At 42.2% G+C, this 243,793-nt stretch overlaps 11 protein-coding genes and 1 non-coding gene across 20 annotated transcripts; 2 read left to right on the forward strand and 10 right to left on the reverse strand.

Moving 5' to 3' along the window:
* Positions 1–5,754: 5,754 nt before the first annotated feature.
* Positions 5,755–151,901, reverse strand: snx29 (sorting nexin 29). Its single transcript, XM_069156022.1, has 21 exons — positions 151,512–151,901; positions 149,647–149,711; positions 148,014–148,066; positions 147,430–147,554; positions 144,790–144,970; positions 144,524–144,594; positions 142,595–142,852; positions 140,004–140,406; positions 138,333–138,445; positions 137,907–138,003; positions 137,672–137,754; positions 131,591–131,654; positions 130,821–130,949; positions 118,004–118,089; positions 80,363–80,469; positions 61,599–61,715; positions 59,892–59,947; positions 59,398–59,479; positions 37,400–37,540; positions 21,643–21,782; positions 5,755–10,788 (listed from the first exon to the last, which is right to left on the reverse strand). Exons 1-21 carry the CDS (start codon positions 151,516–151,518, stop codon positions 10,662–10,664), a joined length of 2,505 nt encoding a protein of 834 aa, XP_069012123.1. The 5' UTR covers positions 151,519–151,901; the 3' UTR covers positions 5,755–10,661.
* A 267-nt stretch (positions 151,902–152,168) lies between these two features.
* Positions 152,169–154,454, reverse strand: LOC138202208 (transmembrane protein 238-like). The gene has a single exon (XM_069156026.1). The coding sequence runs from the start codon at positions 154,165–154,167 to the stop codon at positions 153,691–153,693; it is 477 nt and encodes a 158-aa protein (XP_069012127.1). The 5' UTR covers positions 154,168–154,454; the 3' UTR covers positions 152,169–153,690.
* Positions 154,455–155,942: 1,488 nt separating this feature from the next.
* On the reverse strand, positions 155,943–159,521 carry rsl1d1 (ribosomal L1 domain containing 1). The gene is made up of 9 exons (XM_069156025.1): positions 159,432–159,521; positions 159,022–159,161; positions 158,741–158,879; positions 158,397–158,545; positions 157,507–157,608; positions 156,962–157,055; positions 156,632–156,754; positions 156,359–156,538; positions 155,943–156,233 (listed from the first exon to the last, which is right to left on the reverse strand). The coding sequence occupies exons 1-9, from the start codon at positions 159,504–159,506 to the stop codon at positions 156,081–156,083; spliced, it is 1,155 nt and encodes a 384-aa protein (XP_069012126.1). The 5' UTR covers positions 159,507–159,521; the 3' UTR covers positions 155,943–156,080.
* Positions 157,204–157,331, reverse strand: LOC138202367 (small nucleolar RNA SNORA55). Its single transcript, XR_011178640.1, has one exon. It is a non-coding gene; the product is annotated as a small nucleolar RNA SNORA55 (small nucleolar RNA).
* A 505-nt stretch (positions 159,522–160,026) lies between the features above and the next one.
* gspt1 (G1 to S phase transition 1) lies at positions 160,027–172,909 on the reverse strand. The gene is made up of 14 exons (XM_069156024.1): positions 172,500–172,909; positions 172,180–172,224; positions 170,021–170,290; positions 169,895–169,928; positions 169,552–169,629; positions 169,244–169,424; positions 168,283–168,437; positions 167,621–167,761; positions 165,696–165,789; positions 163,230–163,310; positions 162,802–162,975; positions 161,797–161,886; positions 161,525–161,693; positions 160,027–160,765 (listed from the first exon to the last, which is right to left on the reverse strand). The coding sequence occupies exons 1-14, from the start codon at positions 172,696–172,698 to the stop codon at positions 160,713–160,715; spliced, it is 1,764 nt and encodes a 587-aa protein (XP_069012125.1). The 5' UTR covers positions 172,699–172,909; the 3' UTR covers positions 160,027–160,712.
* Positions 172,910–173,080: 171 nt separating this feature from the next.
* Positions 173,081–176,962, reverse strand: dmc1 (DNA meiotic recombinase 1). Its single transcript, XM_069156027.1, has 13 exons — positions 176,906–176,962; positions 176,544–176,588; positions 176,312–176,458; positions 175,719–175,801; positions 175,344–175,396; positions 175,190–175,231; positions 175,025–175,097; positions 174,706–174,797; positions 174,526–174,599; positions 174,248–174,362; positions 174,003–174,063; positions 173,791–173,907; positions 173,081–173,336 (listed from the first exon to the last, which is right to left on the reverse strand). Exons 1-13 carry the CDS (start codon positions 176,960–176,962, stop codon positions 173,267–173,269), a joined length of 1,029 nt encoding a protein of 342 aa, XP_069012128.1. The 3' UTR covers positions 173,081–173,266.
* A 1,876-nt stretch (positions 176,963–178,838) lies between these two features.
* tomm22 (translocase of outer mitochondrial membrane 22 homolog (yeast)) lies at positions 178,839–180,664 on the reverse strand. Its single transcript, XM_069156030.1, has 4 exons — positions 180,575–180,664; positions 180,224–180,342; positions 179,220–179,337; positions 178,839–179,052 (listed from the first exon to the last, which is right to left on the reverse strand). Exons 1-4 carry the CDS (start codon positions 180,662–180,664, stop codon positions 178,978–178,980), a joined length of 402 nt encoding a protein of 133 aa, XP_069012131.1. The 3' UTR covers positions 178,839–178,977.
* Positions 180,665–180,828: 164 nt separating this feature from the next.
* Positions 180,829–189,345, forward strand: maff (v-maf avian musculoaponeurotic fibrosarcoma oncogene homolog F). Of its 2 annotated transcripts, XM_069156028.1 has the most exons (4): positions 180,829–180,976; positions 182,928–183,009; positions 186,427–186,523; positions 186,696–189,345. In XM_069156028.1, exons 1-4 carry the CDS (start codon positions 180,829–180,831, stop codon positions 187,131–187,133), a joined length of 765 nt encoding a protein of 254 aa, XP_069012129.1. In that variant the 3' UTR covers positions 187,134–189,345. The 2 variants fall into 2 exon arrangements, with proteins under 2 accessions (XP_069012129.1, XP_069012130.1); XM_069156029.1 differs by lacking the exon at positions 182,928–183,009 and having other exon boundaries at positions 180,878–180,976.
* A 2,611-nt stretch (positions 189,346–191,956) lies between these two features.
* On the reverse strand, positions 191,957–204,046 carry tmem184ba (transmembrane protein 184ba). 4 transcript variants are annotated; one of them, XM_069156036.1, is made up of 10 exons: positions 203,704–204,046; positions 203,571–203,621; positions 201,338–201,571; positions 200,393–200,558; positions 196,969–197,059; positions 196,652–196,819; positions 196,226–196,395; positions 195,923–196,117; positions 195,629–195,655; positions 191,957–195,117 (listed from the first exon to the last, which is right to left on the reverse strand). In XM_069156036.1, exons 3-10 carry the CDS (start codon positions 201,569–201,571, stop codon positions 194,897–194,899), a joined length of 1,272 nt encoding a protein of 423 aa, XP_069012137.1. In that variant the 5' UTR covers positions 203,571–203,621; positions 203,704–204,046; the 3' UTR covers positions 191,957–194,896. The 4 variants fall into 4 exon arrangements, with proteins under 4 accessions (XP_069012137.1, XP_069012138.1, XP_069012139.1 ...); XM_069156037.1 differs by lacking the exon at positions 203,571–203,621; XM_069156038.1 differs by lacking the exon at positions 195,629–195,655.
* Positions 204,047–205,209: 1,163 nt separating this feature from the next.
* On the reverse strand, positions 205,210–217,321 carry csnk1e (casein kinase 1, epsilon). 2 transcript variants are annotated; one of them, XM_069156042.1, is made up of 11 exons: positions 215,764–217,321; positions 214,236–214,333; positions 213,971–214,081; positions 212,644–212,792; positions 210,320–210,548; positions 209,898–210,068; positions 209,613–209,761; positions 209,325–209,523; positions 209,051–209,196; positions 207,863–207,928; positions 205,210–206,622 (listed from the first exon to the last, which is right to left on the reverse strand). In XM_069156042.1, the coding sequence occupies exons 2-10, from the start codon at positions 214,309–214,311 to the stop codon at positions 207,896–207,898; spliced, it is 1,263 nt and encodes a 420-aa protein (XP_069012143.1). In that variant the 5' UTR covers positions 214,312–214,333; positions 215,764–217,321; the 3' UTR covers positions 205,210–206,622; positions 207,863–207,895. The 2 variants fall into 2 exon arrangements, with proteins under 2 accessions (XP_069012143.1, XP_069012142.1); XM_069156041.1 differs by having other exon boundaries at positions 205,210–206,625; positions 215,764–217,320.
* Positions 217,322–217,693: 372 nt separating this feature from the next.
* Positions 217,694–239,535, reverse strand: tnrc6ba (trinucleotide repeat containing adaptor 6Ba). Of its 4 annotated transcripts, none has more exons than XM_069156034.1 (22): positions 239,373–239,535; positions 237,099–237,188; positions 235,662–235,683; positions 234,876–235,313; positions 231,298–234,762; positions 230,324–230,488; positions 229,146–229,342; positions 228,735–228,809; positions 228,352–228,507; positions 228,029–228,148; positions 227,711–227,836; positions 226,129–226,290; positions 225,533–225,652; positions 225,169–225,373; positions 224,790–224,957; positions 224,460–224,606; positions 224,085–224,228; positions 223,149–223,241; positions 222,421–222,624; positions 222,153–222,220; positions 221,745–221,884; positions 217,694–220,407 (listed from the first exon to the last, which is right to left on the reverse strand). In XM_069156034.1, the coding sequence occupies exons 2-22, from the start codon at positions 237,153–237,155 to the stop codon at positions 219,705–219,707; spliced, it is 6,975 nt and encodes a 2,324-aa protein (XP_069012135.1). In that variant the 5' UTR covers positions 237,156–237,188; positions 239,373–239,535; the 3' UTR covers positions 217,694–219,704. The 4 variants fall into 4 exon arrangements, with proteins under 4 accessions (XP_069012135.1, XP_069012134.1, XP_069012133.1 ...); XM_069156033.1 differs by having other exon boundaries at positions 225,533–225,643; positions 228,352–228,558; XM_069156032.1 differs by having other exon boundaries at positions 228,352–228,558.
* A 192-nt stretch (positions 239,536–239,727) lies between these two features.
* LOC138202215 (probable endonuclease 4) lies at positions 239,728–243,130 on the forward strand. The gene is made up of 7 exons (XM_069156043.1): positions 239,728–240,063; positions 240,894–241,103; positions 241,232–241,414; positions 242,092–242,223; positions 242,354–242,458; positions 242,576–242,705; positions 242,872–243,130. Exons 1-7 carry the CDS (start codon positions 239,958–239,960, stop codon positions 242,930–242,932), a joined length of 927 nt encoding a protein of 308 aa, XP_069012144.1. The 5' UTR covers positions 239,728–239,957; the 3' UTR covers positions 242,933–243,130.
* Positions 243,131–243,793: the final 663 nt, after the last annotated feature.

The raw sequence follows: 243,793 nt of genomic DNA on the forward strand, positions 1-243,793 counted from the left end.
TGGCTTCAGCCCAGGTAAACCCGGAGAGGATTAAGCAGGTACAGAAAATTCTGAAAGAAGGCTTGGCTCTAATGCCTCTGGAACTTCTACATTACTCGTGAGCAGTGAAGGACTGAGACAGAGTTAATTCATGGAATTAGCTGCTGCTGCAATCGCACACAGCAAGCAAAATCAAATACGCCTTTCTGATTCCATCCAGTTCCAGTTCTGTCCAGTAAAAACAGCCATTAAGTGCATGTTACATATTTATTTAGTCAGAAAGTTGTAGAAGGACATTTGCTGTGGTAAGACAAAGAAGCACAAGATAACACTAAAACTACTAGATTCTGGTTAGTAGACATGCACGGAGCTGCATGCATTAACTCTTAGCCCTCACGGTGGCAGTGAAACCAACTGCTAAAAAAGTCCAGTGTTCACACTTCTTTCAACTCTGTTTTGGCCTCCCAACTCTTGTGAAAAGTATCTGGCTTGTTAGCTACATAGTCTCCGAACTAGAAACCTTCACGCTGAAAATGACAAGTTTTGATGAAGACTTGGATGATCCATTTTAATACCAAGGCCGGGCTCCCCACATCTCACCAGATTATGATCCCCTGGCACTATTTTGCGAGGAAATCCTTGGTTTCGTGCTATCAAAGATGAATGTGATTGCTTTAAAGAACTACAGGGGAAGCCAGACTATTCTCCAACGCTGGTACGAGCTGCTAAATACTCCACTGTGTTTACCACCTAGTTGCTGAATTTGGCTGTCTGCATTTTTTGATGGGACATTGGGTATCTTAGTGGAGTTTGGCTGAAAATAAAACTTCATTACATCTAGAAACAACTGTTTTGTAAAAAAAAAAAAAAAATAAAAAAAAAATCACTAATAACTTAAATATGCTGTATACATCTCTTGGCAGCAAGTGTGTAGTGCTATTTGTTTAAGTACTGGAGCGCACCTTTGCACGGTTTGTGGTTTGTCTTTTAGGAAGGAACTGCAGACATTTTATTTCCTCACGTAGAGAAATTAAGTGTTGAAGCATCTCTGGAGTGCTCCAGCAGCACTACACCTACTGTGGGAGGCCGGGTGATAATTCTGGGTTCGTCACTCTTAGCAACACCTCGATTATTTTTTTCCAATTGTTAATTAAGTATCATTGATTGGTGCAGCTTTGAGTTCAATTTCAAAGATCATCTTTCTGTCACCTTTCTCAAATGAAACGCCTTTGCATGCTGATGGTATAGTGAATTTAGTTATTTCATTTTCTGTTGACACATTTGTGTTGTGCAGTTTAATCTATATCCAAGCTTGACTTAATCTAAATCTGCACGGTAACGCCTCACTTTAGTTATGAAATATAGCACTGAGATGTCCTCCATTGGCGATTTGTTTAATGTGGGCTAACTGCAGTCTATTTAAATTATTTTTTTCTGAGCTGATACAAGTTCCCAGGCTCCTTCTAAAAGCCGCAGCCATCATTGGCAATTCTGTCGCCGGCTCGGTGCAACCACACCTCACCCCCGCTCACCTCGCACCTCCTCCCTTACTGCGGTTTAAGCAGCACTTCGAGGTGTTCTGATCAAGCTCCTGGGCTGATCAAAAGGATGCCATAAGCTATTGTGAAAGCCTGTGATAGCTTTGAGAGGCAGTGAAAGCACACTTCAGGATCTGATTGAATTGTGAAGGGGAGGCAGGCTGCAGGGAGAAGGAAACAAAGTCATACGAGAGGATGAGAACAAAAGAAGAGCCAAGAAAATGTTGGTTTCAGGAGCTTGGTTTCTTCACGGCAAGAGCTGCATCCCAGACTGCAGCTTTGAAGGTGAGTAATGGGAAACTGCAACACCGTCCATACTGCCTGTTTACCCACAACATCATCTGGAAATTAACATGCCGTGTCACATATTTATTTGTGTCTCTTTTCTTATCTGGCCCCAACATGGACAGAATCAGCATATCTGTTATCTAATTAACTCGATGTTAACAGTGCTGTATGCTGCCTTCATTCTGAGGAAGTCGATAAACATTTTAGGGATAAAGCACACAGTTTATTTCCCATGTTCCCAGAACTGATAGCATATTAATTAACATAATCCATTACAGCTTAATTTGTGATTTCTTCCAGATAAGATACAACAGAAATGTATCCTGTGTTCAGAGCCTTCGGTGCCAGGTACAGCCATTTTCCTGATCCAACCCCCTGCTCCCTGGAACTATGGGTCCTGTGAACTTTGCTTGACGTAACAGGCAGGAGTCTGCGCTCGATACGGAATAAATTGAAAAAGATGAAAGGGGAAAAAAAACCCTGAAACAATCAATTTTCCAACACTGCATTTTAAGATTCAGCGACAGACAGCAGCAGGAGGGTTGAGGGGAAAATCCTCCAAGGGGCCAGTTCTCTGTCTCTCCGGCCTCATCGCTGAATAGGTAATAAACAGAGACAGCCAGTGACTGGCTGAGTAAATACAATGTGCAGAGCAGGCTGAGTCTCAGTGGGAACAAGATATGGAGAGTGAGAAAGAGAGAGAGAGAGAGAGAGAGAGAGAGAGAGAGGATGTTTGGAGGAGGGCGTGAGAGAGGCAGAGCGGGAGGGGAAGCGGTGTGAGGAAGATGATGGCACGGTGAAAGTTTACCAGCAGCTGGGACCGTTTGAACTTCCACCAGACTCTATGTAAAAGTGGAGCCACCCTTTACTCCTCCCGAGCTCATCCAAATCCGGTCCCTTCTGACTACAAGTTACCAAGATGACGACGGCCAAAATATCAAAGTCGGGGGTTTCAAAACGGCCACTCACAAACCAAAGGGTGATGTCACAATAGGTTGCCACGTGAAATTTCCTCGGAAACTATAATCTCTTCTGGGCCTTCTTCACTTGGTGACAGACATCTACCGACCATCGTGAGGTCTGCCATGATGTAATTAAGCTCCACCGTCTCCACCTCCTCCGTTCTTCGGTGGAGGGCAGAGAGCTCAACTGATCTTGATCTTCTCAAGTCTATTCATTCAAGTCAGGTTGTCATGGGAACGCTACTCAGCAACGTGCCCAACCTCCTCTCTGTAGAGGGTTTCATTGTTATTCATTAGTTGTCCTGCTATGATGGTGTCGTCCGCAAATTTGCTGTGTTGGAGGGGGCTTCGGAGACCATGGGGTGCTGCTAGGTTCAGGATCAGACTTTAGGTGGTATAACATCCAGCCTGACTTTTTAGGGTCTGCTGCTGAAAAAGTCCTTTAACCATGAGAACAGCGAAGTCTTTAGAATCAGGTCATTCAGTTTTTGGACAGATTTGTAGGGGATTATTATATTGAACACTGCACTGTAGTCAACAGCAAGCATCCATCCACAAAGTATGAGCTCTGCAAGGAACACAGTGAACCTTTGAGTCTGCCAGCTGCCAACAGGAGTCGGTGAATACAACTAAAAATTGCCCATGCTCAGATGCAGGTGTTGTTTTCTGATAAATAATCACAACTGGAAAAATTAAGAAAACAGACTGAAGCAAAGGCTGCTGGGAACTGACAGCAGAAAACAAAGACAAAGTCTTAATGCAACTTATTTAAGTAACAGATGGTGAGGAAACAGGCCAAAGGATTTATTCTAGTTTTGGCATAATACAAAAGACTGTGGTGACAAGTTTATATGCAAAAATGCTAAATAACACCAGTGAATTTCCCTTTAGGCCAGTAACTACAAGTTTTCTATGAGTGCCAAGGATTCAATGCTGTTTATACCAAACATATCACGACAGTTTATCTATCAGACAACAATTTGAAAAGTATCCTAGATGAACATGCAAAATGTCTCAGCAAGCAAAAGTAGCACAAGCTAAAGTTGCTGTAATTAGTTGCTTCAGATGGTTGCAGCTTAGCAAAGCTGACTCCAGTCTCTGAGGAGCATCTGCTGCAGTTGCCCTTCTTACAAGCATTAGTATGAAGCACATGCTAATCTCAGTTTCCATTAGGACGCTGCTCAGTCAAGGGCCCGCTGTCTATAGGGTGCCTGAGACGTCAGCCTGTCCCTTATCATTATAATAAACATGCATTCCGATGCCAAGACAGCATTGTGTGGTGGAGAGATAGGACTCCTGCTTATACGGTGACCTTGTTTAAACCAGAGTCCCCTGTCTTACGGTAAGAGCTTGGTAATAACATACTGTCCTGTAAAAATGATTGGAGAAGGACCTCCATATCTTCAAGGAGAGGCAGGAGAGTAGGACAAAGAAAGAGTGGATGGGGAGGACGAGGTGAAATGCGACACATTTATTCATACGCTGACTGGTAGACACTGTCACAAGGACAGTCTTAGGAAAGATGAGGAGGAAGCTTTTCTTTTTTTAACACCACTTTTGTTGTCAGAAAATTTCCTTTCACACAATAAAGGCATTATAGTTTTGTGTTGGTTTCACTCCTGAGGATTTTTAATATCAAATATGGGCAGTCAAATGTCAAATACTGTTATTCAAAGCAGGTGACAGGCTCAAACGATCTTATTCAAAATCGTCTACATTGCTTTTGTGAATTCAAAACATTTCTACCGTTTCTGTATTACAGTCATATGTCATTTAATTTAAATTGTTTCTTCTGAAGGGCCAAAAATGTACCTGGATGGAGGGCCATGATCCAAAAAAATTAATGTGTATTTTAAATTACATTTAAACATAATACTATAGACAATTAACATTCTAAATAAAAAAAAAAAATTCTGAAATATGATTAAAATAATACTCTTTTAAAAATGTGGGGCAAGTTTAATGTGAGGATGTTCCTGTTGGAACCTCATCTTGCCTATAACTGGTGGAAAGAGATTAGACTCACATGTACCTTACAGCCCATGGGATGCATCATGCTTAGTCGGGGTTGGTGTTGACGGCAGCAGCCGTTCCTTCTGTTTTTAGCCTCCATTGATGTGAGCAGTTCAGGTTTAAATTTACGGCTAAAGAGCTCCAAATCGTTACAAAGTGCAAAAACCAAATCAAGTTCAGTCAGCTTGTGACCCATCAATCTCCTCCAACACAACCAATCTACAAGACTGATCACTATACTCACACATACAGGCTGAGCAACTCATTTTACATGAGTGATTTCTAAGTGAGTACCAGAGCAAAGCCAGGCTGTTCTATTCCATTAAAACAATAGAATCGTTGCAGGGCCTGTCTAGTGTCAGCACTTGATGTACTTGGCCTGCATGCAGCCTGTTGTGTGTATGTGTGTGTGTGTGTGTGTGTGTGTGTGTGTGTGTGTGTGGTGTCTAACATTGCTAAAAGCAGTCATCCACATCTTAAACGGGCTTGTAACCAATTTTCTGGTCATTGGACAACGAGCACTTTGTACACCCTCGCCAGCCTGCTCGCTCTCTTCTGAACCAGAGCCATGTCTCACAAACTGGCTGGGTGGTTTGAATAAAAGCTCACAAACTACCTACTGAAGCAGCGAAATGTTAAATAATCATTTAAGCAGCAAAACAGATGCCCCGAAAATGATAAGTCACATGTCTATTCATTATCCATTCAGGCACACAGTTCATATGCGAAACATGTAAACAGATTCCCGGTGTAGCACACACCTGCCTTTAAATAAGATCATACACACCTACTGTGTGTGTGTGTGTGTGTATATATACACATGCATGAACACGTAAATGTACTGTGACACATTCACACGCGAAGCTCACTGTTGCAGCAGAAATGTGTTACTGCCTTTCTCGTCCATCCATATGTGCAAGCAAAACGGTTACCAATGACAACACCGACACAGAGGCGTTTTGTATAGTGTAAGTACTGTACACATCGTACTTTATTGTTCACCCGCTCTTTGCTGTGACACATAGATAAGGCCCGACTGCTGACTAAGGCAAAGACAGAAAAGTACACAAAGAACAGACAAAGCATACTGCAACAGAACACTGTGGATGAATCTCAATCAGCCAATCTCACCTCCTCTGCTTGTCATTCTCGGGTTACCAGCCTCAACGTACAGTGAGAGTTAATTCATTGAGTGTCTGGAGGATTATGAGGGAAGGAGATGGAGCCATTCGTAAGAATATTGATGTCTGTAATCATATCAGGAAAACTTCTATACTCCCAAAAGAGAGGAGTGCAGCTGCACATCCACCAGGAATCTCTTTGTGAAGCATGTGCCTGTTTTTGTGTTTTTTTGTGTTGTTGTCAATAAATATCTTGTGTTGTGCATTAAGAGTACCTGAGATACTTTTAAAAAATATATTTCAAATCAATGAGGTCCCTGGTGGGCAACAATGGTCGCCAAGTTTCAGGTTCAAAGGTACCCTGTGGAGTTTTCCTGTAAACAAAAACCGTGTTTTTCACCAAAATAAAAGAGGGTCAATAAATGTGTTGAGAGCATTTCACTCGGTGGAATAATTGCATCCTTTATTTTTTCTTTTCAAATCAAAGTCTGTTTGCAAGTCTCTACTATTACAAATGTGAAAAAAAAAATACTGTTTAAAGCCTTTTGTGGCTACAGAGGGAGCTGCGCAAAATCGGACAAACAGCCTCAAGTGATGTCACACGGGTCGGTGTCAGTTACGGCTGAAGACTTAAAAAGAAGTGAGAGCTTAGCGGACCTTTACTAGCGGCTATTAGCAGAGCACACCCGACTCTCCAATCGTCAGTGGTTGAGTTGCATTGTGGGTCATGTAGGCACCGGTCTGCACCGAGTAAAGTAGTGCAATGCTAAACTGGTGTAGTGCTCGCTTAGTGATAGCTTTCTGTACACAGTTACTGCACTGTACATTACCACATATGATATACAATATGGATATTTGTACCGAGATGTGAGGCCCACCAGTGGCTCAACAAATAAACTGACCCCAACCTTTACTTTAAAAGAGCTGTCTGTGAAAAGGCTACTTGCTTATTGTTATAACATAGAGACTATAAGACAATGCTATTTGCAGATTATACCGTAGTATGATCCGGTGATGATTTTTCTAATGAATATAAGGCAGTATTATAGCTAAAATACCACCAATTCCACTGTTTTACTGTGTCACAGCAGAGAATAGTCGCGATAGAAATCTGTGTTTAAGTTAACATTACACGTTCTAGATAGGATGCGACAGCAGTGCTGTTTATCAAACTGATGTACATGTATCAAACGTGGTCTTTAAAAAAAGTTTGTTGTCGTGTATCCTTTTTACCTCCGCCAAAAAGTTATGTTTAAAGTGTGTTTTATTTGTCTGTCTGTTTCTCAGCAGAATTACGGAAAAACCACCGGTCTTGTTTTCATGCAACTCGGTCGTAGGATGTAGCATGAGCCAAGGAAGATCCCATTCAATTTTGAACCCGAATCACAAACCAGATTAACAAATTACTTTTCACTTTGATAAACATTGCGAGATAGGGCATTCAGCTTACTAAATGCAATACATTGTAAAATCCAGTAATCGGCGGTACGTTTCAATAGGGGGAAAAAAAACATAGGCCATCCTAGAAATACGACAACTGCTCATTAAAATCCACATTCACAGGTATTAATAATCCTATGGGATACAAATGTATTACATCATGCAGTCGTCATGGAGCACTTTGGGACAGTCATTTTATAGGGGAGAATCAGAACTGTTATACTTGTAACATTGTCAAATTTAAAATCTGTCCGGAGATAAAAAAATAAAAAAATAAAAAAAAAAGTGGTTGCAGATTTTCAATTCTAAAAAAAAAACTAATATTGGCCTTGGTGGGGATCTGTGCTCCATGAGGCCCCTCTAGTTTTCTTGACGTTTTATTAGTCAGCTCACCACATTTAACTCACAAACAGAATCCTTCTGTAAAAGGTCTCTGGGAAGTATAATGAAAAAAACTTTATTTGACAGCATCCTTGTGAGAGTTTCCTGACAACTTTGTGCAGTGTTTACCAGTTGCTGGGTACTTGTGAGGTTCATTTCTGTGTAAGAATAACAACTTAATTAAAACCCACAAGCCTTGTTTGTTCACCTTCCATCAGTGATGGCTGAACAGTGTTTACTGCTTTGCCAGCCAATCCTTTGATTCAAGTTTTCCAAAGCCTTTCTAACACAATCACTCCTCGTTTGAACGTAGTCTCTGACTACTCCTGGGTAACTCATACATATGCATGAGCTTCTGTTTTACACACATTTGATGCACAGCAGCCCTTTCTCTGCACTCCAAGAAGCTTTTCTTAAAGTGTTTAGTCATTTTTAAAAACATTCATTTGCAACGTAACACTGCATTAATTCAGATTATCTAAATAATCATGAAACATTGCATTTTTCCGTCCAGCCAGGCAGCCCTCCGTCCAACTCACAGCTTACCCATCTATTTGAATGGTACAGTATTTCCCTTCTAATTTATCATGTACATCACAGCAGGTATTTGAAATTGAACTAAAACAATTCGATATGTGGAAAGAAAGAATGTATGCTTATTTATTTATGTCCTTTCTTAATAAGGGACCGTCCAAAATTTATTAGGAGGAGAAAAGAAGGAGGTGTATGAATTTTTTCCTTTGGCCCAAGGGAGAGTAGTCTGCCTGTTTCGGAAGCAAATATCAAGGTATTTTAATATTTTAAAGACCCCAAGTTTTGATTTCATTCTTCACGTTTAAGCTTAATTATTTTTTTTTTTTTTTTTTTTTTTTAAGTCACAAAAGATGAATTTAAAGTGTGCCACAGGTCATGAAGGTGCACTCATCCACATTCAAAGGACAAAAATCATGTCACTGTTTTAGGATTAAATTTTTCCCGTTACAGTCAACCAATATGTCAAACATAAATAATATAAATACATGTATTAACGATTAAATGTTTAATACCCTATTAGTTGGGTTCCTGTCCAATTTAACAAAGAAATAGTTTAATGTGTCATCTGTATAACCTGATTTAAAGCCTCAATTTGTGACTATTTTACATTATACAGCTTCAATTATATGGTAAACTGACTTAATAGGTAGAGTGGCACCTCTTTCGTTCCCCCTCCACACTCTGAACGCCTTTTCTTGCACTATGTAACTTTAGGTGTCACATCTCCAAGTGCACTTTTTGCCAGCAGCAGCTTGTTTATCTCTTTGTCACTGCGAACAGCCAGCTGCAGGTGACACGGTATGATCCCTGTCTTCTTGTAATTGTGTCCAGCCTTTCTAGCCAGCGTTAGGATCTCAGGAGTCAGATACTCTTACAAGGCAGCGTCATACATCAGACCTCCGGCACGCTCCCTGTCTAAAAGCTTCCTCTGGTATCGGGGAAACTGTAGACCAGCACGGCATGAGTGGGTCTTGGCCTTTACCATGGCAATATCAGTACTGGTCTTTTCATGTCCAGAAGTTTTTCACTGTCTTATTTCTTTCTTACTGGAGGTAGAAAAGAACTTTGGTTACGTACATAACCCCAAGCTCTATGATAATATAGGCGTTGCCTTTTTGGCCCTGAGAGCAGTTGCTATTGGGTTTATCTCTTTGCCCATGCAGTTGTGAAGCACAATTTTATGCACCTGAATCCTGTAATTACCACTTGTGGCCACAGAGTTCCCTGTTGCTACTACCCAGCAAAAGTAACGTGTTAAATATTCAGTTGTTATTTATTATTATATTTGATTGGAACATAGAGAATAGCTGGGATATGCCTGATTTTGTGATGTTTGGCATACATTTTGACATTTCTAATTCCATTTCTATTGTGCTAATAAGTGGATACTGTAAAAATTATTATCCATGGCAGTTATCAATCATGAAATTAGTTCTGCCAACTGTACTATATTTTGAGATATTGGAGGGTATTGCAGTTTTGTTTTTTCCTAAGTCATGGGAAAAGGGTCCAAAAAATATTGATAACTCTTAAGGGGGTCTTACTTTTTCAAAAAGTGTAATAAAGATTTCCACCAACTCCCCACCCCAATAATTTTTGTGCAGTCCCCAAGACATCTTGTTTTTAATTGATGCAGTTTAACCCCAATCCTTTAAAAAATAGATTTTGGGGGGGGGGGGGGGGGGATTTAATACGTATTTTTGATAATTACTGCATCCCTGGTGAAATTAAGATACGTTACACTTTCTATAAAAGCCATAATAACGATATAACAGAAGAAGGAAAAAGGAATGCCCATTGCCTGGTGGTCCACAACACTGATTGTGAATCACTGCTATTTAGAATGTAATGGCACCATAACGCTGACACATTAGCTGAAAAACAACATTCATTCCCAAAAGAGAAGACTTTAAATTACCCCCTCTCCACCTCTATGCATACCCTTCCCTCCCGACCCGGAGCAGAAAAAGCAGCTACAAAACACTGTAGGCACTGTAATCATGATACACCTTCACTACAAAACTAAGCCGAGTAAGAAAAAAAAAAATGTCCCCATCATCTCAGAGTGTCTGAGATAACAGAGTAGTCCAGGCTAGTCCATGTGCAGTTTACAGAGAGTCTTTTGGTCTCTCAGTGAGGTAAGAGGTGCTGTATGATTGGGCCCATCGATAGGCTGCCTCGGGGGAGTTATTATCCTTACTCAGCCAGGCAACACTCAGAAACATTTACATATTGTCCGAAAGAGGCCTCCGATGTGAACGCATCCATATCCATTCCTTGACTGAGGCTTTTTACTTGTTAGGCTTTTAAGGTCCATTACATGTCCTCACACACTGTGAGCCTGTGTGAACATTATTGTCCTCAGCCTAAACAAAGATTTGTTTTAGTTCAAAGACTCAAAGGGCTTAAAGGTCACCACTCTGGGGTTCAGGTCTGGTTTCCTGGGTGCGGCTGCGGCCCAGTCTCGGGAAGCGGGATGAAGTCTTGAATCGGGGCGTCTTGGGTCCGCCGTCGTTGGCCTGGGGTGTGTCTCTAGATGAGAGAGAACAGCAGGAAGGAGGAGAAGAAGGGAAACAAAGAAAGCCATGCACTTTAAACGAACATCTGGTGAAGTTTATTACCAAGTTATTATTCAAACACACCACTGATGCTGCATCTGGTGGCCTAAATGCATCATTTCCTTTCTGCCACAGGATGTTTTCCCTCGAATACCAGACATTAGTCAAAACGGCAAATGGAGAAGCTCTCATGAATCAAATAGTTGAACCACACTTATACTATAAAGAGTAGCAAAATGTTTCTAAATGACTGTTTGCTTCCATTTTCAGTAAAGCTGCAAAGGCAGTTTTAACCAAACCCTGAGAGCATACAGGACTGATCTCTACACAAAAGGGAAACACCACACAGAGGATGTGTTAGTCATGAACAGAGCTTTTTACCACACTGTGTAACCACACCAAGGACAGCTGCTGGCCTTGAAATGGCCTGATGTGAGGTTACAACTGTCGGTTGATAAACACACTTTTCAACCAGTTATTTTTTTGCTTTCTGATATGCTAAAATGAGAGACCATTGTTTGAACAGATTAAATGCAGAACATTTCTTCTCCTAGAGCATGAACACTGTTTCAGCCTGACAAGAAATCCACTGCTTGACAAACCCGCAAGATTGCAAAAGCACTGTGAGAGGGAGGGATTTCAATAATAGCCAATTGAATATGAAGACCCCTTTTTTATTTAATATATTCAGACAGAATACATTTCTGAATATCATAATGTAATCATGGCATTGTAATTCCTGACAGTGGGAATAAAATTACAGTCAATTCTGATCTCACGGTGATATTTAGGCTTTCCATTACTCCGCAGGAAATTATTTTGGCCACTTGATGACATCATTGCCCTAGTAACCTTGACGACCATTTTGAAAACATGTGAACCCGCTGATCCCCGAGTCTTATCTGATAATGACGAGTAGGAATGAGAGGCCCTTGTCAAAGGGATTAAATGAGAGGCGGGGAGGCTGAATGTTGGGAGTTAAACGCCGGCGCTTCGTGCTCTCTTCCTGAAGATTTCATCCCCAAGACAGTGACCCCTCACCTGCTGCTCGTCACGAAGCAGGGACTCGGTAATGTCAGCGGTCAGTGCCAGTGCGGAGGTGGGGTTTTCAATAAATATGAAAAACAGTGAATAGTCGGGGCACTTCCTGCTTGATGTCCGAGCGGCTTCTTTAATGACGCACAGCGGCCACCGTGACTAAGATTGGCCGAGACATCTGGGCCGTCCCATATTAGGGAGTTTGATTCCCCTGCTCGGACAATGCTGGCTAAAAATAAATGCACTCATGGTGTGGCGCTTTGGCTGAAGGTGCCGCTGCGAGCCATATGCTCGCATGCAAGGCAGAAAAAAAAAAGCAGAAGACTGAGAGTGCAGGGAAGCATGTGTTAAAATAAGCAGAAACACGGAGGAGACAGTTAGAGCACGAGTTCAGATTCAAACTTAAGAATGAAAAATGTATGGCAGCTAAGTGTCTGTGTCATAACCATCAAGATCAAACAGCTTTTGGGGGTACAGGGACGCTGTGACCAGCCAATCAGAGAACAGCCCCAAATTAGTTAATATGGCCAACATTATTTCCTCTCGGCACAAACTGTACATTAAGCAGCGGTTCAAGTGCCTCTTATTCCCATATCTCCACCGTGCCAGGCAGGTTCAATCACACGCAGTCACACTATTTGAATTCGACCGAGGTGGGCCAAACAATGATGCAATGGGGAGTTGCATCAGAAAAAAAAAATCATCCTAAATTGAGGGTGGCATGCCGAGCTGAAACTGTGAGCCGTCTCATTTATTCGAATCAAACTGGGTAAAGTAGCTAAATGTGGCAAATTAATTATGCTTATAGATTTTTTTTTTCTGTCTCTCAGCATGTTTGTCCCCCATTTGGACATGATATTGATTTGTGCAGGATAATAACTTTCCCCGGCACTGCTGGAATACTAATAATTCACATGCAGAGGAACCTAATTAGAGTCAACAGCTGCACAAGTGCAAGCATGCATCAAAATGATTGTCTGACAGCATTAGGTGGGGTGTAGTAAACGGTCTGAATCATGAACGAGTCTCTCTACATTTTCTCATGCCTTGAGAATAAAAACCAACAGCAATGAGTCCACGTAAATTGTTTTAGGCGACCACCTTTGATGCTTAAATCCTTACTCGTAGGTCAGCCTGTCTTAAACTGTTCTTGACAGTCAGACAAAGGTCGAAAACATTTTTTTTTCACTGATGCAACAGGTCAATAAGGCGAGATACCCGACTGAGTGTGTGTACTTTGTGTTCTAAGTAAACCATAGAAGTGGTGAGGTCGAGCTGAATACTAAGCGCCGGCAAATCTAAGGAGAGGTGTGACCGCGTCGCTCCAGACAAGAGAGGAAAGTTGCAGCATGCGAACTCGAAGAAGTGAGTTTGGAGAGGTTCAAGGAGATCTGTGTATATCAGTGTGTGCACGTAAACGGCTGTCTGGATAGTTTCTCAAATATATAAAACATGGTGTTAAATAAAAAGGTGGACAACCTGGAGTAATTTAAAGATCTAAGCACATGAGGAAGTCTAAAGCTCACGATGAGTGCATTCAGATCGTGTCCAAATCCGTCTTTGCTTGTTTAACGGCAGATAATCTGAGCGCAAAGTAACATGCTGTAACATGCGACCCTCTCAAACACCCGCTGGCACTGCTCCGTCCATTGGACCGGATCTGAGGCACCTTTCCGAGTCAGGTCGGTCAAGGGACTGGTCAGATCCGCAAAGTTCGGGATGAACCGTCTATAATAACCTGCCAGCGCCAAAAACCGCCTCACCTCTTTTTTAGTCTTGGGCCGCCAGCAGGCTGCGATAGCAGCAGTCTTGTCCACCTGAGGACGCACCTGCCCGCCGCCCAAGTGGTACCCCAGATACCGTACCTCCCTCCGTCCGTCCAACCGCACACTTCCCTGGGTTGGCGGTGAGCCTGGCCCGCCTCAGGGACTCCAGCACCATGCCCACATGCTCCGCCCAGGTGGTGCTGTGGATGATTACATCATCCAGGTAGGCGGCCGCATATGCAGCATGCGGACGCAGCACCCGGTCCATGAGGCATTGGAAAGTGGCCGGGGCACCGAACAACCCAAAGGGAAGGGTGGGGAATTGGTATAACCCAAACGGAGTGGAGAAGGCCGTTTTTTCCTTGGACTCCGGCAAGAGAGGAATCTGCCAGTAGCCTTTGGTTAAATCCAGTGTTGTAAAGAAACGCGCAGTGCCCAGCCGGTCCAGGAGTTCGTCGACCTGCATTGGGTACGCATCAAATCGTGACACATCATTCCCCCTGCGATAGTCCACACAGAACCGTGTAGATCCATCCTTCTTGATGACAAGAACAATGGGGCTACACCAGGCACTGTTGGACTCTTCCATTACTCCCATCTCCAGCATAGCAGCCAATTCCCTCTGAACCACTTTTCTTTTGTGTTCCAGTAACCTGTAGCTGCTGGGACCTGTGGAGATACAACCGGAGGGAGAGGCTGAGACCGCGGAGATGGCAGCGGCCGAGCTGGGAGCTGCTGTTGTGACCATCTCCGAGGGGTGGGAGTCGGCCGGACTGGATCCAGCGGGCGCGTGCCGTCTTGCTGACCGCTGGGGTGGACAGCGAGGTGGTCCTCTGGCAAATGATGGCAGTTGCCAGTGACGCGGGACGGTGGCAGCGGACCCACGCTGATGTTTTGACCGGCAGCCCCCCCACAAACTGTTCCATCACCACCTTTTCCAGCAAGGCCTGCTCTCCCGCCGAGCTCCCCGGCTGCAACCACCTGGCCGCAGCGTCCCTTAGCTGCTGGGCGTGGGTGAAGGGCCGGTACTCGGGCTCCAGCCTGGCCTCGCGGAACCGCCGTCGATGCTCCTCCGGCGAAAGGCCCAGCCGGTCCAGGATGGCTTTCCTCACGTCGGCGTTGCTGTTTCTAGCTGCCGGTGGAAGCCCCAGGGCTGCTGTTTGTGCCTCCCCAGTCAGGAGCGGCAAGAGCCAGACCGCCCACTCCGCCGCTGGCAAGCCACACGACTCCGCCACTGCCTCGAACATGCCGAGGAAAGACTGCGCATCATCTGCTGCTGTAGGTGCACCCACGCCAACGTTGAAGAGGCCCGCGGCGGCGGGGCTGCAGCTGACTGCGCTGCGAGCCGCTCTGGCGCCTCAGCCTGCCTCTCTGCCTGGGCCTAAAGCGCCGGCAGGAACCCCCTGTTGGCCTCGGCGTGGTCCTGCTGCATGGCCACCATCTCCCCCAACATCTGCCCCAGGGTGATGACCGCCACGTCCATTTGCTGACCGTCTGTCTTCGTGCCAGGCCCCACATTGGGTGCCAGTGTGACAGACATGTTGCCGTCACCGTGGGTTCTTCCGGTCCAAACGAACAACAATAAGCCTAGTACAGTCGGTAGCCGTGTTTATTCAGCATAAACAATGTTCTCAGTCACGTGTGGTCTCCTGCCGGGCATTCGAGCGTACGCCACACGTCCTGTCCGCAGCACGTCCTGTCCGCAGCCAGCCTGCTGCTCTGTGTCCTCAGGAGTGCGAGCCGTATGGTGACCTGCTAGTGCTTTTATATGGAGAGAGACAAAACGGTAATTGCCTGCAGCTGTGCCAATTAAGCCTCTTCCAGGCACCGTTCCTTGAACCACTCCCCCAATCAGTCCCTCCTGCAGCTGAACCAAACCACACCCCGCCACCACACACGCGTGGTTCAAAGGGGTCGTACTTGGTGCCTTTATTAATCATCGGTGTGTGTTGGATGTATGAATCAGTGTCATCTCCCACTCCCTTTAGGAGTCAGGTGCACTTTTCTGTGGAGGAAACAGATCTGTTCATGTAGACAATTTATTGTGTGTGTGTGTGTGTGTGTCTTTGTACGCTGCTGCATATCCCTGTGTGCGTGTCTGAACCCTTTATAAGTGCATATTACAAGCTTATTAATTGGTAAATCACACAATCACTTGCCACTGCCTTGACATATAAGTAAGTGTATCTGTTACAACTGCGTCAGTCTGAAACTATTGCGTTACACTTGGCCCTGCATTGCGCCCTGCTAGGTGTCTATAGCCATGCCAGTAGCTTTAGGAGATTGTTCTTAAGTACAGCAATGCTTTGAGCTAAAAAGCAAGCATCAGCATGCTAACATGCTCACAAAGTTGACGATGTTAAACACTGTCATTTAGCATGTTAGCAGGAAACATTTGCTTGTGAGCACAACACACAAAGTACAACTGAGGCTGATGGAAATATCTTTAGTTCTGAATGTGTTCGTAACGTACAAGATGCTTGTGTTTTCTGAAAGTTTGTCTCAGTATTTTAACACGTGTTGTAAGATTCAAAGTTCATTCTTGACAACTACCTGCATTAAAACTTGTTAAACTTTACAGCAAATAATGAAACTATAGCTGTACATCAACAAATGTTCAGAAAACTGAACAGCACCCACTGAAGACGAGTGTGTGATATGGCCAAAGGCCTTGGAGAAACTAGTAAGTGGACCTCGAGTTAAAGACCAATATTTCTGATGTCGACTAAACAATTTTTTTTTCAATTTTGCATCACTCAAGTTGATTTAACTGTATTTTAAAATGGAAAAAAGACAACACACCACAGCAGAGTCGATTGAATTCTGTTTTCTGTTCCTGTCTACTTTGTCTACTGTGTGTGGTTATTTGATCCTCTGAAAACACAAGATACCCTCCACTTCTGCCTTAATTTCTCATGCTGTAAAAGATCAAATAGCAACGTCTGGTGTCAGTACTTTTGTCAAAGTAATGATGAGTAAAATCAAAGCAGCAGAAACACAAAAACCAAACCTATGGAGGATTGGCTCATACGTAAAGACTATGACGAAGCAGTAACTTCATTTTGGAAGGAATATTGTCACTTAAAATACAAATAATGTATTTAATGTACTACATCATCATTCTTTAAGGCATTGAGGTCACTGCAGCATCATTATGGAGTTTAGGGATCCATCCGGCCTTTGAGCACCGAGTGCTTAAGCAGGAGATCTGGATTCATAAACTCTGATCTGTATTTCTCTCTCTCCTCTGTCTCCTCCTCTGACCTCAGACCAGCTCTCTCTCCATCCTCTGCTGTTCAGCTCCCTTTATCTTCAGCACTTTCTGTCATTTTCTCTCTAATTCTTTGAATGCACCAGAACATCTGCCATCTTGTGTTTGAGTCTCTGCAGCCTTATCAAGGCTTTGCAGTGATATCACAAATCTGCCAACAATAACATCTGATGACATCATGGACGTCCAGTGGATAATTGGATGCACACAGATAATAGAGGACAAATAACAGCCACCAAGAAATAGAGACACATTCAGTCTCGTTCAGCGGAAAAGGAAATAATCGGAGACAGCAGATGTGTAGATATGAACCTCTGAAATGTTTCTCGTCTGACACTGTGATCAGATAATGAGGACGGTGTGCTTTCATTTAAGGCCAAGCGACCAGCTCCTCCACCTCCCCCGTCACCAGGTTAATGACCACACTGTTCAGGCTTTCATCCCTCAATGCAGATGTTCGAGTGGCACAGGTTTGATCCTGCCACCTGCACAGGAAGTCACAGACCTCACGTTAAACTGTGAGACATGATTGCACCACCGGAGGACCTCTGCTGAGGAGCACCGTGCCTTTAAACAAACACACGGGTCAGGAATATTATATGCTGATCTGCGTTGATCCAGCGTCACTACAATCTACAACAAGTAGACAGGAGTAGACATCAGCTGCCACTGCTGCATTTCATCACAGGCAGACATACTGTAGTCACAGGTTACATGACCTGATGCTCATGATGTTGCTGCGTACTCCTGTTGTTGTTGTTTCTGTTTGCATCATCTCAGCTGTCCCGCTAATCTTTTCCTAGGAGTCCCTTCTGGTCAAAGAGTTTGGACCCTTAATATTGAGTGACTCATGAGCATTTGTTAACGCCAATGTTCAACCTGCTGTGTTCCAAGAAACTTTGTTCATAGAAACTTTCACATAAGCAGCCATTCAAAATCTCAAACATATACTGTAACTGTGTATGAACAGATATAACTACACTCTGGATATCAGCCTATCAAAGGTATATCAGTATCAGCATATATGTTGTACAATATGAAAACAGTTTTTTTTTAAATAGAATATACTTCAGATAAATATACTTTGGTGTAATTTAGAAATGGTTCTATTTTTTTTTTTCATTTGTATTTATGTGTAATCCTGACAGTCAGTGAAGTTTACTGTTTCAGTGAACTGATGTCATTTTGACCATGAAGTTTATCATGAAACTGTAAAATATTCTGCCTCCATTACATATCTTTGTCACAAGTGATAACCACATTTCACCCGATATAGCGTATATTTTTTTTCTTCCTAATATCGATATCGGCATTAGCCCGAGAAATCCTCTATCTGTCCGGCTCTAGTTTAAACTTGATTTACAATCAGAAATCATCACCACGTTTAATGAACAGGTCCCGTCCTTTAGACTTTTGCTTGACTGTAATTAGACATTATAATAAAGGCACTTCATCGTCATCACAGTAACCGACACCATAGATTATTGATATTCACAGTGCTGACGTCTCAAACAGAAATGTTTGTGCATACAGTATTGTTGAAATATTTATTCTACCTAAAGTCCAAGTAAAGTGGAGTGAAACTGGATGTATGTGGTTCGTGAGCCGAATACGAGGCTTTCATAGTATATCTGACTCATTGCCAACTTTAAATACAGTCTAGTAAGTATTAGGTAGACTAAACGCTTCACCTCGTGTTGCTGGAAATTGTTCATGGAAAATGTCACATAAGCAGCCATTCACAATCACAAACACATGCAGTAACTGTGTATGAACAGATATAACTCCAGTCTGAATATTTAGGAGGAACAGCAGAAAGTAGTCATGAAGTCTCACTCAGAATTTGCTGCCTTGACACTGTAATATTTCACGTCGTTCGCTTCAATAGAATGGTTTCTATTTCAGGTCGGCGATATGAGACAGAGAGATGTGATTATTAAGGCTCTCGGGGCAGATTTAATAATGAGCAGTGTGGGTTTGGGAGATTTCTACAGGCCTACGTGGCCACTCTGAATCTAATGGAGCACTGCCTGCGGAGACTTACTCTCAATTTTAACATCTCTACTTATTAGGTGTGTAAGTTTTTTTTTTAATGATGGCACTGATGCTCTTTGCTTGCTCTTTGATGATTTTAATTAAAGCCATGAAAGTATTTTTTTTTTTTTATTATTATGCAAAAAACCCAGTTTTGAGAGCAAATTTGTTTGCAAACCAAATAATTGTATTCTCATTTCATGTATTTTTACCTAGAAACTTGATTTTTGATTGCAGTGAGAAACATGTTTTCAAAATTTCTTTTTTTTTTAGTAAAGACACAAAATTGCCTTCATAATATGTGAGGTCACTTCATCATCTGTGGATTGGTAGTGTTACTCCAGACCAAGAGCAAAAGACTTATTATTCAGTGGTCAGATTCATTGATGTCGTCCTCGACCATCAGCGCTACATGGACCTGCAGGCAAAATCTATTCTGACCGCCAGTCAGAGGTAAATGGAAAGCTCAAGTCAAATGTCAAATTTTCAGACTTTCGCTGGCTAAAACGTTGAATTTCCATGACCTATAATGAAGTGAAAAACAGTCCGCCTTCGTGCTGATCAGTTTTTTTTTTTTGGCTGTGAAGGGCTCCTCCCGTATTTTAGTAGTTTTATCAAGTTTACATCTGACTTTTCTGTCGTCTTATCTGAACGCCGAATCTTTGAAGGCATCGTCTTGTAGCCAAAGCTATTGAAGTGATTATTTTCCTTTGTTAAGCAGCTACAGGAAAAAGCCAAGACGATGACAAAAGGAGGAAGTTCAATAACAATATATATAAAAAGACTTCATGGAAATAATATATTTTTATAAATGGCAACTAAAATTTAAACATGCTACAAACAAAACTCATATTCCCGGACAAAAATGATATTCCCGGACTCCGCCCAAAGATTTATCCAATCTCCTGAATGTCCATGTCTGGAATAGACTTTTTATAATTCCGTGATGTTCCAGAAATTGCAGGATCAGTGTAAGCCCAGACGTGAATACAAATTCAGAGAACCTCTTCCTGCCACTGCTGACAGCTGCACTCTAATGAAACTTATGAGTTATCTTCTCTCATGAGACAATATTGATTATGAGCATCATCGACCAGACCTCATCTGACATTAATAACGTTGAAACTGGAGGAGGAAGGACGGGCCAAAAAAAACCCCATCTCCGTTTAATTGTACCTGTAAAATCCCTTCAACCACATGCAGATGTGCATGTGTGTTACCATGGCTACTATGGTTGACAAATACTGGATAATTATGCAAATCGCTGGTGATTACTCCCTTAACAGCTCCCACAAGCAGCAGATAAGTTTAGTTGTTTCTAAAATAACATATTTACTATCCCTCAGTCAGAGCCGGCCTTAAGCATCTAGAAGCCCGTACCAAGGTTTAGCATGGGACCCAACCCTCCACCCTAAACTCAACATGTAGAAAGTAGCTCACAATAAGTCATTAACGCCAAACCTTGAAAATATCTGATGCTGCAATCAGACAACCAAAACTAAGACATGTTCACATAACCAGCCTGCAATCTGTGTACGCACAATGAAATGCAATATTTTTGGCACCACAGGCTCAGATATCAGCCGAGCCGTGTTTGGTCAGCACCACAGCTTTCAGCAGCCTAAAACAACTGCACCAAATGAGCAAACTAATCACAGTTTGTTTGAGCCAAATGAAACGTGCTAGGTGACATAAAAATAAATGGGCTAAAAGCAACACTGAGACCGAACCTGTTTTCACAGAACTGCTCTTTTTTAAAATAAAAACATGCAGCATTAAACTATCTGAAAAATGCCTTGATCACAAAAGATTCCTTCACACAGCAGCTTTAAACGACACCAAACAGCGAAAAGCCGACATCTACATGGAATATGTTGTTGTTGCATTTTGCCAGATGACTAAGACGTCTCCGGAGAGGAAGTGACATCCCAGTCAGATGCTGTGACAGGTCTCGCATGCTGACCGATCCAAGTGACTGGAAGCTGATGAGAATATTGACAAGAAGTGAGTGGAACGTCTCATTTTTCAGATGGAGCCCGGTTGGTAGGTGGGTAGCAGAGACATACATTTTCACACGTACTAATCTGTGTGTGTGTGTGTGTGTGTGTGTGTGTGTGTGTGTGTGTCAGAGGGTTCGAACATATACGCTGTACTGAACTGTATGTGTGAATGTGAGCGTAAAAGGCAGGGGAAGTTTGTTTACAAGGGATTTGGCATTTCCAATGACATTAATCCTCCCTGTTTGTATCCTGCGACAACTACAACCACAACAGTGGTGACAGCTAATTCTTCCTGAACATGTTGTAGATTAAATTGGTATAATACACACAAAGTAATGCCAAAAGATGACAGGCAGTATTTCTCTTTTTAGATGTTGTGTACACAAACAATTAGATTTCTGCATTTTTAATGAAGTAAATAATGTGGATATCACTGTATTTGAGTTCACTGTGGACAAAAAAACCCCAGCTAAAACCCACATTCAAAGCTGCAAAGATATTTGTATTTCTCTCTTCCACGTTACCTGACTGCCTCTGTTCAGATTCCACCGCTCCACTTCCTGTAACACTGCAGCAAACTTTCACAGACAGACCTCTGCACGCGCACACATGTGCTGGCAATCCTTTTCCTGAATCTGTCTCACCTACGCACACGTCTCCAACAAGCTCAGATGAAAGCGATCATTCTATATAGAACATGCCTGCGTGTGTCCACTCACAGACAGAAAGGCAGCAGAGACAGCAGGGTCTCTTTGGTGGGGCGGGCGGTGAACTCCGGCAGCGTCTGCATCAGTTTGTTCATCACCATGCGAAGGTAGCCCTGCAGCTGCTTCCTTCTCTCCTCCACAAACTTGGCATCCTGCAGACAGAGAGAGCCAAACAGAGCAGAGACAGAAGAAAGAGTTAGTTATAAATAAATGCTCAGGTTAAAGCTGAAAACATAAAATGTTTGAATTTGCTCTAATCAATATTTTGTATATGAAACATAAATTGCTTGACTACGTGAAATTCAAAAGGAGTTGCTTTTAACGATGAACCCACAGAGAATTACAGTTCCCTTCAGCTCCAGACTGCTTTTTTCAGCTTTTTGTTTTGGTTTTCTGGCACACTCGTGGAATAATTTTTTTGGCAGCAGCCCCAGCTGTTTTAGAGAAAAAGCTCAACACACTCACAGCAAACAAGACAAAGTTAGTGAGTATCGGCCAGATTTTTCCCTCAGGAGTTTAGCAGAGTAGAGTGGAAACCGCATGTGTACAACAACATATATACAGTATGTACAGCAATGTTTAAATTTTGGGTAATAGTTTTACCTTTCTTCTTTACCTGTTTAAATCTGGCTACTGTAAACTTAGTATCTGACCAGACTGTGTTTGAAACTCTCGAGGGCTTTTCATGTCATTAGGCTGGGAGAAGCAGCAGCAGTAATGTGTCCGATGTAGCGGACTGTAATGGTGAAGAAGGAGCTGAGCCGTGAGGCAAAGCTCTTCATTTACCAGTCAGTCTACATCCCTGCCCCTCCCCTATGAACTCTGGGTAATGACTGAAAGAATAAGATCGCAAATGGCGGCTGGGTTTTCTTTGCAGGATACAAGAAGTCGTGGCATTTGATCAACTGATGATGTAACTTTGATCACTCAGTCACTCACTCAGTGATACACTGCATTTACAGGACTGGCCCCTCACCTGGGGACTTGCCAAAAGTTGTCTGATCACACTACCCCTTTTGTTTGGGTATAAAAATACAATAAAAATAAAACCCAAGTTGTAGAAAAGATTAATATTCTTTAAATATTGGTTGTGTTCAGGTTCTACACCCCTGATTTTGCTAAGATTGGATTTAATGAAATGTTTAAGACATCTTTACGTTGTAAAATACCAATGCCAGTAGTTAACTGGACTGAGGGCATTCAATGAGGCCAGCAGTCACAATAAAAACAGAAATGATGGCAGAGCACATGATAAAACCAAAGGCAAGCAAATAAAGGTAGTGTTAAAATAATACAACTTTTACCGCTGTGAGTTTGGTTGTGTTCATTTACAGTTCTGCAGAGTTGTTGGTTGTGTCAGCACTGCTTCTCTCGGCCACTGACCAAATGATGTAATCTAAGTTGGAGGCCACATAGATGGGTGACAGATCGAAGTGTGGTCAAAGTGAAGAAACCATGTCTGACAAACAGTTGTATATTGTGACTTAAAAACCTGTGACTCAGGAAAGATAAAATCTCATTGGTGTGCAAGAAACACTTTGAATTGTCACGCTGCCACTGACCAGGCCCTCGAACCCCGGCAAATCTCCTACGACAAGTCACGCACAAAAATTAAAGCTTTTTATTAACGCATTTAATATTTGTGTTTATTTGTCACCTCTGATGCTGAAGATGCACACTCATCTGAGCATTCAGATCTGCTTCCACTGAGCGACTCTGGAGGCAGAGGCGCAGAGCCACATGGCCGGCGCGAGCATGGCTAATCAGCATCCAGCAAGGCTCAGAACAAAGCCTGGGCAATGCTTCGTTTTACTCTCTGGTGCTCAGGACTGGAACAAACAGCCGTTGTGGGGGGCCAACATTTTCTTGTTTTTTCTAAATTACCACTTTTCTTCTGATCTAAAATCCCAAAACTCATGTGAATTTAATTGTTTTGCCTTAAAATGCACATTTGGTTGTTTTGTACAAGAAGAATTGAGTGTTTGTAGTATCAAGGCTGGATATGCAATCAAGGGAAAAATAAAGGGACACTTAAAAACAAATACTGCAGGTGATAACTACTAGTTTCAAAACAAACAATACAAAATGAAAGCCTTGATAATAGATAGCTAATACAGGTTCAAATTCGTTAATAAACAGTTGCAGTGAACCTACTGCTGGTTAATAAATTACTAACATGAGACATTTTACTTTTGTTTTCAAAAAGTGACCTGCTATTTTCCCTTACATGCCTGACGTAGCTTTAGAAATAAAAAAGACTTTACTGACCATAGTTTGAAAATGTATTGCGGCATGGGTGACAAAATGACTTTAAAAGAGATCAAATACAGGAACATGCGTATTTTAAAAAAAAAATCTGATATGAAACGCGATTGACCGACAAAAAACGGATCTTTAATCAAAAGCAGAGACTTTTACTGTTATTTTAAGGGTGCATTATAGATGGAAGCAGAATGCTTGCTACACACACAGGGATGCACAGCAGCAGCACAAACATGTACGAGACAAACCCACCTATGATTAATTCAAAGACTACGTACAACCCCTTTGAACCATGAACTTTGCTTTGCGCTCATATTATCCACAGTTAACCAAGAAAAAGTGAATTTGGACACGTCCTAAATGCGCTTACATCATGAGCTTTAGATCTTGCGCTTAGATCACTAAAATACAAGATTAGCATGGTGATGTACCCCGGTGCTGAGTCAGTAACTGTGTGAGAATCACTGTGTACCCAAACAAAGCTGTGTATAACAAGTGGAAAATGTTATAACAACAATTTCAACAATCCGTTTACAGAGGCACATCCACTGCCTCTGGCTGCACATTTATGATGTAAGTTTTTACATTTTGCCCCTCTGAGCTTACAAAATAGTCAGTAAATGACACGCAGCGCAGTGTCCAGAGAGAACTTTTAAAACGAGCCAGGCGATAAAAGGTTGATTGTGGCCCCGAGCAGTGGATAAGTATGTAAGTTTAGGAGAGTAGGAGTGGATAACTCAACTCTGCTGCATGCAGGTTAAAACAGACGGGACAGGAATGGGTAAATCTGATGTGTCAGATTAGGCTGTGCATGCCAGCATGCGTTCCGTGCTCTGTCAACACAATAAGGGACACCCTGACTGCTTTCACGGATGTCAGAGCTGTAATAATACTAATGGACATCATGACAGATTCATCCTCTGGTTGGAGACAGTAACGAGGGCTGAGGAGTCCAGGTGCTGTCTCTTGTTTGCAGAGAGGAACGCGAGGGCAGAGCAGAAACTACTGTGGCATACTGATGCTGGTACAAGGCGGATCCTGTCCTCTTACATCCGTCTGTTTACATCAAGCTATCTCGACGCCGCTCCCTCCGAGCTCCCTCCCCCCCGTTTCCTTTTCCATCTGACTCTACTCATATGACAAGAAGCCTAAATAAGCCTATTTTTATTCATCATAAAGGCGCATATAAACATGAAGGTGAGCGAGGCTTTGTTAGAGCTTCTCATGGCCTATTTCTGTCTTTTACAGGAGCTTGATAAGACACGCAGGAAGCTATACTGCCCTACGAAAGCCGTAACTATATGTTTAATCAAAACTGAAATACAATCCCGTTTCCAAAAAAAGTCAGAAGACAACATATCAAAGGAAAATTAAATATGCTCATTTAAAATCTGATGGCAGGAGGCAAAAAGTTGGGACAGGGGCAACAAAAGACTGGAAAAATTGTGTAATGTTAAAAAAAACCATCTGGTCGAACATCTTAATAAGGTAACAGGTCAGTAACATGATTGGATATAAAAAAAAAAAAAAAAAAAAAAAAATTAAAAGAGCATCTCAGGCTGCACTGATGTGTGAGTGTTGTTAAAAGAAGTGCAGCACAGTGGTCAACACGCCTCTGTCCCAACAGTTTTGAGATGTGTTGCTACAATCAAATTGAAAATAAGCACATACATTTCTCAGTTTCTACATTCGATATGTTGTCTTTGGCCTATTTTCAATCAAATATGGGTTTACATGATTTGCAAATCTTCACATTTTGTTTTTATTCATATTTCTTTGGAGGCTGTAACATCTGACTCCCAGTGTGTTTATGTTATCTGCTTTATCAGATAAGAAATGATTAAGCTATAGAAATCTGACATCAGCTATAAAAATTTGATGTAGCGACAAAACATATTCCCAAAACAGGCTAAAATGCAGTCGGTGCACTCTGGTTGTGTGGTTAACAGATCCAGGCTTTATATCTCTGGTCAGGCTGCCCTGTTCATTCCTACAGAAACTTCACATTTACTGCACAATATGCTGTAGTGAAAAAAAAAAAACACTGGAGCGAGAGAGTCATATTCAAAGAAAGCTAGTCACCATGATAGCCACAGTTAGCTGAAGCTAAAGCTAAAACTAACTTTCTCCTACCTGTAAATGAAAAAACAAGTTGATAATCTGACATGGAGTCGACCTGACTAAATGAGGCAGTAGCTTAGCTGGATCCAATTACTGTACAATGAAGAAAAAAAACCAGTGAGGATAAGTATCTCAGCTTCTGAACCAAGTGGAATTTATGCAGTATGGTGTGAGAGGTTAAGCTTCCTTTAAATCATGTATTTTATAGGATTAAACCGTAAATTATTTCATTATATTGATTTTAATGTAAATATTCAGAGCAGCAGGACAAATACTTTGGAAAACAGATTAAATTTACATGCTACTTTATGAGCTGTAAATAACAAAAATTATGTTTATTTTCTTCAAACAAATGATACGATAGCTGAAAGAACGCATTGTGAAGATTGTCTAAAGGCAAATAGCACTATCGGCTCATTTCTTTTGGTTATTACGTCATCTTCATGGCAAAACTTTAAACCCTTTTTTTCATCTCTGCTTCTATAGTCACAGCCTTTTAAAGGGAGCTATAGATGATTTAAGGACTTGCTCCAATGTCCATCGTTGCTCCGCTCACCTCAACTTGTCGCATACAGTCTGTTGAGGATTTTGGCTTCAAGATAAGACGCATTTCTGCATGCTCGCTTATCGGCAGCCTGTTTCCTCATGTGGTTATGTGAACCAAATGTACCACAATATGGGATCATGAAATGGTCATGTAACGGCAGCATGAAAAAACTGCTTATGTATATATATATATACATATATACAGTACACACACACACACACACGCACACACACACACATATATACACATACCCAGACACACAACTAAATGTCAGTGCCCAGAGTGAGCCGATAAGAGGGGAGCTGTCAATGGAAGAGAAGCGGAAAGCAGTCACATATGCGCCATGGCCTCCACAACTGCTCAGTGAATTTGCTGCCAGCTTTTCACCATTCAAGTCTTGAGAATGAAAAAAAATAAACTCCAAACAGAACATCTGAAGGACACCCTACAGTAGACCCCCCCCCCCAACATAAAATCAAAGCTTTTGACTAAAACTTCGATCGGGCCTGAAAATCATGAATTTGTGTTTACAGTGGAATATATTCTTCCGGCTGTGGCTTTTTTTTTTTTTTTTTTTTCTTTTTTTTTTCTTATTTCTGGTAGAAAAGAGAAGAAGGATGGCTGAGGACTTCTTGTGATCTCAGGCCAAACCTGCTGTTTGCGTAATAAGCTGCTGTCTTAGCAATTCAGATACTTGTTATATCCAAGCAAAAAATTTAACAAAATGCTCCTCAGAATGTAAATCCGACCCTCGATGCGTGTGCAGTACTTCCTGGAGACAGTTTTCTTAGCACCACATATGCAGCTGAAATAAAAAAGTAAAAATTCAAAAAAGAATCTCCTTGGTCAAAACATTAAACAGGAGCATCAACCTGAGGTCCAATTTAACCTGCAGTCCACTTGAATTAAATGAGAATGGACAGCATCAGTGCACGCTGGCAACAGAACAAGGTCAACACTTTCCACCAAGTCAGCCCACACTGGACAGCAAGCGGGGCTGAAGAGGCTGCTCTCTCAACGCTGTGTTTAAACACCAAGCTGCGGGCCCGGGACATGCATAAAACATCACAGGCAATTCAGGAATGCTCATACAAGACCGCCACAATGTCTCCTTGTTGTAATTAAAAGCATAAAACATGTATATTGCATAATATGTGAGCACAACATACTAAGGCTGGTTAATAATTCACTTCGTAGTTTGTGATTAATTAATCAGGGCAGCCTCGGCACTCCTCTCCCTCTCTTTGTATGTTCAGATGAGGCGACTGCCAAAGGCGAGAGCTGCTTGTGTAAGTGTCAGCTTTTTTCTGGTATGATTACCTTTCAGGACACTTACATAATGTGTAACTACAAATTGCAAAATAAACAACGCCAATGCCACTGATGTAAGATCAACGGAAACAAATGGCTATAATTAATTATTTTAATCATTGTTTTCATCTCGCCTTTACTCCCTCGTGTAAATAATATCCTGTGTGATTTTAAATATTACATAATTGTAAATGAGTACGGCTCATGATTGGCTGACATTTTGTCAGCAGTGACACACAGTATAAACCTAAATGTCAATCTTAATAGGTTCAATCACAAGTCGAGGGTTGAGAGGGAGAGAGACGATCCCAAAACCCAGCGACACCCAGATTAACACCTAGAGTATCGACTGTAAAGCTTTAAGCTTTATGGTGTAAGTTCATTTAGGAGGTGACCAAATCAATTCATTTCACTTCTACTTATAAGTTGTCTGAAGGCACTTAAAATTGTAAACGTCCTCATCACAGAACCTTGAAACAATACAGAGAAGAACCCAACAATTCAACAGTTCCCACGTGAGCGATAGCTGGAAGAAAACCTCAAAAGAGGCTCAGAGGTGGGCGGCCATCTGCCTCGATTGACGGGGTGACGGGAGAAAGAAAAGACAATGAACAATTGGTGGAAGCAGTAACTGCAGACCAGAAACATGCAGCTCCAGTGCCAGAGATACCTGTCCAAAAAAACAAAAAAGAACAAAACTGCACAGAGAGAAACAAACAAACCGACGGGAAGGAGACGCTAGAATCCACTTTTGCAAGTTAACATTGGAAAATATAAACGTAAAGTAAAACGCATGGTTCAAAAGGGTTGTAATTAATTAATCATGGCTGCAGTTGCAGTTTGGCAGATTTCTATTATAAAGGTTGATTTTTCCAAGATAAACACATAACATGAGAATATATGAGAAGATTCAACGATTATTTTTATCAGAATCGTTAACGTCGGAGTTCATTTAAACGGTGCTCGGCGCCGCTTTGGTACCGAATTTTGATCCCCATCCCTCGTCACAACTGCAGAAAAAAGACCAGTCACCTCTTTACTCCAGGAAAACAAAAATCAGAAAGTCTCCATTCATCACCGACTTGAATGAAAAAAAGAGATAAAAGCTGCACCAAGAAAGAAGTGATTTTATCAAAGCTGAGTGACCTGTGTGACCAGGACGAGAGGCAGCGATACAAGTGGGCAAAGGAGAGAAGTTGTTGAGGGAGGAGAACAAAGACGAACGGCAGGCTCCTGTGGACGAAGGACACAAGATCAGAACGGGGGAGCGGTCAGTGGGAAGACCTGACAGCTGGACTCTGGGTTCTGACAACAACGGAGCTTGGATGTCATCACTGTGACCCCCTCGCTGTCTCAACGTTAGCGTCAGGAGGTATTTGACAGGCTCGACTCGGGAACATTTAGCCCGGACGCCTGGCCCGGCCCCGGACAAATCAGCTGGTTAAGAGATGTCACGGGCAGCGGGTGTGCATCTGAGTGTGTAACATCATCAGGATTATGAGGTTACACAGCTGGACAGTCTCGCCTAAAGCGTTTGCCGATGCAGAGAGGGAGAGTCTCATTAGCTCATTAACAGCACTGAAGAGACACAGATGCAGAAGTGAGGCTCGGTCTGGATGCTGTGGAGACCTCATGGGACCTCAGCTACTGCTGCCATGGGTCAACACTGCCAGTGGCTGTTGTAACAAGAGCCAACTTCTTTATTTTCCAACTGAAATAACTCCAAATGGCGATGCCCTCAACAGTATTTACATTGACATGATTGCTAATTTCATGCTTCAAACAAAATGAGTCTGAAACTGAGCCAGTTTATTCGGATTGAGGTCATATTCCAACACATGCGGGTCCATGTTCTCGTCCTGCTTCTGTCCCACATTCAACCTGACAGTAAGTGAGTGTTATGGCTCTCAACGGGCAAGCACACAAACCAAAAACATTTTAATTAAACCGTCCTTGAGCTGGAGTTGTGCAACTTAAAAATGTAATAATCTTCTCCAGGATGTAATATCAGGTTTCACATTATTTAGCCTCACTGTTCAAAGTGAATTCAAGGTAACATCCATCCTGAAATTTGGTGAATCACTGTGACCTCATTGAAGCAGAGATTTGAGGTTACATCATGAACTTGAGCTCAAATTTATCAAATTTATAACACGTACCTACTTTATTTCCTTAAAGTCAAGAAAGAAACACATTTATTACGTGACCTCCTCCTATTTCTTTGAATCTTTCAAGTGATAATGTGAATACATCTGAGAATAATCACCCATCTGCAGCGAGGAACTAGAAGGGTACAGAGAGTGGATCTAAGTTTAAGGAAAAGATTTTGAAACTGGCTAAAATAAAGTGTCAGTGTCAATTCAAGCTTGATATAAATGGTTTAGTTTTCACTTAAGCAAAAGTAAAAATGCAAATACTCTAGCTCACAATCATCTTCAATCGTGTCAAATGTCACTGCAGCTTGACCTGGAAACTGGGGGCAAGTTGAAGGAAAATGGTTGTAAAGGCCACTCAAGTATTTTTCCCTAATTGCATCAAATATATTAAATAGCTGTTAATACGAAGACCGTGTAGCATTGAGATCATCACTATTTCTTTTTACCCCGCTGTACAATCACAGTGAAGGAGGAGTGGGGCAAATTCCACAAAGACCTGCCATCATCTAACATGCTGAAAAACAATGGAGGAGAATTTATCCATGTCATCCAGAGAGCGAGAGCGAAAACAGGTACATTTTGACACTCGGTACTTGTTGATAACACAAACTATCTGGGACATAAGGCACTCACAACGCATAAATTAACTGTTAGTTTTGCAGATATTCGGTATCATAGCAACCAAAGCGTCTCTGCTGAAAAAACGCTGCGACTCTGAAGTGCTCCCAGCTGGGTGTTTTCAGAAGAGCAACTGGCATTTTCAGATGGGAAAAAAACGCCACGATGGACACAGGGCCTAGGTGACTGAAATATGAATGCAAACGTTAGATGATAAAAGTCTTTACACACAACAACACAAACTCTCTAAAACTTTGTATTTACAGACCAGTACAGCCACAGCATGTACAAATGACATACACGTTGAGTGGAAACAAACATCCCTTCATTATGCTATAAAAAAAAAAAAAAAAGTTACTATATGACAGCATAGTTTGATGTAAAAGGTCCCGGACAGGACAAAGTTAGAGCCAAGCCCTTAACATACACCAAAAACAACACACAGGTAGGTAATTGTGTCGTATTAGTTAAAGTCTCGTCAGATGTAACGTGTGACGCACGCGGAGCGCTGCTACACGTGAGCCTAACTGTTTCACTTTCACATGGAGCTCCCGTGTTGTGGTGGTGGTGAGTCCCCACCGGACTGGAGATTAACACCAATCACAGCGCATGAAAACGGCCTGAGAAGTCAGTCAAGTGTCAGCGTAGATAATCTCTCTAACGAGTGTGTGTGTGTGTGTGTTTGTGTGTGTGTGTGTGTGTGTTAACAGGCATAAAACTGAGAGTCCTTGGCATGTAATACAGTTAGTGAGGGGTGTGCGTGTGTGTGTGTGTGCATATTTCCCCTACTACCTGATCTCCACTGACAGCTGATGTGTTTCATCCTCACCAGTGCGAACCACAGCGGAACAGATCTTCACGGTGCAGTTAAAAAGCTTTTGAAGGTCTTTCCCTCTCTCATCGCACCAAGTAACCCATTCCTAACATTAACATTTTTCCATCATTAGCCGCATATAATAGTGAGAGACCGTGTGTGTGTGTGTGTGTGTGTGTGTGTGTGTGTGTGTGTGTGTGTGTGTGTGTGTGTGTGTGTGTGTCAAAGTCAGCTTTGGATTTGCAAAGTGCCTCTTTGTAATGGATGAAAGCAGTGAAAAGACTAAAAGATAGACTGCAGCAAAAACAGAGCCAGAGATGAGAAAACTATTACAAACATGAAGGGCAGAAAATAACAGAGACAGATGGACAGAAAGGAAGAAGGACTCAACACAACAACAGCTTTTATCAACTCAGGTTTTAATCCAAATTGAGCACCTATATGTATATATATATATACACACACACACACACACACGTCCATATATGCCTGATCTTCTGTGTGAATGTACCTTTTGAGGCGTCTGTGCTTTCTGCTGTTTTAAATCTGTTCGCAAATATATTGGTATCGTTTAGATGTTGTTCAATATGAAACTTACATTACAGTACTTGGAAGTTTGTGAGCCCTCCACAGTTTTCTATATTTTCAGAATTTCTGCATAAATATGTGCTAAAACATCATCATATTTTTTACGCAAGCCAATAAAGTGGACAAAGAGAACATCTTTTTACAAATGGTTTAATTTTTTATACTTGGTAAATTATGTATTTATATATCTGTGAGCAGCTGAAGTATGTTAACCTCCAGGATTAACAGTTAATCTGAAGGTGAAACTGAAGTCAGGTGTGTTCAATCAATGGGATGATAATCAGGTGTGAGTAGGCGCCATGTTTTATTTAAAGAACAGGAATCTATCAAAGTCTGAGCTTCACAACACGGGTCATGTGGAAGTAGATCATGGCACGAGGATTTTTGAGGATGTCAGAAAAAGAGCTGTTGATGCTCATCAGGCTGGAAAAAGTTACAAAATCCTCTTTAAAGAGAGTTACAACAACAATACACAGTCAGACAGATTGTGTATGATTCCCTCCCCAAGAGACCAACAAAGATTACTCCAATAGCATGGTGTGGAAAAAGGTCACAAAGTCACCCAGGGTAACTTCTAAGTAACTAAAGGCCTCTCACATTGGAAAATGTTAATGTCCACCATCAAGAGAACAATGAACAACAATGGCAGTGTTGCGAGGAGAAAGACACTCCTCACCAAAAAGAATATTTCTGCCCGTCTGAAGTTTGCTAAATATTACGCAATAAACAAGTCACAGTCCTGACCTCAATCAAATATAAATGTTGTCTAAGGACCTGAAGCGTGCAGTTCATGTGAGGAAACCCACCACCATCTCAAAGTTAAAGCTGTTCTGTATGCAGGAACGGGCAAAAATTTCTGCAGAACTGATCAACCAGCCACAGCCGATTTGTCACAGCTTTTAGTACCTTACATCCTGTGCGCAGTGACGAGGTGGGTCGAAAAACGGTAATGTGATGCAGTAGAAAGGGTGGAAAATCTGTGTATGGGTGGAGGTATCAGGTGGTTGAATGAAACAAACCCAGGACTTTTTTCCGGATCTGCTTATTTCTTTTACTTTTGTAAATCTCTAACCCAGCCCTTTTAGCAACATTTGGAACAATTTCAACTTCCGCTTGAGTAAAATATCAAAATAAACGTCCCCCTGGTTTTTCAACAGCAGCACTGCACTCCACTTCACCTGAGGAAGAAGGTCCACTGCTGCCAACACCACAAAGTACTCAAAAAAATAAAAATACAGCAACAAACAGAGTGGACTGAAATAACAGGGAAACTCAGCACGGCAGGCCTGCTGATTACTAACACAACCACACACACACACATACACAATAAATACACAGCAATATACAAAATACACACTCCATGCTGAAGAAACTCACTTCTGGGGCTTAAAACCACTGTTGTACACACATAGAAACACACACCTTTATAAAGATTTACACATGCACGAACGCGCACACACACGCGCGCGCACACACACACACACACACACACACACACACACACACACACACACACACACACACAAACTACCTCAAACTTTATAAAGCCCTCCACCTGCTCCCTCATTTTGTTTCAGTCTGGACGTTCGGCCTCAAGCGTTTTCTTCCAAAACTTTTGTGGTTGCAGCAGCTAATTTTAGAGAACTGAACACATTATTAAATTGGATTAAATTTGCAGTTTGTTCTTCATAATATAAACAATATGAAAAGTAAAAAAAATCTGCGGCATATATACACATCTTGTTAAATCAATTCAAAACATTTTAATCTTTAGATGGTTTCCGTAGCATTATCTTCATGAGGGGACGAGACCTTCATCAAAAAACTGTGACTGTCCATAGAAAAGTTACAATAGGTAAGAATAATACGAGGCAAAGCACGAGGCAGTTCGACTTATCAAAACAGTGCCAATTAAAAAAAATTTCAATCATGTTTGTAATTTGTTGCAGTATTTCATTTTATACTATGTTTGCAATAATTTTTCAATTATCATGGAAAATGTTTTCATCCCACCTTTTGTGAATGAAAAATAACTTGATAGCATGATGGGATTTTTTTTTTCCTTGTTAGAAGAAGATGGGTTGGGAGGTGTTCACTTCTTGTTTTCTACTATGAGTCTTGTTTTTGTTTTTTTCAATGATGACGGTTGAATAACTTCATGGAAGTAGTAGCGTTAACACACACCACGGTTCAAGTTATCATTTTAACTCAAACCATTATCTTTCCTGCTCATAAATAACTGGTCTGAAACGTGGGTTAAAGATGCAACAAGACACGGAGCGAGACTATAAAAGATAAAGACAGAGGAAGCAGATGCAACAGGAAATCTGGTGTCCACGGTGCAACCTGAGGCAAACATCACCAGTGTGTGTACAGCATATTGGTAAAGTCATAGAAACTGTTAAGAGAAGAGCAAAGACAAACAGTACAGGAACGAGTTCTCAAGAGTCTTATAAAAATGGCACCTCATTCGAAATAAGAATAAACAAATCATGTTGGCAAACAGAAGTAAAGGTGATTTGAGTGCAGAGAGTAAAAAAAAAAAAAAAAGACATGAAAAGAGGGGAACAGCACGAAACAATAAGTCTCGGAAAAAAGCAATGCCGCGTATTGTGGGAGGAAAATAATGATTGCAATTCAAATAAAACCGACAACAGAGAGAGAAAGGCTGGTGTCATATGACTTTCATTATTCATGTACGTTATTCAGAATGATTGTATTACACATCTGACTACACGCGACAATTTACTGTAGCGTGCTACTGGTTGCTTTTGTTGTACTCGTGTTTTGTGTACTCGCCCAGAGATTTGAAGTGGAAATGAGCTGCTAGCTGAATCTGGTTCAACATATCTCCTGAGCCAAAATATCTACAGCTTTAATTCTTTTACCCAGAATTTAATGTGTTTTTGTGTCCTCTTTTTTTACACAATCAATAAACACACTGATGGCTTCTGTCCAGCAGCTTTTGTGAAAAATAAACACTCTTGTGTGGTGCACAAGTACGCCATTTGGAACACAGCAACACCAATTCACACACTAATGGAGCTCAGCTGCCATGCAAGGTGCTCACCATCAGGCATACACTTACACACACATTCACACACCAATGGTACACAATCGGAAGCAACTTTGGGTTCAATGTCTTGCCCATGGATCCTTTGGCATGTGGATAGGAGGAGTGGGGGATCGAACTGCCAACCTTTCGATTAGTGTGCAACTCGTTCTACCATCTGAGCCACGATTGATGCTATCTGGACATGATCCCTGACAAATAAATATGATCAACCGATCACACTCGAGGGGTCAATATGAGGGAGTCAACCACTGATCACAAAGAGGAGAGTTGGTGTTGAGCTGTCGGATGTATTCATTAAGACTTTACAAGAACTGTGTTTTTCTGTCCAGCAACATGTGGAGTTCCTGCTTTAAAATGTGGTTTCAGAGTAACAAAGCCAGGGCTGCTTTTCTCTGCAGTGATGGCCAACTTCCTGAAAACGGTGAAAACCAATGATTCACATAAACCTGCAGTGTAATGGGCTTTCAGAGAGCTTTTCAGAACACGATGACACCAACTGTGTCTGCCTTTGATAGACGCTCGCACTTCCACACGATCCCACATGGTCATGCAGAGAGAGACACACACACACACACACACACACACACACACACACACACACACACACACACACACACACACACACACACACACATTCTCTCTCTCTCTCTCTCTCTCTCTACCTCTCCTCACACTCGTCGTGCCTGCAACACAGCATTCAGTCCGGTTTCTAACCGTGAAAGCGCAGTGTCTTTGAAGGTGGGAAGTCAGACCAGAGCTTTTGGCTGCGGTTGCATCAAATTCAACTAGCCAGAGAATCGGGGTCAGAACCAAATTATTTTCCAAAGGTTGGAGGGACACAGAGGAGAACAGGATGAAAAGGAGGAAGAGAGGAGTGACAGAGAGAGGGTGAGGGCTCACCAGGACAGAGATAGCCTGCTTAAGTGAGAGGTTCGGTGTGTGGATTGGAAAAACATGGCAAAAGAGGAAGAGGGTAAAATGATGTGGTTGTAGTGAACTCCATTTGACCATCGCTTTATGTTTTGCTGCAGAGTTCACCATCTTTAAAAGACTGCTATTAATTTTCACCATCTGATATAAAATGTTATAAAAAGCTATGTGGGGCGAGTATCTTTTTACGGGGTTCAATCGACAATCCCCGGCTGCTAGAGGAAGGCTTTAGTAAATAAACCTTGATTGTTCATTCACAGTTTAGCAATTATAACTTGGCACAGCGAGTCTGTTACGCTGTGGATTTCTCCACATGCCAAACCAGCGCACATGGGGCTGTAGTAAGAGTGATACCCTGCATTCAAAGAGTGTGGAGGGTGGTGCATGTTCGGCTATCTATCTTACAGGTGTACTTACACTAATAACATAATCCACCTCCGAGGTCAAGAATCATGTTATTAATTAACTACATATGTTTGTAGGGGCTGAGGTTATCTTAAAAAGTACCGTTCACAACAGCACTTCCACTGTGTGGTATTTCCACACTCTGTGGAGGATGGCCTTAGATGCTGGTTCAGGTAAATATTAAAAGCTCTGCCTGACTTTTTATTGGATTTTGGGAAATTTTACACTCCAGGAACCTCCAAACCTGTTATCTAAGATGGTATTAAATGCAACAAAAAACGATGGGAGTGTATAGTCCTCATAAAACATAAGAGGTGAAAAATGCTGTGTTTAGACATAAACAATAAAGCATAAGTCTAACCTTTATCTTGCTTACATAATTATGAAAGCCATGCAGCCAAAGGGGTTTTATTTTTCATTATCAGGCTTGTCGAGCATTGAGCAGCTCTACAGTGCAGTAATGTTTCTTTATTTCTATGTTTCATAAATAGTTCATGCGATCAGTGAGGATGCAGTATGCAGCTCTTTTAACCATTCAGTGTATCCTTTTTAAATAATTCAGCTTTACCTGGCAGAGTATTTACTGGATCTCATTTTAATACATTTTTCAAAGGATTCCCCAAAGAACCTTTGACGGTTGTAGTCTTCCTTGCATGTCTGTCATGCTAGAACAGTGAGATCTAATCTCAGAATCACACACGTTTTACCAGAACCTGGAAACAACATGTTCTTCTTCTCCTTTTGGTGTTTAATGGTGGCTGGCAAACAGCTTTCAGGTAAATTACTGCCACCTTCGCCAGGAAATAAGTCAAAATGATAGTTGCATAAACTATTTGATTTTTAATTTAATGACTATTAAAAAGTTTGAAATTCAAGACACATCCCAACTGGGAAGGCTATTCGTCAGGCACACGAAGACATCACGGTTGGTATTAGCTCACCTTGTTTCCTATAGCTTTCTTGGGTGGAAAGTTGAAGGTGTCCACCTGTGGAAAATGGGTTCTCAGGTAGTTGTGGAGCTCCCTGAACTCTGTGTAGCGCCTGTACACGTTCCACTCATTGTCCAGGATGCGGATGTACACCTGAGGAAAGGCAGACACATCATCGTCATTGTCATTGTCCTCGTCATGGTCTTCGTCATTGTGATCATCGTCATCAATGATCAGCAGGAGCAGCGTGTCCTGATTTCACCATGTCTGATAAGTCAGCAAATCAGTAATTAAAAGCAACACTGTAGAGACATCCAGTTCGGCAGCATGTGGGCTTTTCCCCTGAGAAACTCAGTTAAAATATTAAGATACATTGCATGTATATTATATATTCTATAAAAGATTTGATTAAAAAAAAAAAAAAAATGCCAGACACCCCATTACCACACTTGTATAATAGCCTTTCTGTTGCATTTCACATATTGGTCATTAAGCTCTTACAGCACCCAAAAATAAATGTATGAGATGGGTGAAAGAAAGAATTCCTCTCATCCTTGAAAATGTTTTTTTTTCACATGTTTTTTTTACATATTGCAACACATGACAGAAATAGTCTATAGACGCGACTGTGCCGCCACCATTTCCATGGACCATTAGCTGCTTTATTCGGACTCATGAAATATAGAGGGAGCAGACAGGGAGAGAAGATGAGCCTATTACTGGAAAGTGAGGGAGAAAAAGAAGAGGGAGCTGGGCTCCATTTTCACAGCAGAAAACAGGGAATAAATGGAGACAAGAGAGAGCAGAGCAGCTTTTGAGGATTCAATTTTAAAAAGACCAACCACAAAAAAATACAGACTTGAGATTCAAGTACATCAAAAGAAACAAAAGTGATTTAAATATCTCCCAAATGTACCTCAGCATAGCTCCTCCCATACTAGGTAAGTCAAAAGATAAAGTCAACAATGAGCAAGAATGTCAAAACTGTGCCATAATGTTGAAATACATGTTAACCTTCAAAACCCAACGTGGTCCTGAAAGTATTCCATATGGACATTACTGCTTTTATGGCTACAGCCTTTGTTGAACAGAGAGCAGGGTTAAGCCAAAACATTCAACTTTACATTGTTAGGTAACATAACTTTTCATATTTAAACATTGACTGGTGTTTGGATGAAGCATCAATGTACTTTCAAGCAGACTCTTGCTGAGATGCCCTGTTGAACTGCATTTTGGTCAGACTTTTAGGGCTGAGGTGCATCACGTCAACACACCAGAACAGCATGCGCTGAACGAAATGTGAATCTGAAGCCACTGCTGTATTTCAACTGCAGTGCTCTGCCCTTGGTCGAACCGTGTCTGAACTCCCCGCCCACGACACCTTTCCACTGTCAAAAATTGGGGATAGTGCTTCCTTCAATTTTCCAAATTTGACAATTTTCCAGTCACACCCACTTCACATGGTCATCTGCAAATGTTCAGGGGTGAGAAAGTAGGCAGGGTTTGAACTTTTCCTCTGGCGCTCATGTTTTTATCCTTCACACAACTATTTCTGTCACGAGTACAACATTATGAATGCTTCCAGGAGAGACAGTGTGTTGTCATCCTCCTATTTGAACAACTATCCCCTCTCACTCGTCCTGTGGATGGCCCCCTTCTTTACTCCACCTTTGAGTCTGGTCAGTATGTTGTAGAAAAAGGTTCTCTTCATGTATAGCCCTCGCTTAAGATTTGCTAATTAACACAAACCACAAAATATAACTGCGGTTGATGGGAACCTGATTAACTTTGCAGCTATTTGGTCACAAATCAAAGTTTTGGACAAATATAGATTCTGATTCGATGGTGAACTTTCATAAGATGAAAGTTTAGCAGATCACAAAACGTTGAGGTGTTCAAAATTTTAATGGTAACCCACTCAATAGCTGTGAAATAGTCAAAGGAAACATCAACTTTACATTGTTGCTTGAAGAAAAGTCATCAAAGTATTCTGGTTTCATCCACTGGGAACTAAAAAAAAAAATCTGTATAAATGTGTTGTGTCAGTCCATTTAGTTGGTGTTGCAATGTATAAGTGGAAACTTTGACCTGCTGGTGGAGCTGGAAAAAAAAAATTAAAAAAAATCAGGGAATCAAGTCCATAATAGCCATCCTCTTGAGACCATGAGTGTTTTTACAAAATTTCATGACAATCCATTGAACAGTTGTGCAGGTCTGGAACAAGTACCGGTATCTCTAGAAAGACAGTACTAGCTTACACTGTACTATCATCATGGTTAATATGTAATTTTACTGGCATCTGGATTCTTTGGCTTTAACACACTTAGTTTACACGTCTTAAAAATACTTTTGATGTAATTGAATGCCCTTTTCACGAGTGCAGACAACAAACTCAGAGCTACAGGAACTACATTTTGTTCATGTCAACCTCAAACACATTTTGACACATAATAGCAGCAAGCAATGACAGAGTTTCTTTTTTAGTTGACGGTTGCTTTACTCAGTAATCTTTTGTCAGCGTTAATGCTACTGTGCAGTCTAGGGAACATGGCAAACATACAAATTGTGGCATTTTGGACAGCCATTAAGAATATCAGCAGCTGAAGCTTTGTTGGCTCATTGAAATGTCTCATTGCTCATATTTCAGGAGCAGGGACAGACATGTGCAGACACTGTTAATGTCATAAAAACATATCAGAAAATAATAGTTCATAGTGAAGTCAACATGAATCATAGAAAATCATACTCAAATGGACTTTTACTAAATGAGCTGAACCTGAATATCAAGATATTTTTTTCTAGCACTATGACACTCACTGTGTAGTCACAGAAAAGTAGAATGATTTGCAAAAGTCTGACAATCCAGTGGTACATTTCAAAAAGGAACTAATAGCTAATTCAGCATACTTTTAATGCCAAATATGCCAAAATGTATGCACCTGTTTAAAAAAAATTCAAAGGAGATCCACAATGTCAGCCCTGATAAACAGTAACTTATTGTTTGAAGAGCAGCTGCACAAAAGGAAATACCCGAATCTGGTAAATGACAGTAACAGTTGACAAGATGGGACCCGACAAGGCCACTAATGGACTGGAGACTTGTCATCTCAGCACTTTGTCTGACCTACAGAAGCACATCTAAGTTTTTACAAACTTCTTTTTTTGCAGGTTAAGAGAAGCAGTGACTCGGTGCATGACTCGGTGCATTATGGTTTGGTTGTATTGATCAAAAAGAGCGATGGAGCTGACAATACTGAGGCATGATGAATGCCTTAATCGAGGCAAATGAAAGCTTCTTTGACTTCATTCAGGCCTTTTTCTCAGATGGCAGAAGCACATATGTAATTAATAAAACAACTCCATTTCATTTAGGTGAGTTAGTTCCAGAGTCCTTGTACTCCTGGATCACTATCATAACTTATTATGACCCTTTTCCACTGCCGGTACCGGCTCTACTCTACTGGACTCTTGTCGCTTTCAGTACCAGGTACTTCTCTGGATTTAATTTTCCTCTGCAGATAGTGCCCCATCAATGCAGAGGCATTACTATAGCAACAGCACACAAATTCAATGAATCCAAACAGAGAACCTCAGTTGACCACAATGTGGTTGTGGCAGTTGACGTGAATCAAGTGGTATTGGAAAATTTTAAATGGTTTCCATTGCCTTATCATCTTTGTGGTCTCAGAGGGTATTGTTTCCCATTCACACATTCACACATCAATGGCAGCAGAAATGGCAGCACCATGTAAGGTGCTCCCCTGCACATTGGGAGCAACTTGGTTGAGTGCAGGGATGGAAAGCTCATCCCTAAGGGCAAGCATAGTGACTGAAGGTGAGTTAATATTACTGACTGTGTGATGGGCAAATGATTGCAACTGGTGCTGGTTAGGGAACCGGGAGCAAGTGAAGTGGGTCTGACAGGCAGGAGACCAGACTTGGAGCCAGAGAGACACAGGAACTGGAGGCCACTGGTGGGTGGAAGGACTGACACAGGGAACAGGAGGAAAAAGAGGCAGACAGACCAACTATGACTTCGGTTCAGCTCACTTGAAAACTCGATGGATGCGATGCCAAAAATAGTACCAGGTAGGAGATACTACCCACAACTTTTGCCAAACTGAAAAAACAAAAAAGCGAGTAAAGTCAAAGCCACGCCGGCAAGGGGCTTTACTGGGACAATTAAACCAATATTAACAAAATTAGTTTAGGGAGACCAATTTTTATGTGGTAGGCTTGAAAAACATACATTTAAGTGCAAGAGCGGCTACATTATCAAAACGCTTACAAAAACACAGGAAATCAGAGTTTTCTCACTGCATGGCCGCCTCAATCACTCCATGACTGTAAAAAGCAGGATGCCAGAGACAAAGTGAAGGCCGCAATAAGCAGTTACTGAGGTGTTAACTCGAGGGATCCACATCTCATAATGTATTCCATACATTGCTGTTCAACTGGAAAAAACAAGGTCTGTGCTCTTAAATATTCCATATGTTCTGCTGAAATGCACCGCTGAGCGTAAATCCCTGACAAGCATGACAAGTAACTAACAGAGGACATCTTTAGAGACAAATAAAGCATCTATGTTCACCAACAATACCACAAACCTCACAGACAACTGCTTAATGAGTTTATGTGACATTTCCTGGTGTAAAATATATCTTGATTAAAAAAATAAATAAAACATACTCATTGTATTTATAATCCATAATGATCATACTGTACTCTTTACAGACCAGACATAAGTAGGTGCATATGTCTCGATGTACTACATGTTATATAGCCACATGTCGTCAATTAGGCGTGAATGCAGGAGCTGCATTAGCAAAGATAGTGACTGGAGTTTCTCAGACATCAAATGTCTCCTCACATATTGCAGCGTTAGCGTGACAAGCTTAATCCACTTTTACACCGTCTCATTGGCACACTTATTTATGGCAACGCGTTAGCTTATGCACACCAGCTACTGTCTCCCTCCCCGTGACTGATCACAAATAGTCTATCATTATCTCTGACAAAAATCTTGGCGACATCCAAATGGCATTAATAATGTTGGAGCGCTGGTGCTTTGATAACTCCAATCACACCCGTGTTCAAACGGGGAACGGGCTCTTTAATGATGGTTCAGAGGGACCTTGTCGAAAAAGGGTTGATGGGTTTTGGCTGTTGTTAAAAGCTCAACTGTGATGGACACAGTCCTACTGTCAGTATTTAAATAGCTTATGGGGATATCTGAGAAAGCGTAATAGTATGTTTGATGAAAATATGACCTCAGCGAGTCAAGGTAAAGAGGAAAATCCACCTTTTGTTGCTGAAGTATTTTTAATGCTATAATTCCTTTCTTTCCAATACTGACTAGTTCCATGTAATTTACTCAGTTACCTCAGTTAAAAACTCCCTGCATTCAGCCTCTGGCCATGTTGTAGCAAAGTCTCCCACTCGGAGATTTGAATTTTTGCACATTTTCCAGTTGCGCATGAACACACCATTAGGATATGACAAATTGTCATGCCTACCTAAACAAATTACGTTATGTAACCTGTTACTAAAATGGCAATAGATGAGACGGTAAACAGATGTTTAATTTTGCAATAAATTTTCTTTTGTTAACCTGTTTATTTCTTCAGGTGATTTTTGATCATATCTAAATCCATTAAGGCATAGTAATCATTAAATCAACAGTTTTATGTCTTGTGGAGAGGAAAATTATCCATGAAAATTATCCATGGAACTCATGAACTGACCTGCTCGTCAAACCTGCCGTTTGTTCACCGTTTTTCCCACACCTTTTTTCTATGCTCATTTCAAGTTGGACTAATCCCCATGATATTTTCAAGTAGAACAACACTGAGCGAGAACAGAATATTCTGTATACCATTTAAAATGTGCAACAGCGACTGTACAAAATAAGTAAGGGGCATCCTCTGTTGTGAGAATGTGTAATCGCTTCTTCCTGTCTTCCTACTGAGTAATTTCACCAATGAACGTCAGATGGCAGTTATCAAATTACATTAACTACACTTTGATAGTGGCACTATAACACAAGCTGTGCTGTGTTTTTCCCAGCCTGCTAAGGGCTTGCAGGTGCTTTCATTTATTCATTAGCAGCCCCATTAGCAGACACCTCAGTAACTGCAGGTTGGTCTAAGGTCAACACATCCACTATATTGCATGATTCAATCTTTCCTAATTGCATGCATGAAATGTGGAGGTTTCCACACCTGGAACATGCAAGTACCCCTGTGCATCTCTGCAGGTTTATAGACACAGCATGACAGCTTCCTGAGGGAAAAACGAGTCCTCGCACACCGTGAAATAACTTCAGGAGTCAAGATCTGAAACAGAAAAGTCTGTGAACGGATAATTGCAGCTTTTTCTTTGCCTGACATTTAACTGGCTCTTTAGCCTGAGGGTATTTCAACAAGCAGGTTGAAATGGGAGTAGTCGTGAGGCACGGCTGAGAAATGCAGAGTGCAGATGATAATGATGTCTCTCTCTCTCTCTCTCTCTCTCTCTCTCCCTCTTCCTGCCGTTCCCCTCAGAGAAGACTCTGGTATGTTGTTCCTGATCTGACTAGCGGGCTGACTGCAGGAGCTCTGACTGTGGTGAAAACTATCTGCATGACACCCATACAGAGAGCCTTCTTTCTCACTTCACACTTGGAATAATATGCAACTGTCAGGCACAAGATGGCTGACGACGTCTTTGACCAGTGTATGATGTCATCAAATTGACTGTTTGAAGGTAGCTAAAGTGTTTGATGTTAGCATGTAGCAACAAAGGCTGCAAGCTACAAGTGCATGATGTGAACCAATACAACTCGTGAAAAACAACAGAGGAGAGAAGCCTCAGAGCCCCTGAGAGACATAACTAGTGCCAGAGAGAGGGAGTGAGCAAGAGGACAGAGTGAGCCATCTCACACCAAAGTGTCTCATGGCATCACCCCTCTCTCTTCACAAATCATTGTGGGCTGAAACATTTGTACAATTAGGAAGAAAATAGAACCCATTTGGAGGTTTTGAGAGGAGGGACAGGAGCAAAGGGCATCAGGAAAGGAAAGGCACGAGTGTGCCTCATCCTCCCACCCAGGGGTGTGGTTCTCTGGATGGTAATGTCACTCTGTCTGCATTTTCACCACTTTGGTCCAGACTGAAATATCTCAACGACTACTGAATGGATTGCCATTGCATTTTGAACAGGCATTCATGTTCCCAAGAAGATGCCTTCTGCTAACTTTTGGTAATCCTGTGACCTCCTCATCTAGCACCACCATGAGGTTGGCATTCATGGGTTTAAGTGAAATACATTGATAACTATTGGATGGCTAACCATGAAGTACAAACAGTAAAGATGGAATTGTAATTGTCAAATTACAGCGTACAGCCCCGCAAATGTCAAAGAAAACCCACCTGGTTGCGGGCCTGACTTAATGTGCCTTTTTCAGTTTTGATCAGTGACGTTCCGCCTCTCAGAAACATGAATGGGACTCAAAACACCTCTCCAGATTCATTGCTTCATTGCCACACACTTCATGAAGGATTTTAAAGGTCTCCGTTGCTGATTTCCAGAGTTTGACACAAAATATGATGTGCCCCCTCTGTTCCACAGAGAAATCGCCATACACACAGATCAGCGCTCACAAAAATGTGTGCAACTTAGGAACTGATGATGATCAAGTGATGAAATTTGTACCAGTTACTCATCGGCTCTGTACTTTAGATGATCTAGCTTGTGACGAAGACGTTGGTCCAATTACAGCTCATTTAAGCAACATGGCGTTTTGATTGGCTGTTCTACATATGTAAATACATGTGCTCGTCCCTTAAAGTGAAACATGTGACTTCAATCCACTGAAAAGACTAAATCGAAAGTCAGATATGTTTAGCGTGACGAGGAGAAGCTGATGTTTTTTTTAAAGCAGAGAATCCATATTTCCATCACGATCTCCGTTGTTTCCCAGTGAGGTTTAAATGGGCGTCTTTCAATCAAGTTATCTCGTTATGATCTCTTCTTTTGCGATACATAAATGGCACCCAATTGGAGAATAATCTCCACCAACTGTTTTCCTCATAATGAGAAAAACAGTTGGTGGAGATTAATTAACTTTTTTCATCTCATTTTCATTTGCCATTTTTTTGGGAAAGTTAGTTGAAATTTGGAAACCTGCCTAATCAGAGAAAGACACCGAGTCTGAATGTGAATCTTTAGAAATACAACAAGAACAACACAAAGACAGAAATCACACAATGAGGCAGACTCAGAGAGAGAAGTAGAAAATAGAGGATGAAGCAAAAAAAAAAAAAAAAAAAACAGGACAATGCAGGAGGAAGAGAGAAAGGGTGATTATTACCTTGAATGCAGCAGAGGTATATTTTAGAGTGCTGCTGCTCCTGACATCCTACAAAATTAGACTGTGAGGAAAGGAGCTGGTGGATGCAGATGAGGAAGAGACGAGGAGGTGGATGAACGTTGTCGAAAGAGTGGAGAGGAGGCAGGGGGGAGGAAGAGGAGGAGGAGGAGGAGGAGGAGGAGGAAGAACTAAAGACATGCAAGACAAGGGGCAACTACAGTTGAACCTGTATGGAAAATAAAAGCAAGAAAACAGGCAGAAGGGCCAAAAGAGAAGGAGTGAAGAAGAAGAGAGGATGGAGGCGTGCGGATGGAGAATAAACCGAGCTTCGCTTTAATGAGTGCGCTTGTTTGTTAAATGATGCAAATGAATGAATGAAGGATTAAATTGGGAAATAAAGGTCGAACTCGAATGACTGAATGAGTCTACAAAGAAATCAACCATAAAAACAAATTTCCAGCATCACTGTGGCAGTGTGATGAAGCAACACGTGATTATTTTTGGCTGATAAAACAATGCCTTTCACCTTTTGTGTGTCCTACACACTGGCTTTGCTCGAGGGAGGAAGCTGGAGGTTTATGAGAAAGAGGCGAGCTCATAAAACACAAGAAAAATGGCCTCCTGTCAAATCTGCTGTTTCCTTTCCTTTCCCTTGACTTGTTCTTGTTCTCCTACAGCGAGAACATTTAACAGGAGATGAGTTAGGTATCTGACATGTACGTATTTACTGCTGCCCGAAGGAAAAAGTGAAAAAGAATTTCATCGCACGATTTTTAAGCCATCTATATCTATATTTTAAAAGTACTCGGTGATACATGCAGTGCACACATCGATAGATCACCTTTGTGTTGCTTTCATTAGTTGGTAAAATGTGACAACAGGAAGCAGCTGGTGTTTCCAGTAGGTTTCTCCTCATTAAAACATAAAAACAGAAACTAAAAGCGAGTGTGCAGGGAGGGTTTTTCCACACATTTTACCAGCTACCCAAGCCTCTCCGACAACTCCTAAATGTGAAAGGGGCCTATTATTTAACTATTCTGTTTTCTATTTCACTGTCTGAATTGAGGAAAATGTCACACCACTCTACAAATCAAACAAGCAAGCAGCAATCCATCTGCTAGCAGTCACTAAGTGCCCGCTGATGCTTTTCAGAGATAGGATTTAGCTGAAATGGAGTTTGGGTGAATAGAGAAGGGCAGGCTAGCAGGCTGCACGTACATCTGCAGCAACAATAGAATGCAGTGGTGTAATTTAAGATGTATAGAGGCTAAACAAAAATGCAAAACAAAAGTAGACTGAATGCATAGTTTTCAGAGTTTCTGAGCCATAACAGCATCAAGGCTATTAGTGACTTCAACTGTTACTTCTTAAAGCAACATATGTTAATCAATTGACTATTATAAAGAGCCAAATTCTACCCAATGACCCAACTGCGAGCCATCAGCACCAAACTGTCCAAAATCATGACAACTATAGATGATGACTTGGGTAACTTGTTCCTGGTAAACTTTCCTATTTACTCATCCAAGAGGCATTTACAACTTTATTGGCTGTTTGGGGCTGAGCAAGTCAAATACAGTGGTTGTCTAGAAGCTTTTAGCTAAAAACATCTGCCTAAAAACAACATATTAAGAGCAAGGAATTAAAAACAGTAAAGCTGCGGGTTAAAATCCAAATAATAAATTGCTATAAAGCTCCGTACAGCTGAGAAAACTGCAGCGTCAGTTTGTCTGTTTGTCAGTTTGTCAGCAGAAGTACAGGCCAAATTTTCCTGAAACTTGGTAGAAGTGTAATGAATGGGCCAAGGAAGAAACCACAAAATGTATCGAGGGGATCTGAATCACGGGGCGGATCCTCAGAATAATATTTCAGTGTCGTTAACATTGAGAGATTTGACCTGCTAAATCCCGTACATCTTAAAATCCAGGTGATGGATCAGACAAAACATAGGCAATTCTAGTTATACGATATGACTCCATATCACAAGCCTCATTTACAGACCACTAATCCTCTGGGATACACATGTATTTGCTCAAACTCGGAGACAGTGGGTTCACAGGACAGAACTGGAACCAGTACAACAGCCGAGCTGTGAGGCTTCAGGAAGGCACAAGCCTATTTGCATATGTAATGGTTGCTGTTGCAGATTTAAATTATCATAGAAGATATTGGGCTAGACTGAGGTCTGCTCTCTCTATGTGGCCTTTCAGTGTTGTGTGGATTTATCATCATGACCCCTTTCAAAGATGGTCATGTGATCCATAGTTAATACAGACATTTTGATTGTAACAGCTTTAACACAGCTTGAGCTGAGATCTAAAGATAGCGGATCATCTGTGACCAAACTGCAATGCTATTTTTTTGGGGAACTTTTTAAATTGTTGAAAATCTTGACAATCACAGTTAAAACCCGCACGAAAAGAAGAAAGTTGGAAGTAACAAAGATACAATAAGCATGTACAGGGAGCTGACAAACACTGCTGTACAAAACATATTTCCTTGATGTCATCCTGTCTGAACCATAGAAAGGCAAGACACCTAAGGTCTGAACACTGGTGGAAGTACACACAAAACGTCAGGAGGTTAACTGCTCATTGAGAATGCTGAACCAATATTGAACCTCCCCTCGATGTAAAATAAAGCTCTGAAGGCTCATAGGGAAACAGTTCTTTCTATTCTCTTCCTCGCTTCCTCATACAGAACAGCCATCAATACGCCAGACACTGTAAGCTTTTTATCACTTGAGGACTCAGCACAAGTTCTTTAAGAGCAGCGGGTGGTAACCAGATATCAGTGCTCAGCGTCTAAGTTGGAGGCTACCTTGGAAAAAAAAACCCGTCTGATGCCGCAGCAGGAGGAAAACAGGACACACCGCGGCTCTTATCTCTGTCACTCATCGCAATTGCTTCCCTTATGCTGCTCTCTTCATCCCCCCACTCCCTTTTCCTGTCAGCTCCCTCCTCTTTGTGCATCCCCCCTCTCAAGCACTTGACTGAAAACTCAGTTACGGTAGGAGATTCTTTCCTCTCTCCCCTCATTCACATGAACAAGTGATTCACTGACAGGTCCTGAGAAGTGGCTTTGAGTGTAGCAAGGAAGCGAGCGATCAAACGATTGAGGGCAAGGGCGGGTAGCGAAGGGTGTAGAGCGTAGTGGAGATGAATGGGACGGAAAGAAAGAGGGGAGGGGAGGGGACAGTGGAGCAATGAGGAAAATGAAGCATGAGAGGGAGCGGCAGACAATTAGAGAGACAAACAGAATGGGTAAATGTAAATTGAGAGTAACAAGGGAGAAGGAACATAGAGAGAAGCGCATAGGAGGGAGGTGAGGCAGACTGACGAATTATGTTCCAGCCCCAAGATTTAATCGGATGTCTGGAGGCTACAGCAGAGATCATCACACACACACACACACACACACACACACACACACACACACACACACACACACACACACACACGCACCCCATCCCCCGACTTCCTCCGAGGGACAACGACGTCACCATCCAAATTCTGATTCCTCCATCGACCCCCGGGGAAAAAGAGCAGAGCCAAGCTCCCCCTTCTCCCCCCTCTCACATCCCACTTCCACCTGCTAAAGACGCACCTTTGAAGTTGTTATTGGAGGGCGGCTTGCTGATGAAGGGACACAGCAGGACTTTTGTTGTGACTGATGGGAGCACATACAGCTCAGTGTCGCTATGCTGCATTAAAAGGGATAAAATCCAGACAAAGAGGCAGTACAAGAATTTATCACTTTATGTTTTTGTCCAACTTTCTCATTATATCACAAAAAACTGATGACTTTCCTCACTGTATTGTTGTGATCAAAGGAAACGTTCATATGTGAGAAAAGGACAGAAGGATACTGAAGCCTACATGAGCTGGAAAATTTGAGAATGATGAGTTCATATTGTTTGACTGAGGTTATATTACATATTTACGGTCACAGAACCATCTATCCATAATTGATCTACACCCATTTATCCTCTGCAGGGTTGCAAGGCACTGAAGGCAGGGGACACCCTGAACAGGTCATCTGTCACACAGGACTAACACACAATGTGTAAGCAGTAATATTCAAATTCACAACAACAGGTATGCCAATTTATAGAGGGATTACTAGTTATCATGAATATGTTTTTTCCGTCTATAAAAGTAGACGTAGCTTCCGGGTCTGATAAGTGAGGCCAGTGCGGAAGTGCCATAACTGCATGCGGTAGTGGGACATGGTTTGGCTCGGCTGCAGGAAGGACTGATTGGGGGAGTGGTTCAGGGAACTGTGCCTGGAAGAGGCTTAATTAGCACAGCTGCAATGAATCACTGATTGTCTCTCTCCACATAAAAACCCCTGGCAGGTCACTGGACGTGGCTCACTCCTGGGGACACTGAGCAGCAGGCTGGCTGGCTGCGGACAAGACATGTGGCACAAGGGATGTAAGATATTGTTTGTGTGGAATAAACACATTGACAAAATATACTTTGGGCCAAAAGAACCCTTGGTGATGGCAAGATGTCTGTCACACTGCAATACCACAAAGGGCCAGTAGGGGTTAGCTCCAGAAAGGCTCTGGCTCCATAGACTCCTATTCAACTTCTCTCATTAAATTCAAAGTCAATAAAAAATTTTCCACAATTCATAATAGCATCAATCACTGAGGTCACTCCTTTTTATTTGTTTTCTGGTGGTCCATCTAAAAATAATTCCATCAATAATTCGATATTTGGCTTTATAGAGAGGTATGTTTGGGGGCATGTCTGTTGGTTTGACCGGCCGTAGCAGTCAGATTTTTGCTTTATGTGGGCGAGTGTAGTGTCCTCAGGTTCCTAATCAGATCGAGGCAGATTCACCACTCACTCCTCCCCATATTGCCCAAATATGGTCATTTTTGGCTCCAAAATAGCAAGATGGCGAAAGCCAAAATGCCAAACTCAATGTTAAAGAACAGCAGATCACAAACCACTTGGTGATGTCACTGTTGGTTGCCATTTGGTTTTGGCCCAAACTAAAAACTATATGAAAGAAACCAAACTAGTTGTTTTTAAAACAAGAAAATGAGCATTTAGTTGGACAAAAAAGAAATATGCTGCTCTAAAACAGAAATGTTTCTTATCTTGTTCTGCCTTCATATAAAAAATTATAACATTTGACATGTCATCAGACAATACTATTATTGTGAAAAGATATTTATACAGGGTCTATTAAAGTGATAGTATTTCCTGCAGTTATATTGATCTATAATGCATTATACAGGTGTTGCAGTTGTTGTGTTCAAAGATTTAATCCCTCTTACTTCAGACACACGTCCATCAGCAGCAACACATTTCCACTGAACAAGCCAGCGAACATCAGCCTCCCCAATGTGAATCGCTGTAGATAAGAGCACTGACTTAAATGGAAATGTAATGTAAATTACACTGATGTTGAAGTTGATGAGATGCCAATGCTGCAGAGAGCAGCGGCATTAAAACAGCAGCCTCTGTTCCTTCCTGAGGGTGTTTAATCTATGATTGATGGATGTAAGACCAAGACAACGATTGTAATTATCATCATCATCTTTGTAAAACATTCATCACTACCATCATCAACATAATAGTTATCTCACTCAGTCACCAACCAGCCATTATCATAACCATAATCACTCACATGCATGTACACACACACACACACACACACACACACACAGATTCCAGTATCTGTGCATGACGACACATAGAAAAACTTCCAACAGGATCACAATCAGCATTACCTACATTTAAAAACATCCATCTGTCTTTGAATGCAGCAACAGCACACACACTCTGAGTTCACATTAATACATATGGATGTAAAATCTCATCTGCATAGCTAAAGCAGCCCTGCACCATGCGGTTTAAGCCTCTGGCTAATCAGAGCACCTCACACTGAGCCAGTCTGGATGTAAAGCTCGCCGCCTCGGCAGCCACAAGTCTCCCAAGTCGACCCAGCTGTATCCAGGGCTAACAGAAATTAAAGGTGCTAACAGATTTCCCACATTGCAGTTCTCTGGGGGGGGTTGACAGTCCGTCACAGGCAGCGGCGCACATATCTGAAAGGGTGTCAACGACGACGTCTCAATTATTCATTGAGTGGCTGATTTATGTGGTTTCATATGGTGCATATTAAAGGCTTTGGGAGGCGCGGGGACAGCCAAAGATGGTTTATGTAACTACTATTAATTGGGACCCTTTATCACTCTCTTTCTGCACAAACAGCTGCAGTTAAATGTACTGTACTATGCATGAAGACACAGAATAGATCAAATATATGTGGCTTTAAAAAAAAATGCAGTGGACACTTGTGCTCATGTTTTGGTTTTTTTTTTACCTACAGTGCCTCTTAAATGTGGTTCTATGGAAATAGAAGACAAGTGTGAAGGACAGAGAGGAAACAGATGAGAGGAAGAGAAAAGTTACAGAAGACATTATCCAGTCTCATCAGCATAATTAAAACAGGGAAAGTTTTTTGTGACTTTGTGTTGAAATTATAGGCTCAGCTTTTTGCTGATCAAAGAGAATTGCTCATTTGGAAAAAAATGCATATATATATATATATATATATATATATATATATATAATAAATGTATAAATGTATAAAAGAGCCAGTGCTTCTCAACACGGGTGTTCTTCTCTCTATGCAGAAATGAATGCACGAGTACACACTAAAGGTTTCTGTCGCAAACAGTCCCTCATTTTTTTTTCTCCAAGTGTTTGTCTTCTATGTATCATCTGGGTAGAGGTATGAGGGTAAATTTGTAATTCATTACTGTTGTCAAACTGCTGTGGGGGTGGGAGGGTCCCTACTCGTTTTTTTCCCCCTGGAATTCACCATCAGGAGCAACACCCCCCCCCCCCCCCCTTGCAGCCTGCCTAAAAATGCCAAATGATTTGGTGAATATTGATTTTAAAAAAAAGAGAGAGGGAGAGACAGCAAAGAAGAAAGAGAGAGTAAAAAGTAGAGAAAAGGCTGATTGATAAAAACTAAAAGAACAAGAGGAAGATGATAAAACAAAGAGAGTAAAATAGGAGGTGTAAAGGCAGAGAAATGGATGATGATGAGGGGCTAAAGCCACAAAAAGGCAGTAAACACTGAGTTTATTGGGACAAAACTCAAACATTTGGCTCCATTGCCGGCTGTACAAAAAGAAAAGTGGAAGGTGAAACTTGTCCACTTCATGCTGCCCTAACATCACTGATATGCTATCAGTGTATATAAAAGTAGATCCAAAAGTTGTGAGACTGCTCCTGATGCTCGTGAACAGTAAGCAGCACCCAGATGTGCACAGAGCACAAATAATGTATAACCTTCATGAGTAAGTATTCCAGGTTTCATCACTTTATCTACATAAGCACCTGACTTACACAGCTTTTTGTGGGTGCTGGTCCAGGTGCGTCTGCGATTACTCTGTAGACATCAGCAGAGAGCACGCATCAAAGTTAGTGTCAAACTGGGGAAATATGTAACAGAAAGTTTTGAAATGCTTCAGAAGTCTACAGCAATAAAGCAATTAGCCAGGCGAGGTATTTTGAATGGCAATCGCGGGGAACATCTCTGTCCAAAACCAAAAAAGGCGCATCAGGTCAGAAGCAACCAGGTGGGTTACCTTTAGAAAAACGTTTGACACAAACTTTGATTTGCGCTCGGAACGTTTTGATCGACCCACGTATGCATGTGTCTCCAGGAGGGTTACATAGTAAATCAGACCTTTTAAAGCTCTTTGCATGTCAATTTTTCCCTGTTTTGGTGTAAACTGAGGTGTGATGGGATGTTTTTTTGGTGTTTTGATGTGAAACGTCTCAATTTGTCATTTCCTGCGAGTTCAAACTACAAGCTACTCCTCAAAAGTGTGTGACTCCAGATAAGTTGGCAGATGATCACAGTCAGATCTGTCTCTACTTTGTTAGCAAACAAAACTTTATGATAGCTCAACAGTATCAGCTCCAATTCAAAGAGTGTATCCCTCCTACGGCTCCTCACCACAGGTATGACACCTAATAATCAACGACCTGAAAGCTCCCATCAGACAGCAGCACAGCAGTCAGTTTCTCAGCAGGACTACCTCTGAGTGTCTGCCAAGAACAATATAAAATACCTTGAGCCGAATGGCATGATTCACGGTTAAAGGTTCTGTCATTTTAGCGATAGTGTCGATCCTAAAACTAAAAGCTACACCGCTTCATTTATGTCTCACTTTTTCAGGATGAAAACGTGGTAAAAAAAAAATAGTTTGGAGGGATAATTAACCATTTAAAGAGGCATTATACGACACACACTGGTTGTGTTACTGTTACCTAGCAACCAGTTAACATTCAGAGATTGCAGCATCCAGACAGAGTAAGACAAGGACTGATACAACGTGCCACTCCGATGAATGAATGGTATGCATTTGCCATTTTTCCACAGCGTCTACATCCAAATCCTGACATGTCAACCAATCAATGATGACACATGTCTCTATTAATACTCATGGAAATATATGGTAAACAATGGCCAGTATCGGGGACTTGTGTTGGCCTTTATAGAAAACTGTTTGAAAGGCAACATTACATTTTTTATTTAAAGATATATATGCCAATATTAAGGTTGCATGATAGGCGTCACACCAGCTTGAAGAAATAGTTTGACTCTTTAGAAAATATACTTGTTTCTAGCAGACAGTTAAATAAGACGATCAATACCACTTTCTAATCTGTCTGTTAAAATGTAGCCAGCAGCTGGTTGCTTAACACAAAGACTGACCACAGCAAGACTAGCTCTGGATGTAAAAAAGCCTCGTAGCACCTTGTGACATCATAAGCTAATGTCTTATTTGTTCAACACATGCAAAAACAACAATTGTAAGAATTATTCAGTGTTACAGTATTTATTGGAATATTTCTTGGTCAGGACCAGTGACCGGTTGAGACTCCACAAAGTTACTGTTTTGAACAACGACAAACAAATGACTTTAGTTTTGCAAGGCAACTGCTCATAATCAAACATTATGGGACAAATAAAAATTCTGACCTGACGATGGCGCTAAATGGAAAGTCAGAAGATCACAAAAAGTACTAAAGTTCGTGCTGAGGGGGGCATAAATGAGTCCCGAATTTAACCGCAACCCAGCCAATCATTATTGAAGCATTTGACTATAAATGTCAACTTCATGGTGGCACGAGAGGAAAAGTCCAGCGATCACCGAAGGAGTCAATGGCTGAGAATCATTAATGTCTGCAAACATTTTTATGGCAATCCAACTGATATTGTTGAGGTTCTTAAGTCTGGACCAAAGTGCTGGAACAACCGAATGACACCATCACTAAAGCCAAATACTTCTTGGTTTGTTCTTAGCTCTCTTTCCTGATATCTTTTCTACAACATGTTAGGTTTTGCAAACACAACTCTACCACACACGTCACAGTAACAAACAACACTGGCCTAAAACCCACAGGTAAGGAAAACACAGACACTCCTTCACACACCAAGCGACTCCTTGTGTTCATTGACGGTTTACAAATGATCCTTCCTTTCTTTATAGCCTCTATCATTGGTATTGTCTGGGAGGGAGACACTGATTTGCCGCGGCCGGTTTAATTCTCTCATTATGAGTTCAGAAGGGGAAAAGAGGCACAGGGAGGGATGGAGGAGGGATGCAGGGGTGAAGGCCCAGAGGCACAATGTGCCACAGAGAGCAGAACCCGACTTATAATGGAGCGAATCCATCAGTCTCTCCCCCTTCGTCTCCGTCTGTCTCTCGTCATCCATCCACAAGCCTTTACCGAACTTTAGATGGAAGTCATTTTGAAACACTTCGAGAGAAAAGTGGCTCTGAGGAAATGCAAAGACAGAAAATGGAAGTACGAGCAGTGTTGACCCTGCCATAATGTCATGAAGTCTGGTAGGGGGGAGGGAGACAAATAGAGAGGCTGAAAAGAAAGGCAGAGAGAGAAAAAGAGAGCTGGAGCAGGGGAGGACAAAAAAAAAAGGGAAGTCAGCGAGAAGCATACATTAAGAGACATGCAGTGAGAGAGGCGGTGGTTAGATCAGCCTTTCCTCCTCTCTGGATGGACCCGACAGCACCGTAGAGCTGTTAGTGTGCTTATTTCCAACCACAAGGTTGCTGTGACCTAACTTAGGCTCCGGCTTCTAAAATCCCATTCACTCTCCAAGCCCCCGAAAACTCTCTCCAGCATCGGCTACGGCTCATTGCTCTCATCATTGGTTCAATTTCGCAAGCATATGCATGTGTGTGCAATGAGAAAAAGGAAAGAAAGAGGAAAAAAACATCTATGCACTCCCTTTAGGGTATTTCAAAGAAACCCCTGCCCTCTCCTAGAGATACTCCTGGGTCTTCAAGACTGTTGGCTCAGCGTTCAATCACCACAACAACCTCACCTTAACAACAATGACTCCAGTAACCTTGGCCATCTATTAGCCTGTCTAAGAACAAAAGCTCCTTCCACGGGGAGCCATTAGACGAATATAGCTCTGGGAAGGGAAGTATCCAATACACCAGATGGGCTGCGCTTTGTACCAGCTCCAGGGCTGGAGAGTAAGTCTCTCAGAGACCATTTTTGAGAAGGAAAAATTTGGCTAAATCAGCACAACCCATGGAAAATGCTCAGCTTCGACGCTGGAGTCGATCCACTACTACAGGTTGACACTGATTATTGCCCAAAGCCTGGCGGATATATGTGTGCTTCACAATTTTAACCGACTGTTATCACATTTAATCTATTTTAAAGGTACCTATCAAAATCACAAGTTGTTTGTTGAATAGTGCATTAATACACGAGAGGCTCAAACTGGAGCCAGTTGGCAGCGTAAAACAATCGTGAAACATCAGTCTGTCATGAAGTTGTGCTTTTATGAGATCAGCTCCCACCTGAAAGTCCTGCAGAATATAAAAGTTGCAAAATTATAGGAAACAATTCACTTTTCCCAACCCTCTACCGTATTATTTCAATATGAACTGCTTTCCACTGAGATTTGTATATGTTGGATAAAGAGCACTGACCCGAGCATCTGTGCAAGTGGGTCTGACGCTGTAAGTGTCAGAGACGAGGGGAATTAAAACAATATATCTCATTTGCCATCGACGAACCTGTCGGGGAGGATGGAGACAACGTCAGACAAAAAGATGTCAGACGGCTCCGAGCCCAGTCCTGGGTTGTGAATTTACATCTATTATGTATAAGTGGGGCCGAGCTGAGGTTTGTGAGCCGGCTAGTCCTGACTATCAGTCAGAGCTAAGGACATGTCACCTGTCTGTTCCGTCCCGTATGGTTTCCCTTGACTAACGCTACAGCTGTACCTCCTGGCTACAGAGCAGAGAACAGCACTGTGTTTGTGTTTGTGTGTATGTGTATGTGTGCGTGTGCGTGCGCGTGTGCACATACACACTTATCTGTCCGACAAGTGTTTCTGAAAAAGCACGGTGAAGTGTGTCCACTGCAGCTGCACTTGCACGTGTTTATATCTGTAACTGTGTGTGTGCATCAGTTTGTATGACCTGCAGGACTTTGTGTGAATACCTGAGCAGGTATGTGTGTTGAATCTGTGCGTATTCTGTGCAGTGAGCGTCATATTTGTTTGTGTACCAGTATACATGTGTGTTTATCCATGATTGTCTCTGTGTGTGTGAGTCTCTGTTTGTCTCATGAAGCTGAACCAGGGAACTGAATGTCTAAGTGTGTGTGTGTGTGTGTGTGTGTGTGTGTGTGTGTGTGTGTGTGTGTGTGTGTGTGTGTGTGTGTGTGTGTGTGTGTGTGCGCGCGCTTTAGTCTCACACGGGGAGAAACCAGGGGGACGGCTGTGGTGAGAGAGCTAAGGTGTAACACCTTGTTAATGTGACAGACACAGTAAAACAGTCACCGAGGGAATGAGCCGTCGTTGTCTACTTTGCTCGATAACTTGACAGATACAAGAAGAAGCAGCAGTTCGGTTTGTTAATCTGCTCTCGATTCCAGTTTCCAACACACCCCACTCAGACAAGTACCTGGCACACAGCTCAGGAATCACTATTTCATTAAGTGGAGTTTCACTATTATCATTGCTGTGAAGTTCTAAGAAGACTTGATTGCAAAGACTGTCATTGGAAGTAGAGTCACTGTTAAGGGACAAACTTAGGTCTCAAAAATGTCTGGCGAGGCATCTATCGATGCCGAGGGACACACAGCTATGTTGGAGGAGTGCCAGCACAAAAAGGGACTTTCACGCTAAATCTCTTCATCAGTGACGGGAAAAAAATTCACTTTTTAAAAAATTATTATTATTTCCCTTTTTGTGGAACGTGTGGCTCTCAACTAATGGGTTTTGAAATCTAAAGATTTCTAATGTGGAGCTTTTATTCTGAAGAACAAACATTTCCCAATTTACAGGGTGCTAGCCGTTTGCTGCCGCGTTGTCATGACACTAAAGTCGAAGCATCACTAGTTAGCTCTCCAAGCATTTGCAAACAGTTTTAAGGTTCAGATAAGTCTGCCTCTTTATTTCATTTTTCATATAGTAAATATTCGATTTTTGAAATTTGATGAGCATTACCGGTTTTAACCTGTTTGAAAAGCATATATGCCTGTAATTAGAAATATGACCGACTTATATTTCATTGGGTTTTGAACTCTGGTTACACTTTTGTTAAACTTTTTTTGTTTATTTCATGTTTTTAACAGTGCATGTGGGCATTGTGTGTTACTTTAACTGTGAAATACATTTAATGGCTCAAAAATGATGATGCAAAATCGTGACTAAGGAAAAATGTAGGTCCTGAGGTTGACAATGCTTTTTTTAAGTGGATGGAATTTGTTGAGTCCAAATTTACTGCACACGTGAGTCGTTCTCTTCTCAAGTGATTATCGAATAGTATTTTTGCTTGAAATGCTCATTACTAGCTAGCATTAGCATGCTAGTCATTTCTAATTAACACTAATTAAAAGGTCTAACTGACACTGATGGAGATGTTGGGATTTCCTTGCTTGATTTAATTGATCTGTGTTTCTATATTTCAACTCACTCCAATTCTACTTTCTACCTTTTTTTTTTTACTTTACTTTAAAATCTTTGTGCATCACGGTCCCACAAGTTTGCAATCACAAAACAACACGAGGAGGTGCCGTCATCACGTCCAGACACGGGCAGTAATTATATATTCTACCATACTTACAAAAAACATAATTTAAAAAAAGTATCAAATCACTTAATAAACTGCAAAGCAAACAATTAGTTCTAACAGCAGGTGGTTAATTACAAACCAAGTGGACACATTCAAAACTTGAATTGATGATGTACAAGATTAAAAGTCAGGGGAACACAGAAGTTATTAACAATCTGTAACACATTTCGCAGCAGTCCCTCTGATAGCTGATGAGACAATTTACTCAAAACTACATATCGACGTTGTGGACAGAAATGGAAAACTAGGCGATACTGATGATGAGGTATTAATGCAAAGATGAACAACTGTATAATTATTTCAGAGCTTTATTTGTTCCCTCACTTAAGTGAACTTTTAACTTCCTCTTCTGTCCATGCCTTCATTGTACTGTTTATATTTCAATTAAATAATGATCACATATTTATGATGTCTGGTGTTTTTTTTTAATATAAACATAACATGTCCTACTGAAAAGTTTTGCCTGGTAAACAAAGGGCAACGTGAGTGTACCTGATAGACGTGGTAGGCGTTGGCAGCTCTGCCCTGCAGGAACACAGAGGGGATCCACACGTTGATGAGAGCACGATGAGCCCTGTGTGACACAAACAACAAACCGTCCCCACCGCCGTTATCATTATCATCATCATCATCATTATCATTATCACCGGCAGCAGCAACATCAACAGTGTGGCGGCACGACGCTCGGACAACCAAAGCAGATTACAGTTCACTCTGGTAAAACACTTCAAAATCTAAATTGGTCGTGAACTCGGAGGGGAAAGAAATGACCTTGAGCAGCTTTTCTCACAGGTAAACATGAGAGGGAATAACTTGTTATAACTTGGTGTAAGATATTTCCCATGGATGAGATGTAGCTTACTGCAAGAGAACAGTAGAAAACAATTCACATTTAAAAAAAAAAAAAAAAGATGGGAGGGTGAAGAAGGACAGACATGGTCGATGGAGAGAGTAACAGAGGAAAAATAACAGAGAAATATTCTTACGTCTCAAAATCTGACAGGCTGGGGTCATCTGACGTCTGGCTTAAATCACCTGGAACCTGGAAAAATGAGAGAGAGGGAGATCGCTCGAGAGTGAGAAAGAAGCAAAAGAAAGAGATTCTCATATCATACCCAACATATACCTGTGGTGACCGATATACCAGTGATTCCTGACCAAAGCTATTTGTACCCCAGCGGATGTTTCTCCAGCTGCCCACGGGTAATTGGAGAAACTGACTCATCTAATTAAAAATACTTTGAAAAAAATATACCTACATACTTGTCTTAAGGAGGAAAATAGCGAATGAGATTACAAATGGATGGGATGCTGTATAATGTCACAATAACCAGTAAATTATTAGCTATACGCCCACTGCACAGCACACACCTACAGTTGAACTGGTCAGCTAAAAGTAGTGGTACTTTTTGAAATAGCTAGATACAAGTAAGTTATTGTCACAGTAATAAATAAACAACTGAAATAGTTATCTTAGTAGTGTAGTGGTTGGTTAATAGTACCAAATAAACAGTTGAAATAGTCATATATATGACTACAAGTCAATGTAATGTCCTCTGAAGTGATGGAAACATGATAGTGTGTGTCTGTGTGTGTTTCCGCCCAATCTCTCTCACCCAAAACTTGTCTGCTCCTCAGCTCTCCCAGAGGGGCTTTCTAAACCTGGGCTAAAACACTGTAACAACAGCCCCTGCAGTTGGGTCTCCAGCCTCCAGGCTTTGAACAAACCCTCCAACACTCGTACACAAACACAACACACAAACACAACACACACAAAAGTAAAAGAAGAATGAGACAGAGAAAGGGAGGCAGGGAGCTACAGAGGCAGGAAAGTGACCCAGCTCTTAGAAGTTGGAAGCATGCAGCAATCAGGAACCAGAGATGGACCCCCCCCCCCTCCCTCTCCCACACACACACACACACACACACACACACACACACACACAGAGAGAGAGTGAGCAGTCCAGCAGAGCAGGGCTGAAGCTGAGGGATAAGAGGTCCTATCTTCAGCCTAGGGCTCCCTTCACTGCAGCTGTATCTACTCACACGGTGGGCAGTGTGTTGAGTGTGTGTGTGTGTGTGTGTGTGTGTGTGTGTGTGTGTGTGTGTGTGTGTGTGTGTGTGTGTGTGTGTGTGTGTGTGTGTGTGTGTATGTGTGTGTGTGTGTGTGTGTGTGTGTGTGTGTGTGTGTGGCCAAACTGCTTAAAGCTCTCCTGAGCGTGACCTGGCATTTTGTGGGTTTTTTTTTATTGTGGAGGATAACTTTTGAAAGTACTGAGAACAAGTAGTGCGGTTGAAAAATACCCTCGAACAGGACAAATGGATGGTTAGCATTAGCATTGATCAAAAAGAGCAGAAAAATCAAATCTCATCGACAGAAAAGGGGAAAGATGTGAGCGCTGGTTTACATATTATCTATAGGAACACAGGAATTTCATACAGTAGATTATAACTTGAAGGAAGAGGCAGCTTTTGGCAGACATTGACCGAAAAGAAATGAACAAAGGACCAGGAGCAAAAAAACAAACAGGAAGTGGAGATGAAACTCAAACAAAATTACTGAGAGGAGAGTCGGGGAAAATGTCAGGGTGGCAGAGAGGGGGAACAAAGAGAAAAAACCTGCAGAGAAATCAGGTGAGAAGTGGCGGCTTTATTGTGTGTGTGTGTGTGTGTGTGTGTGTCCAGTCACTCACCGGTCCTCTCAGGTCAATGAGTTCCTGTCTCATCTGGACAATGAGGTGGTCTTTGGCCATGAGGGAACGGTACAGGCGCTCATTAAACTCGATCAACTCCCCGTGCATCTCGGCCACCTGCAGCACACACACACACACACACAAGGACAGAGGATCAAAACACACAAAAGGGGCTTTTAGATTAATCACTCTAATACAAGTCACAATTGTGTAAAAAACTTTTTTTTTTTTTAATAATAATAATGCACGATATAGAATTATGTAAATCTGTGTGAGTGTGAGAAAATTCAAAGAATTCTTTGCTGCATTTAAACACACAAAAGATGAAAGCAGTCCAGGTGAGACATAATGAATGTTGACAGCAGGACAGATTCTGGGAAACAGTCAAACAGAGACGGGAGGGATGGAGGGGGGGAAACCAGTTCACAGCCGACTCCTTCCAGCATGCTATTCAATTGTCATCAGCTCTAACTAACCTTGACGTGGTGTTATTCACATCTGTGTGCCTGTGTGTTCATGCAAATGTTGCCGTGTGTGTGTGTGTGTGTGTGTGTGTGTGTGTGTGTGTGTGTGTGTGTTCCCCCGGCCCGTCTGCCTAACCAGGCTGGACAGTGTAGACAGGTCTCTGTCAGGAGACTGACAGCTGTGACACACACTGTGCTGCATGGAGGACACCTGCTGTCACGGCCGCTTCGCCGCAGCGTCGTCGCCGGCTGACAGGTGAGCTGAGCATCACTGCTGCTCCAACACCGACCCCTCATACATTAACTTATTCACATCCCATTAAGGAGCCCACACAGCGCCATAAAGAGGAGCCGAGGTCTCTTGTGTAATAACAACAGGAGTGTTGACGGTCGTATTAAACTGGAAGACAATTTCACTGAATACTTAACAAAAGAGATTTCTGTTGTCATACTAGTGTGTATGTACAAATTAAATGTGACCACATTGAAAAAAGTAACAGGAAAAATCAGCAGTATGGTTTCAAACAAAGGCTACATTGAAAGCAGCACGAATTTAACATCACTATCTACTGCATACCCCAAAAAAAACTTTTATCCAACTGACATTAAGACTATTTCAGCTTTATTCTTAGTCCGAATGACACTAAAACAACATCAGTTCACCATTTCTCGTCTAACATAAGAACCACCGAGGATAGAGATATGGCCATTTCACTTCCAGTTTATTCACAAACTTAAAGGACCGGTTCATATATTTTCATGTCTATGTTTTTTGCTAATTCCTGGTCGGGAGGAATTCCAATAAAAATGTCTCTGCTGGTTGCTTGGTAACCTCCCGGTGCTGACTAGACAGGAAGTAAACACAACCAGCGAAGAAAAAGTCCCAACACATGAATGCCTGAAAAACTACAGCCGATAGTTCGGCTTTGTAAATTGCATGACTTCCTGTATCCATTTCAAATTAAAAGCCTTTGTTTCAAATTAAAATCCCTATAGTGTTTGATACATGGTCCAGCCATATACTAGGTTTTGACCTAGTATTAGTATTATTAGTATTAGTATTGTTACAGATACAAAAAAAAAAAACAGGAACTTGTTAATTAGCTTCAGTTGGGTGGTGGATTTTCTTACTTCCTACAGATACTGTATGCACCTTGAAACTGTTTTTAGTCATTGTAATTTCCTCTGAGGAGAACTGTGGAATATATCTTTATTTGCACAGTACAAGGATTGTGGATTTCCCCCCATTCATTACACTGAAACCACACTGGGAAGAAAACAGCTATTACGGCCAGGTGGAACAATAACAGCAACCATCACCTGCCTTTATTTTCATCTGCTGTATAGACATATGAATGTTGTTGTAAGACCAACTTGAAGAACTGTGAGCCTCTCCTTTAGGGTGGATAACAGTCGCTGCCCTCTGGATGTGGTGCTGCAGCAGAGTTACAAGTGAACACGTTTAATGAAAGTTTTAAAATGCCATAAAATGTACTGTTCAGTTGCCGTGGCAACCACATCACCCTCCCCCTTAAAAAAAAAAAACCACAGAAAGCAAGGCTGCAGTAGAGTAGATGTGTTCTGCCTCTGGGACAAATAACCAAAAAACTCTCCTTGATCTTCAAATCCGACCGCCTCCTATCGGGCCAAACAATGACATTTTAAAAGACAACATGATGAAGAGATCTGGGAACATAAATTTGATTTACAAAATAACATGTCAATGACAGTAAACTTTTGGATAAGTGCAAATGTGGAGCATAAAAAAATGATTGTTATTTAAGGAGTAATAAAAAAGATGGTTCAAAGCTACAATGGGTTTACAGGTTTGGTCTTGACAACACTGAATCAGAGGTCGGCAGTGTGTTTGACTTCAAATGCAATCGGAAGAAAATCCTAAAACCACCTGATACTGCAAATACTTGTACTGCACCATTAATGTCTGTATTTAATCAAACATAAAAGGTGTAAAAGCTTTTTAAACAGGCAAATAAATTCACGTGTTATATTTGCATTATCAGAATGCAGACAGCCTGAAAGGACAAAGAAAGGACGCTAAATATATTGGACATAGCAGACAATTTCAATTAACTGTGTTCAGCAGACAGAATCTGAGTCAAATTGAAGATTTTACTTAATGTGTTGCATTAAATGGCTTTAGTACAAACCCAGTCACAGGAAACATAACTAATCATATCACAAATAACAACCACCATTGTCTATATAATAAAACACGTGAATAGATGCTCCTGAAAATAATGCTTTCAGCAATTTCTGTCTTCAACAATAGCTGCGATGATGAAAGAAAGTTTCACCAAGGAGTCTTTGATTTGTGTGTCTGTCTTTGTTTTTTGACAGCGGTGCTTAACCGAAGCTCAAAAGTTATGAAGTGAATAACAATGTCTGTCTCCTCGGGCAGGCTGTTAAATCTCTCCACTGTCAAATAGAACCTGAGCTCTGCAGGCGGTAATCCATCCACAGTGGAAAATAAACAAGTTGCAAAAAGTCTGGGAGCTCTGGACAGCCTTCGAACCCCTCGCAGCTGATTTGAGCAATAATCATTTTAACACTTGTTGAAAAATAATGGAAAACAACAGACTTCTTTGACTTCAAGGACGACACATCAGAAATATGGGTTTTGCTCTGCCGAGACCGTTTTGGGCTCCGTTGATACTCTGTTTTATTCAAACAGGTACACCGGTGTGCTCAGTCAATAGATAAATGTCTCTAAACAACTGAGACAGGAGAAATCACAAGATCAGATCTGGCCACAAAGCAATAAAACACAGCTGATGGTAATCTGTGAACATAAAACATAACTGCCTGCAGCTCAAAAATTAATCCCAGAACCGTCAGTGTATCAGTCTGTATCCTCAAAAAACCTTCATGTTGTTTCGAAAAACTAATCAGAATGAGCTGAAGACACAAAACAATGTTTTATTATTAATAAAAAAAAATAATAATAATAATAACGATATACATATAAAATCAATGTAATGTGCTCTCTCCTGTTGAACCTGGTTATGAGTCTTGCTGCGGCATTTTGAATAAACTGGAGCTCATTTATGTTAAGTTGGGTTAAGCAGGAGTACAGTGCATTGCAGTTATCGAACCGGGGGGAAATTAATGCATGGATTAGCGTTTCTAAATTATTGGGAGACAGAAACGACCTGATTTCTGAGATTTTCCTCAGTTGGAAAAAGCACAAATGAACAACCGAGTTGATGTGCTGGTCGACGTTGAGGTGGGAATCAAAGATTATTCCAGGGTTTCTGCAGGAGCTAGTAATATTTGCTGAGAATAAATCGAGATCTGAGTCTGGGCCCGTAAAGACTAAAGATAAAATGAGACATAAACACACTTTGCTCATGTTTAGTCCAGGTCCAACAGTCACACATCACCTCCTGTTGTTTTCCACTCAGGGAAGAGTAAGAGGACACCTGTGTTTACACCCTGAAACCCTTTCGGCTGTCACACCAGCCATTCATCACCTTTATTTATTTAGCCTCCAACTCTTAAATAGGACATTATAAAAGACGGAATTAATTTTAAGCGTGAAGAAATCCAATTAATTCTCAGTGAGAGGGAGTTAATAAGTTCGTCATTCTCTGGCCGTGCATGTGTGTGTTACAGTATTGTGTAGGGTATTGTAGTGTATGTGACTGCACGTGTGAATGTGCATGTGACAGTGTGCATGCTTATTTGACACACCAAACGGTGGTCTATATTAAGCACTGGCTGTGTGGCTGTGTGCGAGCGTTGCCAATTTGTTTAAACAGTTAATCTTTTCTACTGTTATTAATGCAGGCTCATTTGGATGCACAGCCAGGTTCCAGTATTCATTCACAGATTTTTGGCGCTCACGTGCAAATGCACTCTCTATAGATGACCTTTTTCTGGACAAGGCCACCCAAAGGCTCGCTTCAGGCCTGAATCAGCCGGTAAGCATCTGCAGTACGACGATTAATTAGTGGTTCCAGAATTCTCGTGCACATAACAAAATAAATCAAATTAAAGAGACCACTGCAGCACAAATTGGTTTTAGAGAATTCAAAAGCAAAAAGACGTCATCAAAACGACAAGTTTAATTGCACAAATGAATTAAATATAAATAACGAATACAAAAAGATAACATGACAGACGAGGACATAAACTGGATTCAGAGAATGCGGCATGTAAATAAAAATGTATGAGCAAACTATAAGATAAGTTCGAACAGGAATCCAGAGTGGTGCACTGTAGAATGTAGCTATACAGTTCATTATGAGTTTTTTTTTTCTCCTGACACAACCTTAGCAGTAACTTGTTGGAAGCTGATGGTCTGGCGGACAATTTTCTTTAAGGCACGAAAGGTTGAAGTTTTAAATCTTTTCCGTGTGGAACCGTAAAAACATCACAAAAAGCTTGACAGCTCAACAAGTCATCAAAGCAGAAGCCTGACAGGCTGATGTTGTCCGCTTGAGGCTACAGCCCAGCTACAGTCTTTAAGCCCTGGCTGTATGGCTCATATAGGCAGCTCCCAAGGCTAGCCAACGATCAAAGTTAAAGACCAAAAGTGACCAGTGTGTGCTGCAGTGCCCTGCCTGAGGAGCTGAGGCAAGCAGCACCAACAATGTTTACCAATGACTGTAACCAGTGTTTCTGCAGTCCTCTGTGAACAGCATCTTTCCCTGCTCCAGACCTGGATGGTACGCTGGAAGTTTTTTGTCCACTAGCAGTGCTTTGAAACAATGATTTGATGAGTGGACTCCATAAACTGTATATAATAATAGTCCAAGTCTCCGGGTCTGAAAAGTGAAACCAGTGCAATACCACTAGGGGCCACTAGGGGCCTGGCTTTGAGAAAACTCTGGCTCAATATAGGCTCCCATTCAAAAAGCACCAACTTCTCTCAACTTCTTTTTTTCCACACATCATTATGGTGTCATCAGTGTTCTGGTGGTTCTTCTGAAAATAATTAAATAATTTATTAGATATTAGGCTTCAAAGAGAGGTATATTTGGTGGTGTGCCTGAATTTGACTGACAGGTTGCCGCTTAAGTTGGGAGAGCATAAAAACCTCAGTTCCTCATCAATTGACAACCTATCATGACATCACCCATTGGCTTGTCAACTGCCGTTTTAAAGCCTCAAGTTCGCCATTACGGCCGTCACCATCTTGGTTTTTCGGTGTCAGAAGTGAACATAATTGAACGAGCTAGGGAGGAGCAAGCAGTATATCTGACTGGGAACCCGAGTCTATTGAAACCAGAGCTTACAAAGCTTACAAAGTAAATAGAATCCAGTGTTTACTTTTGTTGTAAGAGTCTGGACCAATATGATAAATCACACACTGTGGGAAAAAATATTTGATTTCACCCCACAGAACAGCTTCAATGCCTACATTTAAATGAGTCCTTCATCTTTTATGTATGGCTGCAGGAACAAATATGGACACACTTTGTAAGAAATGAGACAGATTTTCTCAGCTTGCATTAGCTACAATGTTGATAATGACTAATCTGCGATGTGTTGCATGCTTAGAGTGATTGTATCTAATACGAGATCGGGTTTACGACATAATGTGACTTCATTAAAGGACAAAAGAAGAGCAGTGATGCAGAGACTTGTTTGCTATCAGACACTTGTCAGGCCAGCAGGGTTGGTTTAATATGATGCAACTGTCGGCACCGCAGGAGTCGTCACAGCTAACTGCCACCCAAGTGATGCTGACCACGTAAACATTCACTGTTACTTTGTTCAAAGGCACAAAGTAGCACACACAGACAGACACACACACAATCTCAAGGAGGAGGATAACGCCCTGTTTTCCGTCGCTGCTCTCCTCTCACATCTTTAAAGAATCTCTCTGTGCCTCTTCCTCTCCCCCAGTGTATGATCTGATGTGAGCGGCGCCAAGCTGAGCTGGCCTCAATAAAAAAAAAAAAGGCTAAAAAACCCCTGGCAGAGCTGAAAACCCCCCAAAATAGAGACAGAGAAAAGGGAGCGAGGGCGGCAGTTGGTATTGCTGACCCGAAACCTAATAACCTTAATTTAGATGGGGTACATAACGATGAATGGGGTGGAGAAAAATGAGGCCAAGAGGAGCGAGAGAATATGAAAACTCATCAGGACGAGAGGGGAGGATGGGAGGGCTGATATCAGTGCAGAGAGGTCAGTAAGAGTACAGAGGTAATGTTTACCTGCATAGAGTTTACATTCTTTATACAACCTAAGTAGTGCAGTTCACACAAACACTTGTACAACAATCCAGCTATGCTCTTGAGTTATGTTTCAGTTAAAGTGTAGCAAAGCTTTTGGGAGAATTATTTTCGCTTTATTATTTTTTTTTATTTTTTTTTTTTTTTTTTTATTTTATACACTTTATTAATCCCCGAGGGGAAATTTCTTCATAAAGTGTATAAAATCACAAAAAAAAAATCAAAAAAAATAATAAAGCTAAAAATAATAAATATTATGCAACTCTGTTGGTTCTCATCTTAGAAGGTTTTTGAATTTCAATAAATATATCCTTTGTAGTAGCAGCTATGGTGTAGGGCTGAAGGATTCCATCAAGGGCTCCATGTCTGGACTCAAAACAGGCTGCACTGCGATTAAGTACCCAGATATGTCCATTCTTTTTATTCTTGATGATAGGTGGGGTTTTGATGAAGAGGAGGCCCGTGAGGTCGAGTGGCAGGAGCACATGAATGCTTTGATTATTGAAGGTACAGAAGCATTTGTTGCATCCTGCTGGGCATATAGACTTTGGTTAAAGGCTGCTTCAGTAATTTCAAAATAAACCCAATCAGCATTGACCCCCATGTACACCAAACCTCTACCACCTCCACGACGACATTTAGGAACAAACTCTTCACTTCAACGCTATCGCACCTCCAACACTGGTCGCTGATTGGTCTGCCCTTCAGAGCAACTGAGCAAATGTTAATGTGAACAGTGTCTAGGCTATAATCACAGCAGACAGAAGCTGAGGAATAGTGTGGCGGAGCCAATCTAGTAGCAAAGACCAGACATGCGAACAAACTCTTCAACCTCCATAAAACGGTGACCAATACTCCGAATTACTGAAAGCCAGACATGCACATCATCTATTCTGATTTAGTATTCCTTCTCATTTCTTTCCTCTTATACTCTATTCCATAACTCATCTCCAGGTTTTCATTTGTTCCCCCAAATACAGGCCAAAAGTCTAATCTAATTATTTCTGATGTAAAAATATTTCATGTAATACTTCTTCTAGTGAGATCCTGACCATTTGTCTGCTTTTCCAATTTATCTGAAACATTTCTGTAAGAATGACATTTTTACATCTTCAGGATATTTTATCAGGTGCTGTGATGTTAGATAAAACCTAATGGCAGGCAGTTCCTAGTATTCATATGACAACTAGGCTGATTTCATAGTGGGCAGGACACCTCCAGTTGAAAGGAAGATTGTTTGATCTTTTTTTTATTCACGCAAATTCCAATCAAAGGGTCATTTAAACATCTTAACCCCGGCTGAAACCTCAACCACAATATGGCTGGAACTGGGTTACTTTGTAAATATAAATGCGGCGTGTGTCTCTATCTATGCCTCTGACTCACTTCAGCACAGCTGCTCATAAACAGGAAGGGACTCGGCTGAGAGACGGGAAAAAGAAAAAGAAAAAAAAAACAGAAGAAAAAGTGTGAGAGGACCAATATAGACATCACAAGCTGTGCTGTCCACTCTCAACTGAGGTGGAAAAAAATATACAAAAAGAGATAGAGACGAGTTAAAAAGTGGGAGCGCATGAGAGCGGCAGATGGACCAATAAAAAAAGAGAGAACCGGGAGTTTATAGAAAAAGGCTAAATGTGTCCCGCGGTACAGACGCCGGTCTTTGTCACTGCAGCGTCACACAGCCAGCTGCGTGAGCACTTGGATCACACATTTTTATGTGTTGTGTAGTATTATGACTTTGAAACATGACAGTGGTGACAATGTCAAAGTACAGTCTGTCAGCTTTAATTCTGGGGGTGTTATCATCACATGCGGATGAGCATTCAGTGAATGTTCTTCCCTTCTACGGGTGCCAAAAGTATCTGGACAGATTAAGTTCAGGTTTACATTTGTAAAGTTACTTTCACTATCAAAAGAAAAACATTTTAATATACACAGACAGGACTTTGCCGGGATGAAGATAGCGGATTAAAAGACACTCAGCTGGTAGTTATGGATTATTGCAGCACATGGGGAAGGTTTTCACTTATTTGTGCACGTCGGTGACTGTCAAAGACTGATTTATGTTTGTTGTGCTGTGGAAAAAGCAGCAGAAGTACCTATATGAGAAATGTAAAGGGGTTGTAGTATGTATACATATTATGTATTTGAAGTGTTTAAAGAGTTGTGTCCCTCTTTTAGCCCCTCTAAAATCTAAAACAGAAAAGTGTAAGAAATGGATTCAAAATGTATTGATCTGATATATCATATTTAGCAGAAGTTGCATGTCCTTCTAATTTGCTTACTACCTACAGAAGCAACTCAGCATTACTTGTAAAGCTAAGCATTTACTTACTCTTTTAGTCAGTGATTAAAGGTTATGTTTTATAAAAAAAAAAAAAGCCCCTTTAAAACTTGGACCTCCTTTGTGTAGTACTTCCCCAGGGGTTTATTGCTGACGTCATGTGCCAAACACATCATTTAAGGTCTTTATATGAATGTATTTGTGAGTCTTTTTTATGCAAGCATAAAAAAAAAAAACCATTTTGAGAGCAAATTTCTCTGCAATCATAGATCAAGTTTGTAAGTACACAGCAAATTCACATCTTTGGAATAAACTCTCTCTGAGTTCAAATGAACTATTTTTGCTTGTACATGTGAGACCATCGAATTCACCAATAAGCAGAGTGGAAGTAACTCTTTTCTTGGAGTTCATTTTTAACACTTTTCAGGAGTTGAACTTGTACTCCTTGGGAGTTAAAACTCGACTCCCATGAACAGTAAATTTTACTTTAACCTTGACTTGTTTGAATGTGAACTTTTTCAGTGTTAACAGTCAACACTTAAAAGTGTATATTGTTTGACTTTAATGGAGTTAAAAGTTCATCACACCATAAAGGTTTTAGGTAAGGCTGACAACAAGATAACAACATATTCATTACAAATTTATATTTACCAATTATATGCAGTGTGATTATATGCAGTGTGCAACAATTACTGCTGCATGAAAACTTTGTGAAACAAGTTGCAAACTAGCCAATGTATAAGTGCCACTGTGATTGGTATATACGTTACATTCCTAACTTGTACACTTATGGTTTTGAATGATAGCCCCATTTTATTTATCATTATGTCTTCATTGAAATATTAATAAACCGCATGTTTTAACAAAACTAAATATAATTTCTGCCCATCACTTTGATTTAATTTGGTTGGTTTATTCTCAAAAGTTATGAAGGAATAACTAAGGCATCCTGGGAAATGCTAATACAGCAACAGAGCTGTGCCGTCAACACCGGGAGTGTTGAATCATGCTCAACACTCAGCGAATGAACCCCAGAATATTACCCCACCAGAGAGTAACACTGAACACAAGCTGTAGTCTAACTTAGAAAATAAACTCCCGAAATCAAACTCTTGGTTTAACTCCAGGATATTTCACTCCAGAAATTTGCTGTGTAAAAATGAACTGAGAATAAAATTATTTGGACTGGCAACAAATTCTCACGAATAGTTTTGTAGGTTTTGGTCATAGACTTGAGAATTTTGCCTGTCATAAAAAGTTTTGGTTGTGAATCAGCCCTCTTTGTCTGTGTAGCGAGTTGAGTTGGACGTGATGGGCGGACCCTACTTTCATGGAGAAACAAGAGTTTTTACAGGTGGGTTTGACTTGGATTCACAGACAGGCTGTGGATTTTTTTTTGTTGTTAAAAAAAGGTTCAAACAGATCCGTGCCAGCTCATACTTCAGAAAAAGAAAAATGGATTCAATATGGCAAAAACATCCTTTAAAAATTGGCACAGCTGGTATTATGATACACTGCCATAGGTGTAAATATTCAACACTGTCGTAAACATTGGATGGTTGTGGCTTGAAATGAAAAGAGGCTTTTGTCTGCTGCTGAAATGATCCCTTGTTTCACAAACTGCAAACACATTATATATTTCTCACTATTTTTTAAAATAAACTGTGCTTGTCATGTGAGAATGGAAAGCTCAAAAGACAGTAACTTAGAGGGAGCTACACTTACCAAACAAATTCTAATGCTGGCAAATAAAAGTGTATGAACGAAGATAGACTTGCTATAAGCAGACCGTCAAACCTCCTCGTCTGCTGCAGAGCTTCAGGAGCAACATCATAGACTGTATATAACGATGGAGAACGCATCTCCACTTCCTATCGCTGTACGAAAATAAGAAATATCCTGGATACAGCAACTGACATTTTTTTTTGGCAAAGTCATTTGAAACCAGTCTGTGCAATATTGAATGGGGATTGGAACTGTAGTCAAGATGACCGCCACTACATCACCCAGAGCAGCTGTCAATCACAACATCGTACCCCCTTTTATATCGTCAAATTACTAATTACAACAAACACAGCATGTTTAGTAAACATAACCATCTTGGGAAAAATGAATTTGCCATTTTGACTTTTGACTTTGGCCTGTGTCCCCTCTGCTTACGAAGAGGGGGTCGGGTTGATGCACTACCACAACCAGCCACCAGGGGGCGATTGAGACGTCATACTGTCCATCTTTATATACGGCCTATAAGCAACATACATGACTCCAGCAATCATTTTCCCTCTGATCTCAGTAGCAGAGATGAGCTCAGAGAATTTAATCTTCCATGGACATATTCCAGCTCAGTAGCAGGAACATTAAGTTTTAATATTGGTGAGGTGATTTCACTGTGATGCACGTCCTGAATGATTCATCTAAAGACGAATGAAATGCTCCCAAATTGTGACTGAAGTGCTGAAATGATTGTTGCATTAAGGTTTTGCAACCAAAAGCATGAAAAAGCTTCCGAACCCAATCTGGACATCGTGGCTAGAGTCTGACAAAACAAAAACAATTCAAGCAAAAGCAAATTTAATGCCAAGGAAGTTTGCAGTCAGAGCATAAACACTTCAAAGCAGATTCACCTTCATTATTCGAGGAAGAATAGTATGCATTATGCAGTATTTTAGAGTTTAAAGGGTTACATTCACTTGCATTACGCAGCAAACAAGACAGGCCTTAGACAAGTGCATAGGTCCATATTCTTCTGGTTATTACTGTCTCTTCTGAGTTGGTAGCTTGTAATTGTTGCTCTTGTTCTTGATGTTGTTTATGGTTAATTAATGAGCTCGCGGATCAAAGGGAGAATCCCCAATCCCACTGGAAGTTTCGACCTATATGTCTTTTCTATCTTCCAACAGCGCTCTCTCCTTCGACTTATCAATACAAAGCAGCAGATATAAAAATACACCATGGGAAAACAGAACAACAACAACAACAAATTTTCTGGTGGAGCAGTAAGTGCAAAGTCACAAGACTCCTAATGTAGATTAAGTCTGTTTGTTTATCAGAGTCTGCTGAAGAATTTGGGTTAGGAAGATCCAGCCTTTGAGCTACAGACAAGTTCGTTTACAGCTCTACTGTATGATGTAATGAGGACTCAATTTGAGGCGCAACGACCACTGCTCTAAATCTAAATTATGTAATTTTCAAAGCACTTTCTAATGATTTATATTTGCACGCGTCTTTAGTAAGTCTGCTTTTCAATAGCAAAGACAGACCACAACATACCGACTAAATTTCTTAGGAATATGTATAGAACTGCAGCAGTCTCAATAAACTCACCTTTCAGCCTGTAATATGGTCAACAAAGTCAAACAGCATGACATATTTTTGTGAAGAAGCCAAATGGACCGTACCAATAATATTCATGAGCAAGTATTGCATGTGGCTCCCTGCGACTTCTTTATGTTCCTCATAAATGAAGTACAAGTGGAAAGTTTACCATTTTGAAAATGCGGAGATCCAACGTGAATCGCAGATGATTCTTGACAAACATGCATAACGGGACTTCTAGGGAGCTGTCTAAGGGTGGCGGGAGCTCTGGGAGCGGCGCATCATTGTGCAAGTGGATTACTTTGAAGGTGATGGTGGCAAGATTTAAATCAGGGGCCGTTTTTGGTCGCACATGTCTCAGACCGTTTTAACGCACCTTGTATCTATCTGGATAACCCATTCTGATGTAGCTGTACTACAGCAAAATGTAACTTAAACCTTTTATATTTAACGGCCAACCACATGGGTTGATGGAGTTCATACAAATTACATCATGCATTTTTAAAAACCTTGGAAACTTCACGAGTTTTGCTCCATAACATTTCATTTTACGCCTAAATAAGCAACAGCAAATTACAAAGAAAAAGATCTTTATGTACTATTCATTAAAAAGTCAGAACTAATCTGCTTCATCAGCACTGTTTGTACACTTTGTGCTTTAATCAGATTTGGTTAACAGACCACCAAGAGTCTTCAGATTCTAATGTGGCTAAATACTGATTGATGCACAGAAATACCTGACATCTCCTTTGATCCCGTTTGACCCACCTCCAAACAGTAAAAGCATAGAGCACAAATAAAAGAAAATAACAGCCAAATCCCTCATGTGAAAAAACAAAAACTGTTGTTACTTCTGTCAGAAAATCATGTTGTCATCTGGGACCACATAAATCTTGTAGTAAAGAGCAGATTGAGAAGACTTCAGTGCCTCTTAGGATTAAAATGTTTTTTCTTAAACTAGTAAAAATATGCCATTATGATCACATAGTTGAAGTAGAGCTGTAAAGTAAGACTAAAGAAAGCCCCAGGGTTTGCTTGGTTGTCATTGGGCTCGTTCAGGTTGTCATGTGATCTAAATATTGAGGTGATTGTATACAGTATGTAGTATATTCATACTGTTAAGCAGGCATGTCGTCCCTTGTTGCCCCTTTTTAGAAACACAAAGGTCTCTTTCACATTAACCACAAGTGGCTTAGAAGTTTCCAGGTGAGTTTGAACATCTGAAGTGCCCTTTATCTGTATTATCTTGAGCCACAGCCGAGAAAACGCTCTTTTTTTCTACGACTCTCTTCTCCGTCTTTTTCATTTATTATAGAGAGTACTTCTGCACACAATGTTTATTCATGATGAACAACATGCACCAAACGTTCATACAGCTACCACTTCAGTTTCTCCATTGATAAAAAACAAAAACTGTAATTCAAAATGAGCAGTCAAATGCTAGTGAGTGTGTGTGATTTGCAGGCTGATCGGTTAATTGAGGTGCTTGTTTGCTGTAAACTTTCAGCTCGACACTGACAGCCTGCATGCACTGTTGAGAGGAGGTTGCATCACTACCTGCCCACCCTTTCTTCATCACTAGAGACTCGCAGATCAATGTCATTCATGCAGTTTGACTGTTTTTCAGAAATCTCAGCGGACATGTTTACCGCATTATGCAATTAGTTTTTATTACTCACAGACAATGAAAAGCACCACGTATTAAAGATGAAAACTGAGATGCTTATGGCTCTATCCCCCTGAGTTCTTGCACTTTCTTCCCTTTTTATTTTTATCTCTCTGAATCTGCCTGTTTTTCACACAGCTTCTTTATTTATTTCATCGTGTCACTGTTGTTGTTCTAACATATGTTAAAGTGCCCTCCCACACTAATAGCTGTTTAGATCAAACATTCATGGAGAATTATGAGAGAATTGCTATTCATCCAGACAGGAATTTACACCGCTGCTGAATGCATGCAAGCAAACATGAACACATCTAATATCATCTTCTCACAGGCACAGTAGAGAAGTAAAGGAAACAAGTGGGAGGAGTAAGAGTAGAGACTAGAGCTGGGTAAGCTCCGAAACTTGTGATACCCGTATTGACACCTCGATTTTGATTCCTAGACAATACTTTTTTCGATGAAAATTTTATAAAATCCATTTTTAAGAAAAATAAAATTAGATTATGCAATATGGTAAAAGGCATTAGTTTTCATGCAGTTTAGATGGGGAGAGTGTAACCCAGGTTGTTTTATTTCGCTACAATGTACAGATGTCCCCTAAACACCTAACATGCAAAATGTTTCTAGACAACAATTTATCCATGTTTGCTAAACGCCTAAAGGATAGGCTTTTGGTTGACACGACAATTTACTAATGTTCCCTCAACACGTCACAAGCAGTGTCGGTAGACCCTAGCTAGCCAGGTGTGCACCATGAAGCCTCCAGTAACTGCAGCACATGCAACTCAGACAAATATGTGGCCAAAGGTTTATTTTAAAAATTTAAACCACGTGAATTTAGATAGATAGATAGATAGATAGATAGATAGATAGATAGATAGATAGATAGATAGATAGATAGATAGATAGATAGATAGATAGATAGATAGATAGATAGATAGATGGATGGATGGATGGATGGATGGATGGATGGATGGATAGATACTTTATTAATCCCACAAGGGGAAATTTTTTCGCAACAGCAGCATTGTAGACACAGGTAAATAAATAAAAATAACAGAGTAGCCAAAGTATAACCTATGCAAAGTAAATACTCACAATACAGGATTTTCTTAACATGAACATAGCAAGAGCTAGTCTTAGTGTGGATATAGCCTTGCTATTGAAATTTGGTAGCAAATGACGCAAATGGCATTTTTTATGCTAGATAGTGTCAAAGCAATTTGTTTGGTGCCATAAAGCATAAAAGTTTAGTACTCAGAGAGGAGAAGGTCCTGTGACAAAAATAAATGCTTCCTATCGAAGTCACTATTCTGCAAATTTTTAGTCAACTTAATTAAATACATACTTAGGGGTGCGTAACATTTTAAAAAAGAACTTTAAAAAAGCACAAATGGCAAATCACTTGGACAGGTGACTGTCAGTCAAAGAGCTGACAGCCTGACAGACAAACAAAGCAACAACTACGACCAATTTTCACAGCAACTGACGTAAAGTGCACTTCACTTCAGAGGTTTTTACTCCTGCCATCCCACAGCCCCGTCAGGGAAGCATCTAATCAAACTATTTCTGCAGCATGACAATGATCTCAAATAGTCATAAAGAACTATCTTCAGCAACAACACAAACAAAAAGACCCATGTTTGAAAGCATGCTCACTTAACAGCTAATGCTAATTGTTAATTGGCACAGTAATGTGTCATGGGCAGAAAGACAAAGGAAACCAAAGAACCATCGCTGGGAAAACATAATAAGTCAACCCTGCTGAGTTTCTGAACCTCCGAGTGAAGCCTACAAAACTGCAGAGGTGTCACTTCAGGGACTCGAGCTTCAAATAGTTTCAAATGGAAATACAGCACAAAGAATCTCCCATTAAAGCCGCACTAATCAATATTTATTTATTAACAATGGATCAAAGAATGTGATGTGTAATATGAAAAGGCCCACTGACAGAGCAGATCTCACTTTATTATGAACCCACTCTGAACTTCTCTGCAGCTCTCCTGAGCTCATTTTGTATTGTTGTTGTTTTTTTAAGCCACTGAAGGCAGCTGTTTTCAGAGAAAAGCTCTGATAATCCCACTTACACTATCTACCCAGCGCCAAACAGCAGACACAGTTAGTGACTAGGTGGTGGACAGCAGCTAAAAACTGAGATATTTCTCTGAGGAGTTTGTGGAAACAAAACAGATCTGGTGAGGAAAGTGACAATTGGACTTTATTTTTAGAATCAGATCTCCAAACAAAGGTTAATGCAGCTCCATGAGGCAAATGTTTCCTGATATTTAACACAACTTTTTTAGGTGAGGAAATGTTGATGTGTTTTCATCTTGTCCTATTGCTCCAGAAGTAGCCAAAAGAATCAACTAAGGCGTCTTTAAAATTATCCTGCAGTCAGTAGTTTCAGTGGAATGGGCCATATGGGGCTTCATTCAGTCGTAGCCTTTACCTGCATAATGTCCATAAAGCATAATCCTCTCACCTGCAGTACTGCACTGTGGACTTTCATAAGACAGCAAAGGGTTTGTTCAGTTAAAAGACCCTAACCCTCACATATTTGTCAGGGGGATGACACAAAAGAAATTGCCCCATTGCCCAACCTTTAAATTCCTTTCATTTAGAACATTTCACAGAGACTTTTTATCTGTGACAGGACACATGAATAGACCAGGATGTGGCAGGAAAAGAGCACAGAGTGCCTTGAGATTTCCCTAAAAAGTCAAAATCAATGCATGGCATTAACATCATTAAATTAAAACTCAAGTAGGTCACAAACACAGGCGTGTTTCCCAGGTTAATGAAGGCTGAGCCCTGACCAATATTTATTTGTCTCTGGCAGGCCTGTGTGTATCCAATAAGGCTCCATATGACATTTCCTAAAATCAATAACTTGGCCGGTCAGATTTTGTCACAGTCGCTGAAGCGAGAGAGTCGGATCAGGAGAGTCGACAGATACTCATGTAAATCACTCAATTTCTGATTCCTCATATGAGGTGTGTACAGAATGTGTGTGCACACAGGAACACACCATTTAATAGATAAAAAGCCACATTTCTTTTCCCTACATTCTTCTATCTGGCCCTCTTTCACACAAATAATACAACTGTTCTTCTGAATGTTACGTTAGCTCCTATTAAACCAGTTTGTCAACAGCAGTGATGCTGAACAGTAATGAGAACATCCTGTATCTCCTGTTAGCTGCATGTCCTCCTTGTTCCCCATCCTCTGTGGTTAGCGGATATCATTAACCAAAGAGCAACACAAGCCTCACCGCTGCAGACACCTTTTGAATTTGACAATGTTTCCGATAGACCACGAATTACCGAACAGGGACGAGGAAAACACCTGCGTTCAGCATGACAGGATTGTTTATATAAAGCCACGGAGGCCCGGCTGGCCTGAGACCAGAAGAAAGCCCACGGTTTGTCCCACGATCTTCCTCCGGGCTCGCTGCGAAAGCCCGATCGAGAATGGTAGCCAAGCAAATTAACAAATAAATAAGTAAACACCATTAAAATGCACCGTACATGCATGTGCATAAATAAGTGAAAATATAGTTTGGGCAAACACAGACTGAATTATTTTTTATGAAAGAAATGTAAAGCCATAGATTAATTATTCATGTGTGCACACACACAAACACACACTCGTCTACTTCCCATTAGAATACACACTGTCTGGGAGTGTTGCCTCATTGGTCAATCTAACAGGAAACTGGCAACAACTCCCATCATCACTCACCCAGCAGGCAGCATTATGGCTCATGTCCAATTATTAGAGATCTTCCCATCCCCTGCAATTGATATTTTGGTGAAGAACATGCTCAGGGACTAGCTCTTGGCACTGTTAAGGGCTTAAAATCAATGCAACAGTAGAAAGTTCAATTCTCTGCTTGATTTAGATGGAGTACCTCGGGGAGAATCTCGCCCTGCACAGCTCTCAACGAGAAACTTAAAAACCTGTTTGTATTGTGCTTTCTTTGACTACAAATGCAGATATTTCTTAAAACAAATCACTAAATCACGATAAGATCTGAAGTAAGTAAACAGAATACTTTGTGAGGCAGGAGATGGGACTGTAAGTTGTCCTGTTCTCTATAGAGAAAACAGAAGTTATCTGAGATTCTGGCACTGGCAGATGATCCAGAGGAGAGAAATGCGGATGGAAAGATCATATTGATCCTCCTCTGTAAAACAAACAGGATGCATCTTAGATTGAAGAATCAACTTCCTCTTGTAGGAAAGAAGAAGACAAAAAAATGGATTTTCTTTTTAAAATCATTAATGTACAATAATATAGGTCTCACATAAAATTTATTGAAAGACATGTGGAGGTGTAAAAGAAGAGGGATCATGAGAAATTTTGCTTATTCACTTTCTTAACTCGTTAGAGGAAAAGATTGATATCATCCTCTAGTGGTTATTTTAAAGGTCCCATATAGTCCCACATAAAACAGCCTGTTCTTGGCAGAACGAGACAGATGTAAAGACGTTATGAGAAAAGAAGTACAACTGTAATGAGATGGTTGACGGTACTTCAAACTGTCAAATATGGGACCTTTAAATATGAAGCTAAAATTAGCAAGAGATAAGCTTAGCATAGCAACAAAACAAAAAAAACAACAACAACAAAAAAAAATAGGACGAACAGGGAAAAGAGCTAGCCTGGCTTGGTTTAAAGCTAAAACAAGAAGAAAAAAAACATCTACAAGTCCTTAAAAATAAAAGTGCCAATGTTAAGCAAAGCTAATCACCTGCTGACTCCTTCTTCTTTAGTTGTATAAATGAGGATATCACCTGGTACAAAATAAGATAAATGGAGACAACACTCACCTCGATGAGTTTGCGTTCGTAGCTCGCGGCCAGCTCCTCGACGTCACCCATGAACTTATTCTGCGGGACGGGGGCCTGCTCTTCGCTTGACCGCAACACCGACAGGGCTGCAGCAGAAAGAGAGAGAGAGGAGCAACATTAACTCACATGGAAAGATACCGTGACGTGCCGGAAGAAAACACCGCGAGGAAAAAAAAAAACCTCCCTGCACAACCAAGAACGAACAGTGGGTTTCTGCCAATTAAGCACATTGTCATTGTCGTCGTCGTCGTCTTCTGTGGGGAGCTGGAACACCAGTGGCTGTTTGATGCTTTTGTTTTATCAACGAGACAACAATGCACAAGGGAGCTGCAGAACGATATAATATACACATTACCAGCCATGCAAGAGCCATAAATCTCCATTTTATTTAATTAATGCCAAACTGAAGAAGAAATGAGTCATGCACATTATAAGAAAATCGCATATTATCATGCAGATATATAAACACACACCCATGAAAGACATGCATGTCCACACGAATCGTCAGGTTTATGCGTCCACACTTGCTTTAATGTAGATTATAAAAGGACGCGGCATGAGTTTTTCTTCATGAGAAAACTTCTGACTGTTCTGTCAACAAGATAAAGTTCCCTTCTCTCATCATTGCCTGTTTTCCTCTGACTTTCTGTTCACACAGCGCTTATTGTTTCTTTGCACTACTGCAGCTTGCTAACTGGCTAAGGTCTTCACAGCGGCGCCTGAAGCACTGCTTCTGAGCCTGGAAACATCAACTAATCCAGTTCCCTCCGCTGAGAACGGCAGAACTTAGCAAAAGTAGAAACTCTCTCTTTTTTTTTTCTTTCTTTTTTTGCAGGAGGTGGGTGGTAAGATGGAATATTTTTTTCACCTGTGCTAAAGCAAATTAACGCCGTTACTTCACCACCACCACCACACACAGCAAACACATTGACAAAGACGCTGAGTATGGGAGGTGGGAGAGATGTGAGATCAGACAACAAGAGAAAAGGGAAAACAAAGTAGAGCAAAGGAAGTTCAGCATGTCCAAGAGCTCCGCAGAGCTCAAATAAACTTGTGGCGATGGAGAGGTTGTAGGACTGTTAGATGTTAGATAGATTGAACCCCAAGCAAGTATCTGAACGTCTAGACGGAGCGAGGCAGCTATTGATGAAGGCGGCCTGCTTCTGCTAGTTTCAAATAGAGCGGACCGTTGGGAGAAAAGCTGCAGAGAATCACACGCAGGTGCAGGTTCACAAATAAGAGCAGTGATGAATAAAGTCAGCGTATTGGACTGCAGGTATACACGCATATCTCAATATGTGCAGGTTGGTCGTTTCAGTTTGGTCTTCCTGGTTTGTTCCGTTGGTTCATTCATTACACATAATATCATAATGTCATTTATCCTTTGATAAGTGTGATCATGGTGGTTTAATGCTTGGCAGTACTTGTTGAGGGAAAGGGACGGATCAAATTACTGTAAACTATTAAAAAAAAAAATCATTCACATTGTAAAACCACTTCGCCATGATCACTTTAAGGAGAAATCATAGTGAGTTGATAGGAGGTAAAGTAACAGAACCATATCCCCGGCTCCTTAATATGTAAACTGCACATCAACTTTGAAAGACTCTGGATGTGTTTGTGGTTTACAGAATAAAACACGAAGGTTGAACAGAAAAATATCAGGTTTGAGCCCAGCGAGCTCAAAAAAATTTACCTTCAGTAAGGAATTGTGGGGTGACCTTTATTTGCTTATTTGCATATTTGCTGGCTGATATGAAAACTTTTTTTACAGAACATGCTTGCGGTAATATACAAATTGTTCTTTTTTTAATTTTTTTATTTTTTTATTTAATTGACAGTTATTCATATTTATTACAATCCCTGAGAAGTTTCCCGTTTCAGTGCACTGATGTGATTTTGTACAATAAAGTTTATTGTTAAACTGTAAAATATCTCACCGACATTACATATATTTGTCACAAATGTTTGATAAACATATTTCAAATGATTTAATTATTTTTTGCATTTTGTTTACTTTCTAATATTGATATTGGTACCCAAAAATCCAGTATCAGTCGGGCTGTATTCTTGATAAAACATTTAGAGACGCAATTTATTTTCCATTATCAATATATAGTTGTCGTAACATAAGTACGAGTAAAAGTTCCCAGAGGACAATTACTTATTTACATATGTTTCTTTCAAACCGAAATGGATTCACTTTATAATGCTATAAGATGAAGAAAAGCAGCAAATTCTTGATTTTCTTGAATTACTTATTTCAATTTAGCCTTTTATTATTTAATAGTAGGAATCTATTTTAAAAAAAAAATATCCTTATATTTTCCTTCTATAAAGTTGTAGAGCAACTCAGACACTCACACCTCAGGAGGCTGACAGAAACACATTATCGTGGCTCCTGCAAAGGGCCAGCGGCACAGCAATCCCCATGCTTATCTGTGGCCCACCAGCACCACTGTTCTGTGACAGTCAGCAGTCTAATAGCCTAGAAAACTACTGTACACAAACATGCATACATGCAGACACACACACTCACAGACAGAAAGAAAATATATACATACGGTTAAAAAAAAAATACTGAAAGACATACTTCACCAGTAAAAGAAGACAGACACACACACACACACACACACACACACACACACACACACACACACACACACACACACACAGACACACAGACAGACAGACAGACAGACAGACAGAAAAAAATAGGAGCAACAGCATAAAGATGGCAAACAGACACACATGCTATTTCAAAGCACGGACACAGAGGATTGCTGACAGTTGCTCTGGCGGTACCAATTTGCCTCAGCGCTCAGGTTTTATTTTTTTTTCCTTTAAGTTGGATTTCTGTTCCCTGTCAGATTGATAGGCTCTTAATAATGAGGTGGGGTTTGTGTGTGTGTGTGTGGGGGGGGGGGGGGGGGGGGGGGGGCAGGGAGTGTTGGGGTGGGGGGGGGGCACAGATGTTCCTGACTCTAGGAAATTGGGCAGACAGCTGGTCTGAAATAACAAAACTAACTGAGCAAACCACGCAGCCGCTGCATGCATCTGCCGGTCCCGCAGAAAGCTGCATGAGCTGCAACTATAGAAAGAGCATCAGATACATTATAAAACTTCTGTTTGGCCAGTAGCATTGTTTTTCTGCTTTTAATCCACCGGGTGCCATCGTAAAACTGCTTTCAGATACAAAGTCAGTCCGTGTTTACCGGGAACAAAAAGCCAATTGACAAGTTCACAGGGGACTGACGGCTCAGAAGTTTGTTAAATAACTGCAAGTCAAGTCATGTTTATTTTAAAAACACTTTGACAATGTTGTGGTTAGTGTTAATGCAGAATTTCTGATTGAGTTTGTCATGCTGTACAAGAGTCTGACCCGGGACATTTTCTGTCACTACAATTTATGTATTCGTTATGGATGTCCCCTAAACACTTCACATCCGAGCTATTACTAGAAACTACAATTTACTGATATTCCCTTCCTCAGTTCTAGCACTTCACATGCTATTGGTAAATGAAACAGATCCACTTTTTGTCAATAGTGGATGGTATGGAAGCTATTTAAATCAATGCCATAAAAGCATCAAAGTGTGGTTCCCAGTCCTAAGTGGGATTTTCCATTTAGTGCATCCTTCATGTTGGTGTTGTTGCCACTTCCAGATTCCACTGATTGTAATTTTGAGCAAAACACCAGATGGACATCGCATGTAACAGTGATTATTTCATCAATGATCTGTGTTGGTGTGTCGAGGTCATGCTGCTGCCTACTGCCTGCAGGTCAAGAGGGGCCGAAAAGATTCACCACAGAAGGGGAATGACACGGGGTGAAACATGGAAGAGCAAAAACATTTCATCACTCTTGTGATCTGCTGTTGCTATCAGCTGGAAGGATGAGGAAGGAGAGACGAGGGGAGATGGTTTAACTCAGTTTGGCTTTTGAAGCATTACACATAGCAGCAGTTTCTGCAATGCACTGCTTAAGAAATACAGAAATCTCACATAAAGAGCGACCTAACTCTTCTGTGAAATCAAGAAAAACCCTGAAATATCCTTTCCAAAGTGGGAGCTTTGACGGGTGATAATAGCGGCGGCACCAGCGGTGGAGAAAGCAGGGCAGAGGCTGACACACTTGACTAATGCTGCTCCGTCCATTAGCAGTGAGGAGACGTGGCTCTGCATCGGCGACCCCGAGCACACAGCAGGGCTGAAGAACAAACAAACGTCCGTCCTGCTCGAAGCCGAAGCAGAGCTGCTAAATAAAACATGTGCGATGCTCCCTCAACAATAAGACTAATGCGCAATCAAGTGGAGCGCTCCTTGTAATGCCGTAACAGCACAAATCGCCGGCACTCACACCACTGTGAAATTGGGGCTCTTCTGAATCTCGTCTTCCACATCTTATCTTCTTATGAAATCGCTGCATCCCTCCCAGCTCCTGCCTCCCATCCTTTGTTCTCGATGTTTTTGTGCCTCTAACTTTCTTTTATCTCTTTTCACTTAAAAAACATGTCCTTGCTTTTGTTTCCGTCGTCTCCTCCTGTGAAGTTTTGATTCGGTTTCTTTATTTCTCGTCTTTTTTGTGTCTTTCAACCAAACCTTCTGCTCAATAACGGCACCTTAATTCATCCCTTCTCTCCTTAGGTTCTTTACCTTTTAAATCTTCCTCCCTCCTCAGCCATTCAACCTTCTCCTCATCTTCGTCATCGTCTTTCTCTTGTCTTATTTTCCTTTTTCTTCTCATCAATCATTCATTGCCATTCAATTTAACTTGCTGGCGTACTGTCTTCCCACGCCCCTAATCATGCATATTGTGAAGGGCAGCCACGTTCCACCATGCATGTCAATGGAAACCTGCATAAAAAGATGATTTAAACATGTGCACACACCTGAGCGCCAACACAAAAGACGGACGTCTGAACAAATTGAGGTTCAAGGTTCGTCTGTTTTTCATTATGAAACTACATGATCAAAAAACGCTGTCACGTCTTGCTGCGCTAACGGCTGCGATCCTCCCTCCCGTGCAGACGTGCACACCCAAAATTGTTCTAATCCCACAGTCGGGCCACGCACCGTCGATGGGCCGGCTGGGGAGCAGGCAAGCAGTTCATTAATAAGCGCTAATCAAAAGCAATCTTCTTTCATTTTCAAATCGTTCATAGTTCATTTCTCGCGTTCCCCTCCTTCAGATAACACTAGCCTTTGTGGTTCGATCCATGTAAGTGTACTGAGAAAGAAAAGACGAAGGGCGGAGATCAGGCCTGTTACATGGGACAAATGGCAGCAGATTTTCAGTCACACACACACACACACACACACACACACACACACACACACACACACACACACACACATGAGTGAGTGGAAGTCTCTGTTCTGATGGCTGAAATCAATGGAGCTCTGTGCAGGCCCGGTTCAGTCGGGATCACGAGCGGAGAAACCCAACGGCATCCTGATCGCACTCCAACGCACAAAAGCACACACTTCCTTCGCTTGTCATTGGCTTCTCTGACTTGTCTGAGGTGGCATAAAAGGAGCCTCTCCAATTATAATGAGTGAAAAATACAGAAAGCGAGGAAGCCGTGTCTTTTAGCTTGAGCTTAGTAAGCTGTTTCACTTGAACAAAGAGTCGCAGAAGGTGTGAACAAAATGACATAATGTTGTGATACGGGCTGAATCAGAGTCAGACCCTCCTCTGAGAGAACTATCTAACACATTTACAAATTATAGTCAAACCAGGCACCATGCAAATGTTTTAATTGTCACATCAACTCATATTTATAGCATGAAAATATATCTACAACACACACACACTCAAACCTATCATTTCAAAACCATCTGTCTGTTTGTGTGTTTGCTCTACTTTCTCTGTCTTTGAGCTTTTTTTTTTTTTTTTTTGCTCTGTTCTTGGAAGAATACAGAATAGCTCTAATCACAACAAACCACCATCTATAACAACCAGTCAGTTTCCAGCGTCATATCACACAAATGGTGAAAAGTGGCTCAAAGTGCTTTTCTTTCTGCCCCAGAATATCGTTTTATCACAATCTACACCGGGTGGACATACGTCACAGACCTTGGAATACAAATCTGACAGCGTGTTGGTTTTTTTCTGGAAATGTATTAGTAAAAAATACCATGGTTTATTCTTGATTATATAGACAGTATGGACTGTACACTGACCTGCTCTGTTATCCTCTATCTCACACCTGGAACAAAGTGCAACACAAGTGTCTTTTCTACTTTCAGGCTGATACAGGTGTCGTTTTCACATCCAGCGCTCACATTGTTCAAATAGCAAATTTGCTTGCACCCATGGTCTTTAATGAGGTGTAGTCAGGCGCATTATTGGTGGACTGGTGTCTTGAGGCAGCTGAAAGCGGTTGCACGATTGACCAATAAAAACCTGGTCTTTAGTCAATGGCACAGTATTTTACTGTTATTTTACAGGCGCATTATTACAACAGTAATACCTACATATATAGGTGGTTCTTGTTACACACACAGGGACATGCAGCAGCACGAAAACATGCAAAAGACTAAAAAAAAGAAGATGGCAATGTGAAAGATGTTCAATCTCTACAGGAGCAGATCGGTTTCCTCTGCAGAGAACAGTTCTTTCCTACTACTTCACAAATCCGCAGTTATCACAGCAATCTGCCAAGATGAAAGTGCACCTGCCTCTTAAAGGGAATGGGAGATGACTCTCTGATTGGTTTATTTCCTGTTACGCCCAAAACACAGCTATCATTAAGTGAGAGACTAAGGACTACTCCTTTCAACCACGCACCTTACTTTGTGCTCAGATTATCCTCCATTTAATTCAGAGAAGTGTGCTAAGATCATACAAATATAGCCCTGTGTCTTGTTTTGTCTCGTTTCAGACAAAAAATTAAATCAGACGTTGGCAAACATATTTAACAACCATTTATAGTTACGAGAAGAGACGTGACACGCCTGGTGACATAACGGCACAGACAGCATGGTCATGACTCATGCAGAACAGTTGTAATGGTAAGAAACCATCAGCAGTGTGATGCTGAGTATTACACTCACATTATTAGATTGTCTTCATAATAATGTGGGAGCAGTCAACACCCAGATATGATATTTTTCTGTATCTGAATATTTAAGTAATTAGATTTCACCTTTTTCTACACTAGAACTTTTTTGAAGGGTGCATGTTTCAATAAATTGATGACAATATGTCAATGTTCTGAGTACGCTTTGTCACAAACCACCAAAGAAGATCAACTAATGCAGTTTTAAAGCTACAGAAAGTAACAATTTACTCAATATAAAGTCATGCATTATTCACTGCCACTGTCCATCTTAAGAGGGATACAGCAATATCTGATGTGATCTGCTTCAAAACTCATTTTCAGTCTTGTACTCCCTGTCACCTACCATTTTTAAACATTTAGAGGGTTTAACATACCACAACACATTTCCATGTAGTCAAACTTGTAAACACCCATCTACTATCATGCTATTGATTTGGTTCTGTCGACACAAACAGGACGTTTAAGAGCAGGTGAAAAAAATTAAACAAATGGTGAGAATTCATAAACGTGTTGTATCATTTCAAGTCAGGTGCGTTCATCTTGACCAGACTGATGGCAAGAAAAATTCAAAATTAAGAATATTTAATTGCATATACTGGAGTAAGTAAAGTAGTATGGCTCTGGGGAGGCTGAAGACTCACATAATTATATTTTACTGTAGTATCAGCTGCCCTCACACATGCACAGGGCAGTCAAGTGCTGAAAGTCACACAAAAACATGAATTTCTCCCACAGGAATCAACAGAGAATCAGAAAAAAAAATTATTTCACGTCGTCCAATAAGCACTTTTAATCGCTGTTGCTGCCATGACAGAAATTAGCTGCCAGGATCAATAAAGTTCACCTGGCACTCTTATAAGGACTCAGACGATTAAATCTGATTATGTTACATGGAGGTTATCTGGAGAGCTTCAGTCTGCAATCATGCTGTGTTGTTGTCTGCTGCAACACTGATCAAATCAGCCGGCTGATTGTTTGGATGAGTAAACCTGTCAGTGTGACCTGAACAAGCTGCTACCTGCTATCTTCATTCAACACTCCATTTCTGACAAGATTATTGTTTGGTATTTCAACTTTGTGACAAGATGGGAGTTCTACAGCCAAAACAAACCTGTAAGAAATGATAAGAAGGACAGTCTGGTGTTCCAACACATAAATTCACTTTGTGATTATATAGGTCTGATATGTCTAATGAAATGCTAGAGGGCTTTTGATTTGAAATAATACAGTATGTGTACAGTGTTAAGTTTGAATTAATGTGAAATGCACTAATTTTGACAGCGCAAATGGTAGCTGATCATAAAAAGGCTTGAAGGTGATGTCGTGAATCAATCAATTCATCTTAAATGTCAATATGACAAATTTGACCATTTGTTGTTATTGGATCTCTTGCATGACATACATTTTACAGACAATTGGATCTTAAAGCACTTAAAATATTTTAATTAATTTTAACTGGAAGAAGAGAACTGTGAACAATTTACTCTCACACTGACAGAAAAAAAGTGATGCGCTGTTCCAGTGCACTCCGGCAGAAGGGCACCTATGGCTGAAACTCAACAACAGAGACCCTCCCCCAATGTGAGCAGAGTTCAACACCCTATCAGTAAATGACCACTGCAGACTTTGCAAACTGCGGGTTCAATTTCTCAATATTAGCTAGTGTCACCACAACTGTTCGTATCCCTTCATCTCGTTCTGCCACTGCCATCATTGTTGGAAATATATTTCAAAACAAACACTTTGACGTTATCGCACTTAAGTTATCACAGTTCAGCTGAGCAAACCTTCATGAAACAGGGTTTCCAGGCTATAATAACCACAAAGACTGAAGCTGTGAGTGATAGTTTGGCAGAGCCAGGCAACAAAGAGCCCGTCTTACATCTCTGAACACCTTTTGAACTTCTTTTCCAAATGAACATCATGTTTCCAACCTGCTGCTGCAAATACACCCTATCTTCCCCAGTTCTGTGTCTTACACTCAGCACAGCGTGTTCTTTGGTTGTAATCACTCGCATTATCTTCAAGGCTCCATTTACTCTCTATTCTCGTCTCCTCGTCTTTACTTCTCAATGACCCAGTTTCACCACAGGGATTATTAAAGTTTCATTCTATCATCTGCTCAAATCTGAGGTGCTCTGCCTTTGTTTAGCCTCCACACTTCTCAGCATTACATGAACATTTACAGCTGCATGCAAGGAGCGTGCAGGACTGGGATACAAATAATAGAATGGGACATTGCTTATGTAGGGGAAAGGAGAGGAAGGGGCGATCGATATTTGGATTATGTGTGGCGGAAGGATTCAATAAATATTCATAAGAAATGTAAAGGGCTTAATCATAACTTGGTGTCGACTGAGTGAAAAAAAAAATTGGATTGCAGTGTGTGTGCGTCACGGTGTCAAAATCAACACATTGCAAGCACATGTTTCTCACACACACACACACACACACACACACACACACACACACACACACACAGAGATACATATCAAGTAAAAGGCTTAAAGGCAAACACACATTCGCTTCTCCAACACAGCCATGAAAAATCTCATTGAACAAAATTAAACCTGTGGAGGAACTTTCTTCATTCACTGCATGTTTTGTGCCTGGATGTCTTAAGTTTCCACAGCAGGAAAGTCAAAAAACTGTGTGAAGCACAAAAAATAAGCCATTTTGTTAAGGTGGTCCAAACTTTTTTTTCCTTTTAAATCAGATTTATAATACAGAACTGTTTTCTTTCTGATTACTGATGATTCACTTCACCTCTATAGAACATGAATTTATCTCTGTGAAACTCAGACATGGATTCAATCTTGACTAAAAAATTACCCGAGTTCTTGTAGCTTCAAGAATGAACTTCACCGCTTTATACAATTACATTTGAAAGATAAAAAGACTCAGGAGGACAGAAGAACCACTGAGGGGGGGTGGATGACTGAATTTGGCTTTCATAAGGTTCCAACTTCAGCACAGCAAGCCCAGATCCACTCTACAAACAGGTAACAGTTACTGCTGCAGCGTCGAGAGTGATCCTCACCTCTTATTGTGACCCAGGAGGGTGACGGTTTTGTTTCAGGTTCACCACACTGTACGTTTTCCAAGATTGTGTTTCCAGTAAATCTTTGATCCGAGAGTGTTTCACTTGGTTTGTAGAGTGTTTTAAATCTTTTCTATTTTCTTTCAGTGTGTATTCAATGTTAGTCACTGTACATCGAAGGACAGGGAGGGAGAAATGTGTGAGCAGGTGCCTGGAGTCTGCTAACGTGTGTGTTTAAAGCAGGCAAGAGAAGAAAACCTAATTATTTCTGTGATCAAAGCAATTATTAGGAAAAAAGAAAAAAAAATTCTGACCCAAAAATGTCTGAGATGGAAAACATCACAGCTCAATCTGCTGCAACCTATTAAAGGCGTTATTAGGTATTCACAGAGCGCTCACACACTCGTGCATGACAAAATTTGCACATTTACAGAACCAGATGAATGCAAAATGTGAACCAGTTTACTTACAACAATACTCACGTACACGGCGATTGCCCATTTACGTTTAAACTGATAAACCCACAGTATGCACCAGTTTAAGTGACGAACAAAGCCACTTCCATCACAGTGTCCCAGCATATATGATTGGTTATACATAAAATATTGTGTACACCTGCACATAAATGTACAAGCATAACCTTTTTACATGTAGATGACATGTCCGGACAACTCAGGAAAAAAATTCTTACTAAACCAAAACTGCTACAGTTAAATTTGGCTTTTACATCTACAGTACATAACTTGTTATTCATGGAGAAAGTAGCAACAAAGAAATGAATATAATATGTTTTGTCTTCATGCATCATACAACCCATAACCTGCGCTGTCGTGCTGATTTACGCAAATTGCAATGAGAAATGCAACTTCAGGTCTTGAAATTTTGTTAAAATTGGACTAATATATCAGACCTTTATTGTGTGAAATCAGCAGTTATATTCAGATTTCTTTGCACAGCGTACTTTTCATTTGCATAATAATGGTCTTCCTCGTACTTGCCAATGAACTGGTGAGCGGGGCTGGAATCCACAATTTCTTTATTTGAAATTTTAATACCAGTTTTATTGCCCCATGGCTTCCTGAATATCCTGCTAAAATAACACTTGTAATGCTGGCATGATCTGGCAGCTTGTTTTCTGTGTGAAAGTGAGTGAAAGAGTTTCTTTTAAAAGTCCAGTGCTGTATAAGTTCAGGTTTTTGTTTCTTTATAGATTATAAAGCAGGTCTAGGTACTATATAAATCACGTAAAACCTTTTATGTGGAAGAAAACACAGAGTGATCAGCCTGTCCCAAAGCTAGGAAGCTAAAAGGCAGAGGAAAACCTGTGGTTGGCCTGAGTGAGCTTCACTCAGAAAAGAGTCAACCAATCAGAAGAGAGCGCCTTAAAGACTTGTTGGAGCTCCACAGAAAAGCTGATGATAAAAACCATCATGAGATGGTTTTAGATTATTAAAAACACAAAAATATATTCTTATGGATATCAAAACTGCAAATAAAACACCAGAAAAATGTCAAACCCGGGACCTTTAAATCTGATGATTTTCCAACCTAATTGGAGTGGGGTAATTAAACAGAGGGGAACACAGTATACTTTATCATTGACTTGTGTGCTAAACTTCATGAAGGTCAGTGACACACTCCATGCTATCTAACTATATTCCTAACTGTTGTTTAACTACAATCCAGTATGTCCTCAACATTTTTGTATCCATATCTTCATATTCAAACATTTCCCTTTATGCCTGGATTATCCATTAGCCCCTTCAGTGACGACGATGAACATGGGCCACAATGAGCAGCCAGCCAACCTTCAAAATACGTATCTGCCTTTGAGGCCTGATGCCACCACCTAATATCTCGTCTATTCCCATGACAACAGCACTTTCTTACTTCCTATCAAGTCTGTTTCCTTAGAGCAGCAGGCTGCACACTGAGGCTTAGTTCTATGTACAAATGCATGCGATCAAACCTGGTGATGTCCGCACATAATTCATTCAAGTCAGACAGTGCTCTCACTTCCTATAAGGATACAAACAAAACCATCTAAAAGTAAATACCTTTGATTTGCATGGAAAGAACAGTGTCTTTCTCACTGTATCCCTCAGAGCTGTGCGCTCCTCTCCTGAATATCAAACATAACTGGGCTCCACGGACACGACAGACACAGAAGTCTCTTTTCGGTGAAACACTTTCAATCAGCAAAACCTGCAGTAGGTCGCATTCACACAGACCTCGATGTGAATTTTAAAAGATTAGAATCCGATATATTCATGTCTGTGAATCAGGTCCTGTCTTTGTTCTGAACAGAAGACAAACCCGGGTGTCTGCGCAACAACTCTTTGAAAAAAACAAAGTTGCTTTTAAGATGGAAAATATCTTCATACTGGATGTGCTCTGAACAGGCCGTTTCCTTGGTTCTTCGGCGAACCTCTGAAGGAACTGAAGCTGAATTGCAGTGTGAATGCATAACATGAACCACAAACAGTGTAGTCCTGAAATAAACTATGATTTAATCAATACATTGCTTTACAGTAGAAAAAAAAAAAAGGACTATTAAAGTAGATAACTATACAAAATGGTGATGAAAGCATTAAACAGGTGAGATTAGATTTGCAGATCTCCTCCAGCGGTGTTGGAAAGGCCCCAATTGGTCAGCAAGTCATGTAAAACTACTTTAGTTCTCTGAGTTTCTATTTTAAAACCTGTTTCAGCAGTTTATTATTACAGATTTCCAAATTTTTCTCGTTATTTAAGTTATTTCTATTTGATGTTAAGGCACGATGAATGATTTCCTTAATGACTTTTATAGCAAAAAATCTGCTGGAAGTTTTAGGTTTCATTCAAGGTAGCTGAAAGGGAAACTTTGGTATTTTCCAACCCATTATTCTGGGTATAAGTGATGGATAGGAACAGCACTTTTTGAAATTGGTTCAGTATAAAGGATATAAGCCTAACACCAAAATGTACACCTAAAATGATGCGAAAATAGGATCCAGGTTGAAAAATACAGAAGGTTAATCCAAAAATATGGAAAAAATGTAAGAATCAATTGGTGAATGATGGCTTAATTTCTGAAATAAAATACGATGGGAAGGTGTTGTAGTACTGAAGGAATTTGTATTGTGGAAATATATATTGCACTGAATTTATCAAGACAACAGGCAAACAGGAAGGGAGTTTTGAATTTGTATTAACTGGGAAGCAGAGCAAATTAGGAATAAAGGCCCGTTTCAAACAAAGGCCTGGTTCTCATTTCTACTGAGGTGAACAATACCACTGGTCACTAGCTGAGAATTTACATTAATTAAAAATGATGATTTAGTCTCCACAGCGTTAGATGACACGTTGTAATGTGACGTTTGTCTCCCTGTGACATCGGAGCAGCTCATTTCCTGACGACCTCAGCAGCCACCCCGCTGCGCCGCTTTCCTCTCGTCACTGATAAGTCAAAGCAGCCAGCAGCACTTCCTTTCTCTGTCTCTCTGTCTCTCTCTCTCACCTCTCCTGTCATGGAGCTCGGCAGCTTTGCTAATTGACTGCCATTCCAGAAAGTCAATCTAATTGCTTTTTGGTTATTGTGTTAATAGTGTCTGTGCTGTTAAAGAGCACCTGCGCTGCGAACATCCGCCTTAATCACACAGTCCATTTCTCTGTAGTCACTCTCGCTGTTTGGAGTCGCCCACTGACCGACCATCATTTAATCATGACTAATGAGAAAGGGGTTAAACTATTAAAATTGTGTGTATATATAACAACCTGCATCATGTCATCCCTCTGCAGATAAACCACAATTAGATGGTAGGTACAGGATGCACTTAAGACACAAACTTTTCTTGGCAGATTTAAAATTGGTTTGACAAAATGGAAACAATTCCGACGTTAAAAGTTAGTCATGTTAGTACTGGTAATGCCTCTCAGCATTGCAGTCAAGGTGCCCTTGGTCCAAGAAAATAAAGCATCATGAAGTAAAAAGCTTGTATTGCACAGTGATGCTCTTAAACAATAACAGTATGAAAGGTTCTCCTCCTATCAGACTGAATACAGTGAAAGAAAATACTCAGCGGACAACAAGGAGCAACAATGGTCAACAAATACAGTGGAGAAATATATGTCATATAGCTGCATGGCAGATAGAAATGTAACCATGTCACCACAAAACATGGAGCTCTGACATTTATGGGTACACAATGGCTCAGTTCGCATACTTAAAAAGGCAACGTGAAGCCATAGTAACAAACGAGCACATCTCGCCATCCTGTCTGCTACGGATCGCTGCCCAAACATACATCGAGGTAAAAGCGTCTGCTGCAATTCACCAGCCCCACTGCACAGTTTGAGAGAAAATACTAAATAAAGTACACTAAGGCCGAGCATTATGGCCCGAAAATAACAATGCGGTATGTCTGGGTATTTTTGCGATAACAATATTCTTGACGATATAACAGAATACTGAAAAATACTGGATTATTTATTTTGATAGCATCGTAGATTTATATATCAGCATTAACGTAACATTATTCCTTAACATTTTCAGTAAAAACTAAACAAAAATGTTCTCTCACTTTTTTAGTTTGTGAACAACAGGAACTCAAAGTGAGAGTCAGATTCTGTATAAAGTGCCGAGGGGGATTTGGGGGTGCAGCTGTATCAGTGGGAGACCTGCTGCTCTGCCAGGACGGTAACACGATGAGCAAAGCTTCTAACTTCTAACCCGGTGTGAATTTAACTGCAATTCATCTGACAGTTGGAGAGATATTTCAGTTTTAACAAAAAACATGAATCCACTAACTATCACGCAGACATCATGACCCCTATAAAACAAAACAAAAAGAAAACACTTCATATTTCACTTCAAAGATTTTGAGCTTTTGTCTACGGTTAAAAAAAATTTGGTGAACATTTTGATTGAAGGAGAGCAAGAACACTGAGGCTTTGTGAAGGCTAAGTGTTTCATTCATTCCTTCAAAACAAAACTGATGAATATATCTTAGAAGAAAAATGAAACACTGGCTGAAAATCAATACTTTACTATCAGGGGAGTGCACTTCTACATCGATACAGCATGAGGACTTTCTCAGTTACTCCTTATACTACCAAACTCTGCTTTTTCAACCCTGTGTCAAAAAACAATCTTCCGCACATAATGTGGAGGCTGAAGGAGGCCGCCACTCATCTCAGCGACCGCCTCGTTTGTTGAAAGTAGTGATTCTATTGTCTCCGGATTAATATGTTAATGATCTGTTGATGTGTACGCGCTGCGTGGAGCGATGCTAATGAGGATTTGGCTCAGGTGTCTTGGGAAGGTTTATTTGAAAAGAGTAGGTCTTCTTGTTGCCAGTTCAGATAAGAGAAGTGAAGACGGTGCCCTGTGTTCTGGTTTCTGTACGCCCGCAGGGGTGGAGGGGGGGGGTACCAGCGTGGCAGAATGAACATTAAGAATTGATGTTCCCATCTGGATGGGAGGGGAGGAGAGGAGAGGAGGGGAGAGGAGAGGAGAGGAGAGGAGAGGAGAGGAGAGGAGAGGAGAGGAGAGGAGAGGAAGAGGAAGAGGAGCACATCTTTGATTTAGTATCAAATAAAATGTGTTCTGTCTCTAATGCTACATCAGAAAGAGGAAGACAAAAGGGGGAAGAGGGGAAAAACAGGGCTGCTGCAACCTATTAGCAAGTGTAATTTAGACATTTCCTATTTTAGAGCTGAGGGAGAGCCAGAGGGATGTGACAGAGGGAGGCTACAGAGAAAGATGTGAAAGACAGAGAAGTAGACCATGAGTGAAAGATAATGAGAAATATGGGGACAGAGTCAGACAGTATCTGGACAGAGGTTGTTACCAGGATCTGTAGAGGTCTTTGATTCTGATACTATCAGTGGGCTATTATGAGTGTAATGGGGAAAGGTAGTGCCCCCCCCCCCACACACACACACACACACATTAAAATGGTCCAAAAATTTAGTCGAGAGAAGAAGGAAAGAATCAAGGAATCAAGGAAATACACACTCAGTGAGCAGCAACCCATCAAAACGTCACCAGACACAAGACATGTTTTGTATGTTAAAACAGCTGTTTGTTTTTTTTGTAGTAACTCAACTAGCTTTCCAGCACACAAGTTCTCCAAGTCCACAGCGGTGAGAAATGAGTGAAGGCCAGTGTGAAGGTTGAACATAGAAAATAACTGGGGCGGCTGTTTGTTGCGCACCGTGCGGTTCTTGTACGTTTTGGCCGTAAGAGACACGTTTCCGTAGTAACAATCAGTGACATCGGCTCAAATGACAAAAACAAGGAAAATCTGGATTGTAATTTCTAATTTCCCAACAATGTTGTGAGTCAAGTGCCAACTGTGGGATTAATACTACTTCATTACTTTTCTATGGTTTTCTGAATCGGTTTAATACTCATAATCAGTTGTTTTTCCTCACTCTGAATGCTCCCAGTAAAATGTCCTTATTTCCCAAATGCAAACAACTTCTGCGAGCTGAGCAGATTGACTGCCCGGGGTCAGCTGTGATTTTACTTTGAAATTTAATTAAAAGGCACCCAATATGAATTGCTGACTGGAGTATTAATTGCAAATGAGTTGTTTCAATACAATCATAAGTTACATTTAAGCTAAAGTCAGAAAACTTTGAGTGATTTAAAAATGGTAAATGACAAAGAGAATCACTGTTTTTGTCCTTTGATTATCAGCTTTATCAAAATTTTAACCTCTTGTGTTTATGTATTTTCAAATGATGTCATCATCACTACAATCATCCAGGCACATCCAGTCCAGAGACAGACACAGAAACATCTCTTGCCTATCAAGCATATCAGAGCTTGTAGCAGACACAAGACTGAGACGTCTCTCTATTAAAACTAAATGCTGGTCTTCATCCTGTTGCTGCTGATCCATTATGGATGCGTAAAATGACGTAGACCAGTGCAGGAACCAAAGACAGCTTTATTGGAGGGACCCAATTGAGAGGACAAAAGAGGAGGTAGAGGACGAAAGAGGGTTCACCTCGTGGGAGCAGGAGTGCATGTGTCAATAGTGCTCGTTAATACACGACCCCTCTTCCATCACGACCTTATCAACAGGTTCACAGCACTTCATCCACCGTCTTGATAAAGGAGTAACAAAATAAAGACGGACAGATTTTGACAGAGTTTTTTCTTTGTCCTTTCTTTCCAGTTCTTAGCCAGTGCCATTAGTCAAAGCCTTTGTCAAATCAATGATGTAGTCTGGTGTTTCGCTCGCTCGTAGACTGAGGTCAGGCCATGGCAGAGCGGAGCAAGATGTCTTTCCAAACTATTTAACAGTGTACATCTCATTTCCTTGTAGGCCATTACAGTAAATCTACATTACGGAGCGCTGTCAGCGGCTGTCTGCCTCTCCTCGCGCCGTTACAGACCGGCAGACACACAGACGCCATTCAGGAGACTCATGAACACACTGCCATCTATGGGTAAAAGATATCGGCCTTGAGAGATCTGCAGGACAAATACATGTAAATCGTCCCACAACACAGCTTTTACTCATAACAGCAACAAATATGTGTAACTGAGCTCCAATCTCCACTTACATTATAGGTGACACTGGAGTAAAATACAAAGTCTGTGTTCAGTGTTTGTTCAGACACACAGTAGATATCATACTACACAGAGAAAAGAGCTCACTTGTGTTTCTTTTAATCCATTAAATGGAGGCTGTATATTTTATGGCATTCAATTCAAAACCTCCAGCCAAATTATAACTAAAAGAACAACACATCCAATAATCCCAAAGTGTGTTGAGTTTAGTTACTAGTGATGCATTTTCTTTCGGTCTTCTATGGTGGCAAACTATACACACTGCAGCAGGACCGCTGTCCATGGTGCTGATTCTGGAGCTGTCCTGAGTTTTCCTCGAGATGTGCATCATCGGGCTGAAACTGATGCTCAACAGTTTGCTTTCACTGACTTCCCTTTATACCTCGGTGCTGGCGTCTCTGACTCTATTTCTTAAGAGAGCTTTTCAGTGATTTCGCTATTTCATTGCCTCGTGTTTGTGACCAGTTTAGTTAGTTTTCTGTGACCAATCTGACTGTTGAGGGTTTGTTGCATTTGTGTTGACTTGAGCAAATAAAACCCTTCAATTATGCATCGCTGTGTTCTCTGCACTTAAATAAGGTTTGCACCGTTTTGTCATTGCAATATTTTACCAAGTCAGATTCACGCTAGACAGAAAGGATCAAAAACAATGCAGCAGAAATTAAAATGTCGTCTTTTTTTCTACTTCTCTTTTCTCAAAACATAATGTCGACATTACCCACAATGCACAATGACAAGCAACCGTTCTGAGAGATTTTTGTTATTTTTAAACTTATAGTTTTTATCCTCAACTCAGGTCAACTTTTAGGACATTTAATCAGCTCCCTCTGGAGACGCTCAGGGCTTTATACAACTTCATCTCCATTTGCACTAGTAAATTTAAACAAAATCTTATAGTGATTGTATCTTATCTATACATTTCTGTTGTTCTGTGTCATTTGACATTTAATACAAAGCAGTAAAACACAGTTCACTATTTTTAAAGCCGTTATCTAATGTGTGGTTTTTGCATGTATTTACCTTAATAATATCAGAAAATATCCATTGAGTGTGGCGATATTACTTCAACCATATGGCCCAGCAGTGTTGGGAAGGTTACTTTTGAAAAGTAATAATTTACAGATTACTAGTAACCCTGTTAAAAATGTAATTAATAACTTAAAGTCTTGAAACATATTGCATTTGACTTTTCCAGAACCTTAATCTAAATCTACATTCAGGTCGACTCCATGCTAAGTCATGCTAGAACTTTCATCAGGGCTGCGAACTGTTTTCAGTTTATTCACACTGAATGACTCTTTTTAAATATCTTGTTTGTCTCACGGCGAAGTGGCCCAGCTACTTTCTGAAGTGGAAAACAATCACACCCTCCCGCTCACATGCTTCAGTGCAATGAATGATCACACCTCACAAGTTATCCATTGTATGTGAATTTGTTGGAAAAAAGTTCACACATTACCAAAGAGCATCAGAAGACTTTCTTTCAAATCCCTCACTAACTACACATAATGAGGGTAGTCTGTCGAGGGAGAAGGGGGACGGCACAAAAATAAATTACCACACATTATCACAAAGTAGCTGTGTTGAGCATTACAAATTCTTCCTCACTTTAATCATGCGGCGACCACCACAGAGAACCCCAGCGTACGACTTTTAACTCAACCCAACAACTTCAACAACTTCAACTTCCTGCCTTCCTAAACAAACATGAGCGAATGCATACGTTATTTAATCAATACGACGGCCAATTACGCAGGAGATGAGGGTGCCATTACACACCAAGCTTCACGCATTTCTAATCACTGGAAGCGACAACAACTTTCAATCAGCACCACCTGCTCCTCACTCACTGCTCTTGAAAAGAACAGTGTCGTGCTGGATTTTGTTTTGGGAAACTCTTCAACTTGTGTGCGTGTGTCAGTATCCCGACTCGTTCACAACCACAAACTTGCGCTGCAGCTAATAAGCTCCGACACCAAAAACTTGTCGAAGTTTATTAGATGGCCTTTAATCAGCCCAACTCGTGCAGACATCCGAGCTTTTTCCTTTGTTGGGGCCTAATCAGCCGAGGAGTCCCACAAGCAAACAGGAGGGAGAGACAAAGCCCGGGAGCCGCTGAAGCTGTGAGGTGACCCCCGCTGTTGTGATGATGCGAGAGATCCGTACAACGCAAAAGCACGTCAGATCACCTGTCTGGTCCCTGGCATATGCAAAAACACACGTACGCACATGCAGTAATTAAGCAGGGAACTTCCAGAAAGTGGTCTGTAACCTCTCTGATGTAAACAGCTTCCTCCAAAAACATCCTGACTCTTCTTTCCATATTCATATTTACAGGAGGAAGAAAAACCTTAAGAAAAACAAACAGCTTTTCACACATGCAAAGGATGAAAGGGACAGAGTGCAGCAAAAACACTCTAAAGTGTATTTTGGTGTCTCCTTTATTTCTCCTCTAACTACCTCCATTATTTTCTCTGGGATGACAGTCACGACAGCAGCTCCATACACAGCTGATATCAACGGCCGTAGCTGCTTTCAACGGGCGGTCAAAGGTCTGTAAAGACGATCAAATATACATACAGCCTCTTAGTTATAGCTCCACAGCCACTCTGCATGAGAGTGGATTATTAATGCAGCAAGACAGGCAGCGAGGATGAGAACAAATGTGAGAGAATAAAGAGGAGAGATGGAGGGACGGCACGGGAGCAAAACAGGAGGAACAAAATGTAAAGGAGAGGGGATGCGAGAGAGCAAAGAAAGCGGCATCGCATGAGGCTCGGTGCCAGTATTCAATATTTCAATCACAGATTGAGCAGCTATGAAAACACTTTTGATCCAGACTCCAAAGGACTTTTACAAAACAAGCATTTCTTTGAGTTGGCTATAGCACAGTGGGATTCACCGACGGGAGAAAGTCCAAAAAAAATGCTCTGAAGGAGAAAAAAAAAAAAAATCCCTTAGTGGATTCTCTCCAAGTGAGTGATCTTCATTATGTTGTAGGAAGTTAGTTCTTCATCTTCAGCAGTTTTGTTATCATTCCAAGATAGATTATGCCACGTGGTGTTTTGAATGTATACCGAGTGCTGAAACACGATCGATTTGAGGTCAATGTTTTGGAGAGCTGTGTGCAATCACCGAGGCTGCAGAATAGTCCGTGAATCCCTCCAAATTGTCGGGCTGCCAGCTTGTTAGTCTTGTTTTTTATTTTTACTCGAGTGAAATACAAAAGATGTAATGTGTGGGTGTGGACGACCTGGAGGCGTTTAAAGTGGAGGTTTTCAACTGGTAGGTCGTGACCCACGGTGCCATTTTGAGAAGATCGCAGGCTGAACTTTTATTTTGAAGTCTACAAAACTTTTGCTGCTGCATTTTTTTCTTTTTAAAGGACACACGTTTCCCATGATGCAGTGCGAGTGCAGTAGTCATTTGCTGTCCGTGTTGTGATGACAGTAACAACATAAAACTAACATCATCTTGGTGGGTTTGTTTTTATTAGTATATAAGTATTTGTACGCAGGTTTAGGATTAAATAAATCAGATTTTGTATTCAATTGAACAAAAGTCTGCTTTTTTTGTTTCATATTTGGTGCAGTTTAATTTAAATTCTGGAAACTTGATGAGCAGCATCTACAGATAAAAACATGTAAATTTGCAAAATCTTATGTGATCACATGGGACCACATACACATGTAATTGTGCACATGTGAAACATGTATTTTGTACATGGGAACATGATTTTGGAACATATTCATGGTGTAATGTGTGAAGTCCATGTAGATTCCCACGTGAAAACCTTTCCACATACTTTCCCCAAGTTATAATATGTGTCAACATTTGGTAAACGTGTCATACATGTGAGTACGTGTCCCCTGTGAAAAAAAACATGGGAAACTCTTGCTTTTTCTTTAGGGCTCAACAGTTTACAGGTGTTTGAAAAGCTTATCTGTTTGTAGTTCAAGGTCAGTGTGCCCCTTCATCTCATTGGTATTTGGCACTTTTGTTGCAACTTCTTTTGTTCTTTTGTTTTTGACAGTTCATAAAGACATTGTGTATGACTGCACTATTTCTATTTGAGTAGCAACATTATAACAAAGTAAAAATGAGGGTATGATGTAATGCTGTAATTATTCAGATTAGGTTTTTTTTCATATGCATTTGTATGCATTTGAATGTTCGACTTTGAAGACTAAAACCCAAAAATATATGGCCTTAACAGTCATGCTAAAAACAAATAGCGGATTAAGTTAATCTCCAAACCCCCATCTCTAAAGCTGCTGATCTAAACTAATATCACAATCAGACACAAGCCAAAACAGAATTTATATTTATCTCCATCAGATTCACAGGCTTCAAGAAACCTCAGTGCAGAATCTCTTCAGATGCTTATAGTGATCTCAGCGGCTCAGACGACTCAGATGAGCGCTGGCTGCCCGAAATCCAAACGTGTGCATTTACACCTGGGTTTTATTCATTCTTCAGCTCACAAATTAAAATCTGATTACCCTTGAAGCATGTTGGTGTCAAAGGAGGACATAAATGACTTGCAAGTGACTCATCTCTTCTGTGTATTGCTGCAGAATCGGCAGCTCTGCTGACAAACTGTTCCACCTCTTCATCAGTATTCTGGCTCTCATGTGGCACGGCTGGTTGGATCGACAGGTAAAGCAGAGGAGGGAAAAGAAAAGAGAGGAAGCGTGGCTAAGACCTTTAGTAACCTCTCCTTATCCTCTGCACAGGTACTTGACCAATATAAAAGGAGCTCAGATAGTGACACTGAGTTTTCAAATCAAAGTGTGGTGGATCATCACACAGGTTGACTCACATCTGAAACCCTAAAATTCTAAAAGAAGAAGACGACGGTCACTCTATATACTTTACATGGCCTCCAAATGTTAATTCAAGACAAGTCTCCTTTTTTCCCCACAGCATTCAACATGTAGGACGACCCATCGGGCGATTAAACGTTCAGTGTGTAAGATTTAGGGGGCTCTATTGGCAGAAATGAAACATGATTATTTAGTATATAATTGTGTTTTCATTAGTGTATAATCACCTGAAACTATGAAGCATGGTGTTTTGTTAGTTTGTCTTAGCCCTTAATATTTACATAAAGAGGGCTTATGATATGCTAAATTTGTTATTTAATGGCAACTGCGAAACCGCTTTAAGGTGCATTACTGCCACTTTCTGGCGTTGGGAACGATTACCGTCAGACACCGGTAAAAAGATGGGAAATAAGGCAAGATGATAGTTGCATAAAGTATTTGATTTTTTTTATTCTTTAATGACTATTTGAAAATGTTAAAACCACGACCCATCTCTCATAGCTAATGTAAAGAGTTACTGACATACAGAGAAACATGGTGAGTGCTCATGTATCATGTTAGATACAGCTAACAACATGAGCACCCCAAGCTGTTTAACTGTTTGTATGGTCATTAAAACTGTCTGGAATGATATTACGAACTATTCTGTATTTTTGTTTATCTCTGCAGAAAAACATGAACTTCGATTTACCTATTAAATTGTAATTTTAACTTTAAGAAAGTAAATGGTAAATGGTCTGTATTTGTATAGCTCTTTATCACCTTTCGGTCTCAAAGTGTTTTTCCATTCACACACTAATGAGATAGATCACCATGCAAGGCGTTGCCATCAGGAGCACATTCACACACCGATGGTTCACCACCGGGAGCAACTTAGGGTTCAGTGTCTTGCTCAAGGACACGTAGGCATGTGGACAGGAGGAGCTGGGGATCGAACCACCAAACTTCTGATTAATGTTCAACCGACTCTACCGTCTGAGCCACAGCCTCCCACAAAGTCAAAACAAACATCAAGGATATAGTTTCTCAGCAAAAATAAATTACATGTCATCTTGACTTTAAGATTATCACTTCACCATTGATGTAAAAAAATATATATATTGTCCAAGAACTTCACTGCTATTTTCAACCCAGTCTGTGCTCCTTAAACCCTTTTTGTACACATCTTTTACCTACTTCCTCTTCCTTTCCTCCTCCATACCACCAACCTCTCTCACACAAACATAGTGTATAGAGACCTTCAGCCTGCTCACCTGCACCTCTCCTTCTTAAGTCTGCAGGTCTTTGAAAGAGCAGAGAGCAGTGCTCTCCGCCGCATAAGAAGCAGGATTAAGTTGTTTATAGAGCCGGGTTGTTATCACATGTTTATAACAAGCTAAACACTCAGACATTAGACAAACACACACATACATACGTAAAGAGATGTGTGTGTGGGGGGGGGGGGGTGTAAGTGGGGAAGTTAAGAGCAACAGTGATTCAGGGCGGGAGGGGGGGGGAGTTCTATGAGGCAACGATAAAGATAAAGAGATTTGCTGGTTTGCTGGTGGCACTTATTCAGCTGAGGGTTGCTGCGGCTTCTCAAAGGCTCCGTGGGGTTTCGAATGAAAAGGCTCCAAACAACCATGGATAGTTATCTGTGTAAAACTCTAAATATTCATACCCGAATCCCAGCAGTGCTCCAAAAAAGAAAAGGAAAACTCATAATCAAGCAGAGACACATCACTCAAAACAGATTACTCCCACATGTTTGGAGACTCAATTTGAAACAAGACAAGAAGAATGATTATTTCGTGGCGTGCAGCATTCTTGGGTTCCTTGAAAGGCACTTCGAACTAAATCATTATTACTATTATTATAACAGGAATGCTGGTGAGCAGAATAAACTGGAACCACTTTCTCTCTGTCGATGCTTCATGCCACTTTTGCAGCATTTTACTTGCACTGCGTCTCCCCCATGAACCCGCTCTGGTGGCCGTACGTTCTTGTGGCGCTGACCTTTGCAGTCTTTTTAGAGTCTGCTTGTAATCTCACTGATCAGAGAGCAGCTCATCCTTGAACATGAACACGATAAACATGGAAAACATTTGGACCTGATGAGCATTAGCATGTTGCTATTTTCCCTGTGACCACGTTACCACGATGATATGAACATTTAGCCTGAAACTGTGAAAGTGGGTCTGTTTTGTTAGAAATGTGAAACAGACAACCAACAAAAAGGTGCTTCAGCACTTCCTGTATTGACACACTAACACAGAACTTGTAGCTCCGCTGCAGACTCTGAAGACTCTTTCTGACAACGGACACAAATCACCGCCAAGTTCAACACAAGTGTCTTCACAGGTTTCACACAAATGCAGTTTGTCATGTTCCCGTCTGGTACCCATGAGAGTGTTGGTGTTAAATCCAGGTGTGGTCAGACACATTGTTGGTGCATTGCTATCTTTAGGTAGCTGAAAGCGACTGCTTGACTGACCAATAAAAACTTTACCTTAAGTCAATGGTGCAGTTTTTTCTGGCGTAATACTAAGATAGGTACATGCACCTATACAGGCAGGTGCACCACAAATGTACACTCTGCTTGTCTCACACACACACACACACACACACACACACAGAGGGACATACAGCAGAGCACAAACACCCAATCGATAAAAAAATAAAAGGATAACAATGTAAACTAATATTATTGAGTGCATCAATCTGCACATGAGCAGATCTGTTTCCTCTGCAGAGAAGCGTTCCCTCCAACGACTTAAATCCGACATTGTAACAGCAATACAACCAAGCACACGTGGGTTTAAATGGAACAGGAGATAACACGCGGATACAGAGCTTGACCAATTTATCTGTTGGTCAATTTTATCAGCAATTATTGGCCTATCACCGATGTATTGTCGTGTATGTTGTTCGATATATACCGATATGAAAACAGTTTTTCTACAGAACATAATGCAGAAAAAGATGCTGGGGGGTCATTGTTCTCCATGCGGGGCGTTTTTTTTATAGTTTTTCCAATACACTGATATTATGTGGAAAATATTGATATATTGATATCAGAATTTTCTACTCCTTAATGTCGGTATCAGTATCGGCTCCACAAATCCAGTGTCAGTCGGGCTCCACTCTGATTGGCTTATTCCAAAACACACCTGTGATTATTTAAGAGACTCAGAGTGCCTTACTTTAGGGGAAAGAATCAGAAGTGCTTCACACAGGAAAAGATATATATTTATGAAGTGAGGCAATCGCTTTGACAGCCCGGTAATTAAATTGATCCCAAGATAAGATGCGTCACATTGTGTCAAAGTGACAGTGAAGAATTGATCACTAAGTTTTCTTCGTCAATCCGAGCAGTACGAACCTCACTTAAATCACAGCCCAAATCAAATGTGTATCTAAGGTTGTTCAGCTGGTTTTGATATTTTCCACCAGGCATCATACAACGTGGAAATGAAACAGAAATAAACATTTAACATAACAGGGAATGCACTGATGTGCACCGAACACACTGAAGCTGATTTATTCAAATGTTGCTTCTGAAAATTGGGCAACAGCTGCTGCAGCTAATTCACAGTTCATTTCCAATTCACCAGCAGATCTCCTTTTTTCTGATGCGGCATATGAACAATTTAAAGTTGAAGCAACACAATTACACCATGCAGCTTCCTCTGATATTGAAAAACGATCAAGAAATTCGCATAAATCAGCTGCTTTGGCTCCAGTCACAACAACCTTGAAACATGAATGAAGCTCTGAAAAAACAAGAACCAGGGAAAGGTGGGAAACAAGCAGAATATTAATGTAAATGCCTGGAAATTTCAGATTCCACGTGTCCCCGCAATCACGTCATTGTCCCTAACATGTAACAGAACTTCTCGTTGAACTCGTATAACATGAACTTTTGTAACAATGACCACAAAGTAAAATCTTAAGGAACCTCATATTCTGCGTCTTTCTTAACATTTTATGTCACTACTAACAGAAACTGCAGGAACACCGCAGAGTGTTGAAAGACAGGACGAGATAAAAAAAAAAAAAATGCCTGAATGGTTTTCTTTTCCCAAAGAAGAAGCTGTTCCTGTTCAAGATCGAGATAATGTGCAACTCACCCTCTGTCTTACATCAAGCCTTGATAAGTCTCAATTCTTTTAGCTCATCCATTTGACTGTGTTGTGAATTAAATTCAAAGAAAGACACATCTTGACTCTCTGGCCTTTGTTCAATCCAGTTTTAGCCGCTACATTTGGCGTTTTCGACATGATCACTTCTGTGGGGGCGTCTGGAACGGCTGAGCCCGGGACTGAACCTCCCCATCAAAACGAGTGGAGAAGTAGGTGGCCTGACGCCGTAGGAGCGGGCTGCAGTAAATTCATTCAGAAGGTCAGATTCTCACCGCTACTTTTGCGTGTTGTGACCGACGGGTCAACATGGCCGGTTTTGGAAACCGCTGTAGAATCTAAGCTTCAGGTCTGGGACCTGTTAAACAGTTCTGAGAACTCGAAAAACGTAGTGTCACTATAACTATATCTCAAGAAGATGACTTCAACAACAACAAAAGAAAAAGGGAGCGAAGGGACACGTGGAATCTGGAAACTTCCACTACATGCGGAAAATGTTCACGTCCTCATTAGCAACAACAACACAAACAGGGGGAAGGACACCAGAGACAGACGCTCCAATAATTTCATTATCGGCTCCGTGTGTGGGACACCGCGTAGGTCGGCTGTTGGGGGGGCACTAATCACCTCTTATTAATATCCCTCTCGGTTGAACCGAGCCGATGACATCACTGCTACTAAACTACGCTCGTAAGCCTCCACCTCCTACCCAGAGTACATTGCAACGATTGTGGGTGGAGGTGTGTGGAAATCAGCGGGACCACGGCAGGTATCCGACACAGCTGCTGTTGTAATTAAAAATACGCCCCCTTTAAACAGCTCCATCGACGCACAACCTCAAACTCTCCATCTGTCACTCAAAACACACAATTAACCTCAAACTCTCCTTCTGTACTCAGTGATGCATGAACACGACTGTCACGGATTCATCGCATGATGCAAAAACATGTGTCCAAGTACAACAACAGCCGGTCACCCCTCTGTACACGACATCTGCTCACCACAACCCGGCACTGCTTCATCCTCACCGCCGCGCAGCAGTAAGTCTGTGCTGTGTTATCATCAGAGCGGGCAGCCACCCAGGCTAGCCTGGCCTCTGCCGCCACAGCACCAGGTCCCGCTCTGGCTGGAGGACAGACAAGCAAGCTGGGACCAGATGTGATCACTCCCAAGACAGACAGGGCAGAGGGTGATGTTAAAAAGACAGAATTCACCGTGAGGAAACAGAGGAGGTGGCTCTCCAGATGCATGACCTAAAGGCTCACCCGCTCCCTCCGTCTCTCTCCACACTCGCTCTCTCTTCACTTAATCCAGTCTTACAGACGGATGTCTCACTCCATTACAAAAAGCTCCGAGAGGATTGAACCAGCACAAATAGAAGAACTGTCCTCCTTAAATTGAGGTGCCCTAAAATTTTGCACACAATGCCTCAGTTCGCCTGAAAGCCTGAAAATCCCTCCGTACCTCTGTAAGCTTGTTGCTGATCCCTTCTGAAGATGATTTGATAGTTGAAACAAGTAAAGGATCTTAGCTGGTGTGTAGATTCACAGAAAAGGGCCGTTTTGGGGAACATTTAAAGTAGATTTCAGCACAGCAAATCTATTGCTAAAACAACGTGGACCTGTAAACTGAGACGGTGACAGATTTGCCTGACAACGGAAACTTTAGAATTTATCTAACAATAACGGTGATTAGCTCGCAACCTAATAAGCTACATTTAAAATTTCTCAGTGACCACTAATGCTACCAAACACACACTGCCAAAAACTAGATAACTAATGTTATTGCTACAGACGTGGAAAATATTACATTTTAATAAATGGTAACTAAAATTTCAAATTCACTGAAATTTCATGACTTGGCCAAGAAAAATATAAAATTCCCTGACTTCTGGAAAAGTTTAAAAAAAAAATTCCCTGATATTCCCTGACTCATGGAAACTTTGTGTTTATCTACTTTGACAGAAAAAATGCTAGAGACTGATGTAAACAATAAACATGGCAACAACGGAGGCAGTCATTACTTTGCTGATTCTCAAATCACAGCGGGACAAAACACGCCATCGGCAGCGTGCCCTCTCTGTTTCTCCAGCTCTTTCCTCCGTGCGTTGGACGTAAGGTTCCCACTTAGTGCACAAAGTGGTGCCTTAATGCGGTGAGGGTGCTGCAAGATTTATTCACTGTTCCATTTATTTACTGTGAATTTGTACACAGTTCACCAAATAAATAATGAGGTGACATTTAGATTCCTGCATTTTAAGTTACGTAAACATATTCTTAAAAAATCTCTGCATTAAAACACCTCTAAATATGCGGTTATTATTCATGACATGGTAGCTCCTGATTCAGGCAGCTGTGGTTCAGGAGGTAGACTGGGTCTTCCACTCATAGCAGAGTTGGTGGTTTGATCCCTGGCTTCTCTGGAGTGTCTTTGGGCAAAATAGTAGCACCTGACATACAAAACCCTGAATAGTCAAACTCCATCTTATATTAAAGATTATCTCTTGGAACCCAACAGAGCACTTTGCTCCAAGATATTTTGCACTGTGAACCAACAGAACAGAACTGAATTAAAATGAATTGAATTGAATTGAATTGAATTGAATTGAATTGAATTGAATTTGAGTGTGAATCTGTGTCTAAACTAGGAAAGCACTCACTGTTCGGTAGCAGACGTTATACGTAATGCAAAGTGCCACATTTAGCAGGCTTTAAAGTGATGCGACACACTTCCCAACTCATGAACTTTCCAGTTACACAGCAGTCAAAGAAGGACTATCAAAGTAAACAATGGAAAGATTTGTCACGTCTCAATATATCTCAATCCTCAACCGAGTCTGAGACAACCGTGCTGACATAAAAATTATAATCCGATTTTTCACTAAAAGCTAACAGGCTACTGAAAATGTAATGGACTGATTTACTGGCACAGAATATGAATAAGATGTACCTGTTATACAGAAATCATGTTTAGTTATCTATTTTTGTGAAGACAACCAAGCAAATATTTGGGTTATCAAATATTGCCACAAAATGGCAAAAGCTCAAACAAACACTAAGATCTGGCTGCCTGAGAGCCAAAGAGTGCATCAGATGGGAATCTGCACCCCGCTGGTGTGCTTTCCCTCCTCAGCCGCGCTTTTCCATATTTATCTCCGGGAAAAGGCGGACAATGACACTCAGCAGGCTCTGGCATTCGTCGAGATGATTAAAATGTTCATTAACACTGACCCGTCCAGGTGATGAAATCTGTCACGCACCCCTGCTGCGCCCACACGGACTCTGCCGGCGAGATATGACGCCTCGGACGCCATAAATCCACGCGCACACACACTCCACCCCTGACCACCTGGCCCCACCTGTGACTAACAATATGCAGTGTCACCTCGCTCGTGCCAAGTAAATAAATACTGTCTGCTAAATTAATCTTCGTATACACAAACAAACAGACCACCCTGAGCTCAATAAATGAAAGTCCCTCACACCTTTCAGCTGGTAAACACGCCCAATCTGTCGGATTAAGACCTGAAAAGCTCAACAATGTGAAGTCGCCACTGCCGCCTGGCTTCTCTTTTGTTTGATCTGAGGCTGAATGTGTGGGCTCAATTAAGCTCAATTCACACAGAGAATGACTCATCATTCGCTCTTTTACAGCCGGCCTCCTAGGATGTAAATAACTTTATAACATAAACCACTTACACACCAGTTACAACAGTTTCATACCCACCTACGGCCGCTAATGCACACTTTAATTTCGGCTTCTCACACACACGTATACACAGAGTCTCACCTACACTCCCTCGAGGGAACTCGAAAAGACAATCAACACAAATACAGTAAATGTACACACATATGCACATTTGCCCTGAAAAACACACACACACACACACACACACACCTATACACAACTGTTTCATTGTGAATTCCCTTCTGTCACTGTGACCTGCTTTTCTCACTTTCACCCCCAAACACACTCAGCTACTCATTAGTCAATAAGTAATACAAATCCACCTCCAGATTCACACACACATACACACTAATACACACACACACACAATATAACAGGTCAGCCTGAGAAAACAGCATAGTACAAACATAATACCAAGTTTTTAACAGCATGCAAACACACCTTCACACTTTTATGCATCCACAAGGGAGAATTATACACAGACAAAAACAGGGGCTACACATATACACACACACACACACACACACACACACACACACACACACACGACTGACAGCTCAGAACAGGATGACCGACCTCCCCGAGGCTCTACAAGGGCAAAGTGGAGCCTGCAGAGGGACAATGTATGCAGATCTGTGTGTGTAATGAATAAGTTACACACTCCTATTAGGGCAGGCAGCAGTGACAAATGCCTCTCATTCACTCATTAGGCCAGTGGCTGTCAGAGAAAGCAGGAGAAACCACGGCGCAGCGAGGCAAGCTTATTGGGTTTTAAACGGCCATGTAATCCATTTCCTCATTGGAGATGAATAAGCTGCCGTCCGCGGTGGGTTTATTTATGGGCGAATTAAACACGTACGCAGAGGCTTCAAAAAGCAATGAACACAGGTGAAAGGAACAAAAGAGAAAACATTAAGCCCAAGGCTGCTGGAATGGTCAAAAAAAAAAAAAAAACATTATTATTTCAATAATAAAGACATTATTATTTTTATATATCTTAAGGTCACTCCTTCTCGTTTTTGCTGTTTCCACAAAAAAAAGCTCATTAATGGAATAATGGAATGTGCAGATAAAAAATGAGAGGAAATAAAAACATCACAGAGCTCTTGACAAGAAAATGGAGGAGAGGGAATTCCATCTCGCCAGAATAACTGCCCCCTGACCCTTTATCGATCTCCTCGAGTGTCCTTGGCGAGCCCAGCCAGCACTTAACAGGTTAATAACTCCTGACCCCTAGCCGCCCCCGGCAGGCCAATCTTTTTTATATACAGCCCCGTGAGCCAATTTCAGCTGACCATGTGGAGCAATCAGACATCTCAGAGGGAAGAGTTGAGAACTCCTTTTTTTTACCCTGGATCTGGTGACCACCGCGCTTCCTGGGGAGACGATCCGCAGGGTGAATCAGTCAGGCAGGCAGCCAGCCATTAAACATCCTCCAGGGACAATGAAATGCTTTGAAGCATTATCACCTGAGAGACAAACAGCTTCCACTTAGAGTGAGACGGCGCAATCCTCTGCCCTGATTTTAAATCCCAACCTTCGATCATTCGACTAATTGACTTTAGACAACAGCACTCTATCACAAGCCATGCTGTCCTTAACCCTTTACTGCTTCCCACTCTCTCAACTCAATGGACTATCACCATTAGAGCGCCTTCTTTCTCCAGTGACCGACTAAATCCCCAGGGCACAGACTGTATGTAAAAACAGATGTGGTCTGAAAAGTGAAGCCAATACCACTGAGGACCTCTGGGGAAATGCTCCAAAACAAAAAACTCCAAAAGACTCCTATTTAAGAAGTGTAAAAAAGCATCTCCATGCGCCTGAAACTTGATGTGAGAGTACACATCAAAGTTTGTGTCAAATTTTTGGGGAACAAAAAGAAGTTGAAGGGAACCAATTTTGGCGAGTAGAGGTGGCGGTGAGCAATGTTTGTGTTGTTACGGAAACTCGAGCTGTGAGCGGGCTCCTTGTCCTGTTGGAGAACCCAGTTGCCATCGCACCGCAGTTCGGGTGGTTTACATCTCAGAAAATCACAGCAGAGCTTGGAGTTGACAATCTGACCCTGGGGGACGAATTCACGGTGCACAACCTTACAAATGCCAAAGAAAACCCACCTGGCTTCTCCTCACCAGATGCACGTTCATCAGTGTTACACAGTGACTTGCTGCCCCTCTTGAAACGCAAATGTCACTCAAAACAACTCACACAGCTCATTTCTTCATCGCTGAAGGGCTTTCTGAAGCATTTCAAGGGTCAATGAAGTCAATTTCCAATCAGACAAAATTTGGTGTGCGGCATCAGCCCATGTCCATCATGAAATCACAAATATGCCCATACCAATGGTCACAAAAATGGGTGCAATTAAGGTGCTGATGTTCATCGAGGGGCAAAACTTGGAATGCTTACTCATGAAGGTTATATCTTCCTCCTGTTCAATGCATGTCACTGTTCTGTACACCGTTCACGCGCAACAGGAGCAGTCTCTGAACTTTGAGATCCACTATCAAAGAGGTCTGTTCTGCCTCAGGCCCAAAACAGAGAACGAGAGTCAAGACGATGCAACCCAACTTCATCCATGAGGAAGAATGGATATCTCACATGACAAAGCTCTATAAACTAAAGCACAAACTACTGTAGCCCTCACTGTCAATGTCAGATTGCACTGTGGAGAGCCTATTTGAAAACTGTTGCACAGCACTGACCCCCAGTCATCTGTACAAGCATCGTCGATACTGCAGGGGTGTTGAGAACATGGAGGACCGCCGATTAATGCTGTTAAACTTGTACAGACTTATTACGTTTGCACAAACATTCAAGGATCTTCAAAACCCACAGGAACTGTGTAAAACTAGGTAAGTGTGTGAGTGTGTGATGATTCACATTCAGATTATTGTCTCTCCCAGGAGATTTCTCTTCATCTAAACTCTGCATAACAGTAAACATGAATGTCACTGTACAAGTCCTCTGGGCTTCAGCTAATGGCTTTTCTTAATGACACACCCACATACAAATGAAGAAAGACACACGTATGTATACGCACACCTTTTTATACACACGTGACTCACTTTGACGTTACACAAACTGGAGCTATGCCTACTCGACGTGTAAAGTATAAACCGTCTTCCCCTTTAGCAACATGTGCAGGTTTTCGTGAATGCGATATGAATATGAACACGCATATAAAGAACACGCGGGAGCACGCCGCTCCCTCGCACACAAGTAGTGAAGTAGTGAGGGGATATCCCCCGAACAAACAGGGAAAGACGGCATCACACACAGGGAAACAATAATTATCGCTCCTCTGAAACAGAAGGAAAGGAAAACCGTCTTTTGTGGGATATCAGTGGGTCTGACAGCGCCTGAGGAGCGTTCGAGAGATCACGTCTGCGGCGCTATCATTAGACAGGAGGGGTTTCAAAAAGGCAACGCACTGATCTCGGAGAGGCAAGCTGACAGCACATGAAAAAGGGGTGCTTGTATATCAATTCACACTCCCTCCTCCCTCCCTCCAGTTTTTGCTCTCTCGAAACTGCTCGCACCTTATTCCTCCTTCTCTACTCCCAACACACACACACACACCACGCACACACACACCACACACACACACACACACACACACACACACACGCACACACACATGCACACACGCACACGCGCAGCAGACTCTGGTAGTCAACATCAAAGTATGATGGAACGAGGCACATCATTAGCAGGAGAAGACAGAGGCGAGGGAGGATGAAAATCATTTAGACGCCGCTGTGGAGAGGGAATTGCTATGCCTGTCGGGACGAGGGGTGCACGGATGGAAAGGAGAGGGAAAAGACAAGAGGGAGGAAGGAGGGATGAAAAGGAGAGGGCACAAATGACGAGAGGACGAAGAGTAGAGTCGACACGAGCGAGTAAGATAACGAGTGGCGGTAAAGCAAGAAGCACAAAAGAAACAGACAAGCGAAGAAGAGTGTGGAGATGAGCTGGGCGGTGGCTACTTCCTGGTAATGCATGCACGTTTTCATCAGTGAGGGGGAATCACTATTTCTCTTTCCAAACATCTCCCATCCTTATTGTCACTCCCTGCCGCGCTCTCCTCCGGTGTCAGCAGGCCAGGCGGCCGTGTTTGACAGACTGAACACAGTAATTGCCCGGAATCAGAGACATGAAAAGTGAAGCCGTTGTAATGTTTTAAACATGATGCTGCTGTGGTCCGAACTTGCCGTGTGCCTGCTGACAGCGTTACTTGACTGTTTGAACTCTTCTGAATAAATGCATCTTCTTCATCACAGATATCATGAAAGTTTTTCAGTCATTTTGGATTTGTTTTTTGGTACATTAGATTTTTTTTTTTTTTTAAAGGAAATTCCAGTCTTAGACTTGTCTTGTTTTAGTAGTTATGTCCATCATTCCTGTCATTAATGATAACAATGTGTTACCTGAGTTTATTGCTGAGATCTGGGCACAAGGCAACAAACCAAGATGATGAGACGATCAAACAGGTTTGCCAAACAAACGTGAATCATCAAATTCATCTGTCGATTACATTCACCACAGCAGGAATGGGAGAAAAGAGGATCAGTGCGTTTCTTTTTTAGGGAGAAGTACTGTTAAACAATCAAGAATTCAGATTCAGTAATGCCATTACAGTTACTAATTACAGTAAAGCTTCAATATCTGAGGATAGCGAGGACTCCTTGTTACGGAGCGCCGTTTCAATGCACTCTGGCAGCACTACATGCATATGATCTTGTCTTGTTTTTACACTGCAACCATTTATTTCAATTTTTTTTGTTTATTGATCTTTTGTTACAATTTGGAAAATTGTTATGAACACTAGGGCAAATACAAAAGTTTAAGATTAAAGCCCAAAACCAAAGCTCTAATTTTTGTCTTTGCTACAGAAGCTGAGAAAAAAAAGGTTGTAGTGAACGCTGAAAATTCTGTCAAGTTTTAGAAAAAAAAAAAACAACTCAGGTTTGTTTGGTTGTCTTCAAACACCGCCTGAGGTTTTAAAATGTTTTTAAGAGGGCACCTTAGGTGTTAATAGGTTAAGGAATCCACTGGTTTTGTTCCAAGTTGTAAGGTGTGTGAACAAACACTGTATTCTCCTGAGGTGCTGTGTGCATTCACCATCACTGAGCTAAAGTTAGATGATGCTCAGTAAATACCTCCAAAGTGCAGGTTGTACCATAATGTTGTGTTTTCTATTTCTACACGTTGAATACAGAAGATGTGATGTGTAGGTATGGACGCATTACAGTCACTCAAAAGCTCCTCTGATGAAGCCCGCCTGAGTGAATAAAGTAAAATAGTGTTGCGTACAGATAACGTTATCGCCATGACAACTAATGTTGGTCAGAGCCTCCCTTGGTGAGCTCATAGGTTCATCACATCATACCAGAGCTCGGCTATAATTGCCCAAAACTCATATTTTGTATTTTGTATATTTATAGGCTGAAGGGCGACACGCAATATAAATCTCAGTATTTTCTACAAAGTGGGCTTATGTTTACTTATAAGTCGTTGCCTCATGCGAGATGTTACAAGCAATTTCATTAAAACAGTGTGATCAAAATAAAACGCAAAAAAACAATGTTCCTTCACTGTTTGAAAATATGAAACGGCAGAAAATGTAAATGCAAACTATATAAAATAAATACCCTATATTAAATAAAAACAGGCTCATCTCTAGTGGTTCTCAACATTAATAACAGTTTCATTTTGGGCGTTTTCCATGTTACTGGTAGTGGTTTTGCTGCTCTGTCCAAAACCATCTATTTCTGCTACATTCTTTATAACAGCGTCTAATTACCCGCCGTATTTATAAACCATCTCCAGTTCTACTCAAGGACTCCTTTAGAGACTTTCTTGCGAATCAGACGAATGTTTACAAGCCTATTCAGATCTGCTACCTACTTCAGCTTAGCAGTTAGCGATTCTCCTCTCTCTCCCTCGAACGGTCCTGCTCTCTCCTGCGTTGTGTATTTTATGTCCAGTGAACCCCCTCTGCCTCTTTTAATGACATGTAATAAATGTTTCTTTGCCATGATGGAGGTGAGACTGTTAGCTTCTAAAGTTAGCTGGTGTGAGTTGAGCCAAAAGAGATCCGACTTTCCTCCCAGTAAGTCCTGAGCGGTCGGGAGCGAAGGTGGCTGGGTGACTACACGGAAGTATTGAATTAAGCAGAAGCGTTTGCGGTTCAGAAATTAAATAACCTAATGAGTAAAGTAATATAATTATTTTATAAGTGATACGTAATGACAAATTGATTACATTTTCTCAGTAACTTCCACATCACTAATGACATCAATTTGTCTACATCAGACCTTCTGTTGTGACACTTTTACCAAAGGATCTCAATCTTAATCTTAATATTGAGATATAAATGTAATATACATGTTACGTAACAGTTACCAATTTGCCACTGTTCACAGACCTCCAACTTAAACTTTGACCTTCCACACCCGCTGTAGTGGTCTGACTGTCTGCCTGCTGCATCACTGGACTTTGTTATAGGATGTTGCCATGTTTTCATCACACAAAGAAACGATGGCCAAAATGAAAAGACCCGAGTTGCATGAAAGATGGAACACGATCATCAAAGTCCATGTTCCTCTCTGATTAACAGTTAGGATCAGGCATTGTGGTGTGTTATTAAAAAGATTTGTAGCACCACATACTTGCGTACTGTCTCTTTAAAACGCATCATAAACACATTAAATTAATATGACAAAGTTCTACATTTCTCTTTAGCTGTCTGTCTCACAAAAACATACAGAAAAACCTCACAAACCCTTCAGGCGTCGAAGATAGCAGGTCTCCCTTCCAACTCCCAGAATGCAATTAACCATTATGTGGCCTTCTATAATCTGCCAAGTTCATTTTATTTGCTTTAGATATTGCAGGGGCTTATCTTGCAAGTCTTTACACAGGTCACCGCTTACATTTCCCGGCAGCAGAGAAAACAAAGTCAGAGTTATCAAATCTTCTCAGAAACTAAAAAGTAGGATAAGAGAGAAAGACAGAGCGGAAGCAGGCTCAGTCTATTCATATTGTAAAAATGAAGGCGAGTTGAGAAGCCCCTGAGAAATGCATCTGAAGCGATCTGAGATGTGGAGAAAAAACTGATGACCTTATTTTTCTATGTTTGCATCCACGTTTCTGTTTTAGAGCAAAGGAGATGGACAGGGACACAGACATGACCTGCTCCGAGCTGTCAGTTGTGTGTGTGTGTGTGTGTGTGTGTGTGTGTGTGTGTGTGTGTGTGTGTGTGTGTGTGTGTGTGTGTGTGTGTGTGTGTGTGTGTGTGTGTGTGTCTTACCGTCATTGCCCTCGCTTCCTTCTCTCTTCAGCATCTGTACCGCCCCCACATACTTCTTCAACTGGACCTTTAGGACCTCATTCTCCCTGCACGCGCACGCACGCACACGCACACACACACACACACACACACAGCTTAAAACCACAGAAAACTAAAATAAGATAGCTGTAAGAACAAAATATTTTATGCAAGATGCTCAGATTGTTCTGAATTGATAACAGACACCATCAGATTTGTGCATTTATTAAAGATATTCCTCTGGTTGTCGTGAACACATTTACAAAAGGCCATGTTTTCTACCAACAACTCTGAGAGCAGCTGAGAGACGGTAACAGGAAGTTGTTTACTCTGTTTTATGACAGCATGCGGTGGAGGGGTATAGTGTGAATCTTGTTGTGACATCTTGTCACCTGTGGAGCGCTGAAAATAAAAACACATGGAATCTAATCCAGGTGGTCAGACTGAGACGGTGTCTTCCCAGAGATGTGACTCGATGATTGGACTAGAAGGAAAAGGCTGCGGATCGGATCGGATCGGATTGGATGTGGATGGACTCAGACATACGCTGTCATGCATCTTCACAATGATGCAAAAGCAGATAATTAACTTTTTATATGGGAATCCAAGCAGGAAGAAAACAGGTGGCAGGGAGATTGGATTTGAACATATTTGCCGGAGATACTGACGGCTGCACAGCTTAGAAAGTAAGAACAACATATGGCCCTCTACAGAAAAAGAAAGACCGAGGGGAGCTCTTCCTCGCAGCACAAGTGTGTATAAATATAAACAATACTCGGTCAAAACCAAGTATATGGCTGTATGTTAATTTCATCAGGCTGGGAAAAGCAGCAGCAGTAATGTGGTCGCTGCACCGGGCTGTAATGGTGACGAGGGAGCTGAACGGTGTCTACCGGTCGGTCTACATCCCAACCCTCACCTGTGGTATAACCTATATACACAATATGAAAAGACATTAAAAACTAAAGCTCTGTTCTGCAGTTCTTCACCCCACTATTTGACATTATCTTGGATTTCCTGGCACCATCCTGCATTTCAACAGCTGCAGTGCTCCACGACTACGCTCCGGGGGAACGTGATGGTGAGACAGAGCGCATGAAATAATGATCAGAATTAGATTTGAGATTTAGGTTTGCTTCTATCATTTACAACTGAAAGTTCTTTATGGAATAGTTATAGCTCACAAATGGCACTGCTGGTTTGAATGTTAATTACTGTGTGGATCTTGGTCTAGAGAACATCGGAGGTGAAATTAAACATGCGCGATGCATCGTTATACGTATAATGATGCTTCACACATTGAATTTCTACCACCTGGCTTTCCCCTGTCTCCAAAACATGAGTACGAAAAGGTCAGTGTGTGCATACAGGTGTGCAGATTTTCCCATTTATTTTTATAAATCCAGACTTTTGCGTGGGGAGTAGCAGTAGTTTTATTCAAGTGTGCAACTCTAGTGTTGTTTGTTTGTAGAAAATGCAACATATCGCAGATACTGAAGATAAATCAATCCAGAAAGCAGCAAGGAAATCATACTAATCATATAAATATAATATATTAGAAAGAAATACTGCTGGAAGCTGTGATGAAGTGCAGAACTGATAACCTTCAAATATTAATCCACTCCATCTACTGCTTTAATGCTCAGAAAAAAAATCCACAGGTTGTGAGGAGATTGATATATAGTATAATATTTATATTTAGGTAGTACCTATCTATCTATCTATATCTGCACAGTATGCAAGAAAAGTTCTGCATGACAAAAGTCTTCTTTCAGGTATTGCGAGGCAGCGGGTGGGTTTGTTTGGTTAGCAGGACCACACCTGGATTTCAGTGTTCGACATCTCGCAGATGCATTTTAAGAGAATGTGTAAAAATGTAAATGTGTTTGCTGGACTGTGGCAGAGGACACACACACACAAAGCCACCATGATAAAGAAACAGACAGAGAGACGGCGGCAGCTTCTTCACAAGGCGGAACCGCTTGAACATCATCAACTTTGGGGAGGAAATCAATCAGAGATGGAGGGTGGCTTTATGCCCTTGGCGGTTAAATTTAACAGTCTTTGTCTTGCTCTGCCGTCATCTCCCTCCTCCACACACACACCTCCCCCTACCCTCATTCTCCATGGGTGATTTTTGGTGCCCTGCTTATCAGCCCTCATTCACACCCAACAAAAGAAGCGCCTGCTGAGAGACCTCCTGAAAACACACGACGAGCTCTCCGCGGAGCCGTCCACGTCGTTATCAGAACCGCCCCGCAGCCCAGACGCTTCTTCAGCCTGATTAAATTATAGCTAATACACGCAGCTCACTCCAAAGACTGTGTGTTTGTGGAGGGGCTCGGGGAGATATGAAGATATTCAGGAGTATCTCATTTTACTGAAAATGAGTCTTGTGTCTGCTGTTATGCCCGCAGGTAGATTACAGAGTCTGGATGTGAGTGTGAGTAAATGTGAGTGGACCGAATTCGATAACTGAAGCTCAGGTCAAAATGTTCTCTTAGCACATTTCATACTTTTACTTATTGTTACCTCTGTCACATTAGCTCTATTGTTTTATGTGTCTCATGTAGTTGTGTCTCACGTAGACTCGTTGCGTCTTTCCGATGGTGAAAAATCAAACTTTAAATGCACAAAACTACGGTATTAGTTGACTTTGTAGTTACACTGTCTTATGATGTTTGCCTACTTTTTGAAGTTCATCATTATTTATGATATTATTTGTATTCAATATTTTTATGTCAAGTGCAGATCAAATGACTATGTTTACTGTTAACGGCCTTCAGAAGTATTAACTATTGTCGTCATGTTTTGGGACCGTTTTAGTCCTTTGTCGCTCTTGTTTTGGTTTTTCAATTCAAAGATTCTGCTCAACTTCCCAAACACATCTTATAGCTCTACTAAAACAACTGTGCTCTACACACCCAAAACCCTGTGTTGCCAGATTTGACGGTCACCAAGTCATTCCATTAGAGCTTCAGAAAGCCCCAATCATCATCAAAGTAACCCAGTTGTCTCTCGTCCCCTGTTTCAATAGAGAAAAATTAAAATGGTTGTATGCATCCGCCAAACCAGTCAAGTTGCAGTTTCCAAGTCTGTCAAGACTTAAAAAAATTATTTGACACAACACACAGTTGTAGCAACATCTAAGCAGTTCATCCTTGGGACCAAGTGACCGTTGGTGCCAACTTAGAAGAAATTCCCTCAAGGAGCTCTTGAGAGATCACTTTCATGAGAACTGGACGAATGGAAAACATAATGCATATAGCTACAGCTGTCACTGGCGCAAAGATATAATCAGGCAAATGTAAAGCTATAGTTAATGTTACACAATGCTTGTATCACAGAACTTATCAAATAATAACTGGAATAAAGAGGTTCAATCTGCGTGAACATACAGCAGTGCCCTGTCAATCTAAATGATACTAACAGGAGGAGAGGAAGGACTGACTCAGTTTAATACAACTAATAGGAACATATCTTTGTTCCAATGGTCCTCTTTCCCCAGGCCAACCCACAATAGCCCGTTTCATATTAAAGGAATATCTTTTTCAGGATCCTGTTATGTGTTATTTCGAGTTAAGGAAATATACCCAAGGTATATAGGACGTTTTGTTCCAGGTAAATTTGGAGAAGCTAGGGCCAGAGGAACATCAGAATGATTCCCAACTAACAACTTGAGAAAATGAACAAATGGTAAAAAGGAGCCTTTCACTATCACGAGAAAAAACCTTTAATAAAACAATGTAGTAAAATTAAATATAGTCCGATTAGTGGAGAACCACCCGATCTGGAAAAACAGCTAAACAGTAGAGAAAGTCAGATTACCTGGTCAAAATACAGTAAATGAGCATTTAGTAGCCAAACAGACAGATTTCCCACGAGAGTTGGTGGAGCCAACAGAGCAAAAAGCGCTAACAGCCTTAACAAGGGGTCTTTAACTCATTAGTGTTATTAATTACACCTGAGCTTTCTCTGCTATAATGCTGTATCAAAATGGCTGCTGTAATACAGGTCAATCACCTGCTTCCACTTTATATCTATTAGTTTTAACACTGCTTTTATTACTTATTTCGATAGCATTAGTGGTTTTATAACACAAATGTTAAAACCTTCGGCACGTGCTGAGAGCTGGGTGCAAACTGCACACCACCGTTTATGATGCTGCCTATAGAAATTCATTCAGAAGCTGGTAACTGTTGGTAATCAGGCGTATCAGCCGGGCTTGTAATTAATATTTGGAGGTTTTAGGGACTGATTCTAATTGCTGATTAATTCAACTTCAGCAAATTACACAATTTACACTGGATTAACCCGCAGTTTAACAATATGTGTAGCTCATTGCAGTTATCCCTCTATTAAACATGTACAGTAAGAATAAAGAAAAAAATTATCCTCATCATGATGTGAGGTGATGGAAGGAGACACACTTGAACAAGGTGTAGATTACATCTACTATGGCATATATATACACACACAGGTGGTCTTCAGCAAATTTAGGAGAAGTGTAAACAATCACATGATCCACCAGCAGCTGTCAGCGGGACAATATAAATAAGAAAGTGTCCTGCAGGTTATGAGGGAACATCACTCCGACAACTACACAGCATACTCTCAAATCCAATTTCAGAGCACAGCGATAAACACAACCTGGAGGTGTGATATTCACCCTCTGTGTCCTGTATTGTATCTGAATGGGAGCGGCTTCCCCTCGGGACGCACAGCAGTTCAGGGCACCGCATGCTGAATGAAAACACTGAGTTTTTGTTTCTCCTCATGTGCAGTGAACCTGCGTGAGACTGGCAGGAACGCTTCAGAGGAATCGGAGCTTTTCTTTTGAATCTTTTGCATGTTTGTTCGCTGCTGCATGTCAGTCTGAAACTGGCAAAGACACCTGCATTGTGCTCGGCATCGCTGTGTGCCGGGTGTAAGTTACAGTCCAAAGAGTCTACAGCTAAGGGAGCAGCTCCGTGAGGATGAACTTCTAACACCAAATGTCAGCCTCATGATAGTGCTCCAACAAACATCAGGGGTTCACCAAACTCAGGAGGATTCATTCTTTGCGCCTCATGAAAATCTCAACTATATTTCATGGCGGTAAATAGTAGATATCTGGACTAACTTGGTGCAACAACAGACAGCCTAACAGAGCGGCTGTAAATGTTCTTCTTGTTCATTGTGACCCTTTATCTGGTTCTGACCTCTGGAGTAGGAACCACTTGATTAACTCAAAGGTTCAGCACAACTTTAATGTGCACAACGAGCAGATTTGAAACCTGGGCAGAAGTAAGTATTTCAAAGCCCTTCTGAATTACGCTTAACGTATTGTACAAGGGTCGATCAAAAAGTTCAGAGACTGCTCCTCTTGCACATAAACAGCAAGTAGCTCTGTGACATTCATGAGGCAGGGGGAAGCCATTACATTTGTGAGTAAGCGTTCACAGTTTCGTCACTTGATCATCATCAGCACCTGAATTATATACGTTTTGTAACCACTGTTCTGGGCGCACAGTGATTTCGCCGTGAACATAAGTAGAGGGTGCATATACATTTTTGCGTCAACCTTTGCTTTTGTAAGTCTACAACAATAACGCAGTGAGCCGACTGAGGTGCTTCGAGAGAGATTTGCGTTTCAAGAGAGGCAGAACTGTCTGAAAGTCAGGGCAGGAGCAAAACCAGGTGGGTTTCCTTTGACATTAGCGGGGTTGTGCACCATGAATTCGTCCCCTCAGACTGTCAACACCGAGTTCTTCTGTGATGTTCTGAGACATCTGAGGGAAAATACTTGGTGCAAATGGCACTTGGGTCGTCCAACATGAAATATGGCTGCACAGTGAAAACGGGCAAGTTTCTCACCCGCAAAAACACAAGTGCAGCTCCCGACCATCTCCAGTCACTGGATTTATCTCCCTGCAACTTCTTTCTGTTTCCCAAAAATTTGACACAAACTTTGATGTGCACTCTGCTCAAGTTTCAGGTGCATTTTGAAATTGCCCGGCAGATTAGCATTGACAAAAACGTGGTGACACAGGTCCTGATGATGATCAAGCAACAAAACTTGGAATATTTTCTCGTGAAGGTGAAAACTTCCCCCTGCCCAGTGCAAATCACGGTGCTACTTACTGTTCACACACAAGGATAAGTCTCTGAACTTTTTGATAGACCCTCGTCATGTATGTACCAGTTTGTAAAATGCACCAAGGATGGGGTTGCCTGAACTTCCTCGATGCCTTCAATGAGTTGATCAAAACCAATTCATTCCACTGGACCAGCATTATTCAGACAACAAAGGACAAAAGTTAAATGGACCTAACTAAACTAAACAAAAAAGCCACACGAGAGGGAAACCGGACAATTTTCTGATCCACATAACTGTATCAACAAACTGCAGCTTTGTCTCCCTTCTGGATGAGACAGATCCATTAAATCACTGGATGCTTCTAGTGAATGTTGGATCACTGCAAAAATGATGTGTTCATCAGAAGTGTGTTGTCTTGCCTGAGAGACAGTAAAGTTTTAAATGACTGTGTCAAAAAGTTAAGGCAGGAAGTGCATCCTTTGCTGAGCTGGCGTGGGACCAGCCACAAACCACTTTCTCATTAAGGGCAAAAGTCTGACGTATAAATATTGCGAGTGTAAATGTCTGGTCAGAGAATAAAGCCATTTAATTGAGCCGGGTCATAAAACTGTTGAAGTTATCTCATATTCCTCTGAGACAAGTGAGAGGGATGAGTAGTGTTTCTAAAAGAGTTTTTGGTGTGTAAAAGAAACAGAGACAAAGACGAGCTGCGTGACTTCAAAACAGACAAAGAAACTGCAACTGAAGGGGATTGTTATAGAGCAGAAAACAGGGCGTGTTTAAGGGATAGATAAATTGTAAATATTTTTGTTTCAAGGAGAGAAAGTTCAGGAAAAACGTAAAGTTTCATAATGTCTTTAATACAGAGCAAATAATGTAAGAGACTATTAGGAAGAAAGTAAAAATGGAGCTCTCATAAGGAAAGCTTAAACTTAAACCACACGCAGTAATTACTTAAGTTGAGTTGAAGCCCTGGAGTGATTTAGTTTTTTTTGGCTGTATTGTATCCCCCACACCCTTTCCTTTATTATCCCTGCGCTCTGTAGTCGTCTTAATGTGCAATAAACACAGCTAAATTGGCTGTTCTTCAGGTTCGGTCTGGTTTTGTTTGGAAGTCGTAAATGCGGGGTACAAAGACACCTTCAGAGACAGTCGCCGGGTAAAGCTCCTGAGTGCAATTTACTGCTCAGCCTCTCTGAAAAAAAATCACTTGGAGCACACATGCACACTTGTCACACACTTCCCAAGGCTCAGGATCAATATATATCCACACCAAGGCACAACACAGCTATGAAGTGCAGACCTGTGGTTGTTAAAACTTCTGGTTCAAGAAGGCTCCCCCCCCCCCGTAGGCAGAGGGTCATAACTGCCTTCCCCAAGAAAAAATGAAAAGCGAGCCTAAACCCTCCCGACAAATAAACTAGGCAAACTTACTATGCCACTTTTTAGAACAGCCATACCAGACGGCCCCGAGAAAGGCAGCTCTGCCAGCTAAGAAAAAGGCATCTGCTCCCGTTTCTTTTGTGCCTGCGTGCGTGCGCCTATGTGTCCGCCTGTCCAACCACCCCCTCTCCCAGTGACGAGGAAGCACTTCCTGGCCCGAGCCCACTCGACTGGCCGCCTTCCCGTCTTCCTGCTGCGAGAGGCCTGCTTTCCGCTCTGCCAACTAACGTCGAGAAAGGGGGACAAGAAATGGTTGAGGGGAAAAAACGCGAGCGCGCGTGCGTGCGTGCGCATGTGCGTGTGCGTGTGTGTGTGTGCGTGTCTGAACCACTATCCTCAGAGGAAAGATTTTGAGGGCTAGACATTCAGAGCAAGGCCATTTTGGTTTTGGGCATGTATTTTTAAAGCATCAGTTTTTTTAAGGACTGAATGTCTGTTACCACCAGGAGTGACAGCAACTAAATAAAAAGCAATGTGTGATGAAGGTGCCGGGATGTGAGGCTGGATATCAGGTGGGATTTTCGTTATTGTAGAATATTTAAATTCTGAAGTGAGGGGATCCAATCAGGTGAAAAACCACTGAGCCGATACTAATTGGTTTGTTTTAATTCCTCGAGTCAGACATTTTGGCCGTCGCCATAGTAGTCAGATCCACACTCGCTCCTCCCCAATTTGTCCAAATATGGTCACTTCTGGCTTCAAAACACCAAGATGGGGACGACCAAAGTACCAAACGAGAGGCTTCAGTACGGGAGTTCACAAACCAGTGGGTGACTTCACTGTCGGTTGCCGCTTGGTGTACACTATGCCCACTCCACTTTCCACGTAACCTGTCTGCCCTGTGGCTATGAGGGCAACTGTGCCTTGAATTACAGTCAAATACTTCATCACTGACTTAAGACCAGGTTTTTGTCCGTCCATTGCGCAACTGCTTTCCACCGCCTGAAGATAACAATGCACCAGCAAAGCGCTGCAGACACCTCCTTTTTGGATAAAAAATAAAAAATAAAAAAAAAATAAAAAAGCTCTTAGGGCACAAAGATGGACACATAAACATCTGTTATTTAAACTACATGGGACAGGAAAATAATAGCTGCATCGGTCGTAAACTAGCAAACACGCTTGCGTTGCGCTTGGTGCTGCTTTGCGCCGGATGTCGGGAGACAAGCTGCGAGTGAGGATGTGCGCTGCTATGCGTCAGTGTGTAAGTAAGGGTTATATTTGGATGGGTCCGTGAGTTAGGGTCCTGTGGTGTGTCAGAGTTTTATGTGTGAGTAAGTCAGCAAGTGAGCAGCAGCTCATTTTAGCCCACTCCTCTAGGCAGGAGTCGACGTCAGCCCGGATCTAACTATGGCGGCTCGCCTCATCCTCTGCCACCCCCATATACATCCAGGCACAACACACACACACAATACACAACACACACACACACACACACACACACACACACACACACACACACACACACGCCTGGTGTATGTATGCCACTTCCTCAGGTTTGACTGCTGCTCCACCATAAAAGTACAATCACTAGGAGAGCCACTAAAATAAGCACATGACTGGCGGCATCTTCTTCAAACAGAGGGACCATCTGGTGCCGGAGAAAAACATCTAACCTGAACATTTACTGCCGGCAGCAAAATGATTCCTGTCAAAATGAGCACACGTCAAACAATGTGTCTCAATTAACTCAACAGCTGCTAGTTGTTGGTCAAAGAGCAACCCAACAGTCCAGGTGTTAAGCCGTTACCCTTTCAGTGTCTGAGCTGACTCCCGATTCCACTGATAATCACAAAGAATTGTGGGATACATAGCAACGGTTGCCAGTAGCCTCTTTCACTGAATGACGCTGAAAGCTTCCAGCCCTCATTCAGTGGCTAGCTGCTCCCTCAGTGGTATTTATAGCCGCTATTGATCGAGACAGATTTGGCTGAGGAGGAAAAGCAGCACTTGAGATTTAGCAGCAGACTATAGAATAAGCTTTGTGTGTGTGTGTGTGTGTGTGTGTGTGTGTGTGTGTGTGTGTGTGTGTGCGCGCGTGCATGCGTGCGTGCATGAGTATGTTTGGTTGTGGGAGATTCAGTCGATTGCAAAGAGAGTGAGACCGTCCCTCTACGTCTCTCTTGTCGATTACACTCCATTAAAGGGCTCCATGTGAACATCATCGCATGTTAAAAAGGCCCGTTAGCTGCTGCGCCGTCTTCCCCGAACAACAAACCCATCAGCTCTCGCGGCCCCTACACACTTAACTTGAGTCACTCGATCAATCCTCGCTGGTGGCTTGACTTACTGTAGGAGGCTACTATCTGAGCACAGACTTGATGGGGCTTTCTGTTCAGACCGGTGAGCGATGACTAATCGGCTATTTAAAGGGCTTAGGGCTTGACTGAAGACGGGCACACAGCCGGTACACTATAGATGCCGAGGTGACGCAGTCCACTTTCAGGGAAACTGTAGGTAGTCAACTGTTCGGGATAAAACTGGGTATATTTGGGGGAAGAAAATGTGACACAATGAGAATGTTGTTCTGACATTTATCCTCCAGCTCTTTTAATCATGACTGGACTGCGGAGGATGCGGAGACCTGACAGTGGGTTTTGCACAAATTAAGTTCCTTGTCCTGTCTTGGTAACCCGCGGACTTCACCGAGCGAAGGTCTGTCACGTCGCATGTGTGACAGATCACCGCATGTTGTTCCGTCCACCGCACGCCTTCATTCCCCACCGCAAGCATTTCAGAAGTGAAGAGCTTTATCATCCTGACTGTGTTGACTTCCTGATTAGGGCACTTTTCCTTGATTGTTTTGCGTGGGAAAGAAAGTTACGCTGTTAAATGCTTTGTCTGTGTTTATCGTTGTTACTTCCTGCTTTGTTGTGCTGCAGACAAAGTTAATACAGTTGGTGTTTTAGCAGTTAAAAAATAAAATCCATCCTCGTAATTATTTCATGTTTATATTTCACATACAGTGATTGGTCACAGGGGAAGAACGAATTTGTTCCCCAATTTGAAAGACCAGTGTTAAAGTCAAGTGATACACATTTGAGAGTGTTTTTATTTTAGAAATTTACTAATTCTTGATGCCATTCCTGTGTCTTCCTGCTAAGCTGATCTGCTCTTTGCATCTTAACGCAGCCTCCATCAAAAAGAGACTTGACATAGATTCCGGGTCTGAAAAGTAAGGCCAAGGTGGAAGTGCCATAAACTGCAATACCACTGATGCCACCTGGGTTTGGCCCTGAAAAGGCTCTGGCTCCATATTCAAATTCAACTTCTCGTATAAAATGCAAAGTCAATAAATTTCCCTCCTTATTAGTTTTTAGGCCTGAAACAATGGTATGTTTGGGTCTGTTTGATTGTCAGGGCTGTGGTGCAGTCAGGTTTTCACTATCAGTCGGCGGGGTGCAGTGTACTCAGGCTCCCAATCAAATCAAGTGAGATCCACCGCTCGCTCCTTCCCAGCTGGTCCAAATATAGTCACTCAAAAATAGCAAGATGGCAACAGCCGAAATACCAAACTTGAGGCTTCAGAACAGCAGTTCACAAGCCGTGTTTGCACAGTTGGTTGCCGCTTGGACTGCACCAATAACTTTAGTGAAAAGGAGAGCCCCTTCTGGGACGCTTCGGTAATACACAGCAGTGCGTTACTGGAATCACAATCGCCACAATCAGCTCCGGTGGCCACGTCAGAGCCGTAACGAGATGCAGTCGGCCCCAGTAGAATCAAGCCTCGAGGCTCTTGCCATAAAGGTGGTGTGGTGTTAATTGCATTGATTATGTGACACAGCAGCTGTAGGTCTGAGGCACAACCTTACATCATCAGCAGCAACATGGCAGCTTTAAACATGGACAAGAAGGTCCGTGGGGCCATTACAGCTTTTATACAAGGTTTACTGATGGTCTGCTGACTGAATTTTTTTTTTTTTTTAATTGGTAGATCCATGCTACTAATAAATATGGCAGGAAATACAAGCTCACAAACCGGATCCGGAGCACTGCAGAAAATAAGGCACAGCATCTTTGACTCCAGATACTCTTATGTGTCAAACATAGCTAATAGTGTTAACAATGACTGCACACTACTTAGACACGGTTATCAGTAACACCTGTGTGTGACGAGTCAAAATGCCTGATGTGAGAACGCTCTGTTCAAAGGAGCTGCATGGCCATTCAGTTAAATCTGAATTATGTAAAATGTGTACTGTCCCACAGCAGAAAAACTGGGAACCCAAATGTCATTATGTATCTGCTGGGGGTTGACAGGTTAATGGTCAATTCCAATCACACAACCATTAGAATGTCAAGTGATTCAATTTCTGGCTTTTTCAAAATGTTTTGCAGCTCTCTGCTTTGGAATAATTCTGCCTACCATCACCACCCTACACCCTACATACTGAAAACTAAAATATCAGATATCAGATATGTAACCTCTTTACGGTAAGTTTTGGCTGGATTTCCTTCTGATTTTTGAAAATACTGAATGTTGATCGTAGTAAATTACAAACTGTGCCAGCCAACTGTCAATGTTGTCATTTCTTAGTTCTACAGGAGGAAACTGAAGATCATTTAAAAACCATCAGCCATTATTTTTTTTTTTTCATCAAGGCTTGTATACTGTGAAAGCTTTGTATTTGTCTTGATTTGTTATTTCAACAGCATTAATAGAAATTTCTTTTGCATTATTGACTGACCTGCAAATCATTTTTATAATGAATCAATCAACTGTTTGGAAAACATTGAAAACTGCCAGTTACCACAAATGCTTAAAGTGCTTCTTTTTTTTTGTATCCAACCAACAGTCCAACACCTAAAAAAAATAGTTTGTCAAATGTAAACAGATAATGCTCAAATTGAAAAAGCTAGAAGTAGTCTGTTTGGACATTTTACATTAAAATAGCTCACATAATTATCAAAAATGTTTTCAATCGATTTCAACTAATTGATAAATTGAGTAAATGTTTTACCCCTTGTGAAGTTTAGCCAATATGGAATATAGGACATGAGCGTGAGTTTGTGACATCACAAACTCACAGCAGTCTAAACGCCACAGTTGCTGTAGACGAGCTGTGAGCATTTCTCAGTAGACTGAGCATTTTACCAGTATTTATACAGCACCTTGAACCACTTTATAATTAAAGATATGGAAATCTGAATGTATACAATATGGGACCTTTATCAGTTGATACAATAAGACGTTTCTTCTTTAAAAATCTTGACAAATACAGATTTTTATCATTTTGCAAGTAGAAGTTACATTACATATAAATATAAGTGTGTTACCTGGCCAGCGCCTGGACCTTGGCTGTGTGTCTCTCCTCCAGCTCTGCCAGCTTCTTCTTCAGCAGATCGGTTTCCTGCCTCAGGCCTGCTGAGTGCTCCATCTCCCCGTCCAGCAGGCTGCGAAGAGACCTGTAAAATACATGAGGCCGATCACATGCTTGTATAAAAATATTACAGGTTTCTATCAAAATCACAATCAGGAGATGTTTCCTGTACAAATCTAGTCCTCAAATAAATGTTGACATACGTGATGTTATTTTCATAAATAGAAGATTAAATAAACATTATTACGCTCATTTAATTAATAGTAGTAATAACTGAGTGTCTGAATCACATTTAGCTCCGATATGAAACACTTAATCAACACGCATCTGTGACTGTAACAGCGTTATTTTAATATCTCAGTTTATCAGGAAAATCAAAATACCGCTTGGCAGAAAATTCATATTAATCTTGCTGTAATAACAAAATATATTTTCTGGTCATTCCAACAGGATTTCATTGAACTACTGTTTGCAGTTTGCAAAACAATGCTTCTTTTAGCAGCGGTTAAATGACCGTAAATCACAATCTCGAGAGGCAAAAAACAAAACACAACAAAAATGTTTTCTGCTGCAAGTAAGCACAAAAGAGTCTCTCGTGTCTAGATAAACAGAAAACAAGCTGAGCCCACTTTTCAGAGAGGTCATCCGATATCTTCTCCCAGTCTGAGTCTATGTGTGAGTGTTTGGAGACTTGTGAGCAGTAGATAAGAATAGATCCCAACGTACATGTTTTGTTCCTCCAGCTCGTCCTTCCTGTTCATCATGGCTACAATTGCTTGACGCAGCTCCACTGCAGAAAGAGGAGACATCAGGGTGAAACTTCTGCTCTCAAACTACTTCAAATGCATAAAATACACACAGACACCACACACACACACACAATAATATGCATAAACTAATAACCTAGAGTTTTCAAATGTAGAAATAACAGCATCCCACACTCCACACTTGCTAGATTAATGCTACACTTTTGTTCCATCCCAAAGATGAACTGCTCTGATGAAATCAGTTTTTACATTTTTCAGCTGACAGGAGTTATACAGAATGATATCTATCTGACTCACAGAGAGCAGCACTTTTATTGCCACCATAAAGCATATTTCTTTTTTTTTTTTCTCAAAGCTACTATATAACTTTGAAGAAAGAAACTAATTAAAGAAAAATGTAGCAGAAAAACACTGGGTGATACTTTGAATTCCAAAAAATATCAACGTAAACTCCACTGAGCCATTATAGTCCAATTGCAGATGAATTATGGTCAGCTGAAGTATCAATAAAGCGAAATAAAATAAATAAATAAATAAAAATAAAATTTGTAGCAGGGATTTTGCTTTTGTGCTACTCAACCGATCACCAGAATCTCTACCAGACTTGCCCCTCTATTGTACTCACACCACACAGTACAGCAGAAATACAATGGAAAATGGTCACATAGTTCTCCTCGAGTTATTCTACTTCAATTACCACAATCACAACAATCAGCAAGACAAAAAGAACTTTTTGGGGGTACTTGGGCTTATACATCTCAAAACCAGTACCAGCCATATTCATTGTGTTACCTCCCAGAACAGTCTCCAGCTGAAGTAGTTAAAAAGATTGTTAAGCCCTTATAAATTCACACAAATATTCAGTCCATGTTTGCCCTCCATAAAATGTATAAGTATTGTGAGTTTTTTGCATCATATGCTGATGAATTTATTTAGGTTTGCTGTTCTTATCAGAATGAATTGATGAGTACTTAAAATTGCGAAATAGTCCACGCAGTGTTCATTATGTCATCTACACGTATTAACATGAGATCCTCAGCTCTTTAATTCCAAATTAAACTTATGATCTGAAGCTGATGCTAGAAAGGAAGTTAAAGGAGCAGTGTGTAGGATGTATGGGGCCCCTAGTGGAGAGGTTGAAGATTGCAGCCAACTGAACACACTTCGCCTCAACCTCTCCCTCGAAGTGTGTAAGATCAGCGGTGGCTACCAAACTCAAGAAAAATTCTAAAGGTCCTCTATGGAGCCAATTTTTCATTTGTCCCTTCTGGACCACCATAGAAACATGGCAGTGCAAAATGGAGGAGGACCCGCTCATCAAGTACATATGAAGGGCTCATTCTAATGTAACAAAAACCCTACAATTTTTTGTATCATGTGATTATACTATAATGAAAGCATAATTGTAAATATTTCATGCCATTTCTGCTGATACATTCCCCCAAGTCACTGAATACTGAACCTTTATGGATTACCAAAGTTATTACAATACGGTCCTGAGGGGGATATGAATGGGTGCACCAAATTTCACAGCAATCCACCCGACAGGTGTCTAGAGATTTCACCAAAGGAAAAAAAAAAAGCCAATGGACCATCAAAAGTCATTACAACACATCATGTGGGAACTGCAAATGTCAAAATGTTGTGCCAATCCATGAAGTACATGTTGATATATTTCAGTGGGGAAGTGAAAACTTTGACCTGTTGGTGGCACCAGATTAAAAAAAATTCAGGGCTCACACTAGTCATTAGAGTTTATTGTCTAAGTAAATAAGTGTAAAGAAAACCAGAGAAATCCATCATATAGTTATTGAGGTCTTTCAGTGTGGACCAAAGTAGCCAGACCCAAATTCACTGCATTAATATATGGGTCTGGGCATGTTCCTAATGGGCATAGACCTTGGGTTAATTATGAAACTATTGAAGCAGCCTTAAACCAATCGGCCTAAATTCTACCACTGACGACATTGTTGAAACTGCATTTAGAAACAAATGCTGCTCTTAGCAACCCCGACTAGTTGCTGATTGGTCTGCCCTTCAGAGTGGCTGAACAAACCTTAATGCAAACAGGGTTTGCTGAAGACTGAAGCTGTGTGCAACAGGTGGGCGGAGCCAGGCTATGGCACTGCTACCTAACCTTGCTAGCATGCTTATATGGCCAAAAGAAACCAGGCTTAAGCACAGTCAATTCCAAGGTCACGTAGTATGGAAAAAAAGTATTGCAATAAAATATTGGTTATATAATCAATAGTGTCAAATGACATTCTGTCAGTTCAAATTGACACATTCATAATATGACGAGTAGCATTGTGGAGGTACATCTGACGCAAAAGCAAATTAAAAAAGTCACTTTACCTCTGAGGAAACAGAATTTTGGACATGTCATTGACTTGACAACCAATTCACAGACACAATACCTCACTAATGATTATAATAGTTGATTGCAGCACTGTGTGATTTGCACCACATGTGTGCCAGCCGCTTCAGTTTCATATTCTCAGGATCTTTTTCAGTCTTAAAGGTTCAGTCAGTCGAAGTGTAGGAGCCACAGGCAAAGTCTGCCAGCAGTCAGCTGCTTGGCTGATGTTAATCTCCATCCTCATGTTAAGGACAGATTTGGGCCGGGCTGTGTGTCGGCACGGTGACTCATCTCATAGTTACGCTTGGAGGTGCACATGAAGGTTTCAAAGCCCCTAACTAGGCTGTTACCAGGACTTCCAAAATTAACAACCATGACACAAGTTGGTTAATCTACCCTGCACTATGCGCGCACGCACACACACACACACACACACACACACACACACAACTCCACTTTCATAATTAATGTCGGGTGTCGATGTAGCCCCAGACACAAGTAGGTCTCCTCCAGCCCCGAGCTAAGTGCCTGTTTGGGGGAGAGAGGAGGAGGAGCACAACAGAGAGGAGAAAAGAGGAAGTCTATTATCTCCGCAGCTCCATTCTCCACATCAGCAGGCCAGAAATAAATGTGACCTTTAGTCTGACCATGCGTTCACAGCGGGTGCCACAGACAAGCCATTAGGGACTTCAGCAAGGCCAGACGCGGCTCTGTCCTCACAGGGGGACGTGGACAAATTACAGCACACCCGTGTGTATGTGTGCGGGGAAATACATATGCATGCTCCTTCTTATTACTCCTTTGTGTCACAATATAAGCCACTCAACTGCTGATTTTGATTGCTGACTTAATCAACAAGCTCAATTTTGTAGTATAGTTAAATAATTTACTGGGACTCACTAGAATAAAACCATTTTCACATGCTCACTCTCAGACCTTCTCATGAGTACGCGGAATTTCATACGCGAAATTGGTGGAACGTCCTTTTAAATTTTGCCTTTATTGAGATAAAAGTGGTGCATATTAGTAAGAAAGGGGTGTAAGCTCCAGTTTACTTTCTTAAAAGGAGACTATACATTAAAATATTTTTATTAAATCAGTGCATTTTCAATTTGCGATGCTAAATGCATTCCAAGTATTTTTCTCTCCTTCAACCTTCCTTTTCTTCCTCGTGTGGCTTCCTCGACTTTGCACACTTGGATAAGCGTCGCTCTGGGTTAGGTGAGTGGGTGAGGAGAACAAAGGCAACAGAGCCACCGATAGCGAATGGCAAGAAGAGTGCGATTTTTACACTTGAGAAAAAAAAACAATAACTGTTCTGGTCTTGGACTCCGATTGTAAAATCTGTTTTGGTTGTGCTGCATTCGGGTCTATTGAAGAAAGGAGGCGTAGTAAATGGTATCTCTGCCTCACGTCATGATGGATTTCTGCGTGTGATGTGAGGGAGTAGAGAGGAGCTCTTGAAATGTGATGCCACAGTGATGTTACAGTGATTCTGGCTGGCTTCGCCTTTTAACAAAAACCCTCTTCTAGATTGATGTCTGCTGTTTAACATCCTTCTAACCTCGAAGATTCTTTGCCTCTACAACGGGGATTTTTTAGAAATTCCTCCCTCCCCCCCTCTCTGACCCTCCAACCTACTCTTTCCGAGGGTTAATACACCGGACGACAGCTCAGTCCCAGCATGCTCGAGTACTTCCGCTCACCTTTCCTCCTCTGGCTTCTTTCTCTCTTGCTCACACACCAAAAAAAAAAAATCTAAAATCAACCTTTGTGAGCCTCGAAGAGGGTCTAATCTCTGATTAGCTCCGGGGCACTGAGCACAACACCAACTCCAGGCAGAAGCAATAAGCCTGCGTGCCATGTGTTTTTTTAATTTAAATTTTCATCCACATCTGAAATCTGCTGTTAATTGCAGGCACTCCAACATGTTTGTTTGTTTTTTCTCTCAAGCCAAAATCATCATAAGCAAATGGCTTGTACTGTATATACAGTAATGTGCCGGTACACTGGACCAACAGTGCCACCTGGTGGATCGTTTCATATGGTGAAAATATTATGGACAAGCAGTGAACCTCCTCTTGGCACAGGACTTCACTCAGATCAATTAGATCACTTTATCTGCAAAGAAAAACAAGCGGCTTTTGAAAACACCAATCAGCTGGTTTGATTAAATTTTCTGCAGACGACAGATGTGGTGGAAAGTTCCAGACAAAGACATGTCAGGACTTCTAAAGCATTCATTACCTGCACAAACTCCTTGGCACTTACACCCTGAAATTGGATTGTCTCGTGACAAAACCTCAAGAGGAGCTGGTGGTTCATCAGTTGGGATTTTCGAAGTCACATCTCATGTAAATCATTTGTATGTTTGATTCAATTTATCCTCAGCAAGACAAAGGAGCATCAACTGCAGAGACCTGTGCTGTATTACCTTTAATGATGTTATGATAAAGTTTCTGTGTACTCACATTTCTGGCATGTCTGCTTATATAAAGATAAACGAGCTTAAATGTAAGCTTTGAGATCAGATAGGGTTTTGTAAGAGCTAAATTATTATGTCATTATCGAATAATTTTTTTTACCCTCTTAGCATCTTTTTGCCTGAAATTTGCTAATTTTCCATCTTTATCTTAGTGTTTGCAGTATATGATTGCTGACCCTGCAATTCCTCTTGAGGTGTTGTCAGAAGATAATCTGTCTAAGAAGTTAGTGATGGTCATGCATCCTTTGGACCATAAAATATGAGCTATATACAGCAGCGTAACATAATTGTAATCTACCATGGTGCAAATATTGTTCTTGTTGCACACACACACGCACATTTAGGCCTTGTTCAGATCTTCTTTTTTTTTTAAGTCTGGAAAGAAAAACAAACATGAAATCAGATTCAAACCACATTTGGTTGAGAAATTCCACTCGGACTTCTACATACGCGTCTCAGTCCGGACGCTCTGTTGGCTCAGATTGACGTACGGCGCCATAATAAATTGCTGCTGGCACTTTTCTTCCGTGTTGAAAAGCTGCATCACCAGCGTAGCTACGCGGTCGTCATTACCGTAGCAAGCCATGCATATCGGTTGGTGCTGCAGCCTATGCTGCTAACTTCTTGTCCGTTCGCTGAAGAGGTTTGTGCTAAAACTTTGAACCGTTGAGAAAAAAATGTCACTACTTGAACAGAGGTCATCGCAAAAGACAGTGAGCGAGGCAATTGGACAAATTAACATGTCCCAGCATGCTTTCTCCCTCTGAAACTTTTAAAAATAAAGCGGCCAAAACAAAATAAGCCTAAGCGATGGGTAGAAATAATAGCCTCTATGTTTTTAATAGCACATGCAGTTTTGTAACATTTCAACAAAGACAAGTAAAGACACATTCAAAATGACCTTTGGTTGTGAGTCAAAGCAAAGTTTGACAGTTTCACAGAGTGATTTAATAGTAATGACTGTAGTCCTGTCAGTTTTCTTGTTGCTGGCTCACACACGCACACACACACACGCACACACGCGCGCACACACACACGCGCGCGCACACACACACACACACACACACACACATGCACGCACGCACACACATACTAATCCACGATGATTCATACCACACAACAGGTTTGAGAACACACAGAACCAGAAGAGTGAGAAATAGTCAGCGACAGACAAATGGAAAAAGAAAGACACTCACCCACTGTCATGGACTCTGGCAGCCCAGATGTTGGGGGCACACTGGAGAGCGGAGCAGACTGCGTCGGAGGACCGGGCTCCATACTGATAACAAATGAAGAAAGGAACCAGGTAATCTTTGAATCACTACATAATTCATTTCAGCAGATGAGGCTCCAGCTGCAGCAGTTATCCGACTGGGTGACGATAACTGATGGATATTTTACTCTGCATTCTCAGCTGCAACGATAGCTTACTTGAACGTCAGCTGCGACCTGCTGCTCTCGCCGTTCCCCACCGATCCCGTCGACTCGCACTGAACAGGAAACGCAGCCGTGTCCTCCACAGAGCTCACTGAAACAGAATGGAAGTGAAAGTGGAGGTCGACAACGAAAGTACCTGCGTTTCATCTGATGGGGTAACTGACTCCTCCACGAAGCCACAAGACGCTGTTGTCAGCAGTGGAACAAGCATAGACGAATCTTAAAGTGAAAATGTTTGCTGCAGAGTCAGACATGAGGATCAGTACAGCAGTGAAGAATAAACGTGCTCAAGAGATTAAGATTTGGTACAGAGAGTATCAGGAAGTGTTTTTTATTCTGCCTCGTAAGTGTGTGTGTGTGTGTGTGTGTGTGTGTGTGTGTGTGTGTGTGTGTGTGTGTGTGTGTGGTGTGTGTGTGTACCTGGCTGATGGTCTGCAGGGTTCAGAGGGATGAGGATATCTGGGCTGCTGTGCTCAGCCATGACCTGTAGAGGGCTCCACGTGGACACAGTGGGCAGACTGCCCACCACCATCCTAAAAAAGAATAACAGGTTCACTTTCAGTCAGTGTGTTTGGTGTTTTTCTCAGAGGGATCAGTGCATGCCAGTCCTGTTCTTCCCCACAGGGTCATTTGTAGGTATTTTAGGTGAAGACCTCACCTGCACAGCAGATTATTTATTCTGTGATGACACTGTTGTTTTCTAAGCAGAATAAAGGACATCTATCAACAATGGACATCCTGGATAGTAATATCCTCAGAGAGTTTAAGACACACTGAGTCAAAAAATGTGCATCGTGTCTGCATGTTCAGAGTGAGATGACTCGGGGTGGTGGTGGTGGTGGGGGGGGGGGGGGGGGGGGGGGGAGAGCGTGGTGGGGGATACGTAAATACATTACTTAACAGGCCAAACTACAATAGTAACTTTTTTCAGGTTGACAGCACACCAGCACAACTTGATCTCATCTGATATCTGGGCCTCGTGTTGCTCCAACAAAGGGAAGTTGTGGCTTCAAGTTTGAAAATGTTTGGTATATTCTGCAAGTATCTTGTGTTATGGATATGAGGTGCGATCAAAAAGTTCAGAAACAGAGCAGCTACAACCTTCATTAATAAGTATTCCAAGTCACGTTGCCGTTTTTTTTTGTTTTTTTTTACCACTGGTACATGCAATTTTGAGATTTCACTATGGATCTGTAACTTGAGCAGAGAGCTGACAGTAAATGTTGCGTCAAACTTGAGAAGTTGGCATAGGACACCTTTATATGCTTTAAAAGCCTACGGTAGTGAAGCAATAAGTCGGGCGAGGAGTTTTACGTGGATTTTGCATTTCAAGAGGGGAAGAAAGTCACTGTTCAGGATTGGAAACGGTGGGTTTTCTCTGACATGTCAGCCTGTCGACACCGTGATATCTGCTGTGATGTTCTGAGGCGTCTGAGGGAAAACATTTGGTGCTGTGTCGCAAAGGCAGTTTGGTTCTCCAACATGATTTTTTTCACTCCCACAATAACACAATTGTTGTTTCCCACCACCACTACTTGCTGGATTTGTCGCTCTGCAACTTCTTTCTGTTCCCCAAAAAATGTCACGCAAAGTTTGGTATGCGCTCTCTGCTTCAGTTGCAGATCCATGGTGACATTATGAATGCACACGTACCAGTGATCACAAAAACATGTAATACGTGCTGATGTTGACGTCACTTGGAAACCTCACTCATAAAGGTTATTGCTTCCCTCTGTACAGATCAGGACCAGAATTGGAGACAAAACTTTGCCATATTTCTGTTTTTTTGGGGGAGTAATTATCTCATTTAATATTATTTATCTATGAAACAACAATGCAACATGCACTGTACATTGGAAAATGGGTCGAGCATTCATGGGCCATCTTCTACTATTCTTTTTTTTACAATTTTATTTTTTTATTTTCTGATTAAAAGAGTGTTTCCAAGAAGAAACAAACAATAAAAGTACTTTGTTGTAATGTAAACCATATATTTAATGACCTGCCGGAAAGCTGTGCTCTGAACCTGTATGAACGTCTGTCACAAGTCAGAATAGTTTTTACAGGAATGTTTCTTTCATCTTAACTCACTGATCGGAGGGGATCCTGTCCTCCTCCTGGGTTTGTGCTCTGGGTTTGTAGATCTCCTCCTCTTCCTCCTCCTCTTCGTTGTCTATACTCTTACTGTCGGGCAGGGGAGGTGTGGTTATGGGAGGTGTGCGGCAGGGATGGGGGGACCCCACCCAGCTAACGATGCCCGGCTCAGGCAGGCCGTTCTGGGCAGGCGACTCCGAGAAGGCCGGCTCCAGGGGGTCGATCCCTTCCTCCACGCTGCTCTGACCAGGAGCCGTGTGACTCTTCCTCATCTCGCTCATCTTCTGGGAGTCCTCCTCCCCTTCCTCCTCATCTTCGGCTCCTCCGTCCAGGTCGTCGTCGAAGGAGATTATGTTGGTGATCTTCTTTTTCCTACGGCGCTCCTTCCTCAGCCCCGAGTCTGGAGGGAAAAAGGATGAAGAATGGCTGAACAAAAATCTCGAATTATTTCAGGACCTTTCACCTGTCAGGACGAGCTCCCTCCAAATGTTCATACAGTAAAGTTTAGTGCTGATGACATCCTCCTCTTAAAAATATTATAATCTTATTTCTTGAGGAACACCAATAAACGTGGTTCCATTCAATTTAACTGCAGACAGCAATAAAGTAGGGCGTTCCACTCCATAGTATAAAAATATGTTTTCTACTATAATAACAGTATCAATATCTACGATTAACAAAATTATTCAGGCATCATGAGTATTTTCTGGCAATAAATTATTTATCTAAATCTTATTTTGCAGCAGGTATTGACGGGAATTACGTTGTCTTTGTTGGGTGTTATTAATGTAATAAAAATGATGATATTGAAAATGTTACCCACTGGAGAGTGAGAGGAAAAACTTTGTGTCCATTGAACAGACTTTTCCCATTAATGCTATTAAAGCAGCGTCAACATGTTTCGGTCTCAGTGCAGCTCATTCCTCTTATCAGCCGCTTTGTCTGAAAAAACGTTTCTTCTCATAACAAAACACTTGACTGGACTACCTGGGAGCAAAAGTAACAGTGGGAACTTTGAGGTTGTGATTAGCAGAAATAACTTAATACCATTTGATAGGCAATTTTATAAAAGGATTTCCTACAATATGCACAAATAAAGGTTTCAGTAAGTAAAGTGATAAAAGTGAAGGAACCGATCAGAAATCTGGATTTAATTAATTTAATCAAATGCTAGAAAACCCAGCAATACATTATATAAATCAAACAAAGTAAAATGGCTCTTAATTGATAAAATTTGTAAAATGCAAACTCAAAAGGGTAATTTATTGACTGTGCAGTGGAAGTGCGCTGACATAAGAGGTTTTCAGGAGATCTTTCACCATGTTATAAAAGATGTGACTTTTTTTTCATCCTGAATTGTGAATAATAGGAGAGAAACCATTAATGCGAGTATAGATGAATAGAATACTGTGATGACCCTGTTTCAGTGGAGAGAAAGTGATAAATTTACTGGCCGTCTTGATATGCAAGACTTATACTGGCTTAACATGTCTGTTTAGAAAGTAGCTGATATGGAGGATTCATGTCGACTGCTTAACTATTATCGGGTATTCTTTCATTTCTTAAGCTTTTGTGAGGAAGAGATGAGTGATAATAATAATAAAAAAATAAAAGTCTGTCTCTTCTTTTTCAGAGCCAGAAAGGCTGGCGGTGCATTATCAAGTCTTCCACCAGTGAATAATCTGAATGGGTCTTCGCACTCTGAGGAGCTGGCGCGCCAGCTTAGAGTTTCATTTGCATTCATTCCAGCGGAAAGTTTTAGCAGCGCACAGTTCAATTTTAAAAGCTTGTTAATCCCATTGAGCGGAAAAACACACAGAGAGAAAATGGTGTGAGTTTCCTCCCGACGGGAAAAGACCGGAGCAGACGGCTAAATGAGGTCAAACAAAGAGGCCGACTTCACGGGGGATTTCATCGCTGCTGCGGACGCATTGAGTTGCAGCCGCTGGATTTGTTCTGCCAGTGCAGCCACTATGTAGGCACGAACTGAGCCGTATGATGGCTTTGAGTTCATATACAGTGTGCTGCAATACTAAAGTACAGCATGTGTCCGTCCTTTGTCAGATCACCACATTCCAGAGGTGGACAAAATAACAAACACTTCACAATACGGTGAAACAGTCTCAGATACAATGTCAGCGAGGTTTTTTTTACTGCTGATCTGTCACTTTTAAAAACATCAAAGTGATGTAATATGTGAAAGAAAGAAATGCCAAAATATTTGGTTAAGAAAACTCTGTTTCCAAAAAACTTGGGACCCTGTGTAAAACGTAAATAAATTAATTTTAAATATTATGCCAGCGACACTTTTCAAAAAAGTTGGGACAGGGGCATGTTTATCACTGTGTTGCATCACCTCTTATGTTAACAACACTGTAAATGTTTGTAAACTGAGGAAACCAGTTGCTGGAGTTTTCAAAGTGAAATGTAGTCCCAATCTTGCCTGATATAGGATTTCAGCTGCTCAACAGGTCGACGGTCTCCTTTGTCGTATCTTTCGTTTTTTGACGCGTCCAACTTTTTGGGAAACAGGGTCATAAGCACGAAGGAAGTGTGGTTACAAGCGCAAACAAAAATTAGTTTCCTACCAGCAGAGGTGCTGCGCGGCAGGACGGGCAGCGGGTCCGAGGCTCCGTCCACTCTGGGGGTGAAGCCGGGCACCACGGCCGTGGCGGTGCTGATCTCTCGCAGCAGGCTACTCACCCCCTGAGTGGACTCCTTCCACAGGCTGCCGATGCCCTGCGTGGACTCCTTGAGGAGGTGGGACACCGAGGAGCCTCCTCGTGTCACCCCTCCATTCAGGTCGCTGTTGTCGATGTTGATGGCGAACAGGATGGAGTTCAAACCTGAGTGCAGCAGAGACAGAGAGGCGAGCTCTAATTCATTACAGATTAGGACGGTTAAATCACAGGAAGCTTTTGAATTTTGCTAAAGTCCTTCGTTTTCATTTCGGCACACAGTGAGAGTGGGCAAGCTAACATGAACTATCTGCCTCCCTATGAAAAGATTAAAAAACACTCTGGCAGAAGATCAGTCTTAAATATTTTAGGGTTTGTGTTCATCTCAGTTGTGCTCATCAATAGTTCAAGAGCACAGCCATTAACACAAATCGGGTCAGTGCTTCAAATCTTTGTAAACCCAGCGAGGCTCCACAAGTAAAATGCAAAGTCCGTTAATTTACTGCCTTCATAGACGCTGTGGTTGCATGAAGTAAGTTCAGTGAGATGAAAAGTGAAGCAGTAATGCTCATTACACACCAGATCAGAATATTTTTAGATAAAAAAAACAGAGTCACAGCTTTGCTGTTTTTACATAATCACCACTAATGGGGCAAAAAAAGAAAACAGAGCCTGGCCAGAGGATGGCACCAGAATAAAAGCAGTAAATTAAAGGGGCATTCCCTCTGTACGGTGGCCCTTTCAGGACATCTCAGCCTCACTTCTATGTTGTCACACTTAATCAGTTTTAGTTCAACTGGCTGAAACTCGCCACGACAGGTTATCATGCTAACTGATTACATTTTAGCTCGCTAAAATTGGCAGAATCTCATGCTCTGCTTATGCAAATTACATTATAACATAACATCATATGTAAAGTTAGCATGTGCAAACTTTGGCAGCTTCAGCTTTGCTTTAAAACGCGCTGAACACTAGCAGTGTCGGGGAGTAACTAGTTACATGTACACTTCAAAAACTATGTAATTGTAATCAGTTTTTGCAATCAGAGAAAAAAAGATTTGATTAAATTACAGTTACTATTGAAATGTTGGTGATTACAAAGGGGTTACCATGTGAATATATTATTTTTGGTAAAAATCCCTTATGTGGATTCAAATATTCGTTCTGTTGCTTTGCATCTTTTTTCTGTCTGCGTCCAGACAGTTTCCATTTATATGGTCTCAAAGTTTAAGTCTTGTTTTTAATTAGTTCTCTTGTATAAATTCACTCTGCCTCTTGTCTGCCAATCAAATAAATGTGAATTGCTCGAAGCAACCACACCAAGGCAATCACCCATGTTGTTGGATAAGATGAAGAGATATTTAGAAACAATCATTGAGGAACCAGTGTGAATAAACTGTGATATAAAGTCTGAATGTAGACTTGGTTTGAGGTTCTGGGAACATTTTTCCTTCACTGCAGTCAGTTGTGATCAACATACTTTGTTTTGGTGGTTGTGCTTTAAAATCAAAACATTTCAATCTTAATTCAAGTTAAATTGAATAACTTTTAATAAAGGTAACTGGGTAACTATTAATCTGTAAACTATTACATTAAAAAAGTAACCTTCCCAACACTGATCAATAAAAAAAAAATAAAAAAGCATAACTTTATAAGTTTGAGCACGAACACTACAATTTTATCAATCATGTCACTCAGATTCTCTTGAGTGCTAATATCATACTCTCCTAGTGCTGACCTTAACATTTAGCCACAACACTAAAACGACACTTCCCTGCTACAGTCGGCTCCGTGGTGGGTTTAAAATCTATAAAGTGATGATACAACACAAAAACACACCTGCCGCCATGGTGGGGAGCATACTGGCTCTCTCTTCATCGAGAATAAAAGCCCAGTCTTCATAGTAAGTTCTAGACAAGAGAGAAGAGGTAAAGTGACGTCTCCGACCAACACACACAGAAACAGTTCCAGCTTGCATACACGATCTTTCTTACGGAGGTCACTCCACTACAGAGGACCAGGCAAGGATGATTCATCCTAAAGAAATCACACACACACACACACACACACACACACACACACACACACACACACACTGTACTAACCCCAGACGAGGGCGGTCGGCCAGCAGTGTGTGCAGGTAGCGCTCCAGCGAGTGCTCGTTGAGAGCGCAGCGCAGCCAGGCGCGACCCCGGCCCAGCTCTGAGGAGATGTGGCGCAGGGAGTAGAAGCGCTGGAGCTCGTGGCGGTTCAGATGCTCCTTCACGTAGAACCAGAAGGTCAACTCTGAGGGGAGACAACAAGGGGAGAGGCGGAGGAGAGGAAGAGGAGGGGATAAACAGACAGGTAGGGGAAGATGCAGAGAGGAACAAGAGAAAAAGAGACAAAGATGGAGAGAATTAGCTCCATCTCATTCGTGGAAAAGGTTCAAAAGGTCGATGAAGCAGCCGCGGAATAACTTCTGGAGTCCTCTCTCATTAACAAATATCTCCACCTCCTCTCACACAGCTCCATCCCGACGGTCACCTCTCCATTCTTTACTCTCACCTCAGAACTCAAAACTGTTTTATTTATCTCTTTAATAGAGGAACAGAAATATAAAAACACAGATCAAAAATGCAGCTCTGTTTTAAAGTTGTCTGAGGTGCGGGAACTAATAGGAATCAGTGGTTTGCATGTAATTACCATATGGCCGCCGAACAATGCGTTAAAAAAAAAGATGGCTGTTATTTCTAGTTTTGTCAGAGGACCCGGCTTCAGCAGGGAGCTCCAAATCCTCCAGTTCAGCCCCAATCCTGTCTTCTAATTGACTGTGAAATACAGGAGAACGTCAGATATGCTAATGGTGTGCGGTTAGCGGCCATTAGAGAAGTCACGCGTTGCTCCTCCATTTGAATTCACATCCATGTGGTTCCTAAATATGACGCAGTGGAAAGAGTTTAGTGTAATGTGAAGCTAATGTCTCTCAACCAGCAAACACAACTGAATGTTTCAGTAGTATTTTTTTCCTGTGGCGACACCAAAGCAGCGATTCCCAACCAGGAGTACTTGTACCCCAAAGAAAACATCGGCAATTGACAATTCTCCAGTAAAATAAAGACAGCTGTATAATTCGCAAATAGATAAATATGTTAAAATATTTCAACAAAAGTTCCAAATAACCTTCTATTGACCCTGATGGCGGAAATAAAAATGCAGCTCTCTTCATTCGGGAGCATTACGAGGTGCAAAAGACTGTTCCTGTTCTACACAAACGGGGAGCAGCACAGAGTTGTGCTGGGAGCAGAAGGAAGCAGTCATTTTCTTGAGTGAGTATCCCCAGTTATGTCTGTTGATTAACAGCAGCACTTCAGTTGAGTTTTTTGAGCACTGGTGTGTGTGCATTTGCGATTTCACCACGGGCTTGAAATTTGAGACGAGAGCGCACATCAAATTCTGTATCAATCTCAGGAAATTTCCAACAGAGACCTTTGAGATGCTTCAGAAAGCCCTGTGGCGATGAAGTGATAAGCCGGGCTGGGAGTTTTGAGTGGAAATCATGTTTCGAGAGAGGCAGAGCGTCTCTGAGTGACGTCAGGAGCAACCTGATGGGTTTTCTGTAGCTGCAGTCCGAATGGCATACTTGTTATTGTTATTATTTAGTACATACTGCCACCCCGACAAAGTATGTACTGTTGCATACAATTGGGACAATAGTAGTATGGCGATCGGAACACACAGTTTGGCATTTGCAGGGTTGTGCACCGTGAATTCATCCCTCAGCATCAATCTGTCAACATGCTGAGTTCCACTGTGACGTTCTGAGGCGTCTGAACTGAACTGTGGCTCGATGGCACTTTGGTTCTCCAACATGACAACATGCACGTTGGAAACGCACACTTTCCTGCCCCAGGGGCAGAATTAACCATTTTAAAATAATTAAAATATTCAAACAGAAGTGGGTTGGTTTTAGGCTGCTCTATTACATGAACTGGAAATATCCAAGATCTATCTTTTCAAGTCCCCGTGGTTCAGCATGCCACAGGCTGTTTGGGATCTTGACTGGAATTTAAGATAAGCTTTTGTGGGTTTAAACAATGCTTGAATATACCTCATGCATTTTTAATGAGACTACACCTGGTGATATCCAGCACATATCACTGACTTTTTTAGGGGTTCAAAGCCGCAGCAGCTGCTCGCCACAGACAGAGTGAGGCACGCAGACAGAAGGGTAAACAGCAGAGAGAGTGACACATCCCTGCTCAGGACATTTGGAACTGCAGGTCCTGTCTGTAGTCTAAGCATCTGGTCTTTCCCTGGTTGTGTGTCTGTGTGTATGTGGTTGTCCTGCAGCTTCGTACCGACGTGTCCTCCGACCTTCCACGACCTCTAAAATTACAAGCCGAGCTCACCTGTAGTGAGATGAGCATACTCAGGTCTGCCCTATAAAGGTAATGGCCGAAAACTGATGTAAAGTGTCTGCTCTCATTTTCATCTTCACACCTTAAGGGCCCTCTTTTCATCCACCGGTTTAATGAGACAAGACAAAGGGCAAAACAAAAACTTGCATCTGGTAGACATCAAAAAGGGTCATTAATTAAATGTCAAAGTGAACAATGAATTTATCCAACATAGTGAAATATATACGGTGCTGGAACAATGTGGAGGAGTGAGTATAAGTATGTGCTTGGATCGGGTATGGAATTACGGCCCTAAGTTACAGTACCAGCTCACGCAGCAACCAGACAGACAGCTAATCACTCTACCTGCTTCGGTCTTGCTGCTGAAGCCGGCAGCCTGCTTGAGAGCGGCGGCGGTGAGGGCCAGGCCTTTGCTCTTCCTCAGACCGTGCTGCAGCACCGCTTCAAACTGGGCGCACAGGCAGATCACCCTGCAGAGACGAACACAGGTTACTGTAGCATAAGGAAGCGGGGTTTTCCTTCCTTAGTCAAAATGAACATTGCATGTACGAAGCTGTGAGGGAGTACGCACAAGCCTTTGAGTGGTAAAGCCTGCTGGAAGCGCCTTTGCGTGTACTCGTAGGTGGAAGTTGTCCGATTATGAATATTTACTGCTCAATATCGTCACTCAAAACGGCCAGTGGAGGATCTTTTATAAACTTTTGTTGGCTACGAGGCAGAAACGGTAATTAATGTTCAAACGGTGGTGCTGCAAGCTGAGAATGAGATCTGAGCAGCTCAAGATATGAAGATTTGATCAAATCGTGTTCACTGTCAGCTTGAACCAATTATGAAACAAGGCCGGTGTGTAATTTTTCATAAGGACTCCAACTTTTCCTTCTAAGAACAGAGTGTTTTCAGCCCAAAAATACAGCATAAACTTCCCTTACCTGCTGTCTGAGTCTGTCGCAATCTCCTTTCTTCCTCCGAAGCGGATTTGGCACTGCAAAGATACGAGTGGAATGATAATAGCTGCACATGAAATACTTCTTTCTTCTATGTTTGCCTGCCAGGTTCAGAAGGTCCCCCTGCACATAATGGCACATTTCTAACATTTCAAGGTCTTAAAATCTCTCAAGTAGCCACAGATGGTACACTACGGTCCCCATCCTGATTATTGCCAGATATAATGACGGCAGAAAACGAGTGCAACACTGATCGAACTTTCAAAAGTAACCGTCGGGCCTTAGATCTGGTTACACTTGTGATGCTAAAAGGTCACTCAGAGCTTCCTGTTTGCAAATGGATCTTCACCAGGATATAAAGCACTATAATGCCACACATAATGGGTGCGTGCAGAGTCCCATGTTGGAGGTTTATAAAGGCACAGTCAGTGTTTATGAGATTTTTTTTTTTGAAAGGTAAACTAGTGGCTTTTTTAGTTTTCTTTTTTATATATATACACCTTTTGGTGTTAAAGTAATTAAACCCCTTAAATCTCATCTTTGTTACGAAAAATTTCATATAAAAAAAAACCAAATTCAAAACAAAACCAAATTAAGCTTCACAGTGGCTTAGATGTAACTTGACACTTCTGCCTTCATTCAGAAGCAAGCGGCAACCACACCCTGACATCCTCCATCAGTTTGTCAACTGCTGTTTGGAAGACTCAAGTCTGGCATTTTGGACCCAATTTGAACGAGCTGGGGAGGAACAAGAAGTGGATCTGTCTGAGAACCAGAGGACCCTACACCTGCTCACGTATACTGGCAACCTGACTGCACCCCAGGCCTGTCAATCAAACCAGACATGCCCCCAAACATTCCTTTTTTTAGGCCCAATATCTGATTAATTATGGAATTATTTTCAGGAGGACGGTCAGAACACTGATCAGAAGGAGCAAATTTAGCGAATGAAACCATAATGACTTGTGGAAAAGATGTATTATTTGTTATTTCATGAGAGAGAGGTTGATGCTTTTTGAATGACAGTTTATAGGAGACCGTTTTTTTTGGAGCTGGACCCTAGTGGCCCTCAGTGGTATTGCACTTTAAGGGGCTTTCGCATTGGCTTCAATTTTTAGACCCGTCCATTTGTATATATACAGTCCATGTTCAGAACAGATTTATGAACATCCCAATAGTCTCAGCGTCCATCTCCACCCAACGCTCCACCACTCGCCTGTAGCTCGATGATATGGAAAGCCCCAACGCACAAGTTGACAGGATTGTTTAGCTATGTTGTATGAAACTGTGGCCGTCTGTATGTTTTTGAGACTCAACCACTGCACTGACTGCTTACTTTACTCATGATCTCTCTCGTTGCATATAAAAACACCACAGGGATGTGTTAACATGACTAAAACTTGATTTTTACTGGAGCAGGTCTTCAATGAAAGGTCTGTGATTTGCAACACTGATCTCAGTTTTGTATTTGCATTTGATACATCAGAGTCCAAACCAGATATTGATATTGTATGTGCAGTATACCATTATATGTGCATATATAATTCAAATTTTTGCCGCGTGTAAACCGCAGCAGATTAGACAAGTCTCCAACATAAAGTACATGCAGGTAACTCACCTGTTTGACAGCATCCAGCAGCCTCTCTAGGAGGTGCTGTCTCTTCGTATCACTCTGCTGAATGCCTGCAGACAGAACACAGACAAACTGATTGCGGGACCAACAAAACAACTCTGATACACACTCACTTTCACCATCAATGCTTTTTACCGTTTCAATTATTCATGTCCAAAATTAGATTAAGGAAATGAACACAGGAAGTAATGGGGGTTTGCAATCATCATAAAAACGTTTTTTAGAATCTGAGTTTGCGCAGAAGCTTAAAAATATAATACTGTGTAAGCGGGTCAGCAACAAAGCCATTTAAAAACATTAATATCAGTTTAAGTGTATGCTATGCTTAGAATATTTTCACCGCGTCAACTTGCATTAACACAACCCTTTCTGATGGGGAACTGAAGCCATTGTATCTCTCTTCAAAGCCACCAGACTCCTTTGGAAAAAAAAAACAGGAATTTGCCCTCAGAGAAAACAGGAGTTGCTGATCTACCGCTGCCTTGAATGTGTTTGTTTGATTCTTTTAATGTCAACTTCAGTGGCGTTTCTCAGTTCAGATCTGAACAAACGCACAACAACACAAACGAAGTAACTGATGGATGCAGCAGTGGACCTGCATCTCCGGGGTTTTGTGAGATAAAATTACTCTCTTTGTCAAAGAAGTCTGGTGACTTTGAAGAGAGCGATATCAAGACTTTGGTAGACCATTGAAAAGAGAGGTCTGACAGGCCTTAACTAAAATACATTTTGTTGCTGACACTAGTTCACAGCAGTAGATTACTTAGTTTTCGTGCCACTACAACTACCTGCTTATCCAAACTGAGGACATATAGACCCCACCTACCGCCTATGGATAACTACCTCATACAACCCATCTTCAAACAAAACAATCCATCCCTTTAATATCAAAGGTACCACATGACATTTTTACTAAAGAGTACCTTTAATATTCACATATTAATATTACTCTGCATCGTTATAAACCACGTCAGGAACTGTGTTCATGTAATTATTCTTTTTAAGGGTGATTGTGTAACATCTGTCCAGGGACTACAGACAGATACAGCCTTGAGGCTAATTCTAACTATAAAATCCAGCAATTATTTTAGTGATTAAATTTGTCCAACTAATCTCCCATTGCTGCTTCTTCTCTTTTAATCTTGTAAAATTGTATAGATCCAGTGAAACATAAGTAAATCCAAAAAGTTAACTGGCAGATTAATCAGTGCTGAAAACAATCATTAGCTGCAGCCCTAATGATGTATTCATAATGGTAATGACAGAGTCTGGTGCAGGATTTTCACGTTTATTGTTCTGGCATTTCTCTGATTCAAACTGTCACACATTGATCTACTATTAGAAAGGGGGTTTCCAGTTCTACCAGTCCTCTCGATGCCAGTGGAGCAGCTCTGGGTCGAATACCTTGTGCTCAAGGGCGCCTCTGCATTTGCAAAGTGATTGAAGTCACCTGTCTCCACCTGCATGTTTACTTGGGATTCAGGCTGGCAGCTGATCAGAACTGCACTCCTTGAGCTTCAAGGCTACTTACAGCTTAAAGAAGTGGACCTGCATGTCCCTTCTAAATAAAACTCAAGTGTTCCTGGGGACCTGGGCAGTTTGTGATTTGGTGTTGGTACATTTGAATGGTGTTGAATTGCTTTCGTTTTCTCTTGAAGCGGAATCACAGCATCTATCTACTGATTCAAGACGGTTTTCTGGACTAAACATCGGGGGGTGTGTGGGACTATCTGCAGTGTCCCATAATGTTAGAAGCTTGTGTGAAGTTGCTGAACCTGACAGCGTGCTTTTATAATTTTATAAGTGAGTGACAAACAAAACAAAAAAAACAATCAAACAACAACCCTTACCGTTCATTCTCACAGCCAAACTCCAGAAGCAGTGACATCAAAACCTCAACAGCTCACCACCTTTCTGCAGCTAGAAATCCAACAAAGTAGAAGGCTTAGCGATGCACCGGGCCCATGCTGCCTCCGTGGCCGAGCCGGATCCACCCAACTGCGGCGTGAGGACTGATGTTCACTCGGTGAACAGCGAGGCCTGCCGGGGAGCCGCTGGAGCTGCGAGTCTGCCACAGTCTGGCATGTATTAGTTGTGCACAGACTAAAACAACCAGGTTGAAGTGCACCAAGCAGGACTCGGAGTGTGGCTTCACAACAACTGAACCTCCTGTCAACAGTGGGCTGCACCGTTTTACAAAGAAATGTGGTGTTTTCAGTTTGGAGCCTGTGACACTGCGAAAAACGGAAACGAGGCAGTGGCAGAGCGGTGTCAGGTCACGTGACAAAACACACGGCTATCATGTGACAACGAAGCGCCGACGGGAGTTGTAGTCTTTTGTAGAAGTTCTCCGGAACCAGGAAAAAAAAACAGGTTTTAAAAAAAACTACCCTTCACGTTAAGTTAAGTGTCTTTATGTATCGTGGTATTTGTGCAAAGCAAACAAACATTAACAAATAGTCTTCTTTATATTTTTTTTTTAAATAATACAAAACAAACATTTCAGCTGTCAGTGAGCACTACGGTTTTAATTCGGTATATAAAAAAATGTTGACTGTGTTTTTTAACCATGCAAGTCACAAAGTTTCTAAAGTGAAAAGTCTTCTAAATCCATAACCACCGAACTAGTACAATTATCAACTAACAATGAGCAAACACTGATTGTAATCCGTGAAAGAAGTATTTAGGTAGCCTACTATACTTGAGTAAAAGTTTGAATACATGTAGAATTACTCTACTGCAAGTAGAAGTCATGCATGAAAAAAAATCCTACTAAAGTAACAAAATAAATAAATATTAGCAGCAAAATGTCGTTAAAGTAAAAGTCCTGGTTTAGTTCCTTTAATTGACATTTTTCTGTAGCCTATATGACATGATTCGATTTTTAATGGCACATCATCAGTGTGTAAGCAGCATGTTACTGTTGTAGCAGCTGCAGGTGGAGCTGGTTTGAACTATTTTATATTCATTTGTATATCCAGGGACAACAGATGAATATGAGTTGTTGTCGGATGATTACTGAGAGAAGAAAGAAGAAAAAACAACGTTTAGATCCAGAAATCTGTTGTTGTTGTTGTTTTTTTACATATAACGTCTTTAAACATTCTAGAATATTTCAGCAACAAGGCAATTCAAAGTGATTCACATAAAACCATTAAAAGCATCAAAACACAAGGCAAAAGAAAAGGACATTTAAAAACAATTAAGGTGAAAAGGTAAGGCTATTATTGGATTTCATCTTACCTTCTTTGGCAATAATGATAACAACTTAAAAGAAGCCTTTCCAGCAGCTTCAGATTCAATCATCAGCATCTCTAATGGGTTAAAGTCTGAGCTAAGACTCTCCAAATATGTTTTTTTATTTGAAGTCGTGTACTGCACTATTTCTGGTCACTGTCCTGCTGCAACACAGATACAAGGTAGACAGTTGCCATGCAGCAGCTGAATTTTTTTAACGTTAACATGATGGATAATGCATTTAAATAATGATTGAAATATTTAGGTGTACTTTATATGTCAGATGGATGATATAACAGAAGAGAATACATAAAAACAAAGTTAAAACTGTGCATCTTATCTCTTTTGGTTATTCAGCACATTTCCACCGCTCTCTTTTTACAAATAAAAGCATGTATAAATGTTCTCTTCACAGATCGTCAAAATAAGATTAAAGCCTTTTCATAACGCACCTCTCATTTATACCATTTTATTTTTCTATTTACAGCCACCGCAGCTCTTCTCCAAAATCTGTGAACCAACCAAAATATGACTGATAACTGAATCAGTGACCGTGAGAGCTGCGGTCTCTACAGTAAACGAGTGTCATCACAAACATTGTTATAGTGTGCAAAGTTCACATATTATCAGCAAGGTAGGATAGCATGTGGATCTTATCTAGACAAGAAATCAATGTTGTCTAATCATTACTGGTGCAGAGTAAACATAAAACCAAAAGACGAGTAAAGAAACAAATATAAAAATCCAAGTTCAGAGTCTCTTGGTGTCATTTACAGTCCGTTATGTAGTAGTTTATATTGACAGCGTCTCTCTCATGAGCTCTTTTGATGGGGGGGTGATGGCGCTGTCACAGACGGTGGAGAGAGACACATCTGGACCGGTGTTTGAAGGACTGTTGTTGACCTCTCTGCCTTTCTTCCTAAAAGAGCTCCGGATCCCGCTGACCAGGCGGTTGGACACGCGCCTCACCGCCCGGCCGAGCCCGCGGTCCTTCAGCTTGATCAGACCCACGTCGTCCTCCAGCTCCTCCGGCGGCACGTCGATGTTGCCCGAGTACCAGAACACCCACCAGATCAGGCTGAGGAAGATGACAATTGCTCCGGCGTAGATGAACAGGTCGTGGATGACCAGCCCGCCGAACACCCCCACCATCATGATGAACACGCCGAGGATGTCGTGTGCCACCGCGAACCAGAACGAGCACTTGCAGCGGCCCACTCCTGCGTACGTCGTCTCCATGACCGGCTCCATCTGGACAGATGTTGACATGATGGTACCAGAACAGAGTTAATCCAGATGTGGGAGTTATTCCAGAGCAGCAGGTGCTTGCAGCTGATGTGTCTGCAGCAGAATGACGCGTGATCCTCACTCAAGAGAAACACGTGAAGCAACCCGCTGTGACACTGGTCAAAGTACAACATACAGTGTTATCAATGAGAACTACACCAGCTCGACTGTGTTGGATATTTCAGAGGAAACAGTCGCATCATCAACTAACAAAAACAGCTTGTGCACTCCACTCTCACATCCCAGACTTATTTCCCTCTTCTTTTTTAAACCCCCTGGCTGAAACGCCTCCGCCTGTGCTTCTCCTTCAGCACGGGGATCCACACCAGCCCCACCGCCACAAACATCAGCCCGATGGAGAGGCAGGCCGAGGCCACGGAGCGGGACGCCTCGGTCACCCCCGACGACCGGAGCAGGAAGAGGATCGCGCCCGCAGCGGACATCAGAGACCCCATCACCATCACGGTGATGGGTTTGTGGAAATGGGTCCAGCTCGGGGCCCCTGCGGCATCTGAGTGCGGGTCTGAACACAGGCTTTGACCCCCGGAGTCATCTGGAAATGAAGTTCCTCCAACTGGCTGCATGGTTGAAACAAAACTGTCTCCCCTTTAATGCAGGAACAATGAAATCACCAGGTGCTGGACATCAATAATACTACGAATTTCCTCTGTAACTCGGTTTTGAGCTGCCGTTTGATCACCTGAAGGTGCACCTCTTATTCTCCTGCACACCGAGCCGTGAACACACTGTAATTCCATCTGGTCCACCACTCCTACTATCATACCGACCCAGCCCACCTGTTGACAACAATATCATCACCACTGTTCAGCTGGCTGCTCACTGATCCCGTTACATTATACCTGCAAAACAAACTCACTGTCCATTGAAATGTAGAAGAGAATCTTATTTCCATGTCACAGAGCAGTTTGTGTCAACAATACTTCTGACATTATAGTGTTGTGAAGACGCAAAGCCTCATATGTTGGGTATACTGGTGCCCAAGCAGCAGCTGCACAAGCCAGAGTGTAATCCCATTAACAAAAGGCATGTCACCTGATACAGCTGGCAGCTATACAAGCACAGAGCTGATGGCTGCATCCAAAGAGCAAACAGTCCTCAAGGCTAATGCACAATAAAGCACACGCAAGTTAAATAAACAGTTCACATTTAATGGTTAAAACAAACCTTACCGAAGGAAATGTTAATTTTGTGATCCCAAAGCTTAGTTAATTTATTCAATTAATTGATTGGCTTCTTTATAAATGAAAACGAGCCCTTAACTTGTTTCTAAAAGTTGCATGAAATGTTTAGTTTTTTCCATACTATCCATATTCCAAAATATCAGATTATTTGTGACATTAGGGCTCCAACTTTTTATTGACTGGTCTATTAAATGTTTGAAAGTTAAAAAAAAAAAAAATTAAAAAAAAAAAGTTTTAAAAGCTGCCCCATTATTTTTTTTTTTACATTTTACCTTGAAATATAGCAGAAATGATCAAAATAGTTGACCATATACTCACCACCTGACCAACAGTTGAAGTCTAAATGATGGAGAAAAAGCTGCAAACATTTAAAAAAAAAAAGAAAAAAAGAAAGAAGCTGTTGCAGCTTGACTAGTTTCTGCATTTGTATAATGGCGCTTCGATACACTCAAATGTTAACATTAGTTCCACCTCAGCTATGATGAGTAAAATGGCTCCTGAGAAAAAGGCCCATTGTTACACCGCTGTCAAAAAACAAAACATAGACAAAGATAATTCCAGATAATAAACTTTATATGATGTTTCATCCATGCAAAAAGACAGACAGACTATCCAGACCATTCAGTGAACACTCTGTTTCTGTGAAATGTCAAATGTCCATGTTGAGTAGATAGAAAGACACTCCGCTGAGAATCACTTCACTTTAGGCACTTTTCTTTTTACTTTGAAATCTGTCTTGCCGGCCTTCTTGGTCCGTTTGTTCTGAGCTTTTGCTCCCTTCTTTGCTCCCTTCTTCCCTCTGGCCGGTTTGGGTACTTTCTCCAGCTGCTTCTTTTTGGGTGTCTTCTACATGACAGAGGAAAATGGCATCAGGAAATCCCCCACAAATCCAGACCCATGACTGCTTAAATTGTTCCAGGTTTAAAAATGTTAAAGTAGTTCGAGCTCCTAAATCTGTGAATAGTACTGACCTGCTGTTTAGGCTTCTTGCTGGGTGTTTCTATGGGAACCAGCTGTGGGATTTCTTCTTCCTCCACCTTCCTCTTCTCTCCCTTCCCCTTTGCAGGAGTATCAGCTTGCTTTACGTCCTCTGTCGTCGTCATCTTCTTCTTCTTCTTCTCCTCCTTCTCCTGCTTTTTGACTGCAGCTTTCTGAAATGTACACAAGCTGATTATTTGACAGATTCTTTTTCATAAATCCTGCTCCTGCACAGGACAATCGCCTGAGAACTAACTTTTACTCACCTCCTTGCGAGTCTGAGCCTGTTTATCCTCCAGCACACCGAGGTTGCTCAGCTCTGAGGTGTAGATGGGCAGAGCTACTGATGTTTGACTCTTTATGTGGATGAGCTTCATCACTGGTCCTTTCTGTAAATAGAAAACAATTTAGACGCACGACTAAAGTTCTGTTTTCAAGCAAAAATTAAAAAATGCCAAACACTGGGTCTTCATTTTGATATAGTAAACTGCATAAGTTTGGATGTTGGACAAAAAACAAGACAGTTAATGATGGTAAACATTTAACTGCCAAGATTTTAACTGAAGTAGCCCAAATTAAAACAGAAGACAACTCACTATGCGTAGTTTGGCCACAACTGTCTGCACAGCAGCCTCGATGTTTTCTGTCACCTCGTCTGCAGTCATGCCGGAGTGAGCAACACGCGCCATACTGCAACACGCCACCGTGATAAGATTAGATAACACAAGGTTACAACTCAAAAGTTGGCAAAGCACCAGAACTACAGGTATAAATACAGGCATTTTTATATTCAGTGTAAAATTACACACATATATATATATATATATATATATATATATTATGTATCAAAGTTGTAGAGACAGGCTCCACAAGAAGAGGAGGTCCATCTGGATTTACATTGAGTCTCTATGGCACCAGCATTACCCATATCAAACAGACAGGATCAATAGGGTTGTAGTAAGGTGCTACAAATTCTCTTACGAGAATAAAACAATCTTCACAATTTTATTTTGTTAGTTAGTTTGCTTCCCTGGTTAAAGACCATTTTTGAGGTGTTTTTCCTGCAGCTAAAAAACTGTGAAGAAGAAAAGAAAAGAAAACTGGAGTCGGTTCTATTTTAGGTAGAAGAAATCTATCACACCAGCAGCAGCCTTTGTTGGTGACCTTCAGGCTAGTGCCCTGGATGACTCGCTCCACGTCTCTGGCCAGATTTTTACTCTGAAGGTTGACAGACAGCGGCTCTCTAGAAAAGACAAGACACATGTCAGCATCAAACACACTTTTAAAACAAAGGTTCATCGCATCTTCTTTTCTTTCCATCTCGATAAACACAAATCTTTGTCACTGACAGAGAAAAAGTGACTTCCTGTATCGGTTTCAAATTAAAAGCTCTCCAGCATCTGCTGCAAGGAGTCGCCATATACTAGGTTTTGTTCTCATCTTTAATCTTCTATAGAGTGGTGTGTAAGGGTTAGCATCTTCTCCCTCTGCTGGCTGTTTGGACAACAGCTTCTACTGATAGATGCTGTGTATTCAGTTTATTTTAAATCAAATTTCTTACACTTTTCTCACACAGTGTAACAACCTACCGTCTCAAACTGCTCCTACAAACCACCTGCAACCCCACTGACACAAGAATATTTAACATGCAACATAAATAGAATGAATGGTTAAGTTTCTTGGTATTTTGTCACCTCATTTTATCCTTCGTCCCTTACTTGGCATTGAAAATAAAAGGTCCCTCATTACCGACATACCAGTTTGTAACTGTAATGGTAATTTCGATTTTTTTTTTTTTTTCAAGCTGAAATTCAACTGCACTATAATCTCCTGGGAGTATAACTGTATGAACAGAACAGACTGTAACTGAAAGTATTGTATCAAAACACCCATTATTTATTTACAGGCAAAACAAGAAAGTGATGATCATTTCCTTGAAAGCTAATATAGAACGCAAACGAAACAGACATCACAAGTTCAACTTCAATCTGTCGTTGCAGCAGGAATAAACACCAACAGACTGGTTCTCACTTTTTTCTCTCGTAGAAATGTTTTCCGAGGTGGGACGGCAGCAGGCGGCGAACGCGCTCATCGGAAAGGAACAAGTCGAAGTTTCCCAGCAGGCGACGCTTGGCCTCGTGTGGTTTGTACTCCGTCTTGAGGATCTTGTACGGTATAATCTGCCAGAGAAACCGAGACGCAACATGATCACGATCAGCACCGACAGGAAGTCTTCATGTAGACCAAAAGCCTCGTTGTGAACTACATACTAAGTACATTATATATATTTTTTTTTTTACTCTGCTGAATATTGAGTTTGCTTCTGCAGCTGTTCATGCATCACTGATCGGAGCGTGGCTGTGCCTGGCACGTACCTCAGATACGTTTTTGACTCCCCTCTCCTCCAGCAGCTTCTTATAAAACCTCTGGGTCTGCTCTGCGGTCATCTTGGGCTCATCTCTGGTAAAGAGGCAAATCTCCTCCGTGTCAGGCCGCTGGCCATGCGGCAGGGGACTGTGAAAGGAAACAAAGGAAACAGCGACGCTTCATACAGATGCCGAAATCTATCAACTCCAAATAAGTTAAGAAATAAGAGCCACAGCGGCTTACAGGTCAGCTGTGGAGACAGTTGCATGTCCCCGACTGTCGGACTCACATGCGGATGGTCTGCGCTGCTTTGGGGATCTTCCACAGGGTGAAGAGCAGGCTGATCTGCTGCGTGTCGTCCAGGAACAGAGAGTCTCCGGTGGCCTTGGTCTTTAGGAAAGCCTGCAGGGCCTGAACGGCTGTCTTCACCTGTCCGGACACATTGACGTCGGTTACAATCCACACAAACCCACCGACAATCAGTCGTCCTCCACACTTCAAGGGATTCACACTCGTAAACGTGCCGAGGCTAATCAGATAGCTTCGTGGCTAATGCTAACCAACGTATTGCGGCTGCCGATTCATACTAATACAATTTATCACAGTCAAATACAAACAAAACAAAGCGTCTATTACTCGACAGGCAACTCACGAAGATGTAAATGTTTTGGCGCGATACGAAAGAAACTTTTTTTTTACCTGCGCCCGCTCTAACGCTACTCCCGTGTTTTCAGCCATGTTGTCAGCTTCACGTGTGTACCACGCCGCACGCATGCGCAGTTCTAGTGCTGACGTCACACAATACAAAATTTTAAACTTTATTAGTACGGGAACCCGCAACAACTTTGGCCAAACTACTTTCTGGTTCAAAATGATTTTTTTTTTTTTTTTTGGTCTCAGGTAAAATAGATAATTTATGTTTTATAATCAAATATGGAAATCTTAGGTTTTATAAAATATCACAAAATAAATATAGTTGTTAAAAGTTGTTAATAATAGCATCTTTGTGAGATATATTTATCAACTATTAATGTTGATAAAAAAACAAACTATATTAACAAAGGATATGAAGCTTGACTAGTAAGTAATCTTTTGGTGCTGGAAACACATTTAATTCGAAACTCAACTTGTCAACATACTAAAGTGTGTGTGAATGAGAGATAGAATTGAAAAGCACTTGCTGTATAAGTGCAGTAAATTTACTATTCAAAACTAAAATTTATTGATAGCTTAGATATTTATATACACAGTACATCCCTATTGTGAATAAGTCCTGGAAATAAAACCAGTACACTTCTGTTACAGCTTGATCATTTATTTTCAGTTTAGATTATGTAACAGCTGTGTGTGTCTGTTTGCGTGAGTGTGTGTATCCTTGGTTCATCGGAGTAGTATGTGAGCTCAGTCCTATTAAACCATCTCATGTGGAGAGAGACCAAACGAAAAAATTTTGGTACAGCAATCCTTAAAACCAAATAAAACGTCCATCGGATTCTGATTCACACGCTTAAGAAGGGAGATGCACTTTGCAAATTATAATTACAGGCTTAACGCTGGTCTTTAGCGGGATATGAAATCATTCTGAAGTTGATTTTTTTTTTTCTTTTTCTTCCCCAAACTCAGCAACACTGCATCCATCTCCATTCTAAAAACAAATGGCGTGGCCAGCCGACGGCGCGGTCAGCCCTGGGAGTACAGAAGGGGGACATGAGGCTACATTAGTGGCATAGCTGAGCTCTCAATATGAGAAAGCTGACACACTGGACTTGGTCTCTCATTTCATACTGTTCATCATAAAAACTGATTCAGTCTCATTTTTCTTCATTTGATGTGATTTAATTCTCCTTCTTCCCTCCTTTGTTGTTCTTCTCTTTCAGCATAGTTGTGTGTAAAGAGAGAGTAACTGTTTGGGTCGGCTCTAGCAGCGTTTCTCCTCTGGGAACGAGTGGAAGAACTCCATGCATGCTGCCGTTGTTGCATTTAGTCCTTTTCTGGCACCAGCTTCAGCACTTTGCCGATGGCGATAGTTTTGCCTGGTGGTAGGAAGAGAAGTGAGGTGATTCAATAATTCAGTTTGTATCACCGGACAAGGGAGCCAGGTATGCACAAAACAACTTGTTCTTTGAAGAATTCCCATATTTCATACTTTAATACATACAAGTCGGGGGATTGTCAGCGATTTATAAACTGGGGAAACACGAATGAATTGAACATTTCATGCCGATCCAGCCATTAGTTCTGAGATAGTGTAGTGTGGTATTCATGTTTTGTAGTATGTGCGGTAACCTGGAATTATAGTCAAGCCCTTTACGTACACCATTGATTTATCATCAGATTCTTTTTTCTGTAAATCATTGACGTCACTCAGCTCTCATCACCGACCCACTGACTGATTTCTGCTGTAAACTCAATTCATTTGGTTCCTATTAAAGAACTCCGCTCTGTTTGAGCAGGCTGTCTTTTGGTTCCCTCTCACGTTCCCAGCATATGTTGGAGGTCCAATATTTTACACTTGTCCAGTGTTTTATTTACAGTCTTGATATCCATAAGTGGGCCGTGCTGAGGGCGGACATATGACATGAGCGTGAGATTGTGACATCACAAACTGCAGTTTTTGCGTATAGGCTGTTTGGTTTCTCCCTGGACGGAGCACAGTGTTTATATAGCACATATGCCAGACTTATAATAATAAAAAAAAGAATAATAGATAATCTGAATATATAAAATATGGGACCTTTAAGATAAACATACTGTCTCACACTGTGTTGCAAACAAACTGCGTGTGTCCTTACCTTCGTCTCGCAGTGTGAATCGTCCCATCTGAGGGAAGTCTTTGAAGGTCTCTAAGCAGATGACTCCAGCGGCGCGGAGCCTGGCAATACACACCTGGTCCTGCTTTACAAAGCGTGGTCGTGTCTTGCTTTTCTCCCCCGTCTTCTTGTCCACCAGACAGATTAAGGCCTGCGGTCACAATTCAAAGAGTTTAATCTCAGCGAGGCCAGCAGGAAACCAAAAACAGCAGGATGCGCAAATGAAATAAATCACGAAAATATAGTGTACTTACTGAGATTTGCACTTCTTCAATGCAGGTGTGGATGTGAAGGACTGCATTGTAACCAGGACAAATGATTGATTTGTGCTCGATGATGACGATCTGATATAAAGGGATGAAACGAGCAACACTTTTAAAATCAAAAACTACAGTTGATTTGACAAAATTGCAATATAGATCAAAGCTTCTCAGCCTTTTTTTTTTTTTTTTTTTTGCTTGTGACCACCTAATACGAAGCAATATCTGGAATTTCAGAGCGCATGTGTTTTGTGCAAACTGTCTTGTCTCAGACTCATCATTGGAGCTATTTGCGGACATGAAGGTACAAATATACATTTAACAACAAACAACGTAAAAACTTTAGACACATTAGAGATTATTTTACACAGTAAAATTAGATGTTTCTTATTTCGTGCCCACAGTTTGGTAACCAATCAACCAATTATTGTGCAGACAAATGTTTAATGTTATGTCTAATATTTAATTTAATGTCCACGTCTGTTCACTTAGTCCAAACCGAGCTCTGAAATTCAAACGAGCAGAGTGCCACGTGTTATCACGGTTTTTTTTTATGTGTCACTTATTGATCTTTGTTCGCGCTGGACTTTGGACTCAATAAACACTAAACAACAAACAAATTCACAGTAATGCAGCGAACAGTCAAGTGGTTTGATGCCTTTTAAGAGTGACTCTCCATAAATGTCTGGTCTGAAACGCTTTGCAACTCAACCATCCCGCCCACTAGCACCCTGCTTGGACAGACCTTAACCCCAATCATTTGTTGCTGTTGCTATGCCAACGTGCCAAAGGATGCGTTTAGTTTAGCTTTATATTTGAGAGAGTAGCACACGGAGATATGAATAGATTAAATGCAGGAGTTTATTTAATAGCATTAAATGGAATAACTGAGAACTAATCAAGGTTGTAGCTACCTCAACCTTTAACTTAAAGAGTTTGATTCAAAATCTTCCCACAGAAAATGACTCGGAGCGGAGACTCTGATTATCTGGTCTTTACCTGTGCATCAAAGGTGCGACCGGAGTGGCAGAGGTTGTCGGGGCTACAGAGGATAAAACCTGGGAGGATTTCTTCCTCCTCGATGCCCTTCAGCCTCAGCTTCAGGTTCTCTCCAGGACTCGCATCGTCTGTCTCCACATCGTCACTCAGCAGGCTCAGTACCTCTACTGTGTGCTGCAACACACACACACACACACACACACACACACACACACACACACACACACACACACACACACAGAGTTATCTGTTAATGTTATAAATAAGGGGAACATTTCTGTACTGAAACAGGACATGACGGGACCTGAAACTGAAATATTTGTGCTCACAGGATCCTCTTTCAGGACATTCAAAACAAGAACGAGGGCTTTGAGTTCAATTATTCAGTTATTGGTCCCTTAAGAGAAGTCATGCAGACGGGAGCTCACCCTGTTCGGCATCATGACCAGCTGCATGGCTTTACTGATGCATCCAGACTCCAGCTTCCCGAGGATAACTGTGCCCATATCCTGCAAAAAAAAACAACAACAAAAAAAAATCCAGTGTTAGCTATCGGGAACTTTTTATTTATATCAGTCATTATTTTTATTGGACAACAGTACTTATATCATGTATAAAGTATTAAACATTACATTGGAAACCAAATACATTACATATTTTAAAATATATTTTAAAATTTGAATTCCTTCTCCTCCAATATATGAAAAATACATGCTTATAAATGATAAACAGGGTTGTTTGTTTTAGCTCATGAAATGTTGACATTTTCCTGAAATACAGTATGAATCAACTTCTCACTTCTGCTTCTGCACAGTATTGCTGAAAATACAGTGTTCGTGTCTTGTATCTAACAAACTCATCAGAGTTATATTTGCGTAGCAGCTATTTGACCGGTTAATCTGAACACCTCAGGCTCACTGAGTGTTTGTACTTGGCAGCACTGAACACTCAGCCACTGAAAAACTCCCTCACACTGTCAAGAGTTGCCCGACAACACAAGAGTTGTAACGCAAGCCTGAGAGAAACGAGGACATCTAAAGACGACCAGCTTCTATGTAAACTTTAAAGGAATAGTTTAACATGTTGGGTTATTCAGTGTCTTTTAGCTGAGAAGGTCGATACCACGGTAACTTTTTCTTGACTTCCTCAAAGCTTTGAGGAAGTCACTGTGCCAGGCTAAGATACAACACGACACACGAACCGGCAGTGTGACTATTTTTACACTTCAGCTTTTGTGTGGCTTAAACCAGATGTTGCTGTTTGAACAGAGCCAGGCGGTTTTCTGTCTCCGTGTCTCGTCTTTATGTCATACTAACCTAACTGACATGAGAGTGGAGTCGACCTTCTAATATTAGCCTGGTATCAGCAGACCCAAATTGACCGTGTGAACAGATAAAGTCTGGCCACGCTCCATCGGAGATTATTTCCAGTTGTTCTATCTTAACGGAGGTAGACCTCGGGGTCATTTTAAAACATTGATATTGACCAACATAATATGTTGTCACATTAAGACGTACGTTTTGTGCCAAAACTCACCAAACAATAAACAAAAGAGTGAGCAGAGTGCAACTCCATGTTGGTAAATGACCCGTGCAGACTTGTTTTAGGCTCTGATTCTTGCTCCAGCTTCAATTCCTAAATATTAGCTACAGTCACTACGACTGTTCATATTGCCTCGTCTCGCCGTACTGCAGCCGCCATTGTTGTAACTAAATGTAAAAAACAAACTCTCGACTTCAACGTCATCGCAAATAGCCACCCTGCTGTTCGCTGACTGGTCCGCACTTTAGAGTGGTTGACAGATCTTAATGGGAACGCGGTGCTTTGTCATTGGTTGAGGAGACGGGAGGAGCGCTCGTTTTGATGTAGCCGATGTCCCGAATGAAAATGAGGCAGAATTTGTTGTCATTTCAAAGTGATTTAAATCGTGATTTCTTTTTGACAATTAATTATGCAGCCCTGGAACAGTTTCCAGATTACAATCAAAGAAACAACAGAAGCTGTGAGCAATAGGTGGGCGGAGCCAGGCTACTTTAATCTAACACTCAGACAGAATGCAAATAAGTATTTTCCACAATGATTTGCTTTTAACAAGTAAAGTACACGAACCATCGAAGCAGTGTTCGGTTCAGAGTGGCAGCGCGCAGCATCGAGGTCCACAGTGACTCAATTAATACTTGTTTTTCTTCTAAAAAACTGTGTTAATCTAAAATGCCTCGAAATATACGATTCACTTCTGTCTGCACTATAAAAATGTAATAAGAATCATAGCTAACAATGATGATCTACCAGGACCAACCAGACTGAGAGCTTACTGTATCAAAGTCCTGGCTGGGTGACCATTAGTATGCAGCAGCCAGTTAACGGAGCCATAATCCCGTTACATGAGGAGAATTCCAGTCGCGGCTACTTAGTCATATAACTGCTACATAAGGCTGTTATATAATCACAGGGAAAGAGGAGCGTTTAAACAGCGCACACACGACAGGATAAAAGAGCTGCTGATTAATGTAAGGACGACGAAGACAGCTCCAAAATAACTCCGTTCCACCAACACTTACAGAAAGTGATGACCTGCTTCCAACATCTAAACCAAGACGAGAGCCAAGCAGCTGAATTATCTTAAAAAGGAGCGGCTGCAGAGGCGGCAGTGTGCGTGTGCGTGTGTGTGAGTGTGTGTGTGAGCATGTTTGTGTGTTGTTGGAAATTCACCCGAGAGGAAGGAAAATGCTGAACTGAAGAGGGGAACATAAAGGATTCTGGTCAAGTAAGCAAAACCTGAATGCAATGTTTCCACCCACTCATCGGCTGAGACCCGTGAAGACAAGCCGCCACAGGTTTGTGTTTTTTTGCCTCTGGTGAGGAAGAGAATCAAGAGGCCTCCAGCTGCTCACCTTGTACTTGTCTACGATGGGTAGTCTGACCGGGCCGTCATTGGATCTGGTGAAGCTTGGCAAACTGTCCAGGTGGGCGATGAATGGCAAACCCCTGATAAAGAAAAGAAAAGCAGGGAGATCAAGGATCACTGTGGACGAGAGCAACATGACGTCATCCAGAGCAGGCTCTCATCACCACGCCACCTTTCTGGATGAAAATGGTGAACCAAAGGAAGCTGAGACTTCTCTCCAAAGTTTTACTTCAAACTAACTGGTTGAAATGAATAACCTCTTGCCGAAAAGCTGTTAGTTGCACCAACAATAATGTACAAAATGTTGATCTATGATTTGTTCTGCTGACATGTCCTCAAAAAGGTCCTGATGGAAGGGCTTTATGACTCCAAGCTAAACGAAGGGAAGACAACGGGACCCTGTGGGTTATAATGTAGTTTGATCAGTTGGCACATTGCTATTGTTAGCTAGCATACTGTTTGTAGAGCAGGTCTGAACCGTCAAATATTTCCCTGGTAGTTTTCTCACCTGGAGAATCAGTGAGGTAAACATGGATGTCGGTGTGGGACACCTGCGACCCCTGAGTGGGGTTATTGCAGCAGCTTGATGCCGGCCGGGAGATTGATCCAATTCAACTTTTCTATAATAGGCGCAGTGGACATATATTTACGTGACTGTTTATAAACTAATTTATAAACTAATACATGTTCGATAGGTTTTCAAATCGTTCGGTTTTGTACCGCTGTTTTACATTAACGTCTACAATGAGGGTCACTCGTTTTCTCCAAAAGGGGACGGGGACATGCTGCAAGGCAAAGTTCCCATATGTGCCAGTCTGCTCTATTGTCATGAAACTTCCATTTGTAAAAAATGTTCAGCGGTCCAATATTTCTTCATGAGTGCAGCTGCTGCGTGTGAACACGGCTTACGATAACGGATTTATTTCTCGTGCACGGCGGCAGGTTTTTCTGCATTTTGGTTTAATTTTTGAACAGAAACCGCAGCCGAGTCTAAAGAGCAGCGATACTCAGTTAAAACTCCACACAAACTAATCCGTCAGTAAAAATATAACCACAGGAGACGGAGAGAACAAGTCTGTTCAAACCTTTTTCTCTTGAAACAGGGTGGAGCACGAAGACAAAGAAACGCTGCACACACTTCACCGCTTTGACTTCATTAATCCTAATGAACTTCTAATTGAATATATGTAAACAAGCCTTACCTCGCACTCCTTAAGCACTAAAGCCTCTTATGAATTTTAAAACATAAATTGGACTCTTTTTTTCTATTTCATAATCAACTCTCTGCTTTGACCACCCCTCCCTCTCCCCCACATTACACTCCCATTATAGCCACCACAGAAGCTTTATCAAGGCTAATATAGTCCGACTGTAGTTAAGAATGATTAAAAAAAACTATGTCACAGACACATGATGAAAATTATTACAAGCGTCTTTGAGTTTGTATGAAGTGATAATATGAATTTTAGTGAGTGAGGTGGTGATTGCTATTGGGATGATGACGGATTAATTATTGCACAGTTTATTTGTTTTATTTTGATCACGATGATTAGGATAATCATTACTGTAATTATGATTATTAGTATATTGTTATTACTCTTTTCTTCCTCTTTCTGCTCCCCTTAACCCTCCCGTTGTCCTCGGGTCAAAATGACCCACAGCTGTGTTCAACCAAGTTCTATTTTATTTCTATATTTTTATATTTTTTGGGATCATTGGTCATCATTCTTTAAAGAAACCCTCACAGCCTCCTCGTCACCAATGATCCCCAAAAATATGAAAACAAAATAGAACTCGGTTGAACACAGCTGACAACGAGGACAACGGGAGGGTTAAGTCTACATTTCCCCACACACAGAAAACCTGAATTGTCCTTTAGAAACTTCCGAGCCATTGAGAGAGCTGACTTACGTGTACCAGGGACACTCGGTTAGAGGGTCCTTGAGGTTGGCACCTGTGAGTCCGGAGCAAGGCATAAAGTAGATGTCCTTCTTAGGGTTGAAACCCACTTTCTTCAGAAATGGCACTAGCTTCTCCTTACACTCCTCGTACCTGCAAGAAGGTTACAAAAAAGATCACACTATTGACTACAATAATTCAAATCAAGAATGTAATATGCTAGATGTATTTACCCCCCCCCCCCCCTCCAAAACAAAAGGATGGGGCATGAGAACCATAAATCAACTAAATCTGAGGCACAACAGGACAGACTTCTGCGGGACATCAGTCATTTAACCTAAAACGACCACTCATAATTAAATGCATCAAGTTTACCTCTTTTTGTACATCTGACAGTGCGTGTATACATGTGTATATATAAAAGGGTAAAAACTGAACAAAAAGGGGATAAATGGATGTGTACAAAATAGGTATTGCTGAACACACATTATCTTGAAAATGTTGTACTTTTCTTTCCCTGTTTGAAAATATCAATAAATTGTTTTGTTTTAAAAGAACAAATATTATTATTAAAATTATGAAGAGTTAAAATATGAGTATGTGGTAATTTGTCAAAAAAAAAAGAAAAACAAATCAAATTCCATCAGACCTGTTTTAATCCAGGCCCTGCTCACCTATCGAGGCTCCAGTTGACGGTGGGGTCATCCATCTTGTTGATCAGGACAATGAGATGCTTCACTCCGGCTGTTTTAGCCAGCATGGCGTGTTCCCGCGTCTGTCCACCCTTCTCAAATCCAGTCTCAAACTCACCCTTTCTTGCCGAAATCACCTAAAATAGACCAAAAAAGTGGGCAACTATAACGTTACTAGTCTAGAGACAAATACGAGGAAGTAATTTCTGCCACGATTGGTTCTTTCAATCAAAACAATAACAAAAAAAAAATGACGTTTGACGACGTTGTGAAGCAGCGTGGGATCATGGAAGTTGTTGTCTTTTAACGTGAAACAACCAGCATTGCAAATGACGATCAGTCTTTAGCTTAGCAGTTAGCGACGTCTTCTCTTCTCTTCTCTCCCTCTCACTGGTCTGCTGTCTCTTGCTCGATGTGTGCGATGTTTAGCGATCCCTTTGCCTCCTTCAGTGATAATCACTATAAAAATGTTGTTTATTTGACATGTTGGAGGCGAAGCTCAGTGAATTAGATGCGCTGTTTGTTATAGCTGCTGTAGTTAACAATCTCCCAGAGCCAATGCACCTCTGGTCTTCCGGCGGTTTCCCCGAAAAATGCAAGCAAGTAGACGGTGTAAAGAGGATGTGACGCCACTGACAGGCGATCAAATGAAACGGTCCGTTACCCTGATTCAAATAATCCGAGGTTTCCCTGAGTGTGTTGTACAAATTTGGAATATAACGTAGGTGTAGTTGTTTTAAAGATATTTTAGAGCAGAAATGTTACACCTTTAAATCCACCTGTAAATAATCCTTCTTAAAAAATAACATGAAATGAAAGTGGACAGTGGAGAGGACACTGATGCTGCTGGAGAGGTTAGAGAGGTTTCGGTATACACGACGTTGCTGAGGGTTAGGAAAGTGAGGTTTAGTCGTATGGCCACGTGTCTACTGGTCCGCCTCACCAGCACAGCCAGGTCCGCTTGGGACGCCCCACCGATCATGTTGGGGACGAAGCTCTTGTGTCCGGGGGCGTCCAGGATGGTGAAATGTTTTTTCTCAGTCTCAAAGTAAGCTCTCCCGACCTCGACCGTCTTCCCCTTGTCTCTCTCCTCCTGGTTGGTGTCCAGAGCCCACGACAGGTACCTGCAACCACCGAGTTTACTCACTACATTCATTGATATTTCACACAAATGTGGCAAACAAGCCGAATGGATTAAAAACATTTTTGCCAAATGAATAATTCTCCAGTAATTCCACAAATCTTTCTCACCATGTCTCCCTGTTCTTTTCTTTTGCTTCTCTTTCATATTTTTCCAGAGTTCGCTTGTCCACCATTCCAGTGAGGTACCTAACAAGGGCACAAAGTTAACAAAACTCGCAGCCCCATAAGGGATGGTAGAAAATGAAAACTAAAGCTTTAACTAAAATAAAAATGTTGTCAAAGACAACTGCGACTTGCTGCAGTTATTTTCCATACATATGGTAAATATAAAGGTCAGTATTAATCTGTCACACTACAACGTTCGAGAGAAATCTGAATAGTTCATGCTTCATTCTTCAAGCAGCACAGCGATCAGCCAACACAGAGAGAGAGAGAGAACTGGATTACTCACATGATCTGTCCTCCGATAGTCGATTTGCCGGCATCTGACGCATAAAAACAGGAAGAAAATATTCTAAGATTCTGTAATCGTTCTGATGGTAAAAGAATATGAACATGACAAACAAATAAGACGCACCCACGTGACCGATAAAGACCACGTTCACGTGTTCTTTCTTGGGTGCATCTGGCAGTGCCGGAGCCACTTTGGGCATGGGCATCTCCTCCTCTTCCTCCTCCATCATCTCCTCATCCACTCTCCTCGCTGCGCCCTCCTCCTCGCAGGTCCCTCCCGTCCCCAGGTCCTCCTGTCCGCCGCCTCCCTCGCCTCCTCCCGGCTCCTCCTTCTGCTCCCACGTCTCCTCCTCTGTGGTCATGTCTGCCTCTGTGCCTCCGTTCTCCACCGGAGCTGGAACCACGTACAGTCAGTACATTTGCAGTCCTGTTTATCATCTGCGGTAACCGGGACCGTAAAGATTACAGCTTCGACCAAAACGGTAAAGTCGATCACGTCAGTTCAGACTCCGATTATTGAATTGTTCCATCAGTTTTTAGAGGGTCGGGCTCTGCACTGCAGTGATAAATGAACTGTGCAAACGGGTGGCGGATCGTTGACGGCTGTGGGTCTGATGTGTCCAAAATTAAAAACAAGCTTGACTAAAAAAAAAAGAAGAAAATTGAACCCAGAGGAGGCTTTGGTGAAACAAAAGTCACATTCAGTAAAAAGCTGCTTTAGAGCCAGCAGTTCAATTTGCAGGTAAATCTGTCATTCTTCCTGCGCAGTTCAGCTGCACTCAGCAGAATCATGGAGGATATGTTTTCTATTAGATCTTTCTATTCATTATTCATGTCAGTTGAGTAGGAGGTCTTAAATGTGGCCAAGAACGCATTTGCATTCACACTGTTAAAATAATGTGGCTATTTGCTTCCGGGAACAACCTCCCAAATATGGTCAGAGCAGATTGGATCTTAACGCGTCCTGGAAGCACTCACACCTGTACTTCTAACTGACCCTTTGTGATCAGATCACCCCGGACACATGTGATTGCCAGATGTGAACGGGCCTAAATTACTGCAGTGTCAGAATAAAAACCCTTCTGATTGAATATGAGATGACTACTGACTAATTGTGGATCCTGGACTTCATTCAAGCGGAAACGTATCTGCCAGTTCTTTTTACCACATTTAAATCATTAGACCACAAAGATTTGGAATCAGATTCTCTCTCGGACAACTTTAAAGACAGAACGGCAGCGAGTCCACTCATCTCCATTCATTACACAAACACACCATTCACATTATGTATCTTTGACATTTGGTTTCTTTTTTTTTCTTTATCTTATTATTATTATTCATTATTATGTATAAGCCTGTATTCTGCTAATCTGATGAGTGAAGAAGCCTCAGTTAAAACTGCTGTAACACAAACTCTTTAAAATTAAAGCTCAACACAATTGGGAATCGGTAACAAGAGTCCGCTAAAACCTGCTGAGCTTCGCAGAGGAGGCATCTTCCCATGGCAACACACAAATAAGCCTCCCATTTCTGTAACTCTGAAATTATGCAGCCCAGCAGTCATGTACAATGCCTATTTTCCTCTTCTCAACCCTCTTCATTTAGAAGCGGCCAGTGAGAAATTGCTACTGGCAACCCAGAAAGCCATTCGTGCCTTGACTTTGGGGACAGTCTCATCAAGCCGTAATTATGCTTTGTCTTTCAGACGTGTTCAGGGAAGAAGAGTGCTTTAAGTATGAGAACAAGCACCTCTACGAATATGTGTGTAGGAAATAATGTGTCTCTTACGAATACAACATAGGATCGGGTATCTGTAACTTCTGTAGAGGTGCACAGCATCCCAGGTCAGGTAAAAAAAAGAAAAGAAAAAGTGAATGAACCTGGTGAATTAAAAACCAGTCAGCACAGAGGGACTATTTTGTGGAACAACCGGGTGCATTGCTGCGACTCACAGCAGGCCTGGGCCTTGAACATGCAGCCCTGACTGGACACATATCTCAGCATGTGCCAATGGGATATCTATTTTGGGCAGGGGACGAGTGAGGTTGCGTCATATTCTGCACAGGCCCATGCACATGGGTCAACCAAAGCCTGAACCCCAAATATGGTCTCTTACAACTGGGACTCACACAGGTGAGGGCCAAAGCCTCAAGCCGACAGCACGAGGGCTGAGATTTCACATCTGGGCGCAGGTACATTTGCGCACCTGAGCCGCGCCTGTGTCTTCAGGTAACAACCCCGCCCGCGTTGTGCTGACGGTGACTGAAGTGTGCGGATACGTACCAGCTGTTTCTGCCACCTCCATGCTGGCGACGGGATCGGGGGCACCTTAGAGGAAAGAAAACAGACCGCGTCAAACTTTCATAAATATTTATTAGAAAAGGGTGGCGGCGTCCAAACGTGTTGCTGTGGCCGTCACTGCGTTATAAACCCAGCTGCTGCACAGTTACAACACACGTGTGACACTTGAGCCGACTTGTTGATTAGTTTGGTGGAAATGCGCGAGCTGTGACAGGCGGACAGGAAGGCTAACGTAGCTGGATTAGCACGCACGCTAGCAAGTGAAGCTAACTTCCAGCCGGCTGCCCGCCGTTAAAACCCACCGTCCGGAGCCGGCATTTCCTCGGTGTTGGCTTGAAGGAAGCTCGGCACGAACACCGGGGCGTTGACGTTGGGGACAAACGGCTTGGCGTTGACGTTCAGGGCGGCGAAGGCGCTCGGGAGCCCCGCCGCGGCAGCCGGGGCCTCGGCGTCCTCCTCCTCCAGCTCCCACGAATCCGGGGCTGTGTCTCTCGGGTCCATCGCGGCTCTCTCTCCAGAGTTGACGGGGGGGCTTTCCGCCACCGGGGCGAGGTGGGCGAGTTTCGAGGCTCCGTTCAAAAACACGTGTAGTTTTACTGGCGTGTTTCAGACTCTCGGCAGCGCGTTTGGTGAAGTTCCCATCGCTTTGTTAAGCTCCGCTTTGACAAGCATACGGATCCCGTAGCCGACGAGAAGTGGTGTGCGGCATCTGCAGTTCCTGCGGACGCCGCTAGAGGCCAGCACCGCTCACCTGCTCACCGTCACGGCTACACTTCTGACTGTAAACTAAGCAATCACTGTCACCACAGCATTGTATTTAAGATGAAAAGTATATATATATATATATTTTATTGTTTATATGAACATCTCTGAAACACCACTGAGCATATAAATAGAATACATCCATAAAAATTAAAAAAAAAAAAAAAAAGTGCAACAGTACAAGATCATCAGTGTAACTGTAACGAGTTATATAAGAACAGGAAACTCAATAAATAAATACATTAAAAGTACAATAAATAACTTGACAGGTGACCAGGGAACAGGCGCCTCTCTTGCTTTTTATCCTTCACTCTTTGGCATCAGTAACTCCTCCACCAGAGATGGCGAAGGTGGCCTCGTTCTCAGGCATATCGGGACTGTGGGAAGTCACAGAGATAAATGAGTATGAGTAAGCACGTAGACTTGTAGTGATGACACATAATCCTGTCCAACTTTAAATAAAAAAGGCAAAGTTTAGGTCACTGAGGTCTAATACAATGTGTTAGGTCAGAACAAGTCCTCAATAAGTAACCTGGTTTTCTAAAATATTGTTGCTGTATCTGCTTTTTTTTTTTAACCTGTTATACATTTCAGTTTCTACTGCTGGTTATTATTTGATTGATTTACTGTCCACCAGTCCAACATTATGCACCGCATGCCCGCAAATATAGCAAAAAAAAAATCCCATCAAAATAGAGTCTTGAGATACATTTTTATTTTATTTCTGCATTAGGCCCTGTTGCCCCAGCCTAACTTAAATTTTAAGAACAATAAAGATAAGTTTTCAAAGACCTGGAGACACTGTGAATTTCCACTTTAACTGCTAAATACCTGTCGAATATCTTGGCAATCCTCATCTCTCCACGCCCCTTCCTCAAGCTGATGCGTGTAGTGGAGGCGTGGGCGAGGATGTGGCCACCGATTGGCTTCTTGGGATCAGCTTGAAACCTGAAATGGGTGAAAAAAATCTCATCTGTGTTTCATACAATGTTTCTCGCAAAAAAAAAAAACGTTTCCGTATGAAGGACTTTACGGTCTCTTACGTCATTCCTGCTCCAGGGTCAGCTGTCATTTGGTTGGTAACAAACACAGCGACATTGTACTCTGAGGAAAACATACAATAAAATATCATATGTGGGAAAAATACTAAAACAATCCCCATTTTATGACTTTACACTGTATGCTGTATGTATCAGTCCACAAAAAAAAACAAAAAAACTTCTGCAGACAGTCCCTGTGAGAAAATACGCAGTATGGCTGGTTACATAAGCACACTCCTGGTTCAGACCTTCAGAGATCTTCTGCAGCCTCGACAGCATCTGGGCCAGTTTCTGCTGGCGCTCAGCCAGCTCGCCTCGACCAGAGAAGTCCACTCTAAACAGAGCCATGATGGAGTCGATGATCTGACGGAGAGCAGCGCACCAGGAGAGAGAAAGGTTGTTTTAGGATGTTCTGGCAACTGATTTTTGTACACATCTGCGAGATAAAAGAAAATGATCTTCACGGAGTTAAACAGAAGGGAAAGGGAAATAAATGACCGAGTTATGATCGGATGTCGTTATTCACCAACAGTTTGAACACTCCTCCTTCCTCGTGAAATTTGGCCGCTACAAAGTCCAACAGCTCCATCTGGTGTTCACCTGCAGGGAGAGAAGTTTCACCTGTTTCAGTCTCGCGCACCACAAATGTGAAACGGCACACTATAAATGTCTTCCAGTCTAAATAAACTGCCGTGTTCGTTCGCACTGGTATAGGCTCGGGCGTAGAGCACATTGTCCAGCACCGCGTTGTGGTCCACGTGAAACCTGTCAGCGATGTCTCTCAGTCTGTCTGGGCGACTGGAGTCAGACAGGCAGCAAGTCAAGGACAATGGGAGACACATTAGCTCTGACATTATGACATTGTGTCTTTCATTTACATTATTGTTAAATCAGAGCGTAGGCCATGGTGATGCTTGTTCGCAAACCAGGACTTAAAATACAAAATACACTTTCACATGACGCATCAGTAAACTCTCAAACTGCACACGTCACATGCCGTGTGGTGGTTTCCATCGTGAGGATACAAGGTGTTCTCTGTGTCGATGAAGATGACTTTTCCACCGGAGTAGCCGTCCTCGCCTGGCAGCTGAGCAGCGACTGGAACAAACCAACAACAATCAGTTTGATTACATCTATTTTCTTTTTTTAACCACTGTGGAGCAGATGGTATAAAAAGGCTCCTGGCTCACCACAAAGCGTGTGAGACAGCTGGGTTTTCCCCGTCCGGAACTCTGAAGGACGAAATAATGCAGCAGATTAGACCAGTTTAAAAAAAAAAACAGTAAACTTAATTTACCAGCAGGAGGACATCACAGCAGAGCACATCAGAGGAGGTCTACTCACCCCCAAAGGCCTCTGTGATGGCCATACTCTCTAAGCCTCCACCCAAAAGTTTGCTGCAGAGATCAAGTTTACGAGTATAAACAAAAAGATACGCAATCAAAAGACTAAACTTTTAATCACCATCCATCAAAGCAGCGCTGTTGCTAATTCTCAAAATGTCCCGCTTTCACCATTTGAGTGTCACGTTCAAGAGGTGAAAACGCACCAGCGCTTCAACAGACCGGCGCGGTCCAACGAGCACATAAAACTGAATGAATTAATAAATTGTGAATTTAGCAAACCGTGTCACAATGAAGAAGCTATATCACAACACCTACAGCATGTGTTCAGGAATATAAATCATACACGATATCAAGGTTATGAGTGACTCTTAACTCGAACTCCTGGCTCCCAGTTGTGATGTGGAACACCTGCTTCCTCTTGGCGCTGTACTCGAAGGCCGTCTGGAAACCGACAGTCTACGATGTAAAGAGAATAATCTGACCAAAGTTTTTGTGTGACGCAACCGTTTATCAACTACTTTTAATTCGCTCGTTTCTGTGGTTCAACCATGTAGCCAATATATTGGGCAACCTTTTTCAACTATTCACCCATTACTTCAGTGATTTCCAAACCGTGGTATTACATCTACTGCTGGCACATGAGGTGCTCATGAATTGCACTGCAGCCGGCTCAAGTCCAAAAGAAATGACATCTTCTTAAAGACAACACTTATTACATGTAGGCGACACGTTACATAAACTAACATTCATCTTACTTTTATTGTTATTCCACCGGTGTTAAAATATTTATTCATTACAGCCCCTCATTATCACACTGTCGTTTTTATTCGATGTTGTTGCAACTTTTTGAGTCACAAGAGCTTCTTTCAGGATGAAATAAATCAACCTGATCTTATTTTACGTGGAGAAAGCAGCACAGGTTGAAGAATTCACAACAACAACAAACAAAAAAAAATCACATCTCACCAGCATTTTCCCAGCAGCTTCCTTGATTTTTTCCACCTTTGCCTCTGACAGACCCTTGATGTTGCACAGAGCTTTGCGAGTCGTCATCTGGATCCCTTTCACCGTGCAGATACCCACCGACTTCAACTTCTTAATGTCTGCCATATTCTGCGGGACAGAGAGAGAGAGATGTTCACATCACACACGTGACTTTTGATCTGAAGACGGTGACTCGGCTCTGCTGTTTACTCACAATCCCATGTTTCTGTAGGAGGTCGATGTCTTGGAAGAAGGACTCCTGTTAAATTCAGAGGAAAAGATCAACGACACCAGGCAGCTTCTGGAAGTAAACTTGATTAATGAGAATACAGCTTTTACATTGAGACAACCTTATCTTAACTCACTGATTAATTATTACATGAGTTGATAACACAGGTTTTTTTTATTTTTTTTATATTGTTTGCACTTTAATAGTCATTTTGACAACTGGCCTTTAAAGGATATCTAAACAGTTTAAAACTGGCTTATTATTAACACTGCAGAACATGTTTGTATAATAAGGCCATTATTGAATTAAATTAAATTAAAATGAAAAAGAAACTAGTTTCATCTCACCTCATCATCCTGGAAACCTGTATCATCTTCAACGACCTGATCCTCTGCAGCTTTCATTTTCTATATAGGGTTAAACTTCGTTAACTTTAGGTACACTGGCTCACACTGGAAAACAAAGCAAAAAAAATAAAAAATAAAAGTTAACTTATTTGCCTGTTCGATTATGTTAACTACCAACCGCCAATATTATTAAGCTATAAGCTAAAAACGCATTGTTTTAAGTTGACCAGAAAGCTGCTCTTTGTTTCCTGAAGCAGCAGCTTGCGACGAGTGGCGGGAATCTCGGACCAGATGTATTCACGTGCCGTCGGAAATTCCAGAATCGACAGTTAAACAAAACACAAAGATGATCAGCCGACTGGCTGTGCTAAGTGTTGCCAGCAGTTATTATACCGAAAATTAACATGTCCAGAATATGACTTTTAACAAGGGGAAATCTTGAAAATTACCCATTTAAGAATCTATAACACTAACAATGACCAGGCTCTGTTGAGGTACTCCAGTTGCTGGGCTATGATGATAACGACCATTAATAATACTTTGATATTGGAAAATATTTTGTTGCTTAGTTATTAATTTCTAGAATATTTACTACATCTGGACTTTCATCTTTTAATGAATGCACTATGGGCGTAAATTGATATAACTGATCACTTACTGAGATAAAAGTAAACACAAGAGTTGTTATTTGATTTGGTGTTTTAATTTTTGCAATAATGTAGAACACAAAACAGAGACATGGCTTTGTTCAGTGAGTGTAAGAGATTGTAACTTGTCGCTTGAATGAGAACTAGGAAAAAAAAAACTAACATTCTCTTAAGACCAAAGTTCCCAAACTGCTTTTGTCCAAAACCCTGCGACATGTTTCCCGTCTTAAATGCCAGAGTACAGTTGTCTTTAACCTGCTATCAGAAAAGGAATCTTTCATCTTGGAACAGCATGATATCTGTTGTCGTTGCATTTTATTGTACAATTCGTTGTATGAAGCAGAATCATGATAAAACCAACCCAGTGTCATGCAAAGTGTGTAATGCACCTTTCATCCCATTACAGCATACTGATAAGTGTCAAGTTTTGCCTCACCTGGGCGTGAAAACCCAAGCGGTTAAGTTGAGTCACAAAAACGTACTTGAGGTTAGGAAAATATTTCTTGAAAGAAACCCACGTCGCTTTCTCCAACTCGAAACCCACTTTCCTGTGTGAAACTTCTAAGCATGTTCCATTGAACCTACTCAGACACGACCTCCTTCTTTAACCCGGTCATACGTGTGTGTGTGTACTTTTCCCGCCGAGGCGGAGCAAAACGTGACACTGCCACGGTGTCCTTTAGTGGACCGACGGGCTTCGCCGTGATACCGGGCTGCATAAAACCAATAATTGTGGCAGGTTTGTAGTGGGAGGCATCGACATACGTACGGGGTACAAGAGTGAATTTGTACCACGTACACGTAGAAACACACAAAGTGTCATAGACTTTGCAGAACTTGAAGAGGCCACTGTGCAGATGACAGTATCACCCGTCGGGTAATATCGTCTACAGTTGTCACAATTCCACCAACAAATCTGTCAGATATTCAAACATCATCCTCCGCGTACGAGTGGAACCAACGAGCACGGAAAGAACTGGACAGACCTGACGTTCTCCAGACTGCGAACACCAAAACACACAACCGATGACCTTCAGGCTTTTTTTTTTTTAAATGTATCCTCCTGTACCATCTATCCCCTACTGAACACATTATTTATGCTGATAAGGATTTATTTATAAAAAAAAAAAAAAAAAAAAAAAAAACATGGAAACAGAAGCCACGCTCCTGGAAATCAGTCTCTGCATGATGTTGGGAGAGTAAGAAGAGACAGCGAGAGAGAAGGCTCCTCGTTCGATCCAACACGATATGTTGGTGGGAGCCTGTTGACATCCAGCTTTGGCCTTTTTATTTCTTTTCTTTTTTTTTTTAACTGCAGCTTCTTCGCTCTTCACCGTGGTCTCTCTGTCTCTCCTTGCGGGTGACCCTGCTGTATCGCTGGGCAGCGGCAGCACATCTCAGGCTCACGTCGGCCCTTCCCGTCCCTCACATCTTGCCGGGTGCAGGAGGCATCATGCCCGGCATCCCACCAGACATCCCGGTGTTTGGCCCCAACAGGATCTAGAAGGAAACAAGTCCATTATTGGTGGTTGTCGATGGATAAATTCTGCATTGTGACAGTAGTAGCTTCTCGAACACTTGTGAAAACGTCCCCAAAACAAATTCACATAACTCCTCGTGTTAAACCTCACGGTTGAGCTGAAATGCTGGCGCCCGTGAAGACTCACCTGTCTCTGCTGTTGTAGCTGCTGCTGCTCCAGTTGTAGTCTTTCTGTCTCAAACACAACCGGCAGCACCAGGATCATGAAGGAGGTGGTGCCCACCCAGAGCGCAGAGCGGGAAAAACTGAAACAAGTCCACAACCTTATTATTCTCCAAAAGTGCTACATTTTACAGTAAAGGCCGAGACGTTACTACATTAGAAAATACATTATATAATGTGCTCATTTAGTAAATGATACTCAAACGTGCATAATCTGGACTAACTGGGGGGAAAAAAAACTTGATTATGAGCAGTTAATCTCAGGTTCGCTGAGTTGACGGAGCAAGTGAAACTTCACGAAGCTTCAAATTAGTTACAATTTGTTTTTCTGTAATTGTTAAATGTTTATTGTCTTTTCTGGATACATTTTGCAAGACTATAGGAAGGTGATTGTGTAACATTACAGTAAACAACCACCACCATTTAAAAGAAAAAAATTATTTGACGGTCACAAAATTTTGACTCCAATTAGAATAATCGTTCTTGAGTAACAGTATTTTTTTTTACTTGCATAAAGTTTTGCAGCCGAGCTTAAACAATTAATGACTTAATAAATTGACCTACATTAATGAATTAGTACTGCTAACTATTTTGGTTTACCGTTAATCATTTTGAGTGTTGTTGTTTTTTTTAAATGGAAAAAAAAAAGGCAAAACATTTGAGATTGTCGCTTCTGTGAATATTTTGTGGTTCTTTACATCCTCCATAACGTTAAGTTTTAGGTTATTAACTGTTGGTCGGGACAAAGCAAGCAAGCAAGCTTTGGGAAATACTGGTTGACATTTTACAACACTTTAAAAACCAAACAACTGCTGGATAAGATAATAAAACGAATTAGTCGATAACTAAAATATTGTTTTCTGCAAGACTTTTTTTTTTTCCCTAAAAACATTGTTCATGACTGTGAGCTACCAGGACAGACAATACAAAACCAATGCAGATGGTAAAGCGAGAGGAAAACAGACGTACCTGTAAAACCTCTTGACCAGTGAGACGGAGCACTGGGCAGACATCTCAGCAGCTGTGCGGACTGTGTCCGGAAACATCTCCGACAGACCCCACAACCTCTCCATCAGGGTCTCGTCCAGCTGGAGGACACAAACACAAACACCACACAACCTCGATTAACAATGATCGATGATAGAAACCACACAGACAGACAGACAGACACACAGACAGACAGGTGAGCTGGTTCGCTTTGGTGCAGCCATGTCCGGACAGGAATATTAAATGCTCTCCAGACGGGACGGTCCGACCTCACGTCACATTTAAACTCGTACCGACACGACCGGAGCGCCCTTTGAAGGACGACATACTCACATCTTCATCTTCGTCGTCGTCTATCTCGTCCTCGGGAGGCCGGGTGGACACCGGGCCTGCAGCGGGAGATAGCTCCTCGATTCCGGACATGCCTTCTGCCAAGCCCGCGCGGCTCCGTCGGGTTTAGAGTAGCTGTGTGAACGGGGAACAAGTCTCTGGAGAAGCCGGTGAAGCTGACGGTCAAGTCTGACGTATTTCTGGTGGTTTTGTTTTTTTTCGCCCCCCCACCAACACCGGTTTTTATTTTAAAGCTAATGCTAGGAGGCGTGCATCGGCAGGCTGAGGTCACGGTTAGAAAACGTGAGGCTCGTCAGGGTCGGATGACGACACCAGGGCAGGGATCAGCTTCGGCTTCAGGTAGAAAGAAGAGCGCCTCCTATCGCACAGACGGTCTAACAGCAGGTACTGATTTTTTGTTTTTGTTTGTTTGTTTGTTCTTTTATTAGTTTTATTAGCGGTTGGCAAACAGCTTTTAGCTGCATTACCGCCACCCACTGACCGGGAGTATGGACTCCGGCTCTGACCTCTCAATTATTCCTTACTAAGAATAAAACACAATCAAAACAAGAACCAGAAAAGACACTATTAAATCAATTGATGAATAACGAAACAGATAAATACAAAATTAATTAATTGCTGTAATATTATTCAAATTCTGTTAGTTCGTCTTGATGATCCTAAATATTTTTTCAACAAATCACATGACTGATATTGTTCTCTACTAGCTCTCTTAGTGCATTCATCTCTGACTTCGGGTCCACTGTCTCTACTCCACAAAATTCTTACTTTCCATTTCTATGTTTTCCAGTCACACGGACAGTACTGTTCAGACCACTGTGTCCATTCCTCAATCTTGTGAATATTGCCTTCTCTTTTCTATTTCGTCCCCCAGACCACGCACTTCCGATGGTCCCAATGATTTGTTTTCTAAAAAAAAATATCTTCTTTTAATTTCTTTTTATTTGCCCCTTTAATCATAAGATTTACTCATATTTACATTTGCAAGTCCTGCCATCAAAAACTGAGTGTAACTGGCTAAAATCAAATGTAATGTGATCAGTATCCAATTTAGAAACTTTGATAGTTATTAAAAGACAAACCTTTAATTTCTCAAAAATTTGATTTGAACAGCTTATTTAAAGTCCAAGCATAACTGGTTTTTTTTTTTTTTCCAGAAATGTGCAACATCTTTTCAAAACACTTTGACTTGTACAAAATCACAAAAAATACACATCACTGTGTATCACCAATAAAGCATTAGTAAAACACCTTAAAATACTAAACTAGCATTGTTAAATCACTAATAGATCGTTATAACCGCTGTTTGGACACTAAAACATTTGAGTACATTCATAAAGCTTTTAAACAATATTACCAGAACAGTAAGCATAATGACATGAAAAACATAGGGTTTGGCTGTTAACTATATTGTTGTATCTTCTATTTCAGTGTGTATGATATGACAGATTTGTGCAATTTGTTGCCACTGTATAAAAGCTAGTAAGTACAACAGTACAACGTTGTATATAATATATATGGCTATATACTGTACTGTATATACTGTGCATTTTATATTTTATATTTTTAACTGCTATTTTACTGCTATTTTATTGCTTTCTATTATTCTATTATTATCTACTGCTTCCTGTATGCTGCTGTCGCGAAAACATTTCCCCTCGGGGATTAATAAAGTAACTACCTAACCTAAAAATACTCAAAGTCCTTCTTTGGTTCATATAATGAGTATGTTTCCAGTCTGAAGATGACGAGATTCATACCTAATTTACCTATTTTATTTATTGCCAGCAACAAAAAGATCAGAGGTCCTTAATAACCTGCTTTATTACATTGAATCGAATAAAAATAATCACCAGCTCTAATTATTTTCTTCAAGTTAAAAAAAAAAAAGTAGGAACACAAAACAAACATTTTAGCATAGGATAGCCCTTCATGGGGGCACTCGTGTAAACCATGAGAGTGTTTTTGTATGGGCGACACCTTTATGAACTCCTCAGGTTCACAACATATGTTCTTGTTTTATAGGATTCAGCAGATTTTCTACCCTCTAAACGGTGTTTCTAAACCTCTAAATACAGTCTGTGCTCTAAACCTTCTTCGGTGTTTTCATCTTTCGCCAGAGTTGTTGTTGTTGTTGTTGTTGTTGTTGTTATTGCTATGAGCAGCGAAAGAGGGGGGGGTTGGGTTGGGGGGGGGGGGCAGGTCGTGGAAAAGTTCTGGGATGCAGGGATTCCTTGTTTACATCCACCCGGAGTACGCCGCGGGGGCGGGGTTGGCTCCGCCCTCATTCTTTAGCCCTGACGTCATTGTCGCTTGTGTTTTTTATGAATGAAAGAATCCAACCTCAGAGAGCAGCGGAGTAATTCCGGGAAAAGGCGGACTGACATTTTGTCGCCGGAGTTGCGTCGAGCCAGCAGGTAAAATAACCCTTGTTGTTTTTTTATAACCAACTATTTGGACGTTAAAACGGTCAGCGGGGCTTTTTGGGTGGTAACAACCGAGCGGTAGAGGAATGGTATCCGGCTGAGGGGGGGGGGAGACTCGCAGACCAACCAAGGACAAGTGAGCAGGCAGCTGTTCGCTTTAATCTCCTTTAGCTCGTCACAAACCGTTGACGCTAGCTCGGTGCTAACAGTTAACATTACTAGCGTGTTTAAGATGATGCGGATAATTTGGCCTCGCTCTTCATTTTTATGTCTCTTTCCTCGTCTCGTCTGACAAGCCAGAGGAGAGGAGGAGGAGGAGGAGGGGGGGGTTCTCACTTCCTTATTGTACGCGTGTGCTTAAATACCATTTACGCGTTTTTTTTTTTATTTAAAGTGTAAATGGGTGTCTCGTGATGGCTGTTTACTACGGCGGCAGCGTTAAGCTGACCGCCTCCTCTCCGGGTCTGTTGGAGAAGGACACATGGACATAAATACAGTTTCCAGGACTGGTCTGGTGTCAGCTCGTCGTTATTTGGTGTTTTAATATTAAACGGTAGTAGACACGAGGTCGTTAAAACGTGTAATTAACACGTTGTAGCTTCAGGTTGTTGTGTTGTTTTTTTTGTGTGGCAGTGCTGCGTTCACTTGTTGCTTTCCACTTTGGTTAAAAAAAAAAGTCCTTTTTTTATATAGTCGAGTACAAACGTGAACATCCCGGTGTTGTTGGGACTACTACAGAAAGACGTGGTCGTTGCTGGGTTTTTCCTGGATTTGGACTGACCGGCGGTCTTTGGCGGAGCCGGGCAGAAAGAAGTCTTTATTGCTGAATCACTGTGACTTTACGAAACGGCGGTCTCCTCGGTTTACAGCCGGAGTCCGCCGCCGCCGGCTGGTTGGACAACCGCTGTTGCTGCAACCTCCACTTCCTACGCATTTCGGGAAATGCAGTTCGTTTGTCAGCACACTCACAGGCCCAATATTAACAGGTGTTTTCTGTTGCTCGTGTGGGGTTTAAACCCTCTGAATGTGAGCTGTACGTGCGGCTCAAGATATTCTCAACGTTACGCAGCTTTTACGTAAATAGGCTTTTTGATTGTGTAACTTACTTAAGCTATATTCATTATCGTTGCACTTAAATAACTTCTTTTGCTTGTCTGGTTTCTCCTCCAGCGGTGGAAGGTAACCAAAGTACATTTCCTCGTGTACTTACTTTCGAGTATTTCCATTTGATGGTACTTTACACTTCCACTCCACACCTGAGGGGAACCTGGTACTTTACACTACACTACCTGTCAGACAGCTTCACAAGATGTGACACAGTGGATGATATGAGCAACTTGTTTTCCTGTCCCAGTTACCATCTGCTGCCCCTGTAAATAAAAGTGGATATAACGTAGTTCAAACCAGCTCCACCCGCAGCAGCTACGACAGAAACATGCTGCTGACACACCGATGCTTTACTATCAATCATCTAATGATGTCATATATAATCATATATCATCCAGAGGGACCGAATCCTACTTTTGCTTTATCACTTGAACTAGATTTTGCTGCTAGAATTTCTGCACTTTTACTCGAGTATGATTTTTTTTGACGCAGGACTCTTCTCGTCTTCTTCTTGTTGCTTTATTGTTATTTGTTATTGTTATAAGTAACTGACCTGAACACTGTGGCTACCAGTCTCCTCCTCCTGCCTGTGTGGTTTTCTTGCTGGAAGTGCAAGTGGTTGTCTGAAATGTTACTTAAGACGGCGTCACCAATTCAATCTTGTTTTTACAGCCACTAGCTATGAAGGCTACTGTGTCCACACAAGCTTTCACAATCTTTTAGACTTCACTGTTTTGAAGCCATAAAACAAAAGTGTGCTCAGTTCTGTACTATTAAAATAGAAATAGAAAATACAGAATATATGGAGCGTAACAGCCTTTTAAAGTTTGGGGGAGGAGGGGGTCATAAAACTGTTAAATCGCAATCAAGTGAACGCAGAAACACATTTTCAAATGATCTTAAATAGTTCAAAATAACCTGCAGAAACGTAAAGATTCTGATTTTGTTGTTGAAAGCTTTACAAGAGAAAAAGGGGCTTCAAAGATCTAAACATACGCTGGAACCCAGCGAGCACCGGAGTCAACACGTGGTGAAACTCTGCCACAGCGTGACCTCGGCTGCAATCAGCCCGTTTCTTAAATAAAAAGTGATGAGTGTGAGGAGCTGGCTCGTCAGAGAGGCGGCCGAAAGGTCAGCAACGACCTCAAAGTACTCATGAGGCTGTATTTGTCTCTGCGTTCAGAATGCACCGTCATGCAGCTCCCATTGTTTTTCAATGTTTCTTTCTCTACACGTCTGCAGTCACCGTAGTGACTTCATGAAAGGTCTCAAAAAAAAGGAAATCCATTCTTGCAATGAATATGAAAGTCAGCTGATTGACTTCGCAAAAAAAAAAAAAAAAAAGGATGCTGGGGAAATAACATTATGTCCGATTTTTAGGTCTTAAATTTTAAACGTCAACTTCGTTCCTATATGTTGCTTTAGCTGTGAAGCCAACAGTGTTTGTGCGTCTTCTCGTCAACATATTGTTTTGGCTTTTTGTACCCTGTGCGATGTAGGTGAAACAAGGACAGCAGAAGCTGCTTCAAGTTAAAGGGCCGAGTCATTTTTTATCAGCATGACAACGACGTGAAGCCAAATCAAACAAGGGGTAACTCGAGGGGGGGGGGGGCAGGAACACGGTTAAAGTTGGCCCACGTCGAGGTTACAGTTTAATACCACACCACAACATTGATGAGCTGACCTTAGGAGGCGTGTAGGGCGTCCCGGTGCTGCCTGTGTGAAATGCTGAGTGAAAGGAATGACCAAATAGTTGCGTGAAAGAGGTACAGACCTAAATGCACTTTTAGTTCTCTTGTTTTAACCCTTAAAAATCATACTATACAAATTTTAACATGTTTATTTTACATATTTAAACCTATTATAATTTATTTATTTTCCGCCAGAAAGATTTTGACCAAAGTAGCTGCCTGTGCCTGTGAGTCGGTTGGACCGTTGGGGTTGTGTTGACAAGAGGAAGTGTTGAGGGAATTGGTTGGGACACCTGCTTTGAGCAACCAAAAAGGCCAGACGCATTGTAACTTCCTCCTCCTGATTCCAGCGAACCGAAAGGGGCACGTAGCTTTCAAAACCTCCTCTTCCTTTTCATATCAAACCGCAGGGTTTAATGAGAGAGCGCGTTTGGAGAAGCATGAACGAACTGTGGCTTCTCCTTTTCTTCATCCTGCATGACTGGCTGTCTTGTGAGCGGATGGGAAATGTCAAGCCAGATATGGACCGAAAAAAGAAAAGCACAATGCCCCCAGTCACATGTGATAACATACCTTTTGTTTTAAATGTATCCTGTTTCTGTTCTTCCAGAGAGTCTGGGTCTGTTTTGACTGGTGCTCGGGGAAAAAAAAAAAAAACTGAGGACAATTGGATCATGACGACAGAAAGAAGCAGCAAAGCCCTGAAGGTAACACACAGCCAGAAATAAAACTCAAGAATGAGTCATGTTTGTAGCTTTGGGCAGTTTTAACATGTAGGAAAACTGCAATGTGGGAAAGAAGTTTCAGCATTCACCCTGTTTGAGTGGCTTCTTCATGCTTCCTCCCTTCCTGTTTCCTCCTCTGCTACTTCCTCTTCAGGTGAAGCTGGAATGCGGCGAGAACGTGCCCTTCCTGTCCGACAGCGAGCTCATGTCCCTCTCGGTGCGGGAGCTCAACCTCCACCTGCGCGGCCTCTCCCGCGATGAGATCCAGAAGCTGAAGCAGCGCCGTCGCACCCTGAAGAACCGGGGCTACGCCGCCAGCTGCCGGGTCAAACGGGTTTCCCAGCGAGAGGCCCTGGAGCAGCAGAAGACGGAGCTGCAGAGGGAGGTGGACCGGCTCGGGGCCGAGAACGCCGGCATGAGGAAGGAGCTGGAGGGGCTCGGCGCGCGCCTCGCCGCCCTCCAGAGGTTCGCCAGGGGCCTCGAAGCCGGAGGGGGCAGCCTGCTGGCCACGGCCCCCCGCCTCAACACCGCCTCGGTCATCACCATCGTCAAGAGTCCGCCGCAGCCACAGAGAGATCAGGACCCGTCCTAGAAGGAGCTGCTGGGACCAGACTGGGGGGAAGGGGGGGGGGGGGGATGATGGGGATGGGGGAGGAGAAGGGGGGGTAAGACAACCTGCAATGCAAACACACCTGCAGGCATACATCTGCTACACACACACACACACACACACAGGCAGGAGAACGGGAAGACTATACGAGTAGGAAAATACTAAGCTCCTCGTTCACATTGTGACGTCGTGACCGAGTGTGACATCACCGAGGAGACAGCAGCTTTGTTCTCAAGGACCAGGACCAGGTGGAAAAACCCTCCTCTTCATCACGCTGAGTTCTGACACTGCAGCTTAGTCGCCTGACATTCACTCAGAAAGATGCATCAGGTGTAACGTGGACAAAGTCAACACACACACACACACACACACACACACAACCTTTACACTCGGCGCGTAGACGACCTGGACTCCGACTGAACCCGAGCAGAGCGGCTGCACGTCTGTCCCGACAGAGCTGTCGACGCCCTCCGATTGTGCTCCTGACGGGCCGGGGGGGGGGCGTCTCTCTGCTTTCCGTTCACGGCGCCCGACCAGCAGGGCCGTGTGCGCAGCTTCCTCCGGGCTCCACTCGGCGTTCCTGTCGTAGCCTGAAACTACCGACTGTTTCTTCCACTCAGTCCCACACGTTCGTGCAGGAAAACGAGCCACTCGTCGGTCATCCCCGCAGCGTTTCTTAACCTCGGCGTCGGCCCCCCCGTGCGGGCGTTGCTCCGCAATAGATCGACGACGTCTATTTGGACCTCTCCGCACGAAAACAATATAAAACGGCTCCAGCTGCATCAGTGAGGAGGAGTTTGGGGAGCCGAGTGTCCAGAAAGCGGTTAAGAGATGCTGCGCGGTTTCGTCCCGTCCGCGTGGGGGCGGCGTCCATCTGTCCCTGCGCCCATGTCTCCCATAATGCAGTGCCTTCAGTGTGTGTAGGAGCTCCACGTCTGCAGACCTCAGAACCGACCGGGATCGCTCCCTCTTGCCTGTACGTGACGACCACACATTATTTTTCAGTGGATTTCCGTGTTGTCCCGCCCCTCATCACTCCTCTCCCCACGACCTGCTGCAGGCCCTTCACCACAGATTGTTGGTCATTTTGCTACAAAAAAAAACAAAACGACAATAAAAAAACAACAAAAAAAAAAAAACCCCGACGCGTCAGCGCGGAGTTGCATCTGGTAGGAATTACGCTTCGAGTCGACGCAAATCCTCCGCATACATTCCCCCCCGCCCCCCGTCACCCCCCCCCCCCCCCCTCCAGTTTCTGTGTTTTTCTTCGTAATGTTTGCAGCTGAGAGACGAAAATGTTGAGTGACATTTATCAGAGATATATTCTATATTTTATTTGTATTTAAAGGTAGATGTTATGAAAAGACAAGCTAACGAGTGCTGTGACGTTCTCTGTTTTCAAAAGTACTTACGACTAGTTTGAGGATCTTCTCATGTCTAATTATTGTGCTGTGTGGCGACGACGATTACTTTACAAAATGTTAATTATTAGCTGTGTAGAAATATGCTCAAAGCCAATGGCCATATTGCTGTATGATGATTTGTGTGCGTGTGTGCGTGCGCGTGTGAGAGAGTGTGTGAATGTTTTTGTTTTGCCATGTTTGTACCGGCTTGTCATAGCGGATTCTTGGAGGGACGTTATTTTTCTATGATGATTTATACGTTTTTAGAGGTTACTTCTGAATTGGGAGGAAAATAAGACGAGTGAAAGGAAGAGATGGAGACGAGGAGGAGGAGACGAGAAGGTTTGAGGAGTACGCTTGGACGAGGGCGCAAGAAAGTAGACAGACGGGAAAAGAAGGTGCAGAGAGGCGGAGCTTGATTGACTTGAAACCCTCCATCAGACGTGGGCCCGTTTCAGTCGAGGTGCGTTTCAACTCGACTCAAACAGGCTTCGATTTCATGGAGTTTAGGCCACTGAATAGTGCTAGCAATACACGAAACTGTGTTGGCAAATAACTCCTAAAGATATGAGGCATATATTTAGCTATATATGAATATCGGTGTGGCAAAGCATTTATTCTCAATATTTTAACGTCTCACATCTGTCAAATTGTGCTGGATGTTTTGTAATACCTGCAAAACAGAAATGGTCTTTGTATTTATTACTTGTATTTTTTCTATTGTGAAAATTTAAGTACATTGTCTATTTTATATATTAATTATAATAAATGTTGTACATATTGTACATAAACTGGTGGTTATGTGCTGGATTGGAGCAGCGGTGTGAACACAGAGAGGAAGTGGATTTACAGGAAGTGTTGTTGAAGTTGTCGCTCTGCGTCAGGAGATGATGTCGAGCTTTACCTACACGTAAATGATGAGCTGGTGTATTTTGAACTACTAGAGAAGCAGCCATATTCACAGCGTATACAAATCTGAGTCATGGTCAGATCGTATATATTCGCTGACTCGGGTGCACCGACACACTGCCGACGGTCTCCTGCGACCGTCGGGGGAGTTTCATCTGTTGCCAGGAGGCTGTTTCACAATGTTTCTACACGTTCTGCAAAACCCGGAGTACGCACAGTACGTGTGACATAACGGGTTTAATACAGGCAAATCTTTTTAATCCCTTCTAATGTAATATTTCCAGCTCACGTAATTTTTTTTTTGCAGAGAACTGTTGGAAAATTGTTTTACAGCATTACGATTTTACTTTATGGCACTTAATACAGCTGATCCTGCACTCCTGGTAGAAGGAGAAAATAATGACTCGGCAATGTACCATTTAAGCGGGAGGCAGGGGGGGTGGGGGGGTTATGGGAAATGTGGTCTTCACTTTAAGAAGTTAAACGGACAATTGAAGACACTTCATAACAGGGCTGTGTATTGGCACGAATATGGGATTGTCATGCACATCATGATACAGGGGATTCAATTAAATATACTGTAAGCAAAGCATATATTGTGTTGTTTTTTTTTCTTGTAAAAATCTCATTTAACATGTGCGCTGTTAAAGGGACTCCGCAGCCTGCAGCACGCTGTCCTTCTGAGACAAACTACTAGTGAAGGGACAGACAGCGATGGAATAAACATGATGGAGTTGTGAAGGTGAACCGCCCCGCGGATGCAGCAGCACGTGACCGACGGGGCTGAACGGTGCTATGGCAACGTAGCCACCGTCGGCATTAACAGTAGTCCACACAGCATCTCTAAACATTATAGTGATACTCGAGCTCTTCAATATCGTCTCACAGGCCTACTTCAAAGTAATTAAAAAAAAACCCATCAAAGGGGCATTTCAGAAATTCTGTGTATTTTTAAAACATCAGGGGAAATTTTTTTTACTTACAAAATCAAATAGAATAGAGGCCTGAAAGTTGTTCTGACTTTCGGTCTTTAGCAGTCAAGCATCAAAAACGCTGGATGCTGCATTTCCCTGAATGCAACTCTGGTATGTCACATTAGGTAGTATATCACATTAGGTGGTATATCACATTAGGTGGTATATCACATTAGGTGGTATATCACATTAGGTAGTATATCACATTAGGTAGTATATCACATTAGGTGGTATATCACATTAGGTGGTATATCACATTAGGTAGTATATCACATTAGGTGGTATATCACATTAGGTGGTATATCACATTAGGTGGTATATCACATTAGGTAGTATATCACATTAGGTGGTATATCACATTAGGTGGTATATCACATTAGGTGGTATATCACATTAGGTGGTATATCACATTAGGTGGTATATCACATTAGGTAGTATATCACATTAGGTGGTATATCACATTAGGTGGTATATCACATTAGGTGGTATATCACATTAGGTGGTATATCACATTAGGTGGTATATCACATTAGGTAGTATATCACATTAGGTGGTATATCACATTAGGTGGTATATCACATTAGGTGGTATATCACATTAGGTGGTATATCACATTAGGTGGTATATCACATTAGGTGGTATATCACATTAGGTAGTATATCACATTAGGTGGTATATCACATTAGGTGGTATATCACATTAGGTGGTATATCACATTAGGTGGTATATCACATTAGGTAGTATATCACATTAGGTGGTATATCACATTAGGTGGTATATCACATTAGGTGGTATATCACATTAGGTGGTATATCACATTAGGTGGTATATCACATTAGGTGGTATATCACATTAGGTAGTATATCACATTAGGTGGTATATCACATTAGGTGGTATATCACATTAGGTGGTATATCACATTAGGTGGTATATCACATTAGGTGGTATATCACATTAGGTAGTATATCACATTAGGTGGTATATCACATTAGGTGGTATATCACATTAGGTAGTATATCACATTAGGTAGTATATCACATTAGGTGGTATATCACATTAGGTGGTATATCACATTAGGTAGTATATCACATTAGGTAGTATATCACATTAGGTGGTATATCACATTAGGTGGTATATCACATTAGGTAGTATATCACATTAGGTGGTATATCACATTAGGTGGTATATCACATTAGGTAGTATATCACATTAGGTGGTATATCACATTAGGTGGTATATCACATTAGGTAGTATATCACATTAGGTAGTATATCACATTAGGTGGTATATCACATTAGGTGGTATATCACATTAGGTGGTATATCACATTAGGTAGTATATCACATTAGGTGGTATATCACATTAGGTGGTATATCACATTAGTCCTTCCCTGGACAGGTTTGAAACCTTGCATGTAACATATTATTACAACTATTTTGACAGGCTGAGTGCTTCTCATGAAGAGTCAGTGGATAAAAACCTACATGATGTCAGTGAGACATAAAAAAAAAACACGAGGTAACAAATACAGACTACATCTTTAATTTTTTTTCTTTAAATGTTCATCCATTTGACATGAAATATATCATCATGAGCAGCTTTATATAATACAAATAACTATAAAAGAAAGTTATTGAAAAAAAACAAACTCGTTTCTCTTTTGCTCAATTTTTACAGCATATATGGCTATTTCAACACGTCTACTATTCCTCCTGCAGATAGCACTTGAAACTTTTATGTCCAACATTAATGTCAGCGATACATACGACATAGGAAGAGGATGAAGAGTGAGAGTGAATTATGGTTTTGAAATAGAAAGTTTTTGAAATATCGGGCGAAGGAAGCTGCCCGTCGGAGCTGCAATGCAACTGAAACCTCAGTTTCATCATGACTAAAAATAATTCGGTTTGTCTAAAAATAGGCCGCTGCTCCTGTGCACAGACGTGGCTCCTCTCCTGGTTAAAACTAATAACGTATCAGGCAGAAATAAAGAGGAGCAGTGACCTCTGTGGGAGGCTGAGACATGCGTCTGCGCTCTTGTGAAACACAAAGATAAAAAAAAAAAAAAAAAAAAAAACAAGTGACCGATTTGTGACTGAAACGAAGCATTGAAGTGAGAAACTGCGAGTATCCTCACATCCGCTTCCACGTGGCCCCCTGGTGTTCGTACAGAGCTACTGCACAGCAATGAAAGTGCTTACAAGTAAACACGTCGGCAGACTCCCTATGACTCATTCAGATGACTCAAAAACTCCAATGATGAGTACAAAAAAAAATGTTAAAAAAACAAACAGCTTTCACTGTGGTGAAATTAAACCAAACAAAATATTAAAAAAAAAAAAAGAAAAAAAAAGACTTGACTGGAAGAATCAAAGCGCATCCAACAACAACAAACACAACACTGTCAAGTGTATTAAAACATTTTGACTGATATTTTCCCTTATTATTATTAATAAGACCTGTGTAATGTGTGAAAAATATAGTTAAACTGGAGACCTTGATGTTCATGGACACTTAGGTGAATGCATGTTCTTCATCGGTTAGAGGCAAATGAGAATATTAAGTTGTGAAAGCACAAAATTTGTCAAAGTGAAATTAAAATTCATTTGAATTAAAACAGAAATGAGTCATCACGTTTTGCTGCGGGGTGAGAATTTTTGGTTCTCTCAGTTTATGTTGGGACTGTAATTTGTAGAATTCAACTTCGACTGTAAATCAGCCAGACGGTTTTCTAGAGCGATATTGGCGTATCGGTATCTAGTATCGTTATAAATAAAACCATTTTCAAAAAACAATGCAACAAATGATGCTTGAGGTAAATTAGGAAATAGTTCTATTTGTGTTTTTTTCATAGTGATTTCTAATCATTAAAGTCCCACTGAAGTTTATTGTTTCAGTTTACTGATGTCAGTTTGGACATTCAAATGTAAAATATCCTGCCTCAATTACATATCTTTGTTACAAGTGTCCATGTTCAATAACCACATTTAAGAGGTCACTGCAAAAAAAGTGTGCTTATATAAACTGTAAAACCAGTATCGACTATTGGGGGAATATCAGCCAATATATCAATATTTTTTATGTCAGTATCGGACCCAAAAATTCAGCAACAGTCAGGTTCAAGTAATTTAATCGGTCCAACATCTGTGTCGGCAGGCACTAAAATGCTTCATAACTCAAACTGCCACACGGGCATTTATCCAGTGTGGCATTTCAGCACTCCTTCTGTTACTCTGTGACTCTCCATCTCTGGGCCCGTGAAGCTTCAGATGCTTTTTCCATAAATATATCCCAAAACCTTCTTTTTTTTTAATCCTCTTAACAAACAAGACAACCAAACACAACAGTCAGTTGATAGAATTTAAATTTAATCTAAGCTTCAACATTTGGTACAAACAGAGTAAATGTTTCAGGTCCACGAATTGAGAGCAGGCATTTAAAGTTAGCTTTAACCCATATTCCTCTGCCACCCCCCCCCCCCCCCCCGCCCCCCTCTATCCATCTGACCTACATTGTGTCCTGCAGAGGTCTCCTATCCGGAGTGAAGCAGCACGAGCTTTAATCCCAGCCATTCGAGTAACGCCCCAACAACACCAGTGTAATCCTGACCAGGATCTGCTGCTGCTGTCGCCCTTCACTCCTGCTGCTCACTGGAGCACATGTACTGTATAATCTATAAGCCGCTCTGCCTCTCTCTCATCTGTAACGTCAACATCAATAACAACATTGATCCACGCGGCTGGCATGTTTTCCCTTTAAATTCACCCTCACAGTGCTGCGATGGACGTCCCGACAATAAACCACCGCCGCCGGTCTCTCCAGTTCACTGGCAATTAATCACCACATGTGAAATCAGAAACTTCGAAGCCCGTTTTTCATGACTGCGCCACGAGACTGCCACAACACCGAACCAGCTTTGAAGCACACTTCATCTTTTAGCAAACCAACTAACTTGTTAAATTTTTACACATGAATATCTGAATAGTCTTTTCAAGTCTGCAAAATTAACAGTTCAAAATGAAACTTTAATGAGAATTTCCAGTTAAACTTGAAGCTCGTGTCAGCTTCCTTAAAAAAAAAAAAAAAAAAAACGCCACCGGCAGAGCATTTAAACTCCAAACCAATCCAGGACGAACAAATAACTTCAAGTCGGGTGATTGTTACAGACGAGCTTCTGCTCCAGCCAGAGAACCGAGAGTCACTACGTGGAGCTGAGAGTGACTCAAACTTTCCAAGTTCAATACCAAATCACCTTCAAGTGTTCCAAACAACACGCATTGGGAAATGTGAACGCAGACAATGTTCACGTGGGAAGGCCCTTTAGTTCACGATCAGTCTTTAAAAAAAAAAAAAAAACAGGAAAAAGACAAACACACGACTGTCTAATCAGCCGCGCGCTGAAGAGGAGCGGCTGCGCGGAGGGATGAAGGCCATTAAAACGTCTGTGGCGCGTCAAGAGCTAGAATTCGTCGTCCGAGCTGAGCAGGAGGGTTTTCTCGGAGTCGCCGCGGGCGCCCACGGCACGGCAGACGGCCGGCGGCGCCCCCTGCTCCAGCGTGGACTGCTGCGTGTACTGCTGGTAGGCCGGGGAGAAGTTGTGGATGGCGTCCTGGACCATGTCGCCCGGGTTCATGGTCTCCTTCAGGCTGCTGGAGATGCTCTTCATCGGGGCGCAGCGGCCTGAGGGAGAGGAGGGACACCAGCAGAGTCAGAGAGTGGTGCGTTTTACTGTCGAGGGAAGAAAAAAAAAAAAAAAAAAGAGGGAAGGAAAAAAGAAGGAGTCGAACATTAAGAAGAGGGTGGAGGGGGGAGAGAGGAGGGGGATATGTGAGAGTAAAGAAGAGGGGAGGGATTTAGTGCGAGGAGAGGAAATAGAGAGAGGAGTAAAGAGGCATCGGTGATTTAGAGGGAGTCGGACAAAAGGGAGCAAGACATGAGGGGTGGGGGGGGAGTGATTTACAGAGAGGAAGAGCTTCACACGGCATGTGAAAACAGGAAGGAGCTGTAGAGAAGAAAGTGAAACAGGGTGGGAATGATTTAGGAGAAGGAGCAACACAATGAAAAAGCAGCTAGAGTCGCAGTTTAGAAAAAGAAAACGAAAAAGAAGAGAAACCGGTTGAATGTGTGAAACACGGTGAAACACGCATTACGGGGAGATTGTAGAGGAAACATGGTCAGAGTGCAAACCTACCAAACTGTCCATATGTAGGAACAGGTCCTTTATGGGGCAGCAGAGAAGAAGAAGAAGAAGACGACACATAGAAACAGCAAAAGAAAAGGACGCATGAACAGAATAAAAAGGGACAAAATAAATGGAAAAGAAACGAACATGGAGAGAAGTAACGAAAACGAAAAGGATGAAGGAGAAAATATGCGTTGGAACAGATTTAGATGAAGACTTTTCCTTTTGTAAAAACAAATGTTTTACGACACTTACAGTAAACTGGCGTGATATTTACAGTACATCTCGGACCCCTTTCCCCACCTTGTGAATCCAGACTCTTGTCCATGTAGACTCGGTACGTGAAGGCGTGTCGCAGGGCGAGCGCCGCGAAGAACATCTCGATGCAAATGATTAAGTTCTGGTAGCCGGCGGCGACCGTTCCCTCGCCGACGGACACCTCCGGCGAGTTGATCTGGGGGATGGCCCTGCACTTCTCCAGGATGGCCAGCAACATGCCTGACAACAAATACATAGCCAGTTTAGTGGGAGCACAACGACCTTCACGGGCTTTTCGAAAATAATCCAAGTCGACCGAGAAGTAAACGGAGCGCGGCGTGTTTTTACCCTGCCAGAAGGAGAGGAAGATGACCGACTTCACCATGAAGAACTTGAGCATGGGGCTGTAAGGGCTGAGCAGCTCCCGGGTGGCGAAGTAGAAGAGGAAGAGGGCGTACAGAGACAAGCTGACGGAGATGTTGTTGATGATGGTCACGTACAGGTAACCGCCGGCAACGCTGCGGAGGGAGAGAGCGACGTTAAATACGAGACGGGGTTTGCGCTGACCGTCGGCCGGCTGAACGTCCCATCCGGAGGTTAAAGTCCCAAACTGAAACCATCCAGAGAGGAAGGCGACGATCAGCAGTCCACGTGTTGTGGAAGCTGTGAAAAACACCCGGACACGTGACCGACGCACGTCATCCGCTCGGATCAAAGGTATCAACGCGAGGGTTAATGCAGCTTTAGCGAGCCGACCTCCCCGCCTCGCCTTACTTGAAGTCTCCGTCCTTGTATTTGCCGTAGGCCTGCAGGATGACGGTGATGGCGGCCATGAGCGGTTTGACCACGCAGAACTGCAGAGTGGCCTGTTTACAGAACCGCAGGAAGCCGATGGAGTAGGCCTTTCCTCTGAGACAGCAGGTCCCGTACATGCAGCTGGACCTGAGGGGGACAAGCAGCAGGTTTAGGGTCCGCGTCCTTTTAGTGTTGATTCAGGAGCTGCGAATGAAAAAGCGTCCGCTACTCAAACGCGGGTTGAGAACAAGTTGTTTTAGAGACGGATCCTTCAGCCGATCTCATCTGGAACTCACTCGATCGGCTTCCCTCGGATCTCGGCCATGATGGCGCTCTCTCCTCCCAGGTATTCATAGCACAGGCTCAGGAAGTTGTAAATAACAAATGCTGGGGACAAACAAGGAAACAGGTGACAGCATTGTTATTTTCTGTATATGTACATACAATGATAAATATTTAATTTGTTGTTGTATTTAATTCGTCTTGACAAAAAAAACAAAAAAAAACATCCAACGGTGAGGAAAACAACTTTGCTGCTTGCGCTCTCTAGATGAGAGTCACACTGTTCAGGTGACAGCAGCTTTTAGCTATTAGAAACTCAAATTCTTGACAGTCACACGATCAATCGTGTCATGTTGTTGTTCATTAGATAGAAAACATTAAAGAAATAGAGGTGGCGGCGTGTCCTGTCAGTCCCTCTGGTGGACTAACTACCCAATCTATTTACATTTGGTCTCATTAGAAGTTGAAGCGTCCAGCCTCTAGTGGTCCTCAGAAGTATTGCACTTACACCATGATTCATTTTTATGAACAGTCTACGGTCAAAAAATGAACATACAATTTAGATTAACATACAGTAACCTGATAAGTTTTAGGTTGGGTTTTTTTTTTTTTTTGCATATAAATCTGTGACTTTTACTTCTTATACATTAAGTAGTAATGTTACTTTAAAATAGAAGATGAAAACACACAGAGAGAGAGACGCACACACACACATTTCCCTTGCTGACTGATATCCACCAGGCTCCTGCGCCCGGTGGATTATCTCTCCTCATCGCTGCTTCAGAACGAAGACGATCGAGGAGCTCAGAAAAAACACACGACCGGACTAATCCCGTTAACCCCGGAGGAGCTTCCTAACCCTCTGTGTGCACACGCATCCTCTCACAGACAGGATTTGTGTGACTGAACAATGGCGGTGAAATAAGGCGAGAGCCATGGGTGTTAATCAGTGTGTGAATGTGTGAAAATGTGATATATTTTGGGTATGTGCTGTAGTTTGTGTTTGTGGGGGAGGTTCAGGGGCGTGTGTGTGCGTGTGTGTGTGTGTGTGTGTGTGTGTGTTGTGTCACAATACAGGTCTCAAAGTAGATCTCAGCTGAACAGAGATTCTTGTTACGTCAGCCCTCTGCAGCCGAGATATTATATTCTCCTTTTCTTTCTCTGTCCTTCCTGCACCCACACACTCAACACAACCTTGTCGCCGTCTGACATCAGATGCCTGTCAGACAACACTCAGGTAGAAGGTACCGATGTCTCCGGCTTAAACACGAAAGCTCGCTGCCTCCAGAGCCGAGTGATGAGAACTGGTTGATCTGCTTCGAGTCTCTCTCTCTCTCTCTGTCTCTGTATACCATTGTGCTCTTTCCCCTTGTCCCCACGGACACCCCCCGTCAGCAGCAGTTGCCACGGTGATACAGTAGGCCCACATACAATGAGAACGGTAACTTTTAGAGCAAGCTAGGTTGAGAGAAACTCATTATCTGATGCAGTCGGTCTGGTTGATGAGGAAGATTTGCGAGCGCGCAGTTGCCATGCAACAGGTCGTTCATCCTTACTGAGGCAAAGATCTGGGCAGGGCTCAGCAGCGCTGTAGGAAGAGGACGGTAAACCGGAGGAGCAGAGGAGGCAGAGGAGGAAGGAGGTGGGCAAGAGGAAGAGGAGGAGGAGAAATTGGAAAGGTACTGAAAAGGATTTGGATAAAAGTGACATGGAAGCCTGGAGAAAAGAAAACAGTGGAGGGAGGGAGGATGATGATGATGAAGAGAGGAGGAGAGCCATCTGTATGAGGAAGCAACAACACGACCGCAGTTTTGACAACGTCCCTGCCAGAAGCAGAACCATACAAGGACGTCCTCAGTCCACCTTCAAAAGCATGTGACATCATCAGCTTACCAACACAAGACGTGACACACGAGCCATCGTGAGCAGACCGTTTCCATCTTCATCATGACAATTGACTGAGTGGAATGAAGAGAGGAGGCAGTCGGCTGCCTTTCACCACTTCTTGCCAATTTAAGATTTCAATAGTCAGACAATCAAAGCATCAAGCAGCACGTGTTGTGTCTGCGTCACCCGTCCGCTCAGAGAAGCTGTGAGCTCCCCACCTCCTTCAGCTTTTCTGACTCTACACAAATAAAGTAGGTCGACCTCGAGTGAGTGTTAAAGTCATCCGGTCTCCACTCTGTGGGTCCATGTTTGGATTTCATATTTCTTCTAGAAGCCGTTTGTCCTCATGCAGCCAAAATGATATCCAAACCTAATGTCTGATATATACACACACACACATGAAGATGTTTACATTACAGAAAAGATCTAACGTAAACTAAAGCTCATGGTTGGATGCCTCCAACAAGAAGTTAAGCCACAGTTTACATCCATGTCTGTCCACTCTTATTGAACACAAAGTTCTCGTCATAACGGAAGATGATACTTCCAATATGAATGTTTCGGCAAAGATGCGACAAACTATAAACATGGCTGCTTCACACACACAGAAGATCTTTCCAACCATCACAATTTCAACGTGGACATCCAAGATTAGTGTCACCAAAAGTATTCTTTTCTGTTCCTGAGTTCATGGTGTTAAATCATAGCCACAAAAGTGTGTTAGCAGAATATTTTTTAAATATATGATGTCATCACTTTATCCTATTAGAAATGTGTGTATTTATTTTTCATATATTCATGTGTAAATTCTTTGGTTATGACCTGCATTGTGTGCCAAATCTGAGGGAAATACACTAAATATATACAAAACTTTTACACCCTCAGTGCACAAGCAGAAAAAAAGTCCGTGGTGAAACCGTGAAATGTAAACATTGAGAAAAGGAATAAAGACAGATATTCTAAAATATTTGAAAATAAAACCCCACAAATCACTAAAATCCTCCAAGGTTATATCAGGTCTCATTTAAAGCCTCTCTGTTGACGAGAAGAGCGTTACAGCTTCAATAAAAAGAGATCACAATTAACTTAAGCGTCGCTCTTTTATTTGCTGTCTTTTTAAGTTGAAAATGGTTTCTGCTACTAGACAGCATCAGAGTGTAGCAGACAGGTAAATACAGCTTCAGTCTGCCACAGAAAAGGCAAAACTCTAATACGGGTGAGACGGCACTTTGTAAAATAAACATCGACTTGTACGGGTGGACTAATCTGCTGTGGACGGCAGGGCAGACTATTCATCTCCAATTGAATTTGATCACAGCGTGTTTCAGCAAATCAACTGGAAGAGTTGCCCACAAAGAGGTGAAAAGGATTTACCTCTGTAAATTTATCCATTAATGGGATTTTTTTTTTTTTTTTTTTTTTTAAAGTCCCATTAAATGTGTGCATTTAACTGAGACATCCCGGTGGAGCATGGCTCTCCATAGATCCCGGGAGGGACTAAAACCCTCTCAACATGGCACAGACAGGAAGAAGACAAAAACACGTCCTTACCCTCGTAGCAGTCCCTGACGGTGTCAAAGTACACGTAGTACTGGTCGTTGGTGAAGAAGAGGAGGCTTAGCCAGGAATCAAAGGCGTAGATGGGAACGATGAAGAGGATCCGCACGATGTGGCGCTGCTCCCTCGGTGAGCTGTAGAAGCGGAGGTGCATGTAGATCTGGGACACACAGAAGAGACATTTTAGACATTTTAACAGATTAAATGTCCAAAATGAGACTTACATGAAGCAAAACTGACTTTCTACGCAGTTTCAAACTAGAAATTGGGAAAATTATAACATTAAAACCACAACATCAAAATAAAAGTGTATAGAGCTGGCTTCATTTGTAGTAAAATATTCCCCAGCTTTGTGTCATGAGTGAGAAAAGCTGCTTCCCTTCTCGTACAATGAGGAATATTTCTATATCAGCAGGCTTAAATGCTGTAAGAAGATAAGGCAGCAGAGAGTCTACGGTTTGCGGGCGGAGCAAAGTTCTCATGAGCTTTAAAAAAATGACTTTTTTTTTTTTTTAAAGTAAAAACTAAACTGTCAAGTAGTTTTTTCACGATGCATCATTAATGTCCTCAACACTCACACGACATCATCTCACAGGAATGTGAGAGAAAAAACAAAAAAAACACCTTCCGACACCAACCAGTGAAAAGAAGTCTCACTTTGTGTGTATTCACGCTCTGTCTCACAAACACCTGCCGAGGGACGTTGCCAAGCAACCCCCGGCCCTTCTCTGGGGCTGAGCAGCTGTGTGTGTTTGCAGGATCGCATCACCTGTGCATTTTAACAACACACACACCTGCCCGTCTTCTTCATGAGCACCAAACAGCCGGTGTGCTCATTCAAACCCCCCCCCCCCCCTCCCCCCCTTCTCCGGCTCGGTCAATAAAGTACGACAGCCTAAGTCACACCTCCTCCTCTCCGCCCCGATGGGAAGCTCTTACCTGGTGACAGGTGAGGATGAGTGCGGTCCACACAAAGAAGCCAGACACGGCCTGCGCTGCTGGCGTCATCAGGAAGATAGGCTGGTCCGGGCCCAGCAGTGGGGCTTCAGGGAGCCAGGAAATATTGGGGCCCATCGGGACTGCTGTGGGTGGAGGGACGGGTGCTGCAACAAGAGGGGAGTTCTCCCCGAGCCTCTCGGAGAGCGGCACGTCTCGCCTCCACAGCCTCAACATCTGGAAGAGACGCAGAGGCTGTCAAACATGCACTTTTGTACACAGCTTGTTGGACAGAACAGGAGACATATCAATGTGTGTGTGTGTGTGTGTGTGTGTGTGTGTGTACACATTCACTGAAACTCCTCTCCAGCAGAGACTATACAGTGACACAATCCATAAAAGTATGAATTCTCATTTCCACCAGTAATCATCAACCTGGAATATAGATGACGCACTCCGTTATCAGTGTAACAGGAAGACAGATAGAGGACAGACGCGCAGCACGTCAAGAATGTTCTGTTTGTCTAATCATTACAATGCTATCCGTGTTCAACTTTGTGGAAAATGAAATTGATTTTTGCGAGTGCCTCCGTCTCCCCAGAACAAGCCCGGCCATCTACCATCCAGCACTGGATTTAAGTGGAACGTGCGAGTTTGATGTCGTACACCGAACAAATAACAAAATGTAATTTAGCTTTAAAGCATTCTGGTACTTTAGGGCTTCACTTATCCCTCTTTGTCTGGCAGCTAAACACTGACGCAAAATGATGAAACTCAAAGGAAAATGTTATTTGATTTGCAGGGCTAATGACAAAACCTGACATCTCAAGCTGAATGTTTTCAATTTTTGAAATTTTCTGCAACTCAACCAGCCAACTATCCTTGGAACTAAAACACAGATTTGACCTCAATTATTTTGTAAAAAGCATTGAAAAAAAAAACAAAAAAACATTTTCCATATCTGACCAGAGAGCCAAACAAGAACAAGATGTTCAGGACGATACGAACAAAAGCTGCGATATATCTATCTGTATCTACAGCTCCTGAAGTTGACTTGACTTGAAGTGGCCAGAAGATACGTTACATAAGCAGCAGCTGGCCACCGTCTCCAGGACGGCAGTCGTGTTCTCGGGGTGTGTTTGTTCTTGTACGCTGACAAGACAGTTATCATGCGAGACTCAGCTCGGGGGAGACGCAGATCTCGACTTTGTGAAGGTGGAGTCACATACTTTTAGACAGAAATAGAGATTATAAATGATATGAGTGGGCGTGAATGGAAAGGACATAAACTGATGGGGAAGGAGAGACAGTGAGAGACGGTAGCCTTCGGTCTGACTTATCATCTTGTCTGCCAGAGTCGCTCGGCAACCGAAAGTCACATAGGACAGAGAGCAAACAGCAGGGACAATGACAGTCTGACATAATGACAGACAGACACACACACACACACACACACACACACACACACAAAGCACCATTTAGTTTCTCCACAACACTAATTACATTTACCTCTACTGACGTAATTTGAGGGTTCAATAAAATACATTAAGCTGCTTTCACGCATGTACGTGAGACAGACCAGTTAGGGTTTCGCTGATTGTGTGTGTGTGTGTGTGCGCGTGTAACCTGTCTGTGTGTGTGTGTGTGTGTTGTGAGAGAGAGACAGAGACAGCAGGTCATTTGTATTAGTTTGCGGGCGATCAGCAGATCCACATGTCAACAAGAAGTGAAGGCATCAGCAGCCACACACACAATACCAGTGACAGTGAAATGATGCTGAAGCAATGGGACATCTGTGTGTTTCATTTGAAAGGCAAAAAAGGTCAGCGTGCGCACACACACACACACACACACACACACACACACACACACACACACACGGAGGTATAATATATGAGAGAGGAAGGGGGGGGGGGGTCAGGAATAAAGCAACAGATGGAAAGGGGGCGACGGGGGGCAGACAGGGTGTTTATCATTCATAATAAGTAATAATATGGGTGATAGCTGGACTGGATTACGCTAAATCTTATTTATCAGAAAACCACTTCAAAGCTTGGCCTTTGTTTGTTTTTGCCTTTAAGTCACCACAATAACAGTGATTTGATCATGCTGCTCTGAATAATGAAATCTGATTTGGGTCAATCTGGTTTAACAAGTTTGAATAATGTGGAAATGAGGCTCATTCCATGAAATTAACCACAAATAGCGAAGTTTACAACAAAAAAAAACCACTCACCTCTGCTAAAAGTTAGTCACAACAACTCAGCGATGAACTCGAGTTGAAAACCTGAAATTTCGAAACACGTTTGTTAGTCGGGGGGGGGGGGGGAGTGTTTAAAGGAAAGTATTGTTTTAGCAACTAGACTCACCCGGTAGACTGGCTGCAGCTTTAAAAAAAAAAAAAAAAAAAATCCTCCTGATCTCCGTCAAAGTCCTCGACTGGAAATAACTCAGAAACGGCCTTAATTCCTGGTCAGAGCCGCACCGCTGCACCCCAGACATCCATGTTGAGCCCTCAGTGGACTGCCCCGTCAACACCTCCACCACAACTCACCTCTAAAGTTTGCCTCTCATGTCATCAAACTTCTGCTCTGTCCTTTTATTGCTCCCGTCTGTCGGTTTAAAACGCCTAAAGTCGTCGTTTCGGGAGTTAAACCAGTAAAGTCAGTCATTCCTCTCGGCTCCTCTTTCTCCACTCCGGTGCTTCAAACCAATCCCTGCCGGATTAACTGCAGATCGGGCCGGCCCCGCCTACTCCTGCGAGGACGAGCCGACTCAGCCAATCACAAACCGGTTACCATTATCAAAACGGAAAGGGGCGGAGTTTGTGTCCCAGACACTGAGTTTGCGCAATTCTATTCTGGATCCAGCGCCGTGGATGACGTACAAACTGCCCCCATACACTCGGTGAATGATGTATTTTTTTTTTTTTTTGCAACTTCCTGTCCTGACCGTGTCGCCAATGTGTGGGCATTCACCCTTCATCATTTAAAACTTCTTCTGAGCTTTATTTGACTTTTGTAAGGATTGTCAAAGTTTCTCAGGGAACTTTTTCACAGCAAATATGCGACCTGTCTTGGCAGGTATAAACATGACCATAATCTAAAAAAAAAAAAAACTCTCATTAGTAAGTAAAATTCATGCTTTCAGAATGTTACTTAAGTTAAAGGTGCAATATGTACGATTTTTAGTTTAAAATATCCTAAATTATCCCTGCTGCAATGAAAGAATACAACTCAAGGAAATCTGACCTTTTGTACAAAACACAATGACACACGTGCTTAAATTTCATTGCTGGCCTAGAAATAATGCATAATTGTAAATATTTATTCTTTATTGTTATATATTTACTCTAAATTACATACTATATTTCTATGTTGATCATATTTCTATTTTTTTGCTAAACTTATGCTTTAAAAGTTTTTAAATCCTCGAGCGCTCTGATCAGTTTCAATTTTATATGAAAATATGACAAATATTCCATGTAGTCTCCCAACTGTAAAAAAAATGTTTTCGGTCACATATTCTGGTCTTCGTCAGTGGACAGAGTTTGTTCTCCTTATCACAATGAGACCGTGAAATAGGATTAAAAACTTTAGCAAAAGCTAATAAAGTGTTCTTTGAATAATTTTTTTTTTTTGTAGGACAATAATGAACTCTGCTGCTGCCAAAAAAATATTATTCAAAAAGATACATGAAAGCAACAATCCTGAAATGTAATCACGTGTAAAATAATAGTTTAGGGGTTAAACACCAATATTATCAAATAAATATTAGATTAAAATGTACAAAAGTGAATGTGTGTTCCGTGTGAAATTATGAATATGAATAGTTAATTATTACCATCAAGTGAAACACATTATTAGAAGTCAGAATAAGCGGTGTATATTTTTATTGAATCAGAAAATATACACAAATATTATAGTAATAAAGTTGAAGCATGGTCAAGAAATGTACAGGACATCAGTCTTGTCTTTGCAATCAGTGACATCCATCCGTCCTGACAAGCCCGGGTCAAAACATTCGTTTTTCTCGATCACACAAATATGAAACAAGAACCTTTCTGTCATTGCCCGCCACAGTGGAAAATAAAAACACACACCGCTGGCAGACTCTAAAGGTCTCACTTTTTGTCCCAGGGATGTCAGGAGGTCAACGGTACTCTTCTCTCCAGCCCCCATCTTTTAACAATCTGTCACATTCTGGCAAAAGATATCTACACATTTTACAAGTCATATAAGATTTAAAAAAAAAAAAAAAAAGAACAAAAATAAAAATGTAACACCAGACTTGCTCACCACCAAGATCTTACAACTTTCTCAAGTCTTTTCATACCTGGAGTTACAAGCTGGACTAAGGCTTCATCATATCATACAATCCTCTTCCTCTTCTTCTTCCTCTCCCTCTGGTTTCACATTCAGTGAGTGTGTTTTCACCTCGGTAGGACAGCAGCAATGGTGCTGAATAATAGAAACTTTAAACTGACGAAACATCCCCTGTTGCACTTCATCAGCGGTCCCTTTTTCCTCCTCCATGCTTCCTTTCATCCGACTCTCTAATGCAAAGCTGAAGGCAAAACGAACACTGAAGACAATGAACACAGACGGACACATTTACTGACAAGAAGCAGCCTCGCTCCCAACCACAGATCACATCTATTCCCTCCATCTGATCCTCTCCAATGTCATGTTTAAGCATTCTCCTGTCTCATCTATTATAGGCCTGGATACACTTTTTGTTTCGTGTTCATCTCCATGGTTGTTTACATATTTATTGATAATAAAGAACACCATAAGCAGCAGATGTAGCTCTCGAACATTAGCAGATGGATATTTTTCGATTTAATCACAGGTGTAAATCACAGAATAGTTGAAATTTAGTCCATTTTGTGCACTTTGACTTTTTTTTTTTTTTTTTTTTTTTTGCAAGTTCAGCCTCTGAGTCGATGGCAGGTGAGTATGAGTGAAGAAGGGGCGGGGCCTGCGTATTGTTTTTTTTTTCACCCACCTCCCCCTTCTTCCGGCCGCATCCTGAAAAAGCAAGTAGGTTACCAAACGGTTCCAGCCCAGAGTCTGTTTTTCTCTCTGGTTTTTTCCATCACCTCAGCAAGCTCTAACACCGGGCATGCTCACACCGCATACTGACAGACACACGGACGCCCTCCATCCCCCCGTTACAGGGCCTGCAATGCCGCCTCCTCCTCCTCCTCCCAATCTTCTTCTCCTCCTTCACTCAGTCATGTTTTCATTCATCCAGTTGAAAAGTAAGGGGTATCTGATACCCTGCAGCTGCTGAACCACAAGAGACACAGCAAGGGAGAGAAATGTTACTTTTTGGGTTAAATAATTGATCTCATACTTTTTGCTGTGACACTAATAAGTTCAGTAGATGTCTGTGATGTTTTGTCTATTTCAGTTTGTTGTCTTACAAGTTTGTTTTTTTCAGAAGGGCTTAAAAAAAATATATAGCCAACTAGTTTGTGAACGCTAAAGCTACATCCACACTAATAAAAGCCATGATCAAATATAAACGATCTCCATCCCTGTGAGTGTTTTTGCACAGTTTCAGTGCTAAACTCCATTCATACTAACACACCTGAAAAAGGCTGTGGCATGCCACCCGAAACCAGTCATACGCTGCATTTTGTCGACCGACTATATTGTGTGACCTGCGGTGTTGGTTAGGTTCAGGCATGAGAGAGAGATGGTCAGGGGCGAAATATCAGGGTAGGTCACAGAATCTGATGAGTCACCAAATGCAGTGCAACAAAAATCCATGTTGAGCTAATATTGCCGCTGGACACAGAAAATCATCATTGCAGCCTCCTGTACATGTGGGCAGTAGTGGCATCATAAAATGCAGAATTCAACTACACAACAGCTGCTAGCCTAAACAACGAGGTCAGCAAAGTCTGTAACTCATGATCCATGTTGAATTAAGTGCTGGTAATCAAGGCTGATGTTCTTTGTTTTCTTTTGGAAAAGGGTCACGTGATAGGGAAGTGACGAATGAGGGAAGGACATGTTGAGGCTGCTAAAACCCAATCAGGAGTTGAGCGTGGGCTCCAGTGTCGTTATTTGTTTTCCGCAGACTGAAACATGATCCTGGAGTTTTTAAACCAAAACCGGGTCGGGAGCGTCTCCATTTTAGAGGCTCAAAAACACCAGAAAAGTGGAGACGCAAGGCATGAATGTACCAAAAGTTACTGTATGTTTTTAAAACAAAAACATGTAAGCGTGGCTATAGCTTCTGTTTTATAACCGCACATAACTACCTTACTCAATGAAAACCCTGTTTTGTGAGTTCATTACATTTTTCAGAGTGTGTAAATTGAGGCTGCTTTTGGAGAGTAATATTCACTCAACAGGGAAAATACTAACTTTTTATTTTTGGAAGAAATTTAATCAAAAATGGTGTTTTATGAATAATAATAAAAAAAAGAATAGAAATGTATCTTAATGAAATGTGTGTGTGTGTGTGTGTGTGTGTGTGTGTGTCTGTGTGTGTGTGTGTCAGACGTGTCCATACCTGTCACTGACCTGCAGGCCAGCGAGGAGGAACTCACTTTGCCAGATGTTCAAATGGCACACTGACCTGAGAGTGGAGGGAAAATACATTTTAAATTTAAATTTAAATTTAAACTGTGAGTCCTGTGATGCCGTAACACTTCCACCACTTCTTATTTCCTGATTCAAGCTCACATAGTAAAGGTGCGGATGAGAAAGAGCAGGCTGTAAACTGAAAGACGAGTAATAAAGGTATCGATACACACTTCCTTTATTAAAATGTTGGCAGTGAACAGTGTAAACGGAGATTATAATAGTTTGCTTATTATCTTATTTTTACAGTGTGTGTAAGATTCTTTGAATAACGGTGTAAAGACGCAGAAAAATCAGCCTGGACGTTCAGAACGGCTGCTGTTACTAAATGTAGAGCGGCTGTGGGACACATGGAGTCTGGTGGCTCTTCTGTGTTCACATCATATCAGACTCTCAAACTGCACAGGAACAAAAACTTCATCAAAATGTGCGTTGGTCCACAACACAAAACATGTTTGTCTCAAAATAACGGCTCAAAAATTGCAAGATGCCTCTGTTGGATTGTCAAAAAAAGGAAGTCATGTAATGGAGTAGGAAAGGAGACAGTGTCCACGTAGCTGTTTTGGAACCAGAAGTGACCTATTATCTAAATAATGATGGGATTATTTTTAGATGGACCACCAGAAAAATAATAAAAAGGAGTGCCTTTAGCAAATACATGACTTGTGGAAAAAAATTCATAGATTTTGTATTTCATGAGAAATGAATGGGAGTCTATGGATGGAGGCTTTGAGTGGCCCTCAGTGGTATTGCAATTTAAGGCGCTTTTATACAATTTAAGGTGTGTGTGTGTGTGTGTGTCTGTGTGCGTGTGTGTGTGTGTATGTATAATACATGTATATTATATATATTTATTTTATTATAAATAAATAAAACAGTATATGCACATATACTGTTTACCATCTTCACCAGTTTACCTTTGCGTGTTAGCACCCTGAACTACATGATCTGGGAACCATTACTATCAGTAGCAGAAGTTTTATGCTGGTCCGTCCCATTGGTGATAACAGAGTGTTTGTCAGCACTGTGTTCATATCGGTTCGATCTCTTCTTGACAAGAAGCCTCTGAGGTTTACAACAAAGCCTCACCGAACCTCTTAAGTCACAATCTTCCCACCTGTGATGGAGTGATGCGTGATTGGTCGAGGCGTGCAGTGAGGTCAGAGGAGGACACGTTGGCGGGGGCCCCGCGATGAAGCCTCATGGCCACCTTCCTCTCTCGCTCCGCTCGTTCTGCTCTTCCCACCTGAGGTGAGCGGTTACCTGCACGCATACACACACACGCACACGCACGCACGCGCACACACACACACACACACACACACACACTTAAGTGAAAGCCTTGATTCTGTTTCTGTTGTAAAGCCTCCAGAGGGAAACAGCATCCTGACCTGACTGCTGGACCCCCCGTGTGGCCGGGTTGGACGGAGCGGCGTCTGCCTCGTTCCTCACTCTGTTGGCTGCAGACGCGTTCGGACCAGGCGGCAAAGCTCGACCTCCGGCTCCTCTCTGTCCTCCCCCCGCCCGCTCCTCCCCGTCTTTTCCCTCCCTCCTCTCCCTCTCCCCGTCCTCTGCTGTCCTGCTGGCCCCCTGAAAACACGGAGGGAGCCGTACAGGTGAGGACGTGTGCTGGAAAGGTGGAAAGATTTTTCATCTCCGAGTTTGAAAAAGACACTCACAAACTTCAGCATGTTCCAGTCGAAGACGTAGTCGTAGGAGAAGCCCTGTCTGTGGAAAAGGTTCCTGAAGAGCTGCCTCAGGTAAGAGTAGTCGGGCTTGTCATCGAACCGCTGGGAGCGACACAAGTTCAGGTAAGTAGAGAACTCAGCTGGGAGACAGAACAGAGAGAGACGAGGACTTTAAGCAAAGACGGGTGACGAGTCTGAATGAAAAACTGTCCGTCGTTGTTTTTCTATATTGTGTCCGATTACCGAGGTCAGAATCAGACTTTAATTTGGACTCACAGGGGTATCCCTTGCAGAGCACCTCGATAGGGGTGGACATTTTCTTCTCGCTGATGCGTTCATACTTCTGCCTCTTGGTGGCAGCTTTGAGTCCCTGCCAGGGCAGCGAGCCCAGGTTGAAGTACATGAGAACGTAGCCCAGAGACTCCAGGTCGTCTCGTCTCGACTGCTCTGTGGACAAAAAGACAGAAAGGACAGAGGAGAGACAATAAAATGGTAATAAAGTTAGACGGAGAGGAGGATGCACATAAGGAGGTGTAGGAGAGGAGAGGAGAAGAGAGAAGAGAAGAGAAGAGAAGAGAAGAGAAGAGAAGAGAAGAGAAGAGAAGAGAAGAGAAGAGAAGAGGAAAGGAAAGGAAAGGAAAGGAAAGGAAAGGAAAGGAAAGGAAAGGAAAGGAAAGGAAAGGAAAGGAAAGGCTTACCGATGCCCAGATGGGTGTTGATGGAGGCATAGCGGGCAGTGCCGGTGAGGTTCTTGTTCTCACGGTAAGGGATGTGCTGGTGCGTTCGGGCGTCGCGGTATTTCTTGGCCAGGCCAAAGTCGATGATGTAGACCAGGTTGCCCTTCTTGCCGAGCCCCATCAGGAAGTTATCAGGCTTCACATCTCTGTGGATGAAGTTCTTGGAGTGGATGTATTCAATCCTGCTGATCTGGAGCACGGAGACAGGGATGACAACATATTTCCATTGTATTGAAGTATACAATAGGTTGTTAGGTTTGGGCCTCATGTCAGCATGCTACGACTGTGAGTTTACAGAGACTTTAACCTTTCTTGTTCATTATGGAGAATCAGTTGAGTATTATTTGAAAGTGTGTAATACACCTGTCAGTCTACTAGAGGATACAGTGTCAGTGTTACGTTTTGCCTCGCGTAGGCGTTAAAATTACATGTATGACCAGTTCTGATACACAAATCAGTGTTTTCAGTTTTTCTAATCTAATCTTGGTGAAATGTTGGATAATTTTAACATTTTTAAATTAAAACCATGTGAGAAGTTTAGAAGTTCAGATATCTGAAATGTGACCTTGACTACACAGATTCTTGTGAGTCAGAAAACAAAATCACTTTAATTTTTAAGTGTTGTAATTTAAAAGCTTTATTATATCATCTATTGTGTCAAATCTTTAAACTGAAACTAACTAAAGCTGTTAAATGAATGTAGGCAGTAGAAAGGACAATATTTCCCTGTGAAATGTCGTAGAATGGAAATGCAGTTTACTGCAATATTTCAAACGTCACGAGTGACCTTGAATGCACCAACAAGGAGTTTATTTTTAAACTGTTTTTGCTGTAAACAATAATTGCTTTACTTTTATTGTTTTATTATTGCTTACGGCACAAGATCGACATTCCTGTTGGATGATCTTTGTTTCATTGTAAAAGAAAAGGATGTCAATGACTGGCTTTAAGGTCGAAGAATATACTTTATGTCGTGTCATGCTTTGGAAAAGACTCAGTCAGTACTGTGAAGCAAAAGTAGCTTAAATCCTCGCTGCACATACAGGTGCTGGTTGAGTAAACACTCAGTGAGGGGAAAAATAGATCAACCCTAATGTTTCTCACAATTTTATAATTAAAGAAAATATAATAGCAAAAGCAATCGAGCAGTTATTCCTTTTCACATAATCAACTTCCTCTCCTGGTCTTGACTGGTAGAGTTGTGACTCTGAGAGGGACTTTATGTTGTGGAGTGTTTGGCCTAAAACTGAGCGAGTTTTAAAGTCTCATTGCCTGGTGAAATAACAGTTGATTTATTGGTGTTGATCAATGACCCCATCAGCCTTTCTGCAGATAAACATTTTATGTTATTGGGCCGTCAAAATCTTGTCCCTTTGGGGGAGAGGAGACCGAAATGAGAGGAGAGATGTTACCCCAGCAGCAGCGAGAGCGATTCGGGAAGAAAGGTCAAAGTGGCCGAAGAGAAAGTGGGACGAAAAGAACAAACGTGCCGACTGAAGTCCAAAGAATGACATAGGAGGGATTAAAAAGGCTCATAAACGACACCTCGGGCTGACCTCCGCGGCGAGGATTAGGCCGTCTTGTGGATCGTCTGTGGCCTAGATTGGAGATGACTTTTATGGAGGATATAAAGTGGATACGCTTTGTCTCACGCCAGGAAACACGCTTCAGAGGTTTAGATGAGAATTATTCTCAGATTTCCAATGATCCATTTAGTTCCAGTCTAAAAATAGTCACATCCCTTTATTGAAATCTAACTTCCCAGCCTGAGGTCAGCTTCAGTGCAGAGTGTGTAAACAAAGGTGAAAGTTTAGACATCTGTAGGCTTCTTCAAAATGACTGGAAATAAACAATCTAGTATGTACTTTTCAATTACCCCAATCATCAGCGTTAATCTGTTCGTCACCCTTTTGGCCTTGAGGAGCCCCTTTATAAATACTCAATGAATCCCAATGGTGCGTCCATAAAAGATAAAGGGAGCTGCTCTGCAGTATGAGCTCTTAAAGTGATTAGTTACTACAGACGAACTGTGAGGAGATTATGGCCTCTGGATCCCAGAAAAAAACCTTTATGAACTCAAATGCGGTATAGTGTGGACTGCAGTCAGTCAGTCAGTCAGTCAGTCTGTCTGTCCATTAAAGAGGCTGTCTGTCTATTAGAGTGTCTGTCTGTCTCTCTGTCTATTAGAGTGTCTGTCTGCCTGTCTGTCTCTCTGTCTATTAGAGTGTCTGTCTGCCTGTCTGTCTCTCTGTCTATTAGAGTGCCTGTCTGTCTGTCTGTCTCACCATCTGGTCAGCCAGCAGCAGGACTGTTTTCAGGCTGAACTTGCGGGAGCAGAAGTTGAACAGGTCCTCCAGACTGGGTCCCAGCAGCTCCATCACCATGACGTTGTAGTCGCCCTCCGCTCCGCACCACTTAATAGACGGGATCCCCACTGGTGGGAGGGCGAGGAGCGCCAATCAGTGAATTAGGACACAGATTTATTTTGAATAACAGTAAGACTGAGTTTACATTCAGCAGTTCTCACTGATGCTCAACTTTTTTCACAGTATTTTTTGACCTTATATTTTCAGGACATCATTTTTTTTCATTTCAATCATTTATTCATTGCTTACTTCTCTTCTTATTTTTGTATGTTTTATTACTATTTATTGTTCCTGCTCCTCCTACTTAGACTACTGTCCCACTCACTATTACAGTGCTCTATTACTTTGATACTTTATGATAATGCTCTATTGCTAATGTATTCATATTAATGCATTTTTGTATTTTATATTATATACAATTTCACTATTTCATATTTTGTCATATTGTATTATATTATATTACATTATATCATAAAATATTATATAGTTTTCTTTTCAATTTCTGTTGGAACAATTTCATACATCAACATAAAGTGTAATGTTGCTACTTATTATGACATATCATATATAATAAACTCATATACATATCTTGTATTTATAAATCATACTTATACTTACGTATAATAAATTATAAGTGACACATAAATCATGGCTGAGCTGCACTACTGCTTTTCTGGATTTGTTCTGCACAGAAATTTCCATTTCCAATTAAATAGTGTAAGGTATTGTAATGTATTATGTATATTTTTAATGTAAGCTCTCTAATTTCTCTGATATCTTATTTTGTATTTATTTCATTTAAATAATTCTGCTATCTTTTCAGCTCATCTACGTGCTGACATGTGAATTATACTCTGGAAATCAATAGTCTTGTGTTCTGTATCTTATCTTATATCCATCATTGATATGAAAGGGTTTAATGGCCCTCAACACTTCTCAACACCACCTTCGTGTTTCTGAATGAACGTCACTGTCAACAACCTCAAACTGAGTTAGATTTTCATTAATTCTAGTCAAGGATGCCTTTCACTGTCCCTGAATGACCCTGAATAGACCTCAGATGCCCTTAAACATCCTGAAATGCCTTTCAAGGTCTCTAAATGCGATGCCTCTTTAAAAAAAAAAACTGTATTCATTGTTAAAACCCCTCAGTAGCCGCAAAAAAACCTTTACTGCTCCCCAAAATTCTTCATTGCTCCTCAGTACGTCCTGACAAAACCTTGAAGTCCTTCTCAGTGCTTCTTACCTCCCCCCTGCATCATTTTGTAGAACTTGCTCTCGATGTGGAGCTGTGGATGTTTGGTCTTCACACATTCCAGCTTGATGGCTACTTCCTCTCCTGTAGCAATGTTTGAGCCTGACGGGAGAAACAGAAGAGAGAGGTGCAGGTACAACACGTCAGCAGCCGGAAATTAGGAGACACGTCACAGAGATCACAGTTTTCAAAAAGTGGAAAACATGCGAGATCGTTGCAGTTTAACCAGGTGTAGTTAAAGTGTGAGAAAACTCACCGAGATAAATATCTCCAAAGGATCCGCTCCCTATCTTCCTCCCAAGGCGGTACTTGTTCCCCACCCTCAACTCCATGGCTGGCGAGCTTTTCAACTCACTGACAGTTTAAACACACACACACACACACACACACGCAAAGCTGTCATCAATCACTGCTGATCAATAGTGTAAAAGGACACTGTGGTGCAAAGCTGCAGACTTTAAACTCCAAACTGCCGTATCGTGAGAGAAAACGCAAGTGGGAGCTCAGGAAAAAAAAAAAATCGACAGGAGAGATGAGAGAGAATGAAAAGTGAAAATTACCGAGCCAAAACAGTGACATAGTGCAAGCCGGAGTTGAATCACTGGAACAAGGGAGGAAAATGTTGCTCACTTACAGCTAGAAAGTGACGATTTGTGGCCAAAGCAAAAAACATTTCTTTAAACACAGAACAACGCTGCTCCTTTCGGTTTAGTTGTGCATGAATCTGGGCATCTTCAGAGGATGCGGCATTAAAACAAAACAACAACAATGTGGGCCGATGAAGTGTTTATAAAGTGCATGGAGGGGGGGGGGAGCAGAGATGAACAGAGCGTGTAGTTGTATAACATGATTTCTTCTAAGCTGCATGGAGGGGTGTGGATGGGAGGGTGGAGGTGGATCAGCATCTCGCACACTCTTCCCAAAGCACTTCAAAAGGAGTCTGGTCCTGTATACAAGTGATTTACATAAACTCCCCGTTTTCTGACTGGAGTCCCCTGACAAAATTTCGAATGAGTCATGTTTTTCCCCCCTCTCACCCGAGCCCCTCTCTGCCTGCACAGACTTGAAATATGGGGGACAAAACGATAGAGGTGACGCTCTACAAGCCACTTTGACACTGCATTAATTGCTGACTAAGTTCTTGGACCTGAATACACCCCATGATCCACATCCACCGTGCAGGCAAAACAAGGCAGAGCAAGCCACTGCTGCACATTACCAACCCCCCCCTTTTTTTTTTTTCTTTTTACATCAGGTCTCCAGCTCATTTTCTCTCTCAGCCTCACAGAGCTGACCAGTGTTACAAAACTGAGAGACACTATTGCAGCAAAGCACTGCAAAAAAAACAACAACAACAAAAAAAAACAGGCAATGCGTGATATTTTCACAGAGAACACTTCATGCAGTTACCCCAGATACCACCAAGAGTGCAAACGGGGAAGGTGCTGAATGCATAAAATAAATAAATGAATAAATAAATAAATAAACCCACATCCCTCGCTGACCATCAGATGTGGTAATAATTCCCATAACCGCACCCTCCACACAGACAGGACCTCTGAACAAGCGCACTCCCTCCGCCCCAACACGACTCTATTTGGGCTCTCACACGCACACGCGCGCGCGCGCGCGCGCACACACACACACACACACACACACACACACACACACACACACACACACACACACAAGCCTCCAGACACCTTGACTAGCCAACATACATCACCACAAACAAACACACACACGTCGCCACCACACCACCTCCTCCACCTCCACCTCCTCACCGGCTCCGTGGTCGCTCCGGCGGCTCCGTCTCACTCAGGACCCTGGACAGCGACGCACCGACGCGGCTTCGGACGGCTCATAACCTCGGAGATCAGTGACCCGAACCCCCCCTTCTCCCCCCCCGCACACAGTTCCCGAAAATAAACACAAGATCCAAAAAAAAAAAAAAAAAAGTAGATGTGATCCGAGCCGAGCCCTGCGACTCTGGAAGATTCTCCGTGTCACGAGAAAAACGCTGGAAAGTAGACAGTGAGGCGCTTCTCCCTCTCCTCCCTGGCTGCTCCTCTCTGTCTCCCCCTCACACCCTGCCCTCGCTCAGTTTACACCATTGACAATATCAATGATGTCATCCACAGACTTGCAGAGATGCCCGGATTGTCTTAAAGCCGCCGCCGCCGCCGCTGCAGGCATGAATGAAGCGACGCCACCAGCAGCACGCTCACTTCCAGCAGCTGTTGTTCACCACTCATCGATCTCAGACTCACTGTTTGAAGTAAAAAGCAGAAATATAAGACGATACCGGTTTTATTGTCTATGCGAGCTACAATGCAGAACATGCTAATGCATTGACCCAGTGTGCCGTCAACCTGCCACCTAGTGGTTGTTAAAAACTCTTCCTTAACATTTTTTTTTTTTATATATATATTTTTTTATCGCACTCATTTGAAATTAACCTGCAAACTTTTTCAAAATAGCAGTTATGAATCCACCGATGAAAACAACATCTGTAAAAAAAAACAAAAAAACAACGCTTCATAAAAGGAAAGAAAAACCCCACAACCAACAGAGGCCTAATAGTGATTGATTAATAAAGGTTATGGGTTTGTTCTGGGTACAGAAAAGCAGTGCGTATTGGCAAGAATGTGGGAATACGATACACATCGTGATACAGGGGTTGTGATATTGGGATATTGTTATTGGGATATTGTGATACAGTATAAATCGGATCTTAGAAAAAATGCCAAAGAATAAACAACAAACAACCAAATCTCTAAAAATCTGAGGAGCAAATTGACCTTTTTAGGCAATTGGATCATGGCACAACTAATTGGGAAGTTTGTGTGTGTGTGTGTGTGTGTGAGGGGGGGTTCACATAATTATGTTCTCCATAACTAGCTGAAATAAATGAACAGGATGATCTGTGTCGATCACAGTCCCTGTAACATTCAACATCATAGCACCACTTTTTGTGCAATCTGGGCAAAGGAATTACCAAAGATCTCCGCACGTAAACTATTATTATCGAGCGAGAGTGTTTTTGAGAATCAATACAGTATTACAAAACATATTATTGCCATAAAATGACCAAGTGTATTGATATTTTCTTACACTGCCAGTACAACATACAAAAATTTGAAATGAAATCGAAGTAAAAAATAATAAAATAAATTTGCACCTCAACAGGCTACAGCTGAAAATCTGGGTTTGTTTAATGGCTGTTTACGACCCACACGTGTCTGCACTGGTGGACTTCTGTTACTTTGTTAGTTTTAAATCAGAAAAAAAAACCTTGAATTTCAGAGGTACTTTCCTGCTTTATAATTACTTCATTACTAATTTAAAACTACAATTTAGCAAAAAAATAAATAAAAATCACCCCAAAAAATGAAAGGGTGGTATGGGGAGAAAAATCAGGAGGGGGGGGGGGGGGGGTGTCGCTCCAGAATGAAAATACATTCACCTCAACATGAATTATTCTCTCTCTCGGGTGAAAGCAATACACGATACTGTAAACTACACTGAACCACGTCACTGCTCCGTTCACTGGGTTTGGTACGGTGCTGCATCAAGTACTTTGGACTTTTACGATTGCACGGCATCGGACTAACGCAAGTTCACGAGATGTTAAATAAGTTGTGGTAGCAACAGAAAACACGCTATGAAACGACTCAAATTAAAAATTAAATTAAAAAAATAATACCAGTCCACCAGACTTCAATTCAACCTTTATTATCTTGTTCTTTTCTGCTTTAAATTAATTGCCTCTCCTTTTTTTTTTTTTTGTAACATCTGAAATAAATGAAAACATCCTGAACAGGAGTGATAATAAAGACCGACTTAATTTAAATTGATACATAATAACAAAATAGAAAAAAAAAAAAAAAGAAGCACAGTAAAACATAACAGGTAATGTCTTTAACGTGTCTGTAAAACACTGTTCCAGCTCAGCTTGGTATGGTAAGGATGTGGCATCGTAATAAAAATGCCTTCAGTTGGTTGCTTTGTCTTAAAAACAAAATATCTTTTCTCTTATTGCATTTGACAGAAAAATAAAATACAAACAGGAACAAAAAAAACGCGGCTAAAAAACAAACAAAAAAAGACCACCACTTTAGAGACGTATGCAATAGTGCCAATGTTTTTTGAACTTTTCAGCTATCACAATATCCAAACAGTCGAGCACGCAAACATGCGTGTACATTCACACGCGCACACACACGCGCACACGCACACACACACACACACTCTCTTTCAATCAAATGCAAGCTGTCAGATTAACATCGATTCACTTCCCTGACTGGAGCAGATAAGTGTTCAAAAGCACGCACGCACACACGGACAGACGCACTCACGAATCTCTCATGGACAAGAAAGAAGAAGAAGAAGAAGAAAAAAAAAAAAACAACCAAAAAAACATTCAACATTGTAGCAATAACACAGACACTCCTGATATCATTGTCATCATCTTCATCACGTCCTCCTCCGTTCGGTCCTAACTGTCGACGCTCCTTTCATGCACACACAGGCAGGCAGGAGGGCACCTTGTACAGTGAGTAAATAAGTGATCATAGTCATCATTACAATATATAATAACCAACTTGATTTCTTGAGTATGAAAAAATACAATAGCGAGGTCAGTGTTTGAAGGGCCAAAAAAAAAAAGAAAAAAAAAAAGAGGACATCTGTGGATTTCCACATTGTTTCACACATTTCTCTTTTAAAACAGGAAAAAAAAATAATATATATATATATATAATGATAAACAACCAACGTACGTCGACAGGGAGATACAATTTTGCTTGTCAAATATAAGAGCAGTGTGTAACTGAGCGAAGGTGAGATGCTGCTGACATGGCGGGTGGGCGGCCGCTGGGTGTGAGCCAAGGCCACTGCTGTTGTAACATTTAAATCATCCCGTTAAAGGTCTGTGTGGTTGTTGTGTTGTAGCTCTGTTTCAAGAACGGAGGGATTTGTGGAGGATGTGTCAACAACAAACCCAGAGGCATATAGTGCAAGTTTGGCTAATGTTGTTTTTGTTGGGATTTGCTTTTTTTTTTTTTTTTTGCTGTTGTTGTTTTCACCCTGGGTCCCATAGTGATGGCATGTTTCCACCAAGGTAGACGTGTCGGTACCTACTATAAAGACTCCTTTTCCACCTCTCAAACGTTGCTGATCATCCTTTTTTTTCTTTCTTCTTTTTCTTTTTAACTCAGTAGTGTGGCGCTGTCCCAAATTTTTCTACGAACTGATTCTTAACTCCAGATCTTCCTCGTTCTCGGAAGAACTCAGAAGTACGCCAGCCAGGTCTACGAGGGCTCAGTCGGCAAGTCTGAATTTTGTGATTCGACCATTAAATAGTAATACAAAAGAAAAAAAAAAAAAGAAAAAGTGGCACACTAAAAACAGCACTAGCTAAACTTGTTGACATGTAGGACTCTGGCTGAGCCTGTCTACAGTGCATGCCTGAGTGATCGGGACTCTGAATGCAGATGGTGGGATTTGGAGTCCAAAGACAAAGAGCTATCCAGTTAAGTCCTAAAGAGTTTAATGGATTTCACCTTTTTCCCCCAGTTCAAGTTTTACTGTTGTCTTCATTTAAAGTTTAGCGGTTTAATGTGTATGTGTGTGTGTGTGTGTGTGTGTGTGAGATGTTGATGTGTGCATGTAGCTTGTGTGTAGTATGACCGCTGAGTGTCTGCGTTGGATGGCCAGTGTAGCTTTATTTCGGGCCATCTCTGTGTAAATAAATGCAGAGTGTGACAGATGTGTTACGATGTAAAACTTGTGTGTGTGTGTGTGTGTGTGTCTGTGTGCATGTGTGCGTGTGTGCGTGTGTGTGTGTGTCAGTCGGCCCCCTCAGATGGAGTCGGCCCCCCCCGCCCAGCAGGTCCCCTGGCAGCAGTGAGGCGGGGCTGCCCATCTGGTGACGATCCTCGAGCGCCGGAGAGCCCCAGAGGCTACTGCTGGGGTACCCCGCCCCGCTCATCCCCCCCATGCCCCCCCACAGACCCTGCCTTCCGGCCTCCACGCCGCCGCCCATGCCCACCCCGCTTCCGTTGCTGCTCCACTGGGTGAAGATGCCCAGCCCGGGCCCCTGGGTGGCAGACTGGTCCGATGAGCTGCCTGTGCTGTCCAGACTTTGCCACCCGGAGCTGGAAGATCCGCCTCCTCCGTTCCCTGCTCCTCCAGCTGTGGAGGCTCCGTCTCCTCCTCCCCCGCTGTTGCCTCCTACTCCACCTCTGTCGCAGCTCCCTCCGTTACTGTTGGCCCCCACCGTGGAGGCTGCCGCAGACCCGGAGCCCGCGGAGGCAGCTGTGGTTCCTCCGCTCCCGGCTCCTCCTGCCTGGGAATGTGCAATGTAGCGAGCCACATCCTCCTCACTCACGAACTCTGCCAGGATGGTGGTGTTACCCAGAACACACCTGGTAGAAACAACAAGTCTGTCAGTCACAAAGTCCATCTTAAAGAACAATGAACATTCAGTTAACGGTTGTTAATGCTACAACTTTAATTTGTTTCTTTTTGGAGATGGTCACCTCTGTAAAAAATAAGAAAACTTTTGCTGTTACGCAACTCAGGAATTCTGTTACTGATCTTTACTTGAATCATTTCTATTACAAACATGAGCATTAATTGACGTTTAACTTGACTACTAATAAACTTGTTATAATACAAATTCTTCCTTTTATTAGCGCTACAGTTTTCAGGCTAATTCAGGATTGAATCGATGCCAGGACACAGTAAGAATAAGTTTTGGCACATGCTTGAAATGACTAATTATCAGTGACATGATGTCCAGTAATCTAAAGTTCCATAAAAAAAAAAAAAAACACACGATTGGTGTAGCGGGTAATTACAATACCTTTTTGTTTTCTCTCTCAAAGTTAAACAATTAAACTGCTACTATTACATAATCACCTGATCAAAAACATTTTGCATAATTGCCCTCACTTTGCATAACCGCTAGACAGCCGGATAAAACTAACAGAAATGTCATATTTCCAGATCAGTTGTCACTGTTTGAGGTGCGGCTGGTGCTCTTTTAATGACGTCATCTTGTTGCATTCTTCTTCCGCTGTAGTTTAAAGGCACAACATCTTAACTTCTAATAGTCAACTGATGACATTTTAATCAGCAGCTATTGATATTAATGTCATGACTTTATAACGAACACCACAGCCAATTAAAGGCTCTTCTTCTTCATGAGTTGTATGTGTATTATCAATATGATCAGGCTCATACTATAATAGTAGCATAAAATAAACTGAAAAAAAATAAATAATTAATCGCAATTGTCAACTAAAATTTCCTTATCGTGACCCCTCTAGTTAGCTTAGCATAAAGACTGGAAGCAGGTGAAAATAACTGGCATAGCTCTGTCCAAAGACAAACAATCAACCCAGCGGCACCTCTAACGCTCAATATGTTTGCGTATCAACGTCAGTTGATGGTTTAACAGGATGGTTAAATCCTTTTCTGGAACCACTAACTCCCCGGTGTCTCTACTGGTTGTCTGCAACTAGTGTAGGTCAGGAAACAGTCTGATACTTAAACCTATCAAATGATCAATTGTCAAACAAACAAAGGAGAAATGTTAGCGAGCTCTAGAGTAGCTGGTAGGCAGATTTTCTTGCTTGCAGACAGAGCCAGACTGACCGTTTCTTTATGCTAAGCAGAGCTGCAGATGGTTCCAGATGCATATTTACCATACAGACTTATGAGCTACATTATAAAGATGTTATCACCACAACAGCCTTACATGTGGAGTGCACTCTGGGCCTTGGCTGCCTCCTGTTTGGAGCCATAGCGAATCAGAGCGGTGCCCTGGGTCAGGCCAAGGTGAAAGGTCAGCAAGGGGCCGTGCTGCATGCAGATGGTTCTCAGAGTGGAGCCATCAATCTGCAGGAACAGACAAGATGGACAATAGTGAACTGAAATGGAAGCGTAACGGGTGGCGATGTGACACCAAGAGCAGTGTTAACATATGGAATCGCTTTTTTCATGCACGAGATTAAACAAGTCGGCCTGGTAGTGAAATAGTAGTTACAGTTCTGGATGTTTAAACCGAAACAACCAAATAAAACAATATATAGAGAGAATTTTAGTCTGGTTTTATAAACAGCCGTTTCAGTAGTTGTTGGTGTGAAATGCGATTGTGTGTGTGTACCTGTGGTGTGAGGTTGCTAAGCACCAACCAGCAGCTTTCCCGGGAGCTGCCGTCACTCCAGGTCGAGCCTGCACGCAGAAAGCAAACACAGAAGAAGAATCTCAATGAGAGTTTTCCACGTTCCCTGTAAACACGTTCCCGCTCTGTATTTCCCCCTCGGCTTCTCAAAACTAATAAATGATGAATAACTTTCCCTGCTGCTTTTACTGAAGCTGGTTTGCTTTTCCAAATCAAATGTAAATAGACTCTTAAACAACATGACAATTACCAGTGGTGCTCGAGCCACTGCCCCAGCCCCGGCTGGCCAATCGAGGGGCTCCTCCTGACCAAGGGGAAGGTGATGGCTGCTTTTGACTGGCTAGACCTGGAGGTAGGCGGGATAACTGGCTCTGGCTGCTGCCTCGGCTGGCTTTCCAAGACTTGTGTCCAATGGGCTCTGGGGGCCAGCTGGTCTTGTAGTCTGTGTACTTTGCTGTGAGGAGAAAGAAAGGTCAAAGGCTTAATAAACACAAGCTGACAATTTACTTCATTTAATTAAAGAATCATGATGTCAGTGTTGCTTGGCAGGAGTAATACAGTTGTTACATGTTTCTCTACATTTAAAAGCACTTCTAAATTCTCCAGCGGTTTTAAACACATTTTAGTGGCTCTGCATGTGTCAAGGTTTGATTGAAAATTAGCCCAGCGGTTTCAAAATCAAAATTATATAAACTATGTTTAAAAGTGTTTCAAGTGACTGATTTGATGTTTAATTATTATGACATTAGCTGACACATTTGAGCAATCGAGTCAAATGTAGACTACAAATTCTGTCACTGAGTCGCATATTACAAATTCAAAGTATTATTCTAAATATTAAATTAAATATTTCATGACTGGCACTTTGGAAAAAAAACAACAATTCAACAAGAAGACATCGAGACAGAAATGAAGAAAAACAGAAATCAAGACAAAGCAACACATCAGGCCAGCAGGGAGATTCATGTGTGTGGTTACCTGAGTTGTGTGCGTTGCTGAGGGGACTGTCTGAGGCACTGTAGGGCCAGGCACCAGGTGAAGGCAGCAAGGTGTTGAGGGGAGGGGTGGAATCTGAAAACAAAGGCACGGAGCATCAATCAACAAATAACTAACTAAACGCGATCCCAACGAACAGAAGCCATTATTTTATTGAAATTCAAATGTATTCAAATTTCAAATTCCCTGACTTTCACTGACTAAAAAGCTGAAATTGAAATACTATGAAGAGAAAAACATGTTGCAGTTTTGCTGAGGGACAAGAAACACTGACATTTCTGTGAAAAATGGGCTGACACGTGCCCCTCCATTTGAACCGATATAGAAAGGAATGAATAAATGGCAAAATACTGGTTGCAGAGGATCAAGAAGAAATTCAATTGAAGAAATTCAAGAAGAATTTATTGAACAAAACAGTAATTAGCTCGCAGCCTAATAAACTGCAGTTTAAATTTCTGTCAGTGACCACTAATGCTACCAAACATACACAATGACAATAAACAGTTAACAAACGCATTCGATACAGACATGGAAAATATTACGTTTTAATAAATGGCAACTAAAATTTAAACATACTAACAAAGTTCTCAAATATTCCACGACTTGGTAAAACATTTTTTTTTTACAAATATCCTGACTTTCCCTGTCTGGAAAAGAGTTTTTTAAATTCCCTGACCAGTGGGAACCCTGTTTATTTATTAGCTAAAATACACCTTTTTAGCAGCTAAAGTTTCACCTTCCCAATGTTAAATTCTATATTTGCATTATTTCTATGCAAAGTGAAGCCAAATTAAGAACAAGAAAATTTAAATCCAAAGAAGATTTGAAAAATATTTCTCCTCCTGCAACATGCCGAGAGATGGTACTGCTAGAGATTGTTGCACTAAAGCAACTTTACACCATTACGCGTCCACTTACCAGTATTGTCTTGTAACAACTGGTGCTCTGTATCATTGAGACTGGGGGACACCGTGTTTCCCATCATGCTCCCTGGGGTCATGTAGGGGTCAGACTCAGGATCAACACGGTCGATTCCCTTCCATGGCACACCAGGCTGGAACTCTGCAGAGTAAATATACAACACTCATTAAAAGACGCAATTAAACTTTAACACGAGAAACGCCACAGATGATCTACTTTTTTTTTTTTTTAAAGAAATGGAGAGAACGTATCCTTTAATTGTTTTACAGGATAAGAAACATAAAAAGGATTTCTTCTCCTTTTATCTTAAGCCTGAAGCCTTTTTGGATTGTCTAGCTCAGGTTATTACTTTAACTACAACTTGTCACTAACCAGGGGGCCAGCTTGGCGTGTTGGTAGGCTTGGCGCTCATCTTGTTGCCAGGGGTGCGATGCCAGTTGTCACCCAGCCCGTCTCCAACCATCATGTCGTACTGGGAGTAGGGCGAGCCTCCTGGTATCTTGATGGGGGTGACAGGACCTGGGAAGATAATATTGTATGTTACATCTCTGAACACCAGATGGGTTCACTAATCACCTAAATATATAACGTCACATCTAATCGCATTAACACCGTCTGCCTCAGCACCCTCACATTCAACGTCTTATCAAACGGTGTCCTACAAATAAATAAATATGTACACACAAATCAGAAACATCTCACCATTTTTGTGGAACGCATTCTCGGTTGAGGAAGTGTCTGGAGAACAGTGTCCCTCCATCATCCATTTGAAACGGGACTGCTGACCCCCGAGGTCCTTCATGGCTCCTGGGCCCCCCACCACAGAGCCACCCAGGTCCAGGCCTGGGAGGTTGACCCCAGAACCAAACCCTGTCCGGACGAAGAGACAGAGCGAACAACCAAAAACAATAAAACCTTTGGTGCTATAAAATAAATAATGCAGCAAGCTACTCTAAATTGAAAGCAAAAATATTTGACAGTGCTGAACTGATTGTGTCTTTCACACCACATCAGCATGAGTGAGCTGATGTTCCACAATCGCTTTTCCATACAATAAAACGGTTGCGAGGGATTCGCTCACCGGAGTATGGTCCAAGAGTTTTCTGGTGCAGGTCAGCCACAGATCCTGCCAGGCTTGGGTGTGGCAGGGGATCAGCCCCGGGCAGTTTAGGACCCCCTCCGACACCTCCACCATGGTGGGAGGGGGAGAGTTTGGAGCTGCTGCCTAACCCCCCGACCTGCTGTTGCTGCCTCTGCTGCTGGAGCACTGCCATGATCCTGGCCAGCTGCAGCAACAAGAAACAAGAGTCACCAGCTGAGAGGAGGAAGTAAAGAAGTAATCGTGGTGTCACCCTATGTGTGTGTGTGTGTGTGTGTGTGTGTGTGTGTGTGTGTGTGTGTGCGCGTGTGCATGTGTGTGTGTGCATGCGTGCGTGTGCGTGTACCTGTTGAGGGTCAGCCTGCTGCCGCACGTTTGGTGTGAACTTCCTCTGGTTTTGCAGGAGCTGCTGTGGCTGTTGCTGCGGCTGCTGCTGCTGCTGCTGCTGCAGGAGGAGCTGGCAAGCCTGGACGAACGCAGGCAGAAGTAAACAAAGATACAGGAGGAGGAGTGCGGCGGCAGCAGCAACAGACACAAAATACAAATACTACGTACAATGTTTTTAAGGCTTGCAATGACAAAGCGCGAGTGTAATCCTCATGTTTTCTACATTTGGGCAGTGAGCTCAAACAGAGAAGTTTATGTATCCCTGCCACTGCATCAGTATTCAAAGACATGGCTGTGTCTCACTTTCCAGTCACAAAAAGTTTCTCAGAAAATTCTTGAAATCGAATCAATTAGCTGTGTGGTCTGGTTCATGTTGAGTTATCCTACACACCTTCTGAGTGAAACTATGAAAATGACCAAAATCCCAATGTTGGTGATGTATGAAAAAGCACTAATATATTTTTCAAAACCTATTGATCCATTTATTTCCAGAATCTTCAGACCTGTGATGAACCCCTGCAGTAGCCTTCTGAGATGCATCGTGCTGACACTCACCAGCTGAAACTGGATGTGAGGTGGGTAGATGCTGCTGAGCATGGCAAGATGCTGCGGGGAAAGCTGCGGAGGGAACACACCTCCCCCGACTCCTGCTACACCACTAACACCCCCCACGCTCCCGCTGGGAGGGGGCATCTGCTTCAGCGCGGAGCCTGGCATCTGCAGACACACACACACACACAACGGCAGGCAGGCACACCTGTTACCACAGAAACGCTTCGGTGCCGTAACCACTAGCAACTACATTACTTTGCACCGCTTCCTGATTAACACTGGTTCTCTTGCGTGTCTTCATTAGCAGGTGTTAACGAGTGACCCGACCCCAGTGAAAGAGTGAAAATGATTCAATTCCTGGAAAAGACATGCACGCCGTATTCTTCAGAAGCGAGCGGAGAAACATGGTCAATGTTGTCCCGAAGAGTGATTGAACACTCACGACTGACTAATAGACTTGACGCACACGGCCAGCGGACCACAATGTGTACAAGAAAGAAGAATCAAGCAACGATGTCAGAGTTCACACAGGAAGTATCCAAACGACCCGATGCACGTCATGGATGTAAAGTGTTGATTCATCTAACGGCAATGTCAGACTGCATATAACTACTCTATATAACCACAAAAGGCTGTGATGTAAAATATGTCACTTGAAGATGTAACACCCTAGTCTCTGTTTGTGTGCAGCCGCCTCTTTCTCAACACCCACAATCAAGACATGACCAGTCAGTCACTGTTTATGTACATTGGTCACATGAGACCAGTTGGAAACGGATGCCAAATTGGTGCCCAAAAAAACACCTGCAGGGCTCTACAGCATGAAAAGTTTGCTCTGCATTGACTAAAATTGAAGACTTAAACTAAGTAAAACTTTAACATTGTATTTAACATGGCTGTCTATACTCAGTTAAAGTTAAAAAATCGCATCACTGTAACACCACTGTATAATCAGAGAGGACTGAGTGTTTTTGCAGTTTCAAAATATCCAACAGAATGAGAGGTCTTTCCAAGTAAAACCCCAGGTCAGAAGTCGAAATCTCCCAGTTATAGTTTAATTTCAGACCGATAAATGAATCAGCTTAGAGTTGGCTGTAAGTCAGTGGGCTGTTATTTCAACGTGAGCAAAGACACTCGTACTGGGAACTATTATCGACTATTATTTGCAGCTCTGGCTAAGCGAGACTACCGTCCCACGGACAGTTCAGCTGCCAACTGCTGCCAGTCAAATACATCCCGAGTCCCGACCAGCTTCCTCTCCGAGTGTCTGCTTAACTGCACCGCCCTCACGAGGAGCAATTTCAGATGGTAAAATGTCACAAAAAATTTCCTTACAAGCACAAATACAGAGGTGGGCATCGAAATGTTGAAGTTGAACAATAACCAATTTGAATTAATTTGTGTTTTTTTAATTTGCTGCTTTGCCTCAGATATAAACAGTTGACCCATAACAAGATGACCCACCATGCACCATTACTCTTTTACAAAACTGTTTATGCATATAGTTCCTGTGTCAATGCTAAGTGTGAAACATATCAGCCATTAAAAATACGGATCATTGGAGAAGAGACAAAGGTTTTAGTACCTGAGGTGACAGGAACTGATGAGGCACTTGCGCTCGTATCCCTGGGGACTGATTTATCGGTGGGATACTTGGCTGATGTCTTGACTGGGCCATCCCGCCGCTACTGCCAAAGATACTGTGACCACCCTGTGATCAGAGATGGAAAATGAAAACTTAGAGGAACCATAACAGTGGAGACACATATGAAAAACAGCACAACATAGCATCAGACTGGATGAAGACAACTTTGGGATATATTTATGATTATCGTGTGAAAAAACACTCGACGAACCTAATGTAAAGACGGTAGGACAGAAACAAGAGGAGTGATCGTCTTACTTGTCTAAAGGGGATAGAGTGGTTGAAGAGGGAATGGGGCTTGTAGACAGTGGGTGGTGAGTACAGAGAGCTAGGACCCTCCTCCCCAAGGCACCCATCCTGATTGATAAAAGGCAAGGTCTGTCACAGTGACAGCCAGCGGAGGACCAATTTGAGTGGTGGTGAAGGGTGTAGGGGAAGATAGAGACAAGGAGAGATGGAGCAGACGGAAGAGGTGGGAAGAAATCACAGGAGGGAATAAATAGTGATAAAGGACAACATGTTATCTAGACACAAGAAAGACATACAGGGCAAAGACTGGTCAGATGGCAGAGGGGCATTACCTTGTCAAAGTAGGACCCAGCGTCCACAGGTGCTGCGTCTTTGGGACCAGGGGGACGGTAACCCATCCCCACCCCTCCTCCTCTTCCTCCCTTCCTCATGTCTCCGTTGTAATCATTCATTCCCATGCCTCTCTTCTCCGCCTCCATCTTCTTCTCCTGGAGAGAACCCGGAGCCAGGTCAATGTTTGGCCCACTGGGATCATCATTCTGTCCAGCACAAAAATCATCATCATCACGAGCATCGTCGTTAACGGGGCTATCATCACATGGCCCGTGTATTTCAGTGTGTGGCCACGAGTCAAAGCTCAGGGAAAACATTTCCTGCTTTGCCCCGTCACAGTAAAACTCAGGCGAATAGTAAGAAGAGACATTTTCTGTCTTACCAGCAGCCCCATGTTGGAGAACTGTCTGTTGATGGGACTCATCCACGAGTCTCCTCCACCTGACTTCAGTGGACCCTGAGGGACAAACACAAAGTGAGCAGAGGCAGTGATGTCACTGAGAAATTATAATTCAGAATAGTGTAATTTAGCCTGCTTTACTTCAAGCTTTAGTTAATTCAGTCCAAGTCTTTTCAGAGATTTTGATGAAGTCAAATGGTGGATGCATAAAATACCATTTAACTAATTCAAATCTTAAATGCGTGGGAAAAATAGCACACATTTTCTAAATAATTGAACCTTCAACATGAAGGTTGCAGGACCCAAATATCATGATTTTTTTTTTTTTTAAATAATTCGTAAATTTCGGTGCTTGTCCTTTATCAGGATTAATGTTGCTCATCCGTAACTCACCTTGTTGCCGGGCTTCTTCCCAGCGTGGCTCTGGCCCCAGCCCCCATTGCTCCCCTGTCCCCACGACGAGCCGCTTCCTTGGGAGCCGGTGGTGTTCCACATGCCGCCTCCTTCCTCCTCATCCTCCCAGCTCGAGTGACGCGAGGCTGCCACAGAGCCCTCTTTGTCCCCCCAGCCATCTTGCATAGACTTTGAACCTGAAGGGGAAGGAGTCACAGTTAAAGCCATGAACACATACGAAATGGACACTGATTTTTTAGGGCTGCCCCCAATTTAAGATTCTCCTGGCTGACTAGTAGTCGTTAGTTTAAGCAAATAGTCTGCTAGTCGTCTCTAGTTTATGATATTAATTCAAATGTTTATTTTCTGTATCAACACTGTTACACACAAAAACATAAAAAAAATGAACCCTTAAAATATTACTTTTCAGAAGCACATGCATGAAGTGAGCTCCCTGTTAATATCCCATAAAACAATGTAGGCGACCAAGAATGGCCATGCTAGGTGGCTAACGTTAGGCTACATGTTTCAGATGATGCAGAGCTGCCATGTCACCTTCTTGGGGCCGTCCTTCACACTTAAAAGGATTTCCTGCCTAATAAAGTCAAATAACTTTTATGACAAAGTCTCTGACAAGGCCCAGCTCTCAAATGGAGTATGAGGTGGTGTCAGTGTGAGTTATTGTACTGAACTGACAACAGAAAATGAATCTGTCTTTGTACAATTTCTATTGTTTTTCCTTTAATCTTCTATCCCAGAATGGCCCAAATAACCTGAGCTAAAACCATGGCAACCAGAGTCTTGACAGGAAGTGCATTTGTTCAAGGGTGTTTAAGTACACTAGCACCTCTACTGCCTGTGGTGGTGGTATTACTCTACATACTGCTTTTGTAAGTTTTGTGTCAATCTCTACATACTGCTGTATGTAGAGATTGACACAAAACTTCCTGCGACGAACACACCAACTGAAAATGTGGTTGACCAAGACTTTTATCTTCAACTAACATTGTGTTGAATATTTGAGGCAGTCGTACTCATTTTTAATGTTTAATTAACTATGAAGTATGCCAATGTCTAAAATACTACACATTAAAACTCAACCTGGCACCTCAAAATCCGATTGTATGGATATCCTAAACATAAGAGAAGTGAGTTTAGTTTTTAACTTATTTTCTAACCAGATTTGATGGGATTTGAAGAAGGGTTTCCCCAGCATGTTGTCTTCCCTCCAGCATCATCGGGGTCTCCCCAGCCAGTAGGGGTGTCATTTGACTTTCCCCAAGCTGCTGTGCCATTGTCTACTGTAGGACTTGTTGGAGAAGTGCCACCCCAACCTGAAGGACCTACAGACACACACAGAGAAGGTTATGGTGAGAAAATGGACAGAGTGAGGACAACTATTTCCCTCAATGCAAGTCATGCATGTGGATAAAATGAATGGAGATGGAGCCTTCAGTAACTTTAGTTTATGTAATATGATGTCACCTAAAGTGGTCTGCCTGTTTTTGGAGGTTCGTACTGGTGCAGAGATTTAAAATTCTTGGTTGGGTACACTGATCTAAAATCAAAGCATCTTGGCTGCAGTCATACTCGCACCCAGATTATATCCCCCTACATATATTGTGTTTATTCAGCCTCAGTGAAGCTTAGTTGCAGCGAACACTGAAACTACAGTACTGTGGCTGACTACAGTTACTGTGGTTCTGGAGATGCAACTGTAGACGGCAAGCAGGTGGCTGGCTGAACGACTATTTTTTCCTCATGACTCAGTGGATGCTTTGTTTCACTAAACCTTCAGCTGCATCATCGTTTCCTGGGTTCATTTCTCCATGACTTACACACCGACAGTCAATAAGTGACATTTGTTTGATATGCTGTAACATCTTTCTCTGACAAACTGCCACTACTGATTCAAAAACAAATTCACACATGACCTTTAAATGGAAAACTATTACACAACCAGTCATACATGAAAGCCTGGAGGTATGAATGCTCGTACTGTTATCGTTATTTCTGTGTCTACAGTCTGAATATCTCACTGACAAAAGGGATGATTTTACTACGGAAATGCAAAAATCATTAATTCTATTTATTCAGTCTTTTTCAAGTGTAAAAACAAAGGTATTGCCAAATACAGTCTATGATGTCTTACCCATAGATGAAGCTTTCGCAGGTCCATGGCCAGTATTAAAGTCTCTGTTACCTCCGAGCCCTGCAGCCTGCCTGCTAGGTTGCTGCTGTACTGGAGGTCCATGCTGTTGCTGCTGTATTAGAGGTCCATGCTGTTGCTGCTGTATTGGAGGTCCATGCTGTTGCTGCTGTATTGGAGGTCCATGCTGTTGCTGTTGTATTGGAGGTCCATGCTGTTGCTGTGGCTGTTGCTGTGGCTGCTGCGGCTGCTGCGGCTGCTGCTGCTGGGCCTGACCTTGGCCGTGTGGCTGCTGGGCCTGACCCTGGCTGTGAGGGTGCTGGGCCTGACCCTGGCCGTGTGACTGCTGGGCCTGACCTTGGCCGTGTGGCTGCTGGGCCTGACCTTGGCCGTGTGGCTGCTGGGCCTGACCCTGGCCGTGTGGCTGCTGGGCCTGACCCTGGCCGTGTGGCTGCTGGGCCTGACCCTGGCTGTGAGGGTGCTGGGCCTGACCCTGGCCGTGAGGCTGCTGGGCCTGACCCTGGCCGTGTGGCTGCTGGGCCTGACCCTGGCCGTGTGGCTGCTGGGCCGGACCCTGGCCGTGTGGCTGCTGGGCCTGACCCTGGCCATGTGGCTGCTGGGCCTGACCCTGGCCATGAGGCTGCTGGGCCTGTCCCTGGCCGTGTGGCTGCTGGCCAGCAGGACCACTGTTCTTGTCCCACAGGTTGACCGGCTTGTAGTTGTAATGGGTTGGGTCTCCCCATGCTGATGTTCCATCGTCTATCTCATTCTTCCTGCTTATAGACTGCGGCGAGGGTTCCTCCCAGCCGCTTGGTTCAGATCCACTTCCCCCTCCTCCGGAGACACCAGGTTTGGGCCCCGCGGTCCAGCCTGAGCTTTGGTTCTGATTCTGGGCTTGAGAGATGAGTTTCCTCCCACCCCCCCCTTGCATCGCCCCTTGGTCCATCGCTTGCTGCAGCTGTGGATGCTGATTGCGGGGCTGTGATTGTTGCTGTTGCAGTTGTGCCTGTGGGCCTGTGATGGAGCCCGACTGGCTGTTTGGCATCTGGTGCATTTTGTTTCCTCCACTCCAACTTTGATGGGGTTTGGACCCCATGCCTCCGACACCGATCCCTCCTCCTCCGGTCCCTCCCCCCCCTGTGCCCCCTGCTCCCCAGGTCCTTCGGGGAGCATTGTCGTCCCAGTTCCCCCAACCACCCCCACCTGAATCCCCACCTGAGTGTCCTCCTCCATTTTTCCTCTCATCCCCCCAACTCCCCCCACCGGTATTTGATTTGGACTCTTGTTCTCCCCAGTCCTTACCTGCCCCAACCTTCTGTTCGGACCCCCACCCTCTTCCTCCTCCACTCCCACCCATTTCCTTCCACCCGCCAGTCCGTTTCTCGTCCTGACCTCCTCCCCAGCCTCCGCTCACTGAGTCACCTTGTTGCCCAAGATCACCCCATCCACCTCCATTTCCTCCTCTACTACTGCCTCTCCACTCCTCATTACCCCAACCCTTGGCCTCCTGGCTATCTCCAGCTCCCATCCCTCCTCCACCCCAGCCTGTAGTCTTACCCTGCTGGCTAGGCCCTGGCATTACCCCTGACACCATACCAGGTCCGGTTGTGGTCACTGGCCCAGATTGTGAGACGCCAAGGTTCCTCGTGTTGGGGCCTGTAGGTGGTGGGGCTCTCCCAGACAAAGAGGCCCCACTACTGCTACTGTTGCTGCTGCTCTCCCACCCCTCTCCAGAGGACCCAGTGGAGGGAACCAGGGAAGGGCTGACCCCTGGACCCATAGAATCAGTGCTTAGGGTCCTCGGTCCACTAGAATACTGACTAGGACCACTAGCAGAGGATGGGTGTTTTGATGTAGCTGATGAAGATCCACCTTTACTCTGTCCTGCATGTTCCTCAAGGACCCAGGATGTATTTTGACGGATCTGCGTTTGGCCCCAGCCTGTGTTGGACAGGACCCGTGGGTCCAGATCAGACCGACTGAGCAGGTTCTGTAAGGCAGCTTCAGTATCAGGTGCCGGCCGGCGAGGACGACTGCTGTTAGGCACGCTCCCACTTCTGGAATTTCCACCACTGGATGAAGATCCTCCCCGTGCTCCCTGTCCTCCTCCCCCACTCCATTCCCCTGTTTCACCCTCTCCTTTCTGATTGTCCCAGGTTCTGGTTGTCGTGGTGGAGGTTGAGGAAGAGGAGGATGCAGCAGGGTGGTTGCCCGCAGTGCTGCCTCCACTACTGCTGCTGTTACTGCTGCCGGCTCCACCCATTCCCTCACCTGCTGGATTAGCTCCTCCAACAGCAGGAGCGCTCCCGCCCCAATCACTTCCAGAAACCCCTCTCTCTCCTGCAACTCCTGGTGACCCCCACCCTCCCTGAGATACCCCGGAGGTTTGACTACTGTTTCCCCCATTTCCAGCACTGCCCCAAGCATTAACCCCACTTGTGGAACTTGGGTAACCCCAACCCCCGGTCCCATTATCCCCTTCTGCTGCGCCGAAGCCCCCTGTGCCACCTCCTCCGCCCTCCCATCTGTCAGTCCTTGAGGCACCCGTTTTGGAGTTAGCTGCAGGGTAAGAAGGCTGGCCTCTCCATGAGGAGGCAAGGCTGTGGTCTCCCACGCTCATCCCGCCTCCTCCCATACTGTGGTCCATTCCTTCCCCGACCCCTTCCCCCCCTGCAATTTTTGGTCCCGCTGATTCACTGTCCCACTTCCCCCCTCCCAACTCTCTGTCTCTGGATTGCATTTGGTGAAGTTGGTGCTGATGGGTGCTTGATTGATTCACAGATAAAGATGGGTGACCCCCCTGCACCCCGACTGCCCCGCCTCCCAGCCCCAGGGAGGCAGAGTTGTTGGCAGACCCTCCAGGGCCCTGGTGATGGAAAGAAGATAGACCTCCTTCCCCTGCAGCAGCAGGGCCGTCCTGCTGCACCAGGGCAGGCCAGGCCGAAGGGTTGGCATTTGGACTGAAGTTGGCACCTGGAATCCCACTGCTGCCGTCAACGGGGCCACTGGCATCATGGCTCCCTGGCGCAGCGGGGGCTTTGGAAAGGGAGGATGGCTGTTGTAGCAGAGGCCCAGCTGCAGCTACTGCATTACCTCCTCCTAGATGACCCTGGGAGGCAGCCGTCCCCCACGCCACACTGCTGGACGACTGCATACATTCATTGGGCAAAGAGAATGAGGAAGTGGGTGAGGATTGGTTGCCAGAGGCACTGATGCTATTCACAGGCATTCCGTTGTTGCCGCTGCCACCCCCAGTCCCAGTGAAAGAAGCTCCTCCCCCATCGCTGCCAGCGATGCTAGGCCACTCCTCGAGGTTGTTGCCATCAACAATCACCTTCTCCCTGCCCTGAGAAGAGGCCTGGCTGCCTGAGCTTGCCCCCCACATGGAATTTGCATAATTAGAAGTAGTAGTAGAAGCAGCAACTGATGATGAGGTGAGGGCCACTGAGGCGGCAGCTGTGCCAGACTCTGAAAAATAAAATCGTCCGAGAGACTTTAGAGCTCAAAAAGAAGAAATCTAAATCATCTGTACATACATTAAATCTGTTCTAATTATAACCGACAGCATTGCGAACACCTACCTGAGACAGCAGCCATGTTTGCATTGGGGCCATCCCCTCCTCCCCCTCCTCCCAGCAGCATGGAGGACAGTGGCGGCTGACCCCTCTTCAGTAGCACTTTATGGTCCTGCTGGCAGCGGAATCTTGGCGGCACTTCTCTCGGCATGTAGCGCGGTGGCTGCTGAGGCGCCTGAGGTCCGCCTCCGCTACTTGCACTGCCGTTTCCAGCAGCACTGGGGCCGCCAGTAGTGGAGGAAGAACTGGTGGTGGAGGTGGGCTGTCCGTTAGCCACTGCCAGGCGCTTGGCATTGTTGCCGCCCTGTGACGGGGTGGCAGCACTGCCAGGGCCTGAGGTGGCTGGGGATGGGGACGCAGAGGGGGTGGGTCCAGGGCTGGGGGAGGCAGAGCTGCTCTGAGTGGCAGGAGACTGGGCAGAAGCCGGCTTGGTCAAGTCTGGCACTGCAGGAAGGGCAAGGTAGTGAGACAAATGGAGGGGATGAAATTAAGCATTTTTTAACAAAGTACATTTTAAGAGAACGGTGCACAATGAATTTGATGTAAATGTGAGCTCTTACAAAATTCTTGGACAACATTTTTTTGCAAAAGATAGACAGAAGTCCGTTTTAGAAAACTAAAAGAGGCATCAGGTGTTATCCAGCATCATGACAGTTGCTGTGATGCCATCACAATCTATTTGGACAAGAACACGATAATTCTGCAAATTGTCAAAAGAAGAATTTACTTTGGAAAACATGGCAAACACCAAACAGCCATCTCTAAACATACACACATCACTGTGCTGCTTACCTTTGTTTTTTTGCTCTGTAACCTGGAATGAACAAAAAAAGACATTAGTTCATAAATCATTCTTTAAAAAGGCGACAACATGGGAACACCATAAAAATATATATTATTCAATTAGATTTCAAGCTGCCATTTGAATAATAATAATAAAAAGAGTATAAAACATGGATTAAGGCAAGTTTACAAGAATAAAATTGACTGTGATTTGATACAGAAAAAAAAAACATCTGACTTGAGGTGTGCCAGGATAATAAATATCATCTCTCATTCAACATCTTGTAGTTGTTCAGACTTGACATGTCTTAAACTTTCCTGATACTGACAGACATAAACAAAATATTATTGTCAACTGTAATGATTTGGTCTTCCTCTGATTTGTTCCATTTCATATTATATTAGTAAAAGTTTAAATTCCTGAGTTTCATGAAATCTAACAGAATTATGAGTAATTATGTGGGATTTTAGAATAACATAGCTCTGAATTATCATCACTCAGCCTTGCCCCCTCCTAAAATTGAATTTATTAAATTACTTGACTACAATAAATACACAAAAGGTTGACATCACACTTGGTATTAGCCTATCCCATAACTCAACATAAATGGCTGATGTACTTTCTTGATATGTACTGATATTACTATAAACACCTGATATGATATGTGAATAAACTCTGTCCACATTGTACAACTTAGCGCCCCATTTTACGTACAAGCAACAGTTGAGCAATGCGTGTTGATGACACGTGAGTCTCCAACGAGAGCTCGTTAGTCAAGGACCTGGATCAAATATCTTTTCATGCAAAGTCTCCACCTGTTAAGAATTCTCATTTACTTATGATCAAATTATCTGAAATGGTCGGACTGATATTTACATGGCAGAGTGATTATTACGTGAGAGTTGATGGAATCTTCTTTCATGATGTGTAAGTGCAATCCTCATATGTACAGCTGTACTACTGCAAAATATGAATGCTATGTAATCCTAACTCATCCTCGAATACTTACAAAATCCAAATAATCAGACACAGTACAATGTAAAACCAACAATTAAACTCCAAACTAAATATAATGAGCTTTGTTCTCAAAGGTTATCAAACTGCTGTTAAACAAAGTGCAGCAATGTGATTGTTCAGTTGTGTCCACACAAGATCGCTGAGCAGCCTTTAAGTCACGAGGAAGATGCAAATCACAAGCTCCACATGATACAAAATAAAAACCAAACAGTTATCCCTGGAGAATTGAGCTGTTTTTGCCATTTTGAAATCCATCAGTGTCTGTTTGACTCTTTTACCTTGTGTGGAAGTTGGTTAGCCAACCTTCATGTATTTTAGGGATCAAAGATACTATTGAACCATGAATGCTGTTCCAACACACCCAAGTCTGTTTAATTTGGACTATATTTCTGGCCCATCAGTATTACTGACAAGATGAGCGTGCTTACCTTCTGAGAGGCTTCCCTTTTCCTTTTGTCGTCTTTTTTCCTTTTCTTGTCTTCCATGAACTACTGCTCCTGTCCTGATACTTCTCTCTTCTAGAGAAAAAGACAGATATTACAAAATGTGACCACACATCCAGGGTTTTATCGTGTTGTCTCTTCTTGAACCGTACGCTACGACTTGACTCACATCTACTAACTTTTGGTACAATGTACTTTTCTGGATTTTGTTTTCAACTGCAGTTCGTACCACTTTGGTGTTGCTGGTTGTCATATTGACGTTGCACAAAACTAAACTATTGTCATCACACAAACATTCTGTGGATCTTTTTTTTACCAGCAACCAAATAGAAAAACGTCTGCACCTCCTCAACTGAAAACAAAGTGGTTTTATGGGTTGCCATTAATCAACAAGTCCAGTGAGTAAAAAAAACAAATTGCGGTCGTTATTGTTGCTTCGCTGGTGGGTTTGTACAGAAAGTCCCACGTCACAGGATGATGACCCCATGAGTCTGGTGACGACTTTCTCTGACCAATCAGTGGTCTGAAGTGTTTTCACGTCACCTTTTGGTATTGGCTCCGCTTACTGGGGACCTTCACAGCAGCGATCCCCAAAAAATTACTAGGTAGGAGTTACTATCCACAATCCCCCCCCCCCCCCGATGGAAAGCCAAACCACGCTGTGGCAAAGCAGCTGGAGATGATGTTGAGTGGCGAAAATCAGAGGCAAACGCCAACATCGCAGTCGCTACTTGGCCATGTAAGCCGTCAATAGACAATTGGATGAATCAGCCATCAGGCTCTAGAGCTACGAATACGGATGTACATGTGGGTAACAAACACAGTAGTTATCCACATCACAAGCATGCAGAAAACGGTAAGATTATCACGCTTGTAGGTTCAGTCAATTTAGATGATTTAAAAAAGGCTTGATTTGATCACCAAACTGACTGAATCTGCACGTAGCGATGAACACCATAACAAATAATCAACTCTTAAGTTTGTAACCAAAGCTTTAATTGTTCCCGAGATAAGAGTCTCAGCGTAACTTCGGCTCTTTAAGACTTTAGACATCCAATGACGGCAAAAAAAAAAAAAAAATGCATTGTGATTATCATTCTCAGTAAAAGGAGCATAGACCAGGCTGATAGACAAATCTAATTTTGTTTTATCAGACTCTTGAAATCTGGTGCTATTTCAACACTGGGTTTCGACAAGTTCAAGACATTAATATTCAGAAATCTATCAATAAGGTGGATATGTTTCAAGCAAAGGCAGCGAGTCACAGACAGAAATCTTGTCCCTCAACCTGTAACACAGTCAAGAAGGCGTCCGCAAATGCACAAAACAGACTATGACAACAACCAAAATCACACCGGATGTCTCGGATCAGATAAGCTCGTTGACTTTGACAGATAAATATTCATTTAGTGAGGAGCAGCTCGTTTAAAACGCATAAACTCGCAAAGCTCGAGCTGTATCCGTCTCTGAGTTGGTTTCGTTTTGCCCTTCAACACCGACAACAGCCAGAGGATCCCTGGATTCATGTGTGACCTGAGGCCTGGAGGAGCAGAGGGACGGAGACCTGAGGAGGAGGATGATGGTGGTGGTGGTGGTGGTGGTGTTATCTGAATCCGTCAGATCTGCAGTCTGATGTGGTTTTACTCCACCAGCTTACCTTTGGTCCCGTCAACGTGATGACGAGCTCAGCGGCATTTTAAAACACACCCAAAACCCTCCACAGATTAAAAAAAAAATATATAAAATAAATAAATAAATCAATCTAAAAGCGTATAAACCCACGTTCACTCCTCACGAGCAGGTTCACACCAGCGACACGTTTTAACACCAGCTGACAAACACTTGTATGTTTCGTCGATGCTATAAAACATTAAGGAGTGGCTTTCAGCTTTTATCACACACACACACAAATAAAATAAAAATACGTGGACGCAGGTCATCGCACGCGTTTAACAAAGTTAACGAGATCAAACAGATGTCAACCAACGTCAGGGTCGGAAACTAAACCCGATCCTTGAACCCCGAAAACACCGCCGAGGGCCAAACAACACTGTTAGCTGTTAGCCACATGAGCTAAGTTAGCCTCGACCTACTGACAGCAGCTACAAGTTAGCCGACGGGGGGCTAAACGGCGCTAGCTCCGTGTTTTTTAAATCACGACGTGTAATAAACAGCTGCGGTCTTTCCCGCGCACGAACACAAACACCGGCGCGGTAACGACGTTTGTAAAACATCGCGCGTTAAATTTCATGTACTCACCTCAGGAATCACATGTGAAGAGAAAGCTAGGCGGTGCTAGCTTAGCTTAGCTAAAGTGCTTCAGTGCGATTTTTTTTTTTTTTTTTTTTTTTTTTTAGGCTTTTTTTTTTTTTTTTTTTCCTTTTTTTTTTTTTTTGGAGGCTCCAAGAAACAGCGACGCCTGAGCGGAGAGTCAAGTAAAGTGTCAGATGATGGAGGAGGAGGGGGGGGAGAAAAAAAACACACGCGCGCGGTAAAGCTACCGGTTTGTAAAAACACGCGGTAACGTTGTAAGAAGAAGAAGAAGAAGAAGAAGAAACTCTTCATGTGCAGAAGAATTTAAATTTCAAAGCGCTGTGGAGTCGGTCGGGTGACGGGCGGCCATTTTGCTTGCTCGGCATGAAGCGTCTCCAATGGGGCTGCGCGAAGCGGCTGCGTGGACGCGCTGTGACTGGCTGCGTGCAGCCGGGAGGGGAGATGCATTAAAAAAAAAAAAAATTAAAAAAAAAAAAAACACACACACAAACGCTTTTCTTTTTTTTTTCTTTTTTTTGATTTTTCTTTTTTTTTTTTGACCTTCACAAACTTTTTTTTTTTTCTCCAGCGATGCTGCTCCGGGAGGTGCTGCAGGAGGAGGTTGAGGAGACACCGGACAGGAGGAGGAGGAAATGTGGGAATGACAAATACATTGGAGCTCACGTTGGCATTCAAGGTAGGGCCTCATGCCGTGTGTTACCATGATGCGTTGTAAAAATCACACTCACTGTGCTGCAGCGGTGGACTGTACATATTTACTAAACTACTGTACTTAAGTACACATGGGACATATTTGGAAATACTCAAGTACTTTACTTCATTTCGTGCAACTGCTGTACATCTTAGAGGTAAATATTGTACCTTCTCCTCCACTAGATGTGTCTCAGCTTTAGTTACTTTGAAGTTTTTCTTACCTTTTTTTTGTCCTCTGAAAAACATGCATCTCTACATTTTGGTGATTTTTTTTTTTTGTAAACTGTATTTTTCTGATAAACTAAAGGATTAGATGCTCCTTTTGTGGATCGACAAAATTCTCCTACTTTTTAAACAAAATAAACTATTTAAAAACATAATTGGATTTGCATTGTTTTTCTGAGATATTGACTGAGATACGTGGGTCTTGCAGAACAAAAATGATACTTAAGCACTGGAAAATCTTATGGAAAATGATGCATTATTGCAGATTAAGCTAAGCAACAGTGCATAAAGTAGTTAAATTAAGTACAACCTCAAATAACTATGACAGTAAAATGCATATTAATGCAGCAGCAATATTATTAGTGACCGAGAACATTTACTGCACAGTGTATACTTTTACTTTTGATACTTAAAGTACATTTTACTGATAATGCTCGCATACTTTTACTTAAGTAAGACTTTGAATGCATTTTGAATGTATTTAATTTTACTCGTAGTAAAGTATTTTCAGTGTGGTATTTGTATTTCTACTTAAGTAAAGAACCCGAATACTTCTTCCAACACTGCTGTGCCGTGTCTCGTCCCCAGGTGGGATATGGAAAGCCGTGGAGTCCTGCACAGCGATGGGGGGCAGCAGTTTCGCTCTGTTTCTGGGCTCCCACCGCTCATGGAAGAGGCCTGCTTTGGATCACGCAGCTGCAGAAAAGTTTCGGGAGCAATGCTCTCTTCGGGGCTTTGACCCAGCTCACATCCTGCCTCACGGGTCCTACCTGATGAACTGTGGATCTCCTAAAGAGGGTTTGTCAGACACGGATGGATGTCATGTGCACATTCTGTCCTTGACTTCCCTCTCTCCCGCTCAGTTACTTGTCCTTTCATCTCGTCATTCTCCTCCCTCTCTGGTTTGTGTACTGTGTTGCATCTAGATGTGTTTGAGAAGAGCCAGGCCCTGCTGGTGGATGAGCTCAGCCGCTGCAGCCTGCTGGGCCTCAACCTCTATAACTTCCACCCCGGCTCCTCCCTGGGCAGCATCACCACGGAGCAATGTGTGGACAAGATAGCAGGAGCCATTAACCACGCTCACCAGCAAACACCTGCTGTGGTTACAGGTACAAAGAGTTAAAGAAATAACACAAGCACCTGGAACATTGTTGATTTTGTCAGAAGTGTTAATATAACTCCAGGGTTATTTTTATAACTCGTTTGTAGTGTTAAAACATTTATTTATTGAATTTGTATAAATAACCCAAAGTTAGTGTGTTATTTCTGAGATTTGCTCTTTTGCTGTGTGTTATGTAGTTGTGTAATCGACACATTTCGACACCCTTCAAAAGAATTAATGTTTCACTACTTTTCTTAACAAAAATAAAGCAGTAGATGTTATGTTCATAATGTTTTTTGCTGACATGAGGCCTTCTCATAGGAAGCCATTTGACCTCTGACTGACTTTTGTGTTCATACAAAACAGACTGCAGGCTGGACACCAGTGCTGCATTAGTGGTGATTCATGGCACCGACCACAGTCTTTTTGTGTCACATAACCAGAGTACCACTTGTGTGAGAACAATAAACTGCAGTAGAGTGAGAAAACACCAGAGCAGCAGCAAAAAAAACTGCATACAGACTGTTTCATTTCAGGAATTAACAACAACAACAACCAGCTCCATCTTATATTTGTATCAGGCCGTTGTAGCAGTAGCAGAGGAATATTAATAAGTTGTAGCGGTTGAATGGGTGTGTCAAATTGATAGTACCGTCTTTGTTTCTTTTCCCTCCATGTGGCCAGTGTTGGAGAACATGAGCGGCCAGGGCAGCACAATTGGTGGCAAGTTCTGTGAGCTGAAGAGCATCATAGACAAAGTGAAAGACCTGACCAGAGTCGGAGTGTGTCTGGACACTTGTCATGCTTTCGCAGCAGGTGAGAGAAACTCAAAATCTGCTTAATAAATAAGCTAAAAACAGGGCTGCTGTTGATGCATGTCATGGCCTGAAAATGTTGGATGTGGGTGTTTCTTTGTTCGCTAAAGTGTTCTTTCTTGCCTTGCGAGGATACGACCTAGCTGCAGAGGGAGGAGTGAAGGCAATGCTGGATGAGTTTGATCAGGAAGTCGGGCTCCACTACCTCAGAGCCATCCATCTCAATGACTCCAAAGGCACGAGCAGGACATGGACACACAAATATCACGCAGATTGTCGATTTGTTCATTTCATTTTCAAAGCTTAGTGACTGTTGTGAATTTAATTTCTGGTTCTCTCTGTGTGACGTGCAGGTAAACTCGGCTGCAACCTTGATCGACATGAAGACATCGGTAAAGGTCACATAGGAATCTCTGCGTTCAGAGACATCGTCAACGAGCCCAGACTGGACAACATCCCTCTGATCCTGGAGACACCTGGACGGTGAGATAACAGCAAAGACAAGGGGACTGTCGGTGATCATGGTCAAAACATGGGCAACGAAAAGACTGGACTTATTTGTTGTCAGAGTATTTAAGTAAAAACTATCTTATCTATTTATGCCATTATGGGTGAAGTTTTAATTTGTCTGTTATGTCTTCCCCCACAGGCCTGGATTCGAATACGCCGAGCAGATTGAACTTCTTCATTCCCTGTGTGAGAAAAAATAAAGCTTTGTGATGAATTTGCATTCCTGAAGAGAACAGTTAAAACACCTGTTTGTCCAAATGTACCACAGTGGATGGATGATGGAGCGTGTTCTCCTGAAACACACTCACTTGGTCTGGTTGTTAATCACTGTGTAAACACTTTAAATAGGAGGTCGTTTTTGTCTCTGAAAGAACATGAGTTGAATAAAGGTATTGTTAAAAGTTTTTATTTGACGTGTGAGCAGTGAGCTTATTCACAGTGAACCATTAGGGGGCAGCAGGGACACACAAATACAACACCTAATGTGCTTTTAGTGTCAGAGGACGCAGGCAGAGAATATAAATCCAGCATTAATTGGGCTGAACGTCCCTTGAAGGCCCGTGTTCATCCTTAATCCCCACTTGTATTTAGTGTTACAGCTACATTGAGCACAATATAATCTATGGTTTTAAAAGAACAGAAATGAAAAAGTCTGTCTGAGAAATCAGATAATTTAACCAAGAAATTTCAATTTCAAGAAATTTCTCTTGGTGAATAATTGTTCTTATACATAAAATGTACAAAATTAAAATGAAACCAACATATGGGAGCAAGTATTTTTTTTGAGGTCGTATCCAATGGGCACAACACATAACACATGTATAGGAAAATCACATTATACATGAAAAATATACATGACATGACTGCTTATGGGACACTAAATAATATATTACATCGCTTGTCTTCTGAGGAAGGGACAATATCTACTTGACATTTGTCACATGTTGTAGGACCCATGCACACACACAAAACACACACATCACTCTCATCCACACTGAACCCCCATGGTCTTTCTCTGAACCGCTCCAGCTGTCAAATACCAACACTTTGGTGCAGCTGTT

This window comes from Embiotoca jacksoni, unplaced genomic scaffold (assembly GCF_022577435.1).
Source record: "Embiotoca jacksoni isolate LCO1_2020_lvr unplaced genomic scaffold, fEmbJac1.0.p SCAF_20, whole genome shotgun sequence".
In the NCBI taxonomy this organism is placed as follows: domain Eukaryota; kingdom Metazoa; phylum Chordata; class Actinopteri; family Embiotocidae; genus Embiotoca; species Embiotoca jacksoni.

Excerpts from the sequence above, each read along its gene's own strand:
- snx29 (XM_069156022.1), bottom strand. Across the intron at positions 118,090-130,820 it reads AAGGTCCAGGCGCTGGCCAG|GGAGAATGAGGTCCTAAAGG; the intron begins GTAACACACTTA and ends GTGCGCGTGCAG. Across the intron at positions 37,541-59,397 it reads ACGCCTACCACGTCTATCAG|GTGTACATCCGCATCCTGGA; the intron begins GTACACTCACGT and ends GCCTTTCCTCAG.
- LOC138202208 (XM_069156026.1), bottom strand. The coding sequence starts at position 154,167 with ATGTCAACATCTGTCCAGATGGAGCCGGTCATGGAGACGACGTACGCA.
- rsl1d1 (XM_069156025.1), bottom strand. The coding sequence starts at position 159,506 with ATGCGTGCGGCGTGGTACACACGTGAAGCTGACAACATGGCTGAAAAC. Across the intron at positions 157,056-157,506 it reads ACCAACAAAGGCTGCTGCTG|TATGGCGCGTGTTGCTCACT; the intron begins GTGTGATAGATT and ends GGCGTGTTGCAG. Across the intron at positions 156,234-156,358 it reads GCAAGAAGCCTAAACAGCAG|AAGACACCCAAAAAGAAGCA; the intron begins GTCAGTACTATT and ends TCTGTCATGTAG.
- gspt1 (XM_069156024.1), bottom strand. The coding sequence starts at position 172,698 with ATGGACCCGAGAGACACAGCCCCGGATTCGTGGGAGCTGGAGGAGGAG. Across the intron at positions 167,762-168,282 it reads GTCAACTGGAGCCTCGATAG|GTACGAGGAGTGTAAGGAGA; the intron begins GTGAGCAGGGCC and ends ACCTTCTTGCAG. Across the intron at positions 162,976-163,229 it reads TGGTCATGATGCCGAACAGG|CACACAGTAGAGGTACTGAG; the intron begins GTGAGCTCCCGT and ends TGTGTGTTGCAG.
- dmc1 (XM_069156027.1), bottom strand. The coding sequence starts at position 176,962 with ATGAAAGCTGCAGAGGATCAGGTCGTTGAAGATGATACAGGTTTCCAG. Across the intron at positions 176,459-176,543 it reads TCCTACAGAAACATGGGATT|AATATGGCAGACATTAAGAA; the intron begins GTGAGTAAACAG and ends TCTGTCCCGCAG. Across the intron at positions 175,397-175,718 it reads ACTGGGAGCCAGGAGTTCGA|CAAACTTTTGGGTGGAGGCT; the intron begins GTTAAGAGTCAC and ends TGATCTCTGCAG.
- tomm22 (XM_069156030.1), bottom strand. The coding sequence starts at position 180,664 with ATGTCCGGAATCGAGGAGCTATCTCCCGCTGCAGGCCCGGTGTCCACC. Across the intron at positions 180,343-180,574 it reads ACGACGACGAAGATGAAGAT|CTGGACGAGACCCTGATGGA; the intron begins GTGAGTATGTCG and ends TGTGTCCTCCAG. Across the intron at positions 179,338-180,223 it reads CTGGTCAAGAGGTTTTACAG|TTTTTCCCGCTCTGCGCTCT; the intron begins GTACGTCTGTTT and ends GACTTGTTTCAG.
- maff (XM_069156028.1), top strand. The coding sequence starts at position 180,829 with ATGCTAGGAGGCGTGCATCGGCAGGCTGAGGTCACGGTTAGAAAACGT. Across the intron at positions 180,977-182,927 it reads CACAGACGGTCTAACAGCAG|AATCCAACCTCAGAGAGCAG; the intron begins GTACTGATTTTT and ends TATGAATGAAAG. Across the intron at positions 183,010-186,426 it reads GAGTTGCGTCGAGCCAGCAG|AGAGTCTGGGTCTGTTTTGA; the intron begins GTAAAATAACCC and ends CTGTTCTTCCAG.
- tmem184ba (XM_069156037.1), bottom strand. The coding sequence starts at position 201,571 with ATGTTGAGGCTGTGGAGGCGAGACGTGCCGCTCTCCGAGAGGCTCGGG. Across the intron at positions 196,820-196,968 it reads ATCCGAGGGAAGCCGATCGA|GTCCAGCTGCATGTACGGGA; the intron begins GTGAGTTCCAGA and ends TGTCCCCCTCAG. Across the intron at positions 196,396-196,651 it reads TACAAGGACGGAGACTTCAA|CGTTGCCGGCGGTTACCTGT; the intron begins GTAAGGCGAGGC and ends CTCCCTCCGCAG.
- csnk1e (XM_069156042.1), bottom strand. The coding sequence starts at position 214,311 with ATGGAGTTGAGGGTGGGGAACAAGTACCGCCTTGGGAGGAAGATAGGG. Across the intron at positions 209,524-209,612 it reads ACTGGAACATGCTGAAGTTT|GGGGCCAGCAGGACAGCAGA; the intron begins GTGAGTGTCTTT and ends CCGTGTTTTCAG. Across the intron at positions 207,929-209,050 it reads CACGCATCACTCCATCACAG|GTCAGTGTGCCATTTGAACA; the intron begins GTGGGAAGATTG and ends CTCCACTCTCAG.
- tnrc6ba (XM_069156032.1), bottom strand. The coding sequence starts at position 237,155 with ATGGAAGACAAGAAAAGGAAAAAAGACGACAAAAGGAAAAGGGAAGCC. Across the intron at positions 225,374-225,532 it reads AGCAGGCTGACCCTCAACAG|CTGGCCAGGATCATGGCAGT; the intron begins GTACACGCACAC and ends TTGTTGCTGCAG. Across the intron at positions 221,885-222,152 it reads TTAGCAACCTCACACCACAG|ATTGATGGCTCCACTCTGAG; the intron begins GTACACACACAC and ends CTGTTCCTGCAG.
- LOC138202215 (XM_069156043.1), top strand. The coding sequence starts at position 239,958 with ATGCTGCTCCGGGAGGTGCTGCAGGAGGAGGTTGAGGAGACACCGGAC. Across the intron at positions 240,064-240,893 it reads AGCTCACGTTGGCATTCAAG|GTGGGATATGGAAAGCCGTG; the intron begins GTAGGGCCTCAT and ends TCTCGTCCCCAG. Across the intron at positions 241,104-241,231 it reads CTGTGGATCTCCTAAAGAGG|ATGTGTTTGAGAAGAGCCAG; the intron begins GTTTGTCAGACA and ends TGTTGCATCTAG.